Source organism: Triturus cristatus, chromosome 11 (genome assembly GCF_964204655.1).
Source record: "Triturus cristatus chromosome 11, aTriCri1.1, whole genome shotgun sequence".
Lineage (NCBI taxonomy): Eukaryota > Metazoa > Chordata > Amphibia > Caudata > Salamandridae > Triturus > Triturus cristatus.
In genome coordinates this window covers 963,068,881-963,357,238 of record NC_140594.1, presented here as the reverse complement: position 1 = coordinate 963,357,238, position 288,358 = coordinate 963,068,881, and the positions used below count along the sequence as shown (strand labels likewise).

The 288,358-nt window shown below is 45.1% G+C and overlaps 1 protein-coding gene across 3 annotated transcripts; it reads right to left on the bottom strand.

Annotated features, from left to right (window-relative positions):
- Positions 1-110,469: 110,469 nt before the first annotated feature.
- Positions 110,470-281,098, bottom strand: SLC16A14 (solute carrier family 16 member 14). 3 transcript variants are annotated; one of them, XM_085634974.1, is made up of 5 exons: positions 280,817-281,098; positions 188,761-189,038; positions 162,187-162,330; positions 131,053-132,063; positions 110,470-113,886 (listed from the first exon to the last, which is right to left on the bottom strand). In XM_085634974.1, the coding sequence occupies exons 2-5, from the start codon at positions 189,020-189,022 to the stop codon at positions 113,735-113,737; spliced, it is 1,569 nt and encodes a 522-aa protein (XP_085491100.1). In that variant the 5' UTR covers positions 189,023-189,038; positions 280,817-281,098; the 3' UTR covers positions 110,470-113,734. The 3 variants fall into 3 exon arrangements, with proteins under 3 accessions (XP_085491100.1, XP_085491101.1, XP_085491103.1); XM_085634975.1 differs by lacking the exon at positions 280,817-281,098 and adding an exon at positions 279,789-280,070; XM_085634977.1 differs by lacking the exon at positions 280,817-281,098 and adding an exon at positions 275,664-275,788.
- Positions 281,099-288,358: the final 7,260 nt, after the last annotated feature.

Sequence of the window (288,358 nt, the reverse complement as noted above, 5' to 3'; positions counted from 1 at the left end):
TACTCTGCATCTCATTAGCGATAGTTGCCGGGGTCATCTGTGGCGATGTTTTTAGCAGCTGCTATTGCAGGTAAACTGTTGGTATGGGCTGTTAACACCAGCTTGTGAATGGGGCGATAAATGTATCGCAACTTTGGCTGCGATAAAGTGCCGTTAACTCTGCGATAGCTCCTTGAGTATATGCCCCTTTGTATTTTACCTTGTATGTCTGTATGTAGGTGTAGGAAAGGACCTCTTTTTGCATGATCACTGTGAGAAAGTGCCATCTTTCTTGCATGGTATGCCCCCACTTTTTGCTGAATTGCTGAATGTACTTTGACTGAGTGTGCCCTGGACTCCTGCTAATCAGGTGCCCAGGGCCTATGTTCCTTCCCTAAAACACAAAACACAAATTGGCAAACCCTGGCCACATGTCAGCCCCTGATAAATGGTACCCTAGGTACCCAGGGCCTTGTGACCAGGGAAGGCCTCTAAGGGCTGCAGCACTCATTGTGCCATCCTTAGAGGCCCTGTACCCTTACACACACACACTGCCTTGCAGGCTGAGTGTCTGGGTAAAAGACAAAACAATGATTCGACATGGCACACATCCCTGTGTGCCATGCCCACCACCTACACTGCCATGGTAACATCACCCACCCCTCTAGCTGGGTGCCCTATGCCAATGGTGTGGGCACAGGAGCAGGAGCCCTGTGCCCCTACAGTACCCAGGTCCATTCCTGGGCACTGTAAGTGCAGTGCTGCCATTTAAAGAGTAGATGGTGCTGGGAGCTCGTCAAACACGAACTCCACAGCACCATAATGGCAACACTGAAGACTGAAAAGTTTGGTATCAGCACATTAAACCCACACTGATGCCAGTGCCAGTGTGGGATTTAATATACCAAGCACCCCAGAGGGCATCTTAGAGATGCCCCCTAAAACCTAACCTACAATCCACGTCTGTTCTGAGGCTGCCTAGCCTGCCACACAGCAGACATGTTGCTGGACACCTGGGTAGGAGAGCCCCTGCTCTCCTGGGTCTGCAACAATGCACATCCTGGGCGAGGTGCTAAATCTCCTCCCCCAGGATGGGCGGGGGAAGCTTCAAAGGCATGCCGCCTCTGTGAACTTCCCCAGGCCACTGCCACCCCCCACTCTGGTGGGAAGCTTGGCCGGAAACCCTAAATAAGGACAGGGGATGTGCCAGCCTGCCAACCCCACCCCTCAGGTGGGGGAGGCGAGGTGAAGTACATCTCCAGGCTCTCGCCATCTTGAAGATGGGAAGCCCTGCCCAATCAGGACTAGGCTACTGCCCCCCTCCCACAGGAGAGAGGCAGGATAGGGGGTGTACCCACCCCAGGACAGGGACCCATTGGTCCCTGCCCTTCACCTACCTGTAACGCCCCTAAATCTAGTATTTAGGGGCACCCTGAACTTTCCTTCCCCAGATTCCAGATTCCAAATTCAGAAGAAGAGCTAGAAGAAAGAAGACCTGCCCTGCAGCTGCTAAGAAGAGGAATACACCAACTGCTTTGGCCCCAGCCCTACCGGCCTGTCGACCCTTGAACCTGCTCCTGCTCCAACATCTCTTGTGGCCAGCAACCTCACAAGCCCCGGAGGACCTGGCTACCTTTTGACTCTAAACCCCTGGGACTCACATGAGTAGAGGCTCTACTCAAAATCTACTTCTAATCCCTGGCAGCAGCCCGGAACCGCGAACCCTTCACACTCTGCACCCGCCAAGCCTGGCCTGTGCCGGAGTGAACAAAGACCACGAGGACGACCCCACGGCGACTGTGACCCCGAGTCCGGCACCCAAGGACCTCCCTCGACACTCCTGAAGAAGCCTGCAGCCTCAGAACCAGGTGCCCCCCCAACCGCGATCAACAGAGGGTAAGATTTCCTGACACCAAAAGGCACCCCTGCACCCGGCGCCCCGCGGCCCCCTGTGCCCAATCCCGGGGTACCTACCTATCCTCCAACTACCCAACTTACCTCTTGAAGTGGTGGTGGCACCTGAAGAATCTTCGTCACCGAGCTTGCAGTCTTTTTCTATACCGGAGATTTCCCATTGAAATCAATTGAGCGCCCGAAGGCTCAAAAGCACCCTGCACCCAGCCGCCCGAGTGGCCCTGGCAGTGCAATCTCTACACCTATTTACTTCCCCACTTGCCCTGAGTAAGTGATCAGGAGCCCAGCTCCCACAGCCGCGTGGCCTGCTAGTCAGCAGCCACCAACCAAGGCCCCCCTACCTCCCATAGAATAACATTGGGCCTAACTCTCTCTGCACCCGGCCGCCCTTGTGCCGCTGAGGGTGAACCAACTTTACCTACCTGACCCTAGGAGAACCCTGAGTCTATGCCCAGAACCTTAACTCTGCCAGTCGAGTACTTACCTTTAAACCGATAACTCAATTTTCTTCATAGGGTAACATTAACTGGCTTTTTCTGAAATTTCTTCCAAGTGTGGACTTTTCAAATCTTAAAATATTCACCAAAAATCAGCAGAGTAACGAAAACGAAAATACTCAACTGCTATTAGGTGAGCTCCCAGTGCTGGATCTTGGTGCCCAGCACTGACTCTGAAAAATACTTACAACTGTACTTACCAGTAACCCAATTTTCTCCCTTAGGAAATCATTGACTGTTTTTCTGTGAAATTTCTAGTGTGTCAATTTCTACAAATTTTAAATATTCTTTAAAAATCATATAACTTCTGAAAACGTAATTGCGTACCTGTTTTGGATAAAGGTCCCAGTACTGAGTCTAGGTACCCAGTACTGGATTACGAAAGTAACGAGAACATACTATACCTGCAACTGACATTTTCTGCCATAGGGAATCATTGACTGTTTTCTATGAAATATTTTCTAAGTGTCAACTTTTAAAATAGCAAAATATTGTCTAAAAATCATCACAGTAATTAAATCGACTTTTATCACTTGATTCCAAGTACTGAACCAGGGCTGAATCTAGGATCCAGTCCTGGAATTCCAAAAGTAATCGTAAAAGTAATCTGTTGCAAATAACTTGAAACTTCCATTGAACTCAATGCATTATTGTGTTTAAAATTGTGTTGCCTTTAGCAACCACTTGTAACTTTCTACCAAAGTCAATTGCATATTGCAAAAGTATTTATATAAAGCATCTCATTCTGAGAAAGTATATTTTAATACCTATTGTTGGTTCTAAAATAAAACAAGCATATATTTTTTATGTATAAACCATTGGCCTAGAGTTCAGTTATTGAGTGTGTGAGACCATTTGCTGGCTGAGTGTGTGCAACAAATGCTTTACACTGTCCTCTGATACTGCCTTACTGCTCGACCAAGCTACCACTTTAGAGAGTAAGGTTATATCTAACTTTAGCCTCTGCCAAACCTCTAGGGACTGTGGACTCTGTACACCCTGTACCTATTGGGGAACAATATATACAGAGCCACTTTCTCACAATCACCCTCCCCCGAAGTCTTTGGATAGATACTGCCGTTTGTTCACCTGTGAGCTTCTGGGCCCGACTGTCTATTCTAGAACTCTATAAAGACACACAATTACAGTAAATGTGGAACTCTGGCCTTTCAATCTGATCAGGCTGCAATTCTGACCAAAATCTAGGAATTGGCATTTAATTTTGCAGTTCAGACTTTTCTATTGAAAAGGTACAACAGGTACTGAAAGTTAGATTACTATGTGTGGATGGTATATTGTTTGGACATGAAATTCACTTTATCAATGTGTATTGCCCTACCTCAATATCATACAGGTATAATGTTTTGGGTTTAATACCACAGCTCCTTTTATGCACAAGAAACGTTTTATGAAAGGGGATTTTAACTGCTTACTGGGTGTTAAAGACAGAACGTCTTGTTCTACAGTGTAACTTGACAGTAGCTCCAAATTATTGCTGTATATCAGTGCAGACTTTCATTTACAGGATACTTACAAAGTGTTATGCCTTAATGATCCAGATATACTTGGATTATTTCAAATTCTTCCACTAAGTCCCACATTGATTTTAGTTTTGCAATCCCATTTGAAAGGGTACTTTCAGTAACACTCTTTCCAGTTTTCTTTTCAGACCATAATCTAATAACTCTTAGATGAAAGTACTGTGGAAACTAAATTTTAATTTACTCCAAGGCAAGGTTCTTGGGAAAGGTTAAAATTATCATTATCAGAATTGGTAAACCCTGAAAAATCTTTTTCCCTCAATAAGTGATTGCTGGGGGTCCATTAAGATCCGTATAAGGTTCTTCTTTATTCATGAGGGAACTAGGTTTTCTGGAGAAAGAAGATGCAGAATCAACAGGTTACAAATCTAGCTACAGAATTTGTCCAAGCTTCTACAGCATGGGTTTGGTGTACAAGCTGACATTATGTTGTGCAAGCAAAAAATATCCTCATTGCACAATGATTTTACTAAAGGTTTGATTTTTTGCAGAAGAGCTCAAGTCTTTGAGGAAAATGAATCTTGCTCCAGATTCTTCTTTCTGAAAGCTTAAGCTTTTTGTAGAATTATAGAAGCCATATTGGACTCACAGGGAAACTAGAATACTACAACTGAAGATATCAAAGAACATATGCAGAACTTTATGGCCCTAAAGAATTAGACAATCCGACTGTGAATCTTTTCTTCGTCTAAAGTTGTTTTTGTCTGTTGAAGACAGAGTATAACTAGAAAGGGACTTTTTAGTTGATGATGTACAAAAAGCTACGCAAAGCCCCCTCAAGGGGCAAGCCACTGGTTCAGATGGTTTACCTGTAGAATTCTATTCTATCTTTTGGGATGCACTACATTCTGATTTACTTGAAGTATATAAGAATTCTGTGAGGTTAGGACTGCTCCCAAATTCCTTCAGAGGGGGATGTGTAAAGTTAATCTATAAAAAGAAAGTTGACAGCAATTATCTTAAAAGCTGGCATCCAATTAGTCTAATTAAGGTAGACTTTAACATACTGTCAAAAACTTTGTTTTATATATTAAGGCCTGAAGCTTTCACAGTCCTAGAATCAGAACAAACATTTGGCGTGCCGGAATCCAAAGTGTCTGACAATTTATGTTTGGTTAGAGTTGTGCTACCCTATGTAAAATGCTGTGGTTTATTTTTTGGCTTACTCAACTTAGACGAGGAAAAAGCCTTTGATAGGTTGAACCACTCCTTTAATTTTTGAGGTTTAACAGCATTTGAATTTTGGTCCAAAATTCAGGTCATGGATTACATTATTGTACTTAAATTGTTACAGCAGAGTAATTGTCAATGGCACATTTACAGACCCTTTTCACATTTTGTCAGGAGTAAGGCAAATGCTCTAAACGTTATGCATAAGTATTAATACCTATTTATCTGCAACATGATGAAGACAAACATTTGTCAAAAAAAGGAATAAAGTAAATGGTCTTTTTAGTGTTTTTGCCAGTTCTAGGTTGCTTTTCCTGATATGCAGAACATGAGGCATGGTAGTATCCAACAGCATGCCTCATTCAGAGTCCTGCCCTTTTGCTTACTTTTATGGGAGAAATGTATTAAGAAGCACAATTTAAAAGGGATTTCTTTCGGCCTGATTTCACACAGGCTTGTTCACCAAGCAGTCACTGGGGAACAGCTACACAAGCTACCCACAAGTGAGTGGGTTTTCAGATCAGACTTCAAAAGCAATTTGGGGAAATGTTTCTGTAAGGTACCTATTTAATATCCATTGCAACTTGGCATGGTTGCCTGCCTCTACGCCAGCCGCGGTCAGTAGTGGGAGTAACTGCAGGGCGGTGACGTGGGGAGGGGCAGGGTGGGGGTAGTAAACTATGGATTATGGAGGTTTACAGGTAAATTAACATATAAATTAATACAACGAATTTCGTTGCGTGCACTGCATCGCATTTGGGGATGCAGTGCACGCAACGAAATTCGTTTTATTAATTTATATGTTCACTTACCTGTAAACCTCCGTAATCCATAGTTTACTACCCCCCACCCTGCCCCTCCCCTCCCCACGTCACCGCCCTGCAGTTACTCCTACTACCGACCGCGGCTGCTCTACGCTAGTTTTTATTTCTGAGAAAATATTCCAGAGCCCCATTTTGTGTTGGGAAGTGATGTCTGTCAAATACATCTAGTCCCACCTGTTTTAGTACTGCCCTATGGCGCCGAATGTATGGTCTTGGCGGGGGTATGGCTATCGTCCCTAAATGCAGATGTCATCTTATCCAAAGAAACTGTGAGTTTTTAGTCTGATCAGATCCAGCTCCCCATGCCAAAATGTTTTGGATCATTGTGAATTGCTTGAAAGATGCTCATGGAGAGCCAGGAATCTCTTGGTATTCAAAGACGTTGACTTATCCCCCCCAAGTAATTTATGCACTAGCACGTTCTACGGTACATGGCTATATGTGCAAAGGCATATTAGATAAGGGTAAGGTGAAAGTTTATTTGGAAAGGTGATGGAGTGATCACAGGTGATAGATGTTATGTTTTGAAAGACATTAATTCATGTGTTTGTTTGATTTACTTGCTTTTTGATTTATACATGAGATTCTATTCTATGTATTTTAATATTCTTGCTCAAGTTTCTTTTATTTCCGAAACCTGATGAGGAACTTGGTACTGTGTTTGGTTTCCACCTGATCAAATGTCGTGCACCTGAAACATGGATTGGCTAACATCTATTCTGCCTTTTTAAATGAATAAAGGTTTTTGAAGCTTAAAAAACTGTTGGTATTCTGTCTGCATTTTGTAGCTTGAAAAATGTTTAAAAAGACTCAAACATGCTGATTTTTTAAAATAAAACTTTATTCAATTCTTTAATGACTAACACTATTAATAAACGTTAAGGTGTGTGAATAAATTACATACATTTTGTCATAGTTATTGGACATTTATTAACAAAGCCAATACATGGGCTTTATATATATTTATTAATTAATTTTTCTTTAATTTATTATGTTTTATAAAGCACGAACATGACCATCATGGTATCAGAGCGCTGTACAACAAGAGAGCTGAAGAGGGTTGCAGTACATTGAAAGGTCTATCACATAGGATACACTGTATTAAATTCGCGGTCAAGGTATAAAACAATAGGATACAAATATAAAATACGCAACACTGTCGGTAGAGTTCAGAGCACCAGGTATAGAAAAATAAGAAAAAGAAACAATTGATGGACAGAATGCTGGACAATGCAAACATTCACTCCCAGTCACAAGATTCTGGGTAAAATCCATCATTCTTTTGCTCACTACACCACCCCAGTTTGGACCCAGCCATATACAAATCAGTCTTGACCCTGTTCCTTGTGGGAACAGTCCAGCCCGAACTGCCAAGTCGGGTCCTCCCTGGACCAGACACAAGCATCCTGCGACCGGTTTCAGGGCATCACTCTTCATCAACCAGGCTAGCTTGAATCCAGTGGTGTAGTGAGCATGGGACCCACGTCTGGGCATACCCTTCCCAATTAGGGTGACATATGCAAAAGAAACATGGCTGGGTCCAAACTGGAATGGCATGGTGAGCAAAAAAACGATGGATTTGGGCCCAGACCTCTGTACTGGGGTGAATTTATGACATTGTTCTGCAATTTGGATTTATGGACTTATGGCTCTTACTCAGGAGCAGTTTTACCTTGTATTATAATGCACCCTATACCATTAAGTCCATTTTTATTCTCGTGATAGATTGGAATTTTAGAGTTGGAGCAACAGTACTCGTATCTGACTCTATCGTTTTGGTTCTACTCAGTTACCCTAGTTATTAAAGATATTGAGGTATTTCTTCTATTAATTCTGGGATTTGTTAGCATTTCTGCGCTCTGCGGTCAAGTTGTCCGCTTTTGACTGACGTTATAACGTCAGTTTTTGTCACTTCCGGTTCACTTACGAATTTGAATCCCACTTACTTTGTGACGTACTCGTCTTGAAGGTAAGAATGGCCTTACATTAGTTTTACTCGTCATCATCAGGGATAGGGACGTGGCACTCGTTTTAATAATTGTTAATTTGGGTTCTTCTTGGTTACGCCTTACCGAGGCGGGGATCGGGAGAGTGTGAGATTTATGCTACTTTTTTACCGACGCCATTGAATAGGTTTATCCTACTTCTGGGGCTCATATTAGTGGTCTTTTGATTAACGTGGTGCATAACATTTACTTAGCTTATTCTTATCATGACTTCGGAGTTTATCAACTATGTCCACATTAGCAGGACCTATATACTTTTTGTTTCTGTTAGATCCTTAAGAACCTTGGAACTTTAGACCCGTTTTTGCTGTTCTATATTTCGAACTTGTGGTCGGGCACCATGGAGCTTCTCTCGCAGTGCTGACATCGTCTTGTCACTTTTCTCGTAGGTCCTTACTCTGAAGGGGTACTCCCCCGGTTTCACACTCATCAAGTGTCCATCACTCACTTTTTCCTGCGCAGCCGGGACCGAATTATAACCGGCGGAGAGGTGAGCTGGTCACTTTCACATGACAAATAACTTTTACTCTGACACGTGTAGATGCCAATTGTGTGACTAATCTAGCTCACTATTCTGCTTATTATTGTAGATCAGTTACTTTTTTCCTGTTCGCCTATTAGGTAAGATTGTTTGGTTCTGTTTTGTTCACCCCAAAGGCACGATCGGATGGAAGTTCACTTCACCCTTTTTCTACTGACGGTTCTGGTCTTTCCCTCTTTCTCCTACCTGTTTTACGTTCTGCGGAGGTGATCCTATTGGATCCTTACCACAAGTAGTCTATGTGTCCTTGTTCTTATTAGTTAGATGTTTACTGGGTCCGACATTTTCTTCAACCAATATGCTTTGAATACTGATAGCCTTAAATGTACTAAGGTCCGTTATGACCTTACCTTCACTATTAGATTGATTCATCCATTCTTGATGTATAATTTGCACTGTGCAAGCCTGTATAGGATCTTCGCTGTATTGCCTTTGATTATGGGTCTTTTCTGCACTATTCGGTCATGCACCTATTTTATGGTATCACATGTTAGGTTCTACTATCCTTTACAGGTGCCGTTTCTTTCTTTGGATCCTTTTAACAGATTTTCCATTTCATGGGTGTTTTATCTATATACTCACAGTCGCGGTGTCTGGTGTTCCTTACGTTGTAAACAACCATTGTATGTTGAGATTACAACCATATCTACATTGTACCCTTATATGTTTTTGTAGCCCTGAAGAAGTCGTGGGTTCATACCCGGACGAAACACGTGTTGGCTGGGCAACACCTTATCGGACTTATTAAGTGTTTCTTGTACTTGTGCTCTCTCCACTACTATATGTACTTACATAATTGACTTGCTGATGTGTGCAAAGGCATCTTATGTTCAACTTGTTCTGCAGTCTGTCCATCAATTGTTCTTTTTGTATTTGTCACCCCGAGTGGGACGGGTATGCCTAGATGTGGGTCCCATGCTCTCCATGCCACTGGAGTCAAGCTATCCTGGCTGATGAGGGCTGAAAGCCCGAAACCGGTCCTAGGATGCTTGTTTACAGTCCAGGGAGGACCTGGCCTTGCAGTTTGGGCTGGACTGTTCCCATTGGGCGCAGGGTCAAGACTGATTTGCATATGGCTGGGTCCAAATTGGAATGGCATGGTGAGCAAAACAACAATGGATTTAGGCCCAGATCTCTGCACTGGGGACAATGTATGACATTGTTCTGCATTCTGTCCATCAATTGTTCTTTTTGCATTTGTCACCCCGAGTGGGACGGGTATGCCCAGACGTGGGTCCCGTGCTCTTGATGCCACGGGAGTCAAGCTATCCTGGCTGATGAGGGCTGAAAGCCCGAAACCAGTCCTAGGATGCTTGTTTCCAGTCCAGGGAGGACCTGGCCTTGCAGTTCGGGCTGGACTGTTCCCATTGGTCGCAGGGTCAAGACTGATTTTCATATGGCTGGGTGCAAACTGGAATGGCACGGTGAGCAGAAAACAATGGATGTAGGCCCAGATCTCTGTACTGGGGTGAATGTATGACATTGTTCTGCATTCTGTCCATCAATTGTTCTTTTTGCATTTGTCACCCTGAGTGGGACGGGCATGCCCAGACGTGGGTCCCGTGCTCTCGATGCCAAGACCAAACCGGTCCTAGGATGCTTGTTTCCAGTCCAGGGAGGACCTGGCCTTGCAGTTTGGGCTGGATTGTTCCCATTGGGCGCAGGGTCAAGACTGATTTGCATATGGCTAGGGCCGAACTGGAATGGCATGGTGAGTAAAAAAACGATGGATTTAGGCCCAGATCTCTGTACTGGGGAGAATGTATGACCTTGTTTTGCATTCTGTCCATCAATTGTTCTTTTTGCATTTGTCACCCCGAGTGGGGCGGGTATGCCCAGACGTGGGTCCCGTGCTCTCGATGCCACTGGAGCCAAGCTATCCTGGCTGATAAGGGCTGAAAGCCCGAAACCGGTCTAGGATTCTTGTTTCCAGTCCAGGGAGGACCTGGCCTTGCAGTTTGGGCTGGCCTGTTCCCATTGGGCGCAGGGTCAAGGCTGATTTGCACATGGCTGGGTCCAAACTGGAATGGCATGGTGAGCAAAAAAACGATGGATTTGGGCCCAGACCTCTGTACTGGGGTGAATTTATGACATTGTTCTGCAATTTGGATTTATGGACTTATGGCTCTTACTCAGGAGCAGTTTTACCTTGTATTATAATGCACCCTATACCATTAAGTCCATTTTTATTCTCGTGATAGATTGGAATTTTAGAGTTGGAGCAACAGTACTCGTATCTGACTCTATCGTTTTGGTTCTACTCAGTTACCCTAGTTATTAAAGATATTGAGGTATTTCTTCTATTAATTCTGGGATTTGTTAGCATTTCTGCGCTCTGCGGTCAAGTTGTCCGCTTTTGACTGACGTTATAACGTCAGTTTTTGTCACTTCCGGTTCACTTACGAATTTGAATCCCACTTACTTTGTGACGTACTCGTCTTGAAGGTAAGAATGGCCTTACATTGGTTTTACTCGTCATCATCAGGGATAGGGACGTGGCACTCGTTTTAATAATTGTTAATTTGGGTTCTTCTTGGTTACGCCTTACCGAGGCGGGGATCGGGAGAGTGTGAGATTTATGCTACTTTTTTACCGACGCCATTGAATAGGTTTATCCTACTTCTGGGGCTCATATTAGTGGTCTTTTGATTAACGTGGTGCATAACATTTACTTAGCTTATTCTTATCATGACTTCGGAGTTTATCAACTATGTCCACATTAGCAGGACCTATATACTTTTTGTTTCTGTTAGATCCTTAAGAACCTTGGAACTTTAGACCCGTTTTTGCTGTTCTATATTTCGAACTTGTGGTCGGCCACCATGGAGCTTCTCTCGCAGTGCTGACGTCGTCTTGTCACTTTTCTCGTAGGTCCTTACTCTGAAGGGGTACTCCCCCGGTTTCACACTCATCAAGTGTCCATCACTCACTTTTTCCTGCGCAGCCGGGACCGAATTATAACCGGCGGAGAGGTGAGCTGGTCACTTTCACATGACAAATAACTTTTACTCTGACACGTGTAGATGCCAATTGTGTGACTAATCTAGCTCACTATTCTGCTTATTATTGTAGATCAGTTACTTTTTTCCTGTTCGCCTATTAGGTAAGATTGTTTGGTTCTGTTTTGTTCACCCCAAAGGCACGATCGGATGGAAGTTCACTTCACCCTTTTTCTACTGACGGTTCTGGTCTTTCCCTCTTTCTCCTACCTGTTTTACGTTCTGCGGAGGTGATCCTATTGGATCCTTACCACAAGTAGTCTATGTGTCCTTGTTCTTATTAGTTAGATGTTTACTGGGTCCGACATTTTCTTCAACCAATATGCTTTGAATACTGATAGCCTTAAATGTACTAAGGTCCGTTATGACCTTACCTTCACTATTAGATTGATTCATCCATTCTTGATGTATAATTTGCACTGTGCAAGCCTGTATAGGATCTTCGCTGTATTGCCTTTGATTATGGGTCTTTTCTGCACTATTCGGTCATGCACCTATTTTATGGTATCACATGTTAGGTTCTACTATCCTTTACAGGTGCCGTTTCTTTCTTTGGATCCTTTTAACAGATTTTCCATTTCATGGGTGTTTTATCTATATACTCACAGTCGCGGTGTCTGGTGTTCCTTACGTTGTAAACAACCATTGTATGTTGAGATTACAACCATATCTACATTGTACCCTTATATGTTTTTGTAGCCCTGAAGAAGTCGTGGGTTCATACCCGGACGAAACACGTGTTGGCTGGGCAACACCTTATCGGACTTATTAAGTGTTTCTTGTACTTGTGCTCTCTCCACTACTATATGTACTTACATAATTGACTTGCTGATGTGTGCAAAGGCATCTTATGTTCAACTTGTTCTGCAGTCTGTCCATCAATTGTTCTTTTTGTATTTGTCACCCCGAGTGGGACGGGTATGCCTAGATGTGGGTCCCATGCTCTCCATGCCACTGGAGTCAAGCTATCCTGGCTGATGAGGGCTGAAAGCCCGAAACCGGTCCTAGGATGCTTGTTTACAGTCCAGGGAGGACCTGGCCTTGCAGTTTGGGCTGGACTGTTCCCATTGGGCGCAGGGTCAAGACTGATTTGCATATGGCTGGGTCCAAATTGGAATGGCATGGTGAGCAAAACAACAATGGATTTAGGCCCAGATCTCTGCACTGGGGACAATGTATGACATTGTTCTGCATTCTGTCCATCAATTGTTCTTTTTGCATTTGTCACCCCGAGTGGGACGGGTATGCCCAGACGTGGGTCCCGTGCTCTTGATGCCACGGGAGTCAAGCTATCCTGGCTGATGAGGGCTGAAAGCCCGAAACCAGTCCTAGGATGCTTGTTTCCAGTCCAGGGAGGACCTGGCCTTGCAGTTCGGGCTGGACTGTTCCCATTGGTCGCAGGGTCAAGACTGATTTTCATATGGCTGGGTGCAAACTGGAATGGCACGGTGAGCAGAAAACAATGGATGTAGGCCCAGATCTCTGTACTGGGGTGAATGTATGACATTGTTCTGCATTCTGTCCATCAATTGTTCTTTTTGCATTTGTCACCCTGAGTGGGACGGGCATGCCCAGACGTGGGTCCCGTGCTCTCGATGCCAAGACCAAACCGGTCCTAGGATGCTTGTTTCCAGTCCAGGGAGGACCTGGCCTTGCAGTTTGGGCTGGATTGTTCCCATTGGGCGCAGGGTCAAGACTGATTTGCATATGGCTAGGGCCGAACTGGAATGGCATGGTGAGTAAAAAAACGATGGATTTAGGCCCAGATCTCTGTACTGGGGAGAATGTATGACATTGTTTTGCATTCTGTCCATCAATTGTTCTTTTTGCATTTGTCACCCCGAGTGGGGCGGGTATGCCCAGACGTGGGTCCCGTGCTCTCGATGCCACTGGAGTCAAGCTATCCTGGCTGATAAGGGCTGAAAGCCCGAAACCGGTCTAGGATTCTTGTTTCCAGTCCAGGGAGGACCTGGCCTTGCAGTTTGGGCTGGCCTGTTCCCATTGGGCGCAGGGTCAAGGCTGATTTGCATATGGCTGGGTCCAAACTGGAATGGCATAGTGAGCAACAAAACAATGGATTTAGGCCCGGATCTCTGTACTGGGGTGAATGTACGACATTGTTCTGCATTCTGTCCATCAATTGTTCTTTTTTGCATTTGTACCCCGAGTGGGACTGGTATGCCCAGAAGTGCGTCCCGTGCTCTCCATGCCACTGGAGTCAAGCTATCCTGGCTGATGAGGGCTGAAAGCCCAATCCGGTCCTAGGATGCGTGTTTCCAGTCCAGGGAGGACCTGGCCTTGCAGTTTGTGCTGGAGTGTTCCCATTGGGCGCAGTGTCAAGACTGATTTGCATATGGCTGGGTCCAAACTGGAATGGCACGGTGAGCAGAAAACAATGGATTTAGGCCCAGATCTCTGTACTGGGGTGAATGTATGACATTGTTCTGCATTCTGTCCATCAATTGTTCTTTTTGCATTTGTCACCCCGAGTGGGACTGGTATGCCCAGAAGTGGGTCCCGTGCTCTCCATGCCACTGGAGTCAAGCTATCCTGGCTGATGAGGGCTGAAAGCCCAAACCGGTCCTAGGATGCTTGTTTCCAGTCCAGGGAGGACCTGGCCTTGCAGTTTGGGCTGGATTGTTCCCATTGGGCGCAGGGTCAAGACTGATTTGCATATGGCTAGGGCCAAACTGGAATGGCATGGTGAAATGGTGAATAAAAAAACTATGGATTTAGGCCCAGATCTCTGTACTGGGGAGAATGTATGACATTGTTCTGCATTCTGTCCATCAATTGTTCTTTTTGCATTTGTCACCCTGAGTGGGACGGGTATGCCCAGACGTGGGTCCCGTGCTCTCGATGCCACTGGAGTCAAGCTATCCTGGCTGATGAGGGCTGAAAGCCCGAATCCGGTCCTAGGATGCTTGTTTCCAGTCCAGGGAGGACCTAGCCTTGCAGTTTGGGCTGGACTGTTCTCATTGGGCGCAGGGTCAAGGCTGATTTGCATATGGCTAGGTCCAAACTGGAATGGCATAGTGAGAAACAAAACAATGGATTTAGGCCCAGATCTCTGTACTGGGGTGAATGTATGACATTGGTCTGCATTCTGTCCATCATTCTTTTTGCATAGAACAATAAGATACAGTATAAATCAGGGTGCATAACAGTTTCAAACTAGTTCTCTTAAGACACATGTTTTTCTAGTAGTATGGCTTTAACTTCCTTCTTGAAAATCCTAAGTGAGATAATTGCTCTTGTTGAGGGTGGTAGGGAGTTCCATATTTTTGGAGTAGATCCAGCATAGGGGATCTGTGTGTATTCCTTTTTTTGAATCAGACTGGTTCTAGTATTGGGGAATTAGAACTTCTCAGATCTCTTCTGCCTCCTGAAGCTTTCTTCTATTCGTCATGTATTAAGGACCAGAGTTGTGTGGAGCTTTGTCTGTTATGCAAGCCACGCATACTTGCATTCACACTCGAGCATAGGTGTATCCGCCGACGCTGACCTTCAGGGACCATTTTCATTGGGGGAACACGCCTGGTAGGTGTAGCAGTGTGCGACCAATCTGGTTTAACTTTATATTCAGGCTCCCTTGAGCCGGTGGAGTCGACGGACTCATGGTTACGCACCTGCGCGCTACGAGAGGTACTAGACCTGATACGATTTTAGCAGCTTACACAGCAACCCCACACATTTTCCTACTCCCTGCTGACGAGAGGCAACTACCTCAAAACACGTGTCCAGGGATGGCACACGCCACGCATACTTGCATTCACACTCGAGCATAGGTGTATCCGCCGACGCTGACCTTCAGGGACCATTTTCATTGGGGGAACACGCCTGGTAGGTGTAGCAGTGTGCGACCAATCTGGTTTAACTTTATATTCAGGCTCCCTTGAGCCGGTGGAGTCGACGGACTCATGGTTACGCACCTGCGCGCTATGAGAGGTACTAGACCTGATACGATTTTAGCAGCTTACACAGCAACCCCACACATTTTCCTACTCCCTGCTGACGAGAGGCAACTACCTCGAAACACGTGTCCAGGGATGGCACACGCCACGCATACTTGCATTCACACTCGAGCATAGGTGTATCCGCCGACGCTGACCTTCAGGGACCATTTTCATTGGGGGAACACACCTGGTAGGTGTAGCAGTGTGCGACCAATCTGGTTTAACTTTATATTCAGGCTCCCTTGAGCCGGTGGAGTCGACGGACTCATGGTTACGCACCTGCGCGCTATGAGAGGTACTAGACCTGATACGATTTTAGCAGCTTACACAGCAACCCCACACATTTTCCTACTCCCTGCTGACGAGAGGCAACTACCTCGAAACACGTGTCCAGGGATGGCACACGCCACGCATACTTGCATTCACACTCGAGCATAGGTGTATCCGCCGACGCTGACCTTCAGGGACCATTTTCATTGGGGGAACACGCCTGGTAGGTGTAGCAGTGTGCGACCAATCTGGTTTAACTTTATATTCAGGCTCCCTTGAGCCGGTGGAGTCGACGGACTCATGGTTACGCACCTGCGCGCTACGAGAGGTACTAGACCTGATACGATTTTAGCAGCTTACACAGCAACCCCACACATTTTCCTACTCCCTGCTGACGAGAGGCAACTACCTCGAAACACGTGTCCAGGGATGGCACACGCCACGCATACTTGCATTCACACTCGAGCATAGGTGTATCCGCCGACGCTGACCTTCAGGGACCATTTTCATTGGGGGAACACGCCTGGTAGGTGTAGCAGTGTGCGACCAATCTGGTTTAACTTTATATTCAGGCTCCCTTGAGCCGGTGGAGTCGACGGACTCATGGTTACGCACCTGCGCGCTACGAGAGGTACTAGACCTGATACGATTTTAGCAGCTTACACAGCAACCCCACACATTTTCCTACTCCCTGCTGACGAGAGGCAACTACCTCGAAACACGTGTCCAGGGATGGCACACGCCACGCATACTTGCATTCACACTCGAGCATAGGTGTATCCGCCGACGCTGACCTTCAGGGACCATTTTCATTGGGGGAACACGCCTGGTAGGTGTAGCAGTGTGCGACCAATCTGGTTTAACTTTATATTCAGGCTCCCTTGAGCCGGTGGAGTCGACGGACTCATTGTTACGCACCTGCGCGCTACGAGAGGTACTAGACCTGATACGATTTTAGCAGCTTACACAGCAACCCCACACATTTTCCTACTCCCTGCTGACGAGAGGCAACTACCTCGAAACACGTGTCCAGGGATGGCACACGCCACGCATACTTGCATTCACACTCGAGCATAGGTGTATCCGCCGACGCTGACCTTCAGGGACCATTTTCATTGGGGGAACACGCCTGGTAGGTGTAGCAGTGTGCGACCAATCTGGTTTAACTTTATATTCAGGCTCCCTTGAGCCGGTGGAGTCGACGGACTCATGGTTACGCACCTGCGCGCTACGAGAGGTACTAGACCTGATACGATTTTAGCAGCTTACACAGCAACCCCACACATTTTCCTACTCCCTGCTGACGAGAGGCAACTACCTCGAAAAACGTGTCCAGGGATGGCACACGCCACGCATACTTGCATTCACACTCGAGCATAGGTGTCTCCGCCGACGCTGACCTTCAGGGACCATTTTCATTGGGGGAACACGCCTGGTAGGTGTAGCAGTGTGCGACCAATCTGGTTTAACTTTATATTCAGGCTCCCTTGAGCCGGTGGCGTCGACGGACTCATGGTTACGCACCTGCGCGCTACGAGAGGTACTAGACCTGATACGATTTTAGCAGCTTACACAGCAACCCCACACATTTTCCTACTCCCTGCTGACGAGAGGCAACTACCTCGAAACACGTGTCCAGGGATGGCACACGCCACGCATACTTGCATTCACACTCGAGCATAGGTGTATCCGCCGACGCTGACCTTCAGGGACCATTTTCATTGGGGGAACACGCCTGGTAGGTGTAGCAGTGTGCGACCAATCTGGTTTAACTTTATATTCAGGCTCCCTTGAGCCGGTGGAGTCGACGGACTCATGGTTACGCACCTGCGCGCTACGAGAGGTACTAGACCTGATACGATTTTAGCAGCTTACACAGCAACCCCACACATTTTCCTACTCCCTGCTGACGAGAGGCAACTACCTCGAAACACGTGTCCAGGGATGGCACACGCCACGCATACTTGCATTCACACTCGAGCATAGGTGTATCCGCCGACGCTGACCTTCAGGGACCATTTTCATTGGGGGAACACGCCTGGTAGGTGTAGCAGTGTGCGACCAATCTGGTTTAACTTTATATTCAGGCTCCCTTGAGCCGGTGGAGTCGACGGACTCATGGTTACGCACCTGCGCGCTACGAGAGGTACTAGACCTGATACGATTTTAGCAGCTTACACAGCAACCCCACACATTTTCCTACTCCCTGCTGACGAGAGGCAACTACCTCGAAACACGTGTCCAGGGATGGCACACGCCATGCATACTTGCATTCACACTCGAGCATAGGTGTATCCGCCGACGCTGACCTTCAGGGACCATTTTTATTGGGGGAACACGCCTGGTAGGTGTAGCAGTGTGCGACCAATCTGGTTTAACTTTATATTCAGGCTCCCTTGAGCCGGTGGAGTCGACGGACTCATGGTTACGCACCTGCGCGCTACGAGAGGTACTAGACCTGATACGATTTTAGCAGCTTACACAGCAACCCCACACATTTTCCTACTCCCTGCTGACGAGAGGCAACTACCTCGAAACACGTGTCCAGGGATGGCACACGCCACGCATACTTGCATTCACACTCGAGCATAGGTGTATCCGCCGACGCTGACCTTCAGGGACCATTTTCATTGGGGGAACACGCCTGGTAGGTGTAGCAGTGTGCGACCAATCTGGTTTAACTTTATATTCAGGCTCCCTTGAGCCGGTGGAGTCGACGGACTCATGGTTACGCACCTGCGCGCTACGAGAGGTACTAGACCTGATACGATTTTAGCAGCTTACACAGCAACCCCACACATTTTCCTACTCCCTGCTGACGAGAGGCAACTACCTCGAAACACGTGTCCAGGGATGGCACACGCCACGCATACTTGCATTCACACTCGAGCATAGGTGTATCCGCCGACGCTGACCTTCAGGGACCATTTTCATTGGGGGAACACGCCTGGTAGGTGTAGCAGTGTGCGACCAATCTGGTTTAACTTTATATTCAGGCTCCCTTGAGCCGGTGGAGTCGACGGACTCATGGTTACGCACCTGCGCGCTACGAGAGGTACTAGACCTGATACGATTTTAGCAGCTTACACAGCAACCCCACACATTTTCCTACTCCCTGCTGACGAGAGGCAACTACCTCGAAACACGTGTCCAGGGATGGCACACGCCATGCATACTTGCATTCACACTCGAGCATAGGTGTATCCGCCGACGCTGACCTTCAGGGACCATTTTTATTGGGGGAACACGCCTGGTAGGTGTAGCAGTGTGCGACCAATCTGGTTTAACTTTATATTCAGGCTCCCTTGAGCCGGTGGAGTCGACGGACTCATGGTTACGCACCTGCGCGCTACGAGAGGTACTAGACCTGATACGATTTTAGCAGCTTACACAGCAACCCCACACATTTTCCTACTCCCTGCTGACGAGAGGCAACTACCTCGAAACACGTGTCCAGGGATGGCACACGCCACGCATACTTGCATTCACACTCGAGCATAGGTGTATCCGCCGACGCTGACCTTCAGGGACCATTTTCATTGGGGGAACACGCCTGGTAGGTGTAGCAGTGTGCGACCAATCTGGTTTAACTTTATATTCAGGCTCCCTTGAGCCGGTGGAGTCGATGGACTCATGGTTACGCACCTGCGCGCTACGAGAGGTACTAGACCTGATACGATTTTAGCAGCTTACACAGCAACCCCACACATTTTCCTACTCCCTGCTGACGAGAGGCAACTACCTCGAAACACGTGTCGAGGGATGGCACACGCCACGCATACTTGCATTCACACTCGAGCATAGGTGTATCCGCCGACGCTGACCTTCAGGGACCATTTTCATTGGGGGAACACGCCTGGTAGGTGTAGCAGTGTGCGACCAATCTGGTTTAACTTTATATTCAGGCTCCCTTGAGCCGGTGGAGTCGACGGACTCATGGTTACGCACCTGCGCACTACGAGAGGTACTAGACCTGATACGATTTTAGCAGCTTACACAGCAACCCCACACATTTTCCTACTCCCTGCTGACGAGAGGCAACTACCTCGAAACACGTGTCCAGGGATGGCACACGCCACGCATACTTGCATTCACACTCGAGCATAGGTGTATCCGCCGACGCTGACCTTCAGGGACCATTTTCATTGGGGGAACACGCCTGGTAGGTGTAGCAGTGTGCGACCAATCTGGTTTAACTTTATATTCAGGCTCCCTTGAGCCGGTGGAGTCGACGGACTCATGGTTACGCACCTGCGCGCTACGAGAGGTACTAGACCTGATACGATTTTAGCAGCTTACACAGCAACCCCACACATTTTCCTACTCCCTGCTGACGAGAGGCAACTACCTCGAAACACGTGTCCAGGGATGGCACACGCCACGCATACTTGCATTCACACTCGAGCATAGGTGTATCCGCCGACGCTGACCTTCAGGGACCATTTTCATTGGGGGATCACGCCTGGTAGGTGTAGCAGTGTGCGACCAATCTGGTTTAACTTTATATTCAGGCTCCCTTGAGCCGGTGGAGTCGACGGACTCATGGTTACGCACCTGCGCGCTAGGAGAGGTACTAGACCTGATACGATTTTAGCAGCTTACACAGCAACCCCACACATTTTCCTACTCCCTGCTGACGAGAGGCAACTACCTCGAAACACGTGTCCAGGGATGGCACACGCCACGCATACTTGCATTCACACTCGAGCATAGGTGTATCCGCCGACGCTGACCTTCAGGGACCATTTTCATTGGGGGAACACGCCTGGTAGGTGTAGCAGTGTGCGACCAATCTGGTTTAACTTTATATTCAGGCTCCCTTGAGTCGGTGGAGTCGACGGACTCATGGTTACGCACCTGCGCGCTACGAGAGGTACTAGACCTGATACGATTTTAGCAGCTTACACAGCAACCCCACACATTTTCCTACTCCCTGCTGACGAGAGGCAACTACCTCGAAACACGTGTCCAGGGATGGCACACGCCACGCATACTTGCATTCACACTCGAGCATAGGTGTATCCGCCGACGCTGACCTTCAGGGACCATTTTCATTGGGGGAACACGCCTGGTAGGTGTAGCAGTGTGCGACCAATCTGGTTTAACGTTATATTCAGGCTCCCTTGAGCCGGTGGAGTCGACGGACTCATGGTTACGCACCTGCGCGCTACGAGAGGTACTAGACCTGATACGATTTTAGCAGCTTACTCAGCAACCCCACACATTTTCCTACTCCCTGCTGACGAGAGGCAACTACCTCGAAACACGTGTCCAGGGATGGCACACGCCACGCATACTTGCATTCACACTCGAGCATAGGTGTATCCGCCGACGCTGACCTTCAGGGACCATTTTCATTGGGGGAACACGCCTGGTAGGTGTAGCAGTGTGTGACCAATCTGGTTTAACTTTATATTCAGGCTCCCTTGAGCCGGTGGAGTCGACGGACTCATGGTTACGCACCTGCGCGCTACGAGAGGTACTAGACCTGATACGATTTTAGCAGCTTACACAGCAACCTCACACATTTTCCTACTCCCTGCTGACGAGAGGCAACTACCTCGAAACACGTGTCCAGGGATGGCACACGCCACGCATACTTGCATTCACACTCGAGCATAGGTATATCCGCCGACGCTGACCTTCAGGGACCATTTTCATTGGGGGAACACGCCTGGTAGGTGTAGCAGTGTGCGACCAATCTGGTTTAACTTTATATTCAGGCTCCCTTGAGCCGGTGGAGTCGACGGACTCATGGTTACGCACCTGCGCGCTACGAGAGGTACTAGACCTGATACGATTTTAGCAGCTTACACAGCAACCCCACACATTTTCCTACTCCCTGCTGACGAGAGGCAACTACCTCGAAACACGTGTCCAGGGATGGCACACGCCACGCATACTTGCATTCACACTCGAGCATAGGTGTATCCGCCGACGCTGACCTTCAGGGACCATTTTCATTGGGGGAACACGCCTGGTAGGTGTAGCAGTGTGCGACCAATCTGGTTTAACTTTATATTCAGGCTCCCTTGAGCCGGTGGAGTCGACGGACTCATGGTTACGCACCTGCGCGCTACGAGAGGTACTAGACCTGATACGATTTTAGCAGCTTACACAGCAACCCCACACATTTTCCTACTCCCTGCTGACGAGAGGCAACTACCTCGAAACACGTGTCCAGGGATGGCACACGCCACGCATACTTGCATTCACACTCGAGCATAGGTGTATCCGCCGACGCTGACCTTCAGGGACCATTTTCATTGGGGGAACACGCCTGGTAGGTGTAGCAGTGTGCGACCAATCTGGTTTAACTTTATATTCAGGCTCCCTTGAGCCGGTGGAGTCGACGGACTCATGGTTACGCACCTGCGCGCTACGAGAGGTACTAGACCTGATACGATTTTAGCAGCTTACACAGCAACCCCACACATTTTCCTACTCCCTGCTGACGAGAGGCAACTACCTCGAAACACGTGTCCAGGGATGGCACACGCCACGCATACTTGCATTCACACTCGAGCATAGGTGTATCCGCCGACGCTGACCTTCAGGGACCATTTTCATTGGGGGAACACGCCTGGTAGGTGTAGCAGTGTGCGACCAATCTGGTTTAACTTTATATTCAGGCTCCCTTGAGCCGGTGGAGTCGACGGACTCATGGTTACGCACCTGCGCGCTACGAGAGGTACTAGACCTGATACGATTTTAGCAGCTTACACAGCAACCCCACACATTTTCCTACTCCCTGCTGACGAGAGGCAACTACCTCGAAACACGTGTCCAGGGATGGCACACGCCACGCATACTTGCATTCACACTCGAGCATAGGTGTATCCGCCGACGCTGACCTTCAGGGACCATTTTCATTGGGGGAACACGCCTGGTAGGTGTAGCAGTGTGCGACCAATCTGGTTTAACTTTATATTCAGGCTCCCTTGAGCCGGTGGAGTCGACGGACTCATTGTTACGCACCTGCGCGCTACGAGAGGTACTAGACCTGATACGATTTTAGCAGCTTACACAGCAACCCCACACATTTTCCTACTCCCTGCTGACGAGAGGCAACTACCTCGAAACACGTGTCCAGGGATGGCACACGCCACGCATACTTGCATTCACACTCGAGCATAGGTGTATCCGCCGACGCTGACCTTCAGGGACCATTTTCATTGGGGGAACACGCCTGGTAGGTGTAGCAGTGTGCGACCAATCTGGTTTAACTTTATATTCAGGCTCCCTTGAGCCGGTGGAGTCGACGGACTCATGGTTACGCACCTGCGCGCTACGAGAGGTACTAGACCTGATACGATTTTAGCAGCTTACACAGCAACCCCACACATTTTCCTACTCCCTGCTGACGAGAGGCAACTACCTCGAAACACGTGTCCAGGGATGGCACACGCCACGCATACTTGCATTCACACTCGAGCATAGGTGTATCCGCCGACGCTGACCTTCAGGGACCATTTTCATTGGGGGAACACGCCTGGTAGGTGTAGCAGTGTGCGACCAATCTGGTTTAACTTTATATTCAGGCTCCCTTGAGCCGGTGGCGTCGACGGACTCATGGTTACGCACCTGCGCGCTACGAGAGGTACTAGACCTGATACGATTTTAGCAGCTTACACAGCAACCCCACACATTTTCCTACTCCCTGCTGACGAGAGGCAACTACCTCGAAACACGTGTCCAGGGATGGCACACGCCACGCATACTTGCATTCACACTCGAGCATAGGTGTATCCGCCGACGCTGACCTTCAGGGACCATTTTCATTGGGGGAACACGCCTGGTAGGTGTAGCAGTGTGCGACCAATCTGGTTTAACTTTATATTCAGGCTCCCTTGAGCCGGTGGAGTCGACGGACTCATGGTTACGCACCTGCGCGCTACGAGAGGTACTAGACCTGATACGATTTTAGCAGCTTACACAGCAACCCCACACATTTTCCTACTCCCTGCTGACGAGAGGCAACTACCTCGAAACACGTGTCCAGGGATGGCACACGCCACGCATACTTGCATTCACACTCGAGCATAGGTGTATCCGCCGACGCTGACCTTCAGGGACCATTTTCATTGGGGGAACACGCCTGGTAGGTGTAGCAGTGTGCGACCAATCTGGTTTAACTTTATATTCAGGCTCCCTTGAGCCGGTGGAGTCGACGGACTCATGGTTACGCACCTGCGCGCTACGAGAGGTACTAGACCTGATACGATTTTAGCAGCTTACACAGCAACCCCACACATTTTCCTACTCCCTGCTGACGAGAGGCAACTACCTCGAAACACGTGTCCAGGGATGGCACACGCCATGCATACTTGCATTCACACTCGAGCATAGGTGTATCCGCCGACGCTGACCTTCAGGGACCATTTTTATTGGGGGAACACGCCTGGTAGGTGTAGCAGTGTGCGACCAATCTGGTTTAACTTTATATTCAGGCTCCCTTGAGCCGGTGGAGTCGACGGACTCATGGTTACGCACCTGCGCGCTACGAGAGGTACTAGACCTGATACGATTTTAGCAGCTTACACAGCAACCCCACACATTTTCCTACTCCCTGCTGACGAGAGGCAACTACCTCGAAACACGTGTCCAGGGATGGCACACGCCACGCATACTTGCATTCACACTCGAGCATAGGTGTATCCGCCGACGCTGACCTTCAGGGACCATTTTCATTGGGGGAACACGCCTGGTAGGTGTAGCAGTGTGCGACCAATCTGGTTTAACTTTATATTCAGGCTCCCTTGAGCCGGTGGAGTCGACGGACTCATGGTTACGCACCTGCGCGCTACGAGAGGTACTAGACCTGATACGATTTTAGCAGCTTACACAGCAACCCCACACATTTTCCTACTCCCTGCTGACGAGAGGCAACTACCTCGAAACACGTGTCGAGGGATGGCACACGCCACGCATACTTGCATTCACACTCGAGCATAGGTGTATCCGCCGACGCTGACCTTCAGGGACCATTTTCATTGGGGGAACACGCCTGGTAGGTGTAGCAGTGTGCGACCAATCTGGTTTAACTTTATATTCAGGCTCCCTTGAGCCGGTGGAGTCGACGGACTCATGGTTACGCACCTGCGCACTACGAGAGGTACTAGACCTGATACGATTTTAGCAGCTTACACAGCAACCCCACACATTTTCCTACTCCCTGCTGACGAGAGACAACTACCTCGAAACACGTGTCCAGGGATGGCACACGCCACGCATACTTGCATTCACACTCGAGCATAGGTGTATCCGCCGACGCTGACCTTCAGGGACCATTTTCATTGGGGGAACACGCCTGGTAGGTGTAGCAGTGTGCGACCAATCTGGTTTAACTTTATATTCAGGCTCCCTTGAGCCGGTGGAGTCGACGGACTCATGGTTACGCACCTGCGCGCTACGAGAGGTACTAGACCTGATACGATTTTAGCAGCTTACACAGCAACCCCACACATTTTCCTACTCCCTGCTGACGAGAGGCAACTACCTCGAAACACGTGTCCAGGGATGGCACACGCCACGCATACTTGCATTCACACTCGAGCATAGGTGTATCCGCCGACGCTGACCTTCAGGGACCATTTTCATTGGGGGAACACGCCTGGTAGGTGTAGCAGTGTGCGACCAATCTGGTTTAACTTTATATTCAGGCTCCCTTGAGCCGGTGGAGTCGACGGACTCATGGTTACGCACCTGCGCGCTAGGAGAGGTACTAGACCTGATACGATTTTAGCAGCTTACACAGCAACCCCACACATTTTCCTACTCCCTGCTGACGAGAGGCAACTACCTCGAAACACGTGTCCAGGGATGGCACACGCCACGCATACTTGCATTCACACTCGAGCATAGGTGTATCCGCCGACGCTGACCTTCAGGGACCATTTTCATTGGGGGAACACGCCTGGTAGGTGTAGCAGTGTGCGACCAATCTGGTTTAACTTTATATTCAGGCTCCCTTGAGCCGGTGGAGTCGACGGACTCATGGTTACGCACCTGCGGGCTACGAGAGGTACTAGACCTGATACGATTTTAGCAGCTTACACAGCAACCCCACACATTTTCCTACTCCCTGCTGACGAGAGGCAACTACCTCGAAACACGTGTCCAGGGATGGCACACGCCACGCATACTTGCATTCACACTCGAGCATAGGTGTATCCGCCGACGCTGACCTTCAGGGACCATTTTCATTGGGGGAACACGCCTGGTAGGTGTAGCAGTGTGCGACCAATCTGGTTTAACTTTATATTCAGGCTCCCTTGAGCCGGTGGAGTCGACGGACTCATGGTTACGCACCTGCGCGCTACGAGAGGTACTAGACCTGATACGATTTTAGCAGCTTACACAGCAACCCCACACATTTTCCTACTCCCTGCTGACGAGAGGCAACTACCTCGAAACACGTGTCCAGGGATGGCACACGCCACGCATACTTGCATTCACACTCGAGCATAGGTGTATCCGCCGACGCTGACCTTCAGGGACCATTTTCATTGGGGGAACACGCCTGGTAGTTGTAGCAGTGTGCGACCAATCTGGTTTAACTTTATATTCAGGCTCCCTTGAGCCGGTGGAGTCGACGGACTCATGGTTACGCACCTGCGCGCTACGAGAGGTACTAGACCTGATACGATTTTAGCAGCTTACACAGCAACCCCACACATTTTCCTACTCCCTGCTGACGAGAGGCAACTACCTCGAAACACGTGTCCAGGGATGGCACACGCCACGCATACTTGCATTCACACTCGAGCATAGGTGTATCCGCCGACGCTGACCTTCAGGGACCATTTTCATTGGGGGAACACGCCTGGTAGGTGTAGCAGTGTGCGACCAATCTGGTTTAACTTTATATTCAGGCTCCCTTGAGCCGGTGGAGTCGACGGACTCATGGTTACGCACCTGCGCGCTACGAGAGGTACTAGACCTGATACGATTTTAGCAGCTTACACAGCAACCCCACACATTTTCCTACTCCCTGCTGACGAGAGGCAACTACCTCGAAACACGTGTCCAGGGATGGCACACGCCACGCATACTTGCATTCACACTCGAGCATAGGTGTATCCGCCGACGCTGACCTTCAGGGACCATTTTCATTGGGGGAACACGCCTGGTAGGTGTAGCAGTGTGCGACCAATCTGGTTTAACTTTATATTCAGGCTCCCTTGAGCCGGTGGAGTCGACGGACTCATGGTTACGCACCTGCGCGCTACGAGAGGTACTAGACCTGATACGATTTTAGCAGCTTACACAGCAACCCCACACATTTTCCTACTCCCTGCTGACGAGAGGCAACTACCTCGAAACACGTGTCCAGGGATGGCACACGCCACGCATACTTGCATTCACACTCGAGCATAGGTGTATCCGCCGACGCTGACCTTCAGGGACCATTTTCATTGGGGGAACACGCCTGGTAGGTGTAGCAGTGTGCGACCAATCTGGTTTAACTTTATATTCAGGCTCCCTTGAGCCGGTGGAGTCGACGGACTCATGGTTACGCACCTGCGCGCTACGAGAGGTACTAGACCTGATACGATTTTAGCAGCTTACACAGCAACCCCACACATTTTCCTACTCCCTGCTGACGAGAGGCAACTACCTCGAAACACGTGTCCAGGGATGGCACACGCCACGCATACTTGCATTCACACTCGAGCATAGGTGTATCCGCCGACGCTGACCTTCAGGGACCATTTTCATTGGGGGAACACGCCTGGTAGGTGTAGCAGTGTGCGACCAATCTGGTTTAACTTTATATTCAGGCTCCCTTGAGCCGGTGGAGTCGACGGACTCATGGTTACGCACCTGCGCGCTACGAGAGGTACTAGACCTGATACGATTTTAGCAGCTTACACAGCAACCCCACACATTTTCCTACTCCCTGCTGACGAGAGGCAACTACCTCGAAACACGTGTCCAGGGATGGCACACGCCACGCATACTTGCATTCACACTCGAGCATAGGTGTATCCGCCGACGCTGACCTTCAGGGACCATTTTCATTGGGGGAACACGCCTGGTAGGTGTAGCAGTGTGCGACCAATCTGGTTTAACTTTATATTCAGGCTCCCTTGAGCCGGTGGAGTCGACGGACTCATGGTTACGCACCTGCGCGCTACGAGAGGTACTAGACCTGATACGATTTTAGCAGCTTACACAGCAACCCCACACATTTTCCTACTCCCTGCTGACGAGAGGCAACTACCTCGAAACACGTGTCCAGGGATGGCACACGCCACGCATACTTGCATTCACACTCGAGCATAGGTGTATCCGCCGACGCTGACCTTCAGGGACCATTTTCATTGGGGGAACACGCCTGGTAGGTGTAGCAGTGTGCGACCAATCTGGTTTAACTTTATATTCAGGCTCCCTTGAGCCGGTGGAGTCGACGGACTCATGGTTACGCACCTGCGCGCTACGAGAGGTACTAGACCTGATACGATTTTAGCAGCTTACACAGCAACCCCACACATTTTCCTACTCCCTGCTGACGAGAGGCAACTACCTCGAAACACGTGTCCAGGGATGGCACACGCCACGCATACTTGCATTCACACTCGAGCATAGGTGTATCCGCCGACGCTGACCTTCAGGGACCATTTTCATTGGGGGAACACGCCTGGTAGGTGTAGCAGTGTGCGACCAATCTGGTTTAACTTTATATTCAGGCTCCCTTGAGCCGGTGGAGTCGACGGACTCATGGTTACGCACCTGCGCGCTACGAGAGGTACTAGACCTGATACGATTTTAGCAGCTTACACAGCAACCCCACACATTTTCCTACTCCCTGCTGACGAGAGGCAACTACCTCGAAACACGTGTCCAGGGATGGCACACGCCACGCATACTTGCATTCACACTCGAGCATAGGTGTATCCGCCAACGCTGACCTTCAGGGACCATTTTCATTGGGGGAACACGCCTGGTAGGTGTAGCAGTGTGCGACCAATCTGGTTTAACTTTATATTCAGGCTCCCTTGAGCCGGTGGAGTCGACGGACTCATGGTTACGCACCTGCGCGCTACGAGAGGTACTAGACCTGATACGATTTTAGCAGCTTACACAGCAACCCCACACATTTTCCTACTCCCTGCTGACGAGAGGCAACTACCTCGAAACACGTGTCCAGGGATGGCACACGCCACGCATACTTGCATTCACACTCGAGCATAGGTGTATCCGCCGACGCTGACCTTCAGGGACCATTTTCATTGGGGGAACACGCCTGGTAGGTGTAGCAGTGTGCGACCAATCTGGTTTAACTTTATATTCAGGCTCCCTTGAGCCGGTGGAGTCGACGGACTCATGGTTACGCACCTGCGCGCTACGAGAGGTACTAGACCTGATACGATTTTAGCAGCTTACACAGCAACCCCACACATTTTCCTACTCCCTGCTGACGAGAGGCAACTACCTCGAAACACGTGTCCAGGGATGGCACACGCCACGCATACTTGCATTCACACTCGAGCATAGGTGTATCCGCCGACGCTGACCTTCAGGGACCATTTTCATTGGGGGAACACGCCTGGTAGGTGTAGCAGTGTGCGACCAATCTGGTTTAACTTTATATTCAGGCTCCCTTGAGCCGGTGGAGTCGACGGACTCATGGTTACGCACCTGCGCGCTACGAGAGGTACTAGACCTGATACGATTTTAGCAGCTTACACAGCAACCCCACACATTTTCCTACTCCCTGCTGACGAGAGGCAACTACCTCGAAACACGTGTCCAGGGATGGCACACGCCACGCATACTTGCATTCACACTCGAGCATAGGTGTATCCGCCGAAGCTGACCTTCAGGGACCATTTTCATTGGGGGAACACGCCTGGTAGGTGTAGCAGTGTGCGACCAATCTGGTTTAACTTTATATTCAGGCTCCCTTGAGCCGGTGGAGTCGACGGACTCATGGTTACGCACCTGCGCGCTACGAGAGGTACTAGACCTGATACGATTTTAGCAGCTTACACAGCAACCCCACACATTTTCCTACTCCCTGCTGACGAGAGGCAACTACCTCGAAACACGTGTCCAGGGATGGCACACGCCACGCATACTTGCATTCACACTCGAGCATAGGTGTATCCGCCGACGCTGACCTTCAGGGACCATTTTCATTGGGGGAACACGCCTGGTAGGTGTAGCAGTGTGCGACCAATCTGGTTTAACTTTATATTCAGGCTCCCTTGAGCCGGTGGAGTCGACGGGCTCATGGTTACGCACCTGCGCGCTACGAGAGGTACTAGACCTGATACGATTTTAGCAGCTTACACAGCAACCCCACACATTTTCCTACTCCCTGCTGACGAGAGGCAACTACCTCGAAACACGTGTCCAGGGATGGCACACGCCACGCATACTTGCATTCACACTCGAGCATAGGTGTATCCGCCGACGCTGACCTTCAGGGACCATTTTCATTGGGGGAACACGCCTGGTAGGTGTAGCAGTGTGCGACCAATCTGGTTTAACTTTATATTCAGGCTCCCTTGAGCCGGTGGAGTCGACGGACTCATGGTTACGCACCTGCGCGCTACGAGAGGTACTAGACCTGATACGATTTTAGCAGCTTACACAGCAACCCCACACATTTTCCTACTCCCTGCTGACGAGAGGCAACTACCTCGAAACACGTGTCCAGGGATGGCACACGCCACGCATACTTGCATTCACACTCGAGCATAGGTGTATCCGCCGACGCTGACCTTCAGGGACCATTTTCATTGGGGGAACACGCCTGGTAGGTGTAGCAGTGTGCGACCAATCTGGTTTAACTTTATATTCAGGCTCCCTTGAGCCGGTGGAGTCGACGGACTCATGGTTACGCACCTGCGCGCTACGAGAGGTACTAGACCTGATACGATTTTAGCAGCTTACACAGCAACCCCACACATTTTCCTACTCCCTGCTGACGAGAGGCAACTACCTCGAAACACGTGTCCAGGGATGGCACACGCCACGCATACTTGCATTCACACTCGAGCATAGGTGTATCCGCCGACGCTGACCTTCAGGGACCATTTTCATTGGGGGAACACGCCTGGTAGGTGTAGCAGTGTGCGACCAATCTGGTTTAACTTTATATTCAGGCTCCCTTGAGCCGGTGGAGTCGACGGACTCATGGTTACGCACCTGCGCGCTACGAGAGGTACTAGACCTGATACGATTTTAGCAGCTTACACAGCAACCCCACACATTTTCCTACTCCCTGCTGACGAGAGGCAACTACCTCGAAACACGTGTCCAGGGATGGCACACGCCACGCATACTTGCATTCACACTCGAGCATAGGTGTATCCGCCGACGCTGACCTTCAGGGACCATTTTCATTGGGGGAACACGCCTGGTAGGTGTAGCAGTGTGCGACCAATCTGGTTTAACTTTATATTCAGGCTCCCTTGAGCCGGTGGAGTCGACGGACTCATGGTTACGCACCTGCGCGCTACGAGAGGTACTAGACCTGATACGATTTTAGCAGCTTACACAGCAACCCCACACATTTTCCTACTCCCTGCTGACGAGAGGCAACTACCTCGAAACACGTGTCCAGGGATGGCACACGCCACGCATACTTGCATTCACACTCGAGCATAGGTGTATCCGCCGACGCTGACCTTCAGGGACCATTTTCATTGGGGGAACACGCCTGGTAGGTGTAGCAGTGTGCGACCAATCTGGTTTAACTTTATATTCAGGCTCCCTTGAGCCGGTGGAGTCGACGGACTCATGGTTACGCACCTGCGCGCTACGAGAGGTACTAGACCTGATACGATTTTAGCAGCTTACACAGCAACCCCACACATTTTCCTACTCCCTGCTGACGAGAGGCAACTACCTCGAAACACGTGTCCAGGGATGGCACACGCCACGCATACTTGCATTCACACTCGAGCATAGGTGTATCCGCCGACGCTGACCTTCAGGGACCATTTTCATTGGGGGAACACGCCTGGTAGGTGTAGCAGTGTGCGACCAATCTGGTTTAACTTTATATTCAGGCTCCCTTGAGCCGGTGGAGTCGACGGACTCATGGTTACGCACCTGCGCGCTACGAGAGGTACTAGACCTGATACGATTTTAGCAGCTTACACAGCAACCCCACACATTTTCCTACTCCCTGCTGACGAGAGGCAACTACCTCGAAACACGTGTCCAGGGATGGCACACGCCACGCATACTTGCATTCACACTCGAGCATAGGTGTATCCGCCGACGCTGACCTTCAGGGACCATTTTCATTGGGGGAACACGCCTGGTAGGTGTAGCAGTGTGCGACCAATCTGGTTTAACTTTATATTCAGGCTCCCTTGAGCCGGTGGAGTCGACGGACTCATGGTTACGCACCTGCGCGCTACGAGAGGTACTAGACCTGATACGATTTTAGCAGCTTACACAGCAACCCCACACATTTTCCTACTCCCTGCTGACGAGAGGCAACTACCTCGAAACACGTGTCCAGGGATGGCACACGCCACGCATACTTGCATTCACACTCGAGCATAGGTGTATCCGCCAACGCTGACCTTCAGGGACCATTTTCATTGGGGGAACACGCCTGGTAGGTGTAGCAGTGTGCGACCAATCTGGTTTAACATGCAAGCCACCTTCAGTTGGATCCTATCTTCAACTGGGGGCCAGTTGAGGGTTCTGAGTGATGGTTAGATGTGGTCATACCAACGAATCGAATACCTGTTAACAGTTTTTCTGTTGCATTTATTGGTGCTTTCACTGGGGTTAGGCTGCCTTTCGGTAGACCTATGAGTGTGGCATTGCCATAAGCCAGTCTTAAGAGCACTGGTGATTGTAAAGTTTTAAGGGCGCCTCGCAGTATGAAGGGTTTTAGTTATCATAGCAGGTGCAGATTTAGGTTAGCGCTTTTCATTGCAGTTTGTATGTCGGCTTGCATGTTTAAATTAGAGTCTAGTGTGATACCTAGTGATTTTACGGAGTTGCAGATGGTCGGGAGTAGTTTAGCAATTCGCGGTTAAGAAGCCAAAGTTGCGGTTGAGAGGTGAGGAGAAGAGAATTAATTTGCTTTTTGTCGGGTTGAGTTTTAGATGGTTGTGTGCTAGCCATTCCTGTGTTTACTTCAGGGTGTCATCTAGTCTCCTGATATCCTCATGAGAGGAGAGTTTGATGTATAGCTGAGTATCATCAGCATACACGTGGTATGAGATTTCTGATTGTTTAAGGATTTCGGTGAGTTGTTCCATGTATTGTCTGAATAGTGTTGGTATAATTATGGATCTTTGCGGAATGCCCCTGTCAATGTCTGCTACATCAGATAGGGTAGTGCCGATTTTGACTCTCTGTTGTCGGATCTGCTAGGAGGAAGTGAACCAGTTATGGGTGGCTCCTGAAAGGCATTTGTGGCTGACCGTGTCAAACACCGCTGATAAATCTAGAAGAATGAGGAGACTGGATTTGTTTTGGTCTAGAGATGTTTGTATATCAGGTAGGATGTTGAGAATGGTGACCTCAGTAATGTGTTCAGGCCTGAAACCTGCTAGAGGTTTGTCCAAGTGGTGGAATTTTTTTATGTGTTTGCATAGCTGATCGTGGGTGCATTTTCTTCCTATTTAGCAAGGAAAAAACTGGATACTGGTCAGAAGTCATTCTGGTCAGTGCCCAGTTTTTCTTTAGTACGTGGGATACTTGGTCCATCTTCAGGCATTCTGGAAGGGATCCTTGTTTGAGAGATGGGTTTACGAATTTGGTCCATAAGGGAGTGACAGATTGGTGAATCTCTTTTGGTAGGTGGGAGGGAATGGAATCACCGAAATGTGTGGTAGGGTTAATTGACAGAATTGTTCTCCGGATTTCTTCCTAAGTTATGTCAAAGAGTTTTTGGGCCTATTCAGCGCTCTGTCTAGTTGAGATCTGATCACTGATGTTTTGGCATTCAAGATAGCCTTTTTGTATGCAGTCCTGTGCCTTCACAACTGTTTGAGATGGGTGGTGTTTGGAACCTTCCTCCAAAGTCTTTCCAGATGGCTTAATTTTCTTCTGTCATTGTTTATGTTTTTTTTGAGGATCAATTTAACAAGATTATCAATACTAAAAATGGAAACAAAATTACAGTTATGTCCGGCAGAGGAGAACATTGGGGCAAACTGGTTAGTCTAAAAAAGAAGCTTATTCGCGCAGAAACCCATGCAGACTTTCTTATAAAATATTTTAAGTCAGGCACAATCCCTATTGGCCTACAGGCTCGTAATGAACCAGGCTTGTTTATAGAAAATAAGAGATTCTTAGAAGTGTGGACTCAGATCTCTAATAGGTGCAGTAGGGATTGGATGCTTCTCATTATTGAGACAGCGCAAGAACTAATTATGATTGAGAAAGAAGCCATTGTAAAGCTAGAGATGGAACTAAGAGATAGTACAGGGGTGGAAGAGGCTAAAAGAAAACTAGAGGAGATAAATAGGAATATTGAAGGCTATAGAGATTACCTCATCAATAAGAAGGCGAACAAACTTAAAAAAGATATAGAAAGATTTAGTGCCGAATCAACTTATCCATATCTTAATGAGAAATATTACCAACAAAAATATGAACAGGGCTGGGAAAGACCAAACAATAGACCTATTTATAGGAGAGGTGGGAGAAAACAAGTCACCTTCTCCGATACATGGGGCTCTAGCAGTGAGGAGGAGATCACCTCAAAAGAAATAACAGCAATAGGGGCAATTTTGGAGAGTCTGGCCCTTCCTCTTTTTTAAATCAAAGATCAAGGCGGGGACAAAGATTCAATACGATTCATGGGAGGGGACAACAAACCCGGGGACCCCTCCTCCTCCGCAACAAGAATATATGAGAACGAGGAATCAACGGTACTGGCGTCAGACGGAACACCAGTGATTAACTTGTCTAATAGAGATCTTACAGAAACAGAGATTAGGGTTCTGAGCAAAGGCTTTAGTTTTATTCCCTCCACAGGTATCAATAAATACCAATTAGAAAAAGACCTGCAAGCTTTCTTTAGGAAAATTAGACTAAAAAGGTTCTTTGAGGATCGCCCCATCAGGGATAATAATAACAAATCAGGCTTTAAACCTAAGTCTTATTTCACCCCTACTTTAGCAATGGTGAGTAAAAATCATGAGATCTTTGAGAGGGCAGTTGAAAGTGGTATACAACACATTTTATCAGATAATCCAAGACAATTTGAAAGAAATATGAGCAGAGAGGAAAAGCTGGCTTTGAAGTCTTCAAAATACGATTTAAAGCTAACAATTAAGCCAGCTGATAAAGGTGGAGGAGTAGTGGTGTTCAATACCCTTGATTACGAACACAAGATGCAGGAAATGCTAGATGTGAGAGAACACTATGAATTAATCTCCAGAAGCCAATTAGCTAATTTGACCAGGGACTGTCTTGTGCTTCTTACAGAAGCAAAGGACAAAGAATTGATATGTGAAGAGGAATTTAAATACCTAAATAACAAGGAATTAACCTACTGCTTTGCCCATCATTATTCAAAACTTTTGAATTATAAACCTAATGTGTGCAACTCTAATGAGGAAACAGAGCACCCCAAAAATGACACCACAACAGAAGATATATACTGTCTTTGAAGAAGACATCTCACTGGAACTACCATATGAGAACACAGGTGTAATTATGTATGAAAGGGTAGGCAGAGATGATGGTGAATCCAAAAGGTAGTTTATTCTTTAGATTAAAGTAGGCATCTTAGGTTACAGGAATAGTAGTAAATTAGGTAGTTTTTGCAGTAGCCAACCGGGAGCAGCATCCCAGCTACTCAGCCCACACACTCCAACTGACATTTCACTCAACCAGACACACAGTAACATTCTATGACATCACTCATACAATGGCTGAGCAAGAGGGCACAGAATACAAAGACTGGACTAAACATCAAGAAGAGCAGATATCACAGCAGGTTTAACATCTACTGTGTCCAGGGGCTCTGATGATGAGTGTCTTGCTCCTGGGTATGAAGCAGAATTGGAGAAAGCAGCACTTAACCCCCACAAACCTTGCTTGATATGGAGAGGATGGAATCGATCCTGCAGGTAACTCACTGTAAATTTATTCTAAAGTAAGGAAAAGGGGGTACCTAATCAATCAAGATGTTCGTAGTCCTCAATTACTTGAGTGAAATATCATGCAAAAATAATATAAAATAACATAAAAATCTATATTATTGTCTGTTTCCAGACACCAAATGTTATTTAGGGTTGCCTCTTTGAAGTATGTGCTAGGGGTCTGCTTCCTTTTGAAGTGCCCACTCCTCTGTTCTGCTCTTCCTCCAAAAAGCAGTCTGTCACAGCAGGAGTGACTTCATATCTGTTAGCCCTTCAACATGTGCCATGAGTGTACCTAGAGGTTCACACCTGGATATCATGCACAGTGATATGTTCATCAAGAGGCTGCCCAACAGACCCAACCCTACTCTCTATGATTCTCTGAGCCCCATCTCCTCCCTATGGTGTGCCCAGACTCCTTTTGAGTGTTCTATCTCAACATCAAAGAGCACCCTTTGAAGTGTACAGAAGAGCCTGGTTTATCCTTCCTCCAATGTGTGTGTCCCACCCAGCCGCGGCCCGTGCACGTAAGAGTGGTGGGCAGTGGGGCCGGGTGGGGAGGGATTTGGACAGACGATGACGTGGGAAAATTAAATAAATAATTAATATTCCCTGTATATCGTCTGTTGAAATCGCCCCCACCCGGCCCCACCGCTCTTACCTGCACAAGCAGTTGCTAGTTCGACCCAGCGCAAAAGAATGCAATAATCCATAAACCTGTTTGGGGGAAATCATCTACCTTCTCATGCTCCTCTAGTAAGTTCTGCGGTCTCCCGAATGAAACCCAGAGTCTACCAAATATTGTACCACACAAAGGCACACATTCACTCAGCACACCCATGCTACTACATGCTGCTACATGCTAATTGATGCAAAGGATGAGTTAAGCACACAGCAGCGGAACTTTACAAGTCAGGGTCTGTAGGCCTCACTCCGGTGACTCAGGTAAAAAGCCTGTTCACTTTTACTGATCACTACACAGTATGCTGCCACCACCGTGCTCGTGCTAGTTACTCCTGGTGAAGGCAGTAGCTTTTCAACATTGTAAGGGCATCTCTTTGGGCGCCACTCACTATGTACAACAAGAAAGCAATCCTTGAGGCAGGCCTATGTCATGGTGCACACACATGATCCATGTTCATCCATGACTTACAAAATCAGTACCAGGGACCCATATATCATTACAGCTGGGGAACTCAGGTCAGGGGGGCATGTCTGTCACCATGCAAGGGACTTTTCCATCCCAACAACATGATGTCCAAGTCAGAACATGTATAGTCCCATAAAAAACTCTTGAAACTGAGGGGCCGATTTAATTAGCCTTTATGCCACCCTTGAGTCACGCAAGGTGTCACACAGCAACACAAAGGCTTTTTTGGGATTTAAAAAGCTACGCAAGGCTTTATCTGCATGGCCTTGCAAGGCTTTGTAAAGAAATGTAATGCAATGCAGCAGCTTGAGCTGCTCTGTGATACATTCCTCAGTGGTAGGAGTTCCATGGGTGGGGCCCATGGAACGCCTCCTTTGCATACACCCATGGATTTCATGCAATTCTAGATTTACTAAGGTTTGTAAAGTTGGAATTGTGTGAAATAGAATGCCTACCACCGAGAGGCATAACGAGGAGAAATATCTTCTGCTTTACTTTGTATTTACTAACCCGCCAAATTTGACTAAACCGCACAAAGTCACAGAAAGGGGCTTTGTGTGGTTTAACATATCCCAGATAAGGATTTGCGTTGCCTTGCGTCACACAAGGACAATGGATGTCGTTAGTATATCTGGGGCCAGGAGTAAAACATTCCAGGCCCCTTCCCTGCCACATTTAAACTGTCTCATCTCAGTGGCGGCTTTGTGTTTCTCTTCTAATTCTGAAAAAAAGAAAACAATGTTAAAGCTAATTCCTACAGTGTAGATACCGAACGCAGCAATAGCAAACCTCCAAAATACAGCATGTCATTGATAAACGTCATGAAAATATGCATGAATAGCAAAATCCAAGGATTACAGTTTATGTGAAAAATTCAGACAATACTATGAAAGCATATTGTAAAGTGACCTATACATTAGAAGTATCATATAGGTGGGCTGAAAAAAGGTCCCATGTTGGATGGATTGATCTGAGTGCCCCTTCTCCAGGCAAAAAATGCAGAAGGGGAGACAGCGTTTACAAGGCTGGTAATACCATGCGGGTAGATAACAACGCGGACTTTACATCATCCGCGTTGTTATCATGCATGGCATTACATCGCAAGTCGTTTCAACGAATTGCGCTAGATGGCGCGCAACACCAGGCAATGTGTTGGATTTTAAATCCGACACCTTCACTGCTGTTGCGCTAGCTGGAGTAGTAATAGTAATTTATACTATTCCTAAATCCAGCGCATCATCTAGTGCAAGTTGTTGAAATGACTTGCGATGTAATGCCATGCGTGGTAACAACGCGGACGATGTAATGACCGCGCTGTTACCTACCGCGTGGTATTTGCTCGCGGTGTAACATCACAAATTCATCCAGAAGTCCTTTGCTATCTCTGTCAGGGTTCTCGAATGGGATCCTACCAGTTTGTTGACCATCAATTGAAGAACAGGGATGCAGTATCACAAGGCATAAGTGGTGTTTTGAAGCCTGGCCTCATTGATGAATTACATGAGTGTATAATAACAGGCCACCTCTAGGTGGTGTTCTGGATGGCAGTATTTTGGATTTAAGGGTACAGTACAATATGCTGTTACTAGGTCACATTTTGTAGCCTGGAATAATTGCTGCATTATATAGATTTGTTTATCACATTTACTAGATTGCCGAGATATGGTCCATTTTCAAGAGGATGCAATAGCTGACTATGCACTTCGCCGACTCTATTCTTTGCTAGGCTCCTAATGGCAAACCATCCCTCCAGGAGTTCCAAGCGATTGAATAGTTGGAACTGATATCTTTGTAAAGTTTAACTTTGCTGCTTTTAGAGCTCTATTATTGATTTTGGCATGCTCATCTCTTTTTTGGGGGAAGGGCCTTCTCTCTCTCCCTTGCCCATCTAAATGGCACAGTGGCGCGCACTCTCAGCTGAATGAAAATTGTGCTTTGCTGCTCTGATTTTATGTGTTTTTGTAACGCCCTGAACGTCTCAGGATCGTTTAACAGACACGATAATGAGAACGCAACCACTTGTGAAGGTTTAGTTATTTTAATGAAGGCCAAAATAATACAAGGAATAAACAAAGGTTATAGTCACTGGAATCCTCCAGGCTAAGTACGTTACCAGCCCACAGCACGGATGGTCCTAACCGTCCTCTGCATATACGCCGATCCCGGCGTATGCCAACAGAGGGTAGAAATGAAATGGCCGACAATGCCAATCGGTAGGCTGTGAGGGGCACGAAGAGTGTTGGGGAGAATCGAGGAGTCAGGGAAACACCCAGCCGGGGTCTCTACCTGAAGGGAGCAGCCGCTCAACCTCTTCCTCAGACTGCACCGGGACGCGGAGTCACCTCCTGGTGATGCGTCACCGATACCCCAATCACAAGCAAAGAAGACTGAACCGAGAGCAGCCGCTCGATCGATCCCATGGACTTCCGAGTCTGTAACGCGGCAAACACCTCCTGGTGTGCGTTACAGCTGGCAGTCCCTGTATCTCTGGTCGGGCTGGGAGTTACGACTCCAACCAGCAAAAGCGCCACTGCGCTTTGACTCAGCCGAGTCAAAAAGCGCAGCTCAATGGTTATCCGGTAGAGCTTCCGTGTCCTTCAAAGGTGACGATGGGGCAAGACACGGCCCAGGGAGTAACGACTCGACCTACCTCCGTTCTTGCCTTACTGGAGCACCACTCCGGAACACTGCTCTTCACTAAGCAGGTACGTCGGTGTAAACACAATATCCGACAGCGTTGTACCTCCCGGTTCCTCCCTTTATAGGGCGTGTTTTCCTTGAGTTATGTAACAGCTCTCCTGTTTACATAAGGGCGTGTTTTCCTTGAGTTATGTAACAGCTCTCCTGTTTACATAAGGGCGTGTTTTCCTTGAGTTATGTAACAGCTCTCCTGTTTACATAACCTCTCAACCGCTAAGCATCCTGGGAGATGTAGTCCGGTTTCGCTGGTTACCGTTTTCCTCCCCTCGCATGACAGGAATTCTTGACAGTACATCCTCCCTCTCAGCGGCTCCCCACGGGTCCAGCGCTGGCAGGAAAACGCCGATGGAACAAGGAGACCAAGCGCGGAGCATGAACCCCTTCAGCCGGTTCCCATGACTGCTCCTCCGGGCCATAGCCTTTCCACGCAACCAGGTACCACAGCTTCCCCCTGCGCCATTTGGACGCCCGTATGCCCGACACTTCATACTCCACCTCCGACTCCACGCATACCGGCCTAGGTGTCCCAGACGGCTTGGAGGGTGTTGGTTTGAGCAATGATACATGAAAGACAGGGTGTATCCGCAATGACTGGGGCAAGCACACCTTCACGTTCACGGGACCCATACACTTGGTAATTCGATAGGGGCCCATGTACTTGGGATGGAACACACTGTTCTTTCGAAACCTCATGTTTCTTGTGGATATCCAGACGTAGTCTCCAGTGCGGTACAGTGGCCCGGGCCTTCTCTTCCTGTCTGCCGCAGCCTTGTATCTTCTCTTGGCCTCTATTAGGACAGCCCTTGAGCGCATCAACGTGTCTTTTATGTGTGCCACCCTGTCCGCTGTGGCCGGAATCCTGTCCTCTCTGAACGGATGTAGAAATGGCAAGAACCTGGGATGTTGGCCATAGTTGCTATAGAACGGAGATGACTGTGTGGAGCTGTGAGTGGCGTTGTTATAGGCTATCTCTGCAACCCATAGCAAGTCGACCCATTCTTCCCTGCCCTGGTCCACAAAACATCGCAGATACTGTTTGAGCGTTTGGTTCAGGCGCTCGGTTTGGCCGTCCGTTTGAGGGTGGTAGCTGGTGGACAGGGCGGTCTTAACATGCAGCGCAGTGCACCAAGTCTTCCAGAATTGCGCAGTAAACTGCGATCCCCGGTCCGACACGATCACCCCAGGTAATCCATGTGTCGTGGCGCTCACTCGGTCCTCTCCTCGGGATGACGCTGACGTTTAAAGGGTTCCCCCTCCCATCCGTCCCCAGCCGGGATGCTAAAATGACCCTCGGGCTCGGGAGACAGGTGGGCGAGGGACGGGAGGAGTAAGCAGGGATGGATACCTGAAAGGAGACAAGGAGAGAAGATTTAGTTGCCACTCCTTTTCTCCCAAAGGCGCTAGTTCCCCCCACCGGTGTCCCTTGTGTACCTGCCTGGTTGTCACTCTCCCCGGGTTGGGTGTGGCTTGAATCAGAGGTCCGGATGAGTGCTTGTTCTCGAGGGACGGGGGGTGTTTCCGCCCTCGTGCCGGCGAACAGGCCGTGAGGATCAAGAAGGTGATGCTGAAGTCCCTTTGTAGGCGCTTCTACTCCAGACCCGGGAATCCGAGGGGTCGAGGAGCGCCTATAGGGTGCTAGACTGGCTGGGAAAGTAGTTTGAAACAACGGAGCGGGTAGGAGCCCCCTCTAACCACTGGCAGCGCTGCCACTCAAGACCCAGGAATCCGTGGGGTCGAGGAGCGCCGTGGTAGCGGTCCGGAGGGGTACTTCCTGTTGTGAGGCGAGACAGCAAACGCTCCAGACGGGGAACGGAGGGCACTCGTTACCCCTCCGTATGTGGCGGAGTACACCAGAGCGGTTGCCGGTTCAACGCGGGACAAGGTTTCTAGGCTTCAGGAGGCGAGGGTCGGTGCTTCTGGCGAGTCGGGTCGTTCGTAGAACAGAACGCGCGGCAGAGGTCTATGAAGCGGGTCAGGGGCCGTTGGTCTGCATCGGGTTTCTGAAGCGAATCATTGGCGCCGCCTCCCTGCTAATTCCGGCTTTAATCCTGCCGCGCTCATGGTCACGTGGGGCTACTCGGAACCGCTATGCTTGACGGGAGTTGTAGTTTCCGCGAGCTTCTCCTTCGGCTCGCGGACCACTCCGTCTTGTCCACGATCATGACACCATGCAGTCGTACCACATTCTTTAGGAGTAGTGACGCCAATTCCCCAGCCGTAGGGACTCTCTTGCAGGGGATGAAGTGCCCCATTTTCGTCAAGTAATCCACCACCACCAGTATTGCCGTCATCCCCTGGTCTACCGGTAGGCCCACCACGAAGTCCAGTGATATGGTATCCCATGGTCTATCCGGGGTCGGAAGTGGATGTAAGAGCCCTTGGGTTCGGCCATGGTCGGCCTTCATGGTAGCACACGTAGGACACTCCTGTCCCCACCTCCTGACATCCACTCTCATGGTTGGCCACCAGAAATGCCGTCCCATGCTAGCCACCGTTTTTTCAAAGCCCAAATGACCTGCGCATGGAGAGTCATGGCACCAGATGAATGCTTGTTTCCTTAGCCTAGGCGTGGGTATCAATAGGCACCTGCCCTTCAGGGGTATCCCGTCCTTCAGCTGCCATTCTCTGTGACTGAGGAGCCACCTCCGCCATGCGAATGACCTGATCCCTCTCTTTATTCCCCTCAGGAAAGTATCCGGTTGGATAACCCCCAATACCATCCTCGGGGAAATGATGGAATGCTCGGTCGCAGGCAATGGTTCCTTAACTGCAGATTGACGGGACAGGGCGTCCGCCTTCCGGTTTTCCGTCCCCGGCCGATATGTGATGCGGAAGTTGAACCCCGCAAAGAAGATCATCCACCGCAGCTGTCTGGGAGAAAGGTGTCTTGTGGCCGTCATGAACTGTAGGTTCCGATGGTCCGTGTACACCGATACCACATGTCTTGCCCCCATCAACCAATGCCTCCATTCGGTGAAGGCGTCCTTGATTGCGAGAAGCTCCTTCTCCGCAATATGGTAGTTGCGTTCGGCGTCGTTGAGTTTGTGGGACATGTACGCAACGGGATGAAGCACCCCTGTGTCGTGGTTGCATTGGGACAAGATAGCCCCCAGCGCCACATCCGATGCGTCCGCTTCCACCACGTAGGGGAGATCCAGATCGGGGTGAGCCAACACCGGCGCCTTACCAAAGGCGCTTTTCAGGGCCTCAAAGGCTGTGTTCGCTTCAGGGGACCAGACAAACTCCTTGGACTTCCTCAGTAGCTGTGTGATTGGTGCCACCAATCCTGAAAATCCATCTATAAACCGCCTGTAAAAGTTGGCGAAGCCAATGAAACTTTGGACGTCCTTCACGCTTTGGGGCACCGGCCATTCTTTCACCGCCTTGATCTTTCGTTCTACCATCTCCTGTCCCTCTGGACTCAGCATCACTCCGAGGAATTCCACGGATGTGACGTGGAAGTCACACTTGCTGAGTTTACAAAACAGCATGTTTTCCCTCAGCTTTTGGAGCACAGTTTTGACGTGGTGTACGTGCTCCTCCACACTGGACGAATAGATGAGGATGTCGTCGATATATACGACCACGTAGATATCCAACTCCTCTCTGAATACCTCATTCAAAAAGTACTGAAAGGCTGCCGGGGCGTTGCACAGACCGAACGGCATGACGAGGTACTCAAAAAGGCCGAACCTGGTCTTAAAGGCGGTCTTCCACTCGTCTCCGTCCCTCATGCGCACCAGATGGTATGCCCCTTTCAAATCCAACTTGGTGTAGATACGAGCTTTCTTGACCTGTTCCAGAAGTACACTGATGAGAGGCAAGGGGTACCGATTCTTTACGGTTATCGCATTCAATGCCCTAAAGTCCACACAGGCTCTCAGCTCCCCATTAGCCTTCGGGATGAAGAAGAGTGGCGAGGCGGCCGGAGACTTGGACGGGCGGATGAATCCTAGCTTGAGGAGTTTATCCAGGTACCCCCGGAGATGCACGTTTTCAGGCTCCGTCAGGGCATACAGCCTGCCGCTGGTAACGCTGGCCCCTGGCACCAGGTCGATCTGGCAGTCAAACTGTCTATGTGGTGGTAGCACTTCCGCCTTCACCTCATCAAATACATCCTCAAAACTGTGATAAGCCTGGGGGAGAGCCACATCTTTTTCTGCCGCTGTAGCCACCGTCTGACTCCCGCTCTCATCTGCGTCAAGGGATTCCGTTCTTATTCCACAATGCAGGATGCAATACGGTGACGTCAGGTCGATGCGATGTGTTGGCCAATCCACAGAGGGGTTGTGTTTCTGTAGCCACGGCAATCCCAATATGACGCCATATTGGGGCGCTCGGATGATGTTAAAATCGATTTGTTCCAAATGGTTCCTCCCACATCTCATCGGAAGGGCCCCCGTGTGCTGCCCGATGGGCCCCGTCACCAATCGCCTTCCGTCTACAGCATAGACGTCTTCGGGTACAGCTTTGGGAAGAAGCACTAGCCCTAGCCTGCATGCCTCGTTGTGGTCCATAAACATGCCAGTGGCCCCTGAATCCACCATGGCCACAACGGGTATCCACTGGTCATGCACTCCCACGTGCACCGTGAGAAACAGGTGTCGTTGTCCCTTAGTGACCGAGTTGGAAAGTGAAGGGATGGATGAGTGACTCCGAGATGCCCCTTCTTTGGTCTGGGAGTCCTCTAGTTTTCCGCCGGTACGTCCACCACGGCTGTTACCGACCGGTTGGCCCGATAACGTGACGTCTTCGGTTTGGCAGGGCATTCACGTACGTAGTGGCCTTTTTTGCCACAATATAGGCACAATCCTTGTTTACGGCGTGACTCTTTCTCCGTGGCTGTGAGGCTCGCTCGTATTGCGCCGATGTCCATGGGTTCTCCCTTGGATGCGGTGGCAGTTTCAGGACTTCCCACTGTCACATAGGATGGAAGGGATTTTCCTTTTCTCCCATGATCCCCCTTTCTTTCACTTAGCCTATGTTCCAGCCGTAATACCAGGTTGATAAGGCCCTCACATGTCTTGGGTTGTGGGTCAATATGAGCCACGGCGTCCTTGAGCTCATCGCACAGCCCGTGATGGAAGAGCGCTGTCTGTTTAGCAACAGGCCACTTGGTTTCCGCAACCAGCCTTCGGAACGCGTTGAGATACTGCACCAGGTCGTTGGATCCCTGTCTCAACTCAAGCATTTCACGGTGCGCCGTGTACGAGTCAGCCCTTCTGTCGAAGACCTTCAGGAATTCCTCGCGAAAAGCACCCCAATCACATAAGATGGGGTCGTCCCTGCTCACCAGAGGTACGGCCCATTGTGCCGCGTTTCCAGCCAAATAGGATATAAGGAAAGCCACACGAGCCTGACTCGTGGGGAACGCCCTTGGTTTGCACGATAAATGTAGCGCCACTTGTGTGAGGAATACCTGCACTGTGTTAGAATCCCCACTGTACCTCTCTGGTGTTGCCAAGGGGACGGCTACCGGCATTTCCACTACTACCGCAGGGGTCTGGTTCGTGAGGGAGGTGCTGGGCGTGAGCGGGTCCAATTGGATAGCATCCAGTCTGGCTTTTACATCGGCTGTTTCTTGCCTGGAGGCAGCCAATTCAATTTGCACGGTCGCTAAAGCAGCCAGCACATCATCAAGTGTTGCCATGTCTGTTATCGACCGGGAGACAGTTAGTGTTATTAAGGTCGGATATTTTGTAACGCCCTGAACGTCTCAGGATCGTTTAACAGACACGATAATGAGAACGCAACCACTTGTGAAGGTTTAGTTATTTTAATGAAGGCCAAAATAATACAAGGAATAAACAAAGGTTATAGTCACTGGAATCCTCCAGGCTAAGTACGTTACCAGCCCACAGCACGGATGGTCCTAACCGTCCTCTGCATATACGCCGATCCCGGCGTATGCCAACAGAGGGCAGAAATGAAATGGCCGACAATGCCAATCGGTAGGCTGTGAGGGGCACGAAGAGTGTTGGGGAGAATCGAGGAGTCAGGGAAACACCCAGCCGGGGTCTCTACCTGAAGGGAGCAGCCGCTCAACCTCTTCCTCAGACTGCACCGGGACGCGGAGTCACCTCCTGGTGATGCGTCACCGATACCCCAATCACAAGCAAAGAAGACTGAACCGAGAGCAGCCGCTCGATCGATCCCGTGGACTTCCGAGTCTGTAACGCGGCAAACACCTCCTGGTGTGCGTTACAGCTGGCAGTCCCTGTATCTCTGGTCGGGCTGGGAGTTACGACTCCAACCAGCAAAAGCGCCACTGCGCTTTGACTCAGCCGAGTCAAAAAGCGAAGCTCAATGGTTATCCGGTAGAGCTTCCGGGTCCTTCACAGGTGACGATGGGGCAAGACACGGCCCAGGGAGTAACGACTCGACCTACCTCCGTTCTTGCCTTACTGGAGCACCACTCCGGAACACTGCTCATCACTAAGCAGGTACGTCGGTGTAAACACAATATCCGACAGCGTTGTACCTCCCGGTTCCTCCCTTTATAGGGCGTGTTTTCCTTGAGTTATGTAACAGCTCTCCTGTTTACATAAGGGCGTGTTTTCCTTGAGTTATGTAACAGCTCTCCTGTTTACATAAGGGCGTGTTTTCCTTGAGTTATGTAACAGCTCTCCTGTTTACATAACCTCTCAACCGCTAAGCATCCTGGGAGATGTAGTCCGTTTTCGCTGGTTACCGTTTTCCTCCCCTCGCATGACAGGAATTCTTGACAGTTTTGAAATCCATTTGGTTGGTCACCAGTTGAAAGAGATATCTGTAATTTTTAACTTTACTGCTTTTAAAGCTCTAAGCTGGCATTTTTAGAGATGTCAACTTTGGTTTTGACATACCCTAGTCTTTTTTGAGGGTGGGGTCTTCTGTCTCCCCTTCGCATATTAAAATTTCACTGTAGCGCGAATGCGCCGCTAGCACACCGATGGCGTACCAAAGGCAAGCCCATCTGCTCCCGTCCTCATCCAGCCTGCGCCCAGCTCCAGCCATCCTGGTGGTTTGTCTTTTTCTTCTCAGGGTAAGTTATTATATTGCTCCTCTCAATTAAATGCTTTAAAAGTAGCTCTGCTCCCATAAATTAAATGTCAATCATTTGGTTGGTCCTGTCTCTTGTTCTCAGTGCCGGATTGGATTAACTTTTGTCCTGCGCTTATCCTTATTTTCAATCTAGTAAGCAATCTGGTTTAGTCCAGAAAACTACAGCTTTTTCTTATGTTTTGCCTGTGCATCATTTCAAGATCTGTTTAATTAATGTGGGTTCCTGTCCTAAACGGGTGTTGAACATCTGTGGTTTGGTCTCATCGGATTACTGGGATGCAGTTTTCCTCACAGAAACCTGGATTTCGGACACTTCTCTGCCAGATATTGCAACTGCAGGCCCTCAAAACTTCTTAATCCAACATATTGACCAGCAGAATTGGAAGGGGCGGAATAGCTATGATCTTTCGTTCTGAGTATGCGTGGACCACGTTTATGGTGTTGAAGTCTACCCTTTTAGAAGGCTTTATCTGTTCTATTAAACTCTCAGCAAACATTTCTTTCTCTGGGGCTCTATCTATCATCCTACTAGTTATGCTTCTAATTTTGTGAATGAGCTGCTAGTGGAATTAGCCTCGAATAGTCTTCCGTTTGCTAATTTTACTATTTTTGGAGGTTTCAATATTCATGTTGACTCCGAGTCAAGTGTTGGTGACTCTCAGATTATTGAAGCTCATGCCACTCTGAGTCTGTTTCAGAGGGTCTGTGGACCCACCCATGTGGCTGGTCACACTCTGGATCTGGTCCTTACCAATATTCCAGATCGCCAAACTGGTACTCCACTGCCTTTTACTTGGACTGATCATTAGCTCATCCCTCTATTGTTTTTTCCCTCCTCTAGAATATCTTCTGACGCCCTTCGTGTGTACAGTCCACGACCAAGGCATAAAGTGAATGTGTCTAACCTTGCTTAAACCTCTCCATGCATGCCCCTCAATTTAGCAAGAAAAACTGGATGGCTCCTTAAGTAACAACTGCCTGTCCATTGCGGCTGGTATTATCACTCCTGTCAAAGGTAAATCATCAGCAAGATCTCGCCCTTCTGCTCTTTGGTTCATGCCTGTTTTAGCAAATATAAAAAAAATGTATAAAAATTGAGCGTCACTGGAGTAAAAATTATAGTTCATCAGAGAAAGCAGTTTATAAACAGGCTTTGATGGACTATCATGAGGCTATTTGCAGGGTTCAAGCTAATTATTTTACTGATCAGATTGAGGTGGCCACTAATGCTCCGAAGCAGATATTTAAAATTGTTCAGTCAATTCTGGCTCCCAAAGCCTGTACTCAGCCTATTCCTACTTTGGCAGATTTATGTGAAAATATCTTCCCTTTCTTTCAGGGGAAAGTTGAAAATATCTATGCTGAATTTCAGGTAGACAATGTAGATGCACTCACTTCTGAGGTTAGCCCATTAACTAATACAGCAGTCGGCTCTGCGCTTTCTTCATTTGAGAGCATATCTTTAGATGAATCAGCCTAAGCTATTTCGAACTGCCATTTGGGATCACCGTTAGATCCTTGGTCTCCTGTAAATTTATCCAAAGCCTTGCACTCCATTAATCCAATAATTTATGTTCTTCTGAATAACTCACTGTGAGAAGTTGGCCTGGCATATGCTGTCCACTAGTTATAGGGGACACCTTGCACCAGTCCAATTCGACTCTTATGGTGATAGGTTAAAGACAACCTTTAAAGAAAGCTATCCTAGTGGTAGCTGTGGAGAGCAGCCTTCAGGCTAAGTCTTGAAGGAGTGTTAAGCTTATTGTTTTACCATAGATAACCCCTTGAATAACCAAATGAAAGAGTAGTCCACACAGGTATATATATAAAATATATGTATTTATTCTAAGAATAATCCCACTAGTCTCTTTATGAGGCTGGAGATAAAGATACAATTCAAACAAGCATTGATAGTTACAATAAATAGCACTGGAATCATAGGGCCTCGGGGGGGGGACCAAACCATATATCAAAAAAGTGGTATAAGAACTACGACAATTCTACAGACAATGCCTAGGGCATTTAGGGTCGCTGGCCCCTTGTGAAACCACCCAAGGTAGTGAGGAAGGGGACCCACGGAAGACACGTGCAGTGGCAGAAGCTACTGCGGGATCTCTATTAAAGCCTATGGAGAATGTCGCGGTTGAATTTTACAAGATTTAAAACACTTCTAGCAGGAGTTCAAGTTCAAGACTTTAGAGTTAAGCTTTTGAAGGGCCCACACCCACAAGAGTACCAAGGTACCACTATTACCTGCCCCAGGGAAGCCGGGTGCATAGGTCGTTTTCGATGTCGGGTTGCAGGCTGATTTTCAATGGCAAAACGTGAAGAACTGCTGCTAGCAAGAAGCGTTGTCGATGTCGTGAAGATTGAAGATGTAGATCTTGACGAGAAGGACCAGAAAGCAGAGGGGACCTAGTCTGGGTAACGGCACAGTAACCAGGGGGCTCAGGAGAAAGAGCCCTTCAATGTCGGTTGCTTCCAGGTGGAAGAGGTGTATCTTGGATCATCAGCCACGGGGTCCAGGAGGCATCAAGGAAGGCCAGCTTCTGAAGAGCAACTGTCCCACAAAGGATGAGGGTCGCTGCAGTGTTAGTGTCCGGATTGAATCCACTAAGCCTTGGAAACCGCAACCCATGCAAGAATAACAAAACAGGTACTGGTGCAGACCCACAAGGTCTGAGCGAGGTCTCCAGCAAGGAAACTGAAGAGCAGACCTGGAGCAACCAGGGGAACTCTTGGAAGTGAAGATTGACCTCCTCCAGGGCCCACCAGTCGAGAGACAAGGGACTGTGGGAGGCAGCAATTTGGTGTGCGTAAAGATGCGCCCACGGGTCACTGGAGTGGGCTAGGGCATCGATGTTTGGCACAGATGATGCTGAGAGGTTGGCTCAATAATGGGCCAAAGCACAACTTCCCCACTTGTTGGGGTCGGGTGCTGTGCAAGAGGAAGCTGGTGTCCTGGGGTATTGGGGATCTCGGCACCCACGTGGTCCACGGTGCTGAGCTTTGCTGTGCACACTCACTGGCCTCTGGGATGCTTGGAAACCCACCTCAAGGTAGAAAAGAGTCATCGATGTCCGTAGGAGCAGTGAGGTTCCAACCGGGTCACTTGCAGTATTCCAGGTGCCTGCCAAGCAGGGGGTTAACTCCTTTACCCCAAGGGAGATTTCTTCATTCAGCTGTGCGGCAGCAAGTCAAAGTTCAAGTCTGTAAAGTCCGAGAATAATCTGAAGCTCTGGGGACCCTGTATTCACCTTCATCCAAAGATTAGGGGAGTGTCCAGATCAGGGCCCACCAATGAGAGTTCAGGCGGGAAAGGGTGGCTACACCCTCTCCCCTTTGTGTGGTTTCCCGCCTTGGCAGGGGACAGGATGCCTCTGAACCGGTTTGAGGTGGTGTATGCAGAAGTAGGCACTGGAGAAGCCTACGTGCAAGTCTGAAATACATCCTATGGTGCACCCACCCAGTTCCAATCCACATAGTCTGTCTGGGGAGGTGGGAGCACCTCCCTGCAACAAGATCCCTATTGTCCAGCTGCCATGGCTGGAGTTCTGCCCAGCAACAGGCAGCCAGAGTCGTGTGGGTGGCAGGTAGCATCCATTTTGTACTACGTGTGCACTTTTAAATTGGTGTCTAAAATCTGCCGCTTTTACCGTATCGCCCCTCTAGCAGGGGGGAATCATGCCCTCACTCCCATGGTTGGATTGGGGGTATGATTCCTACATGTTTGACACCAAACACGACATGGTTCTGTGCAGCCACTCTCAAGTTATCACGCTATCGCGATTACTTATAATGCGGTTAAGAGTATATGGTATGGCTGCGCTACAAACAACCCAGCAATAGTTTTACGAAGGTTGCAGAGGGGCCCTACTCAGGTAGGGGTTCCCCCTCACACATATCGCAGCACCCTGCCTTGTAGGATTAGCAAGGCCTGCCTTAGGGGTGACCTATGAGGATATATGTGTTGTAATAAGTGGGATACAGGTTACTAGATCCCTGTAAGGGGTGCAAGCACCACCTTACCCAGACTACAGTAGTGGTCTGGTGGTGTCAGTTTGTATGGCTGTCCCAGGGGTGGCACAATAAGTGCTGCAGCCCTGGGTAGGCCTCTGAGGGACCCATGCCCTGGGTACCTAGGGTACCATCTACAAGGGGCTGATAGGGTGTCCTCAGTATCCAATTGGTAGGTACCTAGGGTACTCACATCAGTTTAGAGAGGAAGCAGATAGGCTGGGGTCCTGGATAGCAGGATCCCAGCCAGACTAGTCAAAACCCATTCAAATACCAGGCAAAAAGTTGGAGGCAACCATATAGTCAGATTCCACCTTCCTACACTCACTTCAACAGGTTGATATTCCTAAGCATTGGAATCACACTCGAATAGTGCCTCTACTAAAAAAGGCCACCTGCATATCCAGAGGTTCTATCCAATTACAGGCCCATTTCCCTTTTCGGCAATAAGATACTCAAGAAAATAGTGAATGGTCAGCTTAACTGTTATCTTGAATTGAATATTCTTTTGCATGATTTGCAGTCTGGGTTTGGGTCTTGTCTAGGATGGAATCTGCCTTGCTCAAAGTCACTGAGTTTATAAAATTGAGTTTTGATCAGGGGCGTGAAACAATAGTGACCTTTTTAGATCTCTCTGTGGCCTTTGACACTGTTTGTCATCACATACTGGCACAGCATTGAACATACAGTCGCATTGGCGGCCTTGCTTTACAGTGGCTAAGGTCTTTTTTATCAGATCAGTTTCAATTGGTCCACCTTCATACTTTTTTGTCTCTACCAAGCCACTGAATTATGGAATTCTGCAGGCGTCAGCCTTGAACCCCACACTTTTCTTGGTTTATATACCCCCCTTTGCTGAGATTATTCAGCCTCTGGGATTTAAGGTGGTGTCATATGCTGATGACACACAGCTATTTCCGTTCTTCTCGTAGGATAATAGTGACTTACAACATTTTTTCCAATCATGCCTTGCGAGAGTAGCTGATTGGATGAAGTGCAGCTGTTTAAAACTTAATGCTACAGAAAAAACAGATTTTTTGCTCTTTCGCTGCTTTCCTTCTATCTAGTTGAGCATATGGTGGCATTCAGATCTTAGTCCCCCTCCTTACCTTGTTGAGAAGGCTAGGAAGCTTGGAGTTAGATTTGATAAAGATCTTTCGTTTGCCCCAAATGTGAAGGCAGTTACTAGTACCTCCTTTGCTAATCTTTAAAAATTCTTGATCCTAGTTCTGCATTATAAATAATGGATTCCCGGCATCTTGGAGTGCCAGTAGACCAATCACTGATTGAATTGAATCAAGGTTTATGACCGGTCCTACTCTCTTGCCTTACTTCTAACCCTGGGCGTAGTTCGCGAAGTAGCGCTACGTGTAGCTACGCAAAGTGCACTTCGCACTACGCGAGCTACGCGTAGCACTTCACGAACTGCGTAGTACCCTGTTCGCACTGTGCAAGATGCCGTTTTCAATGATTGCACAGTGCGGACAAGCATCCGGCACTGTGCAATCATTGAAAATGGCATCTTGCACAGTGCGAGCTGTAGTTTTCTGCCGCTCGAGTAGATTTTTACTCGAGCAGTAGCTTTCTCAACGCGGACTGGTAGTTTCTCATCGCGAGCGGTCGCGAGCATACGCGACCACTCGCAATGAGAAACCTGACCTCCCCGCGTTGAGAATCTCGCCGGGAGGTTTATTTTCCACGCTCGCGATCGCCAACTTGATGTTGCTGATCGCGAACGAGGAAAAAATCTCGCCGGGATGTCATTTTGCTTGCTCGCGGTCGCCAACTTGATGTTGAGGACCGCGAGCAAGCAAAAAATGACCGCTGCGCTACGCTACACTATGCTACGCGTGTTTGCACTGTGCTACGTGAAATTCACATAGTGCGAAGTAGTGCAAACTTCTCAAACTACGCGAGCGTGGCGTAGTGCTTTGCCCAGGCTTACTTACTTCTTTACTACTAAGATGTTGCTTAAGAACCTGTTTAGGTGTAAAAATTAATCTACTATTGCCTCTTTGGCTTTCAGGGATTATATGTTATGGTCTGTTTGAGTGCTACATGTGAAGGCACTCAGCAGTCCTTCCCTTAGATTTATGAGGGAAGAACAAGTGACTCTTAACTGGGGGAGTTTTTGCTCCTCAGCCGAAGCCTCGTCTGGCATGTTATCTTTGGAGTGTATGGCGTGATGGGAAGGGAGTGTATCCCCTTTTGTTATATCAGTTGTCTCTTCTTTGTCCTTGGGCTTGATGGGAACTGTGAAAGAACTGGCGGCCAGAGGAGCATCTCCTTCCATATTCGGGCCATCCAAAACCTCTAAGGAAGAACATCCCTTAAGGGAGAATTGGGCTTTGTCCAACGCAGAAGACGCTGGAGCAAACTTTGAGAGGTCTTGGATGAAGGCCTCCCCAAATAGATTGCCTTTGACACCTGGTCTGGCCTCTAAAGGATAAATCTTCTTTGCTCAGTGGAAATCACAATTCACATTACCCAGCATGCATACAGCACATTGGGCCCATACTTTGAGGACCTCTGGGTCTATGGGGATCCTTATTTTTTCAGCCACCTCAGCTAGAGCCATGATTTTTATGATGGAGACCTGCCAGGTCCAAATTATTGTCCTGACAGGTTCACCAGGATCAATTAAGGCCGCTTTTGGGGTATTTGATTAGCTTGCCCAAAAAGGTTACCACTGTGGCATCTATTTCTGGAATAGTGGGTATTTTTCCAACAATGGTTGGCCTCTGACAGTCTGTCCTGAGTCTGTTTCTAACCTCCTTATTCATAAGTTGGTGGAGTCTCAGTTTTAGGTAGTAAGCTACCTTAAGCGTGAGCTTCCATTCTGAGGAGCAGGGATTCCTAATAACCTCATGATCAAAAAGCTAGTGAACCTGGGTAGGTGCCAAAATGCTACACCTTCCCCAGTGAGGTGTAATGAGGACAAATATCTCGATATCTCCTTGTTATTTCTTCTTTTCACGTATCTTTGTAATTAAGGAGCATTTCTGCTCTCTCCCTTTCTTGCAACCCAGCGCAGTCACTTTGCTTGCTGCCGTGCGTTGCATGAAAGATTAGTAAATATGCCCCCCAGAGACCTAGGGACAGATGCATGAAGCCTTTGTGTTGCTCTTACTTCGTGCAAGGTGATGCAGGGCAACGCAATGGCTTATTCGGGATTTACGATGTCACGCAAGGCCTGATTTGTGTGGCCTTGCATAGCTTTGTAAAGAAATGTAATAAAGCGCAGCGGCTTGTGCTGCATTGCATTACATTTCTTAGTGGTAGGCATTCCATGGGTGGAGCATAGGGGTTTCTGTGCATCTACCCTTGGATTTCACGCAAATCCACATTTACTAAGATTTGTAAAGCTGGAATTACGTGAAATCAGTACACCTACCAGAGAGAGGGGTAAAGAGGAGGAATACCTTTATTTCTCTTCATTACTCCCTCTTTCTATGAATGATGCATTCATAGAATAAGACAATGCCTCTTTAGATTGCTTTTGTGCAGGAAGGTATTTCTTCCTTCACAAAAAAAATCATGGCGCAAGGGTGCCTGTGTTGGCGCTAGGCAGCCATAAGTGCGCCAGGGGTCTTCAGCCCTCTCTCTCATGCACGTAACGCAGCACAGCACAGCAACTTGCCTTGCTCCACTGCATGGTGTGAATTCTTAATAAATCTGCCCACTAATGTTAGCAATATATTTTTGTTAAAATGATTATCTCTATTTGTTTTACTTCATTACATAACGCAATATATCTAGAGGTGACCATGACAGAAATGAAGATAGAACAACTGCCCTAATTTGGGCTGGGACGTTTTGCTGAGATCTATCTATTTCCTAGGATACAAAAGATGTAGGGGCTAATTTACTGATCTTTGACACAAAGCATGAAAGCAAGTAAAGTTAAAAGTTACAAAGATATTGAGCATTTCTGCTCTCTCCTTGCGCTGGTGCACTGTGTACAGCCTATCACCAAAGCAGCCACCCTTGCGCCACGGTGAAAGGGGGCCTGCTTTACGAGCAGGATTTTTTTGTGAAGAAAGGGATGCTTCCTTTCACAAACAAATCTTTACAGGTATATTCCTCCTTCTATGAGTGCTGCAGAATGCAGCATGCATACAAAGTGTAACTAATGAGTAGAAATAAAGATATTTCTCCTCGTTAGTCCTAGCTCAGGAAGGCGCACCATTTTGGTGCAAGCTCAGGTTGACAGACCTTTGTAAATCTGGGATTGTGTCAAAAAACATGGGTGGATGTCTGCGAATGCCGATACTCTACCCATGGAATGCCTCCCTGGTGCAAGGTAACGCATGTCAGTACCTTGCTTTACTTTGGACTTTATAAACCATGCAGAGCCACACAAAGTGGGTTTGCGTTGCTTAGTAAATCCCATTAAAGGACGTGTGTTGCTTTGCAATAACTTGCAACATGCAAGGGCAAAGCAAGCCCTTAGTACATCTGGGCCTAAGTGTTGGTTGGATCCTCCTTACCTTCCAATTAGGAAGTTTTATGTCTGCTTCGGGATCAGTGATAAATAATTTACAGTGAACCACTGGACTCTGCATTTCCAGCTTATTATATTTAACAGAGGCGACATTTTAATTAACCTTAATGCGGCCCATCAGACGTTTCTGTGGAGTCCAATGCAGTGCTTGACCAAAATATGGGAAATAAAATAATGTGTGGCCAAAATATTGTGTTAGGAATATCAAGGCAAGAATATAGTGGAGGTAAATTTGTATGGGTCGTCAAAGGTTTCCTATGCTAAACTCCATATATATGTACCTTGACAATGAATATATATCTTTCAGGTGTATAGATGTTGAGATAAGGATATAAATCTATACTTGACTGCTTTCACCTTCCTTATCGATATTGTTGTCCTCGATATTTTTGCCATGATATTTTGGCAACACGATATTGTTGTCCTCGATATTCTGTCAGACAACCTCTAATATGATAAAGCATGACATTTTAGTAGAAAAAAGTAAGAAACAATGAGAATCTCAGCTACAGTTCTTGGTTTGAACCAATTGTTCCTCCTCAATTGCAGTTAACTTTTTATGATCAGTTCAAACAATCTTCCATGTGAAGAGTTTCTTGCGGTGCTCAGTTGAGGACATCCGTTGCACACATATTAAGCATATGTGTGCTGTTGTGATCATGTCTGGCCAGAGTTCCACATGATTGGTTTTCTTGCAGATTACCTCTGGTGCCATCTTTTGCACAAATATCAGGCACCTGATATCTTAGTTAAATCTGGATCATGAGCACAAGATGCCTGTGACAGGGGGACGATTTATTTCAAACTAGTACTACCACCAGTTGTTGCGTGGCAGATAGTTTAATGCGTCCTAGTTCTTCCATTATAGACGTTTTTCAAACAGGTACTAACGGGGGTTCCTTGTGCCCGAGTGTGCAGAACATGGTCTTCAGGGGGTTGATTGTCTCTTGCCTGATCCTGTGGCAGTAAGCCTAATCTATCCTAGTGTTTCCTTTGTTGAAGGTTCACCTGCATCCTCTATCACGCTTTTATCTTGGAACATTGCAGGGTTAGCCTCCAAATTACAGTGTGATGAATGGCACAAGATTGTCAGTACATTTGACATATGTCTTTTTCAGGAGACCTGGGCATTATCCCCCTTGTTTTACCCTAGTTTGTCTAAGCCTGCTACATACAAGGGGGTGCGCCAACCATCTTGTGGGTTGACTACCTGGGCTAGAAAACACCCTTCCCTCTACCTTAGCTGTTATTGAGGTGAGATTGCCTGGCATATTATGTATCAGTTTGCAATTCCCTGCCAAAGGGGCGTATTACATTTACAATGTATATCGTAGGCCAGGGGGTAGTAGGACGGAGTCTGCCATCTTAGACATGTTGGGGCAGATTTACAACTTCTGGCCCATCTCTGCAAATCAGCAGGGATGCACCAGAACAGATGCGTCACGTAATCCCCCCCCTGCGCCACCACAGATGCGTCGCATTTACAATGCGGCGCACCATGGTGCAAGGAAGAGAAGATGCGTGACGCATCTTGTGGCGTAAGGGCGGCGCATTGCTGGACTCGTGTCGCAAGCGCGACGCAACTCCTGCAATGCACACGGGCCCCCCATACTTAACGTGGTGCGTCACTCCTCACGCCTGCTTCAAGCAGGCGTAAGGATTTGACGCAGCAGCGTCGTAAAACTGACTCAGTGAAATCTTGTAGATTTCACTGCATCAGTTTTACGGGGCTTTCCTGCGAGGGAACGCCCAACCTGCGACAGAACGCCCACATGAAACCTGACGCAGGTTTCATGTGGCGCAGGGCTTTACAACGTGACGCATCTGCCTAGATGCGTCACGTTGTAAATAAGTCGCACAGTGGCTCATGCTTTACGCCGCCGCTGCGTCACAAAAGTGACGCAACGGCGGTGTAAAAGTGTCGCAAGGGGCTTGTAAATCTTCCCCGTTGAATTTACACCTGGCAGCCCTTCCTCCTGATGCCGATAAAATTGCCAATTTGAGCCTCAGAGTGTCACCTCCGATGAAGATCTTGTTTATGAAGAAGATCAAGGTTGGTCTGTCCCAAGATTAACCATTCCTCCCATATGGAGGTGGACAGCTATTGTAGTTCAACTTAATGCGCTCACTCTAAATCAAGGTTTCCGAGCATGTAATGGAAGAGCCCTCTCCGATAAAGAAGGGATGCACACATTAAATCGCCCAAACCACACAAGCCTAATAGATTATATATTGTTAGAACTTAGACTATGGCCAAACTTGGTCGACATGTGTATTATCCCTCGACAGGACAGTGACCATAATACCTTAGACTTGCAAGTGAGCCCACTTGGGTTTGCCCTGGCCAGTAACTGCACTGAACCCTTTGACAGGTTGCCCAGTCTTTCTAATACTAGGCACATACATAAATGGAGCTCAGTTGTGGGCTCCCCGGTTGTAATCAAGGAGGTTTATGGTATCGTGGAGGCAGGGTTGGAGGCTGTGCAATCTGTGGTCCAATCCCAGGCTGATGTGTCAATGGCAGAGTCTATATCCACCGTTCATAATGCTATTTTTACTACTCTGAGGAATATTTTTTTTGTGGAGTCAAAAGCTCATAAAAAGCAAAAGCCTGCTAAATCATGGTACAATAAGTCCTGTAGGGAAGCCTGATGGACTCTATTTAATTTTATCCAGGGTCAGGACATTGATATCTGAAGCTAGGCAGGTTTACAAAGCTACCGTAGCCCGTGCTAAGAAAGATTGGGTCCTTGACAGCTGGGCCTCTAAGCGCCATGCCCTCAAGGAAAGAGACCATCATACTTTTTGGCATATCTTGGCCAACGGAAATCTGGAGAAATCTTCCTCCCTGGAAAATAATATCATAGCAGCTGATTGGGTTGCCCACTTTTCTGAGCTTTATTCTCCCAATCGTTACATTTTCGATTTTTTTTTTATATAGAGAAAATTCGTTATATGGTTCTGGCACAGTGAGCGCTGGGATAGTTTATTCTCCATGTGACTCCCCTGATCACAACAACTATACCATATTCTGTCTGAGGTCAGGACTTCTTTAGACTGGATCATCCCCAATAAAGTCCCAGACTTGGACAAAGTTCCAGGGGACTTATTGAGGGCTGAAAAGGGTATTTGGTGTCAGTATCTGGTCATATTTTTTCATGCTGTTCTGAAAGGCGCACCTCTCCTGCCTACTTGGGCAGTGGCTGAGATTATTCCGATTTTTAAAATGGGGTCCCGGTCTCTCCCCTCGAATTAAAGGCCTATAAGCCTTATTGACAGCATGCAGAATATCTTTAGTAGGGTCATTCTGGCTAGGTTGCATGAGTAGCTCACAGATGCTGCAATATTGACACCACTACAAGCTGGGTTTAAAGGGGCATTGGTACTATTGACCAGGTCTTCCGTCTCCAGTTATTGCATTGGAAGTATGTCTTATTCAGAGGTTGTTGCCTTTATGTTACATTTGTTGACCTTTGGTCAGCTTTTGACCTTGTTTCAAGAGATGTCCTCTTGAAGGTTTTGAATGAAATGAGCATCCCTAGGTAGCTTTTGTTGGTTTTGATTAGGTTACATACTGGCAACCTTGCACAGGTACGCTGCATGGCACAGGGTGAACTCACAGATACTATCCTTGTTAATCGGGGTGTTCGACAGAGATGTGTTCTGGCTCCAACTCTTTTTTTGCTCTTTATTAATGGTCTGGTGGCATATTTGGCCGATTGCGAGAATGATGCTACCTGTCTTGCTGGTGTTAGATTCCCGACCCTTATGTTTGCGGGCAAAACCCTTCTAATTTCTAGATCTCCGATGGAGCTTCAAAAGCTCTTGGCACAGTTTGGATCCTTCTGCAGGCAGAGGGGCTTGGAGGTCAACATCAGCAAGACCAAGTACATGGTCTCCAATCCTTATCCAACATCTAGGGGCACCTCTGTACATCATGGAGTACCACTGGAGCGAGCTCCAATCGTTGATACCTAGGGGGCACACTTACAGAACGTTTTGATTGGTCTCCTCATATTGGAAAATGTAGGTTGAAGCTCGAACAGTACTCTGGTGGAATTATCGGGTTCCTTAGGGGTTCCCAATTCCGCCCAATTTCCCCAGCCCTACAAATTTATAACATGCAAGCTGTGGAGGCTGCTTCGTACGGTACTGATCTTTGGGGCCAGTTGGACAAAGTAGAAAACTGTTTTATGCGCTCACTGACTAGCCTCCCTCTCAGCACCACACTCATTCCCTTGTGCTTAGACATGGGACTGAGAGCACTTAGGGCCAAAAGAGGGCTTAGACCAATACTGTGTTGGTGTACAATTTGAATGACACCTGTGTTACTAGCCTATTGGCAGGGTTTAGAGGATGTACTTAGGTCACCTGGTGCCTAAAAAATACCATGGGTCAGGTATATTAGGTAACGTTTTATCCAATTAGGCTGTGCAAATCTTTGGACCACTCCAGCATACCTTAGTGGGGTATCCGAGCAGGGCTGTAGCCAGGGCCGGCTTTAGGGCGGTGCGACCGGTGCCACCCGAACCAGGTGCTGGCTTCCTGGGGGCATCGTGTTTGCAAGTTTATTATGTTTTTGAAGCACCTGCTGCACCATTTCTTTCCCCTGGCAATTACCAGGCCTCACATAAATGTCAAGATAACTCGTGTGATTAATTATCTTCCTGGAGAGAGATGAGCATTTTGTATAGTTGAGGTTTTGACTTCGGTGAAGTTAGTGCAGAGGGTTAATATGCCTGCTGCAAAGAAGGTGTACCAAGTAGATTACATATGATGTAAACAGATCAGCAGGTTACTGCTTTCAAAAGAGACATCTTTTTTGTTACTTGCAATGTATAACTTAAAGTCCTAATATAGAATAGTGAGCTATTAACTTTCATCCTAGTACTGCATACACACTGCAAAGTATACATTATTAGTAAATTGATTAATGTTGCAAAAAGGGTTAATTTGGCTAGAAATCGATTCTTATTATTAAAGAAAACTCCCAACTATGCGGTTTCTTTTTCGACTCTGAGTTTGTGCTTCTCCATACCAAGCTCTCTTAAACTATACTGCCTACCAGTATGGATGATGACATGTGACTCCTACACTTTTAGTCCTTTGGCTTATGTAACATTTCCTATACACTGATTTACACACGTATGATTGTCTCTGTGTAATGTGTGTGTGATGCAAAGTGCTCGGACACCCTACACTGGTATGAGTGGCGCTATATAACTAATTCAATGCATCTTAGAGAGTATGGTTATGGAGACTTGGTTACTGTTAAAGGGTGCTAGTGAGAGAATCCGTGGTGGAGGTGGTCATTGGGGGGCGCCAACAAACATTGTCGCACAGGGCACCACCAGCACTAAAGCTGGCCCTGGCTGTAGCCACGGGGGGTGGGAGGGGGAGTGGGGGGGGGGGCGAGGCTGGCGGGGCCCGCCCAGGTCTTAATGTGCTTTGGCCCCCCCAACTGAAAGGGGGGACCTTTGAGTTTTTGTTATTTAGAATATAGTTAAGTTTCGTATCTGAAACAGTGCATGTGATCTGCTGCCTCGTTCCCCCTGCCTGCTTTACCAATTGTGAAACCGAAAGAACCTTCGATCGTCTGCAGGCAGGGTCAAAGAGAAGCTAAGGCAAGGGGGCTGGGTTGAGGTGCCGGGCGCACTGAATAATACTGACTCATGAGTTTCTGGGGCTGGAATGGATAGCTTCAAGCTGGAGCCCCACTACCGACAAAGGGGGAAACCGCAGCAAGATGACATGAAGCGTGAACACACTGCTTCTAGGCCTCTACTCAAGCTTATCTGCGTACAGTAGAATTACTGACTGCAGAGGCACGGATGGTAGGTGAGTCAGACATGGGCAAAATGGACACAGGCCCAGAGCCCACACCTTCCTGGGGCCACCTTATATTTGATCGGGACAGGCCCACAGCACCAGTTTTCTATTTAACAGCTTTTCTTTATAAAAGGAAAAAAGACAAAAAAAATAAAATACTATGACTGATACTCGCAGCCCGAGCCTTGCTTTGCTGCAAGAGCGTCGTAAGGTTTAACAATTTGGGCTGGGCATTATGTCTCTATTGGTATAATGCAGACTGTCCTATCATAAAACGGTGGGGCATCCTGGGCCAGCAGTGGGGTTCCATTCTGGCTGATGGGCAGGGCCGGACTGGGAACCAAAACCGGCCCTGGCAAAGTGCTCGGCCCGCCCCCCCCCCCCCCGGGCTTGAGGGTGCCGCCAAGCTCTTTGTCAGGGCCGGTTTTTGGCCGATTTTGTTACAGGGCTATGGTGCAAAAACGGCACTGTAACAAAAACGGCCCCCAGGGGCCCAAAACCGGACCCACCCGTGCGGCGCACCGGGGGATTGCCCGGTGCCCGCTATGGCCAGTCCGGCCCTGCTGGTGGGTAGGGGCCCAGACCGCAGCCCAACATGCTTTGCCAGCCACAGTAAACATTTAAAGCGGAGTCTGTCGAACCGTGTTCATTCAAAGAGTGATATGGAGGAAGGAGATATCAGTCTGTGAGCCGGCCTTCTTTCCTAATACTGTAATGCTTAATTCTGTAGTAACTGTAATCTCTCTGCGCTCCCAACCTATCCTGATTGTCTTTCCATGCAGAGACGTTTTAAGGCCTGGGCACAGTAGGTTCTGGCCCAGGGCCCCAAGCTCTCAAGGCCCCCCTGATAGAGCCAGCTCCATGCTGCAGAGAGTTTTGCCCTGATGACCTTGAATAATTGTTAAACACATCATTTTAAATACCATTTTCTTTTAATTTATTTTTAATGTGGGTGATGTGGGAGAGTCTATTGCAGACATTTTGCAGAGAAATGTTGTGTTTATGTTTCATACATTTTCCATAACAAATGTTTATTTTAGATCCAAGCAGGACAGATATGATACATGGGAGGGTGTCACAGAGATTATTTGCAGTAATATTAGTGAGCTGCTGCTGTGTTACAGTACTGAAACACACACACATCACCATCCCTGAATATTAGATGTAAACACATTTAGAGTTTGGATGTGTGTGCCTGTGCACTGTCAGTGACCTGTCCAACAAGCATTTGCAATGCAATAGGTCTCGCATTTATAAGAGTTTGAGCTATTGGCATTGTAAAATTACAATGCCTTTTATTTATGTTTTGGTTTTAAAACAAATAAAAGGCATTGTCATTTACAATGTCAGTAGCATAAACTCGCATAAAAGCAGTGTGTGGAGTGCAGCAGTGTGCGGCGTGCAGCAGTGTGCGGCGTGCAGCAGTGTGAGGCATTCAGCAGTGTGCGGCATGCAGCAGTGTGTGACGTGCAGCAGTGTGCGGCGTGCAGCAGTGTTTCGTGTAGCAGTGTGAGGCATGCAGCACTGTGGCGTACAGCGGCACGCAGCAGTGTGCGGCGTGCAGCAGTGTGCTGCGTGCAGCAGTGTCATGCAGCAGTGAGTAATGCAGCAGTGTGCAGCAGTGTGTGGCGTGCAGCAGTGTGCCGGTTGCATCAGTGTGTGCCGTGCAGCAGTGTGTGGCGTGCAGCAGTGTTTTGTGTAGCATTGTGCGGCGTGCAGCAGTGTGTGGCGTGCAGCAGTGTGTGGCGTGCAGCAGTGTGCGGCGTGCAGCAGTGTGCGGCGTACAGCAGTGTGCGGCGTGCAGCAGTGTGTGTGGCAGTGTGTGGCGTGCAGCAGTGTGAGGCGTGCAGCAGTGTGAGGCGTGCAGCGGCATGCAGCAGTGTGTGGCGTGCAGCAGTGTGAGGCGTGCAGCAGTGTGAGGCATGCAGCAGTGGGAGGCTTGCAGCAGTGTGAGGCGTGCAGCAGTGTGTGGTGTGCAGCAGTGCGAGGCGTGGAGCAGAGACACGTGGAGGGTGAGGAGAGACACGTGGAGGGTGAGGAGAGACACGTGGAGGGTGAGGAGAGACACGTGGAGGGTGAGGAGAGACCCGTGTGGAGGGTGAGGAGAGACACGTGTGGAGGGTGAGGAGAGACACATGTGGAGCGTGAGGAGGAGACACCTGTGGAGGGTGAGGAGGAGACACATGTGGAGGGTGAGGAGGAGACACATGTGGAGGGTGAGGAGGAGACACATGTGGAGGGTGAGGCGGAGGGTGAGGAGACACGTGTGGAGGGTGAGGAGAGACACGTGTGAAGGGTGAGGAGAGACACGTGTGGAGGGTGAGGAGAGACGTGGAGGGTGAGGAGAGACACGTGTGGAGGGTGAGGAGAGACACGTGTGGAGGGTGAGGAGAGACACGTGGAGGGTGAGGAGAGACGTGTGGAGGGTGAGGAGAGATGTGTGGAGGGTGAGGAGAGACATGTGTAGGGTGAGGAGAGACATGTGGAGCATGAGGAGAGACATGTGGAGGGTGAGGTGGAGGGTGAGGAGACACCTGTGGAGGGTGAGGAGAGACACGTGTGGAGGGTGAGGAGAGACACGTGTGGAGGGTGAGGAGAGACGTGGAGGGTGAGGAGAGACATGGAGGGTGAGGAGAGACACGGAGGGTGAGGAGAGACACGTGTGGAGGGTGAGGAGAGACACGTGGAGGGTGAGGAGAGACACGTGGAGGGTGAGGAGAGACGTGTGGAGGGTGAGGAGAGACATGTGGAGCATGAGGAGAGACATGTGGAGCATGAGGAGAGACATGTGGAAGGTGAAGTGGAGGGTGAGGAGACACGTGTGGAGGGTGAGGAGAGACACATGTGGAGGGTGAGGAGAGACACGTGTGGAGGGTGAGGAGAGACGTGGAGGGTGAGGAGAGACACGGAGGGTGAGGAGAGACACGTGGAGGGTGAGGAGAGACACGTGGAGGGTGAGGAGAGACACGTGGAGGGTGAGGAGAGACGTGTGGAGGGTGAGGAGACACGTGTGGAGGGTGAGGAGAGACATGTGGAGGGTGAGCAGAGACACGTGTGGAGGGTGAGCAGAGACACATGTGGAGGGTGAGGAGAGACACGTGTGGAGGGTGAGGAGAGACACGTGTGGAGGGTGAGGAGAGACACGTGTGGAGGGTGAGGAGAGACGTGGAGGGTGAGGAGAGATGTGGAGGGTGAGGAGAGACACATGTGGAGGGTGAGGAGAGACACGTGTGGAGGGTGAGGAGAGACATGGAGGGTGAGGAGAGACGTGGAGGGTGAGGAGAGACATGTGTGGAGGGTGAGGAGAGACACGTGTGGAGGGTGAGGAGAGACATGTGGAGGATGAGGAGAGACACGTGTGGAGGGTGAGGAGAGACACGTGGAGGGTGAGGAGAGACACGTGGAGGGTGAGGAGAGACACGTGGAGGGTGAGGAGGGTGAGGTGGAGGGTGAGGAGAGACACATGGAGGGTGAGGTGGAGGGTGAGGAGAAACAGAGTTGGAGGGTGAGGAGAGACGGAGGTGGAGGGTGAGGAGAGACGGAGGTGGAGGGTGAGGAGAGACGGAGGTGGAGGGTGAGGAGAGACAGAGGTGGAGGGTGAGGAGAGACGGAGGTGGAGGGTGAGGAGAGACGGAGGTGGAGGGTGAGGAGAGACGGAGGTGGAGGGTGAGGAGAGACTGAGGTGGAGGGTAAGGAGAGACCAAGGTGGAGGGTAAGGAGAGACCGAGGTGGAGGGTGAGGAGAGACCGAGGTGGAAGGGAATCAGAAGTGGGGGAGAGAGAGAGGTGGAGGGTGAGGAGAGACAGTGGTGGAGTGGGGGAGAGGGGAGGATATCACTTTTACTTCCTCTCCTAGTGTAAGGTAACGCCCCTACCCCACAGGCCCTGCCGGGGCCGAGAACAGATCACTGTTCGCATCAGCCGTCACCCGAGACCGCTCCGTACTTGTTGGTAAATAGAGGTTCACTATCTGTTGATAATGGGATTCAACTTGGGGGGCTGACTTACCTCCTCCACCCCCAGGGCCAACACTGAGAAGGCATCAGAGACCTGGTGCTGCCTATGCTGCAGTACTGCGAGAGAGAGGGATGGGGGGCGGGCAGAGGAAGAGGAGTGGGGTTAGAGAAGGGACAGGTGGGGAGAGAAAGAGGAGAGGTGGGACAGAGACAGAAAAGGAGCAAAAAAAGAATTAGAGAGAGTAAAGAGGAGAGTTGGTGAAAATGAAAACATTACGAGAGAACATGTAGCAAAGAGGTGGAGAGAGAAGATGGGAGAGAGTAAGGACGCAGCCAAGAGAGAGAGCAGAGACAAAAAGAATCGAAACAATACAAAAGTCTTTTCCAAACTCGTAAATAACCACGGGCCAAACAACTGATCTGCAATGAAGCATCCGAATCCGGTATATCATGACGTTAACCATGCAATAAAAAATAAATTTAAAAAAAATAAAAAATCACCAAAAAAAAACATATACACCATGTTGACCCTTTTCCATGCAACGTATTCTAAAACGCCATTCTCATTCATACATTCACAGCAAACCTGTTCACAAGAGTGACAGAAAATGTGGTATTAGTGTTACATTTTTGTTTACATCCATACCCGCTCACTTATGCAATTAAAGGATTCATGACCACACGGTTAAACAAAACTTACTGATTGGCCTTGCTGTGAAGGAGAAACACGTGTTGACACACACTCCTGATCTGTGAAACGTTCACCCCACTCATGGATGTGTACACATATGTTTGTGTGTATACCTATGTCTGTGTATGCATGTTTGTGTGTATGTATATGTTTTTGAGTATGTTGGTGTGCGTGCTTGTTTATATGTCGATGTAGGGTTGGTGTGTTGGTGTGCATGTATATGCATATGTTTATGCATGTCTGTGTGTGTTTGTATATGTTCATATGTGTGTGTAAATGCATGTGTGTGTGTTTGTATGTGTGCATAGTTGTGTATGTATGTGTGTGTTGGTGTTTATACATGTGTGTGTTATATGTGTATGTATGGCCGGTGTGTTGGTATGCAAGTATTAGTGTGTCAGTGTGCTTATTTGTCTGCATGGATGTGTACATATGTGTTTGTGTGCATACCTATACCTGTATATCCATAATGGCGTGTATGTATGTGTTTGTGTATGTTGGTGTGCATACATGTTTACATGTGTATGTATGGCTGGCGTATTGGTGTGCATGTACGTGCATATGCTTACGTAAGTTTATGTGTGTGCTGCCTGTGTGTATATGTGTTTGTGTGTATATATGTGCACGTGTGTGATCGCGTGTGTGTCCTTCAAACGCGCCTCTATTGGAAACCTACGCCAAGCGTGAGTTGAGATATGGGAACAGCCAGTAATTCTGTCCGACTTCCGACATTGTCATAAAATACATTAGTAAATGCATTAAACGAATTTTTAATTTCCATTTATGCGGTTTCTAGTAAAGGAGGGGTTCAGCCCTCGGTGGAGGGGGGTTAGACGGGGGTGCCCCGCTGGGTTCCAGAACTGTGTGCTCACTGTAACACAACTCAAACACCGTCTTTTGTCACACTCGTGGCCCGGCGCGTTGTGTATGGGGTCAGGCATCCTTCTGAGCCGTCCTCTTGTGTAGCGCTTCGAATCCGGAGGTCGCCTGATTCTAAGCGCTTCCACGTTTTGCCTGTAAGGGAACAGGGACTATGAGAGCGAGGATTTCTCAGCATTGCTTCCTCCTGGCCATGTTTGACACTGCACACGTCCAAGGAGGTACATTAAAAAGAGAGTAGGACATTCGGGTATTAGCGAGGGTTTGCGAAGTGTAGGGGGGCTGTCGAGCGTCGTTCGCTGTAGTTTCCAGGTTCACCGAGACTAGTTTCTCTCTTGCCTATTTTCCTTGGATACTTTCCTTCAACTCATTCATATACCGTTGACGAACCCATCGAGCTGGTTACGGTGAAGAAGGGTCATTCCCCAAAGTTGGGTGGTGAGACTACAGCTAGCCTGTTGATGCTGTCAACCCTCTGGTGCTCGGTAAACACTGAACTGGATTGCAGAGACGTCTTGCCAACTTGAACGCGTTCTGTAGAAACTAGAATGGAAATCTGGCGGGAAAAACAAAAAAATCTTATGGTCGGCAAGAAAGTGAAAAAAAATTTAAGTGTCTCTTGGTAGGCGAGTGGGGAGAGAGAGAGAGTCGGAAAACGAGTATGGGAGTCATGGTGGATAACCGTGGACCTCACAAGCAGGCAGAGGGATGGGGGTGATCCTCACGGACTGCTAGCGCCTGCTGACGGCCTTTCTCAATGAAATGGCGCCGGAGCCAAGGGTCAAATTAACAAGCCCGGCGATGCGTGGCGCGCGCGCTTGGCGGGGGCGGGGGAGCGCATTCCAGGCGGTGGAGCGGACCCTTCGAAGTGCGATGCCAAACGGATTGCATGGCGGCACGATGCGCGTGATTGTGCGCGTGCTCGCTATGCAATCCGCTTTTTCGGAGCACTTTTGGGAGCCCCTTACAATAGTCTCGCTTTGCGATCGCTTACACGATAGCAAGGCGAGACCTAAAAAGGGCATGAAAGAGCTGAAGTTGGATCATGAATTCAAAACTGTTCCAAACAGAAGCCCCCAAAATATGTTAGGCGCAGGGCCCCCAAAATCCTTAAGATGTCCCTGGACTTCAAGGGTGTGCACATGAGCCTATGCTCACTGCTACACATCACACTATGCCCACTAATGTACACAGGCAAGTATTCCACTGTGTGCCACCCTGTCCTCCCAGATGCATAACATTCAATGCTCCCGATGTACATCCACCTGTACTTCCCAAACTGAAGCACATTATCTTACACTTTCATCCTGCAAAACACCACACAGTCCGTCACTGCATATCGTTTTTTAACCTCAAGTTGCACGCCATCCTATTTTTTCCTATTCTTCCCTGATGCACATAACGTTTGCGCCTTGATGTTGATCAACTGTACTCTCGGATGCAAACGTTCCTTGTCATTGTGTGAGTAACTGAACAGTTTCGATCTGTATAGCATTTCTGGCACTTGTTGCAGAACCGTTTTAAAGCATGGGCATAATTGGAAATTGCCCAAGACACCCAACATTCAACTGCCCCGCTGGTAAAAGTGATCAAGATAGCCAGAAGTACTGCCATAAAAACATTGTATATAAAAATATGATTCCTCTTTTTTGTTAGGTTGGCATGCACACTTTGTAGAATCTTAAGAGCTCACACCTACCTGCCCAACCTTAACCCTTATGCTCTCAGGCATTTTATGTCAATTAAATTAAAGAATACATTTTCTGTCTCTTTCCATCATCACCTCCCCTCTTCTACCTCATCACACCCTTTACTTCTCTACCAAATTCTACAACTTTATGTACGTGTCACAGTTCTCACTCTATTTGAACTCTCCGCATCACTTAGATTTACCCAACCTCACTATCAGTAGTATCAATACACCTCTGTCACCCCTACGTCCGGCTACCTCTCTCTCATGACCTCACCTCTATTTCTCTACCAATCTCTATCCATACCTCTAGATCTCTACCTCCTTACCCCTCTATCTTACTCAACTAGCTATCTCGACCAGCTCTCTGTAGGTACTGTTCTGTTTCCATCTCACATCATGTGTCTCTCCTCCATTTACTTGAAGTCTCTTTCAACCGCAACATTCTCTTTACCTTGCCTCTGTCACTCTCTGTCTCTTTATATATGAAGTTTTTTTACCTCGCTTTTAACCCACTTACCTTCTCACCCATCTGACTCTACCTCATTTCTGTCTCACATCTCTCACCCTCTCATCTATCTCTATATAAATGCCCATTGTCTTTCACTACCAAACCTCACAATACCCACCTTCACCTCTTCTTTCTTCCTAGCCCTGTTCCCTCTATACTTAACTCTTTCTCGATACCTTTCCTTCTCTATCTTTTTTCTATCAGCACCTCCTCACTGCCTCATCTTTTTCTGCACCATCTCTCTTTTTCAGTCCACCCTTCCTACCTCACCTCACCTCACTCTCACTCTACCATGCTCTTTGGACAGTTCTCTAACACACATCTCTGTCTCTTTCTTCATCACACAACACTCTCTATTTCTCACCTTCTGTGTGTCTCTCTTGCTATCACTGTATAAACCTCACCTCACTTCTGTGCCTCACCTATGTCTCCCTACTTTACTGCTTTTATCTCAACACCTCATCTCACTTCCTACCCTTCATGCCTTTCCTTTCTTCCGTTCTCTCTCTCACTGCCCTCTTTACCTGATCTGCCTTTCCATATACCTCTTAACATTTTGCCCCTCTCTTTTTCTCATTGCTCTCTTTGCCTTGCATCTCTTTATTCATATCTCACTACCTCATCTATTATCTACCTTTATCTCTGTCTGCCTTTATGTGTAACCCATCTTTCCATTTTCATACAGTCACCCTTTGTCACCCCTTGATGTAAGCCACCCCTCTGCCTCCCTCCAATTTCCCCTTTCCCTAGCTCTTTCTCTAGCTACTTGCCTACCTCACTGTAAAACCATGCCTATGCTCCACCTCACATTCTGTTCATTCTGTACCCACCTCTTTTTACCTGTATGGGTATGTATCTTTCTGGCTTCCCAGCCTTTCTCTATTTTCCTTATATTTCTCTCTACATCACCTACATGTATATGTCGTGCTTCTCTTCTCCCTTTACTTTGCCACTATTGCTACACCATTCTTCTAACTGTGTCTTTTTCCTCTCTCCTAATTTCTCCTACTCACCAGAGTCGGAGGTTGCTGTCTAGCTAAAAAAGTAACACAGAAAAAGAGGACAGAACCAGCTGTTATCCTTTCCTTGGATGCCCGAATGGCATCCGATATGGTGGAACGGCCCTTCCTTTTCGCAGTGCTTATTCACCTAGGCTTTGGCCCTAAATTTTGCGTGTGGATACGCTTATTATATACTAAACCACTGGCACATGTTATGGCCAACGGTCACATATCCAAAGACTTTCTGCTGACATGTGGCACGCGCCAGGGTTGCCCGCTGTCACCGCTCCAGTTCGCCCTTGTGCTGGAACCACTGGCGGCATGAATTAGATGGGAACCGATGATCCGAGGGATTAGGTGGGCGGAAGGGTGGGAAGACCGCATTTCGCTATATGCGGATGACGTACTGTTATATATGGCCTCCCCTAAACGCTCCATTCTGGTGCTCCTAAATATTTGTGAACTCTTTGGTCGGGCATCTGGTTATACCATAAACTGGTACAAATCGATCCTATTTATACTTCATGGTCCACCGCCACAACTCCCTAGAGATTGTCAATTGCAGATCACTGAAGGCAGATTTAAGTACTTGGGTATCTATATAACGGCTAACCCGGACGAATTCTCAAAAAGGAATCTAATACCTCCCCTAGAGCGTTTAAAAAGGGATGCAATGCACTGGGGATTTTACCACTGACACTGCTGGGAAAAGAAGCGCTTTTTAAAATGATGGCGCTCCCCCGATTCCTGTACGCATTAGAAAACACGCCATTCCCAGTACCACCAAGTTACTTCAAGGCGATAGCGGCAGAGGTCTCAAGTCTGTTGTCGGGGAACAAACCGGCACGCATCGCGCAGAGCAAATTAGTTAGGGGGTGGTATGACGGCGGAATAGCTCCAAATATACAATTGAACTGTTGGGCAGCACAGTTGAAAATCATCAATCAATGGATACACGCCCGGCAATCAGACCCCACCTTCCAAGCAGAAAGACATGGGTTGGGAGACGAAGGAATTATGTTGGCACTATACAACAAAAAACGACCCCCTTCATTAATTGGGCCTACAATACACACAGTCAACATATAGCACACGGCACATACTAAATTGGGCTGGCGAGGAGTTATAACCCAACTTACTCCACTTTGGGATACACAGCGGCTTGGGCGACTCAAGAATAGTAAGGGGTTTAACCAATAGGACGCGATCGGCATCTCCACGGTGGGTGACCTATGGCACAAAGGGGCTATGGTCACATTTGAACGTCTAAAAGAACAGTATGAACTGACACCCTTGGAAATATTTCGGTACATGCAGATCAAACATGCACTACAAGCAGCCTTACCACCCGGCACCGAGGTCCCAGAGGCCACCCCCCTAGAAGATAGGCTATTAACTGACTATATGCAAAACAAGGCTACTTCCCTCACCTACCGAAAGCTAGTTAACAACTTACCTGATCCAACTGCGGAACTTAGGGATAAACTGGACCCGAGCTGTGGGGCAACGTGATGACACTGACTGGCAGGATGCACTAGCATCCCCACGTGTGGTGGGAATACCTTCGAAACTAAGATTAGTGCAATTCAAGATATTGCATCGCACCTACTACACTAGACTAACCCTCTGCAAAATAGGGATAACCCCGCACCCATTCTGCCTGAGGAGATGTGGGGAGGAGGGTACATTCTATCACACCATATGGCAATGTCCGAAGATTGAAGCATACTGGGTAAAGGTAATGAGAACGATATCACAAACAGAGGAGGTATCACTGGTACCAGAACCCAAATGGTGTTTGTTGAATGTTTGGGAACCTAATGACCTCAATCACCCAGCACAAGATTGGGCTACACTGGGGATAATGATTGCAAAGCGTAACATTGCCCAAAAATGGGGTTCGGAAGAATCACCGACACTCACCGCGTGGTGTAAAGACATGGACACAGCTATGGTGGCAGAAAAAGCAGTGTTCATCGATCGAGGATGTCCTCAAAAATGGAGTAGAATATGGGGGGCATGGAATAAATTCAGGGGTTACATCTGTGAACCACCCAGGCTGCAGACCGACGAGGTTTCTGATGAGGAGGGTGGAAGGGGAATACGAGATTAACACGTGGAATAACGTTATTTCCTAAGTGCTGTGGATAATAATGATGTGCATAATGTCAAAGGAATGTTTAATACTGGACTGCAATGTATGTCTGTGTTATATGATTGGAATTTGCCCTGATTTTAATTTAAAAAAAAAAAAAGAATTTTAGATAAACAGAACAGGAAGGGAAGAGATTTAAGGAGACAATTATCAGATTTCATTCACTGGAATAAGGGAAATACTCAGAGCTGTGCTCTGATCTGTTGCAGCAAGTATGCCAAGTGAGAATGCGGATTTAGTTGTGATTATGTATATCTAGCACATATGTTTGTGCATGTCTTATTTTAGCAATGTTCACTTGTCCCCTAAATATTGTCCACATCAACATTTAATGTGTGTTTCCTACAATGAGGGGAAGAGGTTGAAGGTTTGATAGTGAATTGTGAGTCAAAAAATCGAAATCCAAATGCAAAGTAGTGCATTATTAATGCTTTTTAAAGCTTTGCTTTGGTAATATTTAGATGATGGGCTCCTGGCACCTTCAGATTTTGGCTGTGTTTGCATACCTCCTTCCCTGGAAGTTAACATATCATTTAAGGGCCGATTACAATGTGATTTGGAAGGCTCTGACCGTCGGCCGGAACCTTCCGAATCGCATCGTAATGTGCAGCTCGGATTCCTTTCCGACCGCCTCATCACAATACCAGCAGTCGGAAAGGAATCTGATCGGTCATTTCGGCTGGATTCCGATTGGCTCGGAGAGCCGTCCGCCAGTCAGAATGTGTCAAGTAATCTCAAGGGCGGGCCTTCCCCCTTGAGATTACGATGACGGTTTGTGCCATGGTTTCTATGCCGGTATGTCTGACATGGAAACCATGTCGGAAAGCGTCTTTGGGGGGGCCCAGCAGGTCCCCCTTTGGTGCACAGCCTCTGGTTGGAGGCCTCTTGATCCCGGCACCTTGTGGCAGGCATCTTGAGTTGCCTGCCACAGGTGCAGGGATAACCGCACCTCCCATTTTACAATGGGAGCATGCATTCCTGCCGGTTTATGGGCTGAGTGCATGCTCCTATTGTAAAATATAGGAATGCGACCGAACAGTGTTCAGTCACATCCTAATGGCCCGGTCGGGACTACCGACCGGGTGTCGGTGGGTCCCATGACTGATGTGGTATCAGGTGGAAGTGATTCTGCTCGACATCGTGCAGCAGTGAACATTGAACACGCCCACTTGGGATGGATTTCCTTATTTAAATGAGTACACTGACTGTTGGGCATTCACCATCCACAAGATAGCCTTTGAAAAAGTGCGAGGCACGAAACGCGTCAGGCTATGCTGATCAGAAACATGCTGTGAGGTGTTTTCATTTTTATTGAAAGCATATAAATAATCAGTCTACATGTTGTGTGCCCATTTCAGTACATGCTTTGCATCTCTCAGTGTGTATGTGTGAGTTTGTAAATGTAGGGTTCTTATTTACGGATAAGGTACCTATCTTTCAGGCTTAATATTTTGGTCATTTGAACATGCTGGCAATGATTTGTGGAGCTGATCGAGGACTGGAAATAATTGGTTATGGTTGGATTTTTGGAGGATTATTGGTGGACACCCATTGAGTATAAGCATATCTACTAGGTTCCACAGTGATGACACCTATATCAGTTGAAACCATGTATGTTTATTAATTGCAATTGTTTTATTGTGTTAATATTACAATCCAATTATACTGTACTTATACTTTTGGCCAGACAAGCTTGTAAATTGTAGTACTCCTACTCCCCAGAGAGTTTAACTGGCATAACTCCTGCCAATCACATTGCTTAGTGAACCAACAGCAACCCTGCCTACAAAGTTATCTTTAATTAAATGCTTAAATTGTATATTATTGAACCATGTGCCATTTGCCATCATTTTGCTAAAAGAAAGCAATGGCAATGACCCCAAATCTACTGTGAAGCCATATTTGAATTATATTCCATTTTGATTAATACGATTGCTCCAATATGTTTTATGCAACATGCACACAGACTATCACAATGATCCCTTGTGAGGGACCCTCAATTCTCCTGTAAAATTGGCTTTAAGTCTTATTCCGTTTTGTGTAAGGCTGTTAGCTAATGTGTTTAAGTTGTAATACTGGACACAATTGAATCTTTCGGAATACCCCCAGATCACTGTTAAAGTCTCTTTACATTATCTTCTGTTTTGACTAGCGTGTTTTAAAATTTACAGTTTGTCACACATTTCCTCCAAACACCCCCGGGATCATACTCTGGCCAAATATACGAAATACAAATAAACAAAATGCAAATAAACTGCCTGATTTCAAATGTCATCAAAATTAAACACTTTTTTCAAACTGATTCTGTAGATAGAAACTATCAATTCCCACCCAGCCCACTCCTTGTCATTATGAAGGTCCAGGCCCCTCAATATCCATACTTCTGGTATGGGCCTGTGTCCAAGGCTGCCTTAAAGAGCAGTATAAGACATCCACATACATTGGGCAAGTGAGAGCAGGTTCCCTAGCTTCCGCATTCCTTGATTTGAAAGTAGATTTGAAATTGGAACCCTTTGTCGATGAGATCGAGCCCCTTTTAGCTAAGTCATTATTTTTTAAATTCCATTAAGGGACTCTTCCTCTTTGTCCCTTTACATCCAAATAACATTGAGCAAATATTTATCTGGAAGGCGTTTGCCCTCTTTGTGCCAGACCCAATGAGAACATCGAACATGTTTTGCTCTTTTGCCCAGCTTACCTAGGATATCGGAAAACATGGATACTTCTATTATGTCAGCTTTTGAGCATACAAGACCACAGAATAGCAATAAGGATATTGAGAAGCGATACAAGGCAATCTATAGTATTTGTGGTCTCATGATTTCTGCTCTGTATGTGGAGACTAAGGTCCAAATTTCTGCTTTTATCACCCCTTCATTTGCACATATTTTGTATGAAAATGTGTTGCTTAATTGTATTGCTGGAATGGTTTTATCAGTTTAATAATTATGTACTATAACAATTGATTTTATCCATTTATATGTTTAAAGTACTTTTATTGCCTTGGGCCGATTAAAGAAACTTATAGTCACATATGTTCTATAACCATGCCTGGATGGGAAATGCTCAGTCAGCAAATGTATTTTTCTGGAACATCGAATTAATCAGATTCTATCTTTTCAATCACAGATTAACACAGTTAGTGCTTCCTAGTACGATAATGAAAATGTTTACATTTATGCCAAAACAACTCATGCCAGAGTCATTGTACGCTATGTAGTATCCAAAATTGAGTACTGAAACAGCCTGCCCATCGAATTACCTGCTTATGCCCAATTTAAAAAAAAAACTTTATTTATTATTTGCGAAAAGATAAGATTTTGGGTTGTTGGCATTCGTTGCATGAACACATAGTACAATCGCATACATATGACATTGGGGGATACGTACGTTATCTGTAACATAGGCTTACATCTGTCCAATATTATATATAGGGGTACATTTCCGGCATCCCCACCTCCCACATAATTATACATGCAGTTTCCATCAAGCATTGTTAAGCGTGTCTTATAATCATTTGTGTATACAATATCCATCTCGTGGCATCTGGAGCGTTGCGGTTCTATACTGGTTCATGCTCAGTCCCTCCCTCCGCCATGCCACTTTCTTCTTGGTCACAGCGTTCCATGTGCTGGCTATCTATGTCGGTGTCAGTACCTGCAGTGCTTTAAATGGGCCGGTACTCACCGGTACTGAGTACCGGCACTTCTTAGATTTATCAATCGGAGTACCGGCACTTCTCTACTTCCGAGGAGAGTACCGGTACTCATGAAACGCTGGCAGCCTTTTTTTGATAGCTAAGGCACTTCTATAGACCTGCGCCAGCCCAGCTGAACAATTCAGCGTGGGCTCATTTGCATACCATCTGGGTGTTCACAGACATCGAGGCAGCCCAGTGATAGCATAATTAGGAAAGCCATGGGATGTAACCAGGTTCAAATGGCTTTAAAGCGTACCCGATTCTTTTGTTAAGTGTCTGCTTATGTTTGCTTGCCTGTGATTGTTGAGAAAAACGAGAGAAAGGGGGGGGGGGGGGTTGGGGGGGGAGACAATAGAGACACTCTTAGAAGTTATATTAGCGGAAATGTGTGGAATGTTTTGTGGGTGCATGTCTGCTTGTTTCTTTCTGTGTCACTCGAGAACAGCAAAAATGTATGTTGCACATTTTACAAAACAACGAAAAGTTGAAGTATCGCCGCGTTTGGGTTTCGTGTATATGCTTAAACTAGTCCCCATATATCTCGCGGTCTGCTACAGATCGGCATCAACGCATTATAAGCGTCTGTGTTCGTGTTGCAGTAAGTCATGTCTGCGTCCCATTCCGCGATTGTCAGGACTGGGCCCGTCATCCCGCGCATCGCTGCTCGTCTTTTGGCCAGCAGCAAGCCCATTGCCACGAGCTTCCTGCCCTGCTTTGGAACCACGGAGTCCAGTCCCAGTAGGGCCAATGTTGGAGATTCTGGCACTGGCTGTCCTATCATTCCCTGAAGTTCTGTCATCACCTCTAACCAATATGCATATATCTCCGGGCAAAACCAGGCCAGATGTGCAAACCCAGCGTTTCCTGTGCCACATCGCACACATCTGTTGGCCCCCCGCAGGCCGCATCTATATAAACGGGTTGGGATATAGTACACTCCATAGAGGTATTTAAATTTAATTTAATTTGTACGTGATTGTTACACACAGGTCTGTCTGACATTCTAGTTGTGCTTTTTTGATTACTGCATCGACTGTGTGTCCCATCAGTTTGTATAGCACAGAGGTGGGGAGGTTGCTTGCAATACATATGTCAAGGGAGTTATTTCCAGTGGTTCTGTTCTGTCTGCTTCTAGGTGCATGTGAAGCGATTGGTGTGCTCTGTGGCAAATATATGTGACACTTCGTATTCTCAGGTATTAATTCTAGAACCTCAGGGAACCATTTTGGAAAAAATCCCCCATATTATTAATTCCCGCTTGTTTTAATGTGCACACTACTGCTCCATCTGCATTCCCTGGGAGCCAGGTAAACCATTCTATAGGTAGTGTAAGTGAATATAGCAGGGGGGGGGGGTTGTTTCTCGTTAGCCGATTTTTGAAGAAGGTAACACGTAGAGCCTACAGGGTCAATTACTCGGAATTTGTGGCAAGGAGGGAGCGTGGGAGTGATATTGGAGATCTTGCGGCCCCTGAACCCAACAGTATGTATGCATATTTTGCACAGCTCTATAGTATTTTTCTAGATCAGGGGCATCCAGTCCGCCTAGCATGTAGGGGAGGGTTAACGTGCTCCATCCCACCCACGGTTGTTTCCCTGCCCAGGCAAGGCGAATCATAAGTGTACGTAGCGTACAAAAAAACGATTTTAGTAGTAATATTGGTATATTGGTGAATAAAAAGAGAAATCTAGGGAGGACTATCATTTTCATGAGTGCTATGCGACCTAGTAAGGAGAGAGGCAGCCGTATCCAGTGTTCTATTGTGTCTGTTAAGCGCTGTAGTGCTTTTCCATAGTTTTTCCTCACTACTATATCAGGGTCAGAGTGCACCTGTATTCCTACCTATCTCTCTGGTTCGCTAGTGCATACCAAGGGGAATTCATTCGGGGCGGGGGTAGTAACTGGTGTGAGCAGGAACATCAGCTATTTCTCCCAATTAACTTTTAGTCCAGAGTGGCTACCAAATCGTACTACTTCAGGGAGTATTGGTGTTAGATTTTGTTTTGGGTCCCTGGCGTATAGCAGGGTGTTGTCAGCATATGCTGAAAGAATTAATTTGTAACCTGGGAACCGTAACCCCCGATGCGAGTGATATTCGCGTAGAGCACACACCAGGGGTTCTGCTACCTGCGCGTATAAGAGGGGGTAAAGCAGGCAACCCGGTCCGGTGCCAGTTGTAATAGCTATGAGAGTGGAAAGACTCCCATTCATAAAGTTGTGCGCCGTGAGATTTGAATACAAGACTTGTATTAATTTAATATAAACCTCCCCCACTCCTATTCGCTGCAGCGTCACCAACATAAAGGGCCATTCTACTGAATCACACGCTTTTTCAGCGTCCAGGAACATTGGTGCCGCCTGGATCGCTGGGTCTATTAGGGTAACAGCACCGAATCGTGTTCTAAGGTTGCTGATCAAGGTTTGTCCAGGAACAAACCCAGATTGTTCTGGACCTATAATGCACAGGAGCAGAGGGGCTAGCCTGTTCGTCCGAATTTTGGTGAATAATATTGTGCCTATGTTTAGTAGTGATAGGGGTCGATAGGAAGAGCAGTGCTTCTCTGGTTTCCCTGGTTTTCTTATTGCTAGTAGCAGCGCCTCACGCATGGTGACTGGCATATTACCTCCCCGGGCCATCTCCTCTGAGAGATTTACTAGTTGGAGGATCAATTTATCTCGATATGTCTTGTAGAAGGCTGCCGTAAGCCCGTCGGTTACCGGAGCTTTCTCATTGCATCCCTTTGAGCGCCGCAGTTATTTCTGTATGGCGTAGAGGAGCTAATGGTCCCTCCCTATCCTCATTTGTGAGCCATTTCATTTTAATATGGGCTAGGTAATCAAGTGTGTCTTCCTCGGCCATTGTGGGGTGAGATGTGTAGTGGTCAAAGTAGTATTCATGGAATCTGTACTCTGCTGGTATTGCTCCGATAATAGATTCGCTTCTGTTGTACTTCATTTGCAGTTTTACTTGGTTAAGTTAGGGCTGCTAATGTGGTGCTAGGCCGCTCTCCTTCAGCGGGTTTCGAGATAGTGATACCATAAATATATGCCTTAAAGGCTTTCCAGAGTGTAGACATTTTATTGACACTACCTGTATTGATGCCAAAATATTCATTGATGTCTTGCGAGATTTTTTCATGAAACCCTGGATCAAGGAGCGAGTATTGCAGGAATTGCAACATGGTCATTCTAGGGTGCATGTCTAGGATTCATATGGTAAGGTGTACTGGAGAGTGGTCAGAGTAGGTCCTGGGAAGGTGTTCACAGGTCTCTAGTCGTGGTCGTAGGGAGCGGAATATTACCCAATAATCTATACGTGTGTAAGTGTCGTGGACAGTAGAATAATGTGTGTACTCTCTGCCTTTGGGGTTGGTGTGGTGCCAGGCATCTGCAAGTCCGCTTGCTTCTGCTATGACGATAATGGTGCGGGCAGCCGCAGCAGGCCTGTGCGGGGCAGACTTTGGCCCTGTCCATCTCTGGGGATAGCATGCAATTGAAGTCGCCTCCCCATAAATGTGGTACATAAGTGTAGTGATCGGTTTACTGTGCAATGACTTGTTATATTGTGGGTAATCATAGTTAGGGTGGTATAGTCCTTTCAGCACTGCCTCAAAGTGTCCCTGCTTGCAGTGAGCGATCACAAATCTACCGTCTGTGTCTGAGTGTATAATTTTGAGTGTAATCTCAGAGTTTCGTCTCGCCCATAGTAATACGCCACACGCATGCCAAGTTAACCAGGCTGCTAGACATTCTCCCTTCATTCTGCATTGCAATATGAGACTTGCCTGAGGGGCAAGGTGCGTTTCTTGCAGTATTGCCACGTCTATGTTATGTCTGTGGAGGTATGCCACTATTTTGCATTTTTTATGATGGTCATTAAGACCTCGTACATTCCACATGAGGAACCTTAGAGCAATCCCACGCTTCTGTGTTGGGCCGGTGGTGCCAGTCGTGTCACCCAATGGGCCTGCCCATGTCCTGCATTGTCAGGTAGGTTCCCCATCTTGTGCTTCATTGTTGCCAACAAATACCATACAACAATATAAGATCCCAGTGCCTACCCTCCCTTCATACCCACGCCGTGTCTCTCAACATGAGACTTAGCATACTAACATCCCCCCGAATCAGCCCAATTAGAGAATTTAGGGGGAGAAATAAAGAAAAAATAAAGAGAGAGAAAAGTGATATACAAAACATTCCAACCAAGCTAAAGGGGTGGTAAACACTTTAGGGCGACAAGTGCCATGCCATCACTGTTGCATTAATGCGGTTATATATAATGTTATTATCAGTGAGTTGCTGCTGCTGCCTCGTCTGATCTCGGATATCTCAATACTTCTACAGAAATAACAGTGCTATTGTTAGCGTCTTTTGTAACTATCAGAGTTACTGTTCCAGTATCTGCCATTGTATACTATTTCTGAGCCTTCGATTCAGTTAACCAATTAAGAGTTCTTTGGGAGCCCACCTTGTCATGTATGTTTTACCAGCCTATCAGGTCATCAGTATTCCAGAAGCAAGCAAAGTGGTCGAGCATCAGTACTTGCAGGTGATTGACTGTTAGATTATTTTGTAGGGTGTTATTGAGTCGCGGCACCGGTTCAACACTTAAGCCGTTGTTATTCATCTTGTTTGTCTAGGCTGTTGGTAGCTTTGTTTCTCCTCTTTGCAGTGTCCATCCTTTTGATCAGTTGCTGAAGGCTTTTTAGATCAGTGTAGATCCTGGGCTTACCTTCCACCATGACTCACATTCGTGCCGGGTAAAGCATAGTGTATTCTACATTGAGTTCACAGAGCTTCCTCTTTGCTGGGTCAAATTGACGCCGCTTCTTGCACATGGGGAGTAAAGTATGGGTATAGCGATATTTCTGATCCCTCTTAGTTAAGTGTCTTGAGCTCTCTGGCTCGGTGCAGGGTGGCATCGCTATCTCGATAGTTAAGTAGTCTCACTATGACAGGATGCGGAGAAGCCACTGGTATCGGACGTGGGGTGAGTGATCGTGAGCACGCTCCATGATAAACATGGTTGAGAAAGTGTATCGACCTAGGAGCTTAGTTAGCAGGTTCTCAGTGAAGTTCTCCATGTTGCTAGTAGTTGTAGATTCTGCTAGGCCAACTATGCGCGGATTGCTTTGCCTGTACTGCGCCTCTAGATCCTCGGTCTTTCTCTGCAATGCTGCCAGTGACTTTTCAGCTTTCTAAGGCCTGCACTTGTAAGTCCTCAGTGTCCGAGACGCACCTTTCAACCATATCGAGTCTTTCCAAATGCTTATTTATTGTTTCGGACATACTGTTGGAGATGGCCCTTTTTGCAGGGTTATCCCTAAACGTTTTGCTTCTTCCTCCCATTTTTTCCTGACCTGCTGTTGTTGGTTTTAGGTCTCTGGGCACTTTACCACTGCCAATCAGTGCTAAAGTGCATATGCTCTATGTGTAAAATGTGTTATGGATTGGTGTTTCCATGATTGGCCTATTTGATTTATGTGTCAGTCCCTAGTAAAGTGCACTGCATGTGCCAGGGCCCATAAATCAAATGCTGTTGGTGGGCCGCAGCACTGCATTGTGCCACCCACGCAAACAGCCCGTAAAGTGTATCTCTGGCCTGCCATTGCAGAGCCTGTGTGCAGTCTGGGACTGCCATGTCGACTTGGCATCCACTTGCCAGTCCCTAAACCTTCCCTTTTCTACATGTAAGTCACCCCTAAGGTAGGCCCAAGGTACCTCTGTGGGCAGGGTACATTGTGTGTGAAAGGTAGGACATGCCCTGGTGTGTGTGGCATGTCCCGATAGTGAATTACAGCCTACTTCGTTTTTCACTATTGCAAGGCTACCTGTTCCCCATAGGCCAGAATAGGCAGTTTGATTATAACATCCTATAATCCTAACTGACCCAGGGAACATGGTAGAAATTCGAGTTTAGTATGCCTGAACTCAGAATGATAAAATACACCTATTAGTGAAGTTGGTTTTAACATTCTGTGTTTGAAAATACCACTTTTAGAAAGTAGGTATTTTCTTGCCTAACCATCCAGCCTGCCTCTGCTAGCTTGTGTATTGCCTGTCTGGTTTGTGAGTAACAGGGGTTGGGTGAGACTCCAGGAGACAGGGTGAGTCAGCACAGAGCTGAATAGACCTATCTGCACGTAGATGGGTGGGAGAAGTAGCACCTGGGTCTGAATAGGGCTGTGCCTGCCTTCCACAATGCTGACTCCACCTCCTGTGGTGCATCTGAGGACCCTGGCCCACACTGACAAAGGAAGAAGGTGCACACTGGCAGAATGCACACAGAACTGGTTTGAACTAGGTACAGGACCCTCTGCCTGCAGAGGACAAAGGATTTCCTAGTATTAATTGGGGCCCAGACCCAAAGATTTCAGAACTCTTTTGAATCAAGAAGACTGGCAAGAAGAAGAGCTGGAGAAGCTGTGAGGAGGAACTACCACTTTTCTGTGTGCTTTGCTGTGTTGGCCTGCAGTGGCTGCTTCTGTCTTGGGCATTGAAAGGATTGGACTGAACTTTTTGCAATCTACTTTTGTGAGTTTCTCCAAGGGCTTGAGGTAGAGCTTGCCCCCTGTTCAAGAAGTCTCAGGAACAGCAAAGACTTCAAGCTCAATGCCGTCTATGACGCCCCTGCCGACTCCGTGTCCTGAAGGCACCGCAGACGGCAACGCCGCACCGTCGCACCGCGACCCTGGTCTCACCGACGACGCCTGCTGATGCCGCCACCGAGCCGCAGCTCGTACCATGACCTGTGCGCACCACCTCGCTTCACGATGACGCCTTGGTATCCCCGAAGACGCCGCTCCACGCTGGAATCGACGCCGCTGCTTGCACCGTGGTTTGAGGGCACAGCTCGTAAAGTTACACGACGCACCGCCCTCATCTCGCACCGCAGCCTTGGCCTACTGACGCCGGCGCCATCAACTCCAGTTCATCAGCAGACAACAGCACTCCAGTCACTACGATGCCGCTGCTTGCTACGTGACCTGCCAGCACAGCGACGAGCACTGCCTTCCTCTCACTCCGCGACCCTGGTCTCACCGACGACACCATCTGACGCCGCCACCGAGCCGCTGCTCACACCGCGACCTGAGGGCACCGCACACCACACCGCTGCATTGCGCACCGCAGCATCCAACACCTGCCGACGCCAGTGCTACTGACTTCAACAAAGAGGAGTTGGATCTGCAACGCGTTTGACTTTGAGTGCCCTGACGACTCCTGCGTTTGGAAGCTCCACAAGAGGTCATCAACGCCCTGCATTTCTGAAAGGTACTGTTTGCGGGTCTTCCCGATGCCGTAGCTGGCCTGCGATGCCGCGGTCAGCCAGAACTGTTTGAAATTGTTTGCTCACGACGCCGTGATAGCCCCGGAACAGAGCTATCGACATCAAGGAGCTGTTTTACAAGGTTATTTTGCTAACTGAAGATTTTTAAGTACTGTATTGTGGATTTTTATCGTTTTGGTCTTGTCTTAAGTATATAAAAATATTGGATATTTTTCTAAAACTGGTGTGGTGTCCTTTTGTAGTGCTTACACTGTATTACTGTTGGTTATGTGCAAATGCTTTACACACTGCCTCTGAAATAATGAAATAAGCCTGACTGCTCGTGCCAAGCTACCAAGGGGGTGAGCAGGGGTTATTTTAGGAGAGTAAATCCCTTATCCTGACTAGGAAGAAGGGTCCCTACTTAGACAAAGGCGCAAGCCCTTGCCAACTAGAGACCCCCATTTCTAACACATACGGTCCATACATTAGGAGAGAGAGTCAATTTTCCCATTGATAGTGGCTAGAATTTGTTGCATATTTATTAGCAATTGCTTTATGTCAGAGTGGCGCCCTCTTCCTGATCTTGAGTGAGGGAATCTTCGTCCCATGCCCTTGTTGACTTGCCTTGGTCAAAGCTCAGTGTAGGCTGATTTCTATCCAGTTTCTCCATAGTGCCAAGATCACAGGTGTGGCGGCAGCCCTGCAGCACTTCTCAGGGTGCCAAGCCAATCACTTGCGGTCAGGTTCAATACCCAACTGAGTAGGGTTTTATGGTGCCTATTGGGTGTAAAAGTGTCTCAGATTGCCGCCCTGCTCTACGCTGAATCCGGCGTTAATGTAAAGCCACCAGCAGACCTAATCGCTTCTCCAATTATTGCGGGCCCGATTGCCTAAGCCGCGCCTCACCGAGTCTCTGCGTGCATCGCGGGAGCGCAAATGCAGGTCGATGGTCGCTCGGCAATTAGATGGTGATTCAATTTAGGGGTCAGGCGTTTCGTCGAGCGCAAGCTGGCCCACCTCTGTTGCTGGCAATCCGTTCCCATTCTTAATGCGTCACGCAGTCGCGCGATGCCCGCTCCTTGGCAGTAGTTCGGAAGAAGGGCCTGCCGGGGCTCTGCTCAGAGACCGGAGCTGACGTCTCCATCAGTGTCTCTTGAGGGTCCTCACAGATGATCAGGGGTCCCACGGGAGCAGTGAGGGCGTGCGCTGCCCTCGGAAAGCTGAAGTTGGCCGCTACTGCCACTGGGACTTTCAGGCGACTAGGCCATACTGGGAGTTCGTCACCTCGGGTTGTTTTCGCCGCCGGTCAGTGCCCAAGAAAGACGGTTCGGGATGCCTTGGGGTATCTTTACTCGGTGGGTGGTTCGCTGTATGAGCAGCAGCGTCATTTGGAGGATTTGTTAGGATTTTGCTGCGGCCGGTACCCTGAGCTCGCTTAAGGTGCGGTAGTCTTGGAGTCAGGCAAACTCCGCCCCCCACTTGTGCACAATTAATACAGAAATCCACAGAAACAAAAGCCATGGGACTGACAAAACAAAATATGACCATGTCACTTAAGCAAGGCTGTCCCTTCTATGGCTACTGGTTAAACAACACATCATTTATAAAACGGCCTGCCTCATGCACAAAAAGTACTGGGTGCAACACAGATGTTGCTTCGTGCTTTAGGGATCATTCATGCAAATATAACAAAGGCAGATGCTTTCACTCTGTTCTCCTGCCCTGGATCCTCAGAATCAAGTGCTCCTCTGGTGGAGGGCGCTGCATCAGCCACCTCAGTTTCCCCATCTGGAATTAGCTGCCTATCTGTCGCCTTGTGTCTCATACAAAGCAGTGGCGTAACGAAACTTGAGGGGGCCCCCCTGCAAAGCACATGGAGGGGGGCCGCCCACCGGCGGCCCAGCCGACCACCTACCACGGGTCAAAATTCGGGAAACAAGGTCAAAATTCAGGACATAACTTCGGAACAAAAGGTAAGTTTTACAGACACATCAGAGGAGGTCGCGCAATAGTATACAAGTAAGCCCATCCATAGCCAAACATATTCAACCATTTGCAAACCTATCCATCATGTATCCTTCCATCTATCATTTCACTCATCCATCCCTCCCGCCATCCACCCTTTCACTCATCCATCCATTATCCATCCATCCATCCTTTCACCCTATCCATCTGTACACTCATCTATCCACTCTTCCACCCATCCATCCATTCACGCATCCATCCAGCCACCCTTTCACTTACTCATACATCCACCCAGTCTCATCCTTCCACCCATTCACCCTTTGTCATCCATCCATCCTCCCTTTCTCTCTCCATCGACCCTTTCACTTAGCCATCCTTCCTTCCACCCTCCCATCCACCCACCCACCCATCTACTCATCCACTCATTAATCCATCCATTGACCCTATCACTCATCCATCTATCCTTTCACTCCTTCACTCATCTATCTATCCTTTTGTCCATCTACCCTCCCTGTCACTCAGTCATCCATCCTTACATCCACCCTTTCACTCATCCATCCATCCACCCTTTCACTTATCAATTCATCAATCCGTAATTTCACTCACCATCCACCCACTCATCATCCACCCTTTCACTCATCCATACATCCTTTCACTCATCCATCCATCTACCCATACATCCATCTATTTACCTTTTCTCTCATCCATCCTTCCACTCACTCATCCATCCATCCATCCATCCTCTCATTATCCAGCTATTCAACCTTTCATTCATCTATTCAACCTTTCATTCATCCATTCACCCATTCACTAATCCATCCAGCCACCCACCCATCCCTTCACCTACTCACTTGCCCACCTTTTCATATTAATTATGAGCTGAGCCTTTGTCTGCAGAATTGCAGACAGAAGAGACCCATCAAGGACTTCGCCGTAGTTCCTAAAGCAAGGGGCGGGGTTCGGTGGGGAAGGGTTCACTATGCCTCTGCACATAGGCAATCTGGAAAGTTGTCATGAGTCATACATGATGCACAGTGCCAGGCCATGAGGTGACAGCGACATGGTTTTGTTTCTGGGGCTTTAAGTGGGATGTAAAATATAGGGGGTCTCTCCAAAGTGTGTGTTCGATGTAATTACGGCTAAAAACACCCAAGCTAAAAATCTGTGCTTAGTATTGTGTACTACCCACCTCCCCTGGGGCTCTGCAGGCAACACAGACACTGCCCACCTCCCCATGGGCTCTGCACCCAACACAGACACTGCCCATCTCCCCTGGGGGTCTGCACCCAGAACAGACACTGCCCACCTTACCTGGGGCTCTGCACCTAGCACAGACACTGCCCAACTCCCCTGGGGCTCTGCACCCAGCACAGACACTGCCCAACTCCCCTGGGGCTCTGCACCCAGCACAGACACTGCCCACCTCCCCTGGGGCTCTGCAGGCAACACAGACACTGCCCACCTTCCCTGAGGCACTGCACCCAGCACAAACACTGCGCACCTCCCCTGAGGCTCTGCACCCAGCACAGACACTGTGCACCTCACCTGAGGCTCTGCACCCAGCACAGACACTGCCCACCTCCTCTGGGGCTCTGCACCCAGCACAGGCACTGCCCACCTCCCCTGGGGCTCTGCACCCAGCACAGACACTGCCCACCTGCCTTGCTGCAATGGAGCCCACCAAGAGGATGTCCACCTCTACTTGGCTCTGCAGCGAACGCAGCCACTGCCCACCTGCCCTGCTGCAATGGAGCCCACCCAGAGTCTGCCCACCTCTCCTTGGCTCTGCAGCGTGTGCAGCAGTTGTTGTTGTGCACCATTTAATTCATGCAGACCGGGGCAAGCCTCTGCGCATGCACCATGTAATTAGAGATTAGCTTCTGAGGCCCGCCTCCCGGCGGGGGCCCAGGCATGCATGCCTTGCGCACCATTTCATTTATTAAAGGTGGCGTGCGCACTGCGCACCGTGCACCATTCAATTCATGATGAAGTAAGTGAGGGGGCCCCTGGAGCTTTGGGACCCCTGTGCCGCGGGGGCTGCAGGGGCCTGTGTTGTGCCCCCATCAGTGGCGGGGCCCAAGCCACCGTATGAGGGTTAGCGAAGCTTCTGCTTCAAAGAATGGGTTGTTTAGCTGGGATGAGGGTAAGTTCTAAGTCTTGTGAGTGATAACTAAACGAACCCCTTGCTGCAAAGGGACTAGCCTGAGTTAAGTGGCCCTGAAGGAAGCAGGAGGTGTTCCATAATACTAAGAATTGCTTTGCGGCTTTGTGTTTAAGGGTTTGTTTGAAAGGTGCTGGATGAGCGCTTTTCTGACAACATGGCACTAGGTGCCAGTGATATGTGCCGAATGTGCATAAATCTAGTTCATTGCCAGTCAGCACTTTTGCGTGAGACTACTGGTGGCATGACCCAAACTTAAAACAAGCATTTGCAATGCGAATGGTCTTCCATTTGCAAGAGTTTAAGCTATTGGCATTGTAAATGACATTGACTTATTTATCTGTTTTGATAATTAATACATAAATAAAAGGCATTGTCATTTGCAATGCCAATAGCTGAAACTCTTGTAAATGCAAGACCTATTTCATCTCAAAGAAGCGGCCGCCATTGTACGGGCTGCTTGGAAAGTGAAAGCACGCATGGCGCACTGAATGTTGCAGGAAATCATGTTGTGCCTGCAGAAGGAGAAACTCATTGAAGAAAATAGTGCTTGCAGACCAAATAAGACATACTGCGTAACAACAGAAGTAAAAGGGCCGGTCCTCGTGAGAGGTTACACATTAAGACAAGGCAGTACTAAGGAGGGACTAACAAGCCTATTAACGAATCAGAAACCAGAATTTACGAAGGACATTGACTAAAGCCAATGAAAAATATGGGCAGTGCTTCAACTCCATACTCTACAGCATGCCTCGCAGAGCAGTGCATGCGCTGCCCAGGCTCGACCCTAAAAAAAAAACATTTCGAACTGTGTGTGGGAGTGGTGGGGGTGATATTGGTTTCAGACTCCGCCTTTCCACTTCACTATCTTAGCTCAACTTCTTTCATTTCTTTTAAGTAAAGGCAATTGCGAGGGACTGGACAGGGCTAAAAGACATTACGAGTTAGTGGCCCAGGAACGGAAACTAATGTATAATATGCATGTGAATCCCCGATAGTTGGCACTCCTGCTCTGACAGTTTCAACCATCTATCAGCAGGTTAAACAGTGTACCCATATGTGGCTGCACTGGGGGTGGAACTGCACCTGGTAAAACTAGCACTTTTATTCATACACCCCTTAAATGCAAGTACAGGAACACTGGACCTCTTAGAATCTGCTGGGGTGGCACCTTCCAGGCAGATGAGAACGAGTACCTAACTCATCCACCAAAGACTGAATTTTTATATTGGCCTTTATAGGTGATGCTGCGCCAAATAGCACATTTCTAGGAGCTATGTTTGAGCTTTGTTGGGTCCCAACTCTGGTACCATATGGACTAGAGGTTAGCTGTGTGTTTTTTACTCTCACGTTTAATAAAGAATTAGAGTAACATCTGACTGGAAATCGATGTTTATTGTGATAATCTTGTGTTACACTCACGAGCACTACCCTTCCCAGCTAAATGTCTGAATCAGAGCTTCCAGGGGCGCTTCGTTGCGGATTATGGTGTTTTGAAAATGCCCCTTCATCTTATCAATAACCCTCCCTCTCCCAACCCTTAGAGTCAACCACACCTCCTGGTTTGCTTGAAGAATGACTACAGATATGATAAAAGTTCCAGAACTGGTGCCCAACCAAATCCTGCCCGGGCTGCTAGTGATATTCTAGCCCATCCTTGCATCCACTGTGGTGCACACAGACCTCGCCACAACCACCCACCAGAAGTGAGGCCCTGACTCCAGACACAGTAGTGTAGCAAGGATGCTACAAGCCATTGAGGAAGCGAGTAAAATTAGCAATGTGCAATCCTGCCAAGTATCACGCATCAGGCGTGATGCGAACGCTTAACTCATTTCAGTGTGGTGCTCCGCATCACCGCACTGAAATGGATTGTCACGCATTTCTGCAGATATGTCAGCTGTCACTGTGAAGCGCTATGGAAGGCACTGTGTGTGGTAGGTGGCAGCACCCTGCCTAGTGCCCTGTGAGCAATGCTCCCATAGGCTTGTGGGCTCCCAGCGGAGCTAAGGCGCCGCTTGCAGTCTCACTGTGCTACAATGTATCTTTATGTGATTATTCTGCGGCGCCATGCAGCTCTGATTCAGACAACCTGACTTTGGGCTGGGCCCAGTCAGGTTGTTTGATACAATTGGCCGGTGCGCTGCAGGGGACGTCACGTCCTACTACTAGAGCGACGCTGGAAGTTTTAGTGGTAGGTTGGCTCCTTGGGGCCTCACTGGTATGCGGGTGGCTGGCGCGGTCTTGTCTCAGAGCTGCTTCATAGCTGCCAAGGTTTCAGATTGCTATGTGTGACATTTTCATAAAGTCAGTGTAATTGAGTGACATTTCAACCACTATGAGTGACACTTTTTCGCGAGCAAAATCAAGCAGTAAAGACGAGGGAAACATATATAAATATCAGAAATGACACCCATTTGAGCAACAAGAAACTCTAAGAAAATCTTAAACTTGCTGCAAATCACCTGAAATCTAAGGGAACTAACCTAGCGCCCTGGCAAATGGATCGTAGCTTTGGGAATATGCAATGTATCATTGGTACAGTCAAATGCTTTCAACAGGTATATTTAACCCCTCATCGGTGTGACATTACTGTGGTAGCCTTAATTTAATAATACCTTCTGTCTGCTGCTGTACAGTAGCCAAGTCAGTCTGTCCCCAGTCACAACGCTGGTGGTGAGGAGATCTCTATGCAGAACGGTCATAGTGGCACTGCTCGGCTAATGTGAGCAGCGAGCCGGTCCTAAACACCACCTGCTCAGCCTCTCCGAGTCCCGGACTCAGAGCATGTGTTGAAGGAGAGTTCTAGTGATGTCAGGCGACAACAACAATTACTAGGGGCCCGCCCGGGCAGTGGCACAGGCTGAGGGTGACAGATATCCTGTGCTATACATAAGCTACAATGCACTTTCGTGAAGGCCCAGAGTGCCTTTCAAGTTCAACAGCATATTATCTCTAACAGTGTGTACAACTAAAGTTTATATTATATACATTCATTCTTTGAAACATACATATTTTAAAGTTGTTACCACATATTTATCGTGATTTGTACAACACTGTGTTTGGCTTGATGAGCAGAGGGGTTAGAAACAAAGCTTTTTTTACAAAGACATGCTCGAAAAACAGCAACATCGTGTGCAGGAAAGCGGCGAAAAAATGATATTGCGAAAACATGCTAACATGCGGAGAAGTGAACAGCTGCTTTATAGTAGCCGTAAAGCGCACCACAATTGACACCGACCTTTGCAAACAGGTCTCTACGTCACCAATTAATCTGTTATGATTTACAAACCAGGAGAAAGACAGCTTTCTGTTTTTCGACAAAGTGCACTCACTGACACAATTTCCATTGCTCCACAGAGTGTCGGCTCAATCTAATGGACTTCAAAATACAAAGTTTTCCAAAACGCACGCCTCAAGCTATGGAACCCAAATAACATGCATTTACATAATACCTTTCTGACGCGCTGCCCCAACACAAATTACACAAACAGGTGACTGTCCCTGTGAGTACTGTCTTCCTGGCGGCCGCTGAATGAACCTTACCGTGAGTGTGACGGACGACTCCAACGAGGTCCACTGCAGTCACCCTGGGAGCGGGTTCAGCATTATTAAATTCACATTGGGCGGCAGCCATCAAATGCCCCACAGCGCGGGCGGCCCTATGTGACTGCTGTTGGGGTATATATACAGCAATTATCAGTGCTCAGGGGGCTCTGTTCCCCTGCATATTGTCCAAGATCAGCGTGAAATACGTAGCAACGGCAACCCTGCCTGACGCTGCAGCCCTCTTATCCACAGCCATGAGAAATAACCGCAGTTTCACCTTTGAACTTTCTAGGTACTTTCTACAGCCAATGAGATCTGGAGAACATCTGGCATGGAGGGCCCTGAATGGCTAAGTGAGATCCAGGAAACAAACACTAGTATTAGTGGGGAAGTGGGGGGCAAAACGGGAGTCCTCGTGGCCGGATTTGTACGAGGAGCAGACGGTATAGGCTTGGTTGTCCGCTGCCTTCAAATGGTTTATCTAAAAATGTGTTCCCTTGTGGGGTTGCATTTCGTTCCCGCGCTTTGTGCGCACCCCTCTCCCACCTGTAGAGTTCCCACCCTCCCGCCTCGATCTCCTCTCAGTAGGCCAAGGCCTCGCCGCCTGCAATAACCACTGTAAGGTGAGGGATAACAAACGGCGAGTCTTTAAAATGTTAATGGGTTTTATCTTCATGTCCCATGGAGGGTTTTCTCACTTTTATAAACTCGTAGCCAGTGGCATAATGAAAGTACGCGTACACGGAGGGGCCCCTACCCCACTCCGGATGTAATACGAGCTCTTGGGCTTGAGGATGTGCTGAGGGGGCCCCCTGCAGCTCGGGGCCCCCCCGCACCGCGGGGGCTGCGGGGGCCTGTGTTACGCCCCTGATACAAAGTTGTGGGTCCATCAGAAAAGGCCTAAAAACCCTTCTGTTCTGGCAAGTTATAGCTTATCTCCTTTTTACGCTTACCCTCTGACCTTTTGGCACAACCCTAAAATGGTTCGCTGGATGGATAGTTTGTGCATTCATAAATAAACAACATAAAAATAATTGGAAAGTATCAAAGGCGAGCAGGACAGGCTGGCAAACTACCTGCACCATATCCATTACTGAATAAGGAAAAGCTTAATCTGTCTTTTTAGGCCCTAACTACAATTTCTAATGTTGGTGTGAAGTGAGAAAGAGACACCCCTGTTCAAAGGGCGCTCATATCTGTCTGACAAAAGCCCAAGCCCTCACAGAAAAGTAAGTAACCGCGGCATAATTTATGATTTTGTCCCCTTCCTCTCAAATAAAGCCAATAGCTGCAATAACAACATTCCAACATTTATTTAAACTCCTAGTACTAAAGTAATCAAGCAAAAGAGTGGAGTTGGTTAAATTAATTGTTCTGAACTCGGACATTATTTATACTCGCCTACTCCATAAAATATTCGCCAGACTACAAGTATCGAATATGGGGGCATATTATCAAGAAACGGCGTTAAAAGTATTGCCGCTTTAGCGGCAGAAAACTGCCGCCAAAGCGGCGATAATGGTCTTGATAATATGCCCTGGAGAATTCCCATAGAAGCCCATGTTTTGGTGCCAACATGGGCTTCTATTGGAATTCTCTGCGGCATATTATCAAGCCCATTATCGCCGCTTTAGCGTCAGTTTTCTGCCGCTAAAGCGGCGATAATTTTAACGCCGTGATTGATAATATGCCCCATGGTCTATTAGCCTTTCATGCTGGTTATCAAAGGCCCTGAACCTGTGTGACTCAGACCTATAACAAGGAATAGGGCCTTTAACAACTGACAATAGACCGAGGCAGAAGGGCTATACGGTCATTAGAACATTCAAACCAGTGAGCGTTGAATTTTCTAAATTAAAAAGTAAGAAACAGAAAGACAACATTAGAATGCTTTTATCCCAAATGTAGCGTCGACCTCAGCTATGATGCACCTCGTGGATTGGAAACCTTTTTATTGTTACTCTGCATGCTTCAATTTTTCTCCCTCATGTAGCTTGACTTTAAACTGTGTGCTCCTCCTGTATCCCTCTCTCTCCCAGTTTGATCCCTCCCATCCTTATGTTTTATTCCCCCCCTTCAATCCTGTAAAGCGCTCTGATACCCTCATGGGTCTGGTTCGCGCTCTATAAAACTGTAAAATAAAAAATAAAAAAATAATGCTGGAGCAGAAGGCTTATAGCAGCCGTTATTAGCACTGAACCACTTTATTGTCTTCAATGGAGTTCCCAATATTCCTATCATGTATCCACAGCATGAGCAAATCAATGCCCAAATCAATCAATGATAGCCTGCAGGACACCATACGGTTTACAAAGTGGTATGGATTTTAAAATACTAAACAAGCCTTGCTAAGTTTGAGGCAACAATAAAGATAAGCCAAACATCATTTTTGCTGATCTCAGACAATAAACAGTATAACTCTTAATCTACTTTGGCAATGGAACTGTAGCCAGAAGACCTACCTCACAGTTACATGCCGTAATTGTAGTTGATGCAAAGAAAAGATAGACAAAACCAAAATATTTGAGTAGCTTTCCAAAAGGCTGCAAGTGGCATTAACTGCAACACAACACATTGTATTTTTACTTTAGAAAGTGTACGTGAAAGAATATTTAGGTTCCGCAGTCTGCACATTGAAAGAGATTGTGGAAAAAGCATATCATAGCGCCGGGACGCTCCTTCGCTGGAGCAGCCGTGCGCAATACAAATAGCACTAACATAACATAACATAACATAACTCTGCAACACATATGTTCAATTTACTTAAAAAAGGGGTGGAAACAGAATTTTTTAACTCTGCAAAAGCGATGCAAGACAGACATCCTGTCTAACCTACGCTGGATTTTATATAACCACGAATAACCGTTTTTTAAATTATAAAATCAAACAATATTTGATTTCTTTTCAATAAAAGCAAATCTATCACTGACTTTGTATCGAAGACAAACCTCATTTTTTGCTCATTATATCACAGATCCAGTCCCCTGGCATATTAATTCTCACACCAATATGGCTGCATCTCACACAACCAGGGGCATGGATATCAATGGTGCAGCAGGTGCAGTGCAACGCTACACAGAGGCATTGGTTCCATGTCATCCAATTTATGGTTGTTTTTACTCCTAAACCATGAGCGAAAGATCCCTTTTTTCTTGCTTGTATTAGGGGTAATTTCTGCCCCACTTAGAAAAACAAGGGGGTGCCTGTCCTGTTGTCTAGGGTGACCATGCAATTAATTTCCTCCCCCTTGCAAATCAAACATGGTTTACTCCAAGATGGGGCAAAATGTTGGACTATCACGATGCTCCAGTGATTCACCTTTTATGAGGAAATGCATTCCAACTTCTACAAACACTTCTGCCAAAGAAATTTCACGAGTGCTTCCCGTTGAGTATAAATAAGTATGCCTTAATTTGGGAATATACAAGTTCACAACATTTAATAGTTACCACCCAGGTCAGTGTCTAATTTAAAATTGAAATCACTGCTTTACTTTTTTATTGCCATTGTCCTCAATGTGTTTTACTCATGATGACTGAAGAGGTGGAATGTGATCTGCATTTCAAATCTTCATGTTAGAAAATAGTTACTTTTATGTAAATACAGTTTAAAAGTTTTACGTAATTTACAGAGAATGTAGCTTTAGAAGAAAACGTATTGCAGGGATTCTGCTGAGAAACAGAACTATGCTTGGGACCATAAAACATCCGCATGTAGGGACTGAGTCACCATACCACCTTGATATCTATGTGCCTGAGATCGAAAAGCTTTAGTGTCTCACTTGCCCTTCTAACCTTTTCAGAGAAACAAGTTATTTGGCACCCCAGAACACAACAGTCTCAACTCTCTCAGGAATCACAGTAACAGGACACACCCTTTCACTCTCTCACTCATAGTTGTCCACAATAAGATAAACAAGAGACATGAAGGAAGTTTATAATGTTTATTTAAACTATTGTGCTCTAAGATTCAGCATTTGTGTCACAAACAAACAGCAAATGCATACCAAAAATATCATTAGCTAGGTTAACAAACCATATACCATAAAAAGCCCTGTCATGTTATAAGACAGATTAGCCTAACCCCCACCCGTTCCCTTTTCTACTGAAGCTAAATGATTATATATTGAAGATCTTTGGGATTAGTAGCGGATCCCGTACCTTACAATACATAGATGGATGTTCTCCATCTGAGCTGATGCGGCACTCTTACTTCAGGACCTCCGCTCAGTGTGTTTTTACAGAACCCCTGTCCTCAGTTAAATGACAAGACTGGGCGCTCACAAACAGCAGATGTATTCTCTTTTTATGTGTAAGTGCTAGTTAGGGTCTGACCAAAGAGAATAACAAGGCGCATTGTTATTTGACCTTGTCTAGTGTGTTCAGACTAAATCTCAGGAAAAGAATAAAACCCGAAAAGATGTGCAGGTTCTGTGTCGAAGTACAATGTGGCACAAAGGCAAGTGAGTTTTGTTGTGACGTGTGCAAAAGAAAAGCGGCCTACAACGTGCACAGTTAGGCTAACATTGAGAAAGGTACAATCGGCCATTCAAAAAACACACGACACACTTCCTTTGGTCAGGCTAATAGCACAATAAAAAGCACTAAATGGTTTGAACGTAATTAGAAGATAAACAAACTCAAACATAGCTTGTAAAAGCCATACTCTGAAAATGTAAATGGAATTGTCAATTTGGGAAAATAATTGAATCATGGTCCATAGAAGGATTCAATTCTGTCACTTGACAATTCAAAGACCAGGGACTTCATAAAGGAGTATGATTCAGCATAAGATGACTGATCAACAGCCCAAGTCACGAGTTTCAAAGAGCAGACATGATCCTCATTCTCAGCCGATAATGGAATAATTACCGGGCAACCTGCATTTGTGTTTGTAGGGCCTCTATTCCATGATCCATGTGCCAATGCACATATTTTCTCAAAAGTCAGTGGCTCAAACCTCGCATTGTGATGAAGTTGCAAACCCAAGGGACAGTCCTGAAAATGGGTCGCTAAAGGACTCATTAGCAGCTCAATGTCTAAGGCAGCGGGTGTCTGCGAAGCCAGGCAAATATCCAGTGCCCATTCAAAGGGGCACCAGAGGCAGTGGAAGACCGGGTTGTATGCAGGTAAACCAGGCAGGCCGGAATGTTAAGGACCAGTCAAGATCAAGCTCTTGCAGTAGAAATATTCCAAACCTCTGAAGCATATGCTCACGATAGTGTTGGAGCGGTTGTAGTTCCAGAGGGCCGGCAAAAGGAACATCCATTGCGCAAAGCAGAAATAGGATGAGAATGCAGCAAATGATGAATAACAGCAACAGAAAACCTCGGAATAAACTGGAAAAAATGGAGTGGATAAAAACCAGTATTATTCCAAAGATAGTTTGGATGAACTGACGAGGCCGTTGTCGAAAACTTCAAAAAAGTGTGCGAGACCGGCCTCATTAGAGGCATTAATGCAGGAGAAGGTTTGTATTTAACGATGATCGTATTTTACTAGAAGTTCTAGCTACCTGCTATGCGAAGTTTTCACGAGCAGATGTGAGCGATACCTCATGTTGCAACAATAATGCTTAGAGTCTGCTTATCTCGTCTGCCTTCAAAATTGAAATGGAAGGCTATTAAGAGCTATCTACGATCCCATGTGGAGGAGTAACATGAAGTTGTTGCAACAAGTGACGAGCTGGGAATCAGACAAAATATAGGTGCACCAAGCTTGCATTCCGCAGTAGTCTTGATCTCTAAGCATTTAATAACTTCTATTTGAAAGGACCGTAACAAGGGGAAGATTTGCAGGGACTGGAATTCCTTTTAAATAAAAGGTCAAATTTGGCACTGAAGTATTACATGCGTCGTGGATTTTAATGTGTTTGCAAATGAGTGAATGTCTGACAGACGAGTCGCATTCTTCTTCAGTAGGGAAAACCTTCCTATTGGCCTGTTTCCAACGATATGTAAAGGAAGTGACCATAATTTATGAATGAAGCTGCTCCCAAGGGGTTCATATCTATCAACAGGAATATGTTTCATGCAAGCTGTGAACTGAAATGTTGAGATAGGTAAAGAAATAATACTGTGTATAATCACACAGCTGAAAGTGTTTCCGCTATAGTGCATGAAAGTTGTTCTAATTTCTGTAAATGCAGCATAGTGTAAGTTGCATCTTTCATCGACATCAGTTGTTGTTGGCATGTTAAATTAAAGTGCAGGAATAAATTACTGCAATTCGAGTAATGCCATGGTAAGTGCCCATTTTTGAGTGTTTGAAGCATCCAGCTAAATTGCATAATAAATCTAATCTGATTTTGCTCATGATACAGTCTTGACATGTCACTTTGCATAATATAGAAAACAGACAACTCAATGTTATTTAAATTGTAAATATGAGAGTACAAAGTTTCAATATTATTATCAACAACAGCAAGCACTTTATCCAAATTATCTTGCTTAATTTGTCTTAAGCATACAGCAGCTACCATCTGGGATAATTTCCAAATTTTATTAGAAGTGGCATAAATAAATCTTTTGAAACATGGAGATTTAGGACCCAAAAGAAAATCAGATAAATTAATGTCTTCGGACAGGAGAGACAGATGTTGTTTCACTGCAGACAGTGTGGAATGTTCCAACCAATGTTGACACAACTTTCCTACGGAATAGGTGGCAAAAATGCTAGAATGTGGTGATTGAGTGTATCGGAGATCAGGTCTATTTGATTTGAACCCAGGTGTGGAATTAAGAAAATGAGCATGACAACCATTAGTGTCTACTGGGAACAATAACCACCCATTAGGATATATAAATGTGGAATTAAATGTACTATTCTGCACCATGCTATTTAGTTGTTCTTCAGTATAATTTATCAAGCTGTGTCAATTATCAAAGCGGGCTAAAGCGGTAAATTTTGGGGCATTAATTTCTTTAATTTTTACCAAGCCCGGACATGTAGTCTGCTGGATGGTGTAATTTCAAGAAGATCATTTGTTTGGGAATTAAGCAGGCGCGAAAGAAGGTTTCCGTTCCCTGAACCTGCAAAGATTAGGTTCCCTAAACTGATGTCAAATCAATTGTGCCCTTCCAGTAACCATAGCCTTTAAGGGATAACTCGTTGACAAATGAAGCTGTATATATGAGCTTAGTCTTTTTTCAAGCATATATTTTTTGGGTGAGGTAGGAACTAATTTGAAAAATATGACGTGCGGGTCTGATGTGTCATATTCTGTAAAATACATGAACTTGTCTTTAGGCGCTTTGGAAGTCCCTAGTGGGGGGGAGTCTGACAATGCTCCCATTGGGTATAATTAAATGATGCACATTCAGTACTGGCTCTGTGTAGAAAATGATGTCCATAATAGTGGTAACAGAACATGTCAGCATAGTTAGTAGAATTCTAATTCAAAAACAGTATAATACTTCAGCTCTGAAAGCATAGAATTTACGGTTTCAACATACCAATCATCTGAATGTAACCTCAGTACTATTACATCACCCAAAGAAACTTTGAACACATATACTGTCTACAGGGTCTCCATAGGGCCGAATATATAAAAAAATAACTTTATCTCAGACAATCCCATCAGTCACTGGAATGGCTGAAACGTTAACGAGGGACAAGTCTCTTTTCAGTTTCTGTGAAAAAGAATGGGGTGCCAACACCCTGTTGACCAGTTCCATAGAAGAACGTTCAGGGAGGTAATGGCCATTGATCAATTGGACAAAAGTAGTTAAAAATCCAATCCACATCAACAAAAAACCAAGGATGGTATGATCCAGCCAAATATCCAAGGAGGGACTAGTGCATTTCAACCATGAAATAAAAAATCAAATCCATGCTGGTGGCGGATGCAAAACAGAAGAACTGTCTGAAGTAAAATCATCTTGATCCATGTAGTACCTGGAGGTACTTAGCTGAAAAACTGGGGGCTGGGATTCAGTAGTAGGAATCAGAAAATCCAACACTTAGGGATTCACCAATGGTGGATCAGTATAAATAACATCCGCTGTAGAAGACGCAATAGTAGCAAAAGTTATCCCTTCGTTCATGTTGTCGGTGGAGGACTCAGTTTTTCCCCACAGCCAAGCCTGGGAGAATCAGCATTGGTGGTGATCACAGGCTGCAAAGGAAAGTCTTGTGTAGGAGCACGAACACCTCATGACATACTATGTAGAACCGTCCACATGGTGTAGTTTGACATGTTTAATGGAGATAATGTGTTTGTCCTTAGAACCAGAAAGCGGTGGCAAGATCACAGTTCTTGTACCTTGTAAACCAAGGACCAGGAAAGGAGCTTGGTAGGATGGACCAAACTGCTTTTTAATCGGCACCTTCTCTCGAACCAGATCTCCAACTTTTGGAATACATCCTCAAAGACCATGCTTTCAACGACATACATGACAGCCCTGTCATAGTGTCCATAGTCATAGAATTTTGTTCAATTCATACTATTGGGCTCTATGGACATTAGCTTTAAAGTCTTTGAAGCTGGGCGTGCGGTTGTCTGGTAACAATGCACGAGTTGTTTAGCCTTCAGAAGCTCACAATGATTTTCACTGATCAGAAGTAGCTCTCGCTAAAGAAAAGGTTGAAGACCCCTGTTCTAAACAAACCCTTTTTTTAAAAAAAAAATACTATAACAATAATATTAAAATCTTAAAAAATGTACATATTTTATTTTTGCCCACCTCTTTTTATTGTCAACCTTAAAAAAAAACCTCTTTGTTGCAAAACACGTGTAATCGCTCCAGTATCACGATTATCACAATCAATATGAATCAAGACGAGAATGCTCATCTCATTTACCATTCGGAAATTCCCTGGTACTGGCTCATCCAGAACAAAGCAGCATGAAGTGACAGCAGACAGCATGTTTGGTATTATAGAAACACATTAAATGAATAAAAATTAAAAAAGAAAAAAGAAGCAAAACAATATATGGGAAATAGAACATCATACAAATGTCCATAAACATTTTAAATGACTGACAATTCCTTGGTGATCATGTGCGATCCTTGGCCTAAATAAGTATTTCTAAAATGAATAGATAATTTACATCTATCTTTTTTCTTGCAGTATCTACTAATACAATATCTTGAATAAGCACAAGAAAAAAATTGGGCAAAACTATTTAAAAGAACAAACTTTTATTCAATAGATGCGTGTACAAAAATATTTGAAAAGGTGGAAAAGTGGACAGCTTTACTGATCTGCATCTAAAAACATGTTCCCATGATTTGCAGCAGAGTGACAAACAGTTATTAAATTAAACATTATAACATACTGATGAACATAAGCTCATGCGTTCGTGTAAAAAAGGATACTGTACTCGTGAGATGTGGTAAAATGCTTGACAAGAGCTACCCTCTTTTAGGTCAACCTACAGATCTTATCCATGGTCCCGATCTCTGTTATTCTCATAAAGACAGGTGTTAATGCAAGTAGTACTGAAGCAAACAAACGTTTTAAAGTGATGGAGTTCACTGAAAACCCTCTATTATTGTTAACTGTGCTTAGCATGTATATATTGAATTATCATTGTGCAAGATAAGTGATATTTTTTACCCATCCTTGAAAGAAAAGGCAAATAAAGTGAATAGATCAGTAAGTGTGATTATTAGGCTACATAGGGTTTTATACAAATAAAATTACATTGGAGATAGTTATATCTCATCCAAAGTTTAAATTGTGAGAGATGTACAGGAAAACACTCGCACAGAAATAATGTTTTACATTATCCTTTTAGGTTTTACGCATAAAAGTGCTTGCATCACTCAAGTGAATCACATTGTATTCTATACATAATTTAAGAGCCCTTGGTTTTGCTGATTAAAGCTGGTAGTAGGCCTGAATTTTAAAATAAAAAGTGAGAAAACACAACATCACATTTAAAAGCTAGAAAAATCAAAAGTAAAAAAAAATCTGGCAGAAAAAAATTAACATGTAAAAAACATTTAAAATGCGTAAGGGAGATGGTTAGCTTTGGAATAAGGGTAAGTGTTAGTGTATGCTTTACAGTTGGTGTAGGTGTTGAGTACAATAAGAGAAAGGGAAAAGTTAATGGTAAATGGTGGGTTATTCCTATTTATACCTTTAGGGTTAGAAGTAGAAAGACAGTGGGGATATGATTAGTGTTTGAATTAAAGTTATAGGTGAAATAAATATAACGGTAAGATACAGAGTTATGGAAATGAATACTGTTATAATTAGGGGCAAGGTAACAGATTGGTGTGGGTTTAGGCCTAATTTTACGATTAGGAAACAGAAATGGGTAAATGATGTGGTTAATGTTCTGTATAGGGGTTGTGAGTTGGGGTTAGTATGCATACCTTTTAGGGTGAGTGTTGATGTTAGTCTTTTTGTTAAAAGTGCGACATAGAGTCAGAGTAGCTTACAGCACGTGTTAAATCTTATTAAAAAATTATTTATGAGAAACAGTGACAACATTTTGAACTTTTGATTTTCAGATGAATTGCTAAGCACTAAGACTGCCTTTAAATATTACATTTTGGTTTCTCACTTTTATTTCTGAAATGTAGTTTTACTCACTTTTTAATTTTGAAACTTTAACCTAGGTTCTAAAGATTGGTTTATTGGCTCAGGAACCTTCAGCTATTTGTCTAATATATCGTCAGTCAGATCTGGATCAGTCCACCGGTATATTTTAGTCACACCTTCTTTCTGTAGGCTGTTTGAGTGCATTCTTCTACCTCTATTTGATGCATAAAGAACCATTTTAAATCTACAAAGTACACTGTCCTCTCACATTTAATTTGTTTATCTCATGCATGCATTGTACACACAATGCAATTTTATTTTATTTTTGCGATGCAGCAGGACTTTTTTTTATTGTTTTTGCTTGTGCTTGAGTGCAAGAGTTAAACTTATTGGCTTTGACAGAGCTTTTTTGTTTCTCAGATAACCTAGGTCAATCCTCTTAATTTAAGAGTCCACTTTCATGAGCATCTTGGAATCTGTAGAATTTGTATCCCTGCCTGTTATAGAACACCGACTAGGTGTAGTGATCTCTATGTGCAGTGCAGTGTAGAATCTCTTTGAGAAGGTTCCGGGGTATTCAATGTTCGTCAACCAGGGATCTGAAACATACCAGATAACCAATGCCTATGTAAATTATTCCATATTAGATAAATTACATGCAAAAATATCTTGTGTGACTATCCTGAAAACTCTACATGGATCAAGTAATGGAGTCGCCAGGTTTAACTACAGCATTATATATTCCTTAGGTGATAATTTGAGCTTGTGGATGCAGGTAGGACCCTCCAGCACTTATTTTGGGGGACCAACACTTTTTTTTCTTCCATGGACTTCTGAACCAGAGCAGGGCAGAGAAAAACACACACGGGGAAAGAGAAAGACACAAAAACAGTGAAAAGGGAAAAGGGAAAAAGCAGGGGAAAAAGAACCTGAAGACTAGGGTAAAAAGCCAGGGACTGTCTAGTAGTAAATTGAAGAAGCATCAGGTGCAATCAAGCCTGCACAGCCTTGTATGCAGCACCCCGATCTATGATAGTGCCGACCATAAGCTTCTGAGCAAAACTTTGGGACCCTGAACGTATTCTTTTGCAAATTAAGCACAGATATTCCTTTGAAAGAATAAAGAGACTGTGAAATCATGTGTTCAATAAATATGAAAATACAACCTTATAACCAAGATAAAGTGTCTGCTCAGAAGATTAATTGATGCCTCATACAATGACATATTGAGACTGTGCAATTAGATTCTCCGGCATTGTTGTTTTAGGTGGTGATAACTTATAGTGATAAAATCTCTGCTGGGGAACTGTTTTGCAGTAATCAGGATATTATATAATAGTGCTCTTGTGTGTACTCCACTAATTATTCATAAAGGAAGAGAAGAATCAGATTATGATATGCAATATAAGCCAGTTCAGCTATGTCTGCAGAACATTTCTGAGAGGTTGGGAGCAAGTACATTTGTCCTGAGTGGCTACAAAACAGAGGCACTCGAATATGGAGTATTAATAGCTCCCTAACGCATTTTGACTGGTAAGGCACCGCTTATGGCCAAAGCAGTTATGTGCCTGGATGATTACCTTTATAGTGATGTAATCACAAGGTCCTCAAAAGCTTGAGCATCCAGTTGAAGTTCAAAAATAACTAGCACATTATATGAATGTTTTCCAATGAAAAATGGCAATGAGAACAGGAATATTGTCAAATGCTATTTTATAGCATAATATACCACAGGAGAGGAACTATAACAAAGGAAAGATCCTTTGATGACAAGTATAGTTGAAGGCAGAGGGATATCATGGTAGGACATTACACCTACTGAAGGTAGAGTGCTCTAAATTAGAGAGAAACAGAATGACAAACAATGGAATGTTGGACACGGATTATACCAGTCATAATTCGCCCTGAGCCATTCTCTAGTCTTCAATGGAGCTCCCCTCAACTCAATCTTTTAATATAGCCTTACAGCCCACTGTGGCATGCTCTACCGGCCATTAAAGGCCAGCTCTAGCATTGAAGGACTGACACAAAGGTGAGGGCCTTTAAAAAGAGAGCGGGCCTTTAATGGCCGTTAGAGCCTTTTACGGAGGGCTGTTAGGCTATTAGAACATTCCACCCCTAGAGTGCAGAGTGTTCCAATTTGTAAAACAGAGGCCTCATGGAGCCGAAGGGGTTTGAAATCCCCTAGTGCTCCGTGAGGCCTTTGTTGACAGGTATTGCTGTTAACAAACATTGGAATGTTGATGCTCCAAGCTTCCTCCAGCCATTACAAGCCCGGAGCACTCTGCTGTCTTCAATGGAGGGCTCAACATTCCAATGTTCTAATAATGCAATTTATGCAGGGTTACCAGTTAAGGCCACTTGAAGACTTTGCTGTGTCTAGATTCGTATAGTCATGACTATTTTCATGAGGCGCAGAAGAGAGTCAACCTACCCTAAATTGGCTAGGAGGAGGGTTTTGGGTTTAAAGCTCTGCTTTGCACATGGCACTGCTACCTCCGTGGAGTGAAACGTGTTGGCTTATGAGGTTGACTGATGAATTTGATAGGACTGTTCGGAATGTTTGCAAAAATAAAATCTATTCAAGAAATCCTACAGGATTCGCAGTATATTCAAAAGTATATTACAATGATAATCGAGGACACTTTTTCCAATTTCAAAGACAGCACTTACTGGATCTGGGGCTAAATCCTTGAAAGTACCTGCAACATATGGTATATTTTAATTATGATTTCAAACATCTGACCCAACTCTTGCTCTAGTTTGGGCAATTTCCGGACAGTGACTATGTTAAGTCGCTTTGAGACAAATAAAAGAGCTTTACAATTCGGATGCATTGTCTCAGAAGGTCCTGATTTCAGAAGTAGTGACTGTGATTGCACTGACACGTGGCCTTTGTTTGAGTCGGCCTCTGCTCTTATGAGCCTTCTTCAGAGATTGAGCCTGTCTCATCTGGTTCATCACACCCAGTTCGAGGATAATTTGACAAGGCTGAATAAGGACCAAAAGATAGGATCTATGGGCAAATTTACAGGTGAAGGTGTTGCCATCCCTAACAAACAGGGGTACCACTGACCACACCTGTAGATATGTACAACACCGGGGGAACAGAGCCACTAACTGAGCTAACTGACACATGTACTGCAAGGAACGCTGCCAATGACATCCCCTCGTAGACAGGACCTACAGAAAAGGTTGCCATGGAAACACCTAGCGGTAGATATATGTCATAATGTCGAGTGACAAAATATCGTCCTGCCATAGGTATGGTACTAGAATATTGTAACAAAAATACTGTATGACAGAAATATTGTGTGAAAAATGTCACCAATATTTTTGTTAATATTAGACAAATCCCAAATGGATGATATTTTTGTAAACAATATTTAGAACACAATATATAGGTCAAACGATATGGGAGTTTATGATAATCTAACTTACAACTCCTGTCATACTACTGTTTGCAGAGCATCAACTTCCATATCATCACATTTGGGCCCGTATTTGGGAAGCCTTTGCGTTGTCCTTGTGTCAAGCAAGCCAGCATGAGGACAACCCAAAGGCTTGAGCAATATTTGCAAAGCCACCATGCAAGGCATGATTTGCGTGGCCTTGAGAGGATTTGTAAAGAAATCGTATGCGAGTCAGCTGCTTCCGCTGAGTTACTTACATTTCAACTTGGGAGGTGTTCCATGGGTGGAACATAGGCATTCCCCTTTATCCACCCATGGATTTTGGTGCATTCCTAGATTTACAAAGACTCGCAAACCTAGCAATGCTCTAAAATGCTATGCTGCCAAGGTGAGACATAACCTCGTTATATCCTCTTTTCATGTGTGCTGCAGCACACAGAGAAAAATGAGTCTACGGAATGTTTTTGTGCATGAAGGTGTCCCTTACTGCACAAAACAATCCTGCCCATAATGCAGGCATCCTTGCACTAAGGTGCAAGGGTACCTGCATTGGAGCTAGGCTGCACAGAGTGCACCAGAGCAAGGAGGGAGCAGAAATGCTCCATTTCTTTGTAAATATGAAGCATTTTTGCTTGGTGCCCTGCATTGCGTAAAGATTAGTAAATATTCCCCTGGATGTTTTCTAATACTTAAACCATTTTTCTTGTTTCAGTCAGCAATCAAAGGCGGGGCACCAAGGCCAATATATTTACAGAGAACCAATAACAACCACCGACAAACTCAATTATTCTGGCATTTGTGTTTAAAAAAATGCTTTTTTAGGCTTCTGTCAGACACACATAACAGTGAGCACTTGGGCATCAAGTGTGCACGCTCCCATCATGCAGCACTCTTAGCCCATTAGACCTTCTGGGCCCCATGCTGCCCATCGCAATACTTTTCTTTGATATCTAAAGCCATTGACCACTTCAAATACAAGAGCAACGTGTAATCGAACGACGAAATCAGTGGACTTTCAGTTGCTAAGAAAATCCTCAGGTGGGATCTACTTAACCTAGTGCGGCTGCCTTCAAGGGAAAAATCTGCAGGACAATCTGCTCACTTTCTGCCTCCTGACACTTAGTGGAAAATCTAGTTCATCAATGTTAACTACAAGCGCAGAGATTGATGGGAGATAAGGACCACTGGTCTATATAGTCTGCCTGGTGATACCCAAAGGCCCTGCTTTGCGTCCAGCTCTTTCTTTGATCTCACCTTACTTCCTTTATCCTTCGGCCACCTCCACCTGCCAACCTGCCGGACCACCAATCCCCCAGACTGCTCTCTTTCCGCCATCTTCCTCTTTCAGGATACAGCAACAGAGGTTTAGTTGTAGTAGGTATGAATGCCTCAAAGCATCCCTTCCACACTTTTCATTAAACAGCTGCAACATTGTAAATATATTCTAGTGTTATTAGTCGAACATTCCTCGCCACAGTCCTGTAAACTCAAACTGATTGTTTTACATCTGCTTCATATTTCCTGTAGACTTCTGTCCTCATGTGTGTCCTACTGTCCTAGGCAAATGCCTGTGCTCACCTAGTGAAAGGGTGATCCTGCCTGGTTTCTCTGGCTGGCATCCTTCTGCCTGTGGGTCATTCGCCGGCACTCCGCCATGCAGAAGGCTGCTAGTCGTGGCTTCTGCCTGCCCGCTTCCCATAACAGGCTAACCTACTGCGGAAACCTTGCACATTTTAAAAGTGCCATGAAAAAACAAATTTCATATAAAGTAGCAAGCAGCTCAAACAATACGGTAGATGAGCAGTGACTGGACCGCTGGCCTCCTTCCAACAGCCCCAGTGCAACGGCTCTGCCTGCTCCATTGATAGCTGCTTCTGTGCAATCGCTATAATATAACACATATAATGTTCATTAAAGCATCACATGAAGGGGTGCCCCCGCGTGGGGGACTGAGACCTAAAAACAGCCCTGGAAGATGTGTGGATTCTAGGAGAGTTTGGGGGCAAATTGTATACGTGTACAAAAAAATTGTGTTTTTTTCTTCAAGAATGTTGGTCAGGTAACGTAGCTTAGGACCGCTCCACCCACCCTCTCCCTGGTCCTCCTTACCGGTGTCGCCTTCTTTCCCTCCTAACAGTCAGCTCTGTCAGGGAGTTTCACCTCTAAAGTTGACAAGTTACAGTATCTGACTTTGGGTTCTTGTTGTAACAATAGAGCGACCTATCTTAAATCATTAGGACTGTACACCTGTCATGACAAAGGCAGTCAGGTGACCTGCACAAGGTCAAAAAACTAAAAAAAACACACACCATCATGCGAGAAGGCCCGGATATTAAAGCCAGGGAAAAAAGTATTAGAACATTTGCCGATGTGTGAAACAAGGCATCCAAAAACCTCGGTTAGGCCCCAGTCGTGAACTCGACCACTAAAGACTGTGTTAGATGTCCGCCAGTGAAATCATTACTGGCAGTAATTGACACTGTATTTAGTTCCTGGCCTTTTAATTTCGTAAGTAACCTGTAGAAACATTGTTTCTGCTGGTACATCTACATGCTTTTTCTGGCAGCAAAAGTCTTCTGGAGACTTCGGTGTCAAGTCAGTGCCTGAGAAATGCCAGAATTACTGAGTTATCTCCCTGTATTACAACTAGAACTCCTGACAAAATTCGAGGTATTTCATAATGTTATGCAGAGGCAAAGCATTCTAGTAATCCTATTACTGGATGTTTTCCACTCTGCACGGCTGCCACCACTTTCAAGGTGAGGCATAAATCTTTAGTGAGTTCTTTCCAGAGCCACTTATTTTTTTGCTTTTTTAATATATATATATTATGGCAATTTCTTGGCTGATGGTTACTTGGAGCTCCTACTCTGAACATCTAACTATAAGCTAACCAGTGCTGTAGGGCATTGGACAACTAGCACTTTACGGATCAACTGGGTTGTGAAATTCCTATCTATGCATATCTGAGAATTTATCGACAAACTTGCTTGAATCTTTTCAGGTGGGCTTTCGCCAGGCAGAAGCAGTGAGCAAATGGTTCTGTTAGTACTTGATGGCCAGAGTTGGCTGGTGGATTGTGGTGGTGGTGAAGCACATACACACCGACCATTCTGGCTACTAGGCTGGCCTATGCACTGCAGGCTGCTCTGTTTTGGCACTGAACTGTCTGAAGTCATACTTAAATTGAAAAGAAACTGTTGCCCTCCCGCCTTCTTGCTCTGAGCCCAAACAAATCAACTGTGAAGATCCAAAATAATCTATCTTGTGTCTACAAATTAATTGATTTATTTGAACCCCTGCACAAATCACTCCATTTTACATAGGGCTGCTCTTACATGTATGCAGAAGAGGCAAAGCTGATCTTCGGGCTCTCACAGTAAATCAGGATAGTGTTTAGAATTAAAAAATATTCCTCCCTATCTGTTTTCCTCTCCTAAATCCACTGGTGGATAGCAATTAATTTTTAAATCCTTAATTCCACCAAGGTGCTTCTAACGCCACTTGATACCAATTGTACTTCCAGTCTTTTGCTTCTCGTTATGGGCCAACCCCAGCTAAATCATATCCAGTGCAAAAGGATAAGTGCCGGGGCTCTCGTCGGGAGGCCACTGCAGCTTGCACCTCACATAACCCATGCCAGCACTGCCAATGACAGTACATACACAGCTACTAACCTGCATACTCCTACAAGTGTGACAAGTCAGACTATTACACCCCCCCCAAAGCCAGAAGAATGGCTTGGGAGGCAGATATTAGTCATTATTAATGCAAATTGAATAAATAACCCTCTGTTGTTGTGTTCATACCTAAATTTGCAGGACAGCGCCACCATGTGGCAGACTGTCATAGCCCCGGTGCTGACAATAAGGTGCCAGTGCTGAGCTCCGGAAAGCACCGGCTCTAATTAAGCACTGATCATATTGCAAAGTGGGCATCTATATCAACAGGAAATAATTCCTTGAGGCCCAAATGCCAAAAGTTTCCAGTGCATGTGTCTAGCAGTTACAATCCCTTAAAATAGCCCTACCTTTTGGTGATCTCCACCTTCATGCGCCTGCGGTTAATAGCTAGTTGAGTCACCACTTAGCTATGGAAATTCAGCCTGCCTGGAGGCTTTTTCAAAGATATGTAATTCTGCTCTCACTATAGTCAAAGTGATGACAATCATTCCTAGGGCCATATACCAGAACCTTCCAGATTTCTTAGCTGCTAGATTTAAGTGGATGGGGGGTAATGGTCAGAGCTGTCGACTTTGGATCTGGGGAACCAGGCTCAAGTCTCTGTGTTGGCACAACATCCTGCGATTATAGGCAAATCACTTAGAGCCTCATTTATGAGGCCCTACCGGCACTATTGTGCTGCCGGAACATAGCTTTTTTGACGTTCCGGTGGCGCAATGTGCCACTGGCATATTTATAAGGCCACGTAAAGCCACGCTAGGTGGCTACGCTGCCCTATGGCAAAAACCCCATAAAAGAGGTCCCTAATTTCCCATGCAAAAAAACCCAAAAATGAATGTGTCCTTATGTAATGTAACCGGTGCTCACGTAAAGCACTCCTATATCTTTGGGTCGAGTTCGCTCTGTGTTAAACTGAAAATGTGGTATGACCCTGGTTGAGGTAGTGGGCACGGTGATGCATTACTATGTCTAAGACGGTAAGATGTGGTGACAGTGTCTTGTCCCTCACAGCATACAAGTGCTGGAAATCCTTGTCAGAGTCTATTTGTACTGAACCATTTCTCTTGATATTTAGGACATTTCTTATGATTTGGCTGTTTGCTCAGCAGTTTACCATCTTTTTATTTGCCTATGTCCAACTATGCTTTATTATACTTGTTATTTAGTGCCGTGACGTTATGGCATATGTGCTCTGAACAAAAAAAAATAGAATTGATATCAGAAAGGCTATGCCTGCAGCCATTTTTACAATTTCCAGAAGTCAGCTTCAAGAAGCACATTCGGGAACAGAGAGTTCTATCGGTGTGAGATTTAAACGTGAAAGGGATCTTCTACTGAAACATCTGTGCTCCAAGTATGGGCAATTTTGGAAGGACTTACAGGATGTCTGCCAAGTTAATATTGATGGAATAACCTGCGACATGTTCTGCACTGACCTTCTCTGTGCCTTGTGCATCAGGGATACTGGATAAGAGGAATGGAGATAAAAGTGGCCATTAAGAGTGTCAGACAGGTGTAGAAAATCAGCGTGCTCAGAAGAATTTCTTATTTGATGAATGCTTGAATATCATTTTTTTTTAAAGTGTGAAAAAAGTGTATTTCATTCCTGCAGCATGGATTGATTTCTTTAACCCCCCAACACTTTAAAGTGGTCATGACAATTTACACTACTTGTGGTGTACACTTGAGAAATATCTATCATTTTTGTGGGATCACACTTGCACCACCCAAGGGGGCGCAAGGGCGATGCAACAACAAAGCTCAGATTTATCAAGCCACTCAAGACCACCTTGCCTGGCCCTGCATGGCTTGATAAATGGCTGCATCGTGTTACTCTGCCCCTAGGGGGCGTTCCATGGGTGGAATGTGGGTATTTCCATGCACCCACACATGGATTTTGGTGCATTCCCAGATTTACCATTATAGGTAGACTTGGGAATGTGTCAAAATGCTACACCTCCCCAGGTGAAGCGTAATTAGGAGAACTATCTTTATTTCTCCTAATTTTTTTCATCTTAGTGTGCTGCATTCTGAGCACACATAGAAAGAGGATAATGCCTCAGAGGATTGTTCTTGTGCATCAAGGTGTCCCTTTGTGCACAAAGAAAATCCAGCTTACAATGCAGGCAACCTTGCACCATGGTGCAAGGGTGCCTTTGTTGGCGCTAGGCAGCCAAGAGTGCGCCAGCACACGAAAAGGACAGGAATATGCCGTATGATGTTAACTACAGCACTTTGCTGCCCTTTCATGCCGTGCAGCAAGGTGGCTTGCTGCGTAGCGCTGTGTGAACATTTTATAAATGTGCCCCTTTGTCTTTTAGCAACAACCCCACACAAAGTTTCTTTCTTTGTGTATATACACAATAATCAAACTTCATTTATATTTATCCTCCAGACACACATGCAGGTGTGCACCCACATTGTTTATCCTGCTGTTTCACAGTCCAAAATATCTGAAATGTACAGCCTCCTACAAGCAGAACTGAAGTCCTTACAAAAAATAATGAATTTATTTTGAGCATTGCCAGAGAAGCTGTGGCACCATCAACATCATCTAGTGTACCACCTGTTCCCAGATAAAAACTGCCAGTCGAAGTAGAAAGCCATCATGTGGAGTTGGTCCCAGAATTTAGAAGAATGGCTATGTGTTGCGACGGCTTGGCCACTGTCCAATAATGAAACCATCTTAAAGTCAAATTTCTTCATCAAGATCCAGTTACACATATCCCAGCGTGCATAATGGATATACAGACACAGTTTAACATTCAGCATCAACTCTGTAGGAATTTTCAAACCTGTTAATTGTGTTTCTGACATGCTATCTCGCTGGTGTTATAATAATCCTACTTTATCGTAGGTTTCGAGAATGAGATGAAGTAAAAACGTTAATTACTCTAGCTGTAACATCTAGCAACAGATACCTTATTGCTTGAATAGGTGATGCGTTTCAGGGTAACATCAGGCATGTGCACTTCCAAGAATACAAATATTTCACATTTGGGCAGAAAGGCTTATATGAATGAAAAGATGGCAACATATGCAGAAAGCCAACATGCCAAACACTTTGGGGCATATGTACGAGGGGATATCGCCACCAGCGCATCACTTTTAGTGACGTTCTGGTGGCGATATCCCCTTCTCCTTATTTACAAAGCGATGTTAAGCCACTGAACGTGGCTTAATACCACCTTGTAAATAAGGCTCCTTTTCACGCTTTACTTAGCTGAAAGGGGTGTGCAATGGGTGTACAGTGGGCATTCCCCCGCAACACCCTTTGGTTTTTGACGGTGACCCATATTTACACATGGATGGGGCAGCGCCAAAAACTAAGGCCTGGGAATTCCAGTTCTTAGACTGGCGATACGAGGAGAAAGTATTGATTTTTCCTCGTATTTTGGTCAACAGACATAGAAAGAGCAAATTGCCTTTAAAGATTGTTTATGTGCAAGGAGGTGTTCCTTCTTGTACATAATCGCCCCTGCAGCGCAGACACCCCTGCAACATGGCACAAGGGTGTCTGCTCTGGCACTGGGCAGGTTTTTTAGTGCCAATGTTAGGGGAAACACAGGGGTGCACCGTATTTTTGTAAATATGGCGCATCCCTGCGTTAAAAAAATGTCGGAGTGCGGCATTTTCAATTTTGGAGTTACACCACGCTCCATCATTTTATTGTAAATATCCCCTTTGGTTTCCACGACATCTTTGTGGAGAAATATATTAAGGAGTCAAATGTAGCACAGACCTGCCCTGACCTGCACAATATATGGATAACATTTAATAAATCATATGGCAAGTGGCATTTGAGCAGGTGACCTTCAAAAGAATTCACATGAAGTAGATTGATTGGCACATCTATAACTGTATCAGTGAAAAATGGGGGCCCATTATTGGTTATCTGAGACAGAGAAAAGAAAGACCATGGGTGGAACTCCTCCATGTGTTCAGCTTTGGAGGCTAAAGCATGAATTTGTGTTAGTTGTAGCAATTGTGCATTTGATGTGTGTGATTCCTCGACAATAAAAATATTTAATACAAATACAGATCATCACAAATTTGCATACACAAAGGCCTCGAGTGTTCTCGATTGGTGACCTACTCATCACAATATATCCCACGTTCACAAATCTCACGTGCTGTGTTCTATGCTGCAAAGAGGGCCATTTCCTTAAACATTCCACCAGCACCATCTTTTCATATACATGTTCACAGAACATTATTCACTTTTTTAATATGATCTTTATATATGCGTCTGTGTTATATGTAGGAAACCACATAGGAAAAGGGCCATTATTCTTCCATGTACTACAAAATGAAAGGCTCTTAATTTTCTCCAAAAATACAAGACCCCAAAAGAAGCCAGTATTGCTCCACTTTTTCAGCCTGCTGGAGCTCCTTCCGCCCAATGTCTACCTTAGAGGGACCTGTTCTATGCCATTTTTTGCAAAACTGCATAATTGCAGCAAGCAGCAGATATGACAAAAAGTTTACTTAAGACATTGACAGCACTGTGGAACCTTTGAAAACCTATGGAAAAAGGACTTATGCTTATTGTGCGATCTAGTGTTTTGAGTCATTCTGATAAGAAGCTGCGTGTGTGCAAGACAATCGCAAAGGCCAGAGCAATTCAGGAGCACTGCAGATTTGTGGCATCTTCAATTTAGATCTTTAGCGTTTTTGCTTACAAGAGGAAATCTAGCCTGTTTGCTTGTTTTATACAGGCCTTTTCAAGATTGGTAACATCCTATGATATATGTAAACTAGAAATTAGTTGATTGCACATCATGTATATATCCATGATATGAAATCCACACTGGTGGTCTTGTGCCATCCACTAATAGTAAAATTGATTGGCAGACTTTTCCAATATGCAGCTATAACATTTTGGTTATAATACTAGTGTCATTGCTAAGAAATAGAGCCAGTGACAGCTCAGAAGTCTCATTCCAAAGTTTGTAAACAATATCATCTGTTGACTGCATTCTCACCCTGACCGCCATTGTGGGTAAATATGTGTCCCAAGCACAATAAGGTTGTGGGACATGGAACGGAAATGTGTGATGTGGAGGCCTTATTGCTTTATTGACCAATGTATGTTTTTATTGCTGGGATTATTTATTTCCATTAACCTGTGACTACTTAATCAACCAACAGCTTCAAAACATTTTAGGATGTATAGTCCAATAAAGACTGGTAAGGAGAGTTCAGTCATCCCAGCAAAGATGAGGTCATTAATGCCCTACCAGCCAGTGATGGGCTATATGGAACCCAATTGAGGAAATTATTACTATTATATACTAATCACCTTAAAAATGCTATTCTATTAACATAACAACAATACTAGTTGTTTTTAACTGTTGAACAGTTTCATGCTTGGTTGCTTGGATACTAGTCTTTCCAACCAAGTTAATGCCCTTGCGAAATGGATTTCTGACCATTCAAAGTTTGAGAATCTCTTTCCATTGCACTAGGCCCCTTAGATGCATAAAACAAATTCTGATTCGCTGCTGGTATTGCGACACTGCTTAGAGTATTGTGAACTTTGGTTTTGACGGTGAGATTAAAAATTGTCTGCACATTGTTGGTGCTGTTGTTCATTGTTTTACAATGGAGCCATTTCTGAGGTTTCTTTGCCTAGTTTCTTCTTGGGTTTGAGACAGGGTTTAAGCACCAGAAACATGATTCCAATCATGTACAAGAATCCACATATGTAGAAGGAAACGTCATATTTTTGTGTGACATCATAGATCCAACCTGGAAAACCAAAAAGAAAAAAAGACTCATTATTTAAACAGATTTTTTCAAGCTGAAAACACAGGTGAAGGATAAATATTACAATGCAATATATCAATACAATATTATCCCAGTGAATGTAAGAGTTAATGTGAATTAGTTAAGGAAGTCTTTCACAGCAACAGTTATTGGTATACCGATTTGCTGATTTATTATAAAGAAATTTGCCAGCTAATAGTATAGATATACTACTTCTCGTCAAGAGTGGCAGCTCGACCTAATGGGCACTCGGCTCTGCCCTCCTTGTTTTCTGCTATTTTACTATTCCAATTGTGAATAATAATATATTTTTCACTATTATTGGAATATAGATGCAAATCTTGCTGGACTATGCTGGGTTTGCAAAATAGGTTTTTAGAGTGACATTTTGTTAAAAAAGGAGTTTGTCTGAGCCTTGTTCAACACTTTGATATCGTGTTGCAGCTGTTGCCAGGGGCGTAGCTTCAGTGATGGTGTTTGGGCTGTGACACCCCCCTATTAAATGTATTCTGCAGTAAATAGATGGGTACAGGTGCTTTAAGTCGGGTATGGTGAGGTGTTTGTCGTATTTCACTTGGGATTTTTACATACACATGCAGACAAACACACACAACCTTGTCTCTGTTTTAAAAGTCTAAAAAATGTTTACTCTACAAAACATTGAGTTATAAGTACCCCTCATGATCCACACTCCTCTCCCTTCCTACTGCTCCTTAAGGGCCCCTCCTGCCCTTCTTCTGTTAATGCATCTTATTCAGTGTAATTGTTAGAAATCTGAAGCTCACCCCCCTCAATGTTACTGACCAAACTACGACCCTGGCTGTTGCCACTGTAGTTGCCACTCTGGAGTTGAGAATGCTGCAGCCATGAAGAGGTATTTTGATACCTAGTAAATATATTTTTATAAGGGATCTGGCGAGTGCTGAAAATGACTGCAGTGTGAGGAAGTCACCAAGGACTGTAAGGCTCACTCATGGCCAGTGTCCATGACAGCCAAGATTGGTGTGTCAACCATTTTGAATAAGTATTCTGGCTGTGCACCTTCTGTGTTTGGTGAGTGTTTTTGTGATCCCAAACACACTTGATGGAATGGGTTTCAGTAGTAGTACTGAATAGTTTATTGCTTTAAAAAGCGGAATCTAAAGCTTCTGTAGCATATGCACTTAAAGATGTTGGAAGAAGCCAATATGATGGCCCCATACATAAGTTCCCCATTTGCTCCTATTTTATCCATTACTTTTTGTTTCATTTTACTGAACTGGGCGTGACTCAGGGTGAATTTACCCCACCAGTCCTCTCATAACAAAGTGTTAGAGTATCGGGCTTGTCCAGGACTTTGAAAAGCCCATCATGGATTTAGGCCTGTAGATAATTTCCTTCATCTGCTTTCGTTATATGATGAGTGCTAATGTTATTTCTCATTGAGACCTTTTCTTTCTCTAATAGGATTATAATATGTTCTTTCAATATTGTTATACATGTCTCAAGTTATTTCTTGCTCAGATGTTCTTTCATTCATGGTGTCTTAAATGCCACCTCATTCATTCAGATCTGCATATTTTTCTAAAGCTACTCTTGCCTTAATGAAGCCTATGCAATCGTTAAGGAATTTTTACAATGAATAATTTGGTGACAATCTCATTTTGGTTTTGCAGTTGGAGGTTTTCCATTTTTGGGTGGGACCAGTAAGGGCCTCGAGAGACATCAGTTGTTTTGCTCATTTTGTTGTTTGGAGTTAACAAGTCTTTGATTGCTTGCTCCTCTATATTTTACACCCCATCATGGTTACAGACTCAGTAGTCCACTGAAGAGTCCCCAGTCTTTTATTGTGTAAGGAAGGTGACTACTTGTTGTGGACAATCAGCCACCTCGTGGAATAATAACACTAAATTGTTAGGGTCAACCCCACAAGTTACTAAATTAACCTTAGCTCAGACAACTTGTAGCTATGGCATAGAGCAGACAGGCTTAATTTAGGGCAATTTGTAAAGTATTTATGCAGTACAAAAACAATAAAGTCAAAACACCACAAAATAAAAATTCCAATTTCAAGCTGCCGGCAAGGGAGCACACGTCAGAAACACCAAAGAGGTTTCTCCAAGTCAAAAAGTTTACCTTAGTCTTTTTTTATGGAGCTCAAAATCCTCCATGGGGCAAGCCTGAAGGTGTATGCTAGGAAGTTGCATCAAAATCAGATACATTTGCAGTGAGGTCCCGCTGATGATCTGGAGGTCTTGGAAGTCCAAATATTTTCCAAGCTTCCACTTTTCAGGGTTTCCGGAGCAGCTCCTCTGGGTCACATCTAAGAGACCTCAGGGACAGCCCTTGTGGGCTGGAACTCACTGCAGCAGAGCCACCAGCAGGGGCCAGTCCAGGTTCAGTTGTTACTGTTCAACTGATTACGTCAGGAAAAAGGCCTATGTCATCTTGCTGTGTCCCTGTAGCCACACAGGTAGTCAGCCAACTAAGCCTTAGAGTCCACTTGAAGAAGGAGCATGAACAGTCCTTTGGGGCTCCTCTCAGGTTACAGCTTTCAGGGTTCCTCTTCTGCATGTCCGAAAAGTGTTCTTTAGAGAGTTCCTTTGGGTGCCACATTTATGGTTTGCACTAGCTAGTGAGTGGGGGTGACTTCTGGCCCATTCTTAGCCAATAGGTTAAAAGTTCCCATAAGTAACCACACCTACTTTTTTGGCAATTCCTGTTTGCTTGCTGCAAACAATCAAATAGAGCACTTTACTCCTAAAATTCGAAACGAGAGAACCCTTCCTCCCTTGCGCAGAGTCCTTGTGTTCATCTAAGGGTATGGCAACAGAAATAAGCAGTCCCCTCCCGGTTCCTGGGTAGCTTCTCTCACACTGGGTTTGGAGCAGCCTGGCTAGTTTGGGCATGGGAAACAAGAGATGTCCTCTTCCTTAGATCTATCTTTATACTAAACTATGAATGGGCAGACTTTTCATCTGTCTCTTTCAAATGAAGGAAAACCTAGGCCCACCCCTACTATCTTTCCTGAGCTGATAGAGAACACATGCCCTGCACCAAGCTCATTCTGTCACTAGACTAAGCCATTGTTCTGCTCTAGGAGCAGTTTTCACACCCCAATAAGGTCAAGCACTAGCCAGACAGATGTCGCCCGGCTAATGCATTTTTGCCTTCAAGAGCTTCAGGCAGGGAAAAGGCACCTTTCTAAACGTTACTTTTCCTACATTTTTATTTTAAATCTAAGTGAATCGAATTGCAAATGTGTCTTTGAATAACTAATCTAGCCATTTCCTCATAAAAGTTATAAATGAAAGTTTTGAATGTATAGTTTGATATTTATACACAAAGGAAGGTGCACTCAAATAACCATGTCCAAATTGATGTGTATTCCAAAGATCTTCTCTCGATCTTCGTATTTATTAAGCAAACTAGGCAGCCAACGCGTTTCGTTCCTAACACACAGGAACTTCTTCAGGGCACAGAGTAGGTAACACATGTAATCCTATTCCATATTCGTAGAGTCAGGGGAAACCCAAATCACAAAGTCGTAACGCACAGTAGGTGTGTAATAGCACAGCAAACCTGTCCCGCTGCCGGTTATTATGCCGCCGGATTAACTACGAACACTAGGATTAATTGGTCCAACAATGGATTTATAACCTACCTGACCGACTACCCTGTTCTACAAGTGACGTTTTTGTTAAGGATCTTGCCTTCGTTTTTATACTTGTGGATGTGCTATTACACACCTACTGTGCGTTACGACTTTGTGATTTGGGTTTCCCCTGACTCTAGAAGAAGTTCCTGTGTGTTAGGAACGAAATGCGTTGGCTGCCTAGTTTGCTTAATAAATACGAAGATCGAGAGAAGATCTTTGGAATACACATCAATTTGGACATGGTTATTTGAGTGCACCTTCCTTTGTGTATAAACTTTTGGTCTTGCCCTGCATCTAACAACGACGGATGCTGGAAGTTGTTGCACCACGTACACAAACACAGTGTACCTTTATAATAAGGAAAACAGTAGGAATATAAGTGCTTGACCTTGGTCCGTCGTTGGGTTTGCTTTGTATATGTATAGTTTGATATTTTCTAGGATCCAGCTTCAGCCCTGCCAGCAAAAATAGCTTTTGTGGGATAAACACTGGAGGAACATGCTAAAACACGCTGGTGGAACATGCCAACTTTAATTTCACATATGTTATAATATCAGGAACCCTACCTTATGGGCAACAAGGTGTAGTTAGGTGTGACATACCAATATTTAAAAGCAGGGTTTCCTGCTTGTCAAAAGGGATTATTTTGACAACTTTGACAGCAGGTAAGTAGGCATTTAGGCTGCTGCAGTCAGGCTACATATGGAAGACCTGATGCCATGTTTTATAGGCCAACCCTGTGGATAGCACAATAGGTGTGGTAGTCCACAGGTGGTACTTAACTTCCAGACCCTGGGTAAATTTTGTACACCATACACTAGGAACTTATAGGCAACTTTAATATGTCAATCAGGGAGAAGCTCATTTTTAAAAAGGAAGCATGGGCACTTTACTCTAAGTGTAGCACAAATAGGGTCCAGGGAAAAGGTGAAAAATCTGGGGTGATGATGCAGAAAAGGCAGATTAGCTACATATTGTATCCCAAGCATGATCAGTGTGTCTTGATTGTCTGGATGGGAAGTATTTTGAACAATCTCTGTCCAGTCCACATTTTATGTTTCTCTGAGTAAAATGTGACAGTTTGAAGTGTCCTTGACACCACCAGTCCTAGGTTGCTTGTGTTTTGGTTCGGTTAGGACCTGGCCTCGCAATTTGGGCTGGACTGTTCCCATGAGGAGCAGGGCCAAGGCTGATTTGCATGTGGCTGATTCCAAACTGAGGTGGCATGGGGAGCAAAAGAACGATGGGTTGGGATGCCACCAAGCAATTGCCAGTAGTTGGACAAGCATTCCTCCCATCACCTTTTGTGTGTTTCTTGATAGAGCACCCTACACTGTGTCACAAAGAGCACTCTTCCTTTGAACAGATCCATACAATACAAAAGATCAGTGGCCTTAACCTGTTTTAAGGACTTTCACGTTTCTCGTCCAGTGCTCAGCCACCCCCCTCTAAATGGAATGCTAAAATTTCACTTGAGGGACCTCCCTCAAGGGACTTGGGGATAAAATTACACAAGGTGGAGGCCAAATCATACAGTTCACACAGGGGTTGAACATTGTCGGTCACACAGAAAACACTCTCAAGCAGCTGTGAGGTGGCAAGTCGACTACATAAAATTAAATCAATAAATTATTAAGTACATGTAACACACACTCACTTTCCTTTGGAGGTTTACCTTCACGTTTTATCAAATACATTTTTACTACCACTTTTAGAGTATTACAGAAAGCTAATTAAAGCCATTTAAATTTTAAAAGGTTTAAAAAGTGCTGCCAGATATAGTAAAAGTTTTATAGTCGCAAACATTCAGAATCACCGTTTGCAACTGTAAAACATGTTTTGCTATGTACCAAAGCCATTTTAGGCGTTGGTAAAAATTTTCTGACTTCTAAAATGGGCTTGTGACGCCATGCTGAATAGCTGTTTTTAGGGTGCATGTTTTAAGCGACCATTCCGAATAGCGATTCAGTATGAGATATATCAATGGTTAAAAATTAAGGGCTCTCGAGTTGGGGTGGCAGTGAATCAGCAAAAAGGAAGGGTCTTTTTGGAACCCCTTTTTCTTTTGTTAATGTAAAAAAAGACTGCTGGGAGACGGCAGTTATTTGGGGAGACTACCAGCTCTAAAACAAAATTTTCACAAAAACAAAACTTTTTTGGGAATATGCAGTTCCATTTCCTTTAGGGAAAACGGATTACATAAAAAAAAAAGTTTACTTTATGGAAAGGCAATCACAAACATCCCTGTGATGGCCACTAATCGGATTGAGTTGCACAAAGACGCCGCAATGTGGAAAACTAAATGATAACAACCTCGGGTTATTATCATTTTACTTTTCCTTCTTTTACACTACAAAAAGCAGTGGGGCGACGCTCCTCTGCCTTAGCGGAGGAGCCACCACTGGAGGGTTTCGGGCAAACAGAGGAATTTATGGGAATAGGGCACATTATGGTCTCTTCAAAGGCAATATAAGGTTGAAAAGGAGTGAAGTGATAACGATGATAGGCGAATTGGGCATGGGCAGAAAGTTAGTATAGCTCGAGGTCCGGGAATGTGAATCAACCTTCTTCAAACTGCAGGGTTTCCCATTTTAGTCTGGGCTGTTTTACTTCCTATGATGCCTCACTGTACAAAATTAGACTATTAAAGGGGGGGGGGGGGGTGTGGAGAACCAATGTTTCATGTGAACCACAAAATTCAATAAATAAACCTGTGCTTAGCCCACTGGTGGCTTGCCACAAAGTAATCAGGCTTAAATTAAAGGCAGTGTGCAAAGTATTTATGCAGGACTCAAACAGTATTAAAGTGAAAACAAAACAAAAGAAATATCCCAAACCAATTTAGAAGAATAGAGAATATTTAATTAAATAAAATGACACTAAAACAACAGAAATCCAGTACCCAGAACCAGAGATATACATTTTTAAAGTTTGAATGAAAAATAGTGCCAAGAAGCATGAAGTGTCAAATGCGGTTTACTTGTCACACTAGATCGGATCAAAGTCAAAGTTAAGGTGGACCACAATGGAACACAGGTAGGATACAGAGACCAGGTTTGGTCCGGTGAAAAGTTTACCTTCGGATTTAGAAACTTTGAAGGAAAAAAGTGGTCATCTACAAGTTGTAGGCAGGGCAAGCTGGATGTGAAGTGGGGTTCGATGATGCCCGGTTGTTGAAGAGCAGCATCCCTGTGTGGTCACTGACGAAGGGGTCAGGAACAGGAGGTCAGCCAACTGATCCTTGAAGTCACTTTTGAGGTCATGGGTTTAGGCAAGCAGGTACCCTCTTCCTCCAGGTTCTTCAGACAGCAGGACTATCCTTCGTCTGAGTCTTCACAGGTCCAGGAGTGTTCTAAGGAGACGTTTGTGGAGTCCATTTTTATGCTGGCTGAATGCCCGTCTGGGAGTGATAGGAAACTCCTGGCTACTCTCAAATCAATGGGGTAAACGCTCCCAGGGGTAACTCTACCTACTTTTGCAGCACATCCTGTGTGCTTCACTGCAACCTATCCCACAGTGTCCCTCTATACCTAAATACAACATGACACACCCTTGTTTCTCCCTGGTCAGAGCTTCCTATACCAAACCCAGAGATGTGGCTATAATGATGGGCAAACCCTCCCATGTGGTCACTCCAAACCAGTTCTGGGGCAGCTCCTCCCTCCCACTGGGTTTGGAGCCAAGCTGACTGGGAAGACAAAGGGAGGTAAACCCAGGTGTGAGGTACATCTGCCAGGATAGGCATCCTTTGAAACTCAGGAAGGGGACGGGTACAATCCCCCAGGCCAGTCTGCTCAAGGAGGAAAAACACCTCTCCCCACCTAAGCCTTTTGTCCATTGTTTTGGAGCAATCCACATCCACACAGGGGAGGCATTCAACAGTCAGGGGGCATTGGATACTGGCAGAAAGGTCATTTTGGCTTAGGTAGAGAAATGGCAAACTTCTAAAAATGTAATTTCCAAAATAGTAACAAAGAATTTGACTTGACTATTAGGTTGGATTTTAAAATATTTAAGGACTATTAAAATGAGTCCTTGAAGTGCATTTTAGTTGCCCCCAAACTGAAATTAAGCACTATAACTTGTTATAGTGTAGTGTTTTCAAATGGGGCAGAGAGCCTTGTTACAGTAAAAAATTACTTTGAAGGATTTTAACTGCCACGAAATGTAAAACATTAAATAAGGATTGATGTCCTCCTGTTTAAATACCATGCGCCCCATGCAATGGGCATTTAAGGCCTACTTTAGGGGTTAATTATAAGTATTAAAAAGAGAGATTAAAGATGTTTTTGCTAGTTTGAAATGTCAGTTTAAACTGCACACCTAGACTGCAGAGGCAGGCCTGTAGACATGTTTTATAGTGGTACATTAGTGGGTTGCACAATGAATACTGCAGGTCACTAGCAGTATTTAATTTATAGCCCCTGGGTATAAGTAGTACTATATAATAAGGACTTACAAGTAAATTAAATATGCCAATCAGGTGTATACCAATTTTAATATATTGAGAGCGGAGAGCACAAGCACTTTACCACTGGTTAGCAGGGGTAAAGTGCACAGAGTCCTATGGCCAACAAAAAAACGGTTCAGCAACAGAAGGCAAAAATCTGTGAGAAAGGGCAAATTACCAACACTGACCATTTGTGACAGTAGGATATCAAAAAAGTGCTTGATGAGGAGGATTGGGATATTTACAAATATATACAATACGTTAGGGAGTACCACCCTTTTTGTGAGAGCTATAAGCTCAGCTAGTGTGAGTGGAAGCCTAACCCAGCAGCTCACCTGATCTTCTAGTTGACTACTTGGTAGTTAGTAATTGTCACTAAGTCTATATCTCTGATGACCCAGATGCCTAGATTCAGGCAAATTTCAATCATATTTTAGGGTGGATGGGGTCAGGGGTAATGTTAGACCTGGCATCCTTAGGGTGGTCTACCACCAATCTTTTAGCTTTTTACCTCCACGTGTTGCTGTATCTTTTTGTTGGCCTTAGAATTCTGAGTTACCACTGCTAATTAGTGATAAAGTACACGTGCTTCTTCCCTAAACATGTGTGTAATTGGTGTATTCCTGATTGACATATTTAATCTACTTGTAAATCCCTTGCAAGGTGGTATACCATATACACAGGGCCTGTAAGTTCAATGCGAATAGTAGGCTACTGCACTGATTGTGCCACCCACAGAAGAAGCCGTGCAAACCTGTCTCAGGCTTGCTACTGCAGTGCCTGGGTGTGCAGTTTACTGGTACTTTGACTTGTCATTTAGAACTTCTTGCTTCTAAGGTAGACCCCAGTTAGCACTAAGGGCAGGATACAATGTAAGTAAAAGGTAGGACATGTACTGTTGTGGTTTGCATGTCATGGTAGCGACAAACAGCCCATTTAATTTTTCACTACTGTGAGGCCTTCCCCTTTCATAGGTTAGCATTGGGAATTCCCCTGTACCTTTTTAAGTGGTCATTTATGTTCAGAGAGGAGTAGCTTTTTGATATTTCATATGTTTGGAATGGTATTGATAAATCCTGCTTACTGTTGCGGCTGGAGTTAACTTGACTTTTATAGAAATGCCACTTTTAGAAAGTGCATAAAGAACAATTGATAGACCCCAGTACAGAGACCTGGACCTAAATCCATCGTTTCTTTGCTCCCCATGCCTTTCCAGTTCAGACCCAGCCATATGCAAATCATTCTTGACCCTATTCCCCATGGGAACAGTCCAGGCCGAACTGCCAGGCCAGGTCCTCCCTGTACTGGAAACAAGCATCCTGGGGCCGGTTTTGGGGCATCACCCCTCATCAGCCAGGATAGCTTGACTCCAGTGGCAGGGAGAGTACAGGATCCACGTCTGTGCACACCCGCCCCACTTGGGGTGACAAGTGCAAAAAGAACAATTGATGGACAGAATGCTGCACAATATCAAATATTCACCCCAGGACAGAGATCTGGGCCTAAATCTATTGTTCAGCATTCTGTCCATCAATTGTTTCTTTTGCATTTGTCGCTCTAAGTGGGAAAGGTATGCCCAGACGTGGGTCCCAGGCTCACTGCACCACTGGAATTACGCTAGCCTGGCTAATAAGGGGTGATGCCCCGAAACTGATCCCAGGATGCCTGTTTCCAGTCTAGGGAAGACCTGGCTTGGCAGTTCGGGCTGGACTGTTCCCATAAGCCACATGGTCAAGACTGATTTGCATATGACTGTGTCCAAACTAGGGTGGCATGGCGAGTAAAAGAATGATGGATTAAACCCAGATCCTTGCGACTGGGGGTGAATGTTTTGATTGTTCAGCATTCCGTCCATCAATTGTTTCTTTTGCACTTTTAGAAAGTGGACATTTCTCTGCACTTACTGCTGTTTGTGCCTGATAGCCTGTTTCCAATACACATCTGGGTTGGGCTGGGTGACAGCTACATTTGTGCATTCCAACTAGACAGCCACAACACAGATCACTCAACTGCATCTGCATTTATCTGCCTTCTGATGAGTTTTTCTGGCCTGAAAGGGTGGGATAGTCTTCACACTCCACTTGAAAAGGTACTGATAACCTCCCCACCAATAGCCTGGCAGACAGGGTTGGGGTGAAAGGGACCCTTGTGCACTTCAGAGAACTCCTTTGAGTTCACCCCTACATCAAGGGCACTTTTGGGTATAGGTACTGGGGCTCTGATCCCCTAAAATCAGACACTTTTAGACCTGACACAAGATATTGCTGGCTCTACATCTGCACATTGCCAGAAGGACTGCTGTGCTGCCAGGAAGGACTGCCACTTTGCTAACTGCTCTACTGTGTTGGCCCACTGGTCCTTGAGCTGCAGAAGGGGCTGCCACTTTGCTACCTGCCTTTGTGTGCTGGCCTTCTGCCTGCTACCTCCGCATTTGTGAACTAACTGTGTTCTCCAAGGGCTTGTTGGCTTCCCCCTGTTCCAAAGTCTCAGGGCCATCAGAGACTTTGCCTGCTAGCCCCTGCCATTGGAATTCGCAATCAGTGCATCCGGCAGTGGGCTCTTGAAAAACACCTAACGGAGCACCTTCTGTTTCCCCACTCGTGTTCTACACCAAGCGATCTCTGCACCCGGCTGCCAATCGGAGGAGATTGAGCGCTTTGTGTTTTCCCCTTTTTAAAATTCCTATTCTGGGAAGGCGCTTGCCGTGTAAGATCCCACTTGCATCGGAGACCACGACTGAGCACTGCAGTCTGTGCCCACCTGTGTGCTCTGCTCCGACAACAGATGCTGCAACAATCCGAGCAGATGCTCCAGCAATCCTCACAACCCACGTTGCCCTAACGACCTCAGGATGCACCTGCTTCCTGGATCTAAGCGGGCCCGACAATGTCGAGCCCTGCCTCCAGCTGTGAAGGGAGCTGCAGTGTGACTCGCTGCACAGTGCTTTTCTTGACAACAAAGGTACTGTGATCCCTTGACCCTTGAGGTCTTTCCAGCCAGCATAAGCAACATTGCAGGTGACTGAGGCTGAATTATCCACATTCCGGTCTTGCGGGACCGTGTAGAGGCTTTCCCAATAAGGGTTCGAAGGAGTATGACTGTGGTGCTCCTAACAAATAGAATGCTCCTGTGCTGTCCTTGTTAGTGTTTCCATCATGTAGTTCACAGGAGTGGGACTGATTATCGCACTGCATTTTTCATTTTCAATCTGCATATTTTTAATGCACATATCATTGTGTTGATCGCAATTATATTGTTTATTTCCTTACCAATACAAGGAAATATTTTTTATAAACCTGTGTGGAGTCTTTTTGTGGTGTATTCATTGGATTACTGTGTGTGCGTGTGTTGCACAAATACTTTACACATTGCTTCTGTTGATAAGCCTGCCTGTTCTGTGCCAAGCTAGCAGAGGGTGAGCACAGGTTATCTTTGTTGTGTATCTAGCTTACCCTGACTAGAGTGGTGGGGTGGGTTCTTCCTAGCTTAGGTGTATATCTTAACCAACCACAAATGCCATTGCTAACAGGTAAAATCATTAATTTCCCACACTTCACAGTTTTACCAGCAAGTTATCCAAATCGGATTAGCTCAAGTGTAAGTGGGGAGATATTAATGTGTGGGTCTCTAATAAATGAAGTAATGTCATCAGTGTATAGTGACATAAGAAGACACATTGATGTCAAACTTGATCGCCCAATGAAAGTAGTACTGGCCCCACATGGACCTTGGCCAAGAATTCATGGCTCATCCCCATGCATTCCAGAGTTGTGCAAAGATAGTTAGATTGTTTCTGGGCTTGTTGAGATAGGAGAAATCTTGTATCGAGGGTTTGGTATCAATATCTATTCACTTGACCAGGCCACAGGACTCTGGTACCAGCCAGTTCATATTATGCAAGAGACGCAGACCGTGGGGTATTTGCAGCTGAGACAAGTAGATCAAAGCCACCTTCCTTGGGTAACCATCCTTTGGGCACCCACTTGTTCTTACCTTCCTCAGCCATGTAGTTCAGGCCAGCCTCATTTGATTTCACTTCCGATAAAATTAGAAGCTCCCTACCATAGAACTCAAATGCAGCTGAAGATTAGTATTTCCCTGACACAGGTCGAAAGGAGCACACCACTGGAGATTGCAGGCTGGTGCCTATTGTGGCAACTTGTAGCTCCATCAACTGATGTTTCCACTGCGCCCCCCCAGGTGGGACACAACCACACCTTTTGGGGCCCTTTCACGAAAGACAGTGGGCTCTTGACGGTGTTGAGGGGGGAATTCCACTAAGTAGAGCCACCTCTATAATGATCCTCCCTTGCTGATGTCTAGTACACTGACTTCTACACCTCACCTATGCAAGGGCCCCTTGTGGTGTTCAGGCATGGAGTGAAGCAGGCTCGATCTGTCTCATTTTCCTGCCTCCTTTACAGCCCATCTCCGCAACCTTGCAGCAGCTCACTTCCACTGCCTGGAACAAGACTGTGTTTTTGGTAGGCCCCAAGGAACTTCCTTGCTTCAGGTCTAATTGTAATTGTAATTGTAAAGGAATTTATAGAGCACCGGAATCCTCCCCCGAAGGGGTAACTCCGTGCTGCAGAGACGACAAAGTACAGGATTAGCGAAATAGTTCAGTCTTCAGGAGTTTCCTGAATCGAAGACTGGGACAGTTGCGCAGTTCCTCAGGCAGAGTATTCCAATATTTTGGAGCAAGAGAGCAAAGGTCGTACCTCCTGCTCGTAGTTTCCTGTAGCGGGGGACCACGAGCAGCCCTTTCCCAACGGATCTAAGAAGCCTGCTCGGATGGTAGGATTTAATTTTGTCTGCCAAATAGCTGATACATGTGCCATAGAGTGAGTTATGTACTAGGCAGCAGAGTTTAAATTTAATTATCTGTCGAATCAGTAGCCAGTGCAGCTGTCTCAGCAGAGGCCTAGAAGAGGTACGCGGGGGATTTTGAGAGCCAGACGTGCAGCTACATTCTGGACAATCTGCATTCTATTCAAAAGTGATTAGTTGGAGTGATTCTAAGGAGTTCTGATACCTCCATGTATTTTTAAGACCCGCTAATGTTCCAGTTATTCCCTCACAACTGCAGGAACAGGGCGAGCGCTGCCAATGCCACAATTTTTGCGACACCACCATTTTCCTGACACCAGGTCCGTATGTGGCCAGGCCTGTTCAGCTGCAAAACCTTATTACTCCTGCACCAAATTGTTGAGTAATCATCACATCCGAGCAGCTGGGAAATGAGCTTCAGGTTCTCTCTGCTGCTGTGTGCTGATCAGCTGTCTAACTGGTGGATGCTTGTCAGAATAATAGCTTGCCAATCAGAGTCTCACTCAGGTGCGGCTATCTTGTGGCCCTGTACTCTGACTCTCCTTGACTCCCTTTCCGTTTTCATCCCAGTGTTGGGAGACATTTTTGCATTTTACTTGATCACAAATGGGAAAAAAGTACTGTCAAGAGGCCCGCCCTAAAGAGGGTAAGACTCCGTGTCTCCTTTTCAGAACGGTAGTCATGGAAAATCCTCAAATTCCTGGGCAAATTGCTAACATTCTATGATAGAGGAAATGACACAAGTACAGTCTCTCCTAGAGTTGTCACTTTCCCTGGAAGAGGATCTTCTATCATCACTGAATTCAGAAGCAGGCCCATTGCTGTTTAGGCACTTTAGTGGTTATGGGTATGATGGTTCCCCATAAATAGCTATCATAAAGTTCATTTAGTCATTTTCAGTTTATTTTATGGCTTGACCAAAGATTAGCAAGTACAGCAGTGGTGACTATTTGTGAATTTGTGTTTTGGGAATCCATAGTTGTGACCAGACCTTTTTTATCTGTCTCACAAGAGTGTAGGCTACTGGCTCACTTATGTAAAGTTCCATTGCTATATACCAAACCATGTCCTAGAGCAACATCACAGTGTACGTTTGTGCGTATGTATGTGGTGTGTGAGGTGCATATATAGCATGTATGAATGAACCAGGTTAATGGAAACCTGTGAGTTGGGAAGCCTCTGGCTTTCTCAGGTGCACAAGATAGGGGTTAGGTTGTTTTTTTCAGACAATGGAAGTGTATTGCTGACATTCCTGAAGCTGGCGGGAGGGAACCTAGACACCACAGTGGGGTAAGAGGAGCTGGAGCTATCTTTTGTAATTCAATTAGGTCCTTTTGCTGCAAAGAACTGCCAAATAGCCTTTTTGAGCACTGCCATTTGGTATATGGTGGGATGAAAGGTGGGACTGCAGAGTCTATTGTTCAGATTGTGAAGAGTTTTTTTAGGTGAGACCTGTTTTTGTCTTTCTTCCTGAATATCAACTGATGCTGTTGATAGCCAGGTGCAGAATGCTCAACCTTTGTGTACCTCTGTTGTGGGTGCTTGAATCTGGAGACAACTCTGCTTTGAGGAGCATCGCTCAACATAAAGGATGACTGTGGAAAATTGACTGGAAAAGACACATGCAAGAAGAACTGACCCATGGCTGTTCTGAAACAGCAGGCAGGGAACACACATCCCTTTTTTTAAGTAAAATTGGGAGCTGCTGACCCACTTGTTGTTCCAGCAGCAAGTTCTTTTTGACCAAGGAATGGGGTGCACCATAAAGTAACCACAGAACTGCTACGCAACTAGAGTTGGTGGCTGCTGACAGTCAGATTCCCAGTATTGAGGGGACATCACTTGGAGGGCTTCTCAAAAATGCGGGGACATCACTCGGGGTTTGACTTAGAAGGAAAAACTGCCTTCCTGTCCTGAAGTGCCTGGAGGCTGACAAGCCTTTGAAGAAGAGTGAGGGAGTGAGACAACATTTCAGGAGTAGCTGATTACTGAAGTTGAACTGAAGAGGTTGACACCGACACTGAGCATATGAGAGAGCAACTGCCATGCCAGAGTACTGTCTCTTTTGATGAAACAGCGAACCTGTGGCACGCTCCTGAAGTGTGCCCTAGTGGATTGCGCAGCTGTAACCTGAATGTGTCTAGCCTGTGGCAATTATCTGAAGTGTGCCTGAGTGGACTGCACTTCTGTGTGCTGAACTGCCATGCCTCGAAGTGGACCAAGCCTTGGCAAATCAGAAGTGTGACCGAAGCAGACTGCATCGCTTGACCAGACCTGCATGGCCCAAGTCATTGACCCAACATTGTGTGTGGCAACAGAACTCCCCTGCTGGCACCTAGGAAGAGCCTGTGGTAGCCGCATGATCTCTGGCCCCAGCAACTCTTCATGAGCCTGGAAAAGGGCCTACCAAGCACCGGAGACTGCCAGCAACACAATGGGCTGCCACGAGCCAGCATCTGAGGAGCCTCCCCACATGTGGTGCCCATGGGCCAGAGACCAGAGTGCTCATGCACCTGCAGTTGGCGCGTCTTCCTCCTGTAGTAGTGAAGCAGAAATTGGCACAATGCTGTGGTCCTGTCCATTACTGGCAAGGAAAATGCGCATTGGTGAAAAGGTCGACAGTGGGACTAAGACTGCAAAACTGAGAGCGCAAGCTGTGCGTGAGAGGGGTAGCACTGCACCTAAGCCTGAAACATTCCAAACATACTTTACCTGAGATAGGGGAAGATGAGCGGGGAGGTAGAGCACTGGTGTGATGAAATTTGAGTGGGCCCCCATGCTAGGTACGTGGAGGGGCCCCTTCCAAACTCAAACAGGAGCTTTCCAGCTCCCTGGATCTTGTAGGCCCCCACACACCGCTGGGCTGCGGGGTCCTGTGTTATGCCACTGAGGTAGATGGACTTTGATGCCTGGGTACAGTGACCCTGCACCAGTGATTATTTATTTGGTAGTGCTTAGTATTTCATTTTCAAGTGTATTATGGAACACTTAAGAACCTAAGTATGTATTTCCTTATGAAGAGAAGGAACAGAGCAAATATTACTAGTAGCATTGACTATTTCACAGCTATAAATGGTATATAACATGTATGGGTTGTTTTATGTATGAGGAGCTGAACAATAAGTAATCCTCAACATGGTAAAAAAGACACTATTTTATCAAAAAATGGATATACACATTAACAATGGGAAAAAAAGGCGAATGAGGAAAATCACAGTGAATGTTGTATTGTATTGCAGGATTTATATGCCGATCATGTCCCTGGGTGCCCTTTTGAAATGCACGCTTGAAACAGGTGCTGTATTATTTTGACCTATATGGGAGGGGTTAGTGAGGTATATTGGAATTAAAGACATACTTTAATTATGCAGATTGTGGGGCACATTTACTATTATTTCACACACAGCAGCAGAACAAAGGAACTTGCAGCACAGAGAGCAGAAATGTTCCCTATTTACGAAGACATAGCGCATTTCTGCTCTCTCCTTGCGCTAGCACCAAAGCAAGCACCCTTGCACCATAGTGCGAGTATGTCTGTGTTACTGGCAGGATTATTCTTGTGCAGAAAGGAATACCTACCTGCACAAAAACAATCCTTAGAGGCATATTCCTCTTTGTATGTGTGCTGCAGATAGAGGAAATAACGAGGAGAAACAAAGATATTTCTCCTTGTTATGCCTCTCCCAGGTAGGCACACCGTTTTGGAGTAAACCAAAGTTTACAAGTCTTTGTAAATGTGTGATTGCATCAAAATACATGGGTGCATGCATGGGATCCTCCACGCTCCACCCATGTAACCCTACTGGGTGCAAATTAACACAAGGCAAAGGGGCTTTGCTTGGCTTAATAAATGCCAAAAATAATTTTGCGTCATGGCGGTGCCACAAAAGTGACACAACCCCAATGCAAAATCATAATAAATCTGGGCCTGTGAGTACATGAGTGGAGAGAAGGATGTATTAAATATTCTACAAGATGATGAGCACATTTATACATAATACAACCTGGAGTATGCTTTAAAACCATCAAGAATCCAACACAGTTGCATGTATTTGTACAAAACAGTTAAAGAAGAGTAGTTCATCCAACATTTGTCAGTGGGGTATTCTAATCCAATTTTAAATAAGTTTCTGATAGTAAAAGCGTTTATAATCCTGGAGTAAACTAAACGTAAAGGTGTGAAACAACTTACAGGATAAACATGTCTTTGCTTTTCACTGCAGTCCCTTACCTGCAAAAGGTGGTCCCAACAGAGCAGATATTCCATTTGCACAAATGATGATCCCAAACGCATTGGCCAGATATTGAATCCCGACCAAATCTTCTGTCACGACAGGCATCAAAGAAAAATAACCGCTAGAGAATCCAAGGAAGGCACAAATCACGGCCAGACCAGCATACATGTGGCAGAGCGGCAAAATGATAATGCAGATACCAAAGGTCAAATTGGCCAGAATAAAGACATTCCATGCACTGACACAAGGTAAGTCACCGATGATGCCAAGAATGATCTTTCCAAAAATATGGGCTATTGCTATAATGGACGTTAATGGAAAAATATCATTTTGCTCCGACAGTCCATACATCTGTACTATTTCTGGGAGATGGATAAAAGGTATAACAAAACTACAGTACGCTAAGAGAGCCCAAAGGACGAAGCCTACAAATACTTTATTGGTAAACAATGATGCAGCTCCAAAGTAACTTGAATACCATGCCCAAAAACCCTTTTTGATGGCAGTGGTCATGTGGCTTATTTCCTTCAGAAGCCGGAGCTTACACACAGTCCTCAAAGTCTTTTCATTTCCTCCTCCACCTTTACTGTTACTTAGTATTGTTGGTAATTTGTCAACTACGTCTCGATTTGTGCAGCCTCCATCTTTCTGGTCCTGGTCACATAAAATGCCATTGGGTTTCACAGCTTCCGGTTGGAGTGACGTCATTCTTTCCGGAGGATCCCCGGATGTCCTGAATTCAATGTCCTTTTCGCTTGCCACCTCCGCTGTAATTAGGGGCCTCATTAAGGCCCCGCAGACGCACAGGTTCAGAGAGACGGCTCCCTGGATAAGCATTGCATTCCGCCATCCATACTCACTGCAGAGGTACTTCAGGAGAATAGTCATCAGAAATGTCCCGAACCCTGTCCCAGTTGTGCTAAGGCCCTGGGCAAGAGCCCTCCGCTTCTGAAAATACTGTCCCACCATGACCACAGCAGGCAGGTATGCCATTCCACTTCCAATACCTGTTGGGGTGCAAGATGGAAGCCATTAGAGGTTATTGTCATAACATTAAAAACTCATTTTTTTTAAAGAGGCGCAGACAGTAGTTTTGGATAGGAACCTTTATTTAAGATAGGAGGAACAACCCCTGGACATGTCCTTCCAGCAGCAACTGTCTCCTCCTCTGGTCCAGCTTCCAGAACCTCTGGAAGCTGGTAACCATGACAAGAATGCAAGAGCAGTTTCTAAGACACAACACATCTCCCTTTCCAACCACAACAATAGAAAAACAATATGTAAAATTTTACAGATAACATAAGGAACAAAAGAAACATTACGTAAATATAAATGGATTGCAAAAGATTAATAACGCTCATAATCCTTATGTCACTTAGGACTCTGCCTGCCACGTCTGGTACTTCCTACAGCAACAGACTTGCCTTGACTGTTAGACACCTTCTACTCATGACATATGCCATTCCCCACCTTTTCCACGTGGTTGCCACCCAACTTTTTCAGCCACTCGTCTCGTTCTACAACATTGCACACAGTGAAACTTCAGTTATTCAATATTTTGCCATCAGATAACCATACATTATTGCCAGCAACCTTGGTGACACATTTGGGCACTGACCATTTAGACAATCCTCTTTTTTGAACACCCATACTGCTAGTTCTTACCTAATCTCCAACTGCAAACTCTGATCTTCCTCTTTTTGATTTATCATTATGTCTACACACATATTTGTCCTGGTGTGTTTTGATCTTACACTCTAAGCTCGTCTTACACATCTTCGGTGAACGACCCTTAAGCATCCATGTAGGACAAACCCTCATTCCTGGTTGTCTGCCCCTAAGGAATATAAACGGGGTCTACTTCGTGACAGAGTGGGGAGTGGTGCGGTAACTCCACAACATTTCTTTTACTGCTTCCTTACAATCCCCACCACTGGTCTCAGTCAATTGAACACATTCCTTCAAAACTCAGTCAAATCTCTTAACTAGACCGTTTTCCCTGGGGTTGTACACAACAGTAGTATGGTGGGAAATGCCCATCTTGGAAAGATAAGATTCAAATTCTTCTGCCATAAATTGGGGCCCCTTATCCGTAACTGATATGTCAGGACAACCCTCCCTGCGGAAAAGTTGATCACAAAACTCAATTATACCGGTGGGTACTCTCCAAGTAGACACCCTTGTTGTTTATTTATACAAACATGGGTAGCTATTGACGGTCACATTTAATATACACGCACACCAAGCCATTCAAAGGAGATTCAACAAAAATTCGACCAAACTATGCAAGAAACCCCCCTCACGGTTAATAAAACACACACCCACCGCCGGATGTGTAATACTTTTTATTTTACTCTCTGGAAAGGAGACGAACCTCACTTGAGAGTCACAGCGTGCTCCTGGCTGAGACCAATGCTGTGTTACACCCACCAGTTCCCGCCGAGTGCCTCACACCTCTGTGTTGTATTCCACCAGCTAGTGCGTATGCTATAACACTCTCTAGCCCATGTGCGCTGTAACACCACCCCGTGAATATGTCATGCCACACTTGCCTTCGCACGGGTTCTATTGCCCCATCTGACGTGCCTTCCTCGATGCCTATGTTATAACGCACAGCGCTATGCCATACATATTACAATCTGGGATCCATATCTTTGTCACAGTGCATATGCAACGTTACACTCCCCAGCACATATTTTATATTACAACTTTAGAGACTAGTTAGGTTACACAACACTGCCCTGTGCATATTACACTCCAAGGCGCATATCGCATAGCACGCGCTAGTGCCTGGGCTATCTCGCGCTCTTCAATGAATCTGTCATTGCGCACAATGTATTGCATATTATATTACACGCCCGGTTCATCTTATATCACACTTTTTGGTGCATAGTTTATACAATATACTATATCTAGTTTTCATTTTCAATCGTGCTCTCAGGACTATGTTCTATATAACACTGCGTCCACCTACCCTTTTCACGGGCATTACATTTTGCGATGGGGGTGGAGGGTCAGGGGGTGTTTCTGCCAAGTGAGCCCGGAGTCACAGTCACAAACGTCCTCTTCTTCCTGAATAAAAGTGAGATTATGCTGCATACTTGTTCATATTTTAAGTAGTTCGCACAGATACACATTTTAAAAACAATGAAGTTCCTAATACCCCCCTTCTATGAACAGTTAGCTTGCTGCCCCATCCACCTCCTCCCTATCCTCTGTTGTCTGAATCCATGGAATAGCCTCCTCCCTCCTGCCATGCATGGTCTGATGTGCTGCCACTGCCCTCCATTTAGCATGATGTACCAGTCCACTCCTCCTGCCCTCCATTGCCCAATTCTATGGCCCATAATTTACCTCCTGCTTAGCCTCTGTGCTTAACTTGCTGCCCCTATTCTCCTTTCCCCTGCCCTCCGATGTCTTTGTGCATGCCCCTGCTCCATCCTTTTTGCCCACCATGTTCCATGGACCTGCCACTCCTATCTACTCTGAGTGTTCTGTTGAGCTGCCACTCCCCTCCCACCTGCCTAGCATTGTCAGATGACTGTAACCTGTCCCTGCCACCTCCACCCTGCCTGTCCGCATGCCATGCCCCTATCCCCTTCCTCCTGTCCTCCATGGTCCATTTTACTGCCACACCCTTCTGCCCTCCCTGGTCTGTTGTGCTGCAACTGCTCCTCCTGCCTGCCCGCTCGGTCTGTTGTGAGGCCCCTTCCCCTGAACTCTCTTGTCTGTGCCCAGGTCCTGACCCTCCCTTCTATCCTCCATGGTCCTTTGTGCATGCCCCTGCACCCTCCTTCTTGCCCATCATAGCCATTGTGCTGCCACTAACCCTCCCGCTTGCCATGCATGGTCTTCTGTGCTGCCATGGCCCCTCCCACCTTCCCTGTGTGGTCAGCTAGCTGCCCCTGACCCCCTCCCACCTTCCCTCCATGGTCTGTGTGTATGCCATCATAGTCTCATTGTTGCTCTTCATGGTGTGTCTTGTTTCTAGTGCCCATCCTGCCTGACCTCCATGGTCATCTTGCTGCTCCTGGCCTGCCCCCTTGCCCCCAGCCCTCTGTTTCCATGTGCAGACCCCTATTCCCTCCCTCCTGGCTTGTCTGTTCCATTGTAATTGCCCCTGATCCGTCCCTCCTGCCCTTTATGGTCTGTTATGCTGCAGCTTTCTCTCCTGTCTGTCCATTATGGTCAGCTAGCTACCATTGCCTCTTTCCCCTCTGTTCTCTGCTGTCCATGTGCATGGTCCTGTCCCCTCCCTATTGCTTTCTATGGATTGTTGTGCTGCACTCCCGTCCCGCATGCGCTGTGTGGTGTATTGTGCTGCTGCAAACCCTGATGCCTACCCTGTAGGGTCAGTTTGGTGCACCTCTCCATGTCCCTCCTGTACTCTGTTATCCGAGTCCATGTCCCTACCCCAATTCCTCCTGCCTACCATGATCCAATGAACCATACTTGCGAACATTTTGAACTTGGTAAAAGGGAGATTTTGAAAAAAAACTGGGGTATTGATTTTCCCCTTTGAGTTACATTGAAAAAGAGGAGATTGTAGACAGGAGACAGATCAAATAAAGCCCATTTGAGCTTAAAAATATTCGACGTTTCCTGGCTGAAACGGGTCTGTTGGCATGTATGGTTGTACTTCCACTGCCTCTTCCTTCTGCCCACAATGGTCTATTATATTGCCACAGCCTCTCTTGCCAGACCTGTATTGTTGGTTTGTTGCCCCTGCCCCCCTTTCCACTGCCCTCCATAGTCTGCTGTGCTGCCACTGCCCTTCCTGCCTGCCCAGTGTGGTCAAATTGTTGCCTCTGCACTCTCCTACTTGCCTTCAATTTTCAGAGTCCGTGCCCCTGGCCTCTGCCTCTCAACAGTATCCCAATGAACAACTAGATTGCTAACATTCTATATTTATTACAAAAGTGGATGGATGAGTGATAGGGTCAATGGATGGATTCATGAGTGGATGAGTTGAAGTATGGGTGGATCGAAGAAAGAAAGGATGGCTAGGTGAAAGGGTCAATGAAGAGAGAAAGGGAGGATGAATGGATGACTAAAAAGGGGACTGGGTGGTAGGATGAGTAACTGGGTGAATGGATGAGTAAGTGAAAGGATGGCGGGATGGGTGAGTGGATAAATGGCTGGATGGATGAGTAGATGGTTGGGTGGAAGAGTGGATGGATGAGTGTACGGATGGAAAGGGTGGATGAATGGATGAGTGAAAGGAGGGATGGATGAGTGAAATGATGGATGGAAAGATACGTACGTTTTCAAATGGATGAATGTTTGGATATAGATGAATTACTTATACACTATTACGCGACCTCCTTTGATGTGTCTGTAAAACGTACCTTTTGTCCCGAAGTTTTGTCCTGAATTTTGACCTCCCGTCCTGAATTTTTGTCCTGAATTTTGACCCTTTGTTCTGAATTTTTACACTCACCGTCCTGAATTTGCACCCATGCCAGTTGGTCACCCTATTTGTAGGAAGTGATGAATATTGATAGATGCTAGGAAGTTGACGTAGGTAAAGAGTGTTTTAACACCCAAACCAAAACTGACCACATCGGTTGTTCGTAGGCCAGCCCAGCTTCGAAAACGGTCGTGCAGGGGCCACCCAACCTCGCACGCACCTACTGGCCGCACCGCGTGCGTCTGTTTACCACTGTCTTGGCATGGATCTGACACTCCGTGCTTCACCACGTTGCTGATGCCAAGGCGTGCACTGACGCACACTGTTTGCCGCTCGAACTGGAGCTGATTTCGGGGGGGGGGGCTGAATCTTTAAGCAATAGGCAGAGTAGAGCTGCAGGGGCTCTTAGAAGTCGCAGTGAGAACTGGCCTAAAAAATTAATAGCATTAAGGCAGGTGCCAAGTTAACACCCTCCCACCATCTGCATATTGAATAGAATGTATATTTGTCGTTAAAATTGTTTCTGATGACAATTTGTGCATAATTGGAGACTTGCTAATTTGGGCTGGTTTTTGGGCTGGAATTGGTCTGATTGGGCTTATTGTGGGCTTTTATTTGAACGGCTTTGGGCTTGGGACGGGTCTAAAAATCTGGCAACACTGTTCCTAATTTCCTCATTTACTACAGTCTCCTCAGTAGGAAATACTTTCAGTTTTTTACTTTGATTCCATCAAGGAGGCATTCAGATGTGTCACACATTTGCCATAAATTCAGAATGTTAGCACTCTAGTTGCTTATTAGATCACTGTAGTAAAGCTACTGCTCACCAGGGAAGTCTGCTGCTGGTATTGAAAGTGCATGTTTCAGTCTGCATGTCAGAATTTTTTAATGAAATAGAAGAGGATTTAAGAAGTCACTCAAAATGTGCCCTCATTTTTCTTTCTGCAGCACTAATCATACTTTCTATGGCAAAATGAACCCCCTCATTTTGTTCCTTTTTAAATTAAATGTTTTAAGAGTTACCACTTTATTCCAACCAAGATGGCTTCAGTTGTGCCATACGTTTGTCATAAGTAGGACTATTAGCGCTCTAGTTGTTCTTTAGAACACTCTGGGAAGCTGCAGTAGAACACAAAGGAATCAACTGACAGTCTCTGCCTTTGTTGGATGTACATGTTTTACTGAGAATGTCAGACTTCATTCTCACATGACTGAGAAAGATAATGTGAATTTACAGAAAATATGCTCTCAGTTTAGTTTATAGATCACCTTCCAAACCTCTGTGGGAAAAGCTTGAGAAAATAGATTTCTCTCAAACATGATTCATGATATCACAGCAGAAGGTTTTTTCACATGGTAAAATCACCTTAGAACACACCACAATTCCTAAAATGAGTATGGTACCATCAACAAATGATTTATAATGTAACTAAAGTCTTAAAACCTTCTATTAACTGCAATGCTTTTTAATGAGGTGCTATCATGTTTATTAGTCCCAAGATGGCTGCCAACACTTCTTGGATAAAGTGCTGACAGCCAATCAGATCTCGCAATGAGATGTGTGGTTAGGCTCCGCCCAGATATATATGTGATTTTACTTTTGGTTTTCTCAGGAACTACTGAACGGATTTACACCATTTAAGCAAAAGGCACGAGTCTGAACTGAGGACTACCTCTTTGCCAAATTTGGTGTAATTCCGTTCAGCACTTCGGGCTGTAGCTGCGTCAACAGGTCCTATGGAAAAATGCATGGGGAAAATGCGTTTTGGGACCCCCTTTTTTCTTGGCCCCCGCTTGACGAATCACCGTGAAATTATCAGGATAGGAGCGGACCAAAAGTTTGGAAAATTTTGCGAACATTCATCAATCGACGCCAACGTTATTCCAAATAGAATGTTGCGGATATCCATTGGAAAATAGGTCCTAACTATAACTACCTACTGGTGACTGCCAGTAGGTAATATATATATACATATACATATATTATATACTGGCGGTCGCCAGTAGATAGTTATAGTTAGGACCGAGTTTCCATAGGAAATCTCAAAATTCTATTTTGAATAACTTTGGCGCCGGTTGATGAATCCTCGCGAAATTGTCAAAACTAATGGGGCGCTCCGCTCAGCTCCTACCCTGAAAGTCTCGGGGTGATTCGTCAAGCGGGGGCCGAGAAAGAAGGGGGGTCCCAAAACGCGTTTTCTCCATGCATTTTCCCATAGGACCTTTAGTCGAAGGTTCAGCCCGAACGGCTGAACAGAATTACTTGAAATTTGGCAGAGAGGTAGTCCTCAGGTCAGGCATGTGCCTTTTGCATATATGGAGTCAATCTGTTCAGTAGTTCCTGAGAAAATTGCAGTTAAAAGTACATAAATATCTATAAGCGTGCACCGTGCGCGAGCGTAATTCTGATTGGTGGTTACATGTCAGTCAACGTTCGAATCGGTCGAAATCAGGAAGTGTCGGCCGCCATTTTGTTTGTTTTGGGTGCGACACTGAAAACGAGAGGTGGCGAACGTGAGAAGGGGGCAGGGTAGAGAGTTCCTGACCCCCTAGCCTTTGTCAGGGGGTCCCTGAAGGATCCCGAAGGGTGAAAAAAACATTTTAATTTTTTTTTTTAAATCGCGGGGTGCGCGCACGGTGCGCGCACGGTGAAAAACCTTAAAAAAAATATATAATAATACATACATAACTTAGCATTTAAAAAACCGTACAAATTCACTTCAAAAACCATAGGTTTCACACACGTTATAGTTAGGAATTAGCATTTAAAAAACCTTGCAAATTCACTTAAAAAACCATAGGTTTCACACATGTTATAGTTAGGTGGACATTTCACTTGTAAAAAACCAATGAATTTCACCTATTATAGTTAGTTCAGATAACTATAACTCGCTCGACCGCCACTCTATCACAAGGATGATGTCATCAGTGATGTCATGAGTGATGCCACTGACCATGTTATGAGTGATGTAATATGTGAAGTCATCAGCAGTGGATTGCGCGCGCGCGAGTTATAGTTATCTGAACTAACTATAGCGGGGGAATTTCATTGGTTTTTTAGGAGTGAAATGTCCACCTAACTATAACATGTGTGAAACCTATGGTTTTTTAAGTGAATATATATATATATATATATATATATATATATATATATATATATATATATATATATATATGTTCAACAAGCGCTCTGCAACGAAGAAGCACTCCACAGCAGGTAGGTTCCAACACCTTATTTAATTTTGCATTTGAAGGTGAAGCTTTCATCCTTAATTTTGTTCGTTTCCCCAACGCGTTTCAGAGCTGTGCGCTCTTTCTTCAGGAGTATAAAAAGTTACTGCAGCAACAAGTCTCACGTGAATTTAATGGCCTCTCGTCTGCCTGCTTAGTATCGTGCATTGTGGGACTTGTATTGTTTAGTATTTAACCCCCAGTGGGTTCTGCTGCACAACTTGCAAATTTCGAAAGTCATAGTGATTTATCTTTGCCTCACTACGATATTAGAGCCCCCAGTGGGCCCCGGCATATGAGCGTCACCTTTCAGTAGTTTAACAATCTGCTGCGCCATATCTCACTTGAAGGTTCATGTGTAAACAGCCCCAATCTCCAGCGACTCCTTTCTCTCGAACTGGGTGGTGCTCCTTCCACGACGAAGCTGTCGTGTGAATTCAATGTTCAACAAGTGCTCTGCAACGAAGAAGCACTCCACAGCAGGTAGGTTCCAACACCTTATTTAATTTTTCATTTGAAGGTGAAGCTTTCATCCGTAATTTTGTTCGTTTCCCCAACGCGTTTCAGAGCTGTGCGCTCTTTCTTCAGGAGTATAAAAAGTTACTGCAGCAACAAGTCTCACGTGAATTTAATGGCCTCTCGTCTGCCTGCTTAGTAGCGTGCATTGTCGGACTTGTATTGTTTAGTATTTAACCCCCAGTGGGTTCTGCTGCACAACTTGCAAATTTCGAAAGTCATAGTGATTTATCTTTGCCTCACTACGATATTAGAGCCCCCAGTGAAAGGTGACGCTCATATGCCGGGGCCCACGGGGGGCTCTAATATCGTAGTGAGGCAAAGATAAATCACTATGACTTTCGAAATTTGCAAGTTGTGCAGCAGAACCCACTGGGGGTTAAATACTAAACAATACAATTCCCACAATGCACGCTACTAAGCAGGCAGACGAGAGGCCATTAAATTCACGTGAGACTTGTTGCTGCAGTAACTTTTTATACTCCTGAAGAAAGAGCGCACAGCTTTGAAACGCGTTGGGGAAACGAACAAAATTACGGATGAAAGCTTCACCTTCAAATGCAAAATTAAATAAGGTGTTGGAACCTACCTGCTGTGGAGTGCTTCTTCGTTGCAGAGCGCTTGTTGAACATTGAATTCACACGACAGCTTCGTCGTGGAAGGAGCACCACCCAGTTCGAGAGAAAGGAGTCGCTGGAGATTGGGGCTGTTTACACATGAACCTTCAAGTGAGATACGGCGCAGCAGATTGTTAAAACTACTGAAAGGTGACGCTCATATGCCGGGGCCCACTGGGGGCTCTAATATCGTAGTGAGGCAAAGATAAATCACTATGACTTTCGAAATTTGCAAGTTGTGCAGCAGAACCCACTGGGGGTTAAATACTAAACAATACAAGTCCCACAATGCACGCTACTAAGCAGGCAGACGAGAGGCCATTAAATTCACGTGAGACTTGTTGCTGCAGTAACTTTTTATACTCCTGAAGAAAGAGCGCACAGCTCTGAAACGCGTTGGGGAAACAAACAAAATTACGGATGAAAGCTTCACCTTCAAATGCAAAATTAAATAAGGTGTTGGAACCTACCTACTGTGGAGTGCTTCTTCGTTGCAGAGCGCTTGTTGAACATATATACATATATATATATATGTTCCAATTGAATTGCTCCAGCAATTAGAGCCGCACTCCGTTGAAGGTAAGAAAAACATTTCTTTATTTAAATCAGGCAGCTTCCCTTCCCGTAATTATTTCCTTTGGCCAACACGTTTCGATAAACTCACTTCATCTTCTTCATGGGCCATAGTGAGCAAGTAGATTAATCACGTGCTTATCCAGCAGCCCCTGCATGCTTCTTTAATGTTCCTGTCCTCCAGTGTGCCTATTTATTCGATGTACAATCGCATTGCATGCTGGACCCTGTAGTTACTAATCTGCACATTTCGCCCTCCAGTGGGTCCCACAGCTCACTATCAGTAAACAAGGACAGTTCTAGCAGCCCCCATTGAGCCTCTGGAAAGGACTCTGCCTGATTAACTTGCAATACCCCCAGCGCCGCAATCAAGGAGATGCTTTCCCCTCGAGTGGCCCCATGTTCTGTGAGCCGGGTGGTGCGTCACTCTCGCAGCCAGAAGCGCGCCGTGCAAAAATGTTCCAATTAAATTGCTCCAGCAATTAGAGCCGCACTCCGTTGAAGGTAAGAAAAACATTTCTTTATTTAAATCAGGCAGCTTCCCTTCCCGTAATTATTTCCTTTGGCCAACGCGTTTCGATGAACTCACTTCATCTTCTTCATGGGCCATAGTGAGCAAGTAGATTAATCACGTGCTTAACCAGCAGCCCCTGCATGCTTCTTTAATGTTCCTGGCCTCCGGTGTGCCTATTGATTTGATGCACAATCGCATTGCATGCTGGACCCTGTAGTTACTAATCTGCACATTTCGTCCTCCAGTGGGTTCCACAGCTCACTATCAGTAAACAAGGACAGTTCTAGCAGCCCCCATTGAGCCTCTGGAAAGGACTCTGCCTGATTAACTCGCAATACCTCCAGCGCCGCAATCAAGGAGATGCTTTCCCCTCGAGTGGCCCCATGTCCGGTGAGCCGGGTGGTGCGTCGCTCTCACAGCCTGAAGCGCGCCGTGCAAAAATGTTCCAATTGAATTGCTCCAGCAATTAGAGCCGCACTCCGTTGAAGGTAAGAAAAACATTTCTTTATTTAAATCAGGCAGCTTCCCTTCCCGTAATTATTTCCTTTGGCCAACGCGTTTCGATGAACTCACTTCATCTTCTTCATGGGCCATAGTGATCAAGTAGATTAATCACGTGCTTAACCAGCAGCCCCTGCATGCTTCTTTAATGTTCCTGGCCTCCGGTGTGCCTATTGATTTGATGCACAATCGCATTGCATGCTGGACCCTGTAGTTACTAATCTGCACATTTCGTCCTCCAGTGGGTTCCACAGCTCACTATCAGTAAACAAGGACAGTTCTAGCAGCCCCCATTGAGCCTCTGGAAAGGACTCTGCCTGATTAACTCGCAATACCTCCAGCGCCGCAATCAAGGAGATGCTTTCCCCTCGAGTGGCCCCATGTCCGGTGAGCCGGGTGGTGCGTCGCTCTCACAGCCTGAAGCGCGCCGTGCAAAAATGTTCCAATTGAATTGCTCCAGCAATTAGAGCCGCACTCCGTTGAAGGTAAGAAAAACATTTCTTTATTTAAATCAGGCAGCTTCCCTTCCCGTAATTATTTCCTTTGGCCAACGCGTTTCGATGAACTCACTTCATCTTCTTCATGGGCCATAGTGAGCAAGTAGATTAATCACGTGCTTAACCAGCAGCCCCTGCATGCTTCTTTAATGTTCCTGGCCTCCGGTGTGCCTATTGATTTGATGTACAATCGCATTGCATGCTGGACCCTGTAGTTACTAATCTGCACATTTCGCCCTCCAGTGGGTTCCACAGCTCACTATCAGTAAACAAGGACAGTTCTAGCAGCCCCCATTGAGCCTCTGGAAAGGACTCTGCCCGATTAACTTGCAATACCTCCAGCGCCGCAATCAAGGAGATGCTTTGCCCTCGAGTGGCCCCATGTCTGGTGAGCCGGGTGGTGCGTCGCTCTCACAGCCTGAAGCGCGCCGTGCAAAAATGTTCCAATTGAATTGCTCCAGCAATTAGAGCCGCACTCCATTGAAGGTAAGAAAAACATTTCTTTATTTAAATCAGGCAGCTTTCCTTCCCGTAATTATTTCCTTTGGCCAACGCGTTTCGATGAACTCACTTCATCTTCTTCATGGGCCATAGTGAGCAAGTAGATTAATCACGTGCTTAACCAGCAGCCCCTGCATGCTTCTTTAATGTTCCTGGCCTCCGGTGTGCCTATTGATTGGATGTACAATCGCATTGCATGCTGGACCCTGTAGTTACTAATCTGCACATTTCGCCCTCCAGTGGGTTCCACAGCTCACTATCAGTAAACAAGGACAGTTCTTGCAGCCCCCGTTGAGCCTCTGGAAAGGACTCTGCCTGATTAACTTGCAATAAGGGTGTGCTCCTTATCCCCGTGCGCCAAAGCGAATTCCTCCCAGTTATATGTACTCCCAGCGTGTTCACAATTTCAGCGTGCTCACCGGTAAAAGGCGCGTGTTTCACTATTCGCCTTTTTTTGACATCATATACAACGTATAGAGAAAGTTTGAATGAGTGGAGAGATAGAGGCTTAATGGAATAGGAGGAGTACAATTATTTATATTGTGCACATCCCAAGATTCCAATTCTTTATTTACTCCCCAAACTACACAAGGATTTAATTAATCCTCCAGGAAGACCGATAGTGTCCTCAATAGGTTCACTATTGGAAAATACATCTAGATTCATTGATCACTACTTAAGACCCTACGTAGTGGCATTACCCTCTTACCTGAGAGACACGACACACTTTTTAACAATAATTGATGGTATACACTGGGAGAATGATTACACGCTAGTCTCCCTTGATGTAAGCAGTCTCTATACCAGTATCCAATATGAGCTAGGACTCCAAGCCATCCAACATTTCTTTAGAACTAGATCAATCTCATTACTACACCACTCACAGATGATTGTGAGTATGATTGAGATTTGTCTGAGGAATAATTTTTTCTTATTCAATGACATCGTATATGGGCAGTCACAGGGCACAGCCATGGGAACCTGCTTCGCCCCCAGCTATGCGAATTTATTCATGGGCTGGTGGGAGGAGCAGGTTGTGATGCACATGGTGGAATTTGAGAAGGTGGCCCTGTGGCTACGCTATATTGACGATATCTTTTTCATTTGGTGTGGTGATGAGATCTCGGCTAGAACATTTGTCGAGAAACTAAATATCAATGACCTTAATTTAAGGTTTACTGAACATATCAGTAAGGTACTAATGGAATTTTTGGATGTGTGTTTGGAAGTCAAAGAGAATATCTTGACGACCAAACTATTCATCAGGAAAGAGACTGCAGGAAACAAAGTATGAGGAGACTGTTATGTGTCGAAGGTTCAAGGACAGGGGATATAGCAAAAAGAATATTCAGGATGCAATTTGTAGAGTTGAAAAGAAATCTAGAAATGAATTGCTGTATTCAAAGAAAGAGGATGAGAGTAGTGATTGTATCAGATTCATTACAACATTCTCTGACCAGGCCAAGGATGATAGAAAAATCTTGAAAAAACATTGGCATGTTCTTTTGACTGATGAACATCTCAAGAAAAATGTGGGCGATAATCCTCAGATTACATTCAGAAAAGGTCGTTCACTGCGGGATGTTCTCAGTCAAAATTACGTCACAGATTCCGACAAACCCAGAGGAAGAGCAGGTTTCAGATGTTGTCACAAATGTAAAGCATGTAGAGGGAGTACAGACTGTGATACCTTGGTAATACCCAATTCCAAAAGGGAGTTTTGAATAAAAAAGAGCCTCACATGCCATACAACGGATTGTGTATATGTCTTGATATGCCCATGTAACAGATGGTATGTGGGTAGTACCATGCATCAAGCAAAAAAACGAGTATTGGAACATCTGCGGGCTATAAGGAACAACAACAGACAATATCCTATAGCTCGGCATTTTTTTGAAAGCCACATGCAAGATGACACAATAGTACGCATGGTGGTTATTGACAATGTGGACCTGGGTGTGAGAGGAGGCAATAGAGAATTGTCCTTGAGAAAATTGGAATCTAAATACATTATTGACTTGGAAAGTTTGGTGCCAAAAGGGCTGAACTTGAGTGAGGAATTGGCAATTCATTTATATGATTAGTAGGTTTGAAGAACACTGTCCGCAGTTTGTTTGGAACATTGGAACATTGATTAATTTTAAACACAATCTTTTTTTCCTAGGTCTACATCTCCTTGTGTTGTTCTATTATTGTGTGAGAAGTTACGCTGAGGAATAGAATTCTTGAACTGGATCTGATGCTGCTGCCTGTATTCATTGAGACAGTATAGTCTGTTTATTGAATAAGTTTACTATGTATAAATGTATCTTTTGCCCACTGGGGCAATATTTGTAAAAATACTGCAGAGATATCGTTTATGTGCCACAGCCCACTTGGGCATCAATGTGAAGATACTAAATTGAATGATGTATCTTTATTGTTCATAGACAGTATTATTAGTCGTCTTATGTAGCGCAAATCATACAACTGTATGGGGCATACTTAACCAGTGCGCTAAGACACAAAACGATATTGTTCTCAAATACATTCACGTAGTATGAGGAATATGCCTGCTTTTATTTTGGCAAACACATGAATTTTTGATTTACACAAACAGCAGCTTACTATTCAGCGGTTCGTACTGTGGACTCGTAATTGAGTTAACATCGAAATTTAATTTGAATTAGTATGTGATTCTTGGAGTGTCTGTGTCACACTATGAATGTATTATATCAATAATGATGACATTGGTATCTTTCCAAGATGGCCGCCACAGTAACGTTGATGTTGGGGGCATTGATTGGATGAGTCCCTTTTCAATTTTGGAAAAACACAACAAGGCATAAAGCTGAAACGTGTCGTTTTTTACCCTGCCATTAAAACTATTTGCAGCATTTCGAGTGTCCCAGTTTCTTCCTGGATTGGAGAAGAGTTTTGGAATATATATATATATATATATATATATATATATATATATATATATATATATATATTATGCATTTGTGTGAATCTCATTATGACTCTTATGGTTTGGTATCCATATCTGAAATATTATAAAATTGATAAAATTGCATAATTTGCACATTTTTTGTGTTTACATCTTTGCGTAATTTGCACATTGGAAAAAAGTTTTTTATATTATTTTTTATATATTAGTGATATAATGAATTTTAATCTGAAACATATGCACTTTATTGCGTTATTTGCACAGTCAATGAAGATTGGATACCTTTATGATAAAAATTATGGATCTATTGCATTTTATGCCAAGAAATTATGTTCATTTACATATGTTCCATATAATAATCTTGCCATTTTTGTTATATAATGAATAATTGGTTCACACTGGAGGGTTTTGGATTTTAACCTGTTATTTATTTACCAATTACATACGTTGTGGTTTGAAACGAAATTGTTTGGAAAACAGACTATGCAATTCGGAGTAGTATGTCTTCACTTTTCAAATGTCACATGGTGTAAAAAAATGGTGAAAAAAATGTAGCCAATTGAAAGTCTTAATGTATAAAATGGGCTCATTTTATTTAACTGACTGTCTGTGAGCAAGGGCGGATGCCCGAAACGCGTCAGATTGGTGAAAACTCGGCTTTGAAATAAAACAACAAGAATTGTGCCTTATCTGGATTTGCGTGGTCTCTACTTTTCGTTGATACGGATTTCTACGTGACTGCAAGTGTGGGATATATATATATATATATATATATATATATATATATATACCAATATAATATATTTGAGATTTAACTCGATATCATAACAATAACATGCTTAGCTGATTGTTTACGAGTATCATCTCAGGATATCAAACGGATAGTATTTTCTCTATGTCTATGGTCATATGATCTAACACGAGTAAACTGTGGTGATACACCTTTAAGCACTTAAATAGAATCAGTTTCACTGTGACTGCTGTGTGATCAAAGGCTCCCGAGCTCGAAACGCGTCACTGCCGTACCTGGCTTTATGGGTCTGTGAGTGTGTGTGTGAGTGGCTTTGTGGGTGAGTGAGTGGATATGTGAGTGGCTGTATGGGTGTGTGAGTGGATCTGTAGGGCAGTGAGTAGATGCAAGATTGAATAGGCATGTGAGTGGGTGTCTGAGTGGGTGCGTCAGCAGCTGGTTGAGTGAACAGAACCTCACCTGCCACTTTATCCAACAAGAGTCCACAGTTTTGTACAAAATGTCTACCCAACTGGAGTACTTTTTAGCGGTTAATTAGTAAGTGCTACCTTGTTGGATAAATGTCTAGTGTTTATCCTACACTAGAGCTGCGTAATGGACCACGAGGAAATGTCTCCAGTGACCTTGTGTGTGTTTCAGCAATGTGATTGTTCCTCTGTGTCTTCATCCAGAAATCTATGATAACATGAATCCTCCTATAGAGAAGACAACAAGACTACAAAGAGGTAAATCTCCACCAACCAAGGCTCCTTCCTCTTAACTATATGAAGTAAGAAGCTTCTTTGTTTGGTGGAAATGTCCTCATATTCTTCGGTATCAAGAACGTGTCACTAAAATCGGTGAGAAACGTGCTGGGGGCCTTTTGGTAATCTGTCCATCATACTTGCAAAAGGCGGGATCACCTTTGCATACTATTATGGTGGGCAGGATGGGGCCAAATCGTAAATGCCTCCAGGTGATTTTGTACTTGTGAATACTTGTAGTAATTTAACTGGAGAACCATGGACTCTGCTCTCACCAGGAGAGGCAAATAAATAACCAATTTGTCACAGTCACTACAGATTGCGCTCTGACAGATCAATGATGCATTCACCTCCCCCAAGGATTTAAGTTCATAGAAGAGGAGGGGGCCCCGCAGCCGGGCCACTTGATGCTGGGTGCCCTGGAACCTACCCAGGGTACACAGTGTGCAGTGTTGGGTAACATGGGGGAGCCCAAATGCACCAACACTTCTTACCTGCTCCCCACCTCCAGCGGGAGCTGTCATCGCTTCCACATGTAAGGAGCAGCAAAAGATGCCGCTCTCTGTTTGTGGGAGCAATTTTTTCATCTGTTTTTCTGCCCACTTGACAGAGGGCAGGAAAACATATGAAAAAGCCGCACTTAGTGGGCGACAGTAGTTTTCCTGTTGGGAGCAGCCTTACTGTTTGCTCTTGTTTCGTGGGACCTGCAACATTTCTGCCAAGCGAGAGCAACCAGCTATGTTCCGGGGGTGGGCACCCCAGGACATTGGGAGCAGGCTCTAGGGGGTGGCGGTCCCCAGGGCCATTAATGGCCTGCCTCCTTTGTTATTTTATGTCCTGCCTCAGGGAGCTGGTGGTCCCTGGGGCCGAAAATGGCCAGGGAGTAGGAGGTCTCATGCCCTCCTCCCCTTTAACATTAATTGGACTGGCCCCGGGGAGGTGGCGGTCCCTGGGGCCCTACAAGCCCTACTGAGGGGGGCCACATGGCTTTTATTTTTTGCAGGGATTTGCGAATACTTATAATTTTCACCATGAAAATTAAAAAATAAACAAATGCTTTTTTACCCTGGGGGGTCCCAGGGTACCCCAGCACCAGGCCCAAGGTGTCATGGTATTCCTACCCTGCACCCTTCTCTTTTATTTACTTTTTTGTTGGGGACTTGGTTGAGTCCGAGTCCCAAAATGGCTGCCAACACTTCCTGGTTGAAGTGTTGGGACCCAATCAGATCGCAGTTTGAGATATGTTGGATTTGCGGAGGGTTTGAGCCTCTAGATTGCTATATTTCTTTTTCCATAAATATCTCTAAAACTACTAAACGATTTACATCAAATTACAAAAAGCACACTTTCTCGACCATGATCTAGCTTTCCGCCAAATTTGGTGTGATTACGTTCAGTGGTTAAGGCTGTAGTCATGTCTAAAATCTCGATGGGAATTAAGATGGCTAAGGCACTTTTCTTTACCCTCCCATTTTTCTCAGCCTCGGCTTGATGGATCACGCTGAAACGTTCCATGCATACCTAAGACAAAGTGGGGCACTTTTTGGGGCAAATCCATAGAGATAGGTCAAACAGTGCCAAAGTTATAAGAAAGTTAAAAAAAAACTTTCCTATGGAAAGTATGTCCTAACTATATATTAATCGGCAATGTCAGAAATTTCACAAGCTTATGCTGACATAAAGGAAATTTCATCCCGGCCAAGGAGTGACCTCCCTCATTACCTATTTTAGCCCTTTGAAATTTACATTATGTGTTAAATAAATGCCCTCTCACATTTCTTTGAAAACAGCAGGTTTCACAAATGTCGTAACATCTTGAAGTTCTTTTTACTTTATCCTATCTGAAGGAAAGGCTTTAAGTTCAGCAGTTTCTATTCCAGTAAAAATGATGATCAGGAGTCCCTCACTTTTTTCATGAATATAGATTAGGTTAGTATTCCATTTGTACATTAGAACTCTGCGTTGAAGCTGCAGTAGAACACATTGGAATCATCTGACTTACTGCTGCTGCTGTTAGAAGTATATGTTTTACTCAGTATGTCATTCATTTTCACCCATGGATGAGGAAGATTTTTGTAAATTCACTGAAAAAGTTCCTTCGTTTTAGCTTCTGGAGCACTAACCATAATTCACATGATAAAATCAAGAGAGAAAAAAGTTTTCACTCAAAAATAGTTCATCAAATCTCAGCAGAGCATCAGCTTTTTTACATGGTTAAGTCATTGTAGAATTCACCACAATTCATGTGTTATCACCATTTCTTTATGCTCCTTCTTGTGACCCTCCAAACTAGACATTCACTACAATACATTTCAATGGCATAAAATGGTGAAGCCTCATCACCAGAAAAAATACAGGTATGCTTCTTGTGTACGTGGAATGCAAACTTGTTATGTGCAGTTAAGATTACAGAATTGGGTACCTCCACATACATTATACTACAACGATTGAACACATATTGTTAAAATTTGAGACCTTGGATATTCTTTTTGCAGGTCAGAGTCCTTTGAGATAACATCTACTGTATTGCTCATATGATGGTGTTTTACGGCCAGATGTATGACCATTTAGCAAGTGCAAAATCAGTCTCAGAAAATGCGACTGGTTTTAGTGTTCATAAAATAGCGACTCGCAATTTGCAAGTCACAAATCACGATGTACAGAGCAGTCGCAAATAGCGAAAACTCGCAATTTGGCCCATTTGCGCGTGCAAATTACCACGAATCAGAACCAGGTGGTAAACAGACCCAACCTATAAAAATAGGCCCAGAATGGATCTGAAATCTTTCCAAAATGGCTGCCCTGTAAGTGATAGCGAGGAGGATGTGGATACTGGTTGCTCAGCAGAGGAGGCGGAACCAGGAGAGGATTTTCTGAGTCAGGCTGACATTGTTCTCGAAGACAGAGGAAGAGATTTATGACCAGTACAGGCTGAGTAGCATTGTCATCTTAGACCTCATAGACACCTTGAAGCCACAATTGGAAAGCAGAACCATGCGCAGAAATGCAATCCCCACACATGTGCAGGTGTTGTGCTCCCTCCACCTATTGGCCACTGCTAGCTTCCAAGATGTCATTGCAGTGGCCGGAAGTGTGTCGCAGAGTGCACTTTCGCGTTTCTTCCCCTATTTCCTAGATGCCTTGCAACACCACATCCATCAATACATCTACCTGCCCAGGAATGATGGGGAACTTGAAAGTACAAAAATGCAATTTTATAGAATAGCAAGGTTTCCACGGGTCGTAGGGTGCAGAGATGGGACCCATGTGCCCATATGACCCTCTCACACATAGAATACATATTCCGTGATAGGAAAAGCACACATTCCCCCAACATCCAAGTTGTCTGTGACGCAAACAACATCATCACAGACATTGTTACCAAATATCCTGGAAGCACCCATGACTCATATATATTCAAAACGTTACAACAAACAAATGATGGACGGAATGCTGACAATGCACACATTCTCCCCCAGTCAAGAGATCTGGGTTAAATCCATCGTTCTTTTGCCCACTACACCACCCCTGTTTAGACATGGCCATATGCAAATCAGTCTTGACCCTGTGCCTCATGGGAACAGTCCTGCCCGAACTGCCAAGCCATGTCTTCCCTGGACCGGAATCAAGCATCCTAGGACTGGTTTCTGGCTATCAGCCGTCATCAGCCAGGATAGCTTGACTCCAGTGGCGTGGTGAGCACGGGTCCCACGTCTGGGAATACCCATCCCACTTAGGGCGAAAAGCGTTACAACAAACAAATGATGGACGGAATGCTGACAATGCAGACATTCTCCCCCAGTCAAGAGATCTGGGTTAAATCCATCGTTCTTTTGCCCACTACGCCACCCCAGTTTAGACATAGCCATATGCAAATCAGTCTTGACCCTGTGCCTCATGGCAACAGTCCAGCCCGAACTGCCAAGCCATGTTTTCCCTGGACCGGAATCAAGCATCCTAGGACCGGTTTCTGGCTATCAGCCGTCATCAGCCAGGATAGCTTGACTCCAGTGGCGTAGTGAGCACAGGTCCCACGTCTGGGAATACCCATCCCACTTAGGGCGAAAAGCGTTACAACAAACAAATGATGGACGGAATGCTGACAATGCAGACATTCTCCCCCAGTCAAGAGATCTGGGTTAAATCCATCGTTCTTTTGCCCACTACGCCACCCCAGTTTAGACATGGCCATATGCAAATCAGTCTTGACCCTGTGCCTCATGGGAACAGTCCAGCCCGAACTGCCAAGCCATGTCTTCCCTGGACCGGAATCAAGCATCCTAGGACCGGTTTCTGGCTATCAGCCGTCATCAGCCAGGATAGCTTGACTCCAGTGGCGTAGTGAGCACGGGTCCCAAGTCTGGGAATACCCATCCCACTTAGGGCGAAAAGCGTTACAACAAACAAATGATGGACGGAATGCTGACAATGCAGACATTCTCCCCCAGTTAAGAGATCTGGGTTAAATCCATCGTTCTTTTGCCCACTACGCCACCCCAGTTTAGACATGGCCATATGCAAATCAGTCTTGACCCTGTGCCTCATGGGAACAGTCCAGCCCGAACTGCCAAGCCATGTCTTCCCTGGACCGGAATCAAGCATCCTAGGACCGGTTTCTGGCTATCAGCCGTCATCAGCCAGGATAGCTTGACTCCAGTGGCGTAGTGAGCACGGGTCCCACGTCTGGGAATACCCATCCCACTTAGGGCGAAAAGCGTTACAACAAACAAATGATGGACGGAATGCTGACAATGCAGACATTCTCCCCCAGTCAAGAGATCTGGGTTAAATCCATCGTTCTTTTGCCCACTACGCCACCCCAGTTTAGACATGGCCATATGCAAACCAGTCTTGACCCTGTGCCTCATGGGAACAGTCCAGCCCGAACTGTCAAGCCATGTCTTCCCTGGACCAGAATCAAGCATCCTAGGACCGGTTTCTGGCTATCAGCCGTCATCAGCCAGGATAGCTTGACTCCAGTGGCGTAGTGAGCACGGGTCCCACGTCTGGGAATACCCATCCCACTTAGGGCGAAAAGCGTTACAACAAACAAATGATGGACGGAATGCTGACAATGCAGACATTCTCCCCCAGTCAAGAGATCTGGGTTAAATCCATCGTTCTTTTGCCCACTACGCCACCCCAGTTTAGACATGGCCATATGCAAATCAGTCTTGACCCTGTGCCTCATGGGAACAGTCCAGCCCGAACTGCCAAGCCATGTCTTCCCTGGACCGGAATCAAGCATCCTAGGACCGGTTTCTGGCTATCAGCCGTCATCAGCCAGGATAGCTTGACTCCAGTGGCGTAGTGAGCACGGGTCCCACGTCTGGGAATACCCATCCCACTTAGGGCGAAAAGCGTTACAATAAACAAATGATGGACGGAATGCTGACAATGCAGACATTCTCCCCCAGTCAAGAGATCTGGGTTAAATCCATCGTTCTTTTGCCCACTACGTCACCCCAGTTTAGACATGGCCATATGCAAATCAGTCTTGACCCTGTGCCTCATGGGAACAGTCCAGCCCGAACTGCCAAGCCATGTCTTCCCTGGACCGGAATCAAGCATCCTAGGACCGGTTTCTGGCTATCAGCCGTCATCAGCCAGGATAGCTTGACTCCAGTGGCGTAGTGAGCACGGGTCCCACGTCTGGGAAGGGTATGCAATCAAGTTGTTGTTCAACATGGATTGCTCCAGGCCACCAAATGCCGACTGAGTGCCTGATCTGGTGTGGGTGGGAGTGGGCATCTGAGCTTGAAGCTGCCTTCCTATCTGCTGTGTTGGACACTGAACACTGACCCCTGTGCCCAGAGTGCGAGGGGATGGTGCTTGCTGCTGTCTTGCCGGTGTGTCATGCGCTGGAGCACTTCCCAGGACATGTGAACAACTTGGCGCATCCTGCCCTTCTCCATATAACTGCTCCTGCTGTGCATCAGTCACATCTCCCATTGGCTCTACTCCCAGAGGTGTGTCTATGTTGCAAAAGGGGTAATAAAGAAAATGTTCTGAGTCACTATCTCAGTGGTGGTACTATGTTCACAACTCATGTCAGTCCCTGACTGAACTATTTATGTCACTTACCACATTTCCCATAATGCACCAACTGTGACTTTTGGATCATGTAGATGGAGCATGTAGGTGCAGTTCGGTCTGGGTGTGGGGCATTCATGTGGGGAGCTGGCTTTTGTTTGACATATTGTTGCACACATTTCACAATTACCTGGGGTTGGTGGAGGTTGAGATGTGTCGAGGGTCCCAAATCCCACTACTGTCGCTCTCTCAAGGGTGCTTTACACCATTGCCTCTGCTGCTGAAGCTTTCGGGACATTGGATGGGCCTCCTCCTGTTCCTTGGGCTTCACTTAGCCGTGCTGCCACCATCTCCTTGGCCCTGGAGCGCAGGTCGTACCACCTTTTCTTAATGTTGTCCAGGGACCGGTCGGCCACACCAAGGGCCTTTATATGCAGCTTTATATCTCGCCAGATTCGCCTTTTCTCTGCTTCTGGTACAGTATGTGATGACATCCCGAACAGCTGCTCGTGGTTGTTGCAGCATTCTTCAGTCAATATGTCCAGATCCTTCTCAGAGAATTTGAGTTTGAGTATCCTCTCTTTCCCTTTCTTCTCACTGGACTTGCTGGACGTCTTGCTTTACTGTGCTTGGTGTTGTAAATAATAGGTCATCCACAGCTATCTTCTTGTAAGGTAATTTATTCAAGTACAGAGAGAACACAAGAGCGGACTCTCCACAGCAGAAGCCAACCGCAACTGCCGTGGAAGAGAACCTAGAATCATAAGGCAACAGAGAACATAGGGAAAGGAACATTCTACTAGCATTGACAATACACAGCATGTACTACACATCTTCTTACTTTCTAATGAAAAAAAACAACACAAATTAACGTACAAAATCTTGCAAGTAAGCTGGAGCCCTTCAAAACCGTGGAACACGATTTGGGGCCAAAGGCAATGGTAATGGAATGGAGTCAGGAACAGATTGAACACCAGAAGTGCACGAATCCCCCCACCCCCCAACCACATGAGAGGCAGAAACTCCAGAGTTAGACTCAGGTGGCGATGACGCTAAGAGATAACCACTGTTCTCTTCGAAGGGAGTAGATTCACTACGGCTAGGCGTTGGTACACCTCTTTTATAAAGAGCCACTCGTCTGAAATTCCAACACTCCCCATTATTGAGGATAACACAATGATCCAGAACTTTTTTGACAGTAAAAGGCCCCTTAAACTTAGATAGCCCTTTTCTCCTGATATAACACCCTGTAATTGACGTGAAAGAGGAAAACCTAGTCATGAATAGGTATAAATTCTATACACACAAACAACGTGTTGATGAGTCTATTGATGATTTCGTAACAAGGTTGAGAGAACACAACGGAGCTCCTCCCGCAGCAACTGTCCCTCTAACGCCGGTCATCACAGGAAGCAGATCCTGAAACCACGGTGAGTAGGGCGAAAGAGTTTGAGCCAGAAATTGAGTCCTCCAGTTTGGCTTAGCCTCACACCTTTACATTACATCCAGAAACATTCAGTGCCTAAACGTGCATATCAGGAAAGCTCGATACCAAGGTGGAGCTAGATTCCTTTGCGCCGGTGTTAGTCAACGTCCCCAATGACGAGACCGAAAGCCAGAAAACAGCAGCGATGAAGACAGATGTGGAGGTGGAGGAGTGAAGATGTTCCGCTCTTGTGATAGAAGCGTCGTGTGACTTGAGTAGTTAGAGTGGGTTGAAGGAAGGATCGTCGCCAAAATTGTTGTAAATAATAGGCCATCCACAGCTATCTTCTTGTAAGGTAATTTATTCAAGTACAGAGAGAACACAAGAGCGGACTCTCCACAGCAGAAGCCAACCGCAACTGCCATGGAAGAGAACCTAGAATCATAAGGCAACAGAGAACATAGGGAAAGGAACATTCTACTAGCATTGACAATACACAGCATGTACTACACTTGGCTGGCTTGCAGTGTTGGACTGTGCTGCTGCACGTTGCCATGTGATGTCAATTTTGTTCAGGATTCTCCAGGGACACCACTTCCTGGTATGTGGTCCTTCTGCTCTCCGAGGAAGTTTTTTTTTTATTCGCCTCGCTATTTGCACATGTAAAATGCCCTTTTCAGCCGCGTATGCTATTTGCATACGCTATACTGTCTGTTCCACTGCGGACGCTATCTGCGTGCTCTTAGCGAGTCATAATTTGGGGGACATTTGGGTCGTACATTGATTTTTGCGACTTGCAATTTGAGACTCGCTATTTGTCATTGCTATTCTTATAACTGTGCAGTCTGTATTGCGTTATTTCTCCTGAGGCTTGAGCCGGGAGATGTGTGTGTAGACCTGCTATTCTTTCTAGCACGCTGCCACTGAAGTAATTTTCTGCCTACTTACTTTGCGCATTGAGCTTTTTTTAATTATTCATTAAATGTGATCAAATTTTAGCTGCTTGTCAGTACCTCCGTTTGTAGGGTTCCCTCTGTATGTCTGTACCAAGTGGAGCCAGGACCTCGTTTTTTCGGCGTTTCAGGAGCCCAAGCCGCCATTTTGGGTGAGGCTGGGTTGGCTGTCTAGTCTCCCAGGTGCCTTCACCTGATTCTGATCGACCTGCCTGCATAAATTAAAAAGCTGGCGCGAGCGCGCAGCATTATTTCTCCTGAGGCTTGAGCCGGGAGCTTTGTGTGTAGACCTGCTATTCTTTCTAGCGCGCTGCCACTGAAGTAATTTTCTGCCTACTTACTTTGCGCATTGAGCTTTTTAAAAATTAGTCATTAAATGTGATCTAATGTGATCAAATTTTGGCTGCTTGTCAGTACCTCAGTTTGTAGGGTTCCCTTTGTATGTCTGTACCAAGTGGAGCCAAAACCTGTTTTTTTCGGCGTTTCAGGTGCCCGAGCCGCCATTTTGGGTGAGGCTGGGTTGGCTGTCTAGTCTCCCAGGCGCCTTCACCTGATTCTGAATGACCTGCCTGCATAAATTAGAACGCTGACGCAAGCGTGCAGCGTTATTTCTCCTGAGGCTTGAGCCGGGTGCTTTGTGTGTAGACCTGCTATTCTTTCTAGCGCGCTGCCACTGAAGTAATTTTCTGCCTACTTACTTTGCGCATTGAGCTTTTTTAAATTATTCATTAAATGTGATCTAATGTGATCAAATTTTAGCTGCTTGTCAGTACCTCAGTTTGTAGGGTTCCCTCTGTATGTCTGTACCAAGTGGAGCCAGGACCTAGTTTTTTCGGCGTTTCAGGCGCCCGAGCCGCCATTTTGGGTGAGGCTGGGTTGGCTGTCTAGTCTCCCAGGCGCCTTCACCTGATTCTGATCGACCTGCCTGCATAAATTAGAACGCTGGCACGAGCACGCAGCGGTCGCGCCGAGCGACAGCCATGTTGGGAGTTTGAGGTCAGGAAATCAGAATAAATGTAGATCATATACTCATTCTGAACTATTAGCGCTGAAGTCGTCTATCTGCTGTGGAGATAGTAAATGGACTGGCGTTCATAGAACAGTGAGGAAGTGCACTCTCTGCCAGTTTTGTCCACAAGCTATAACTTTAGCCCCTGTCTCTCACTCTGCTAGGGATATGGTTCGGTGACGACCTTCGTATCTCGGTACAAGTCAAGAAACTCACCGGTGTCTGCTTTGGCACGCTTAAATCTCTTAGAAGGTCTTTTCCCCTTCTTCCCATGCATGCCAAGGAAACGGTCGCTCGGGCACTTATTCTCCCTCGCTTGGATTATGCCAACGCCCTATATTGCGGCATCCCTGGATATCTGTTGAGTAAATTGCAAACTATTCAAAATGCCACGGCTAGACTTCTATTCAACGTCTCTAGAAGAGCTAGCGTGAGACAGTATTTGCATGACCTGCATTGGCTCCCGGTGGCCCAAAGAGTGCAATTTAAAGTTCTTACGGTGGCTCACAGAGCTCTGGTTTGGGCCCTTTATACATCTGGAAGCGGTTTTGCTTCTATGTCCCCAGCAGAGCTCTGCGCTCAGCCACCCAACATCGGATGTCCATTCCCCAATTTCGCAGGTCCCGGTTGGGAGGTCAGTCCATCTCTGTCAAAGCTGCTCTGGCGTGGAATTCCCTCCCTCTAGAAATACGAAGTATTCAGAATTTTGGACCCTTTAAGAAACGGCTTAAAACTTTTCTCTTTAACTAGCTGATCTATGCACTCTACTCCCCAGGGTTTTTGATAACTACACGCGCCAGGACACTCTTGAGTAATTGAGCGCGCTATAAAACCCTTTATAACATAACATATATTCATACCATTTCTGCCAAGGGGTGTGTAAAACTTAGTTGGCAAACTTATGATGGAGTTGGTAATAGTTCACCAATAATCCACAAATAGCAAGCTCTTTATTTGACCTCTACAAATGGAAAGTTCACAGAGTGGAAACCTAATAGAGGCCTTCTTCTACCAAAAACTATTCTGTGGTTGATTATTGGAATTATGTAGAACAAAAGTCTAGAACAAAATGAACTCAGTGCTTTGATAGAATTAGATACTACACAAGATTTGACAGAAGGTTAAAATTGCAAATTTCCAATCATTTTTGCAGTTTATTATCACAAACAAGAGTTGATCAAAAGCATACCCTATGATACAGACTTTAAGAACGTGCGAATAGATATTCTCACTTCCTTTTGTATATGTCTACCCCTCCCGCCTTTGTCACATCATGTTTGGAGCATGGAGACAGCACATGCACTGAAAGTAGTGCCTTAAAAACTAATTAATATGTGATGGTTAGTGCACATTTCTATGAACAATTTGTTTATAGATTTTTTACCTGGCATAAATGAAGCACTACATTTTTCGAAGTATATAACTTTGTAAGCTTGTGTTAAAAGAAATAAAGATGTATTCAGACATCAGTTATACTTAGGAAATAAAGTAATGTCACAAGTATTTAACAGATGTCCACCTAAATGTTCACATTGTTTTTTTCTATTGTTCACATCCTTGCATTTGTTGATTCTCTGTACTTCATCAAAGATTCTTTATTCGGTTTCATAACCATCAAAGGTACAAAACATCCATGTAATAAAAATAACAGATTTGACTTCATTCACTATCCTTAATGCCTAAATATACTGTAATAAAACATCAAAATGAAATTATAAAACTTAATCTCATCAGACCACATGCAGTGCAGTTTCATTACAGTTGTTTCTGTTGGAATATCAAGATAGTTCCTCAAAGTAATAGTCCTATCTCTGTATTGTCTAGATTAGTAATTACAATTATTCCCAGGTTTCAGAGATGTATAAAGTTCATGATGTTTCATAAAGTGTAATGTTCTGAAAAGTGCTTTAAAAATGGGCTGGCCATTAAGTATTAACTATATAAAACACAATTATATACCTAATACATACATTCTTAAAATGGCTTCCACAGGACATTTTGTGCACTAAAATGGTAACTTTACAATGATTTCAAGAACGTCTCCTGCTTTATCCAGATATTGAGCAAGAACCGACTCACAGAAAAAAAACTGGGCCAGATGTGTCAGTCATCAAGATTTGTTTCACCTATCTAAAATGTGATACCTCCAAGGACAAGCAGATCAGGCGTAGCCATTTTCTGCACACACCACCGTATTTAGGACAGACATATTATGGTCAAGAGTCTCAGAATTCATGCCAGAAGCTGGACATGAATCAGACTAGAGATTTTTATTCCAGTTTTTGCTGAGCGATCGAAGGGGTAAACAGCCTGTTCTAAATCTAATAAACAAGCTCTTGGCCAATGGTGGTGTTATATTGTCCACGTAAACGTTCAAAAACAGGGGTAGGTTTAAATGTCAAGAACTGCTCGGTAAGATGGCCCATAGTGCCCCGGGTTGTTATTTATTGCCACACTAGTAACCAGTAGGTTGATTTTAAGGCCTGCTTGTCCGCCTTGCAAAGTAATTCAGGCAAGTCCCACATTGTTGAAACCCAATTTTTTACACCAGTCGTGAACAAACATTTTTTTTTTTACTTGTTTTTATTGTAACATTGCACAGAGGTCACATTACATGTTCGCCATATATATGGTACAGTGTATCATTGGGCGGCTATTGTTAACATGTTATATCTTGGCAATCCTTTAGCATGTCCAAATGTCCCACTCAGTAGTTTCATCGCTCGGCTATCTATCTGTTTAAAAACCTTTCCCACCCAGGATTAATGTGTGCAACAATGCTCATCAGAACTATTAACAAGAAAAATGAAAAATAATAATAAAAAGAAAGGAACCTTATTTAAAATATATAAATCTTCTAGGGCAGGGCCATTGGGAATCCAATATTGTGTTACCAGATGATCGAGGGGATACCTACCTCTGCCCTCGGATAACGCAATTTTCTTTTAAGAACAAACCTTAACTAGGATCTTTAAGGCACGGTCCATATTCCTTACATCACTCAAGGAATCTCTATTTTCAGCTAATTCAGGAGTAGTCCAGACACGGATCCAGGGTAGTAGTAGCTTTTTTAGCATCAGATCAGATACCCTTTTCTTCCCCGTGTCAAAATAAAGTGGGATCAAGGCGGTACTTAGGGGGACCGAGAGCAATGATCTAATGAATGTGTTCTCCATTACTGCGAGCCTCGTCGTATCGCTGGTATGTAAGCTTCTAAAAATGTAAAATGGCATTAGATCTATGTAATATCATAAGGGCTCCTTTATTTACTTGGTGAATCCACCTAAATTCGTCAGACAGGGTCACCCCCAAATAATCAAAACAAAAGACCCTTTCCAATGTGTCCTTCCCAGCCATTACTGAACTCTTATTAGCTCTCTTACCAAGGACCATAATTTGGGTTTTTGTGGCATTCAATTCCAAACTACTGTGATCGCTGGAGTCCAGAAATGTATTTAGCAGATTTTGTAACCCCATAGCGGACTGGAAGATTAATAATGAATCATCTGCAAACAGGAGTGTATGTGTTTTAGCCCCATTGAGAGTGGGAGAATCATTAACACTCTTTGTCAGTTCCTCAGCCACATCATTTATATATAAGGGGAATAAGGTGGGGGCCAGGGTGTACACCTGTCGAACAGCTCTTGCGACTGGGATGCGCTTTGTCAACTCACCTGTATCAACCCACCTGGCCTGTGCGTACTTTTTTCCATGTAACCTAGCTAATTTAATTAACCCACCTGGAACTCCCATGCCTGCTAGTACTTTCCAGAGACTCTCCCGGGGTATGAAATTGAATGCAGCATGCAGGTCAACAAATGCCACCTAGAGTTTCTAGTTACCCAGCAGGACACATTTTAAATAAAGGAGGGCACATTTAAAAACCTGATATAAAATGCCAACTTTAGCATTTAATCCTGCCTGAAAGGGAGTTAAAATCCTTTGTTCTCCCATCCACTCTTGCAATCTATTTAAAATCTGCCTGGTGAATCTTTTTTTAAGGTTATCTACTAAGCTAATAGGCCTATAATTTAATGGACAATTGGCATCTCCTTTTCTAAATATTGGGATTATTTAAGCCCCTCTCCAGGTATCCGAGTTCTCCCCACCCCTTGCTATTGCATTAGAGAGGATGTTCACATAACTAGCCCTTAGCCCAGGTTCTGATTTGTATAGGTCACCAGGAATGCGATCGGGACCAGGGGCATTTAGTGCCATAGTGCACGGGTGCCTGCGTTCGAGGCAGGATTGTTTTGTGCAGTAAGGAACACCTTCCTGCACAAAAAAATCCTTTAAGGCTTTTTCCTCTTTCTATGTGTGCTACAGAATCAGTAGACGTAGAAAGAGGAAACAACAAAAAAAGATAAAGATATTTCTCTTCCTTATGCCTCTCCTGGGAAGACATAGCATTTTGATGCATTCCCAGGTCTATCACCTGTGAATGCGCCCGATTTAATGGGTGGATGCGTGGGGGCATACATACTGCACACATGGAATGCCTTCCCAGGGCAGAGTAACATAAGACAGCGACTTGCACTGCCTTGCATTATTCTAGATTTACTAAGCAATCCAGTGCCATGCAAGGTTACCTTGTGTTTCTTGGTAAATCTGATTTATGGATTATGTTGCCCTTGTGACACCCTGCATGACGCAAGTGCAATGCAATCACTTGATAAAACTGGCCCATAATGAGTTTGTACTATCACGTATCTTCAATGATTCATTTGCCCTATCTGATAGGCTCCAATTCGAGCCCATGCAATAAGCACTGGAAGTAGGAATATTGTCCGTTAGTGGATGGCCAAACGGAGATGCTCAACTGACAAAGCCCTTCAGTTTCAATCCATGTTTGTTTAGCACTAAATTGAGACTTGTATTTAGACAGTTGTAATAAATATAAAATCAGCTGCAAGCATTGAGACTCACCAGCTAAGACCCCAAATGTGATAAAGAGGTAAAGCACATTTGTGGCGTAAGCGCTCAGGATCCAACCCAGGGCACTCAGTATTCCTCCAAAGATCGTTGTCATACGACATCCACATGTGTTAATAAGCAAACCAATGAAAGGTCCTGTTGTGAAACATCAAAGGAAAATTAGATTTCTTAAAGTTACATAACTATGCAATATTTATTTTTCGGAAAAAAACTAATGTTTTATGCATTTCACCATAATGAAATATCACATTTGAGCTTATAAAATGTTTCTAGTCACACATAGTTAGGTTCCATTGGGTCTCTCTTCTCTACTCTCCTACCATTTGAGGTACAATCGCCAAATGTTTGGTTCAACTTCTTTTTCCCATCTATTGCCACTTATCTAAGTATCATTTTTTAATACTACCTGTTCAACAAATTCATTCTGCTGGAGTACCATCTTGCTGCCATTTGTGAGAACCAGGGCTTTTTGCACCCACAGCTGGGATATAAGGCACTGTATACAAGTCTCAGTAAGTAGCTTAGTGAACTCTACCACACACCCGTCCACCTTTCCCAAAGGGTTTCGATGGCAGAGTGTGAGCAGCCTAGTTGAAGGGTAGTACCCAGAATCCTTAGCATCAGGGAAATTTCCGATTTCTGTATCGAAAAACTTCTGAAAGTGTACAAACGTAAGTTTTCCGCTTTTTGAGACCTTTTTGGTAGGTGAGTGTCACAAATCCAATTTCCTTTCCACCGAGTCAGTCTATAAGCATTTTCTCCTGCTGTCTAGGTCAAGAGCCCAGACTCCGTCATACATGTCAACACATTACCACTGAATTCTGCTGCTTGACACTACCTATCCCATAACTTACTATCTAGGCATATATCAGGGAATTAAAGAAACAGGGAACACAGTAAATGGCTGGCACACTTGAACGTATATATGTGTATTATTCATTGCAAGGCCAGTATGCGTTACAAAGTTCATAGTTCCCAAAATACGGCATCTTTAAATAAAGACTCCCTCCTGGTAGCCATCCATAGCCTGGCCATGCATGTGTGTGGCGAAGTAGCTGAAATCGACCAGCTGCATTCTCCAGAAGCTCAATTTACGTTCCCAACCATCTGCTTGATCTACCTTAAACTGGGTGACTTTCAGCCCTCACAATCCATCTAAGTCAAATGTTGTGGTACATTGGAAATTATGTATTACTATATAAGGATTACTAACATTTTAAGCATTGCGACACAGGACTTTGAGGTCTCTGGTCACTCAAATATGACCATCCCCACTTTGTTTAAAGGAAATGATTGCGCATTTGCCTTTGGTTCAAAATCGAAATATTGAACACCACCTGATGTCAGTTATCCTTATAAAGTTTCCTATCAACGAGTACACTTCACGTTTGTTCCAAATGATTTTGAAGCATGCAGCCAGACGACACTCCTTCACTGTTTCCAGCAGTAGAATGTACAAGACATGGGCTACTAGGCTAGTAACGCATTGATTTTCCTGATATTCCTAAATTTTCCCAGATTTGACAATTTTTCACGCAAAGCAGAGTAGCAACCAATTCTGTGTTGCACAAGTGAGAAAACACAGTCTAGTGCCATATCTACTAAGAATGACCGGCTGAATGTCATCCCTGTGCTGGTACTCCAACAAAGCTGTGTTTAGCAATGCATAGTCTCGAACCTTGGTGCAGGGATACGTGTGCGTTGTCTAGCTAACAATTTGTACTGGGAGCATACTCTTCCAGTACAAATTCCTATACCTAGACAAACTGAGAAGATTCGGAGGCATTGCATCTGTGTTATGCAGTTCAGCACACAAGCAATTTATAGTTTTTTTTTTTAATGAACGCATTACACCGTGTTTATTCCTGTTTCAAGTAAGCTTTACGTTTTTACACAAAGCCCGGTACAACTATCTAAGTAGTTTGGGATTTGCTTCAAATTCTTTGGGATTTTGCCTTGATCTGCCCCAGTAATATCCACTAAACTCAAAGCAATACATAGCAGTGTTTGATCTGAAGAAGGGGCACCTTGATAGTAAGTACCATGTGAAGCTTTGCCATCACTTTGCACCAGCGCAAAGCCTTAGCAAATCTGGGCCGATGTCTGCGCATAGTACTATAAGACTATTCTGTGAACCTACTGATATGGGATAGTATATGTCTCTTTCTTTACTCATAGCTAACAGCTCAATGTAAAGAGCGAAAGGCACCAAGGGTAGCAGCCACCCTTGTCTTGCGTTTCCATAGACAGGAAAGCTTGCAGTGGTGTCATCTATTGTTTTCATATTCGCTAATGAATTATTAGAACTTTGCAATTTAAGGAGCTCCATTAAAAACAATAGAGTGCTCCGGGCATCTAATGACCGGTAAAAACCCGGAGCTCCAACACTCCAATGTTTGTTCACAGCTGTTACTCTGAACAAAGGCCTCACTGAGTCCGAGCGGATTTCAATCCCATTTAGCTCAATGAGGCCTCTGTTTTATTTGTTAGAACATTCTGCCTTCTAGTTGTGAAATGTTCTAATAGCCTTATCGTCGACCGTAGCTGGACTATACCTGCATTAAAGTCCCGCTTCCTTGTTTAAGGCCCCCGTCGAATGCTGGAGCGGGTCTTTAATGGGGAGTATAGTCCAGCTACGCTCGACGATAAGGCTATGAGGGTGGTCCATAAGACTATATTCAATGCTTTTATCAAGTGAATCAAGCTAGGAAATAATCTTACTCTCTTCATAACCTTTCATAAACACTTCTGGCCAAAGGAGATGAATGCTTTAAGTGCGCAGTGTTAGCAGGGCTTTATCCCCTTTGTTAGGGAGGCCCTCAGTCCTGATCAGGTGAAATTTCCTCAGTGCCTTTGTAATACCTGCTTCCAGCACATGTCTTTTTTAAACAAAATAACACAGACTGGGCCTAGTAACTCTAACCGGTTGGGAATGCCATTGATGAGTATTTTTTAATCTCAGTTCAGTAGTGATAAGAGTAGGGTTTTCCCAGGCTTTGGTAGAACTTTATCTACGACTCCCAATGATTGAGCCACGAAATCCAGTTTTATAGTTCTTTAACCAATGTGACAATGCATGGCATCAGCATACTTGTGCATTCCTGATAAATGTGACCCCTAGCGCATCTCCAATCCAAACAAGCTTTATTCAACACATTAGCCATAAAAGCACAATACAAAAATATTTCATAAAACACCGAATATGATATGATACAAAGCCTGAATGGGGAAACAAATTAAGCCAGAATAAAAACTATTATAATAACAACATTTAAAAAAACATTAAAAACTCGGATAATAAAAATCATCAGCGTTTTTTAGGTTCCATTTTAAAAGGGGTACAAATGTCAGACCACCATTGGATAGTACAGACGTTTTTTGTATATTTATTATTTGTAATGTAAATAAAATATTTCATAATTTGTGTATTTATTTGATGTATATTGTTTCTCTATTTTTGTGTTTAGTGGTTCAAAACTTAGAAATTTCTTAGGACAGGGTCCCCATCTTTCCGAAGGGTCTCCACAGAAATCAAAAAGGTTGAGAACTGTTGCGAACTGTTGATCTAGTACCAGGTTTTTAACATTAAAAATGAGTATTTTATAACTCACAATTTACAAATTCAACAGTATAGTTCAAATCCAAACCCACTAAGCAAAGAGTGCACTGCTTACTCGTCCACAAAATGTATGAATCTAAGGAGTAGTCTGCAGGACTGTTGGTGGTATGCTTTGCGTGTCAGCAGATATAGCTTGGAAGGTGATGTGGGTGGGCAGATGACAGGGAAAAAGGATGGAGAGCCAATTGGAGAAATGGAGGAGCACAGCTGATTTGAGAGGCTCTCCTACTTTAGGTTGCCCCAACCATGAGGACCACTGGAACAACTAACAAAGTATGAGTACAGACTTCCTCTAGCTATAGAGCTTAAAGGGGGATGTGGGCATGCACAAGGCTGGGTATGTGGTGTAAAGCCAAGGGGGGAGCAGGAGGAATCCCTTCTACTTTGTGAGGATATCTGTATTCAGATGCCCCAAATCTGAAGATTCCAAACCCTTCTTTTAGTCAACAGAACAAATAAGGATGTGCACATTCATACATAGAATAGTCAGAGCCATTGAGTTTATTGAGAACATTTTGGGTTATTACAGCTAAATTGTCACAGTTAATTGCTAGATATTGAAATTTACAAATTGAGCCAATTTGGAATTTGAGTTCTTCTTTTCTTTACAATGTATTGCACCCATGAATATATGAAATATGTGGACACCTCCTAAGTCCGACAACCGTTCTTAGGAAATAGCAAACTGCAACTGAGTGGCTATAAACATTATTTGGCCATTATCAGGTGTTATAATTAATAACTGGAATTGATGCCTCAGAGGCTCCACACACTCTGCGTACAACATCTGATGCCACTTTGCCTGCCCTAGGGGCCATATCTCAAATGCTATCCCAGAGTAGGTTTCAAACTTGGGAGGTGAGGTTCAGTTATGGAGCTGCCATTAAATCAGGAAGCAGGAGGAAAGGTGATGTGTGTGAAGTGGTACCCTACCCATTTTCCAGAAATCACAGCCAGTATACAGGAGGGCTGGTGATAAGGGAGAATCTGGACATTCCTTCAGGAGGCTAACGGAACAGCAGGAGGAATATTCAGGTAGCTAGGGCAGAAAGACACTGCAGGATAACTATGGCCTCACACCCTCTGCAAAACAAAAAATGTGTCATGGAGCACCAGGTAGGGAGCATAACAAGACGGCCTCCTCACCTGGTAGTTTTTATTCCACCTCCATTCTTGAGCACTGGGCTTTGAACTACACTTTTGTTACTGAGCACACTTCTGATGACGAACTCACTTCCATCTGTAATAAAGGGGTAGGCCTTCACAAACTCCAGTGTAAAAGATGCCTCCACATAGTGAATAACATCATCCGTTACTTAGCTCCTGGAGCACCTACTCCAAGAGCTGTTCCTAATTCCTACTACAGGCTTCCTTGTGTTTACCAAGACAATTTGATTTTTTTACCCATATACTGTGAGTATATTTCTAGTACTTCAAGCTATTATTTAGGGGACACCATGGCCAGCCAGCCATCCATTGTCTTTAGGTTAAAAAATACTAAATGCTTTCCTAAAGAGATTAACACAAGTGACTGATGCATGTTTGTGAAAGGTGCTACAAATGCCCTCTCCTCTCTGTTTTCAGCTCTACTTCTGATGTGGTTGTGAATTGTGTCCCTTAAACTGGAGACAGCAGGTCTTTTCCTCATCTTCCAGGCACTAGAAGTAGAAATTCAGCCTGGGCGGCAGAGGTTCCCTGCAGCAATGGATGTAGTTCCAGTCTGCTCAGTGTCCTGCATCGCAACAATTCCACAACATTCTGCATGCATACCTTGACCCTTCCAAACACAGCTCCTGCTTTTAAACGAGACTGGAAGTGACATACTAATTGGGTGACCCAAATTTCTAGTAGCTATCTCCACGAGAGGGGCCTAAACCAAGAAGGCCTGGTTAGTTGGAGGCACATAGGTTAGGTGTGGGCTCACTCCATGGCCGGAACAAAAGGCTTACCAGCCATTGCTGAGTATGGTATTCGGGGTCTGAAATATCCGATGGAGGTACAGGGTATACCCTGCAAGTGGAAGCAGAGGTCTATGTCAGGTGTCCCAGAACCAATAACTGACCTACCACTCAGAATCAACACAGATCACTGCCCTTCATTGCCATGAAATGAGTTCAGTACCTCCAAGGACATCTACTCTCAATTACTCTGATGATCTATCAGCCTAGTTCAAATTAGTATTATTTGGTATAAGTAGCTGTAAGGTTACACAACATGTAAAGAATGCATATTTGTGCATAGTACACTTATTGATCAGCATAACTGTAACGAATGGGTGGTGTGTGGGTGATGCACTCAAGTCAATCTAGGTCAGCTAGATGAGTTGAAATTGTGAGAAATTGCAATACTATTCTACACACCTCTCTTATGTGCTCAACACATGGCCTCTTCCCCCAACTGCATAGACAAACACACCTAAACACTGTGACATCAGGACTGTCATGGGTACAATAAGGATGACAAAGCTCGGAGACACAGTTGTTTCTGAATACACCCGGAGGTTAAAAAGCCGTTATTTGTCTCCCACTCCAGTAATTTATTTTCCTTATTTACCATCCACTTGCCCAGGTAGTAAAGAAGAGCTAAGATGGGAGTCCAATGGGATGAACAGCTGTTAGCAAGTATCCAGGGGCAGCTAGCAACTTTAAAAAAGTGGTGGGGTGTGTCGTACCGTAAATCTCACTGGTATGTTGCCTTTCTTCTCTCCCAAAAACGATGAGCAGGAAAGGAAAGTGGTTTGCTTCCTGTATGCAAATCTAACCAACCCTGGAGCTGCTCTCATGCTGTTACCAGCTCCAGGATTAGTTGGAGCTGAGTGCTCATTTTGAGGCAGGGGGCCTGTGCCTGCAATCCCTCAGCTGAAAATCCCGCTCAAACTTGAGGAACAATTATTACCTTGGCTAAGTGGGAAACTAGGTTCAGGAGTGATTTTAGTAGAGGATTTTAAGACAACAAGCTCACCATGATGGCACAATTTAACGCAGTGAGCACCTCCTGCCTCCGCATCCTACGCATGCTAAGAAAAACCTTCAAGTGGCTGCCTCAGAACAGCAGATGGACCCTCACGCAAGCACTCATCACATGCAGGCTGGACTTTGGCAATGCACTCTACGCCGGAATCTCCTAGTAATTCATACAAAGACCTCAGACCATCCAGAATGCCTTTACAGGACTCCAACTTGACCTCCTGCGCCGCATCCACATCACACCATACCTCAATGAGCTCCACTGGCCCCCATTCACAAACTCAGCCAATTAAACACCTCACGCACACATACACAAAACCTTACACAACATTGGACAAGCATACCTGAGCAGCTGCATGCACTTTCACCAGCCTGCAAGATACCTGTGCTCGGAGTTCACTCTCAAATCCCTGCACTCACTAACGCAGAGCAGGAAGTCGCTCGTTCTTCTACATCACACCCAAAACACAGAAAGACATCCCTCAGCACATTAGGGCCTCCTCCTCACTTCAGAGGCTGAAGACCTGACTCTTCGAATCATTCCGAGGGGACCACACACCCACACACCTGCTCAAGCGTCTGAATACCCTCACAGGTGATTAGTGCACTCAACGAATCTAAATAACATAACAACATAGCAAAGCACATTGTGGTTCAGAAAAGAACATAAGAAGAAAAAATCAAATCGCACTTAAAGGTGATATTAAATCTGAGGATCCTTGTTGATATTCTTAATTTCACAGAGCTTTGAAAACACAGATTAGGACTAAACAATTTGCTAGTAACACACTTTATAGCTCTCTGTGCATTATGATTCCATTCAGTTGTTACGTATTAGCACCCACAGGCATCTAACATATATTTCCGTTCCATTACAAAGGTATTCTCTGCTTAACTTCCATCTTTAAATGACACATTGACGCAATCCATCGAAACTCTAACCCCTGCCAACGAGCACTTAATCTTCTCTTCGAAAGCATAATACCTTTCTTAGCAACACAGCCCCGCCCTAACAGTAATGCCACTACAATTATTTTATGCCTCACTGATCTTTTCACAGATAATGTATTTTGAATGTATACTAACCTGTTTTACAACATACTTTGTGGTTAACGCACACATTTTAAACTGCTTACTAGTGCGCCAAGAGCAGGTGCTGCTGAGCCACGTTGCCATAAAGATTGAACCTAAAACCTTAATTTCTTGCTAATGTAAGCACGTAGGTCTACATCTAGATTATTATTTAGAGAACATGTTTTTTTTAATATCTTACTTTAATGCCCTCTTTTATACCTCATTCATTGAGGAGTAACACCACTAACTGAATGACCTTATCTTTCGAATGCCACATTAAGTTTCTGTTTTAACAGTGCCAAAGTTTCATAATTTTAATGTTAGTAAGCAGCCGATTCAGAAGTTACATTTTCGTTTAACATTGACTATGACTACAATAATATTCTAAGAAACTTTGAACTTCAAAGGAACCAATGAGCTGCAGTTTTAAGTTTGACAGTTGGCCCTTGTGAATGAATGCACAGGTTTTTATCACACAAATAATGACCTAATAGCAAGAAATACATGTTGGGTCCTAATTGGTCATTTCATCAGTCTTCTGATTTTGGGTAAACTCAACTATTGATGTAGTGATAACGTAATGAAAGGGATTTTCCACTTATTTGTGATTACCCCACAGCAGGGCAGTCATCACTGGGAACTCCCAACAAGCCCATCGTAGTACCACTAGTCGAAGAACCCACAAAACCATTGTTGTCCTGGAATATCGCAGGCCTCAAGAGGAAAACTATGGATCCTGAGTGGGGGTCTTTGATCGATATCCATAATATAGTTATCATGCAGGAAACGTGAGCACAGGAAAAATGCTTTAGAGCAGGGTATTTTAACTATAGCATAGAAGTCATCCCCTCTAAAGCTGGTCGCCCTTCTGGTGGCCTCATTGTACAAGTTAAGAATTGCATAGACCTAACTGTAAAAACGTTAGCAACCCATAGTTGTGACATCCAGGGTCTCTCTTTGAGAAGCTGCAAAGGAACCAGGTTGACTTATACAACGCCTATTATTGTTCTTCTCCCGGCAATAAGGACTCTCCCACGTTACATCAATTGGCATGCCTTTTGATCTCGAGCGATGTTCGCTGTCCGTTGGTTATCGCAGGTGACTTCAATGTCACATTCAAGCCGTTGGATGGCTTATCATCCATCTTTAGCTTGGAAGACGAGGCCAGAGGCATTCACCCTCTTGAGATTGAACCCATTTCCTCTTGTTCAAAGGCAGCAATGCAACTCTTCACTCTATCATTGAACCAAGGTATTTGTGCATGCAGGAGGTTTCCGTCAGACCTAAAATGTGCTCACACATTTTCATGGGGTTCCAGTCACAGCAGAATTGAGAATATCTTCTGGGATTTAGAGCTATGGCATGTAGTAGTCAATTCTGAAATATTCCCTCGAAAGGATAGTGATCACAGCTCCCTGCAGCTTAAGTTGGGTGTTTCTTATCCATGGAATCTTAATCTTCTGGGTCAGAAGTCTGATATTAAGGTTAGTCTGAATAACAATAGGAAGTCAGTAAAAAGGGATAAATTATCGCTTGACACAAACACCCTAACTGACATCTTTAATGCATTTAATGAGATCCTTAAACCACTCATTGATCATTCATGGGAAGGTTAGTTATTAATTACCATCCCATTGTGTTTAGTGCCCTAAAGTCCCACTGTACTAAGGCCCTCAAGGGCAAACATTCACCCAGGCAGCCCCCGTCATGGTACAATAAAGAGTGCCGTCAGGTTATGTGCACACTAATTGCGGCCATAAAAAGAGGAGATCATGAGGAAACCTGGGTTGCCCAAACAAATTACAAACAACTGACCATCAGCTCTAAACAAATCTGGGTGGATGTAAATTGACAAGCCCAAGTTGAGGCATCCAGTAAAAATGATTCCCAGAAGTTCTGGCACATCTCTTCACATGATCACATAGCCCGAGCCCGGGAACAGGAAACTGAATTCAAGACCCCCCTGCTGCAATTGTATCTCAAGGAAACCCTCAGAGCAACTTCAGATATGCCCCCTGGGAAGCCTCTGGGCCCTGATAGCAATCCGGGGGACCTTTTTAGTTCTCAACCCCATATGTGGGTTTTTACATTAATGAACTATTGTTGCAGGGATTCTGCTCATGCACAGAACTATGTGCAGGAAACCAGGACCTCAGTGAATTGTGGTGTACCAAAAAACTCACCTTAGTACCCAGAACCCCTATCCGACTAGCATCAGTGTCTCATTTGTTCTCCGTACTACAGCGAAGCTACCAATGATTAGACAACCCAGAACAAGCGACTTAGGTTACTCTCAGGAATGGTGGGAATCGAGAACACTCTTTTGTTTTTATTCTCATATCAGTCCACAACATGACTAATCAGAGACACGGAAAATGTTTATTTTTCACTATGTGCTCTAAGATGCAGTATTTTGGCTAACATAAGCAGACAAATGATTAGAAATAAAACCATCAGCATTGTTACAATTCCATAAAACACAAAGGGAGAAATCATATTATAATGATAGTGGAAATGGGTCCTTTAGCACCTTGTGTACCACCCTCCCCTGGCTAAAAGCTAGTTTTATAATAATAGAAGGTCTCTAGGTTTGAATAGGGAACCCCATACCTCCAAGATCAGCTTAGGTGAATCACATCACAGGATCAGCACTGCTCTCTGTGTCTGGAAAGGTTTTCTCCAAGTGCCAGCATCATGCATGCAATGCAATATTAAAGGCACCTGAGTTTCAGATATTTGCAGTTGTGTGCTTGTTGTGTCTAGAACGTGGGCCGATCAACCTGAATTCAACAGCATACATTGTTATTTGACATTGAAGGCTTCTCTACACAGTGTTCAGACTAAGGTCGCGGTGTAAGTCTAGGGATGTGAAAAACAGACCGTTCTCATGTGAAGAAAAAGCAAGCAAGCAGTTTTACTTATAATAACAGTTGCGTGTAGTGTCGTGTGCAAAAGTGGCAAAGTGGCAAGATGGCGTTTAACTTCTAAAACGCTTATGCTAACATAGCAATGTGTGCAGGCAAAACCCTGTCTTCACTACACTATCAAACTATATACTGGCAAGTGGACAGGTCCCAGAGTCCTGGAAAAATGCTGAGACCATTCCAATCTTCAAAAAGGGAGACTGAGGTTCCTAAAATGACTACCGGCCCATTATTCTTTTAGATAATTTGCAATAGATCTTCTGCTGTCAGATCCTGGCCAGATTACAGGTCTGGATGGATGAGGCAGACATCCTGACACCTTCCCAGGCGGGATTCCCCTCTAGGGTAGGTACAGTCGATCAACTTTTTTCAGTTCAACCTCATTACATCCAAATACTTCTGCCTCTCTAGGGACCACCACTTTCTGTCATTTTTCGACCTCAGTGCAGCCTTGAACCTGGTCCAAAGGCAGCACTTTGGGTATTGATCAATCTCTGCTGTACAACCTCATAAGGCTTCATAGTAACAACACAGCAAAGGTTAGATAGGGTCCGGTGGTGATCTGACTTATCTCATCCTGGTGCAGCAAGGAGTAAGGCTGGGTTGTGTACTCACACCCACACTTTTTTCACTATATGTCAATGATGTGGGTTTTTTCTAGGTGAGTGTACAAACGTCTCCCACAAATTAGCTGGCTGCTCCACCTCAGTGCTCTTATTTGCAGACGATTCTCTTCTCCTCTCCCGTACCCCAACTGGGCTCCAAAATCTTCTGAACAAATTCCAGGAGTTTTGTCTTATCTGTGGGCTGGATGTGAACACCTCTAAAATAAAGATCATGTTGTTCAACCTGCACAAATCCTATAGAGGGAATTTTCAGCTGAGTGGGGAGTGTTAGATTTGGGGGTCTCTAGTTGGCAGAGGTAGGTACCTTTGTCCAAGTAGGGGCCCTTGCGTCTAGTCAGGGTAAGGGGGCACACTCCTAAAATAACCCCTGCTCACCCCCTTGGTAGCTTGGCACAAGCAGACCGGCTTATCTCAGAGGCAGTGTGTAAAGCATTTGTGAACATATACAGTAACCAAGTGACAACACTACAGATGGACACCAGACAGGTTTTATATTAAAAATAAGTATTCTTTAGATAGACTTATCACAAGACCACAAACGACAAAAATCCACAATACTGTACTTAAAATGGTAGAATTAGCTTAGTTCTCTTAAGATGGTAAATGCGACACTCAGAGTTTAATGTACCTTAAGATGCGTAACGTAAGACAATGAAAGCGCTGCAAGGACGGTGATGCGTTGAAGATCTGGTGCAAAGAAACAAAGATGGTTCTTTCTTCTTGATGCAACAAGCTTTCTGGTGATGCGGCGGTGTCTGCTGCGACATCGATCCTCTTCTCCGGCGATGCAAGATGTTTCCACACGATGCGAGCTGCGACAGGCCCTGCAACATGCTTCCCAGGGATGCGGCGGCGTCTGCTGCGACATCGATCTTCTCTCCTGGCGATGCGAGATGTTTCCACACGATGCGAGCCGCGACAGGCCCTGCGACACGCTTCCCAGGGATGCAATGGCATCTGCTGCGATGTCGATCCTCTTCCCCGGCGAAGAGCCGCGACATGCCCTGCGACACGCTTCCTGGAGATGCAGCAGCATCTGATGTGACGTCGATCCTCTCCCCTGGCGATGCGAGGCACTTCGGTGGACCTGCGATGACTCACGATTCTTCTGCGACACGCTTCCCGGTGATGCGGCGGCATCTGCTGCGACGTCGATCCTTTTCTCTGGCGATGCGAGGCGCTTCGTGTTGTGAAGCGGCATCAGCAGTTTGGTGACACACTTCTTGCTCGTGAGTCGCACGTCCAGCTCCTTGAGACACACAGTCCCTCAGAAAGCCTCACAAAACAGCAGGCACTTCCAAAGAACTCTTGGGGAGCTGGTGGGTGAAGTCTGTTGTCCCTGAGACTTCAGCAGGAGGCAAGCTCTTTTCTCAAGCCCTTGGAGATCCTTCACAAGTTGAATAAAGTACACAAAGTTCCTTTTCTCCTCTCTTTGGCAGTCAGGCAACCACTGCAGGCCAATACCTCAAGCTTAGGGATAGTCTCTCCTCAGTCTCTCTGGTACTGCTCCTCAGCAAAAATGTCTTCTTGTTTCCCAAAGTGATCTAAAGTTCTTGGGTTTGGGTCCGAATATTTATACCCAGTTTCTCTTTGTTCTCTGAAGGCAGAGAAGCCTTTGCCTAGTCCAAACCAGTTCTGGTCAGCCCTGGAGCACTTTGTTGACAAGACTCCTTCTTTCCTTTCAGAGTGCAGGGCAGAGATATCAGACGCACCACAGGAGGTGGAGCCAGCATTGTGGAGGGAAGACACAGCCCTATTCAGGTCCCAGGTGCAACCCCTCCCACCCATCTAGATGCAGATGTCTCTATTCAGTCCTGTGCTGACTCACCCTGTCTCCTGGAATTTCCCCAGCCCCTGTCACTCAAACTCCAGACAAGGAATACACAGCCTAGCAGAGGCAGGTCTGGATGGTTAGACAAGAAAATACCTACTTTCTAAAAGTGGTATTTTCAAACACAGAATGTTAAAACCAACTTCACTAAAAGATGTATTTTATCATTCTGAGTTCCGGCATGCTAAACTCGAATTTCTATCATGTTCCCTGAGTCAGTTAGGATTATAAAATGTAATAATCAAACTGCCCATTCTGGCCTATGGGGAACAGGTAGCCTTGCAATAGTGAAACACGAAAATGGCTGTAATTCACTATTAGGACATGCCACACACACCAGGGCTTGTCCTTCCTTATACTTACAATGCACCCTGCCCCTGGGCTTACCATAGGGGTGTCTGATATGAAGAAAAGGGAAGGTTTAGGGACTGGCAAGTGGGTGCACTTGCCCAGTCAGCATGGCAGTACCAGACTGCACACAAGCTCTGCAATGGCAGGCCTTAGACACACTTTTATAGGCTGCTTCTGTGGGTGGCACAACCAGTGCTGCAAGCCCACCAGCAGCATTTGGATTACTAGCCCTGGGCACTCCTGGTGTACTGTACTAGGGTCTGTCAGGTAAACCAAACCAGTCAATCATGGAATCACTAATCCATACATCAATTTACAATAGGGAGCACTTGCACTGTGGCACTGGATAGCAGTGGCACAGTGCCCAAAGCATCTAACACCAGCAAAAACACATGAGGCAACAGCAAAAAATGGAACGGAGACCCACGCCAAGGTGCCAGGTCTAACAGGGAGTCCCTCCAGGTTGTAGGTAAATCCGACTACCTGGAGACTACTATCGATGAGAGCAGGCCATGAAAGCGTAGACAGAAAAGAGTGAGGCAGTTATCTTACACTCTGCCTCTGCCATTACTAAGAAATACAGGGCAACCACCCCTAAGTCAGCATCCCCAGGTATCGAGGTAGATAGGGCAAAGGCTCAGGCTGCTGCTCTATATGGTGCTAACGTCTGGGGTTCTTCTGATAATAAAGGCCTGATCAATAAGGAAAGCAATTTTTTGAGATCCCTATTTAGCCTTCCGCAGAGCACACCCTCCCTCCCACTTTTCTACAACAATAGACTAAAAATGATGGCTGCCTTAGCAGTGTTAAAACCGCTTCTCCATTGAGTGAGGCTGTGGTTGATTCCTGAGATTTTCCATTATAGTTTAGCGTTGGAGGACATCATGCACCATAGAAATGCTGCCCTCATCCCCTGGCTAAAACTTGTCAAATTGCATCTATTTGACTTGGGCTTAAGCAATTTTTGGAGTAACCCATCATCAATGGGGGCAGACACAAACAGAAGAGTTAAAACTGCCTTCTGGGATGAGAGAATAAGCAATCAATGCCAAAAAGCGAGCTCTGCGGGGTTGGTAGATACTTTTTTGGCCTGTAAAGTCCTCCCTACCAAGGAAGCCTACATGGACCAGATTCAAACACCTATGGGGCGAACATTGTACATTAAGTTCAGACTGGGAACACTTCATGTAAATAATTTCACACATAGACGGAAGTGTTGCCAAGCTAGTTACCCAAACTGCGATATTTGTAAACACGCAATTGAGGATGTTAAACATGTTCTCTTCATTTGTCCAGCTTATGTCAGACCAAGGCAGAGATTAATCAATCTGCTGTGCACTCTAACATAACATAACATAACATGTTTATTTGTAAAGCGCACGTTCACCACTAAGGGTATCTTGGCGCTGAATAACAGATGTTTATTGTTACCCAACTCAATGGTACTCATTTTATCGACCTCAGATGGATGAAAAGCTGAGTGGACCCGCCGGGATTTGAACCTGTGACCATGAGGTCGAACACAGGCCCCTGCAGCAGACGCATTAGTCCACTGAGCCACCAGACCCAGCTCTATGGGGTGTGAGGGCATACCGGGTGGCTTACTGTATTTTGAGAATGGACACTAGCCAGACAGTAGTATCTGGTGTTAGTCGATACTTCTACACAGTGTGGGTATATAGAGGAAAGCAGAGTTTGTTGCTTTAACTCTATACCTGCTTTTACTTTAGACCAGTTATCTTACTTGTGTCCCACGATGGCCGTAGGGTCCACGTGTGTTGATAGATGCAACACCGTATTTTGAATGGAAATGTGTTAGCTGCTGGATTTATTTATTCGATAAAGCCCTAGATGGACTGTGTCTGGGAACATATTGATTTTACTTGTTTTAACTGATTTTTCTACTTGTAAAAATAGTTTTATTATCTTAACCATTTGATCCAACTACAATATTTTGGATAATGTTATTATTTGTTTGTCCATAATGTTGTCATATGCTTCTATGGTTTAAAGAACCGTAATAAAGTTGAAAACTGAACCTGAACTGAAAGGGATCTTGGAAATTGTTACATATTCCAAATGCCAAATTTAGAGATGACCACGCAGCCATCTCTATACATCTGGCCTGGGGTTTCCTCAGGGCTGTACATACACACACTACGAATGTATTTACAGCCCTGAGGAAGCCCCAGGCCGGATGGCCATGTAAAGGGGTTAAACACGTGTTGGCTGTCTCTCACGCACTCTCATGCACAGAGTGAATATACCTTAAAGAAACTTCAAACAAAATGATCTTTTGTCTGACTGGAATTTTTTTTCCTGTATGAACTATAAAAAGAATCTTGCCCTTACAACCACTTTGAACCATATAATGGTGGGTGTGACTGTGTTTTGATGGTAGGTGTGCTGGTATTTGTAAAAGTGTATAATGATGGCTATCTGGGAATTTGCTTGTGGATGTATGGACATAAATTGGCACAGTGGGCGTGGGTGAATGGATGTGGCTGTTTGATGATCTGGTAGAGGGTGAGCGGCTGTATACTGGTGGTTGTGCAGTCATAATGGTGTGAAGGCAGGGATGGTTGGAATGGGCATTTGATGTCAAGTTTATTGGGGGTAACAAAAATATGGCTGATGTATGTACAGGCAGACTGCAAAACTGAGGGGCCAAATTGAGCACCATCTTCTTGCGGCCTGCCTGTCTTTTGTGATGCCACCTATGTACAAATAAATAATATTACAAAATGTTGATTCGACGAAAGGTGAAAAACAGTGTGTCTAATAAACACAAAATATGCAGATGGTTATTTGCTACACCCACAGTGAACAGTTGCAAAGAGGATGGTAGTCTCCAAGGGAGAACATAAAAAGATCCCTGCATTTGTTTGTCCAAACCGAAAACATTCTTTTAAAGCAGCCCACGTCCTTTAAAAGAACGGATGCTGCTTAAAAAAAATCCACTTTAGGACAGGTTTGCAAAGGAGTAGGTTTCCCGTGCACAGTTTCCCTTTAGGAAGCATGTAAGGCAGTCTCGAGAAAAGCTGACAACATGGAACTACTTTTCTTTTTTATGTTTCAGTTTTTCGTTAGAACTCCTTTGGAGTGCATGTCCAGCTTGTGCCAGGGCCTGAGTCCACTGGGTGATGGACTCAGTGAGGCCTATGTCGCAGCATGGTTGATGCGACAAGACGCAAACATACATACACAGTGTCTTAGTTCGGCTGCCAAACATTGTGCAGTCCGCGCCCATTTATTAACTTCCCTCCGGCCACGCCTGGCCAGAGGATGTCGTGCACTACACTTCTGGCAGCACTGGATAGCAGGACCGTTAACCTGCTACATCCCTCCTCAACTTGGTTCTAAAGAATACAGTTCAGAAAGGGTGACACACAAAGTCTCTGAGCTCCTGACTTGGTGAGGGATTTGGCAGGAGGTTGTATTGGTGTTGTTGAGAACGGCTGGGTGAGTCTACCTCGACCGCGGTCCCCCTACTTCTGCAGGTGGTGCAGGACTTTCAGATCTTTGATCCCTGGGGCTGGTTGGGATCTCAGCTTCTTCCATGTGTTAATTCCATCCCACATGCTTTAGCCTGTGAGTGAGTCTAGTATCCTTGCTTCGAAGTGAGCAAATCTGTAATTTTCAGTAAAAGCACCCCGCTCCGCGTCGTAGTGCAACCGCAACTAGATCAGTTTGTCCGGTCCTCGAGTACGAGTAGGTAGGAATAGTATCCCTGTGAGGTCAATTGAACATCATAGTCCAGGGGGCTTGCTGTGTTGTGCAGTGGGGCGTTCCTCTGTATTCTCGGAGGAACCACTGGAGATGGCGCACCGGATCGGTTTGTTCAACCACTGCACCTCAAATTGCCATTCTCAGTGTGCACATGAACCTCTCAGCTTCGCCACTGGCTTGAGGCCATGGGGGGGAAGGGTGATGCGCCCTGGTGGTGTAGCCCTAGTTGCGTGAGAAAGTCCTTGAACACAGCACCTTGGAAAGGTGGTCCCTTGTCAGTCTTGATTTCGGTGGGTAGGCAGAAGGTGGCAAACATTTTGTTCAGGACAGGGGCCATATGTGCAAATGCTGCTGATTCAACCACTTTTACGATGTGGTAGTTGGAGAAACTGTCAATTAGGACCATCGTTGTCTTCCCATCAGGGAAGCTTCTGAAACCAAGACTCAGCTGGGACCATGGGATAGTACGTGGACTTTCTGTGATTACGGGCCCTTGCCTTGCTGGAGGACTTGTCAATCGACATGCCAGGGATTGTCGGACGGTTTCCTCTTCGAGGTCCTTCAGTTTCGGAAACCCTACCTTCTCCCGTATGTGAGCCTTAATTTTCATGGTGCCCTGGTGTCCTCCATGCGCTAATAGTGTCATCTTGCGCTGTAGGGGGATCGGAAGCGACTGCCGGCACAGGGAAGCACGATGGGGTGGGGCACAGCAGGGGGGAAAGCCGACAGATGACAGAATAGGTATTATTAAATTAAACCTATTCTGTTGTCTGTCGAGTTCCCCCCACTCCCACCCCCATGGTTACCTGTGCCGGCTGCCGCTGGTGATCGGAATTACAATGCGGGATCCCCGCAGGAGTGTTCCGTCTTGAGTGGTGCTGAATTCATCCCGCACTCTCCACATCTTTATTAATGTCTCTCTCTGTCCAGACTGGACCAGTCATTGGCATCGATTAGAAAGTTCTGCCATGTTCTGCTGTGAACTGCAGTCGTCACCCGTTGTAGAAATGGGACAGACTGTGCTGCTTTGTTGATGTCACTCAGACTTAGAGCTTTGGGGCAAGAGGCCTGTGACACCATGTTGAGGTTTTTTCTTGACAGCCTCCTGGGTGTCAAGGCTTGTATACTCCAGTGGCACCAGGTGCCGTGAGAGGAAGTCTGCTGGGTTCTCAGCCTCTGGGCTGTAAACTACTTCCATCTGGTACTGCTGTAGCTGGATAGCCCACGTTTTGATCCTCAGCGAGGATGAGGAATCATCCTACGAAAAAGGGGAACAAGGGGATGATGGTATGTGATAAGTTTGAAGGGGTGACCCCTCACATACAGATGAAAGTGTCCACATGCCCACTTAATTGCATCCCTTTTGATCTGGGCATAACGTGCGTTCGGTCTTTGTCAGGGCATTACTGGCAAAGGCAAGCATTGTTCATCAGCCTGCCTCGTGTTCCTGGATTAGGTTGGACCCGAGCCTGACGGGGCTAGCATCTTCTAGTAATTCTGTGGGTTTTGCTAGATTGAAGTACGCCACAGTATTGTTGTTGAGAAGGGAGTCCTTGATCTTCTGGATCGCGTCCTCTTCCTTAGAAGCCCATGCCCACCGAACGTCTGTCTGAGGGGCTCTATGAGGGTGGCAAGTCCTGGAATGAATCTGCTGCAATAAGTAGCCATACTGAGGAAGCTGCGTACTTCAGAGACAGATTTCACCATCTGTGCTTGTTTGATAGTCTGTGATTTTCAGGGGTCCACTTGTATTCCCTCTTGCTTAAACATGTACCCGAAGAATTCAATGGATGGTTGAAAGAATGAGCACTTATCTCAGTGTAAAGTGACTCCATGCTCCCACAGGTGCTTCAATGTCACCCGGAGATGATGATGGTGTTCTGACGCCATGGGCGAATAAACAAGAATGTCATCACTGATGTTCATGAGGCCAGGCAGCCCAGACAGTACCTCTCGTATGGTGTTCTGGAAGACTTCAGCGGCTGACGATATGGCATATGTATCAGCGTAAGCCTAGGTGGGTGTTGAACATTGTAATGTATTGTTTTTTTTCAGCTTGAGGTAGCTAGTGATCTCCTTCTTTTAGATCTAGTTTAGAAAGCCAGATGGAGCCGCTGAGGTCTACAATGTCATCCATTGTAGGCGTGATGTGGCATTCTCGTGTGATGGCCCGGTTTGGGGGCCTCATGTCAATGCACAGATGTATTTTTCCAGGCTGCTTCGGTTTCTCTGCTATTACCATCGGGGAGACCCATGGTGTAGGCTTCGATACCTTCACAATCATGCCTTGTTTTTCGAGACTATCGAGCTCTTGTTCTACCAGAGGTCGCAGATGGAATGGGACACAGTGATGACGTTACGCCACTGGTGGAAATGTGGGGCTGATGTGCAGTTTGACAATTGGGGACTTGAGCCACCCTAACCCGGGGGGTTTCTTGCAAATGACACAAGTCTGCAGTGTGGCTTCCCACTTAGGTGTTGGCTTCTTTGTCGATGAGGTGGAACGTGGTAGTGATTTCGCGATCGTTGGACCGCACTGGCATGCTCATGCACCCTTGGAGAGGTCGAGGTGTCAGACTCCCATATACGAAGATCTTGGTTTTTGAAGGGCTTAGCAACGGTTTTGGTTGGAGTCGATTGTATTGCTGGACACCCATTATGTTGACTGATGTCCGGGGTCAATGAGGGCTTTGATTGCAGAGCCCGTGATGTAGATGACGCATGTATGCTGTGGCTGTCAACGCTGTTTCATTTCCCTCGCTGGGCCTGAACAGGATTCGCTTCATTGGCCATGATGTGCAGCACTGTGTTTTATTTGGCCTTTGAAGTTGTTGATCTCACCTCTTAATACAGTTTTTGTGTTTTTCCTACTTTATCTTAGACCAACAGTTGGTGGGGACAGTGAGGTCGTCTTGTGTGCCCCTGACTTTAATGTTATATTTTCCGTTTTATATACTTTCGTCTCTTTTGTCTTATCAGATCCCCTTTCTTTTCTGTGTCTCTGGGCCTGTGGCAGCAGGGGGCTTATGCTATGCGGAATAGGCAGGTACTCACAATGATGGCTCCGATCGGGCACTTCCTGCTTTTTTTTCCCTCTGTCTCCTGCTGCTCACTCTCCGTGTGGTGTTGCAGCTTCTCTCTCGCTGCAGGGGGCTTGTCTGCATTGATGCAGCACCGTGGCCACTTTGGGGCGATGATCGGCTGCAGCTGGGCCTTTGTCGAGGCTATACATGCATAGGGGCAGCATCTTCTGGGATACTGGCGCTAGGTTTTTAGTTGCTATTTACGGCATCTCCCGAGGTGCATGAGCACGCATCCCGCACTTGTCGCCAATGTGCTGGGGCATTAGGCCACTGGGTGACGGACTCAGTGAGGCCTATGTCGCAGCCCGGTTGACGTGACAAGACGTCTCACACACACACACACGGGTCTAAGTTTGGCTGCCGGACCACGTGCAGTCCACACTCCTTTATCAACTCCCCTCTGGCCACGCCTGGCCAGTGGATGTCGTGCACTACACTTCTGGCGGCACAGGATAGCAGGACGGCTAACCTGCTACACTGCTTCTTTCCGGTGTTATGTACACTCAGAGCTAGCTTGAGGTCTTCCCTCACTTCTCAAACTATACCCTCCTTTTCTCTGCCCTTACAGGCTGGAGATGCATGGCTCCTCTGCAGCACACCAGACTTCTGTTGGCAGACTTGGACATACGTGCGATGTTGTCTCGCAGCAATTCCCTGCAGCTCTTGCTACTTTCTTATCTCCCTTCACTGATGTCCTGCCATGCTCCATGCTGCCTACCACTATTGGCTTTGCCAATGTCGGATGTCTTCAAAAGGTGGCAGCATTGTCAAAGTCAATAGTGGGGACCGGTCACCTTAAAAGTATGAAAATATTTTTTTGACACTTTCAAAAAGTCTGCAGTGTTGAGTTGTCATGTTGTGTCATGCAGCGTATCGGTGATCTTGAAAGTATGAAAACTTTTTTTTCTATAATTCCAAGATGGCTGGTTGCCGCTTTTGGCTTTGCCAATACTGGCGCATTTTTAAATCATCCGGCATTAGCAAAGTCAATAGCAACAAATCCAGAGCACTTGCAAAGGGAGTCAATACATGCTTCTCCATTGTTTACTCCATAGCAAAAACAAGCATTATCCAGGGAAAATGACATCTCATAGCCTGGATGTTTCCTTCAGAAACGTCATGCTTTTCTTCCACCAGAAGTAACACTGAGGCACTAATTATGAGGGCTTCTTAATACAGCATCTTCACACTGATATTGAGCTATCTATTCTTAATGTCATGTTGGGTATTCAACTATCGGTTCCTAAATATTTGGCCTGATTGTCACTGTTGCTATCATCACTGCTCGATTATGTGTTGTACGACAATGGATCAGAAGATGACTACCATCTAATAATGAGTGGTGGATATTGATATCTTAGATCTATGAAATGGAATCTGCTATTTTCAAACCCAAGCAGAGGAAGGGGGTTCAGCGACTAAATGAGATCTGGCCGTTATTATTTTGAAAGTGATATCTGTATATTTTGATTCAGATGATATTCCTGCTTGGTAATTATTTGATGACATTTAATATTTATGGCATTAATTTCTTAACCCCCAACAAATATGACAGAAATACTTTAAGATTTGTAAATGTAGGGTCTGAGACCAAGTGTGGGCACTCTTTGCATGCACTTCTGTTGGAATTCCCTGAGAAAACTAATCCTGTGAGTAAGTTGGCACAGTAACGACTTCGTCAGAAGCCAAATTCACATTAAATTGTATTGGTGTAAAATATGCCATGGTGCAAGGAAAAAAGTATAACTACAACAATACCTTAGTGGTTGAGAAATAAAGCCAAAGGGTTGGCCCTGCCCTTCATTTGCCTAGATTGAATGGTGTGAATGAGCCTGCCATTGGCCTGGTCTTCACCCAGGCTCGTCCCATGCTGCGGGTGTCATGGGCTCTTTTTGTGTCCCAGCATGTAGGTGGGCTGGAGATGTTAATGTGGGAGACTTGTTGTCTTCTCAGCCCAACAAAGTATCAATTTTCCACAGCAGATTGAATTTGCATCCAGCGCTCTGGGATTCAGAGGCTTTTTTCTGTCCCAATATAGGCTGGAGTTACAGAGGACACAGGATTCCAGGAAACATAGTCTCCAGGTGCAACAAAGTTCTTCCTCTCCCCCAACAGATTGAATTAGCGTCCTGTACTGTGGGTGTCAGGGTCTCTCTTTATGTCCCAATAGGTGAACCGGCTGAAGTTACTAAAGCAGGGGGACTCCTGAATACAAAGTTTCTTCCTTTCCCCCAGTAGACTGTTTTAGCGTGATGTAATATTGTCAAAATGAAAATTTTGCCTAAGTGTCTTTATTTGTTTCAGGCTATCCCACTGTAAGTGCAAAAACAACAAGGTGGTGGATGTAATGCTTGAATTAACCTCAGCCACTGGCAATCACTCAGAGTCACATCCTAATCTGTAATTTTTTGCCAACCGTGTCATCTCAGTTTGGACCCAGACATTTGCAATCAATCTTGACGCTGCTCCTCATGGGAACAGTCCAGGTCGAACTACCAGGCCAGGTGCTCCCTAAACTGGAACACAGGCAACCTAGGACCAGTTTCGCCGTAGTTAGTGCTCTTCAGCCAGGTATGGCTTGGTTCCAGTGGCACAGTGAGACAGGGACCCTTGTCTGGGCATACCCGGAGCATTTAGGGTGGCAAATGCAAAAACAACAAGGTGATGGATGGAATGCTAGAATTAATCTCAGCCACTGGCAATCGATTGGGCCGCATCCCAATCCATCATTTTCTGCCCACCAAAAAAACGCAGTTTGGACCCAGCCATATGCAAATCAGTCTTGACCCTGCTCCTCATGAGAACAGTCCAGCCTGAACTGCCAGGCCAGGTCATCCCTGAATTGGAATACTAGCAACTAGTTCGGGTTCATCAGCTTGGTACAGCTTGGTTCCAGTGACACAGTGAGCACAAGCTAGGCAAAGAAGTGCTGTTTTTTGCCTTGTTTGTGCATGGAAAGTTTCGGAGTGATCCCTCAAACAGAGGCTGAGAAAAAGGGAGGGTCCCAAAAACATCCCTATTCATTTTTCCATAGGAACCCTTATACATAGCTACAGCCCAAACGCCTGAACAAATTTACACCAAATTTGGCAGAAAGCTAGATCTTGGTCCACAAAGCTTACTTTTTGTAATTTGGTGTAAATCCATTCAGTTTTTTTTAGCAACTCATGCTCAAAACCTTTGTACATATGCTAGCTCTGCAGACTCGTCAGATCTCAGTCGGAGATCTGATTCACTGTCAGCGGATTAACAAGGATGTGGTGGCTCCTATCTTAGGACTCGGGACTCAGCTCCCAAGCCTAAAAAGATAAAAGTAGATCTAAGGGGGCAGGGTAAGGATATCCTGCCTCCTAGACCTCGTGGCTCCTGCGCTAGTTAACACCTTCCTGTGTGGGGCAGGGCCCAACGAGCAGCGTAATCCATTATTTATTATTTAAGGAGTCAAGTACAAAACTAAATTCTAACAAAACATACCACATTGTATCACAAAAAGCATAAATAATTACATAAGAAATAGGCGGGAACCCAATATATAGTACTTTATACATTGATTTAAGCAGTGTCTCCTACTAATTAAATCAAACATTATATGGGTAGCTTGTGATATCGATGCTCTCGCATAGAAAGAATCAGATTAACAATAATACTTATAATGATAATATGTGTTGAGCACAATGGCAATCGATAGGGAAAAAGATGCACAAACTCAGAAGAACACTCATAGAGCCCAACGAGTAAATTACTTTCTTCTTTATAAATTCATGTAAAAGAAGGTGTAAGGTGCCCCAAATGTAATTAGAGCCTATATATACAAGTGACAAATTGTGACATACTTTAAGGTTTCCAAAATACAAAACGACCATTTAGACAGTAGACAATAATCACTTACAGCATTCCCTGACAATAATTAAGGCTGAGTTCATTGGTTCGTTTTATAACCGTGATGACGGCATTTCGACCTCTCATAGGGTAGGAGGTCTTATCAGGACCTTACAGTGAGGGACACCTGAAATCAGATAATGTAGGAAAAAGGGATCAGCGGTCTACGTAGAGTAGGAACGACAATGGTTGGGAAATGGCAGAAGGAGGGGCATACTCCATTACCTGGGTTTGGAACAGAACTCTATCAGATAAGAAAGGTGCACACCCATGAAAAAGTGACAAAAATGAGTTGTAGGGAGAAAAATTAACCAGGCGCTGTTTGAGAGGAGACAAACAATGACACATGGGGTGTTTAGCTGTGATGGATAAAGCCAATCTGAGAAACTGTCATGTGTAATATAGATAAATAAACTCGCCCCTGTAAGTGTTCCTTTTGTTCCTTCTTTACTATCCGCTTTCTCATCATGTGTAAATTATATATCCCTACAAAGAAAATTCCCTGGTCTGCTAAATGTGCAGATGGCCATGTATTTTTATTAACCATTTAAGAGCATACTAACTGATCTTTCCATTCCTTCCTTACTTTCTATCCACCATCAGCACGGACTACATTTCCGTTCTTTACTCCACAAACTAACATTTGTAATAGTGGATCTTGTGCTCAATAACATGTATATAAGAACACTCTATTTTCAAGCAAATTTGAACCTCCAAGCACTTAGTCTGCTGTGTGCACACCTGGATATGATATGTATGACCCAAAAACTTTTATAATCTATTATTATTAATGTCACTAACACAGAAGCACAGGAACTACTCACTGAGCTTTCGTTTACCTTTTAATAAGCCAGGTAATATATTTTAACTCTGGCTGATAACTTTCAATAAAAGCAACTTTATTACAAAAAACACCCGACTCACCGAGCAATATGGAATGCTAGATCGGCAATCCCGATCATAGAATGGCCTAGAGAATCGGTATTCTGGATTGCACGCTTGGTCTGGTGAGCCGACACAATCGGCTACCTTAACCATGCGCCGCGCACTGCAATCAAGTCAGTATCCCTGTGGAGGCAGACGGTAGCAGTCCTCGTCAGAGCGGCAAAGCTATTTGGCAACCGCAGACCCAACATTAAATGTCCCTTGATGATTTCTATCTATTATACAATCTTCACTTGCGGTAAGAGATCTCTATTAGAGTGGATATTGATAGCATTGAGTCCCTAACTACCAGCACCATAGACCGGTCCATTTGTTTAATTTTACCTCTCGTTTGATTTCTCAGAATGACTATACATATTTGGATTATTCTACTATACATAAGATGTGTAAATGAATAAACGCTGAAAAAAAACCTCACTTACAGGGGTGAGTTTATTTCTCCATATTACACATGACAGTTTCTCAGATTGGCTTTATCCACGGCAGCTAAACACCCCATGTACCATTTTTTGTCTCCTCTCAAAAAGCGCTCGGCTGAGCCCAAGGAAGTAATTTGAAACTGAGTAACTTTTTCACTGGTGTGCACCTTACTTATCTGATAGAGTACCATTCTAAACTCAGGTAATGGAGTATGTCTCTCCTTCTGCCATTTCTCAACCATTGTCGTTTCTGCTCTACCTAGATCACTGATCCCTTTTTCCTACATTATCTGATTTCAGGTGTCCCTCATTGTAAGGTCCTGATGAGACCTCCTACCCTATGAGAGGTTGAAAAGCCATCGACATGCCTAGAAAACGAACCAATATACTCAGCCTTCATCATTGTCACGGAAGGCTGTAAATGATTATTTTATACTGTCTAAATGGTCATTTTTGTATTGTGGAAACCTTCAAGTATGTCACAATTTGCCACTTATATATATAGGTTCAAATTTCACTTGGTACACCTTACACCTTTTACTTGAATTTATAAAGAAGAAAGTAATTTACTCTTTGGGCTCTATGAGTGTTCTTCTGAGTTTGTGCATCTTTTCCCCTATTGATTGCTATTGTGCTCAACAAATATTATCATTATAAGTATTATTGTCACTGTCTGATTGCTTCCACAGGTACCATTGTTTTTTTACATATAACTTATACCATGGTTCCCTGTGAGTTGGGTGATCCTTGTCTCTCCTGAAATCGCATAGAAAGAGCCATGTATAATGGTATCTAGATATAGGCGGTAATTGTAGGGACGTAAACTCTAGTCACTTTGCAATTTTTGGACTTGTATCTGCGAAAACACATTAACATAGTAATGCCCTTTTAAACGTGATAAGATGCCCTATTAATAATTTCATATTTCTTAAAATACCTGGTTATCTTCTGTCATCCTCATGGGTTCCTCATAGCAGGAATTACTAGAAGAAAACGTTAGGTAGTACTATAGTCAGAAATAATTAGGGTCTGTTGGCACCCTGTATTCAATGCATTCACTAGAGAAGAACTAACAAGTGAAGCATTTGTGCATAAATAAAAAAATAAGGTTGTACTCACCAACAATCAGCGTGATGCCCATGCTGAGGGAGCTAACCCACGCTGTCAAACCTCGACTTTGATTGAACTCCTCAAGCCACTCCATGTTTAATATTCCTAATGCCATCTGTGAGCCCATCACAAATATATGAATAAGGAAGGAGGAGAGGACAATCATCCAGGCCCATCCTCGGTCAATGCTAGGATTAAGCCTTCCTCTTTTCAAATTAACTTTTAAGTCATCTTCTGAGTCACCATCAATATCTTCACCGTTGGCGCCCATTTTTTCTTATAGTATTCTGCAACAAAAGTAGCAGACGATTACATTTAACATAGACTATAAAATGAAAGTGATGTTTTCATATATTTTGCTTTTCTAAAAACAACTCTATGTTTGCAAAGACGGGTGGGTGCATGGCCAACTCAAACAAACCAACTTTGTTCTCTTCTCATTTCTCCCGTGCTTTGCCTCCACCACTAAGGCTAGGCAGTTAAGTAATGTTCCTATGGGAATCCGTGCACTTCAAAATTACAGATCCCCATATAGGACACCTCCTGAAATGCATTGCATGCTACACAATGAATATGATGCATAGAAGAATGAATGTCATATGCATCAAAATAATTATGATACCTGGGAGAATGAATCTGACTTTTACAAGAACAAATAGGAAACATAGTGGAGTGAATATGCTACTTAGCGATTAATATGAATAGCACATACTCTGAATTGAATAACAGATATATTGAAATATTTATCAGTTATACTGAAATGAATATAGTCCTCACTGTAAACAATATAGCAAGCAATTAAATAAATACAATATGCAAAAAAAAAAGAATGGAACATTTCTTGAAATGACTGACAAATGCCCGAAGGAATTTGACACGCTGCAATGAATAGGACAGAATGAAATGAATATCAGCTACAACAGTGAATGTATTATATTCTGAAAAGAATATATTGTACAGTGAAAATAATATCATATACCTTAAAATGAACATTACATGTGTTGCAATGGCTATGAATTGCGTTGAAATTAACATTACCGAGATTGGAATGAATATGAGATATACGGAAATGAATAGGAGATCATTTAAAATTAATATAACTTGTGTTGAAATTAATAGAAGCCCCATTAAAATTAATTTGACATGACATAAAATGAATATGACCAACTCTGAAATTCTCACGGCATTAGTCAAAATGAATATGGCATGCATTGAAATTAATATGATACATTTTGAAATGGATATGACATAGGTTAAAATAGATATGGTGCATGGTAAATTTTATATATTCTTATTGTTAATATGATTATGACATTTGTTGAAACAAATATATCATTGATTGAGATGAATATGACACAAGTTAAAATGAGTATGACATGTTCCAGTATAAATATGAGCTTCATTCAAATGAATTTGATTTGAATCTAAAATGAATATGTGTAACGTTGACATTAACATGATATTTATCAAAATGAATCGGCCTTGCATTGAAAGTTGTATGATACACATTGGCATGAATATTATATGTGGTAAAATGGAGGCAACTTTTGTTAAAAAGAATTTAAAAAAATTTAATATGAATGTAACACCCATTGAAAGGAATATGACACATGCTAAAATGAATATGAAATGCGTTGAAATGATTATGAGCTCCATTGAAATTAATTCAAAAAGGGTTAAAATGCATGTGACAATACTAAATTTATTATGTTACTCTTTAAAATTAATATGGCATTATCCAAAATTAATATGCTACACATCAAAGTGAATATAACATGTTTTGAAATAATTATAACATATGTTGAAATTTGTATGGCCCACATTAAAATTAACATGTCAAGTGTTAATGTGATAAACATTGAAACCAATATAACAGAGAGCTTTAAAGGTCACACACTTTCTGACCAGCAGCAGTGAAGGGAGCAAATGCCCTCTCTGACCGACCATTGTTTAGGAATGTCCAGGACTAGCTGGGCCATCTCATTCCGAATAGTCTGAAGTCCATTAAGGGTGGAAATATTAATGGTTATGTACAGAGCATTACAGTAGTCAAGGCGTGCTGTAATGAGTGCAGTGTCTACCGCAACTCGGAGCTCAACGGGAATACAAGCAAATACCTTTTTTAACTTTTAATAATGTAGAAATATGAGCACATAATCCTCTTGGCCTGCCTGTCAAAGGCGAGGGAGGTGTCAAGAATCACAGTGGATTTGCATGGAGTGGAACAGCATTTAGTGGAGTAGCGTACAGTGGAGTGGGGTCGAGTGGAATACTATACAATGTAGTGGCACAGACTGGAGTTGCGTACAGTAAGTTAGTGCAGAGTGCAGTGGCAGAGTGGAGCGGCATACAGTGAAGTGGCATAGAGTGGAGTGGCGTACAGTGAATAGCGTAAATTGGAGTGGAGTACAGTGGGATGGCGTGGTGTGGAGTGCCATACAGTGGAGTGGCATAGGGTGGAATAGTGTACACTGTAGTGGCGGACAGTGGAATACCGTAAAGTGGAGTGATGTATAGTGGAATGGCATACAGTGGAATAGAGTGGAGTGGAGTATGGATGTAGTTGAAACGTAGCAGAAATGTAGATGCAAAACAATGAATGTATGAATTCAACAAGCAATGCAGGGCCACAAATGGTGGCCTTGCATTTCTTTGTGCATCTTACTTAAGTATTGTGTTGCCCATGCGTTACACAAGGGTAATGCAATATAATTTACACCTAGTATATAACTGTAACTTTACTGTATAGCTTGGGACATGACGGGGAAAAGGCAGTATATGATTGGCTAATGGCTGTCTTTAAAACATTATAAGGCAGCCATATCGTTTTGAATGCACTTTGGCTGTGTTCTAGGTAAAGGCCCTAGATATAGGTAACCAGTAGATTTTTGTCTTGTTCGGTCCCTGTTATCATTTTATTAAAGTGGTAATAGGAAGGGAAATTTTTTAATATCTTTTCCACAGATTTTTAAAAGAAGTTTCGGAAGTACCATGCTTCTACCTAGCAAGTATGTTTTCTTTAAATGTTTGTTATATTTTAAAAAATTGTAAGTAGCACAGTAATTTCTAGGTATTACTGCAGCACTGTGTAGACTTTTTAAAGAATGAAATATGTTAAAAATTGTAAATTCACCCTACTACACTATTTACGTGAGGTATAGTGTTTTACAGTATTTTTTCCAATTTTTGAAGGGAGGTGGGGTGAGGGTTAAGGAGACGGGTGTGATGAATGAAGGTTGATAAGTAAGTCATTGGGATAATGGAAATTGGATATAGGGATGAGTGATTAGGAATGTGGAATAAGAACAAAGCCATGAGGCGTGAGGGATTAGATAGTCCTAAAAATAGACAAGGTGATGAACATTTTAGGGCATCATCTTTTGTTAGTTTCACTCATCACACAAAGCAAAAAGAATAGATAAACAACAGGAGATATAGAATCAGGGAGTAGGGATAACAGCTGAGGAAGAAAGAAGGGAGTGTGTGGGAAGAAGAATGAGTGATGAGCATGGACTTTATTTGCCTCCTCTGCATCCAGGGGTCTCAAAGGAAGTGGCAGGAGTAGAAGGGAGCAAGCCAGAGGTCACAGCTGCAACCCTTCACTACATCCAAATGACGTCCATGGTGATGAGCTGCAAGAGATAAGGAGTGACTACTGAGGAATGAGGGAGGTGAGACATGGAAGATGGGTTATGAGGAAAGGGAGTGGCAGATAAGGCCTGTGAAGTTGATGTATGCCAGATAAGGTTTAAGGGATGAGGGCTGGAGTATGATGGTTGATGACTGAGGAATGAGGAGTGAGCAATGAGGATGTCTTGAAAGGGATAAGGTACTGCACATTTGAAGGATGGTGAGTAAGTAATGGTGGATGAGGAGTGAGAGATTAGAAGAATGAGAGAGAAAGTGTGAGGACTGAGGACTGAAGAATGATTTGTGATCTTTCAGTGACAGATGAAGAATGAGGGAACAGTGAGTCATGATTAGTGAGAAATATGGGGTGAATATCGAGAACTGTGTCATGAGGAGGGAGGGATAAGGATATACTACATGGTCAGGGTGATGGACATTTTAGGAAAACATCATTTGTTCAGTTTCCGTGTCATTGTTGAAGAGAGGATGAGTGAGCAGTAATGGATCGCTCTAGAGTAAGAACTCAGGGGCAAGAGTGTGGAATGAGGGGTGAAGAGTGAGGGAAGTGTCAGAGGGGTGGGTATCCATGAAAAGTCCTCCTTTCCCTTTCAGGTTCAAAAAATCACACATTACCTTGATGGACACTTTGTTACAGTGTCCGGAGCTTGGGAGGGCCGCTCTCTTAATGTGACCTCCTTATACATCCCCCCAAACTTCACTCGTCCACACTGACCGCTCTGAGCGCGCACCTGCTGAACTTGCCTGAGGGAGCCCTTTTATTGGGTGGTTATTGTAACGCTGCTTTGGCCGGAGAGATGGACCGTCTGCCACCCGACGTCCTGAGTCACAGGGGAAATTACTTTCGGAATTCTTAGAGGCCCTTGGTCTGATAGACGTGTGGTGCACTCTTCATCCTTTAGACCGACAATATACTTTACTCTCTGGGGTCCATGGGAGTCTGTCCCGCATTGATTACCTCTTCTGCCGGGCCCCTCAGCTTTCCATGTATGGTGACATCTCCTTCTTACCGAGGGGCATATCTGACCACTCACCGATCCTAGCACACTATGGTGGGGGAGCTTCAACCCGCCCACATCGAGAGATGGCCCTTAATGCATGGTATCTACGAGTTCCAGACATACAGGACAAGTTGATAAAGGCCACGTACGACTATTTTGCAGAAAACGATGGCTCCCTAGACTCCGACGTAACATTGTGGGAGGCGTACAGGATGGTGATTCGTGGGTGCGGGGTGGCAGCTGTGGCGGGCCATCGAAAGGAACAGGCTTGCAGTAAAGCAGCAGGAATATCTTGCACTTGCAAGTGAGGCAGCTAGGGCACACTACCGCGCGACACAACATAGGATTTACGAGACAGGCGATAAAGCTAGTAAACTACTGGCGTGGTTGGAATAGATGAGAGGCGGCCAATCGCTGGGTTGCCGAGATAGTTGCGCCGGATGGTGAGAGACGGAGTGACCGGGGCGGAATTGCGGAAATTTGAACTCCTGTATGTTCCCACATCTACCTCAACTCAGGAAGAGGCCGCTGATTTACTCTCTACCTTGCCCCTGCCACGCCTGGACCCCCAGGATGTAGCGGATCTTGATGCTCCTCTTGGCGCTGAGGAGGTGTCCAAAGCAATAGGGGCGCTGTGTTCCGGAAAAGCCATGGGTCCTAGTGGTGTCCCAATTGAATTGTACAAAGCGACCTCGCAGGTCCTGGCCCCATATCTCCTGCGAATGTACAATGAAAGCGTAGAGCTTGGGGGGTTGCCTGAGATACAGCGACTGGCAAATATTGTAGTTATACACAAAGAAGGAAAACCACGGGACCAATACGGCTCCTACCGACCAATCTCCCTTCTAGATCCAGAATTCAAAATCCTAGCTAGGCTCTTGGCCCTCCGCCTGTCGCCCCATTTACTTAAGTTGATCCACCCGGACCAGACCGGCTTTATGCCAACGTAAAAAAGAGCCCTAAATCTCTGCCGCCTTTACGGGGTGCTGGGCAGGTCCTCCACCATACAAGAGGACGCGATAATTGTGTACCTGGATGCCAAAATGGCGTTTGATATGATGGAATGGCCCTTTTTATTTGCCGCCCTGGAGTGGTACGGCTTTGGCCCAAGTTTTTGGGCTTGGATATGTTTATTATATATCAGGCCGCTGGCTCGTTTAACAGTCAATGGTGGCAGATCGGCGTTTTTTGAGTTAGGGAAGGGGACAAGGCAGGGCTGCCCCCTGTCACCGCTGCTCTTCGCATTGGTGTGGATTTGGGGTGATCCGTCTATTCGTGGATTAGATTGGGCGCCGGATTGGTCAGACAGGATATCCCTATACGCCGATGACATTCTTTTATATCTAGGCAATCCCTGGTCCTCGTTGCATTCTGTCCTCCATATTCTAGCCCTCTTTCGGAAATGTTCGGGCTATCTTATCAACTGGGACAAATCCTTGATATATGTGCTTAGTGGGGCTTCTCCACGGCTCCCCCGAGATTGTACGGCCGGTGTGGTCACGGAGGGCTTCCGTTATCTGGGTGTTTATGTTACAAAGGATCAGGGCTCTTTTCACGCGAGGAACGTTCTCCCGCTATTACATCGCCTTTGCGCGGATGTGCAACACTGGAAGGGGCTGCCTCTCACCTTATTAGGACGGGCTGCCCTTTTTACAATGATGGCACTCCCTCGGTTTTTGTCTGCCTTGCAAAATACACCCTATCCAGTCTCGCCTCAATACTTCTCCACAATTGACTCTGAGGTCCGTTCTCTGTTATGGAATGGTGGCACTCCCCGAATCGCATTAGACAAACTCCAATGCAGCTGGTATGACGGAGGTATTGCGCTCCCCGCACTTAAAATGTATTATTGGGCATCTCAACTAATGGTCCTTATCCACTGGGCGCATTGCCCTATCACTGACCCAGCTTACAGAATGGACCAATTTAACATGACAGGGGGTAATTATCTGAGGGCACTTTACAGCGGGCCAAAACACGCACCTTTGTTCACACCCACCTCTACCAGTCTCAATCGGGCATTGGGATGGAAGGGTGGAATCACACGAGTAACCCCACTGCTAGAATACTTCGGGATGTTGTCGGCTCGGCCCGGTTTTGATAAATGGGATCTGATTGGACTCATCGTGGTCGGGGATGTATGGGGGAAGGGCGCGGTGGTCCCATTTGCTGAGCTACATGCCAAATACCAGCTTCACGAGGGGGAAACCTTTTGCTACTTACAAGTACGTAGGGCACTCACCAAGGCCATCCCTAAGGGCTCGGAACTCCCGGCCTCATCACCTTTAGAAGATAGGCTCCTAGACGATTACCTGCCCGATAAGGCGATTTCCTTAACATATCACAAGATAATTAATAATCTTCCAGAATCGATGGATAAAATCCGTATGAAGTGGGTGGCTGACCTGGGGGACATACCGGATGATGATTGGAGGGAGGCCCTGGCTTTGCCCAAGGAGGTGGCTATCAGGTCCCGGTTTAAACTTATCCAACTAAAATTGCTACCCAGAGCTTATTACACCTCCACGGCTTTGGTCAAGATGGGATTCCTGTCTTTCCCGGTTTGTCCCCGGAACTGTGGTGGGGTGGGTACTTTCCTGCCTCAATGGGGGAATGCCAGATCCTTCAGCACTATTGGATTGCGATTGTGTCCCTTATGTCCCAGATATGCCAAAAACCAATAGACCCCACCCCAAGGTTATGTCTCCTACATATCTGGGATGCTACAGATCTGAATCGGTCTGAGCAAACGTGGGTCTCTCCGGGCTGTATGGTAGCAAAGAGGAATGTTGCGAGGACCTGGAAGGGAGGTGCCGTTCCCCCTAGAATGGAATGGGCAGCGGATATGGACTGGTGCATGCAGGCTGAGAGAGTGGTGTTTGAAGGGAGGGGTTGCCCGGGCAAATGGACGAGCGTATGGGGCCCATGGAACAAGTACAGAGGACTCCTATGTACCCCATTTGCAGATGGTGCCCCCTACATTGCAGATGGAGAAACCCTTTAGATGACACGGACCGCGTAATGCCTTTACGTCGTTGCTAATGTTTTCTGTATTTATTTTTGGATCACATCTCTGCGGCTTTTTGTTCTTTATAATGTATCCTCCTGGACGATTGCTTTATTTTATGTTGTTTATGTTGTTATTTTTTATGATTTTGCCTTTTTGTTCTATAATAAAAAGATTTTTTTTTAAAAAGAGTGAGGGAAGTGGGTGATTTAGTGAGGAATTAGCATAGAGGAATGAGGGATGAGGCTTGAGTATTGCGGATGAGAACTGAGGGAGAAGGAGAAGGAGAGTGAGGGATGAGATACGAGATGAGAAATGAGAGTTGATGAGTGAGACTACAGAAAGGAGTAATTAAAAGTGAGGGATGAGAGTTAATAAATGAGAAAAGAAGGATGAGGAGTCAGACATTAGGGCTAAGCTCTGAGGAGTGATGGATAATATTAAGGAATGATGGTTGATTTAAAAAGTATGAAAACAAAGAAAGAGGAGTGAGGGCAAGAGGGTACAAAATGAGGAAAGATAACTGAGAAAACAGACAGTGTGGTAAACATTTTAAGGTATCACCATTTGTCCATTTCACTAATTTCTCAGAGGGGGAAGTATGAGCTTTGAGGGATGAGGAAAGAAAAATACGAGAGGTGAGGAATGAAGTGTGACAAATAAGTGATGGAGAGTTAGTGGAAGAGTGGGTAATAAAGAGATTGAATAAAAGATGAGGGGATGTGGTAAGACAACTGCAGGATGAGGGGTGAGGCATAAAACATTAAAACATGGGTTGAGTGTTGCAGAATGAGGGATATGAAGGGATTAGAGGTGAGAGATGACCTATGTATGGAGAATAAAGGATGACTGAATTATAGTGAGGGATGAGGAGTGAGGGTAGAGGAGGGAGGGGTGAGGAAAAAAGTGAGGACCAGAAGAAGTGCATTGAGGACCTCATTTATATTTTGGTGGTCTGCCCACAATCTACCAGGGCAATAGTGTAAATTACACTGTCGCCCTGACACAGGTGCTTACTGCCAAATTTTAAAATGTCTACTGATGGACATTTCAGGCATTGACAGGAACCACTGTTCCCTCTCTACCAACATGTAAGTTAGACCCTAAGCATGACAGAAGAGAAGTAAAGAATGAAGAGTGAAGAAGAAGGGAAGAGCTGAGGAATGAGAAGTCAAGAGAGAGGTAGGATGAGTAATAGATATGGAATGGTGAGTGAGTGTTAAGGAGTGAGAGGGGATACATGAGGAGTAAAGGATGTGGAAGGATAAGGGCTGATGGCTAAGAATTAAGGTGAGACATGAGTTAACCATGAAAGAAATGAATGAGGGGGAAGGCTGAGAACTTAGGGGTGAGTAATCAGGAGTGAGAGCTGAGGATTGATGAGTGAGGTATAAGGAATGAGGTAAGAAGGATAAGGAGTAATATGAGAAGTAATGGATGAGTAGCAAGACATAAAAAATGAGGAGTGGGTGATGTGGAGTGCAGGAGTGGGTGCTGTGGAGTACGGAATAAGAAGAGAGAGATTCAAAATGAGGGATCTGACAGGAGTGATTGGATGATGAATAAGTGATATGGGGTAATGGATGACATTGTTAGGAATGAGGAGTGAGGGACGAGGATTGTTTAGTAACTTATAAGGAATATGAGAGGAAGTTTGAGGAGTGAGAGATGGGAAATGAGGAGTAAACAATAAGGAGTAAAAGCTGATGAATGAGGGAATTACATTGAATGGTAAGGAATAATAAATAAGAGTTGCAGAATATGACAGCCAACTTGGCTAGGTCCAATATTGCGGACTCTGCCACACTCTGAATTTGGCGCACTGACCTGGATGATGACCTCTGGTAATGGTGGTGCGGTAACTGCTGTGTCAGTTGGTGCGGCCTACCTTGGCCTGGCTTCATGGATGGGATTCCAAGTAAAAAGGCTGGGAGGTCCCACTTTGTCACCTCTGTAGTGACGGCAGGTAGCAGCATGGAAAAGCAGGCATTGAGGAGGATATACAAGCAGGTCAATGGAGACAGGTGAGTGCCCTGGGGATTGGAGAGGTGCCTGCTCAAGCTTCGGGGTACTGGGGGATATGCAGAGAGGAAAAGGCTCCCCTTGAAAGTACCGACCACTAGTGACACGATCTTGTGTTGCTCCCGAGTGTCTTGGGTCAGGACGTGGCTGCCCTCATAAAGGCCTGTTGCTGATGCTCACCACTGAGGGACATACATCCTGGTGAAGTCTGAGTTAAGCCTGTGCTATGTAGAGACACTATACAGAAAATTGATTGCCTACTATGACATGCTACTGGGACTAACCTGGGGGGGGAGCCTGCTGGACCTTCAGTGTCAGGAGTAAAAGTGGATGTGGATCCCAATGTATTAATCGTTTAGCATTCTTCCAGGTGTCCAGTCCCTTGCCCTAGTAATGTGGGTGTGAGCTGCAGAGGAGTGGACCGCATTGAGAATGGTGAGATCTGTGGCATATATACTGTAAGGCAATAAGCCTCTCATCATAGCTGAGCACCCCCAGCAGCCACAGCATCCCCAACGATCATACTTCCTCACTGTGCTGGGAATGGGGGGCTCTAGGCAGGGCCCAACTGCCTACACCCTTGTATGCATGATGGGGAAGGGAGACACTATGCAAGCTAAACTTCACTTTGAACCCAAGAAGACAGGAATAGCTCACACATCACAACAAGCTTTATTCTCTCAGCGAGCCACCGCAGAATTGGATGATGATGACATGATGTCGTACCTAGTGCATATCCAGCAAAGCCTGACTTCTATAGGTAAAAAGAGTGACGTGTTTTACTCCAGAGGGGACAAGCTAATCACTGATCTCAGCATCCAAGAAAACAGATTAGTACAGCTAAAAGTAGAATGTCCACTCTTGAGTACAACACAGCTGCCTATGATGAAAGACCAAGTTTACATCAGTAAAGTGTGAAATGTCATAAAAGTGAAGAACGAGCACTTGGAGCAAGATCATTGTGCAACAACTTGTGGGTCTTAAGGTAAACCTGAGACAACAAACACAGGCAATATGGCTTCTTGAAGTGAAAACTTTGCCAAGCTAGAATACAATACGCAATGCTGTACCCGGGGCACCTTAAGATCATGCATCGCAACAGGCCCTACATTTACCCGACTCCTCAAAACGCTGCCCTTTTGAGCAGGAACTCATCAAAAACTCAAAGGCTGTCTGTGTCACTCCTTGGGACTTCTATCCTAGAGGGGGGTTCGAGCAACATTGACTGAGGTAACCAATAGTTGCCCAATGATCTTACAAGCTTAAAATAAGTTTTCTACATGAAATACTGTGAAACCTCTGATTGATGCAGCCACTTGACAATTGCACCTGATGGACTCCGGTCTTGTTTGCCCCAGTACTACTGACATTGAGACGCAAGCTCCCCAGCTAGAACCGGGGCTTGAGGAATGGGGGAGCGCCACTTTAGGCCATGCAGCATGCTTGTCATGACATCTTGCACCTGGGAATTTAGGAGACTGCAGCTCAATCTCTTCAACCCTTCCTACCCCTAAGGCTTGAAGTGAGAGCTCGTAGACAATCTTTTTTCTGGACAGATTCAGGGAGCTATTTAACTCTTGGCAGGAAGGTAGAGAAGCCCAGATTAAAGCTGATTAGTGTACATGGGCAGACCTTGAGTCTGAAACATGTCAGCAATATAGAATGTTGAAATTATATAATTTTCATGAACATTCTAACCTTTGATTTATAATCATGGTGTGTGTACCCTGTAAATAAAAGCAGATATTTCCCCACAAAATATGATAGTGTCTCTCTATGCTGATGATATCATGCTGTATCTATTCAACTTAAAACAAAACATCAGCCCGGTCACCTGAGAGTCCACCTTATTTAAAGCGCTATTGGGAATTGCAATCAATTGGAATAAATGCACAATTCTCCCATTAAAACAGGCAACACAGCCTAAACTCAGACAAGATGGAGGTCCTCATCCTCGGCTCCGCCCCATCCGCCTGGGACAACTCCTGGTGGCCGGCCGTGCTGGGAGCTGCCTCAACTCCCACGACCACTCACGCAACAAGGGGTTCATCCTGGACTCATCACTCTCAATGACCCAGCAAGTCAATGTCGTCTCCTCCTCCTGCTTCAACACCCTCCGCATGCTTCACAAGATCTACAGATGCATCCCCACCAGAACCAGAAGGAGGGTCACCCAGGCCCTCGTCAGTAGCAGGCTGGACTACGACAACGCCCGCTACGTGGGAGCCATGGCCAAACTCCAGAAAAGACTTCAACGCATGCAGAACGCCTCCGCACGCCTTATCCTCAACATCCCCCGCCACAGCCACATCACTGCCCACCTGAGAGACCTGCACTGGCTCCCCGTCAACAAGAGGATCACCTTCAGGCTCCTCACCCACGCTCACAAAGTACTCTACAACGCCGGACCAGCATACCCCAACAAACAACTCACCTTCTACACCCGAACCACCAGCTTTGCTCCGCTGACCTCACCTTCGCCACCATTCCATGCATCCACCGAACGACCACAGGTGGCAGATTATTCTCCCGCCTCGCCGCCAAGACATGGGACACCCTCCCCATCCACCTTCGACAGACCCAGGACCAGCTGACCTTCAGGAGACTTCTCAAGACCTGGCTGTTCGAGCAGTAGCAGCACCCCCCCTCCTTCGCGCCTTGAGACCCTCACGGGTGAGTAGTGTGCCCTACAAATGTTTGATTGATTTAGATTTAGATTTCCCCCTTTTATATTATTGCTCTAGACATCTCTTTGAGATCTTGTACCCCTGACATTCCCAAAATAGGTTTGCGTCTGGTCCCCATTCTCTTGTACGCGAAGTATGCAGTCCTTTAAGCTCGAACTGCAAAAGGACTCCAAGCTTTTTTATATGGGTTTCAAAGTTTTATGCAGGGGTTGAAATTCCAGATTAATCATAATAAATCCTATATTTTAACTTGTAACCCTATGAAGACCTGCTCAAGAAAGTTTATAATTGGATAAACTCCTACAATGACAACAAATAATTTTAGCTATCTGGGTATCGTATTCATCTCGAATATGAGATGAGAATGCTTAAAAACTCTGAGGCCCCATTAAATAGAGGCTGTTTGCGAAACACTATTTAGGTTTGCTAGGAAACTAGGACATAAGACCCCCAAAAAATGACCATGCTTTATAAAAGCAAATGCTTATCTTTTGCCGTCTATGGAACACACTTTTCGGGGCATACACCTGCAAAGCCTTTACCACTGGTAGAGAACAGGTTAGTAAATAGGCTCTTATGACTCCCTAGACTTACCACGAGCTTCATCTCCCATAACAAATTAGGCATAGGTTTTTCAAAGACCTGGTGGGTCTGGATTCAAATCTGTTGTGGGTCACAATTTGGTCCACACTCGAATTAAGTCTCACTCGCAGCATAGTGGAGGTTTTTTTCCAGAGTCAAGGTACTACGCTAGCTATCCCTTGGATTAACTATGCCAAAAACACTCTTCGAGACCTAAGACTGAGTAGCTTCTTTGAGACCACAGATAATATTCGTTCATCTTCAAAGAAGCTGATAATGGAAAAGTATTTTGCACACAGAGAAAAGCTGAGACTTATGGATCTACTTGATAAGGTAACAGCTAAATCTTAAATACCTCTCATAGCAACCAATAGCATAGAGCCTTATTTACTGTGGATAAAAGCCCCAGTATATTGGTTTTATTTAACACGGTTCAGAGTGAATATGATCCATTTTTTAGGGGGTTTCCCTGTCAAAGGGGTTGGTTTGCTTCATTGCCATGCTGTCCTTGTGATGGAGTTTCCCCCCAGTCAACCAAGAACTTTATGTTATTTTGTACTCTGAATTCCTCTTTTAGGTTGCTTTTCCTTCGCCCCATTCTAAGTGGAAAATCGTTTAATACACATCAAGAGGGTTTGTTTTTTGTACAGTGAATTGAAACCCTAATAATTTGTGTTACAATCCTGAATTTTAGTACTCAGGCACTACATTTAAGGAAAAAATATGCATTATGATTTGTGGTGATGATTGTTCAATCTATCAATCAGGCGTTTGTTAAGCGCGACTACTCACTCGTAACCGTCTCAAGGCGCTGGGGGCGCAGGATCCAGTCCATCAAGGAGGGGTCTGTCGAAGAGCCAGGTTTTGAGGTTTCTTGCAAATTTGAGGAACGATGTTATCCGTCTGAGGGGGAGCGGAAGGGTGTTCCAGGCTCTGGCCGCAAGGAAGAAGAAGGAGCGGCTTCCCGATCTGGTCTTTCTGGTGCGGGGGACCACTGCGTAGGAGAGCTGAGCTGATGGTAGGGTCCTTTGGGGTGCGTGGAAACTGAGTCGGCTGTTCAGGTATGCTGGTCTGGTGTCGTGGAGGGCATTGTTAGGCGACATATGTTTTGAACCAGTAATTGATTTGCCCTGATTTTGATATTCTGAGACTTCTGTATGTAATTTTAACAAATGTGTTTTTATGGTCATATTTCTGACCAAATAAAGATTTTATTTATTGATTGATTGACTGATAACACAGTACGCATTTGCACCATAGCTAGTTTTGTGCTTTATAACTAGCACTTCATACATATATAATTCATGGAACTGCATTATCTTCTAAATTGAATTCTTTTTAGCAGGATTTTTTACCTTTTGTCTTGTTATTTGAGCCACTTCATTTTAATTCCTCGTACCTTTTCATTATACAATTGATTTTCTTTTTATATTTGTATGTAACTATACAAACCTAATGTTAATTAAACATTTAGGGGCCTATTTAGAATCTCATTGTGCCACTGGTACGTAACGTTTTCCCATATTAAAAGTGATGCAGCGGTGGCGCAAGGGGCTTGTAAATAAGCCCCTTAGTGATTTGCCCTTTTACCCTTCTTCTGAATGAAGGTAGAGAAACAATGACTTCTTCTAAGACTAAGTAACCAGCATCTTGGCACTATTTGTTTCTGCCTTCATGCAGGCAGATGTTCTTGAAGAGTTTAACTAAGACCAACATTTTTGGTGTGGAAAAGGACAGGAGGCAGCTGGTTAATATGTAAAGATTAACACTCTTCTTGGTGTGAAGATGTAATGGGTATGTTCCAATTTGTAGCAAAGTTGCTGATCTTAGAAGGCAAGCACCTCGGTTCTTATCGTGGATTTGGAAGTAGGCCGAAAACTGTTGTGTCGCCCGGGGCAAATCACTATATCTTCTTGTGCCTTCTTTGAGAAAATGTGTAGGTTAATGTAACAATGTGCAAATGTTTGTAATGTATGTATGTGGAAAAACAACAACAGTACAGCCTACTATCTAGAGCATTTCAAATTATATGATTCTCCCGATCATATCGTGATTTTGGTGATACAAAGTTAACTGAACACTACACAAAGATGTTTCTTTGTAAAACTGCTCATGATCTAGATGCACCTGCTGCAATGAAAATTGCCTCTGCAGAGAGACTGTTTGCTCTTTGTTGCTGAGTCTGTACTAAATGAAATATATAAAAGGTTTTCCAAAGCCAGTAAGTCTGGCCCTGGCACTTGATCGCTGAAATTTCTACTGCAGCGCACAGCAGGAAATGTGATTTGGGTATACATTGAATGAATTCTCGAACTTTGCCTCCAGCACCCAGAGTTTATTTTAATAGGCGACATAAATTTTCATCTAGAGACATATAATGATAAAGATATAGCAGCCCTAATGTTGGCCTTACTCACAAGGTGGACTACCCCACCCATTTAGCAGGCCATACCCTTGATGGAAGTTGTTCCTAACAACCTCACCTTGATGGTCCGGAAATCTCTCTCTTTACCATGGTCTGATCACAGTGCCATTCTATTTGAGAGAAAAATCTTGGAAAACTCACCCAACATAAGACCTTTAAACAATTAAAAATACAATAGAGCTTAGCACCAGATTCAAGCTGAGCAATTCCTTTTCGACTAACAGATCACACACCACCTACCATTGGTGATCCTGATGAATTGTCCCTTAAACTACTCTAATTGGCTCACCACTACCATATCCTCTTTTGCCCCAATAAAACAGCAAAAACAAACCAATGGGAAGCTGTCCGCACCCTGGTTTACAAGAAAACTTAAATCACTAAGATTAAAATGTAGAAGGCAAGAACACCAATGGAGAGCCAACTGCAGCAATCTGGAGAAAGATAAATACAAGATATACCTCTCAGAATGTAAACAAGCTATAGAAGAAGAAAAACACAATATTTCTCAACTAAAATCGAATTGGCTAAAATTCAATAAAAGAGTTGTTCCAACTGGGACCAACTTGGCCACCCCCCTAACACTACAACTATTGAACCAACACAGGCCTTCTGTAATACACTAAAGCCTTTCTCAATAAAGTAGAAACAATCTTTTAGCATTTTTACTGCTCATGCCAGGACAACAACTATAGAAAACAAACAGTGCCCCTTCTTCAGCTTTTCTTAAATGCCTAACTCACATTGCCCCTCTTGATAAGGAGCAATCTGCACAACGTATTTACTGAGCCAAATCCCCATAAACCTTCAATTCTCAACATACCTTCAAGCTAATCAAATCTTAGATCCCACACAATATGGGTTCAGAAGGAAACATAGCACTGAGACGGCTCTGTATTCAGCTACAGAACAAATAAGAGCCACACTAGACATTGGAGGGAAAGCAGCCTTGATTCTGCTCAATCTCTCAGCGGCTTTTGATACCGTCAACCACAATTTGGTGGTGGACAGTCTAGCAGAAATTGTTATTAAAGTGAAAGCCTTTGCCTTACTTAGCTCCTTTCTTAAGGATAGAGAACAAACTGTAACCTTTGGCTCATTTCCCTCAAACCCTTTTTCTCTGCCTTGCAGAGTCCCACAGGGCTCTTCTCTTAACCCAACATTATTCAACATTTATGTCAGATCACTGCCCACTCTGCAATCAATGACTAGATGAGCTTAAACTGCCTTAAGCTAAACTCTTGAAAAACTGTGGTGGACGGTCCTTTTTGGTAAAGACACCTCTTTTTGGTCTCCTAGCTGTTGCCCACAGGAAATGGCCACTCTTCCACTCCCAGTTGATAAAGCTAAAAATGTAGGAACCCAGGTTAACAATAAACTTGTTTACGGCAACCAAGTAAGTAAGTGGTGAAGAACATTTTACCTTATCTTCCAGAGGAGTTACGGAAAGTTGTTGTCACTTATCTCATCCTGTCCAAACTTGATTAATGCAATGGTCTCTACCTGAATACTCAAAAACAACTTCTGAACAACAGTCATGCAGAATACTGCTGTTCACATGTTTTTAGGTATTCCCAAAAACAATTCCACTAGACAAGATCCACTGACTCCCGCTTTTCCAAAGAATTTCCTTTAAAGCCCTTTACATCACCTGTAAGGCTCTACACAGGAGAGGCCCTGAATACCTTCAGCAATGCTTCAAATGGTACTGCCCTTCCAGACAACTGCACTCAAGGAAAGCAAAAATTCGAATAATCTCTAGCTACAGACTTGCCTCCTAGGGAGGGCGAGGCTTTGTATGCAATGCCATGAAGCTGTGGAACTCACTTCCAAATCCACATCATATCTATTCCTGAACACTGGCCTTTCAGGAAAGCTTTAAAAACTTGGCTTTTCAACAACTAGTATCTTCAATTTCAATAACTAACCATCTTTCTTTAATGCTGAAACACTGCCAAGATTCCTTCGGGTAAACGTTGCACTTTATAAATATTTCATAACATAACATGAGATAAAGATTTAAATGTGTGATGACAGTGTATTTTTCATATGTAACATGGTTCCTCATACCCTTCAATGGAGGCAGAAAGATACGTCGAAATAGCCAACAAAAAGGAAGGTAATACTGAAATACTCCTTTGGGCTGATCCAAGATGTGATTGACAATGTGCCAAGCCTATACTGAAGGTTCATGAGTCAACGAAGCCAATGGCTGAAAAAGGCTGAACCATAGTTCCTTGAAATATCTATAGAATACTATGTTCTTGCCATGAATGGTGCAAGCGCCACTCCACGTCAAATCTAAAAATGAAAAAAGTATAAATGAAACACAAAATCGCAAAAGCCAGTGGTTCTGCTTCATGAAAGTGGAACCATATAGTATGATTTGGAAACAGAACAAGATTAACGTGTCGAGAGAATCTAAACTAAAATGCGCCGGTGGTCAGAAAATAATGGTGAAAAAACATGTTTCAGTTGAATTTGGTTGAAAAATGTACATGGAGGTGAAATTTGGGCATGACTAATTATGAAGTGTTTTTCCGCTAGGTGCAAAACATATGTTCAATAGTGTGACTAATTGAATCTGCGTCTGAGTGAGTGCAAACATCGGTGACAATGACGCATGATGATGACACAACAGAATACCCATGTTTGCACTTATGGTTGCCAGGTGCTGCCAAAAACATTTAATGCAACAGCCTCTTAATGGTTCACTGTTCTGATGAAAGATAACACCTTGCTTCAAAACTTGGGTTTAGTGATTCAACACCATCCACAGGGCAAAACATGAGTGTTGGAGAGAGCACAATACCTTTGTTTTCAAAAACGAAATTCCCAGTTGAAAAGGAACTGCCTGAAAACACCTTTCTTAATGATATACATCTTTTTTTGTTCATACTTAATTGTGAAAAACACACTTTAGTTACCTTGAGGTATGAGTCAATTTTGTGTCTTCATTTTACTTTCAGGCTCGACCACAGCACAGAGATGGGCGTTGTGAGATATTCAGATCTACAGTTCAATTTGATTTAGTAACTGCAGGGAAGACAATCAATGTTTTAAGGTTTAAGACCACATGAAGTTAGATAGCAGATGACGTCATTAGCTGAACTGGACTTAAATCTTGTCAGAAATGTCTTCTGAGCCATTTCTTAATAGAGATCCATTCAAGCCTCTTTGATAATTGTAAATCTACTCTCTGTTAACCCTGGGTTTATTACCTGGGGCTTTCTGATTTGAAATTTGCGTCTGAATTGCAAATTAAAATTTGCATCAATTATTTTACAGACTCATCGGTTTTCCATACGCAATTGTAACCAAGTGTTATTGGACCATGTTTTGCATCTTAGAACGGGGCAAACCATGCAGTATACTTCTTTTCATATTCACATAGTCCCATGGGTTGGTCCTGTCCTTCTTTTGGTGTGAACTTGTCAGAATATATGCCGTGACTTGTGGCAAAGTTGCTACTTCTTCTGGTTTAATCCCTGGCCTTTTTGGGTGGACTCCATAGCATATACTAATGCAGGCTCCATAATGGCTGCACCTGTTCTAATCCATACTCGACACCTCAGTTAATTTACTGTGTCAAGTTGAAAAACACCCATTCCTGTAGGTTGCTCCCTGTCTCTTCAGGGTAGGCTCATCAGAACACTTAACAGGGCTTGGGGCATAATGTCCATCGCAAAGGCTGTTCTACCTCCACGTCTGGATGGAATTCATTGTATAAAACATAACTGTAAGACTAAAACTTCCAAGGGTTAACAACCTTCCCTCTGTGCAATTTCCTACGTTGCGTAGTCAATGGAGTTCAAACTAAGATACAAACCATTCAAAAGATGGTTGCTATGCATATGTTCCATAATGTTCATTTGTACCATTAAATGCAACAGCAGTACGATTTGAGGGGTCTCTGCCATACCGGGTGGATTGCAAAATACTTAGCAAATTGGCCACACTGTACTCACATGCTTCTCTCCATCTATACACTAACATTTAATGTTTGTGGACCATCACTTCGGTAGTCAGCCAGGAGCAGCTGCAAAACTCGATTAAAGCACAACTCAGGCCCTCATGCAAGACATGGCAACACTACCCATAGAGGTCACACACAAGACAGCATGCTCGTATGCATGCACACACACACACACACACACACACACACACACACACACACACAAACACACACTCACACTCTTCCTCCCTCTTCCATCCAAAGCACTCCCATTGGGTAGAATGCTACCAACTCAAAAAGGCTCTTTGAAGCCTTGTCTGGGTTGCCACGCACTATTAGGATGCATGACAACTCTATGTATCGACCTGCAGAATCCCTGCTGTTTCGGTCATATCCAGTGTGGTATCAACCTGCATCGTGTTAACAGAGCACTCAGAATGAGGCCCTATGCTGGAAACAGGTTCCCAAGCCTTTTGGATTCACAAACATCCCATGGAACAATCTGCTTCAACTGCATGACATATGCCCAAGTGGTCTATCAAGCAGCTTTCCAACTTCATAACTGTAACACAAACGTCACTCTGCACATGTAGTTGTAGTTTCTTTTATTTGATTATTTTCACTTTAGAGAACTCTCTTCTACTACACCACAACTAAATATGAAATGTCCCATCCCCTTTTCCACAATGGAAAGACACTTACTACGCCTTTTGCGAATGTAGTTTTCTATATGCTTCCTGGGTGGAAAATGAAAAGGAAACCAATTGTAAATATCTATGACTGGAACTCTGTAGGGTTTCATTAGAGTATACCTAGACACATCCCATTGTAACACCCTTTTCCTTCCATTTTCCTCCCTTGGCACAGACGTACTTAAAAATAAAGTTAGTAAAGTAGACTGCATTTTCTGAATGGGTAAGTGGTAATTGCTTTAGCAAATGTCCGCCAGGTCCAGATTCTGTTTATCATTCACGTGGGAAAATCCAAGTTCTGAACAATTAAGTGACATGTTTGCAGCTAAGTACCTTTTCTGTTTCTTTTCCCACCTGATGATAGTTGTTTTTAATGAAAGCAAAACAAGACTACCATGCCCAGAATGCAAATTAGTCTATTTCACAAAAGTCCAGAACCGGAAGTAGTGTCTGAGGTGGGTACCCTGTCACAAAGGTTTTTCAGGTTATGCCCAGGAACATGCTATAGTAAGTTTTCGTAATGTATGGTTAGAAAACATTTGTGAAAAACATTTTGTTATGCTCAAATATATATACGTACTTATACCAGGGACATCTTAAGGATTTTGGGGGCCCTGGGCCAAACATATTTTGGGGGCCCCTGTTCAGAACAGCTTTGAATTTATGATCCAATTTGAGCCCCTGTTTCCCACGCAGTTTCTGCTTCCTCAGCTGCATTAGTGATCCAGTTTGCATCATAGGCATTAGTCTATATATTCCCGATGTAAACGGACGCAAGCAGCTGACAGCGGTAGGATTTAGTGTTTCCTGCCCTGCTATATTAATACTTTTTAAATTGTATATGTGTGGCTAAATTACTCTGTGCTTTTGAACAATTTCTCCTACCTACGCACACTTACACTTTTCTTGATTCTGCTTGCCTACAAATCCTTAGCTGCTTTGATATGCATCTTGCTTTTCCTCCAGTCCTGGTCCGCAGCGGCTGATACTCCGATTGTGCGGAGGGCTGGGGCTACTATCGGGCTCCTCACTTCTGGCAACGCAGTTTCCACTTCCTCAGCTGCGTTAGCGATCCAATTTGCATCATATGCATTAGCCAAAATATTCCCGATGCAAACGAACAAACGCAGCGAGCGCGCCAAAGGCAAGCCTGTCTGTGCTGTGAGGCGTCCCGGAGGCGTCCGGCGCCATCCATGCTGCCCATTTCCCCTCCGGTGAGTTTCTTCCACTATATTACAATAGAAAAAAACTGCTTAGCCTTAGGCGGCTACCATTATGTCAGTGTACAGCGGCTGATCCGAGCTTGGAGGTAGACTTTCGATGCAATAAGTGCAACTGGTCTCTCCTCCAGCCCAGGAATCTCACACCCAAGATCCTCCCACGCAACAATAAGTGTAAAAACAATAAGAAAATAGAGGACTTATAGGCCACCCTTTTAAATTGTCACTCTATGCGAAAGCATGAACCACACATTTCTGGCCTACTTTTAGACGAACAGCCTAATTTTTTACTTCTCACTGAGACCTGACTGTCTGAAGCCTCCAACCCTACTATCACCTTGGCCATCCCTACGGGTTATAAAATCCTTAGGAGAGATTGGGAAGGGGGGGTGGTGTCGCCATAATTTACTATCAAAAACTAGACTGCTCTCCCATCCCGATGGAAAACATTGAGAGCGCAGAGTCCTTAGGCTTCCGCCGTACGTAATCACCCCATCATAGCACTGCTGTTTTTCTGATTTACAGACCTCCTAGTGCAATTGGAAATGTTATTACTACGCTTAATACAGCCACCACCTCCCTGGCCTTAAAATACAACAACTGACTTATTCTGGGAGATTTCAATATACATATGGACAATGGAAAAGACCCTCAAACAATTTCCTTGTTGGACACGCTGCAGGCCTGCAACACGTTTCCATCTATTTCTTCGGCCACCCATGAAAAGGGCCATACTCTAGACCAAATCTTTCACAACTTTGACATATCAGTAAGATTACCTCTTCCCATTATCTGGTCTGACCACCTCCTATTAAAATTCATCATTCCCAACTCTGCCACAGCCCTCGGGCTAACGCAGGGCAGAGGGACTCTAATTACAGGACGTGCCATAAAATATCCATCCCGATTTTTAGCAGAAGACCTCGGTCATTCCTCACCGGAGCTGGCTGGCTGCCCCGACTCGGACACCCTCTCAATAGATTCATGGCTCCGAACCAACATTGATGCAGTGGTACCAGTTGTTTCCTGCTCCTCAAAGAGTTCGGCCCACCAGCTCCATGGTTTAATGATTCCCTCAGATCTAGCAAAAGAAATTGTACAAAAATGGAACGGAAATGGCGTAAATCCTATCCACCTGAGGACAGGAAGGTGTATAAAGACAACTTAAAAGCTCATTACATTCTCCTGAAGGCAGCCAAGAAAAACGTCTTTCAAACCAAGATAGAAATTGCCCAAAATAAGAGTAAGGAAATCTTTAGTATAGTTAAATCCTTAACCGTCCCGAAAGCTGGCACAAAGGAAGGGCCATGCACGGAAGAATGGTCTAAGCAAATAGCTCAATTCGTCCTCAAAAAGATCTCCGTTATCCAACATGCCTTCACTAACAGCTCAGAGGAAGAACTGGCCTTCTACCTTGGTTCTAATAGCAAATTTCACCTCTTGGATCCTCCATCTTTACTAACTTTGCCTGAGTTTCAGCTTGAAGAGTCACTGACCCTTCTCCAAAGCACTAAGTCTGTCTCTCCTACCGACCCATGTCCAGCGAATATCCTGAACCTATTATCTCCCACCATAAACCCCACGGTAAACCAGCTCTTGAATGCTTCCCTCGCGTCAGGCAACATTCCGAAATTATGGAAGAATGCTAAGCTTCTTCCACTGATAAAAAAGGCTAAGGCCAAACCGACGGACCCTGCCAACTACAGGGCAATCTCCCTTCTTCCGGCCCTCTCCAAAGTATTAGAGAAGCATGTAAACCAGGCTCTCCAAAAATACATTGAAGATGGGAAGCTCCTTCATGAGTCCCAATCCGGTTTTAGGGCCAACTACAGTACGGAGACCGCTCTGCTGGAAGTGACTGAATTTCTCAAGGGTAAGCTGGACCAGGAAGGCAAGGCTGTTCTGATACCGCTCGATCTGTCGGCGGCCTTCGATACGCTCCCAGATGAGAGGCTCCTGGAGAGACTTGCTAACATCGGCCTGGGGGGGACTGCCTTAATATGGATGTCATCCTTCTTGGCAAATAGGTCTCAGGACATGGTAATCCAGAAACACCTGACTGGAGCTCTTGGTGGCCATAAGATCTGCCGTCCCTGCCCGCGGAAAAGGAGAAAATAAAAAACTTAGGAAATGTCATAGACAAGACACTCTCATGTGCTTTCAAATCTAAAATCTAACTGGCGTTTGCTTTGGCATACTCTGGATGCTAAAAGAATTCCTGCCACTGTTACCGCTTGAGAGCAGAAAGATTGTGCTGCAGGCTCTGGTGACATCAAAGCTTGACTATGTCAACAGCTTGTATCTCAGTCTTCCCAAATTCCTTATCCAGCGCCTACAAGTGGTACAAAATGCGGCGGCCAGAGCCTTCCTGAGACCTAAACCCAGATCTAGTATGACCCCCTATTCTTAAGTCTCTACACTGGCTCCACATAAAAGAATGGATCGACTTCAAAGCGATGACCATCTTCTTTAAAACTTTCCCAGGCTCAGGAGCCGGCTACCTAAATAAGCGCCTTAATCGCTACACAACATGTAGACCCCTAAGATCTTCCAATGCCAACCTGGCCATCGTGTCTAAAATATGCCGTTCCCGCACTGGAGGCAGATCCCTCAGCATTCTAGGCGCAAAATTGTGGAATAGCCTACCTGAGTCTCTGAGACTAACCACAGACCTACTCTTTCAGGAAAAACCTGGCTTTTTAATAACCGATGGGTCTTTTACGCACATTTTCTTCCCGCTGTCAAGCGCCAGGACACTCTAGTCTGAGTAGCTGCACGATTTATTAAATACACTATTTCATTTCATTAGGGCCCTGACAGTGCAAAGGAACACTTGTTCAAATTCTAAGGGCCTTATTTATGAGGCCTTGGTTCACTTTTATGCTGCGGGTGCGTCACTTTTTGCGACGTACCGGCAGCGTAAAAAATGTGCCATGTTGCCCCCTATGTATAAAGTGGCGCATCTAGACAGATGCATCACTTTGTAAACCCCTGCACCACATTGTACCTGTGCCAGGTATAATGTATGCAGGGTGGGTGTTGCCCCGCAAAAAGCTTTGTAGAAGTGACGCATTGAAATCTATGAGAACTCAGTGCACCACTTCTAGGACGCCATTGCGTCAATGTCTTACACTTGCCTCACAGCAGGTGTAAGACTGATGCAGGCCCTTTCACATGGGGCTTGCCCCATGTGAAAGGACACATTGCTGGAGTTGCGTCTATTTTCAGACATACCCCAGCAATGCATCACTTTTGCGCCCACAGATATGTCAGAAATAATGACGTATCTGTAACTCCTTGCACATGATGCATCATACAGTAAATGACGCATCCATCATGCGATGCATCTCTTCTCATAAATAAGGCCCTAAATGTGTTTACATCTAATGTTCAGGGATAGTTATGTGTGTTTTCAATATTGTAACACAGCAGCAGCTCACCAATATTACTGCATATTATTTCTTTGATGCCCTCCCATTTCTTATATATTAGGCATTGTTTTGATCTAAAAGAAACTTTTTTTATGTATATTGCATGAAACCAGCACAACATTTCTCTGCAAAATGGCTGTACTAGACTCTCACACATCAGGTACATAAAAAAGAAATTAAAGGAAAACAGTATTTAAAACAATCTGTTTAAGCAATATTCAAGGTCATTGGGGCAAAACTCTCGAGAACGGAGCTGACTGTCAGGGGGCCCCCTGAAAGGCTGGGGCCCTGGGCCAGAGCCCACTTTGCCCCTGCATTAAAACGTCTCTGACTTATACACATCTTTTCCAGGATTGAAAGGTTCAGAGCATACACCGTGATTACAAACAAAATATGTAAATTTTTAACAAAAAGAAATGACGAGAGTAAATTGAGCAGCAGCATGGCGATGTAACCAGTGATGTCACCAGCAATGTCATCAATTATGTCATTTGAGATGTCATCAGTTATGTCATTGAACATGTAATTGAACATGTTATTGGTGATATAACATGTGTTATGTTATATTATATTGATTTGTAAAGCACACTAATCGCCCGAGAGGGTATTCAGGCGCCGGGCGGGTATGCAGGCTTATGGTCCCCAAGATGCTAATAAGAAGAGCCAGGTCTCCAGCTTATTGCAGAACACAAGAAATGAGGAGGAGGCACTGATGTGTTGAGAGTGGTCGTTCCATGTCTTGGGTGTGACTGGGGGACCTCCAGTTTTGGTTTTGCGGATGCGGGAATGTGTGCAAGGGAGAGTGAGGCAGAAAGTACCTGATGGGTTAGTTAAAGTGTATGTGGCTGTTTGGGGCTGTGTATGTGTGTGTGGGAAGTTTGAATTGGCTGCACTTGTAAATGGAGAGCTAGTGAAGCTTCCTGAGGTGCGGTGTGAGGTAGGTGAGGTGTGGGAGGTCGAATATGAGTCTTGCAGCGGTGTGCTGGATGGTCTGGAGTCTGTGTATGAGTTGTTTGGAGATTCTGGCGTAGAGAGTGTTGCCGTAGTCCAGCCTGCTGGTGATTAGTGCTTGCCTGACAGTCCTTCTGGTGTTCTAAGGCAACTATTTGAAGATGTTTTGCAGCGTGCATATGATGTGGATGCAGGAACGCGCTTTATGTGGGCAGGAAGAGTTTTTGTTTACACGGCTCCAGACTATTTAGAATGCGGCAGCAACATTGATTTGCAACAAGACTAGCAGGAGTTCAGTCTTGTCTTCTCAATCATCTTCACTGGCTTCCAGTCCGGAAAAGGAGCCATTTTTGAGCTAATGTGCCATGGATATAGAGCACTTTATGATATGGGTCCAGCAATTCTACAGAATACAATTACATTTTACAAGCTTATACGAAATCTTTAATCAGGCAATCTGGCTTTAATATCCTGCAGAAGAATCAAGAAATTCAGAATGGGTGGTTGTTCCTTTAATTTGTTGGCAACGACTCACTGAAATAATCTCCCCCAGAATCTACCTGTAATACCAGTCTTGTTAGCATCTGGAGAAAGTTGAAGACCTGTTTTGTTTTATATTTATTTTTATTGGTATTTACAAATACAAACGTTACATCTGGATGCATGAGCCATTAGTTACATATGACGCCTACATATTAACCGCATCCTGATCGACATAATCCTTTATGCCATAGTTCAAGAAAATGTCATAGTGAGTTAACTCCCCAACCACCCTAGTTGAATAGCAGGAGTCCAAGTTATAGTTAGCTCAGTGAACTAGAACTTGTGAATTTAAGTGTTTTTTTAAGTTTAAAATTGTATTTTCAACTGACATTTTCACCTAACTATAACATCACTTTAACCTTTGCTTTTTTGTGAATTTCTAGTTTTTTTCAATGTTAAGTGAGATATTATTACCAGATTTATAATTACACTTTAACCTTTGTTTTCTTTAGTTAATATAGATAGATAGATGGATGGATGGATGGATGGATGGATGGATGGATGGATGGATGGATGGATGGATGGATGGATGGATGGATGGATGGATGGATGGATGGATAGATATTTTCCTTATGTTGATGATCATTTTTTCATTAAATGACACACACACATAACATTGTTCATAAGATTGACTCAGCCAATCAGGAAACTTAGAATGGTGGCTTCATTTTGCAAGTACTGCAAGTCTGAAGCAAAGACTTGTAATATCAACCAGAGTCTTAGTGATTGTTATTTGCACTTTTTCATAATTATTCCTTTGCTCAAACCCATAATTCTGTGCTGGGCAGTTAATAGTGGTTATATTCTTAAAGGCGAGCTGTTAATGCCCAGCAACAGGGAGCACCTAAGAAGCACCAATGCTTAAATCAGTAGGCACACTAATTTACCATTCGAGTGACTAGTACACATTTGTATGCATATAAGTGGGATATTTATTTTATAACTTTTACATAGCAGAACATTACCAGGTGGTATTAGTGCGCCTGAGGGCTGACGTCTTTGTAGACAAAGAGATCCTTATTTACAATATTTTCCTATGACTGTGACTGACCTCTGCCAATGCACAAGTACAACACACTCAACATTGGTGCTAATGAAGGCCAGCCACAAGAGTGCACTAAACTAAAAAAAAAGGCCAAATGTTCTTGTGTTAAGACAAGGGGCACTTCCATCAGACAACATATCATGACCTATTCACAAAGGTAGATTCAGAAGTAAACATATGTTTTGACTACTTAGTACGCCTGTCAGAAATTCACAAAAGTATTCTAGGTGAATGCAAATCGATTCACAAGTGTATGTTTCTTTGCCACATGTGTGCGGAAATCTGTAAACCTCACTCAAGGGGCTGGAAGTGAACTTTTCAAAGCATGGTTTCCCGCAGAAGTTAGGAAACATCCAGAAACGTGAATATTTGCAGGAAATATCTGGCTCCTATCTGACTTCTTTTTACCCTGGCAATGGTCAGTGAATTACTCCTGCTGATGGCAGGAGTTATTCCCCTCTCAAGACATAAAGGGCGAAGATCACTGCATATCAGTGGCGGCTCCTCCATGTGGGCGAAGGAGCGACGCCGCACTGCTTTCTTCCAGTGTGAGAAGCAGAAACATAAAATGGTATTAGAAATACCATTTTATGCTTCTGCTTCTCGCACTGGAGAAAATTGCCTCCCCATGGACTCCTGGCTGGTCGGCATCCCAACCAATCACAACGCTGCCATTGTAGCATTGTGATTGGCTTAGGGGAGGGGAGGGGAGGGAGGGAGGCTTCCTGCTTCCAGGAGAGAAGCAGACAGGATGTGGGACTGGGCCGGAGAAGGTAAGTTAACTTTTTTCCCCTTTATTTTTATTTTAAATTAAACCTCCCCACGTGACCCACTGCCCCGAGCGCCCCCCGCCCCCCGCCCCCCACCCGTGAGTCATGCTGGCCGCGACTGATCAGGGATGCATATTCTCATAGTCTCCTAGGACTGACCTCTCACCATGTAATCTATTGAGTTGAGGAGGGGCCTCATACATCAAGAAGGAGTAACTAAATATGTCAGCATGGCCGGACTGGTCATCAGGTAAGTGGGAAGTCCCCCCAGGAGGCTGGAGCCCCAGGAGGCTGGAGGCTGTAACCCCAGGTAACTGGTTTTGACACTTGGAGGACAGTTATGGCCTCCAGGGGAGGTGGTGCACATTGCACGATCCCATCAGCAACTTGAAAGCGATACTCTGGTTCTAGCGCGCATTAGCACGTCTGCACATGGTGGCTGAATTTATCATTTTAACCAGAGCTGTTTTAAATTCCTAGTCTGGGCCTGTATGTCAAGAAGCAATAACTTCAAATATCACGGAGTAGCGACCAAGTAATTTGGTAGCTGTACTCTCAAAGGCCAGGGACGAGTGGCATCATACATCAAAGAGCTGCCACTTATTAGGTCATTGAGGAGTGGCCTCATAGAACAGAGAACAATAACCTCCTATATCAGAGACGAGTAACCCTGTGGTACCTCACACATCGAGATGAGCAATCACAGAGGTGAGAGAGGCATGGTCTCATGGGCTAGAGGGAGTGATAAGTGGACTGGTGATTGCATGTGTGTATTTGAAAATATAAGCATGGTGTTTTCAGCATTAATGTAAAAAACAATAGTGGAGTACAATTCCTGTTTGACAAAGGAACACTGCTCAGTTACCGAAAGCTACTTCAAACAGAGCATTATATGATGTTTGGGGCCTTTTGCTCATAGAGCTTTCAAAATCCGTCATAGAACATAATAACTACAAGTTACTGCTGCCTAGTTAAGAGTGAACCTTTTTGACAAAGAGGAGTTGTTACATCCAAAACATACTCAAAAACATTAAGATAACTGTTCCCACCACAAACCCCTCAAGTATTGGGGTTATTGAGGGACTACTCCTGTTAGATATTTCAAAGAAGCACATTATTACTACTGTTGGGTACTTTTTGGAGAGTTGCAACTTTTTATTGTGGAAACTCTCCATATTCTGCAGAATTCTATTAGCTAAAGAATGTGTTCCATTACTGCAATCTTTCTTTTTGTCCCAGAGATTCCTGATGCACTTTTCCATTTGTGGCTCCCCGACCTGTAGTCTAAAGAGGGTAGCCTCTCTTGACCTTCGCCTCTGGTGACAATACACTTATAGAAGTAATCGAGTTAAATGGGGTGTGCTGTACAAACAAAATCAACATAAACCATAATCTTGCTTGAGCAAAGTAAGAGTGACAGTGAAGGCTAGACTCTGCAAGCAAGGCAGGAAAGGTCATGGGGCCTTGGCGTTAAAAGAAGCTCATGGGGCACCCCTGCAAGGTAAGGTCAGGGGGGCCCTATTACCCATTCCCTAACTGCCTTGCTGCTGCGGAGTGTTTTCTTTGTGTGCAGCGGGCCTGCCGAAGGGGGCCCCCTCTGTGGTGAATGGTATAGGGCCACCCCTACCGTGGGGGCTGCAGGGGCCTCCGTTACGCCCCTGCATGGGGTGAGTCTCGCCAGAGGAGAGTTGATGACAGCTGGCCCCATACATTCGTGAATTTTACTACTAGAGACATTTGTTGATGGGTATAAGGACCTCAATGGTCCAATGTGCTCAAAAGGGTTCCAGTAAAGCACATGTGGTACCTAGGTACAACAGAAGTGTAACAGTCCCCAAAATGTGTTTATCATCCCTTACTGCAGGAGCATAAGGTTCGGGAGGACAAAGATATCTGCCTTCACTTTAAAAGCAGAATCATGTAAAACAAAATTTGCAGTGCTGCAAAAAGGTGGACAGTACCCAGGTAGCATAACCCCTTAAAAAAGAACTGATAGTGCCAGGGAGCCAATGACGTTTACAAAGCAGGGATGGTATTCACTTAACCTCTATCTAACTAAATCTGTAGCAATATTTTACACTGAATACCACAGATGGTCTGATCAAAGATGTAGGTCGATTAAGGACAAGAGTTTTAAAACCAATATGGATAATCCACATAAGTGTCGCGAATGTGACGCAAAAAACTATTGCTGACTTTATCAATAATAAAATGCATACTTGCAAAGCACATGCTTCCTCTGCCGAGTATCTTCGCACTGAATTAAATGCATTTATGGTTACCTCACTCACTCTTATTCCTTTTATAGACATCAGAAGATGAAAGGTGGATTGGACCTGCTGAGTGTCGAACCTGTGGCCTTCAGATCCTATAGAGATTTCTGCAAGGGATGGATTAGTCTGCTGGGTTATCTGAACTGCTACCGATGTACTACCTGAATAGACACCAGAATATCGATTATACACAATACTGGGGACAGAATATCAAAAATGAAATATCGAAAGGTGACTAAGTCTGGATTCTCTATACGTAACTCCACATAAATTTGTACCTGCGCGGTACAAATACGTTCAAGGTACATAAATGTGAAGTCATGACTAGTAAATCTATACTTCCCTGTATGCACTTACCCTTCAATATTTTGCTCCACGATCAGTGACGTAACACAAGCCCCCGCAGCCCCCTGTTGCGCAGGGGGGGCGAGCCCCAGGTGGGCCCCTCAGGAAAAGTGCTAGGTGGTGGGCGGAGGAGGGGAAGCACCTTCCATGTACTTTGCAGGGAGGAGGGGCTCAAGTTTTGTTCCACCACTGCCCACAATATTCTCTCATTGATACCCTGCTACCCAGCATCTGGCCAGGTAATAAAGCTACCCTTTCTTAGGACTGAAATAAAAACAGGCATTTTGAAGAAGTATTTCTTTCATATCGACTACTTCTATCATTTGAACCTCTGCTATTCATTTGCCTCACCTTAGATAAAGTACTGTGTCTAGCAAAGTCTTTTCCAAATCAGCTGTAACTGGGAATAACTAGAAGCAACCTTAGCTTTTGGGCACCACTATGGGAACCTAAGTGATTACTGGAATCCTGTGGGTGTTTTATTGTTTAAAGCTGGCTCTCTGCGCTCTGCGCCAACCCTCCCAAAAAGATAAATATACTCTGCTGGAGAAACTTTCCTGACATAGGTTAAAATATCTTCACGGTGAGGGAGCACACAGAGGCCTTGAAAACGTTTACAGGACATTTCTCCATAGCATCATGAACCTGACTGTGCAGATGAAAGTGCCAACAAAAGTAAAGTGAAAGATTTCCCAAAACCTAGAGGAATGTCTGCCAAAAAGGAAAGTGCTAAGAAAAATAAGCTGAGACGTTCCCCAATATCCAGAGCAATGTCTGCCAAATCCCTCAGACCCTCACTCCCCACCCACCCAAGGGATTGCAGATAAATGAAACCCCCCCAGCCTGTCATATCAACCCTAAGCTTTTGCCGGGCTGCAATTGGGATTGCTGCAACAATATGTGTCTCTTGCCAAAGGGGCCAGAATAAGCCTCTTGGGCAAACAAATGTTTTATTAAATTCTGGCACCAACAGCCAGACAAGGTTTCCTTTGGAGACTGCATGCAGAGAGCTGAGCTTTCAATCTGCAAAATATTTTTCCCAGCATTGCGTCACTTGTGATATTTTTTTCCTGATAGTATGATGTATATTTCAAATGGCAAATATTCAGAAATCTCAGATAATAAACTGATGAAACGGTGAATAAATGGGTATAACGTCTTTGAAACACTTCAATGTCAGTATAGCATAAATTAGATTTACAACAGTGTACAAGCAAACACAGCAGATAGATTAGCATAAACAAATCACACATGGGTAAACTGATTTCAATTGTAAATTGAACTGCAAAAACAAAAATGAGAAAAAGAACCACGGCTAGAAGATCCAGTCCAAGTGGTGCTGCGGTCAGTCTGTTGATGCTCGGGGTACATGTAAGTTTATGTAAATGTCGCTTTGGGGGACTCAGGTGACATCAGTACACTTCAGATGATTCTTTATTAATAATGAGAAAGTTCTGAAAGTTCCAACTAAGCATGTTGAAGATTTTTCTGTATCCTCAGTCATCAGTAGAAGGTGAAAGGGCTTAGGTGGGTGTCAATCTAGAGTGCCCATCAAAAGCAGACGTGGATAGGGAACACAAAGAGAGAACAAAGGCATACAATCCGATTAACAGGCTTTTTAAAAAAAAAGAAACTGGAAGACAAAAGTAAATCGCACAATTCAAACAGTTAAGAATGTGCTGTTCACATTGATAAACGTCACATTTATTAAACTAGCACGTTAGAAAGAAATAATATTTTCACTTGGTTTAGCAAGGACTTAAATAGCCTCGTATTAATCTGGGACGGGAAACAGACCTGTTTAAAAAATGCTAAAAATGTGTCTTAGTTGTACCAATATTCGAAAACTTATAAAAAGGTGACTGGAAATGAGGCCCGGGGTCAGTTTGGCCCAAACAGTTGTTTCACCTGCTGACATAAAATGGCTGATATGAGCTGGGGGGTTCTTGAAATGTTGTTGTTAAGCATTTAGTCAAACACCAAGGAGGAAAACAGAAGCTATTACAGGGTAGCCCGGTACTCGCCCTGTTAATTCTTCGAGTATACAACTAGTTAGTTACAGAGAAACCCATTGACGTTGGATACCAAGGTCCTCATCACAAGTGGTCTAGAATGGTATCCCAGGAGGAGATACAGCTCAGGGCCATTATATCTTTCCTGGTGTCTCCAGGCCTGGAATAAGTAGGGTAGCAAACTCCGGACCAAATATTTGCAGATGCAGAGGCACCAGACTAGGACCTCTGCGTAGATTGCCGAGGGCCAAAGGCAGCTACTGAGCCCATCCCCACCAGTGCTCTTAATGCAGCACGAGGGGAGCAACTAATGCTATACGCTCTGAACTCATTTTACCTCTCCCTGCCACCTCCCCCACTTACACCGTGGTCCTGAAAGCACTCTGCACCCCAAAACCTCCTACTTCAAGTAGGTGGTAAATGTTTGGAGATTTGGGCCTGATTTGTGAACATCATGCGGAATTGGACCAACATTCCTGTGCCTCCGTGTTATACCAATTTTCAGCAGAAATCATTTGTAATTTCTGGATTTAGGTACAATGAAACTGGCTGGAATCAGAGATCAGGAATTAAGAAAGGGTTTACAGAACAAATGTTACTGCCATTTGAGCAGGTTGTAAGCCCAATGAGAAACCAATGTGTAAAGATTTAGTGTCCCCGCCCTAGAGCAAGAGAGTGAAGGTCCCTCATTCTGATCCAAAATACTAAATGAATAATGAAGTGAGGCAGAGTTACAAGAGTTATTGGAATCTACCAAGGAGCATTGAAATGTCAAACTCCCTAGGTTTATCAGACCTACTCAAATATTCAACCACATGTTGAATGTTTTCTTTTCACCATTTGTGATTTTTGACAGCTATTCCATAGGTTCTAGCGTAATGTAACTATTAGATATCATTGGTAGCTAGATGGGGCTAGAAGGGCAATAAGGTTTCTAAACCTTCCAAAGAAGCTAGGAGGGTTCACACTGTCGGATTTCCAACTACAATTCTGGTGCACTTTGCTCAATAGATTGCTTTACCTTTTATCTAAGAGTTACCTGAAAGAGCCGTAGATAGATATATTAATTGCACAGAAAATCGATCATAAGAGATAATAAAGTACTCTCAAGCCAAATTATTTTAGCAAATAAGTTTCAAGACAATTTAGAATCAGATTCACATTTGGCATAATGTTTGAAAGTATTTTAAAATAACATTGGTTATTGGCTGTTCACCAACAAATCATAAGTCATTACTCTTAGAAATATTAAGAAACAGGTAGTTAGTCATAAAAAAAGGCATGAAGATGACTGGGCTTTATCAAGGGAACGTAGATTCTATCCTTTCATTCACTGCTCAATTTATAATAAACAAAAAATAAATGTTCAAATATCCTTCAGAATGATTACAAAATGGAGTGATACTCACAAACCAAACCAATAGTTTACAGGTTGGCAGAATATTATCAGATTCGTATAGGGCTAATCATATGATATAACAATATTATAAAAAGAGGGTAAAATAGGGGATCTAGACAAATAACTAGTAATGTGACAATAAGACATGGGGGTGGACCTAACCTCAGCAAATCTAACCCAACCTCTTGACCATACATAAACCCTGAGTTTAGGCGTTATTTATTGCATATGATAAATAATGATATGATGGGGTACAGTATTTATTGTATGCGGTAAATAACAGCTATCACGAGTTTGTGGGGAATAAAATGCAGATTTTGGTGTTTAACGCACCAAAATCCACATGGTGCGGTAAATACTGTGTAAGTTCCCCTGCTAAATGTGGGCAGGTTTAATCTGCCAAAGTTTAACAACAGATGAGGTATTTAATGCATCGGATATTTATCAGATGCGTTAAATACAGCCAAACTTGCAATTCCGACCCGTGTGTAAACAGGAGTTTATGCACGGGCCGGGATTTACCGGCTCACTTGTAAATAGGGCCATAGTCTTTTCAGCATAAGCCATTCTCAACTACATTTCAAAATGGCACATGGCCTGAATTACATATCTACTAAACAAAACAAATGGTAGGTGCACCAATAGTGTCAGCCTTAGTTGCTTTTTACTAAATGGAAATTGCTGTGAAAATTTCTCTAACAGCCACGTTCTTGCTGAATCCTGGCATAAAATATTCTCTTAGAGTATAACTTGAAATTATTAATGAAAGGTATTAATAAGAAAGCACTGGCCCAACACAAACTCTTGTGTGGGGTGGCAAGGCTAATGTCAGGACTAACATCAAATGGGGAATGAAAAGAAGCCAGTACACCTGTTGAGGGCCAGCGGAAGGAGGAATTAATGGACTAGTAAATTAAGGAACGTTTATTCTCCAACATCAACAATGAACCCAAGAAATTTCAAACAGTTTTGGCATATCTCTTAGATTATCTCACAAAAAGGTAAGCCGAACAATTAATTGTTGACATTTTGCCCTATACTCACATTTATTACCACACTTTTAAGTTTACATGCAGGCACGCAATTGTCCCATATGATATGAGGCTTATTTCGCGGTCCCCATGAATTTACATTTATGTTATCATTCTTTTGTACTGCTCACGTCTAACGGCAATGGTGCCAGAGAATCATCTGTATGATCGTCCATTTCTATGTTACCTTGTAAATAAGAAGAGGATCTTAGCCTTGAAATGGCAAAAAATGGTTCCTTTCTGAAGGAGAGGGAAATGAGGATTAACCTTGAAATAGTTGTTTATTGTTTCATAAATACAATTTAACAGATTAATATTTCGTTTTCTGTTTCTATTATTAATGCTATTGGATGGTGATGCTTCTTAAAAAAATGTTGTTTTTCAAAAAAACAAAAAAGTGCTTCCAATCTTTTCCATATTCATGTGCTTTCTTTTCATCACCGTTGCACATGGTATCTCACATCTCTCACAATCTCAAACACTATTCACCATCCTCACAATATCCACTGCATCTCTTGTGGTTCCCACAACCACCGTGAAGTTCTTCCACCACTCTGTTTCACCCAGTATCTTAATAGAGATTCTCATATTATCTCTCACCTTCTCGCACTTCACCCTCATACACCCTGTTGTGAACACAGCCCCTGCCCTCTTACAAACACCCTGACTCACATCAAACCTTTCCCACATGTTATGTCACATACCCTGCTGAATGTATACCATCCACTACCACACAGCTGAACTTTAGCATGCTTCGCTCTCTCGCAGTCACCATCCACCTCTGCCCTAGAATCTCTCGGCTTACAATGCCCACAGATAGGTCCAATCTGTACTGCAGGAACACCTCCTCGAGCGACCCAATCAGAAAGCCCAGTGCATCCCAGCACAATATGAACATGAGTGAGATAAAGTGCCTTTGGTTAACCAACATTTATTTACATAGGAAAGTGGGAGGAGAATCAGTGCAAAAGATCTTGGGGTAGATTTACTAACATTTCATGCAACGCAGCACAGCGAGGCAACTTGCTGCGCTGCGTTGTGTGGAAGGGAAACATCAGAAATGCATCATATTTACTTAGATATGGTGCCTTTCTGCTGCCTCCTTACACTGGAGCACTGTGTGCTGACTAGTGCCAAAGCAAGCACTCTTGCACCATGGTGCAAGGGTGCCTGCGTCTCAAGCAAGATTAATTTTGTGCTGGGAGGGACACCTTCCTGCTGAAAAACAATCCTTAAAGGCATTTTCCTTTTTCTCTGTGTTATGGAGAATGCAGCACGCATAGAAAAAGGAAGCAGCAAGAAGAAATAAAGATATTTCCGCATGTTATGCCTGGGTCTGGGAGTAGTACCATTGTGAGGCATTTCCAGGTTTACAACTCTTTGCAAATCTGGTAATGCACCAAATTCTATGGGTGCTTCTGGGGAAACACCCTTACTCCACCCATGGAACGCCTCTCCGCCGCAAGGTAACGCAAGACAGCGAAATGCGCTGCCTTGCATTACCTTGCATTTATCAAACCATGCAGAGCCACACAATGTGGCTTTGCATGGCTTAGTAAATCCCAATTAAAGGCTTGCGTTGCCTTACATGCCGCAAGTGCAACACAAGCCCTTAGTAAATCTGGCCCACATGACAGCTCTACTAATAGATTTACCTTTAATCGTGTGTCCACCTTCATTGAAGCATCTTCAAGTCAACAAGTTTCCCAAAAACAGAGCATTACCCTAGTAATCCTAATGAGCAGTCTGCCCCTATAGATGGCTTGCTATTAGCTTCCAAAGTGTATTTACCATGCCCAGGTTAATACACACAAAGCATTATTAACTCCAGACAGATTGTCCCATCTCATAAACACATTTAAAAGGTGTTATAAAAGCAGCACAGCTATTCGAAGCACCACAAGAAAGGTTCATATGTCGAGTACAAAGGGTGGGAAGTCAGAAACAGGAAGCGTGTTCCCAGAGCTGACCATACAACCTGACCTTTCCAACCAATTCACCACAGCTTCATCGCTCCACTGCCAGGGGCAGAAGAGCATGTACATGTGACTATCACAGCTGAAGGCTGGTACTGAGACGCATGCATGGGTGTGATCCGTATCCAATCCTCACTCTTAACAAACACTACTATTTAATTAAAAACACACGCAAGGAGCACATCCTATTTACCTAGAGGTGGGGAAAGAAGATGTTTTAAACGTGCCTGCTTGTTTCAAAATGCATTCACTTTGAGTCTATGGTCCTGTATTCCTTTAAATGTTAAAGAGGTACATGTGAGAATATATAAATTAAAACAAAAGAAGAAGTGAAAACGACATTGAAATGTTCCTTCGGCAATTATACGCGAGATAATATTGATACTAATAAAAAAGCACCATGACTACAAATATCGTGTATCAAACCACGAAACACATGCTTTTTATGTGTCCGTCTCCTTGACATCAAAGTTGATGAGTAGGAACTATATTAAATAATAATAACGTATGTCATATATAAATATACATATAAATAATATATATAATATTGTGTAAATATATAAATATTAATATCATAAAGAGTGGTTCGTGTACAGCAATCTCTTAATTCATTAATTAACGTGCTATCATTGACTGACTGGCATAATTACGGTCCAAAGGGCAGCAGCAGAAATATGTCCACTGTAGAGAGATATCAAGTCTGCGAGTATTACAAAACGTATTATCGCTACGGTCCTAGTTGATGGTGCAATATGAGTGTTACATAAATAACTTGCTGGCACGAGCGTGATGGAGCAGTTGGGTAAATTCATCTCGTGCTGCAAAACTCCAGAGCTGGCCCTGCACATTCCGCGTGCATGGGAGAAGGGGCGAGATTATGGTAATGCTTTTTATTACTTATCGAGACAACTGTGTGTTTAAATGAGAATGCTCATGTCAGAAATCATTAGACTATCAGCCAACATATTTTTGCCAATACCAACATATTCTACTTCACAGTGACAAGTGATTATCCAGGGTCGGGCTGGGACAGGAGATAGGCCCGGACACCAAAATAAAAGTGTCCCCCAATAGTGATTGACACATGGTAAAGGGGTGATGCAAGGTATGAAAGGCTGCATGGATTTGAGCTTGCCACAAGCAATGTTTGTTTTAATATCAGGGAAATTGTCAGTAAAAATCGTCCCACCAGATCATAACCAATATTCGGTCTAATTTCTTTCTTGTGTGTGTGGCAATAATGGTTCTCTGTGCAAAGCCAAGGCTGCGTGCACTAAAGGCATGCAAAAACGCACAATGCAGGCAATTGCAGCGCGTGAGCTACCAAAGTCAGTTGGCTCTACAACTTTAAATTAAATGTTAAAGGTTCATTTTGACTCACTCTTAGTTGCATGTAATAATCATCTTAACGTCAGACGTATTATAGAATGTCTTGATCATACCACTCCCCCATGACATTTACTCGGCCAGCACCTAGATTAAACAGGTACAGAAAAGACAGAACTCAAATGTTTGTACCATTAAGTAAACTTACTGTGAATAGTGTGGGAAAACATTCAACAGCATTCCCAAGTTTTCCCATGTCAGGCATGGTTAGCTGGTCGAGTCATGCTTATTTCTTGCCATTGCATAACATGTATTGTTTTCACCACATCATAACAACAAGACTACAAGCAGTAGAATGAAAATTGCAAAAACGTATTGGATGAGCTAGCTATGCCTGTCATTGGACAACAGGAGATGAACTAGCTAATCCCTGACACTGGACAGCAACAGATATATAGCTCTGGTGCCTGGAGCCCAAACATAACTCTGGGTCGTGTGAGAAATGCAACTTCATGCATAACGAGGCCATGAAGGAGTTGAAGGTGGAGCTCCTCATGGCACAAGCTTAGGATGACCGCCCGGTGTGTCACTGCTGCAGATCATTGCCTCAATGTCATCCAGCTATCTGATTTTCATAGAGCTGCAACTGGCTCTGGGCCCAGAGCCTCCTGCTTTCTACCTAGAGTTTCCATCTCCTGGAGAAGACACTGCACAGTTTGTTGTCTTCACCCAGGATATGCTGGCTCTTTTATCCTCCAGCTTTCTTTGGTGCACCTGAAAGCCCCAAGAGCCATTGGGGACTCTGACTAGGACTAGGTTTCTACCAGAGACTTCAACTCTGGCCGTGGTCAATCCTGCTCAGCCTCTTCCTGACGCGGCATTTGCTCCACTGCCACGGTTTCAACCATCACTGATCTGTTACAGAATGAGGCAAATTTCTAAAAGGTGATGGCCATTTTGACATGATCCCAGTCCCATGCCCAATAGTTAATGGAGAAAGAGTTCCTTGCAGGGCTTTACCTTGAGATAAGTACTGTAGCAGGTTTGAAGACATTTTTGGCTCTTACTCAGACCACATTCAGATGGCCAATATCATCAACCACGATGATAGCTATGAGACGGGTAATCTTTTTTCCCTCACTATCACAGATGGTGGGGACAGTTTAGCTCTGCAGAAAGCAAGTGGCCTGGGCACTTTCACTGAGGTAGATCTGTAGAGTCCATCGAGGTTGCCTCCTTTATGGCTGTGCTACACAAGATTGTTAGGATTATGGAATGCCTTTGCCTGTAGATGAAAACAAAGCTAACCACACAGAGATTCTAAGCAGCTGGCCGCCTCTGCTGTGAATCCCTTGCACCCTTTCAACAAGGCCTTCATAGATCTCAGTTTGGTCACATTGAGTATACAAGTTTCTACTCAGATAGTGAATCATCAGGTAACCCAGCGTCATAATCCTTCACTTCAGCCTTCCCTGGCTCATTCCCGGAGAGTCTTGTTGTATAGGCTTCCACTTTTTCCTAGCAGAAACCTGACTAGTTTCTCTCTACTTTCTGAGAGGGAATCTAAGAGGACTGAGGCAATGGGGAAGGAGTTGTTCTTTCCGGGGAGCCTTGCCCTTTTGCTCCAGCAATGCAACTTACCTTCTGGCCTGTTACTTTCATAATCTTTAGGGCATTGCATAAATATTTTTCCTGAACCTCCCTGATCATCTTTTGGTCCATTTTGCAGAAGTGTTGAATAATAGTCACAACACAGCTAAAGAGAACCAAACCTCTTCTGCTCTGGCCTACGTACAGTGGAATGGTTAATGAGGTTAATGGGCTTCCTTGTTGCCATGGCCCACTATGCCTGGATGCACTCAACTGGCTGTTTAGTGATGTCAAATTAATTCTTATGAACGTTCCCTTTAATGATGCTCATGTTTTTGGCAAAAAGGCTGACTTACTCTTGGAACATTTTAAACAGGGTTGTGCTATGGCCCACTTATTTGCCTTGCCTTTTCCTGCTCTTCGGTTCCACAGACTATACTGTACATTCGGGAGTTACTGCCAAGGTGTACACTTTTGGCGGTGCCAGTCCTCACAACCTGTGCAGTAGCAGTCCAACCAGTTCTTTCCACATTACAGAGGACATGGTAGTTCCAAGGATGTCAAAGGACAGCATTAACAGTCTTCTTCCTCTATAGAATCGCAAAACCCCTTTAGATTGCTCTCGATGGAACACTTCTGGCCTGTAGGAGGGAGTGTGCCATTTCCCTTATTTCATTAGCTGTCCATCTCTACAGACCATTGGTTCCTCAAGAGTGTCAAGCAAGGCATGCCATTACAGGACATGCTCTCTCCCATTATGCATTTCCTCCGTCCCCTCAAAGGATCAGTCTTTCACTCTCTCCATCACAAAGTATTTTCTTTTCCTTTGGCACTGTCAACACTTCGTAGAGGTGGGTGAGCCAGTGCAGGTTTGAGACAGATGCCTGTCTCTGGCTCACCATGAGATCCTCTTGGACATGAAGACCAAAACAAGCTGAACTTTCATGTGGCTTCTACCTGCCACCCACACACTAAGCTCATGTGCCAAAAATTGAAGACAAACATTAACACGATGTAAAGTAGGAGAGAGAACAAAATACCTATCTATTGTCAGAATTGCACAATGTGAAAACAAAAAACCTGGGATCAATCTTAACTTCCGTGTTTGACCAGATTGTGTGATATTGAACAAATGCTTAATTTATGTGTCTCTGTTTTCTTCATTATTGCAAAAGAGAGCATGTTGAAATATGTAAGCTGTAGGTGTGTGCTGTACAAAACATATCTTGTGTTTGATTTAATATACATAACTATATTGTTTTTCCAGCTATAATAAGAATATAGCCCATATGTAGGGTGACATGACAACTGACATACCTCTTAGTTCACTAATGGCATTATTGTCATGGCAGGCGGCATAAATGTTTGTAAATTCATAATTTAAAAAATCGCATTTTTATTAAATGCATTTTATTACCGTGAAATATTCTGATGTACTAAAGTGAAACACTTCCGTATGTTAAAGAAAAATGCTTTTTAGAATTTTGAAGGAATTATCTTATATTTTTGCATGATGTTTGTTGCATAATTTACACACCACACATTATTGGGACTTGGCTCATACACAGGCTCGTAGAGCCAACCCAGACCCTTCCCTCGGACCACCCTGTTAATTTGTTGACCATCCCTCCTCTAATACTTCACTCTAAATACCTCAACAGCTTTATGTCTCCTTTGTTCCAAATGGCACAAATTAGACCTCCACTCTATACTCTTCAGAGAGGCCAAAGATTGCATGAACATGTATTCTGAACACCCTTATGGCCCAGTGTGAGGCACTAGGAGAAACTCACACTGCTTTCAGATGCAATTTCGGAGCGCTCTATCTTGCCCCATCATAAACCCTATCCACACCCTGAATTCAACCAAACACTTGGAGGCAACTCAGCTTGCATGATGCCGCTGTACAAGATTCATAAGCTGCATGAACAAATAAATTACTGTAACAAGTCTGGGGAAATAAAAGACTTCTAGGAAGCAGCATTGTATATACACCATACAACATGAAGTCAAAAAGTGAAATGGAACAAGGACTGCATTGCTGACCTCTACTACTTTTAGAAACAAGCATTTGCAAAGCCATAGGTCTCGGATTTATGAGAGTTAGATCTATTGCCATTGTAAATGACAATGCCTTTTATTTATGTGTTGGTTTTAAAACAGGTAAATAAAAGGCATTGCCATTTACAATGCCGATAGCGTAAACTCTCGCAAATGTGAGACTTATTGCCTTGCAAATGCGTGCTATAACTATTTTTTTTAAAGTGTTAGGAGAGAACGTGTCTTGCCTGCAGCAGCAGGCAGGACAACGCTTTTTGAGAAAATAGTGCTCGGAGGCTGTAATTAAAGCCTACCAAGCAACAACTCACGTAACAGGGGCTGTCGCCATGGGAGGTTACAAAATGAGACAAGGCGGTACTAAGGAGGGACTACTAAGACTTTTTACAAACAGCCACAGTTTGCAGTGGACAATGACAAAAGGCAATGAAAAATGTGGGCGGAAAGTCCACAGAGCTTCAAGTCCCTACCTCAATACAGCAGGCATCGCAGAGCACCGCATGCGCTGTCAAGGCTCGACCTAAAAATATTTTTATTTGCAACATTAAGGGCGTGAATGTAGTATTTCAGATGAACCCAATACTGTTTTCACTTGACCCTCCCCACCTATACCCCTGGCCTCAGCCATTACACTATTGTGGGCTGCTGGAAACCTGAGAGGCCAGTGTCATGCAAAATGCGCTTTGATGGCCAAAGGAACTGCTAAATCATGTCCTGTTAACTTTAGCTGACCTCCCTTCAGCACCAGTCACACAAAACCGCGTAATCTCCCACGATCCACACAGCTGGGTCCCACACAAAGCCCATTAGCACAGTGCCCAATTACCAGCCTCCCATATCTTAATTAGTTATATAAAACACCCCTGCAGCAGTCCAACGCTGGCAGTGTGTGTAAAATCAACACGTTTCTGCACAGAATGCCTCTGAGTGCCTTCACATTCTCTTAAGAATTTTCGCAGAGCGTGAGTGCCATAGTGCACCAAGAGACACTTTCAAGTCACTCATTTTAAAAGAGCCCTTGAAGTCTCTCTTTCTGCATGTTCGGCAGCGCGTTCCAAAAGAGAGCCTGGGCCAGTTTAAAAGGAAAGGTGTGCAGGTGTGCTCCCTAGAGCGAACATAGATCATAACACATGCCCACAAACAGCCACAAATCTTTCCCACACACTGACTTGTCAGAGCAGCCCGTCGTGCACTGCCTCACTGGCCTATAGGCCAGACCGACCCTGGGGTTATCTCTGTGTCCAGTGACATATTTTCCCTCAATTTATGTTACCAAACTTTTGCTTCTCTTCCTGTCAGCCAGAGAGGCTGAGCATCTTGGTGTCCATTGTTTTATAGGTGCCATGAAGCATGGCATTTTATACTTTGCTGTCTGCCAAGGATGGATGGCATGCTCTGCGCTTGAGCACGCTCACTGCTGCACACCCATCACTCATCTGGTCAGTGTGTGTGAGCCTGCCTATGAGAGCACACTCGGTAGAGTCGTAAACTCTTGCCAAGATGTGTGTTATCTTCTATAATGCCCCTGAGGGTGCTCTCCCGCACCCTGTCTGCTAGCTAGAACCTGTCCTAGAGACGCTTGTTGCTACATATGAGGACCTCAATGGTCCAATGTGGTCAGAACCTGTTCTGCTCCGGCAGGTCAAGGTTGTGAGCGCTCATGAGTCAGTACCTGCTGTACCCCCATGAGCTGCACCCCGAGGTCTGTACCAGCAGGTGCAGTTAAGCCGCTCCCACCTCTAGACCCCAGGTCCAATGCACCTTCTGTTCCAGCTGTGCCCCTGAACAGAGCATTGAATTCATCTGATGGTAGCTGCTTTGCACAAGGATTACTACAACAGATATTTTGGAGCACATTAACATGTACTCTAGAGCGAAGAGGACCCCATGGTGTACTGTTTAATTCAAGGCAGCCAAAATAAAATATGAGGCAGACAGGATGCCTCAGGGGTGGGGTGAGGTGGGATGGGGTGGGGTTTGGGAGAAGCTTTTACACCAGTAACAGGCTAGGTTATTGAAAGCACCTTTGATCTAGTCAAATACAAGGTCAAAACTTTGTTGAGCCACCTCTAATTATCATTTTAAAACCATAGAGATCCTCAAAAACATAGAAATAGGGTCCCTACAGCTGAATGATTCTAAAAAGGATATTACACATTGTAAACTCTCTAAAACTGTGAGAGAACCTGTCTCCTTATGTTTTCTCAAAGGTTCAGAAAGTAAAAGATGTGCTTCCTCCACCTGGGCTTTGAGTAGTGCTTTTACTACATCTGTCTCATCTTCTTTAATAAAGATTGTGATACTCTAATTACTCAGTTTCACTCAGCTTCATATGAGTTTGACAACTTTTTATGATCATGACATGTCTTAAGACTTCCCCGTGACCCTTGTCCTTCCACAACTGGTTAACGGAAGCACTTATACTTCTGAAAAACCAGCTCTGTGCAATGGATACAGCTTTAATTCTGAAATAATGTAAGGAGAAAGTTCCTCCGCTTCTTGAAAAGTTTATGAACCTCACTAAGCCACAAAATTCGTCCTCATATTGCAACATTATTTTTGCTGTGAAATTTCTAGTTTAAACAGCAGTCTTTCTGTTTTACAATTCTATTCAGTGTTAAGAAAATTAGACCAAGTTTGCGGAGCATTTCCAATTAGGTAAAGGAAATGAATCACTCATTGTCATGCTGAATGACTGTACTAATCACTCCAGATGAAGGGAGGTTTCATATTTTATTTATTTTAATTTTAATTTGAGGTTTTATATAGCGCGAACATGACCCGTTAGGGTATCAGAGCGCTTTACAGGGATAAACACGTTGCGTACAGTATAGGTATAGGCAAAATACAAGGAGGAGGTTAGGGAATTGACTACAGTAGGATAAAAGTCCGAGCTGTATACAATAAACAGTACAGTACCAAAATCAGCGAGCGACATGTCAGCAATAAAACAAGGGGAACAATTTATACATGGAGTGGGCCAAGCAATACAGGAGATTATGCACATAAACATAGGCCATGAAAAGGGGAATGCGCAATAAAGGAGAGTTAATGGAGGAATTTGCTCATTAGGAAGCTTTTCGCTTCCTTTTTGTAGCGCAATAACATAGGAATACTTCTGATGGAGGGAGGAAGCGAGTTCCAGATTCTTGGTACGGCCCTAGAGAATGCTTGGTTATATGTTTTTGCATTACGGAAGCGGGGTGGTTGGAGCAGATGGTCTCTGGCGGACCGAGAGTTTCTGGTTCTCCCAGATAACACAATTTTCAGGGCGAGATACTTTGGGATGTTTGTGAATAAGGCTTTGTGAGTGATGCAGGCCAGCTTGAGCTGGATTCTGCCTTCAAGAGGAAGCCAGTTCAAGGCCTTCAGATGTGGTGAAATGTGGTCAATTGTTTTTGAGCCAGATAAGAGTGTAGCTGCTGCGTTTGAGGCAAGCTTTTAAGTTTAAGTTGATTTATTGTAAAGGCTACACCGTAGACAGGACTTGACAGCCAGCTTCCCATCCAGCTCCAACCGCCCACAGTCTTTAAACAATACATTCCTAACAGTAATGCTACCTGGCAACACTAAAACTTCAGGGAGAGAATGGACAGAGAGAGCTAAGAACTCTTTGCTTCCAGCGCTTAGCATGAACACAACATATGAACACTACAATGACTTGCAGGTATGGATTGATCTCTACTGGGTTTATTAAACCTCTCCTTTGTTTTCAAAACATACAATCGTAAGATCCTGATGTTCTGCTTGAAGTCTACGGCCATAGTGAGCAAGACTTGGGACTCTCGTGTCTGTTTTTTGGTTGACTATGGCCCGATAAAGTCACTACTGCTGCCTCTCTAACTAATGCCTAAAGATCTGACATATGGACCCCCCCAGTGGGTCATCTCCATTTTAATGCATTCATGTACACTGCTACAGATCAGATTACAGACTCAGTTTTCAATTTTTCGCATCTGCCTGTGACACTCAGATCATGTTTCTCCATTTGGGTAGGTATCTGAAGGCGGTGACAGCAATAACTAAGTGCATTTTTGATAAACAATTGGTCAGATGAGGGGAAACATGTGAATCCTGACTTGAGCAAATGTAATATATTGTTGGTCAATGTTCTTTTTGACAATGTGTGTTACTCACATAGCCCATTGGGATAGTTTTTTTTTTAATCACTGAGTGGCTTGCTCATGCTCCCAGGAGGATACTGGGGCAAATTCTCAATATTTACAGTGGGTTCCACCAGAGGTCAGAGCCCAGATAGGCATGTGATCACTCTCCTAATGAGCAGCAGTGCTCTAAAATTCTTGCCCAGATACTTTGAGGCTTATGCGAGGACCATCTAATTTTTAGACAAATGCAGAAAAACTGGCTTTTTCAGCTGATAAAACCCCAATGGTTACAATTCTCACTCAAGAAAAGTTAACATAACCTAATCAAATCCCTCTCACAGTATTACCCTACAAATGTAGATAATACTCCCTACTGTGCCTTATTCTCACTGTGTTGAATCCTCACTCTTGGGTAGATTAAATTGGGCGTTTACCGTGGCTGCTTGTAATCAGTGCATTACTGAGAAGTGCTCCTCTGTTGCTTCAGACTCAACTCCATAGAGCATTTAACCTGGTGACCTGTAGCCAATGCATTGCTTTGGTATTGGCCCTGGCACTCCTGGGTGAGCCCCAAACAGCATATACCCTGAGTGATGCTACCAGTGCACCTCTGTAGGTTGCCCCTTGGTAGCTAACACCCACCTAAGAAGTGGAGCGTAATAACCCTCAAGGATGGCAGGCAACACCACAAGCCCATCTATTTATTACTGTAATTCATTCTATTTCACCTACACAACAGCGAATAGGTGAAGTGCAGCGACCAGTGCTTAATTTGAGCCAGTGGATGCCGTGGGGCCCAGTGGCACTCATTTTTGGGGACTGGCACTTATTTTTCCTCATCGGAAATTACCAAGAGCAAGAGAGGGAAAAACACACAAAGGTGAAAGAAGAAGGCAGGTAAAACCCTCACAAACGAGAGAGGAGGAACCTGCAAGAGTGAGATAAAGACGGAGGGAGTGTTGGGTGGTGGCTGAAAGAGGCATGAGGTGGATTCAGGACTACGCAGCCTTGGTATTCCCGGCACCAACATTTAATAGCACTGGCTGCATGCAGGCTTCTGAGCAGAGCTTTGGGCTCCGGCACTCATTCTTTTACAAATTAAGCACTGGCAGTGAAGGATATCAGGATAAGAGACCCATTCCAGTCATCACACAAGGGACCTAAAACCTTCCCACAAAGGCCACCCTGCAATTTATGTTATGTTACCCATTAGAGCGCGTGGCTACACAAACACGGGCTTCCCAGCGCTATCAGACATGGCAATGACAGAGTGGTGCAAGGACTAGATGACCAGAGTGTCTTCAACTGCTTTCTAAACCTGTATACGTATCCAAGTGAAGCTTGGCAACGGACTTCAAACCAAGCACTACCACATGACGTTCTCCAGTCGGTTAATGTAGTTCAGGCTCATCTCATGGGTACGAAGGGCAGTTTAAACAAAACTCCAATACAATTCACTCACAAGAGGATGCGGATGAACGAGTCAAATATTTGCATTTGTGGTACATCGTGTACCTAAAATCTCCGAACCTATCAGATACGGCAGTTACTCGCGTTTCCATGTTTCCATGTTACTGTCAATCTAGGATTGGCACTCCATAGAGTCTTCTGTTGTGCTCGTTGATGGAAAGAAAGTGTTGATGAAGATTGGCACAGTGTACCATACGTTCTGAATATACTGTTAATAACTTACAGAATTACCATAGAAACAACATTTTACCAGAGTTCAGTGAACTCCACGCAGCATTACCAGTGTAAGATTAAACTGTCTCGGGTGATTTTACGTAACTATGCACATTATACAAAGGGTCAAAGTTTAACAAACGATCACTGCCTACAGCTATGCATAATACGTATTCTAATTATAGTTTTACAAAAGAGGAAAGAATAAAAAAAAGTGTTAAGATAAGTAGCATAGTACACACACGTTTACATTGCCTCATTTTTTGAGTAAATGTTTTTCTTTTCTCCACACTTAAAAATAATGTGTGAGTTATTTTCTATACTAGACGAAACTTCTTTTCAATGGTTAATGTCTTAGCAAAGCAGTAACAGGGTAATTTCCTGACTGCAAACAGCTCTCCACATTTCACCAGCAGAGTATATGTTGTTTTTCTCTTTTCCAGTGAAGTTTTCAATAGTTAAAGTATTTAAGAAAAAGTAAAGCATCAAGGCTAAGGACACGGCACACACCATCAAATGCTTATACTGCAGGGATCACACTGTAAAAATAACCCTTTCTTCAAAATCAATAATCTATGTATTGGCTACAGGTTTGCAAATACTGACAGAGGTAATGTGACAGCTCCGTAAAAAGGTCTTAATATTCAAATATGCAAGCAATCAATATTTATGTAGGAGAAGCATTTATGTACATGATGCGTAAAGCTTCATTACCATGTTATACATTGTGTAGGTGTGTTCGGTCGCGTCGATCAGAGCTATAATATGCCTGTTTGCACCCCATAATCTTGGTGAACCTGAAAGGTCTTCTGAAACGAGACACTACAGAACACAGCACCTTTTTAAGGGCACCATGGTGGATGGTCTTATAAAGTGCAGATGTTGTTGCATTGGCATTTATCAAGCACTTTCCTACCCTTTACAAGGACCAAAACACTTCTGAGGTGGACCAGTAAGTGTCCACTTCATTTCATATGTGTGCTTGAACGAATGGCCAGACGTGGGTCCCTTGCTCACTTTGCCACTGGATTTAAGCTAGCCTGGCTGATGAGGGGCCCTCGGTGGAAGTGTAGCCTATAGTAGGCACATGCTTGTGCCATGCATGGGGTTTGGAAGTGTGCTCTTATTGTGTTACCTCAGGTATGTCGCAATACAATAATGCATGAGGTGTGGAGCAAAAGAGTGCGAGAGGGAGGATCACAGTTTTTGTATACAGTTCAGTAGTTTCTTGAAATTGTGCCCAGTTCAAATTACGGTCTGGGAAACTGCCTGGCTTCTACAGCCCTTCTAAATTCTCTGTGAATGCAAATTGTTGAAATTTCCTTCTGAACTGCATTCCAGAGCTTATATGTCTCCACGGAGAATGATCTACCACTCAGTTGTATTCTTTTAAATGTGAAAATAGGGTCTGCCGCAAGTGGAGCCTGAGTTTGAATTCTAGAAAGATCGTGTCACATGTGTCACATGCATCAACTGATGGGCAATTGAGAGAGTTTTGAAAGAGATCCTTTAGCAACAGGGAGCCAGTGAGAGGACCATAAAGGCAGGGGCGAAGTGGTTGCAACAGCTCAGGTTCAGCACTTGTCTGGCTACACCATCTTGGATTCAGTTTAGTTTCCTGGCCAGGTCTCTCTGGAGCCCAAAAATGAGCCTCCTGGCATTGGATTGAAAAAGACCTCTTAAGGCATGGACCCTATGAGCGAGTCTCACGTGAGGGAAAACCAGGGTAGGATTCTCACGGGGAGAGAAGCACTTTTGGTCACTTGGCTGACCTGAGGTTGGCGTGAGAGTTTGAAGTCCATGATCACATTCAGGTTCGTTAATTTTGTGAAAGTATTTAGTTGATGTCCACTTTCCTTAAACTAAACACTGGTGGAGGAGTGTTAGTTTTGCCATGGTCCAGAAGTGTAGATTTCGGGTGGTGCTTTTAAAAAACAGCATTTTTATTAGAGTTTTGCTGATGTAAGTACATCAGGCTACACTGATTAATCATGACATCAGCAATACAGAGATAGCAGCTGGGTGCATAGTAGGAAGCAGCAAGTGCAATGCCATACTATATACATTGCAAATAGAGTTAAATGCATCAGACAAGAGAAAATCATTTTTGCTACAGAGGAAAACGTTCCCTTATATCATCAAAAATGTGAGGTGTTTTCCCTTCTCATTACATGAGGATTTACTGTTGCCCTTGATGGGAGTAAATATCTTACTGTATGAAAGGTAGGAACTGGCTGTGTAAAGGTTTGTGAATACCCACAAACGGGGAACAACCTTTACAACGCAACTTTTACAACGCACTGCCATTACAACAAAACTGTTACAACGCAAATGCATTGACAACGCATGCCATTACAACGCAAGTCTTTACATCGACTTGCACTAGATGGCGTGCTAACATTAAAAATAGTGTAGTTTACTATCCAAACACCTTCCCTACTGTTACGTGGACTGGAGTTAGAATAGTAAATTACACTTTTTTAATGTTAGCACGCCATCTAGTGCAAGTCGATGTAAAGACTTGCGTTGTAAAGACTTGCTTTGTTACTGCATTTGCGTTGTAAAAATTTCGTTGTAACAGCATGCGTTGTAAAAGCATGCGTTGTAACATCATACATCCCCCACAAGCATGTTAGTGGACGTACAAAAAACTCAGGACCATCGGCTGTTGCGGGAGGCCCTCTCCCCACCCATAGAAAAGAATCCAATTACTCCTAAACGTTTGTTTTATTAAATGTTTTTTGTGAAAATACTCATTTTGAGAATACCAGCTGTATATTTCTTTTTGTAAATCAAGCCATTTGTGATTTAAATTTAAGCTAGGTTGCACAAATGGCTTTGTATAGTGATATATAGAGGATTACATTACATTTCGCTAGATCATCTATCTTTAATTCGAACAATGAATGTAAGGGAATGGTAATTGCTAACTCCCACAGGACTACTGACATTGGAAATTCAGGTGGACCTGGTTTCTTGACAAGTTTGTATATTCCTGCAGTTTGACTTCACAGAAAGTGCTGGCAGTGTTCACAATGATTTTGTGGGAGGTTGGTTTCTTGCAGCATATCACTGTGGCACTCAACTGAAAGCTATTTGCAGAAGTGGTCAGCCTGCTGCAACCCCTAGTGTTCAACACTGAAGGCTATGCAGAAGTTTGCTATCCTGCAACATGATGCAGAGACATCATGCTTTACCTCCCACATACTCACCGCATATATCCACACAACCACTAATCAAACACATGTATTGATCCATCTAAATAAATCACAGCTACTATGAAGTTAAGGTTTGCTTTGGTCATAACACCTTAAAATATATTCAAAATAACCTGTGAAATTCAGTTAAAAAACACAGATAAAGGGCAGTTATGGTTACAAAATAAAGTTGAAATCCCTGTGAAATTCACCAGTTATGATTAGCTCCTCAAACCATAGCTTGCACACCCACCATAACTGGCGAATCTGAGAGGATTTTAGAATTAGTTTGTAACTGTAAGCATACTTTAACTGTCTTTTACTACATACATGTATATATTTAATATTTACAAAGATACATCATATATATTAGTATCTGGGCTTCTAGTTAACAAGGACTGGTCTCTCAAGACCCAGATAGAAGTATTTTGGTGCTTCCTATAATTGCTCCAGATGTGCAAAATGCTCCCTTCTCAGTTTCAAACCATGATCATTGGTGCCTGTGCTCTGACACTCCTCCACTATGATAATGCCCTCTATCATGGCACTCCAGAATGAGCAGAAGGAATCTGCAGCAGGTGCAATCTTTGGACTGTAAGTTTTACACATCTGACCACAACTTGGCATCTTGGTGCTGCCCACGCTGCTAACTATCGGTCTCCAAGCTCAAATTTAAAAATGTTTTTTTTAAATATTGTCTGCTGGATAGAACTTAATTCCCTGAAATGTAATACTGACAAGACAGAGTTTTTATTTTCTCCTCAGTTGTAGGGGCCCTTTGAATTTCCTGTCTTCTCTCTCTCCAGTCAAAGTGGCTTACAATATGGGAATCAAATTCGATTGCTCGCTCTCTTTTCACTCCCAAGTGGCATCTGTTTCTGGTACAGGATTTTCCCTGATCAAATAATGAAAAACATTATTTGAAAACCTTCCTGTGACAGCAAGGAAAACTGTAGTACTAGCTCTTATCACTTCACGATTAGACTACTTCAAAAGCTTGTATCTTGGAATTAGTAAACATGTATGACATAAACTTCAGGTGGTCCAAGATGCTCCTGTCAGACTGTTTCTGAAACTCCCTTGCGAAAGTTCAGTTTCTCAAGGACTTAGGGAACAGCATTGGCTCACGGTCCATTGTTTAAGACTCTAACTTTGATCTTCAGAGCCTTCCACCGCTCAGGCCCTTGATATTTCTGTGACCATTTTAAACATTAGAAGCCTTCAAAAACCTTGAAATATTCACACCTTCATTTGCTAGCTATCCCTGTTTTCAGACGCAAAACAAAGGGAGGTAAATCTATCTCTGTAATGGGTTCAAAATCGGGAATCAATCAATCAGGGAATTATAAGCGTGCTACCCACCTGTGAGGCTCTCAAGGTGCTGGAAGGGGGGGGGGGTGTCGGGGGGACCGCTGTTCCGTTCAGTTTCAGAGCCAGGTCTTGAGTGCCTTCCTAAAGGTGTTCAGGGAGGGGGCGCGTCTGATGCCGATAGGGTGCTCGTTCCAGGTCTTGGCCATGATGTAGGAGAAGGCTCTTACACCTGTTCTGGCTCTGCGGATGCACGGGGTTACGGTGAGGGCGTGGTTGGCGGATCGGAGGTTTCTCTTGGGTACGTGGAAGGAGATTCTCTCGTTGAGGTATTGGGGTCCAGTGTTGTGGAGAATCAGATCTCTGTTCCACTCAGATTTACTAACAGTGAAACGGAATTCAGGAAACTTCTCAATACTTGGCTTTTTTCCATCTAATGTTTCTTTTAGGCTTTTACCTGATTTCAAGGTTCTCCTTTCTCTCCTTGGTTCTTTATACTTCAGCCTTCTGTGTTAGGTGATGGTTTGTTGCTGAGCTAGTGCCAGGATGCACTAGTCATAAGTGAAAGTGCGCTTTATAAATACCTCCTATCCTACCATATTATGTCATATCACATCATATCATAGCACATCCATCACATCACTATTGTGTAAAGGTCTGTGCATGGCGCAAGTGAGCCTAATAGTGCACTAGTACTTGGGGAGAGAGCAGCAGTGCCATATATTTTTGATTAGGGCGCTGTCCTGCGCTCTCGCTCTTAGGCAAAGCAACAACTTTCGTTGCCGGGGTGCGCTGTTCTATTTTTTAGTAAATGTACATTTAAGTACTTAATTGCCTAAAGATAGTAGCCCTGCCAAGTGGGTTTGATGCCTTCTACAGATGAATGCTGTGGGTTCCGTGGCAGCAATTTCTAGCCTTTGGACAGAGAACAGGGTCAATTTATGTAACGAAAATCGGCATACCAAAACATGAGGAGTATAACATAAAAGAAATGGCTTCAACTTGCTTGTCTATGTGCCTTTGGTATAGTATCTTGAGCAGGCAAAGATTGATGCCATTCTTCAGTATTGTAATGTGTGATTTTTGAAGGTAGCTATTGATATCTGTAAGAAGACAGAGTGGCGGTCACAATATTGATTCTTTAATAGTTACTTACTTGCAACAATATTGCCTCCACAATGCCGACTTGCACATATTGTTAAGGTAAGTAGATGTAAGTAAAAAATCTAAACAGCCATGTATATTTTTACCTCGATGACACCCCCAGCTTTGGAAGACATTGATTGACTTACCCCTGCAGCGGGATCCGCAGCACATAGCAGGCCATTAGAGACCAATAAGTCTAGTTTTGAATTGGCTCCCACATTTCTGATGGAGCCTCTTCAGAACAATAAGAGACCTAGTGTAGGTGCAGAGGGGAATGTTATTTTACAAAGAACGAGGTTATCTAGTGACACCCAGCAAGGTGGAGCTATAGTAGAGGATCATCTTGTACCTGGTTTAAATAAGCAGGATTTTTTATCGCCTATCGTAAATATTTATCCAGCACATCTTACAAATAATACAATTTTCCATACGGACGACCCCAGTGTGGACAGTGGTCATCTTGAGTCTGTAACTAAGGGTGATCTTAGGTCTAACCTCCTGAACGTTCTTTCATGGAATGTGGCAGGTCTAGCCTCCACACTATCAAACGCTGATTGGCTTAAATTTATTTATGATTTTGTTATTTTATGTTTGCAGGAAACCTGGGCAGTTGAAACGCTACACATTAATGGGTTTAAAACATTTTGCACTCCGGCTGTGCCCTCCAGTCATGGGAGGATAAAGGGCGGCCTTTGTATCTTTCTATCCCACAAATTGAACGCAAGTAGAGTGGACTTGGCGGCATCTAACATTTACTATCAGATACTAAAAATTGATATTGATAAATCTCATTGCACCTTTCTTGCAAATTTTTAAAATAATATCCCACCCCTTCAGGTGGGGGGAGTTATTAGACAGCTGCAGGAGGACTTGGATATTATCTACAGGAACACAGAGAAGGATCTCTGCCTATTGTGGGGAGGGGACTTCAATGTGGGCCCATGCACCTTGGCGGATGGGGGACAGTGTGGTCTATCTTCAGATGATGACAGAGACACTTCTCATTTTGTGCACACCCCTGTTTGGGAGTTGTTAAACTCAGTTAAATATTCTATGGACTTGGGTTTTGTAAATGACCTCTGCTCCCCACCAACATAATTCAGTAGCACTTTTAATGGCCGTGGGTTTTCTTCTATCATTGATTTCTTTTTAATATCAAACAAATACGCCGATAGATTATTTAAATTAAAAACTCATTTGGTAGCTTTTAGTAATCATTTCCCTATCAGCTTCACTCTAGACTTGCCGTCTGGAGTGTTATCTACCAGATTTATGTCCGCCGAGCCCCTACAAGATATTGCCATTAATAGACAAAATGGTTATATGATTAGATGGGCTGGGGTGGACACTTTGCAATTAACCTAGCTACTTTTAACACAGTATAACTCAGACTTCTTAACCTGTCTAAATGGGCAGGCATCGGATACAAATATCTGCAATTCATATTGTAATATTTCACTAGCTATCCAAAACAATTTGACAACAAAATCGAAAAGTACCCCTAATGGTAAGCTAGGTTGGTTTGACTCGCAGTGCAGCAAGTCACATGCTGCACTTAAATCCTTGTTGCACGAGTCGAGGAGGGACCAAGAAGCAATCAAAAGGGCCAGGGTGGCGTACAAGCTGTCCATTAAAAAACGCAAAGAGGCCATTAAATTAGAACTGTGGCAGTCCCTCAAGCAAGCATCTACCTTAAAGGATATGAAAGGATTTTGGAAGGCAGTGAATGCCCCTTTTCTGGGCCCTAAAAATGCACCTAGTTTTGAAATGCAATTGGGAAAGACAAATGGGTGTCCCATTTTTCATGTTTATACTGTAATAATGCTACCCCCATTATTTGTGAGGAACTCAGCTAAAGTCCCGAAGGCTATCTTCCAATTCGCATTGATTTTAATGTGGACGAGGTGATCCTGGCTATTAACTCAAGTGTAGGTGGAAAAGCTCCAGGCCCAGACAGTATACCCGTGGACCTTTACAAATCTTGCCCTTTGCTTTGGAGCCCACTTTTAACCTTGGTCCTAAGGGCCTGTTGCACTCATGGCTTCACCCCAACCTGTATAGAGTCCACACTTGTCCATATCCTTAAGTACGGTGACAGAAACGACCCGGCCTGTTATAGACCAATTTCTTTGCTGAACTCCCTAGTGAAAGTGGCCGGGCGTGTTGTTTGAAATAGACTTCAGTCATGGGTGGAGGACTCAGGCATTATATCAGAGGTCCAGTACGAATTCCGCAAAGGCCTATGCACCGTGGAACAGGGCATGAACCTGAGTCTCATATTGAGAAAATACACCCGGGCAAAAAAAGGGAGTCTCTTTATGTGCTTTGCCGACTTGAGTTTGGCGTTTGACTGTGTCAATCACCAGAACCTTTGGCATATTTTAAAGGACATGGGGCGGAAACTCAATTAATTAATCTTTTAAAACAGTCTTATTTAGAGGCACGGGCTAGGGTTCGTTATGGAAGAAGTGGTGAGCTTAGTGACAGCTTTCCTGTTGGCAAGGGGGTAAGACAGGGGTGTTTCCTGGCCCCCCTTCTCTTTACCCTCTATATTAACAGTCTTGGCGACACCCTATCTAGGGAATGCCAGGATTTACCCAGGATTGGCAAAAGGTCAATTGGCACATTGCTATATGCTGACGATGCGGTCTTGTTAGCCCGCACTCCAACTAGCCAACAAAGAATAGTTACAAATTTTGCTTCCTACATGTCAAATCTTGATCTAAAAGTCAAAATTTCTAAAACATTCATTATGAAATGTAGTAAGCCCAGCGTTAAGTGTCGTGAAATTTTTATAAATAGTGAAAGACTTAATTTCACTGATCACTTTTCATACCTGGGAATTGTTTTCGATAAAAGGGGTTCTTGGTCTAAAGCTGTTAATTGCAGAAAATTGCTTTTTGCTAAAGTCATTGGCGCCTTAATAAACTTTGATGGGAAACTGGGAAAGTGCTCTATTGAGGACTTGTTGGTAATTTATAAAGCTAAATGTGTCTCAGTCGCTCTGTATGGAGCTGGTATCTGGGGACATGTTAATGTGGAGTCTCTTCAGAAAATCGAGAATGGGTTCCTGAGGTATCTCTTCGCTGTGCCAAACAGCACGGCTACGTATACCTGTCAAGCTGAGTTGGGGCTGCCGTACCTGTCCGACCTCTAGTTACCTTTCCCCAGCCAAATGATTGGTCACGCTTTCTCTGTCCGTGCCCCTGCGATGACACTGCAATACAGTCAACAATCCACATTATATTTTTTTAAAATTTTACATCTTACTCAGGAAAAGGTGGATTTTGCCTCATCTGAAACTGCTAGGCCTGAGACTCTGTCGACCTGCTTTTATTAAGTTGCTGTTTCTGGATAATTACCGACCACATTGCAAAATATCTGAAAGGGGTGGTCAGAACAAGGAAAACAATGCAAGGCCCGATCTAATTTTAACTGATTACTAGTTTACTTACACTAGGGTTGTATATTGATGTGAGACCATGGTATGGATTGTAACTTGATTGTAACTTGATTGTAACTTTTTAACCTATGCTACCCTGTGGTGTTGTGGGCCCTAGGCTCACATACTAATAAATAACTGACGCAGACACTGTGTTCCTGGTTACTCAACAGGCCACGAGCACGTGCACTCGGGCCCCTTTATTAGCCGGTCACGTCACTTGTGACGCCGGTGATGGATGGGTGTGGGGTGTGTGTGTGCCCACTCCCATAGGAGAGTGGCTACTAACTCTGTGCCTATCGAGACACTAGAACATGTCTCGTAGGACACAACACTACCCCAAAGATTTGCTTGTAATTTATAATTGGCTGTTATTGCATTTTAAAGCTTTATATTGTATGTATGTCGTTTTTGATATGTTTGTGCTTTTATAATTATATATATTTTAATCGAATAAAGCGTATCTTGACTTGACCTCGATAAGCTATTTTAGTTGGTACTATGATTTACAACCGAAGACACATCTATTAGATGTCTAGTTTGGGACCGCTAACTTTCTTTTCAGACCACGGTCTTATGCAAAGAGGCAGTTTGGCCTCACCCAAGATGTATCACGTTTGGATTAAATGTGCTTCCTTCATGAATTTGTTGACTTATTGGTACATTCTTAAATGCTTATTTATTAAATGTAACAGAACATTTTCCCTGCTCTCTTGAAATATAGCTTTTTATGCATAGTTATGTGTTTAATAAGTATTATTGAATTTGTTTCATGAAAATTGCAGGTTTCTGAAAAAGATGATGAAATACATGTGAAAATACCTTTAAAAAAATCTCTAGAGGGGCCCAGATAGGCCTGTGCCCCTGCTCTATTTCTCCTGCACCCCCTTTTGCCACACCACCACCGCTGCCGAATATACCAGGAGGCGACGCAGAAGAAACAGACATTGTGATTTGCCAGTCCTATTAATTTATCCACAACATAATTTCGTTGCAAAACTGTGTTGTTTGTTTAAAATGTTTACGTTTGTCTTTGTATTTATCTATATATGTACACACACATATGTATATATATATATGTGTGTGTATATATATATATATATATAAATATATATATATATATATAGAGAGAGAGAGAGAGAGCACACACATATACGAAGTCAGATTTAAACATTTAGGCACATGTGTGTAAATGTGCGGGTGTTTGTGAGTGTGTGCATGTATATATTTAAAATGTACTTCTAGCGACGAAACTTTTTAAACCAAGACACCATCTGTTTCAATGTCCTTTGGCAACTCGCTGTCTTTTCCCACAAAATCCTGTGATTGTAAGGGGGCATTAATTGGGTCAAGCGGCAGCGATCCTGGTGTGAATTCAGTATCATCGAACAGTGTTGAAATGGGCCCTGATGATGCTGGCCGTGTCCCTTCCCTGACTCATAAGCGTTTTGTCTCCAGGGTTATCAGCGTCGAGCTTGTGATCTGCTTGCACAGCGAGGCACACATTAAAAAGAAGGACAGATATGTTGCAAGATACTCACCAGGCAGGAACGCCAAGGCCGAGATGAACTATATGTAACAGCCAGGAAGAAAAAATTCCTTCCAAATGGTATTAATTTGATGTGATGTTCTTTTGTTTTTAAAGCATGTTCTTGCATAGCCCTGATTTTTTTGGCAGTGCGATTAAGTAAAACATTATAATCTTTCCTGTTATCTTTTTAAACATTTTCTGAATATGAAAAACACGCACGAGGTAGGAAAGGAGTAATGGTAAGGGCAATGGAAACAAAAGACAGAACAAACAGAGCTTGAAACATCCTGATTCTAGAGAGAAAGCAACACGTTTTCTCTGACCCAAAAATTACGAGTTCTCAAATGACGAGTGACGTATTCGACGCAATCTGCAACGACGGTGTACTCAGAAGGACAAATGCTGAACGTACGCTTGCTATGTGCTTATGTTATGTTGTGAGCATCTGTATAGCGCCTTAGACCAAAATGTAGACCCAATTCCCGCTTCAGGCAACTAGGCCTGTGCGAAATTCCCTGTTACACCATGGGCATTGCGCGTAATTTTGAGCATTCCGGATTATGGGGCATATCATCAAGCCCCAGAGATAAAATTATCGCTGCTTTAGAGTCCGTTTTCGGACGGAAAGCGGCGATAATTTTAGTGCTTAATCAGCAAGGTCACGCTATCGCGTGAATCATTGCATTATCGCCCTTTCACCCAACGCCCATCTTTGCATCTCTAATGAGATGCAAAGTGGGCGTTCCTGCCCTAACATAACTGGAGAAATGTCGCTAGGCGACATTTCTCCAATTATCAATGGGCACGCTAACCTGCAGAGCGACAAGCAAAGTTGCGATAACCTCTGTTATCGCTACTTTCCTTACGCCTGCTTCAAAACTGACTTAGCCATGATATCCTATGTAAGGTGGATATCATGGCTAAGTATGCCTTGCCCTATCAGCAAGATTTCGCCAAACCTTGTGCGCTTATCGCTGTATTTCCAGCGATAATCGCACAATTGGCAGCTTGCGCTCTGAATTTTATCGCTTTGGAGATAAGCGTTGCTGATAGCACGCTATCTCCACGATAACATTCAGAGTTGGCCGGCGATAATTATCATAGCGCTAAGAGCGCTGAGCGATAATTATCGCATGGCCTTGATAATATGCCTGTACGTCTGTTACATGAAACGTCTGAAATTACGCGACTATGCCACGTGGCGTAACTGTAATGCGGAAACAACGTGAGTGACCGGAATGCAAGTGGCTACTGTTCACGGCACTTGTGTTTCCTTTGATCCACTTAACATTGTCTCAATGGCACAATAAACAGCATGTCAAGTGTGCTTATTGTTTTGTGACAGCATAGAAGTTTAAATGTTGTGGCAGACCAAGAAACAGGCACAAAGACTATTTTCTGCCATGGGCTAAATGATTCTTCTGGGGATTTGCCTCTCTCGTGTCTGAGACCCAGAAAGAGTGGTTTAACTGCAGAACAATGGGAGGCGCAGAACCAGGTTCCACCATAAAATGCGCCATCCCAAAGTATAACACTTTATTTGGTCACTCACTCAAGATGGGCGGTCCAATGATCATGCCCTCATAGGTGGAATAACATTTGTCCTCTGCCCTCTCCTGAGAATGGAGTCACATTTGCTGTCTGTAGTGCTACAGGCGATTGATATTGCTTTCTTAGGTAAGGCTTGAAAGCGAAGCTGTCTGCCGACCTGATGCCAGTTCTTTAAAATATACAAAGAGTGGGCTTCTGCTCCACCCAGAGGACTATTTCACTTTTAGCTCAAGCTATTAGCTGTCTGTTGTATCACTTCGCCCCATATGAGTTCCTACATTGAAATGCATTAGGGACTTTTTTTTCAATGATCAATGACTCATATTCGGGATTCTAAATGCAATCCAGACCAATAAGTACACAATGATGACAATAGCCTATAACACCGCTTGTCGACACTAAAAATTACATATTAACTATGCGAATGCCTCGTTGTAAGAGGTGAGAGGGTCTTGCAACAGGCAAAATCCCAATGGAGATTGGGAAATTACAGTGTACATACACTACAAAGTTGGTTCAGCAGGCGGGATACTACCCCATAAAGTAAGGAAATCAATAAATGTGAACAATAAGACATAACAAAAAACTAAACAAACTTATCAACCTGCTGGGGTCGAGGCAGGGTAGAGGATCAAGGATTCTGAAGATCAGGGGTGGTATAATTCACTTTACGATCTTCAGGGTAAGTGTCTGGGGGAGGTGAGCTCCCAGTGTGGTGCTAGGGGATTGCGTAGTGATGTTGGATGTGGGTGAGTGGGGGAAGGACACACAATCAGTTCGATCCACCTTCCTGCCATCGTCGCCATGCCCCCCTTTGCCCCTCACTTCCAGCTCCGCCAAAGCCCAGGAATGTAATTAGGAAATATTAGTACAATGTCTGAATATATCCAAGTTGCAGGCAATCCTTTTGTATTCCAGCAGTCAGTTCAGTGAGCGGTTCCTAACACACTTGCACTTTTGTGAATTCTACACATACTGGTTCAGCCATGGTTTTTGTGACAAGTGAGAGGAGGGAGCCAGGGAGGAACTGGGGTTCTCCTCTCTGGAGAAACCAAAAACCAGAGCACCAATGCAAGAGAGGCTGCCCCACTGCAATATCTGTGGTCCTCTGGTGGCAGCCTCTCCCAGGAAACAATGGGCCAGGAGGAGGCAGAGGGAGCTCCATAACTTCAAAGCGACCCACTGTATCCTTTGTTAATTTCGGCAAAACTCCACTTTCCAAATACTGGAACAGTTCCCTGGAATGATCTTGGGGACTCCCTGAAATATACATTTCCTGTCAGGGCTCACCCAGCAAGCCTCCATATTCAGTACCATAAAAAGTATGTCTGACACAAAATGGAATCCACTGTGACTGTGCCACATGCATGTTTCGCTCTCCACATGCATTCCTCGCACATAGACGTGCACATATGGAACATCTACACATCTGTAGTACACTCACATGCAACATCAATCCTCTTATTGATGGATGAAGGACCTGATTAGAGGAGACTGGCAGAACAATTTCCTATGCTGGAGAGGCCGGTAGGCTGCTCTTCCGAAGCAGGTAACAGTGAAAAAGGACTGCCCTGCGCTATAATAATTTTTATGTCACCGCGATCAGTATTCTACAGCCCAGGGCGATAACAGGAGCGAATCTCCTAAGATTGGGAGGTTCACCTGTTGTGCCCTTGTGACCAGAGAGCCCCACTTGATGCCGTATTCCACATCATGGAAAGGCCTCATTGCCCCCACATGATTGGTGTGTTGCTGAGAAGGGAGGGGGGTTGGTGGCAACAACTATAGCTTGCTTTGAAGATTTCAAGGCAGGGGGGGATGCTCTCCAGAGACTTGCAATGGAGCTTTCTGTGTCCCAACAAAGGCAAAGCCCCAGAGATTCTGGCAGCCTGTGTCTCAGTGATACTGATAGGGGGACATGAAACATTGCTTCCTGTATGGCAAATGACAGACAGGGCATTTTGTAGTGAAATTCGGTTTTGATAATCCTGCCCCTCCCACCACACTTGTTCCAGTACCCTAACCTGCCAGACTGAGAGATACACACTTTGCCTCTCGCAGAATAATACATCAGGATTTTAAACGTCAACCTGCCACTTAACCTTTACGTCCCTTTCCTGTCCTAGACTTATAAATTGAAGGCCCTGCCAGGGCACTTACTGTCCAGTATGTCAAGGCCTCCACACTACTGTTCTGTTCTGCCTAATGTCAAAGGTCAGGAGGGCCGGACTTAGGTATAGTGATGCATAAGAGAATATCTAGTGTTGGGAACTGGAGTATGTAAGCAAAGCATTACCCAATAGTCAATCTTCATCATTACTGTATTGACATAAGAGGATTTAACTTAGAGCAGCACCCATCAGCAGCAGGAGTTACATGTAGCACCAGTGTATATTGCACACAAACAAACATAATTTCACTATTGCAGAGACTCAGATTGCAAGACTGAGGACACAACCAGCTCACCACTAGGAATCTCCACCTGTAACTGCTAATGACAGCAAAATTAAATGCAGAGGCTTGCATAGCCGCTCCACAAATTTCCAGTGACGACACCCCAAAATATTTATTCACAAATAAGAAAGACCCAGTGAGGAACACCTTTGTACCACTGGAGGAAGACTGACAACTATTGCCCCATCTGCTCTAGCAAGGAGCTCCATTGTTCTATGCGTGAAAACAGAGCTCCTTATGACAGAAAAAATGACCACACCAAGAAGGTTTAGCAACATCCTGATCTGGGTAAAATGATGAAATGTCTTTGTTAAAGTCCAGGCAAAGATCTAAGGAATCTTGGGCTTCCCTAAAGTGTAGAGACATACACATCCATGAACACAAATCGAGTAAAGGTCACCGCCACAAGATCTAAAATCCTGCAAAGACCCAATGGACATTTTTCTAAGGGTGTAAATATAGGGACTGCAGTGTTTCTGCTTTAAGGACAAACATGAGGAAAAAGAATGATCTTCTCAGGCAGATTCAACAACAGAAACCCTTAGATTAACCCTGCCTCTGGAAGTTACACCATCTAAAATCCTCACTAGGACCCTGATTATCATTCCTGCACTATAAGGGTGGCTCTGGCAAGGTATTTTGTTTCTTTAAAGGATATGATTTCCAAATGTTGAAGAACCACAGGAAAGGATTGGATGCCTTTCCCTAAAAATCATGCCTATGGGGTATCAGGCGCATGTGATGGTTGGTTCGATTTGCTTGGACTTGTGCACGATCCTTTGCTGTTTATGCCTGGAAAAAGGAGAGCTTCCTGTACCATCAGGTGTTCAATGGGGTTAGCGGTTTCCAAGGTAAGTTTAGTACAGTCTGATTTTGAGAGGTGAGGCTGTGTTTGTTTACGTAGAGTCAGTGAATTATTTTTACTTCCTATTTTTTAAAGTTTTCTATGAAAGTATGGGTTATCTATGCCCTAAGATCTATCTATTATCTGATCTCTATTTTCTATTTCTATTTTAATTTATAAAGTATGCAGTTACCCAAAGGCGTCCTTGGACTGTAAGTAGAAGTTTCTATATGCAGAAAGAGGCAGTCATAGAAAATGGCACACATGACTATGAGAGTTGTTAAAACATAAAGGTTTTTAAAGACTTACGGAATCTTAACAGGTTACCCTCTGCCAGAATACCAAGTGGAAGATTATTCCAAGCTTCCACTGTAATAACAGAGAAAGTTTGTCCGCCACATCTAACCATATGAAACTTGGGAACAACCACCTAATTTGAGAAAGGGAAACACAGCAGTCTGATCGGTCAGAGTATAGAGCCAGCAGCAGGGATATGGTTGCCTCTCAGGAGCTGTATTATGCATAGTGCCTTGGGTGCACCACGGACCTTTGGTCCTGTTATGTGCGCCCGAGGGTCCTATGATATTACAGAAGGTGCAGCAAGTGCTTCTACAGCCCACTTTGTAATACTGATAGTGATGGCGTACATCTATTGCCAGCTCTATCGTGAGAGGGTGGCCCCTCATCTGCACGGGAGCATGGCCAAATGCATATGAGGAAATCACTTTGCCCTTGCGTCCGTACCCTATTACAAATGTGTACGCAGAGTCAAACAGCCCTTGGGAGGTGCACTGACAGTCCACAACAAAAAGGTGGCGCACTGTCAGTGTGTCCCCTGAAAGCAGTCATCCCCCTGCACCTGGGTGCAGTCACTCACTGCACTCGCCTGCAGGAAGATTCCTGTCCTTTTTAAAGGTGCAGGCAGCTTGCTTCACTATCAAGGATTCAATGCAGTCACAGAAATACTGGTGCCCCCTGTTGTTTCCATGGTTATAATATAAGCACTTTGAGTAGCAGTAAAAATAATCGACTGGATAAAGTACCCACTTCCATACATTATACGGATATTGCAAGTAATTGAGGCGTTTCATGATCATATAGAGGAACGAGGCCGCAGGCTGAGATTCTTTAAAAGGTTATGGAACTCAGGGTGAATTGAAATATCCTTATCATTTACAGCAGGAGGCACTTTATTCCTTATAATACATGGTCACACCATCCCCTTTCCCATAAACTCCTTAAACCCTTGGTTTGTAGCTCTTTCATATGAAAGACAGGACATGCTTGCAAACATGAGAAATACAAAATAGAATCTCTAGTGCAAAATTAAACACATCAAAAGAACTGTTAGATAATTGTTGCAAAAAGAGATTAGAAACAATTGAATATGTCAGGTTTAAAATAAAAAGGTGTAGTAGCTCAGAATCTGTCGAAACATGCAGAAAGATTCGAAGTTTTCTCTAATTGCCTAAGGAGTACAAAAAATATACATTTTGCGATAAATATCTCCTTTTTGTTTCTCACTGTTCAGCTAAAACAACAGAGCAGAAGAAAGAAAAGCTATGTTTTGCTTTTGTTCATTAAACAGATGCTTTAATTATGCTCTATGACCTGACCTGCCTTTCCTCTGGCTGCTGGCTCTGGCAGATGTCATTGTGGGGTCACAGTTGGGCGACTACGTTATTTCTTTATAATGGGCGACTGTTTGCCTCACAAGATTACGATTATAAAGAAATTAGAGAAAGATTTTTAATACAAGGATTAAAGAATCCCAAGTATAATAGTAATAATAATAATTATAATAATGAAAATAATAATAATTAATAATAATAATAATAATAATAATAACATTCCTACAATAGTACTACAGCTATTACGAGTATGACTACTACAACGACTACTACTAGTATTACTTTTACTACTATTAATTACAAATAACAACAATATTAATACCACTACCAATAATTCTACAACCATTACAAATACTGCTACTACAATACTACTTTTAGTACTACTACTAAGGATAATAATAGTACTAACAACTGTACCAGCGTCAGATTCTACCGTAATTCAGCATGGTAATTTACAGACAGCACCATTGCTCAACTCAGTTGCACTCAAGTTATGCCCTCTCTATTCCCCAAAGGAAGAATGGGCAGGTTTGGATCACTACAAGTTAACCCGTCAGTTGAAAGTAACACAGAGATTTCAGTACAGGGTGTCTAGAGCCACTGAGTCAGATGAAGGTGGCATATATGCCCTTCAGTGCCTCTCACACTCCCAGCACAGGACCTATTTTGCATGATATGATGGGACCCCAAAAAAAAAAAAAACTATATATATATTACCTACTGGCGGTCGCCAGTAGGTAGTGATAGTTAGGACCTATTTTCAATAGGAAATCAGCAACATTCTATTCCCAATAACTTTGGCGCTGATTGACGAATCTTCGCTAAATTTTCAAAACTTTTGACCAGCTCTGGTCCGCTCCTATCCTGAAAGTCTTGGGATGATTCGTGTAGTGGGGGCCGAGAAAAAAGGGGGGTCCCAAAACGTGTTTTCCCCATGCAATTTCCCATAGGAGCTTTAGCCGCAGCTACAGCCCGAACTGCTGAATGGAATTACACCAAATTTGGTAAAGAGGTAGTCCTCAGTTCAGACTCGTGCCTTTTGCTTAAATGGTGTCAATCTGTTCAGTAGTTCCTGAGAAAATTACAGTTAAAAGTACATATATATCTATGGCCGCGCTGGATCTGCGCACCCTGAGCGCACCAACCCGATCACTCGCTGAATGCTAATTGGCTGTCAAGTGGTTGTCAACATCCGAAACCAGGAACTGTTGGCAGCCATTTTGTGCCTCGGTAGAAGTGAGGCTGAAGAAGTCTGTGGAATAAGTGTGCAAAACGATAAAGGGGGCAGGGTAGAAATACCCTGACCCTCTAGACCTGCTTAGGGGGTCCCAGAAGGACTCCCAGGGCCCCCCCTATTTTTTTATTTTAAACCCCACAAAGTGTGTGCAGGGTGCATGGATCCTGCCGTAAAAAAACATAATAGAACTGAGCTTTTTTTATAATTAGCCCCCGGGGGGGCCAAATCCTGGGGGCAAAATTATTATATTTAAAGGGGGCCCTGAGGGGCCCCCCCCAGGCCTGGGGATGGCCCCCCTGGGGCTACAAAATAAATTGGGAGGGGCTCGAAAGTCCCTCCCAGTATAATTTGTGGGGGGGCTCAACGGCCCCCCAAGCCTCGGGGACCACCACCCCCGGGGCTTTATGTATTGAGGGAGGGGGGCTGCATAGCCACCTCCTGGAGCCCTCGAGGGCCCTGGGGACCACCACCCCCCAGGGCCGGCTCCTGCAGTGTCCTGGGGTGCCCACCCTCAGGACACTGTTGTTTGCTATGAGAGGGCGGGAGTCTCCCGCCCTCCCATAGCAAACTTGGTTTGGATATTGAAAGAGAGAGCAGGGAAACCTGCTCTCTCTTTCAAAATCCAAACCATGTTGCTTTTCCACACGAGGAGCTGCATGTCAGCAGCTCCCCATGTGGAAAAGCAATGCCGGCTCCCGAAGGACGCGGGGAGCTGGCTGGGACCGTGGGGGCGTTGGGGCTCCCCCAACGGTCCCCAATGTTTTTTATACGCCCCGGGGGATGGGGTACCCGGGGATAATAAAAATTAGTGATAGGGGCTATTTTTTTTTTACTGTAAAATTAGGAGTTGCGCATCCAGCGCCCCCTGATGTGCATGCGTTGGATGCACGACTACTAACCTGTAGGGTGCGCGACTCCAGCCCGTTTGGTGCACGACTTCTACGCGTCGGATGCACGATTCTAACGCGTTGGGTGCGCGACAAAAAAAAAAAAAACAATTAAAAAAATTATATAAGTATATTTAAAAGAATATAAAATAATTAAAAAAATAGAATTTTTTAAATAAAAAAATATGTGTAGTGTAATTTAAAAAAAATATATAAAAATATCATTTAAAAAACCTTTGAAATTCACTGACAAAACCATAAGTTTCAGACATGTTATACTTAAGAATTAGCATTTAAAAAACCTTTGAAATTCACTGAAAAAACCATAGGTTTCAGACATGTTATAGTTAGGAATTAGCTTTTAAAAAACCTTGGAAATTCACTGAAAAAACCATAGGTTTTAGGGGTGTTATAGTTAGCGGTACATTTCACTCATACAAAACCATTGAAATTCCTCCGTTATAGTTAGTTCAGATAACTATAACTCGCGCCCCCTTAATCCACTGCTGATGATGTCACATATTAAATCATTCATGACATGATCAGTGACATCACTGATGACATCACTGATGACATCTCAAATGACATCCCAGCCCGTAGTTTCCAGTAACGTTGCTGTTAATTATCATGAGATGTTTTGCAATTATTGTCAATGTATGAAAACTGCGAAGTAGTACAAATGTCGGGTGACTTGATTACTCAATATTTTGAGCAATACACAGCATTTCTGTCACCTCCTAAGTAGAAAAGCATGTCCCAAAATGTTAAAAATACGAATAGCAAACAGTTTGCCACCCATTATCATGTTTTGAAAATTAGCTCTGCAATTTATTTCATAAACAATATTTTCTCTTCATTTGTCATTTAGATCTGAAGTGAAAAATATGTAAAAATCATGATGCCTTCACACTTTGTTAGCGCTTTACCACTCAACATTTTTCTCATACTCAGTGATTTGTCAAGTCCCACGGAAAGTACCCAGCATAGCTAAGGACAAAAACTGCATGAAGAGAGTTTTTGAGTGAAAGAAATCGCAGTGTGTGACACTTCATTTGCATGATTTCCATAGTGCCTTTGATTCTATTTAGGTACAGGGTCTAGTAGATTTTATTGGTATAGTGTCTTGGAGGTTGTTACTTCAGGTCATTGCTACTGCTTCAAACCCCTGGGTCCAAGATTAGCTAAGGGCCTGTGGATCACCAACGTCTTGTCAGCACAGAGGCTGAGGTTCAACTACTGCTAAATCTAATGAGGGTTATCCTTCTAACAGTTTTATATAGTTTTATTATCGGTTGTTGTTGAGAACTTGTTGTGTTGCGTGCCAGGGAGAGTGATAAGGGAAAACAATGGTCCCTTAAGGGAGAAGTGTAAACCTCTACTTCCTCGGTCAGTATTGGTTTAACCATCAACCGATTGGTTCTGTTTCAAAACACAACAGTTTTATTCATTTTGTTCAACATCAACAGAAAAATCCTTGGAATTTCATAATCAAGACAATTTGAAGATAAAGAGGTGATCCTAAACAGTGCAACGGTTCAGTGCAAGTGAGATAAGTGAGTGTAAATGCAAGGGTGGTAGGTACACACACTGACACAGAGTGAAATGCAAGAAACAAAGGGGGATTGAAGAGGTAGTGCTCAAACGAGCATAAGAGGTGAATACATCCTCCTCTAATCAGTACACATATAAACAATGGGATCCACCCTTTTTTAACAAAGCTGTGTGCTTTCCACCATCGTAGGAGACACACAAAATCTGGAGGAACACTACTTTTCTTAACTATAAGGGTGGATCCCATTGTTTATATATCTACAGAGTGAAATGCTCCAGAATCACAATAAAAACAGTACACTTATTGTGTCAACGTTTCGACCCTACGCGTTCAATTGGACAGGGTTATCATTAGGACACAGATTGGGACGCACCCAATATGTGAAATGGAAGGAGAGTAAGTTGATATGTACTTTCTAAGGGTACTGTTGCATCCGATGATTCAAATGTGGTAGAGAAATAAATAGAATCACTAGTATGAAGCAGCATGTCAAAAATGGTATGGAATAGCATGGGATTTCAAGTTGGGTCTGTTCAGTATGAAGTGGATGGCCGGCCATGAAAGAGTTCCTCAAAAATTGTTGTTAAAAGCACCCTGGAAATGGTGAACTGAGTGCTGCCTAGCGCCAATGCAGATATCCTTGCGCCATGGTGCCAGGGTACCTGCGTTACAGGCAGGATTATTTTTGTGAAGGAAGGTGCACCATCCTGCACAAAAACACTTCTCTGATGAATTTTTCTCTTTCTACATGTGCTGCAAAATGCATCACACGTAGAAAGAGGAAATAATGATATTTCTCCTTAAGCTTTTGTTGGGAAGGCATACCATTTTAACACATTCCCAGGTTTACACATCTTTATGAGTCTGGCAATGTGCCAAAATTATTGGGAAGATGCATGGGAAATCATATGCTTCACCCATGGAACACTTTCCCAACGCAGAGTAAAACAAGGCAGCGATTTGTGCTACCTTGTGTTACTCTGCATTTTCTAAGCTACGCAGAGCTGTGCAAGGTGGCTTCGTAAATCTCACTTAGGCTCCTGTGTTGCCTTGCATCACCTTACATGAGGAAGGGCAACACACTGGCTTTGTAAATCTGTCTGACAATGTTTTAAAAAAGCAATGAACCCACTACCCAAAAGTTAACTTGGACCACTATCCACAGAACAATTATTGTTTTAAGATGCCAAAAAGGGTTCCAAAATCAAACTTCCTGTGTTCAGTAAAAAGGGAACTGGGAATGTGATGTTGACAACACAGAGAGGAAAACAAATGATAAAGTATACACATAGACAACAAATTAAATAATTTGGGTGCCCAGATTAGTGGTATACCATTGTACATTCTGAGACCTATAATTACGTAAACAAAGACATAAAGTACAGACATTTAGGGGGTAATGCATAACTCTACATAATAAAAATTCAGATTGGATTAGAATTACTACAAATTATATTCCATTTAACACTTCTTTATAGTTTCAAAGAGCTTGAAACAGATGTTGTTTATACAACTCTCTATTGGACACAGGGCTTTAAATGGAGCTGGGACCTCTGGGTCTCAGACCCGGCAGTAATTAAACATTAACACTGAAAATGGCCCCTATTAGGAACTATATACATGTCACTGACAGACAGGGCAACTGGAATTATTTGATTCTGCGGATTTGCTGCACGTGCCGCATAATCCATCATCTGCTGCACAATCTGCAGATTAAAAAAAATATATAATCTCGCTCAAACGGATCAAAAGTTACTAAAAACATAGCGACACTAGTTACTGCACAGTGAATGGCCCTAGCAAAGGCTTACTGCTCATCTTTCAGTTGCTTATTGCTTGATTGGGGTATTGAACAGGTACTAATAAGGTTACATTTTTCCCAGTGTTAGCATGTGAAAAAATTTCAAAATAATAAAGCAATACTATTGCAAACGGTGCCAGATTATGCTGCACAATTTGCCCCTTTTTACAGCATAAATTGATAAACCCACATGCAATTTTGGTCCTTCCCTGCTGCAAAATTCCAGCGTCCTTGCTAACAGGCAAAAATGCTGATCGTTTTCTGAGCAATGACTGTAAAAACCATTGGGGTAATCTATGTCAATGATGTAGTTCCTGTTTACATTTCACCTTTTACTTTATTGACTTTCCTATCAGTGTTTGCTTTTTTCAGGATGATGTGTTTCTGTAGGTTTTTGTTCATGCAGCAAAATTCTCTTGTGTAGTGTGTGCTTTGAACTTAGACGCTTCAAGGTGACTGAGTTCAGATTTTGAGTGAGTGTTTAAAATGGTCAACAATTCAGAGCACCGGAGTTGAGGCTGGAGAGAATGTGAGTTTCTGACAGTGTTTGTCTGTGGGTCATTAAGTAAAAGGAAATGCACTGCTTACGGGGGTATGGGTGTGTTTTGTGTGTTTGTGGGATGGCCTAGTCAAGGAGATACAAGGAAGTAAATGCAGGAGAGAGCGAAAAAATGGTGCTGAACAGGAAAGAGATGAGGTGTCAGATATGCATATTGAAGGTTTCAAAAAGATGTGAAGAGAAAAGCGGTGCAATTCTCGAACACATTTTTCAGAGGAACGCAGAGTGAAGGATAAAACAGGAGTGACACTGGGACACTCTGAAAACTATGACACCTTCCACAGACCTTAGTGATGTTTAATCGATCTCAAATGTTCGTAACTGAAACACTTTCAATTCTCATTATTCACAACAAAATGTATCTGATACTGCGAACAAGCATTGACAAAGCTAATAGGTTTAGCTTGTGTAAGGTGCATGCCTGTTGTTGTGTAACCTATCCACGGTCGGACTGGCATGTAGAGCAACAAGGCGGTTCTCGATGGGCTGGTCTGATAGAACTGTGTATGGGCTGCTTTTTTGGGCTGTTTGAGGGCTTTTTATGGTCTGCTGAGCCTGTTTTTTTATAGACGTGTTTTATTGATTTTCAATTATACAGACTTAAACATAATGAGTTGCATAGCCATCCATGCACCCCCCGTCCCCCTTAACCACATCCTATGCATCCTATGATGTGCCTTCAGATATGATGGGTGTATCTCTAGGTATGAATAACAGTCCAAAACAGCCCCACCCCTTGGCCCAGATCTGCCGTTGTTTGTGGGGACAGTCTCTGGCAGTATATATATATTCCTCCTGCTTTGAGCAGCAGTCTTCTCCTGCCTTCCATTCAGATATCGTAGGAGGGCTTTGGGATATCCCCTTAAGCGCAGTATCTCTTTTAGCAACCATTGTTGCCAGACCCACCACTGCGCAATCTCCCTGGAGACCCCCAATGTCTTCCAGCATACCTAACAGGGCCTTCTTGGGTGTCAAGTCAATGGACCGCTCAAGGATTCGGCAAAGAGTTCTGGCAATTAGCCTCCAGTATTGAGTCACCTATGGGAGTTGCCATACCATATGAAAGAATTTGGCTTTCGAACTTGAACATCAGGTACAGTTAGTCTCCGAGAGGATCAGTGGCAGCTGGTGAACTTTGATGGTGGTGGGGCATAGGACCAAGCCCTGAGTTGCACAGTGTGAGCAAGTGCAGCGAGTGCTCACAGCTGTGGTAGGGGAGGTTCATGGGGAACCTTCTTCTGAGAAAACAATGGAATGAAGTAGTGCATATTTTAGCAGAATGTCTAAAATAAATGATCACACAGCCCCCATTATACCATTTCTCAGAATAGTGCCATGCATGGGTCATGCGTACAGTGCCCATATATGCTGTCCCTGTTTTGTGCAGTGAACCTCCCTCTACCATATCACTTGGTGACTTGCATGGACAGAACAACACAAATGGGAATGGAGTGTACAATGAGGAAGGAGATTTATACTGGTGTGGCTGTAAAGGGTTTAAGAGATAGTGCCGCTATTTCTCTTCTGTGCGCTCAGAGCTCTTCTCTTACATTCCTTCTCTTTCTCTATACCTCTCTTTCTGTATATGCCTATAACTCCGCCTACTAGTTATTTCCATTCTTTTTCCTCTCTCTCCACATCCCTCTCCTTCTCCCTCTCTTCTTTGTTTTCCCCCCTAATTTTCCTTACTCAATCAATTGCTCGCCCACCTACTCCATCATGTCTTCCCTTTAATGGTCCTTCTTCCCATCCTCTTAGCTCAAAAAATTCAAGGTATCCCATGTTATTTAAGTTTAAACGTTTAAACTACAAAATATAAGTTATTAGCACCAGGATAGGCACAACTTCAGATCTATGCCACTCCCTCCCTTCTTTCTGACCTTCTGACCTTCAATACATATCTTCTGGCTCCTGCAGATTCTTTATTGTGTAAGACATCTCCTATCCCTCTATGCATTTATTTTCTTTAACTCACTTTAATCTTCCATTACCCATCTTCCTCTTCGCCCCTTTCTCACTTCTTCATGCTCCCTCTTGCGCTCATTTCCTCACCCCCATTTGCTTACTCTTCCCTCTAGCCTTCTCCCTCTGTTCCAGTGGCCTTCTTCTCTTAGAGTTTTCAAATGGCCCCATGTGAGGTGGAAGCATCTCTCTGGAGAAGAACCTGAGACAGGCACTAGGAGAAAACACCAAACTCAAGTTATCAGATATGGTCTACCCATCACCTCTCAATTGCTGAGTTACAATTTTAACTATGCGAAGAAAGCACTCTGCAGCAAATGCAAGTAAGGTGGAATGTATCTGTGCATTTGTCTGGAGTTGATTTAGGCACATTCGACCTGTCCCCACTGGGCTGTAACTACAAGCAGTGACCTTTGGAAATTATAATGACACTGCTGCAAAAATGCTTTGGGAAGAAGCTGCGTAACTTTTATCAGATTACAGTGTGTTGTGAAAAGTGCTCTCATTTCCCTTTGAAATGTCACAACAGGTCACTGGATTGGGCATCTAGTGCAGTGATGTGCCTACAACTAGGAGTGGCAAATTTGAATCACTCCCATGCAGACTCAGCTATTCAGCCTTGTAGGTCAGATAAAATGAGTTTCATATTTCCCTATACTAATTTCCCACTAATCCTGTTTGGGTTCCAGAGTAGGGTACTACCTGCCAAAAAGCGCTTCAACACTTCATCAGGGGTAGCAAGCGCTATATAAGTGCAAACCTTTTCCCTCTTCTATCCCTTGTCACGATTCACCCCCTGTGCTCTCGTTCCCACCACCATGGGGCCGAATTGCGGGGTTTTCCAGTATTCTAAAATGCTTCCAGACACTCCCCTGTATGTGTATCCTGACTTCCAGGTATTTGGACATCATTTAGGAATTGACAATCATTCCCAATCCATGCCTTTTTTTTTAAAAGCCAGTCTGCTCATGCTGGAAACTCCATTACCTATAATCCCCTGCTCAATGCTTTGTCTCCACCCCTGCAAGCCAAGGATGGGTGGAGGAATTCAGCTCACCTGTAGATGGCTACTGCTAGCCTGCTCACACCTGATGCGCATGAATACTGTGAGCTCTTATACGCCCCAGCTCCCTTCAGCCCAGTGTTGGTCATTGTAGCTGTTTTCCGGTGAGACCGATCCTTGTTTCCTGAGCTTTTGATACTCCTTGATTCCTGAGCTATAGTTAATCCTTGTTCCTTGATTCCTGAGCTATAGCTATTCCTTGTGCCTGAATTAGCACTGCCTGCTGTGCTACCTTGTTTCCTGAGCTATAGTTAGTATTTGTTCCTGCTGCTTGCAGTGCTCTCTTGACCCCTTTTTTCCTCAGCTGTAGCTATTTCCTGTTTCCTTGAACCAGTACTGCCTGAAGTGGTACCTTGACTACTAAAACTTTAGTAATTCTCTGTTCCTGAACCAGCACTGCCTGCAGTGCTACCTAGACTCCCGGAGCTTTGGTAATTTTCCTGTTCCTGAACCAGCACTGCCTGCAGTGCCACCTAGACTCCCGAAGCTTTGGTAATTTTCCTGTTCCTGAACTAGCACTGCCTGCAGTGCTACCTTGACTCCTGAAGCTTTAAAAATTCCCTGTTCCTGAACCAGCACTGCCTGCAGTGCTACCTTGACTCCTGACCCTTAGCTCCATTCTTGTTCCTGCCCCAGCACTGCCTTCCATGCTCCTTTGTTTTCTTGATTCCTGAACCTGCACTATTCTAGTATACCCTTGCAGCCTCCCCTTCTGTATATCCTTTATCAGTCCCTGCCTTTCTTCCCATTTCCTTGGTTCCAGTTCTAGTTTGCTGTCTTTCTATTCTGCTGCCTTGCTTGTGTTGCCTTGTATGTTTGTTACTTGTTTTCTGCCAAGTGTGCCCTGTGATTTCCTTCCTTTCCTGTTAAGCACTCCTCCTTGCTAGCTCCTTGTCTATTGTGCTTGTGTTTAGTTCTACCCCCTTGCTGTTACTGCCTTGCATGTTCCTGTTTCATCGCCAGGATCCGTGGGGAAGCTGACTACCTAGTTGGTGTTTCTTGTTCACTGTGAGTATTGTCTTTGAGTTACAGTTATAACATCACCATAGGCATAAGCTCCACAGACCCTGCCTTTGCGTGCATATCTAATATGTGGTAATATTCAGTCAGTATCTGAAGCAGCAATTGTGGTTGAGGAACCAACTGAGCTCCAGTCTTACCGTGTGGAGTGCTTTACCCCACATTCCCTTTATTGTTAATGTTGTATTATATATATGTCTTGCAGGTCCGTCCTGGGTATAGTTAGTCTGAATGCTAAATTGCCTTGAGAGTGTCCTTCCTTTCTGAGTCTTAGCCATCTTGTACAGGTTTCCCCTTTGAATCCCTTTTACTCCTCTGACTCCTTGTGTGATCCTGGGCAGCGCAGTACCACTCTTTCTGTGCACTGTACGTTTTCTACCCAGTCCTTGCTCAAGTCCCTGACTGTGTTCCCGACATAGTCCCGGACAGTCCCTGACATCCCTCAACTATCCTTCTCAATCCATATAACAGACTAACATGTCCACCGCTCAAATTAATTTCATATTTCCCTAGACAAATTCTCCACTAATCCTTTTTTGGTCGGGAATAGCGTGCTACTCGCCGAAAAGCACTTCAATAACTCATCAGGGGTAGCAAGCGCATTATAAATGCAAACATTTTCCCTCTTCTATCCCTCCACTATCCTTCTCAATCTAATTAACAAACTCACATAGCCACTGCTCAAATTAACTTAATATTTCACTATACTAATTCACCACTAATCCTTTATTGGTTCCGGATTAGCGTGCTACTCGCCGAAAAAGTGCTTTGACACCTCGTCAGGGGTAGTAAGCTCTATATAAATTCAATTACAATTAAATCAGGTGTCAACAACGCCTAATATCAGGTAATTGAGTGCGTTACGTGGTTTGAAAGTCCTAAAATCAGAGTTTTTCAGTTCTAAGATTAAAGATAAGGGAGAAAAGAGGCTGCTATAACTATGTTCTGACACTTTTGAATTACAGGCATTTATTTAGTTGGAGATGTAAATAGCATTTGTTTGGGTGTTAGCCATTTCCCTCATCTGACTTCAAGGTCTGAAATAAAGAGGAAAAAGAGAGGGTGAGGTATAGCAATACCATACTGGCTTGTCACAGAAATAGAATTGTTAGATGCAGCACTGCTGATACGAACCGCATTTCAGATAGACCAACAGTTTTTAAGCCCCAAATATGTGCTCAAGAGCAGTAAACTAGAAAAAACACCAGCCGGCCGCATACACCAAAGCTCATTTAACAGTATAGTTTAAAACGAAAACGAAAGCTAAACATAAAATTGGTTAGAAGGTTTTTAAAGTCGAATGTGGGATTTGGCAACACAAAGGAGGAAACTATAGAAATGTGAATTAAAAAAACATTGTGAGGAAAGGAAAATTTAGCAAGTGATGACAATGCTGCTAACGTGCCAGCAGCACAGCCCTATAAATGAGCCGATCATTTCTCCCTTCCATTCATATTTCCTTCTTATAACCCTTTCTTACTACCTTCCTTATCCCTTTCCCCCACCCCCACCTCCCCACACTTCTTTTTTTCTACTTACTTTTTCTTTCCTAACTTTCTTTTCCCTTAGCTCTCCTATCCCTATTCTTTCTCTCTCTAAAATGACAATCACGGGATCAGCAAAATAACGAAACACCGACCACATGCTAGTAAGGCGCAGGGATTGTAAAACACATATAATTCAGTACCGCTAGCATAGAAATTGCTTATATGGAAAGAGGCAGTGCTTTAAATGGGCCGGTACTCACCGTTACTGAGTACCGGCACTTCTTATTTTTATCACCCTGAGTACCGGCACTTCTCTACGGCCGTGGAGAGTACCGGTACTCATGGAGGGTAGGTGCATTGGCCTCTAGTGTTGGTAGCGTGTCTCTTTGTTCAGCCGAATCCCTTTTAAAGCCCCGAGCTGAGCCCCCGCTGAACTATTCAGCGGGGGCTTATTTGCATGATATCCCAGTGTTTGCCGTCATGCTGTGTTGCAAGGAATCGAGGCAACCCAGTGACAGCAGAAAGAGAAAAGCCATGGGAGGTTAAAAGGGCTTTAGTCCCCACCTGATTCTTTTGTGTGAGTGTCTGCTTATGTGGGTCTGTTTGCCTGCTTGTGTGTGTGTGTTTTTGTGAGAAATATTTACAAAATGAGGAAAGGTTAAAATATCACTGTTTGAATTTCATTTTGTATAAGGAATTAACCTGATTTGTTTATAAAAAGACATTTCTGGGTGTGTGTATGTAATGCAGCTAGTATATAAGCCGATAAACTTCGCATGTCTGGCATTAAGCCCCGTCCCTAGCCCCGCCCACTCGCCACATTTAAATGAGTACCTACACTATATTTTCCTCATTTAAAGCACTGGAAAGAGGCATTTAAAATTACCCATCAAGATTCTTTTTCAAAATTACATTTTGGGATGGACAAAACCTCAGTTATTTTCACAAAAGAAAATACATAGTTCCCCAAAAATGGGTGTGCATTGTACTTCATGTCCAGTAAATTTAAAGGGGCTGTGACAGGAGCATCATAGCTAATGTCTGAGCACCGCCTCCCTCTTTGTAGACTATAATTCGAGCATGCAAGCGTGCCTTCGAGCTTCGGTGGCTGTGTGGCACAGGGGGCAACCACTCTCGTCAGATACGGCACGCATGGAGTTCGTAGAGACATCAGATGGAATCATGAGAGATTCATAGAGACAACTTCCAAAATTGTCTTCAGCCCCCTTGTCCATGCGGACTGCTCCTGCTCTGCTCCTAAACATTCTATGAGCACTCCTCACCTGATGAGCAAAGTCTCTCACCTCCCCCAAAATACCTCAAAGTTTTTGATGATCAGAGGCAACAATGTGGGGTCAATGTGTTTACAAAGGGCCAAGGCAAACGGCCTATGTTGCTACGGAAAAACATAGATCCGGGGAAACACATAATGAAAGTAGCACCAGGAAGGCACTTAAAACAAGCATTGGCATAGCCAATAGGTCTCGCCTTTGGGACCTTATAAGTGTTTAGCTATGCAACAGTTGCATAACTAAATACTTATAAGGTCTCAAAAGCGAGACCTATTGGCTATGCAAAGCGGCCGTGAAAGTGATCACGAAAACGATCAAACATCAAAGCGGCCGTGTGGACACCAAAGTGAAAGTAATCGTGGTAAAGCGCGGCGCGCGTGCGCCCGCGCACATGCACTGTAGCTCTAGGCTGGCCTGGTAGCACTTTTTGGAGCCCTCTCAATAAGTCTCGCCAGACCAGCGCATACGCTGGGTCAGGCGAGACCTAAAAATGAGCAGACAGCAGGCACACTCACTGCATGGTCCATCACGGTCACAGAGAAGCGAACACTCGTGACTTTACCTCGAGGCGTGCATGAGAGTTCACCACCTCGGACCTCCAGTCCCACCCCTGTGACTCCTGAGCCAATCTAGATGCTACTCTCTTGCTGTAAACAGCATGAGTGTAGCATGAGGATTGGTTGGGTCCGGGGCTGCTAACACTCCTTTGGAGACTTGGGGGCTGTAGCCCCCCTCCCCGGGTTTCCAGCATTGCGGGTAGGCGAGGTTTCAAGTGTTCATTTTGGGCTGGTCACAGCAAGGCACCTGTCCAATCAGACAAGCGCACTTCACCCCAAAAAGGCCCGGGTCCAGCTGAACCTCTGTCATTTAACCATTCAAGCTTCACCCCCCTACCCATGTTCGACTCTGCCTGTACTCACCTGATTCTACTTTGCAAAACGGCAAACTTTGCAAGGGCCATGCCACACACTGCTGTGGCAAATAAACAATGGAATCAGCTAGGATTCGGAATCATGTAAATTAATCATTTAATATGGGGGCAGGGGAGCAACGCCCCCAGCACCAATAAAGAAACCGCCGCTGGAAAGGATACCTGTGCACCAGAGCCGTTGTGGTGTGAGGTAGGTGAGATGTAAATAGTGTCATTGGATCATCCACAGGTGGGCAGGGATGGCAATTTTGTGAGGAGTGAAACACCCCTCGCCCTTCAGTGCCTTCTGGGTTGCCCACCCAATGCAACCACCTTTGCCCAAGTATCTTGGGGGCATTAAAGAACAGGGAACAGGTAGATCTGGAAGATTCCATGGCTACTAGGCCTGGGCGAAGCACTACGCTACGCTCGCGTAGTTTGCGAAGTTCGCGCTACTTCGCACTACGCGAACTGCACGTAGCACAGTGCGAACACGCGTAGCGTAGTTTTGCGTAGTGCTGCGGTCATTTTTTGCTTGCTCGCGGTCCTCAACGTCAAGTTGGCGACCGCGAGCAAGCAAAATGACATCCCGGCGAGACTTTTTCCTTGTTCGCGATCAGCAACATCAAGTTGGCGATCGCGAGCATGGAAAATAAACCTCCCGGCGAGATTCCCAACGCGAGGTTTCTCATTGCGAGGGGTCGCGTATGTTCGCGACCGCTCGCGATGAGAAACTACCAGTTCGCGTTGAGAAAGCTGCCGCTCGAGTAAAAATCTACACGAGCAGCAGAAAACTACAGCTCGCACTGTGCAAGATGCCATTTTCAATGATTGCACAGTGCCGGTTGCTTGTCCGCACTGTGCAATCATTGAAAACAACATCTTGCACAGTGCGAACATGTTACTACGCAGTTCGCGAAGTGCTACGCGTAGCTCGCGTAGTGCGAACTTCACTTTGCGTAGCTTCGCGAAGTGCTGCTTCGCGAACTACGCCCACCCTTATTTGGCTACTCCGACGGCCCATTAAAAGTTTGGCTTCCAGCTGGCTGAACCCGGGGATGTCGGTAAGGTTAACCTGGTCATGCGCAAGTGCATGATAAAAGCTGTAGATATTTGTGAAATTGAGTGTGTGAGAGCTGAAAGTTGGTTTGTAGCTCGTAAAATTATTTTATGTGTGGTTCGCTCCGGATGACTCCTAGTCTCCTAGTATGTCCCACTTCCGAAAGCCCTCCAGCTGTGCAGTGTGACTCAGTCAGCGGCACCGCCAGAGTGGAGTCTGGTGAGCCAGTTTCTTGTCCCAGCCCAAAAATCAGTTCGGCACATGCCAGATAAGGAAGGTTATCTTAGTGACCTCTATACAGTGAGATGGGATGGGGCTGCCGTGGAAGATATTCATTACATTGACATGGCCGAGGTGGGACAGTTCCAATTGGCATGCTGGGTTGCTCCAGCCTCCATTCATCCAGTCATTGATAACAAGCCGTTGGAACGCTCAGTAATACAATCAACTGTCTGCCTCCCCCTGCCCCCTGTCATAGACTGATCTACAGCATTTGTGGAAGGCTATACATGGGGGACGGTCACCCCACAGGAAAGAGCGGAGCAATGCTGCAACTTCCGTAAACCATGAGTAGGGAATGGGAAATTACAATTTCTGTAATGTATATAGGAAGTGTGGAAGTATAATCATTTGGATGACCGCTATACGTCCCATGATATTCAGGGGGAGTTTGTCCCATATACTTAGGCTGGTTTTAGTTGTGTTGAGAAGGGGGGTGAGTTTGAAGGGTGTCTGGTACAGTTGTTATACGGATGCCTAAGTACTTGAAGCTAAGGTGGCATATAGTGATGTCTGCCTGCCAAGCAGCTGTAGGGGGCGAGAAGTGATTTGCCCCAGTTTACCTGAAGACCAGAGGCCTCCTCAAAAACCTATAGGTTGTCCAAGACCCGGGGGCATAATGTGGGGGGGTCTACGAGAACTAAAAGAATGTTATCAGTGTATATTACAATCCTGTCTTCTATCGCCCCCTCCCAGGTCCACCCCTGCATGTTCCAACAAACAAAAGATTGACGGAATGCTGACAATGCAGACATTCTCCCCCAGTCAAGAGATCTGGGTTAAATCCATCGTTCTTTTGCCCACTACGCCACCCCAGTTTAGACATGGCCATATGCAAATCAGTCTTGACCCTGTGCCTCATGGGAACAGTCCAGCCCGAACTGCCAAGCCATGTCTTTCCTGGACCGGAATCAAGCATCCTAGGACCGGTTTCTGGCTATCAGCCGTCATCAGCCAGGATAGCTTGACTCCAGTGGCGTAGTGAGCATGGGTCCCACGTCTGGGAATACCCATCCCACTTAGGGCGAAAAGCGTTACAACAAACAAATGATGGACGGAATGCTGACAATGCAGACATTCTCCCCCAGTCAAGAGATCTGGGTTAAATCCATCGTTCTTTTGCCCACTACGCCACCCCAGTTTAGACATGGCCATATGCAAATCAGTCTTGACCCTGTGCCTCATGGGAACAGTCCAGCCCGAACTGCCAAGCCATGTCTTTCCTGGACCGGAATCAAGCATCCTAGGACCGGTTTCTGGCTATCAGCCGTCATCAGCCAGGATAGCTTGACTCCAGTGGCGTAGTGAGCATGGGTCCCACGTCTGGGAATACCCATCCCACTTAGGGCGAAAAGCGTTACAACAAACAAATGATGGACGGAATGCTGACAATGCAGACATTCTCCCCCAGTCAAGAGATCTGGGTTAAATCCATCGTTCTTTTGCCCACTACGCCACCCCAGTTTAGACATGGCCATATGCAAATCAGTCTTGACCCTGTGCCTCATGGGAACAGTCCAGCCCGAACTGCCAAGCCATGTCTTTCCTGGACCGGAATCAAGCATCCTAGGACCGGTTTCTGGCTATCAGCCGTCATCAGCCAGGATAGCTTGACTCCAGTGGCGTAGTGAGCATGGGTCCCACGTCTGGGAATACCCATCCCACATGTGGGCACCACAACAAATTATTCTGGTTGGAGGGTTCGATAGAGAGGGCAATAAAGAGTAGGGATAGTTGGCACCCCTGCGTAGTCCCTTGTCTAATTGGAAATGTGCATGATATCACCCCATTTATAAGGTCTTGCGTCACTGATTCTTGGTAGAGGTGGCCGATGTACCTTCAGAAGATCGGGCCAATGAGCATGCCCCGGAGGACTTGGTCCAGGTATGTCCTGTCAACAGTGTCAAAGGCTTTTTCAAAGTCTATGAGCAGGAGTGCAGTGGAGATGGCTGCCACCTGGACGTGGGCAAATCCAGTGTGGAGGCGTCTAATGTAATGGTGAGTATGCAGTTGGGCATGAAGCCACACTGGTCAGGGTGTGTTAATGTTCCAAGGACTTGCTGGAGCCTGCTCGCCAGTGCCTTGGTGAAGATTTTGTCTGTGTTTATAAGAGAGATGGGGCAGTATGAGGCACACCTGTCTGTTGGGTGGCTCAGTTTGATTAGCACCACTATGGTAGCTAAGTCTAGATTGGGTGGGAAGGAGCCCTTCAGCGTCACTTCAGTACAGAATTGGGGGAATGGTATCTCTAAATTTACGATAGTAGTCTTGGGGCAATCTGTTGGGCCTAGAGCCTACCCCATTTTTAGCCCGTTCATCGCAGACGTTATTTTGTCCTTCATAGGCAGGGAGTCTAGATCGACTTGTTCGATTGTGGTGAGGTGTGGTACGGGTATTTTGCCTAGAATGGGGCTAGCTTGCGCCCAGAGGGGGCCTCGATTGGTGAGCATATAATTTTTCATAGTAGTCAGTGAAGGTTCCTGCTATTTCAGTTGGTGTGAGCAGAGGGTAATCGTCTGCTGGGTCCACAATAGAGGGGATCAATCTAGAGATGTCATCCCTGGTGGCTCACCAGTAAAGGAGTTTGTCTCTCTTCTCCCCATACTCATAAATGTGTTGTGTGGATTCCCTTCAGCATTGACGCGCTTCATTAAACTCTAAGTGTTGCAGTGACACTCGAGGTCAAGCTGCAAACGGAGGGAGTCAGAAGTGTTAGAGGCTGGTTCTCTCTCTGATTGCCAGATGTGGGTTTAAAGCTACGGTTTTGAGCATGCCTCTACCCCACCATACCTCCACCCCAGAAGGATCTGCCATCTTGAAACTCCCATAAAAACAAAGAACAACAATGCATTTCGGGGAATTCGAGTTGAACCTCCTCCTGTGTAGGATCAAGTCTATAAGGCTGCTCGGTGTGCCCATCTTGGCTGAGGGTGACTAGGGCCTTATACCGTGCATCACCTCCCTGGTGACTACTCAGCCAGTGGTATGTGGAACTCCGGCTGTTTGTACTACCGCCTTGGGGTAAGCAGGCCAGGGAGAGCAGTGTAACTCCCCTTTGGCCAGAGGTGTGCCTGTATGCTGAGGGATGGGAGCAGGACCAAGGAGCTGAAACCCGCCCAATTCTTCTGTACCAAACTTGATGGTACGTACCCCTCTGATATAAATACAAGAGCCTTGGTGGCTCATCAATCTGTGGTCCATTTTGCCCGTACTGACCATGGGAGAAAGACAAGGCCTTAACTACACACGCTTAAGCCAGAATTACAAATATACCACCAACTTCATGGAAGTCACCAAACAGCATGATGAACCCCACTAAAACCACAAACCCCTAGTTGCCACAGAGGTTACAGAAATCCTGAAGGCCTTGGCAAGCAGTGGAGACCAAAATTAGGGAGGTGGAGGTGGATGCAAAAGCTCCTCAAGGTGGCAGGTAGAGTCATGCAAGTGGAGGACAAGGTCTCTAACCTGAAGGACGATAGGACCTAACTTAGGGCGATGGTGGCAGTACTGACTTATTCCACTTGCACCTTGGAGGCTAGCACAGAGAATGCCGAAAACCACTCCAGGAGCAACAACCTTCGCTTCATGGGATTTCCAGAGGGCATTGAAATGCCCCACTCAGAAACCTTCCTAGAGACTTGGCTCAAATCCTGGGTCCCAGAGGGGGCCTTCAACCCATGGTTAGTGGTGTAGTGAGCACACCGGCACTGAAGCAGCACCACTCCCCGGGCACGTACCCATGCCCTATGATTGCCAAAATCCTAAATTACGGAAATCAAAACGCTGTTCTACAAGCAGCATGCACCCGGAGGAAAATATTCTTCCAATCTGCCCAGGTTATGACTTTCTCTGACTACACGAGGACAGTCCAGAAACAACACAAATCATTTGACACAGTTAAAATTCTTCAACATCCCCGAGAAGGCCTGGGATTGGGTGGTTCAAAAGTGAGTAATGCGCTGCTACGAACCTCTTGATCCAGTCAACAGGGAGGACCCAGGGTTCAGGGATATCAACCTGCCCAAGCCACGCCAGCAGTCCAAGTCCTGTAGGGGGCTGTGGTCCAGGCAGATGCTCCCCTCATTCCTCTGACACCGACCGCGATCATTCCGGACCAGGAGAACAACTTCACCACTATCCCTCTGAAACCCCACAAGACTCACGAAACCCAAACCGTAGTTCCCTCAGATGTGGAGGAGTACCCACGGTGATGGAGTTGCGGTGGTGATGATTTTGAAGATGGGCTTCGAGCCCAACCGCCAATTCTGTGGATGGGGAAGGTCCAGGAAGATGCGTTGACCCGTCCCACTCACCACTGAAGGGATGGGTCAGCTCATGCAGCTAGGAGGAAGTACTTCGGTAGTGGTTCGCACCAATGTCCACTGTGGGCTCTCAGTGGGTCACCTCGGGTGCCAGCCAGACCCACCACCGAAAAATAGTTCCTCAGCATGAGTCCATCTCCCCAAGGCCAGAGCAAAGAAGGCGTGAAACTGCAACCCCACCGTACACCACTCTTTGACCTAGCCGCACTACACACTCAGCGCAGGCCCTGCCAACAAGGACCACACCGGAGGCCCAGTCGCTCCATGGGTGGGCCCCCATGCCAGTCAGTGTCCACGAGGAGCAGTCGAGAGACAGCCGCTCTGAAACGGCAGTCTCTGAGCCGTGGAGCGCCACAGTTAGGCCACCGCACAAGCACCCAGAACAGCATTGTGTTGCCCAGCAGGCTGAGGGCTGTGCTCCCGCTGGCAACTGGCAATCTCATAGCACCCCCATGGCACCGGGGTTCTGCAGCGGTCGAGCTGAGACACCAGGTCAGGTCCAGTCGAGCATGGGCGACGGGATAGCAGCAGATGGTGTAAGAGGTCCAGGAGCGTTTTAGAATGCGTCCGTCATCTTGACCACTGTAGCCACGCCCCCTGCTAGCTCTGTTTTTGCCATTGATTTCCCTGAGATTAAAACAAACATTGAGTGCAGCAAGCTCTAATCAATGCAGTCTTCCATTCTTAGCAAAACACTTATAGAGTGTGTCTTTACAAGTTCAAAATAGCCCCAATTTGCAACCGTGGGCCACTTTTTAGGTCAAGCCTGCGTGAGTATGCTGTGACTGCTCCTGCTTGCAAGAGTTTTATTTTCAATAAAGGACTTTGATCCAGCCTGCTGCTTACCACAGATTGACTCCAGTGCTGCTCTTCTTTGCTGCCTCCTAATTGGTTAGCCCAGCCAATATGTCACTTCTTTTCCTATATGAGGAGCACAGAGCAAGCACAGATTAATTCCACTTGATTAGTGCCTGTACGCTGTGATGCAGGGACAATTTCTCCTACCCCCCACCCATTCCCGTTCTGGTGCTGTGCTTCAGAAAAATCTATTTGGACTATATTTTTTTAGGGGGGGATTCAGATCGTCATGTTTTGTGCAACATTTGTTTTTTTCGTTTTGTATCTGCATGTTCTCCCCCATGCCACATTCTTGCTTATCCCACCCCCCAATTACTCTCCTTACACTGTTGCTTGCTCCCTTCTGTGCCCTGTCGCTGCTTGCTCTGTACGTCTACCACCATCATAGGGTGTTACATGCTCCTTCCCTCCCCTGTTGCTCACCCTTTCCTCCATTCCTCATGTTTCTTGTTATTCTTGTTTTTCTCGTTTCTTCTTCGTCAGTAATCGAGTCCTCTTTGTTTTTTTCATGTAAGTGACAAGAAAGAGAGGGAGACTTCCACCGCCTCCTCCACTGGAGTGAGCAGTGCCAGAGGCAGGGGAAAGGGTCCCTTGTAAAACTTCATAAGTGCAACTCAAACCGTGTGCACCTTTTGAAATACTGGAATCCAAGCGTTCAGTGCACGTCTGAACTCACAACACACAATCCCTCATCATAATAATAATTCCTATTTGTAAAGCGAAAACAGATCACCCATTAAGGATTGAAGGCACTGGGGCCCTCGGGCAGATTAAGTAAGCTATTGCTCAGAGTCACATGGTGCTGAGCTGAGCTGCCGCCGGCGATCGAACCGTGAGCCCCGCACTCTGGAGTCAGCCACTCTGGCCGCTGCGCCACACCTCTCCCTTCACACAAGCTTCTTTACGTGTCTGCAAACACCAAACCCTGTATATACTTTACACACAGTCCTGTACCCTATCACATAGAAGTACGCAAGCCCTTTCTTCCTGGCACGCTTTACAGTTCTGCGCCCAAATAGCCACACATTTTATTGAGACAGATTTGATGCCAAAAAAAATCTAAAAAGGGAGCTCATCATATATGAAGTTTAGAGAACACACAGCCACAAGCAACATGATGGGATCATGTGACATTGATCGTATGCAAAGATACACTTATGAGTTACATTAACCCGCTGAGCTACCTTACTGATATTGGAAGCTGGAAGCTGCCTCATAAATTGACTCTGTCTCAGCTTCGCAAGCCTTTCCGAGCCTCTGGCATGTTGTGTCATCTTTCTGTGTTTGAAGATAAATAATTTTACGGAGGCAGTGTTAACGAATAATTGCACTTGTCAATCATAACATTTTTTTAAAAAGTTAACCACTATTAAAAGGGTGAGCCTGATCTTATCAAAAACATTCACTCCCTCCTATTTCTGGGAATTTTCATGAATGGATCGGTTTGACTGGCTACTTCTGCTCAGAACGCTTTCACGATGCCTTTGTGTTCACATTGGCTTTGTGGATATTGTTTCACTAGACACACCTGTGGGCATTGACTCCAAATGCAGCGGCGCAACTCAGTCTTTAATCTTTCGGAGGTCAGCAAAATTAGCATCATTGATGAACACACAGAAAAAGGTATCACCCTAAATTTACTTCATGTGCTGTGCAGTAATACAGTTTCAAAGTCGCTCTCATCGCCACATCCTCTCGCATTCAGTCAGTCTGACTTTTTAAGCAACCAGCACCTTACTTTCTTGGATGCATAGTTTTTTCTTCCCTCGTGTCAGACTACAAGCCACTATGCAGCAAGGGTTACGGGTGGATAGGCCATGATTGGCTCGGAAGCCGAGTTTGTGGCCATCTGCTCAGAATTTCTAGGTCCCATTCACGTTTGTCCAGACAGATATTTTTTCTGTGTCCTTTCGAGGAGTCAGAGGACAGGCCCTCCCCCTTCACGGTTCACAACACTCCACCCTTTAAGTAAAGCTTCCTGTTTTTGTCACCTTTGTTGTCCCATAAACAAAAATTGAGACACAGCTCACCGTCCACGTGAAAGGCTCGGACAGGCGGCCACTGGTGGAGGGAGGAGTTACCATTTCTAAACCAGGCTGGAAAATGCAGATTGCAACAAAAGAGGTTAACTAAAGAAAGTGGGAGGTGTACCCATCTATATGAAATACCATACACACAATGACAGCCCATACCATACTATACAATGATAGGCCATACCATACAATACCCAGGGCCACTGGAATTATGCGGTAGGAGAGGGCCAAAATATGCAGCATGGGTGAGTAAATTATGAGGCAAGAAAAGGCAAATTATGAAGCATAATGCAACACACTTTGTAATGGTATTACTTTATTATTTCATCATTTTAAAACTTAGCAACACTGTCTGCGCATTGGTTGCACCTTATCAGTATCAGTTTAATACCCAAATATAGCAATAAGCAAGAAAAAGGTGATTAGTCCAGCTCTGCAATGAGTCTTCCACTTCACAGCAACATGTGTAGCTGCGTTTTTAATAACTTTTGAATGGTTTGAGCTAAAAACATCTGCAAATAATGCTGCAGATGATGGCTTATCTGGCAAATGTGGCAAATCTGTAAGCATGAGAAAATCGCCGCCTCCACACAATAACATAATTCCAGTGGCCCTAACAATACCATTAGATCATTATGGACACTGTTCCGAGTTGAGGGTGTATACTCTCACCTGCTCAACGGGTGGAGATAGAAAGACTAAGAGTAGAATAGAAGGCAAGAGAAGAATGAAAATGAGAGAGGCAGAGGTTTATCGCCGGTATCAAGGATCCAATCCCGAAGGGGAGGGCCAAGTCTTGCCTCTTAGTTGCCCTCACACACCCCGAAGGATGTCATGCTTCATCATCGGGCTTTTGCTCCTCGTTGGGCTGGCGCTGCAATGCCCGATGGATCCCCCGAAGGGTCACTTTCGCGGAGATCTTTTAAGAGAAAAGCTGTTAGGTGAGTGCGGGTGTGTGGGGTGGATCCAAAAGGATGGTAGTGAAGTGCGTGCAGGAGTGGGTAAATAAAAATACCTAGGCGTATCCAAAGGAGAGTCTTTTTAATAGTGTGGTGCCCCTGGTAGATTAAAAAAACAAAATGTTGGTGAGTTACTGTAGGGCTCAATGTGCCCGTGTAACTAATAAAAGGTCGACATGTTTCATGCCTGGTTTGTCTGCGAGATCAATGGCGTTTCTTCAGGACCTAGCTGATGTGAGTTTTTGCAGGCAGTCGCTGTCAGAGGGTAGGTGCTTAATGAGCCGGCCCCCGACGCAACCCCAATAGGATGTGGGCAGCCAGCGGACTAAAGCCTTGAGAGAACTCTCCCATACATGTGAGGGTATCTTTGAGTCTTGGGTATATCTACTAGTCGAGATTTACACCACACATTAGGGAATCCAGCCCTGTGGTCACACCCAAGCCACCCTACACCTACGTGGGTTACCAATTTCACTCCGGAACCCCACTTTTATCGTGCACAACTATCACATCAGCTTGGTCCTGAAGAAACGCCATTAATCCCTACAGTAACTCACCAACCTTTTGTTTTTTTAATCTACCAGGGGCACCACACTATTAAAAAGACTCTCCTTTGGATACCCCTAGGTATTTTTATTTACCCAGTCCTGCACGCACTTCACTACCATCCTTTTGGATCCACTCCACACACCCGCACTCACCTAACAGCTTTTCTCTTAAAAGATCACCTCGAAAGTGACCCTTCAGGGGACCCGTCGGGCATTGCAGCGCCGGCCCGACGAGGAGCAAAAGCCCGATGATGAAGCATGACATCCTTCGTGGTGTGTGAGGGCAACTAAGAGGCAAGACTTGGCCCTCCCCTTCGGGACTGGATCCTTGATACCGGGGATAAACCTCTGCCTCTCACTTTTTCATTCTTTTCTTGCCTTCTATTCTACTCTTAGTCTTTCTAACTCCATCCGTTGAGCAGGTGAGATTATACACCCTCAACACGTAACAGTGTCCAAAATGATCTAACGGTACTTTGTGGAGCACGGACATTGGACCTGAACTGGCTCCTGGTCCCCCCCCCCCCCCCTTTTTTTGTTGACTTACCTGACAATACCATGGCATACTATACAATGATGTGCCATACTATATACAATGATAGGCCACCCCATTCCATACTATATACAATGTCAGACCATACCATACCATACCATACTATACAATAACAGAACACACCATACCATACAATGACAGGCCACCCCATACCATAAAATGGCAAACCATACCATACCATACAATGACAGACCATACCTTACTATAAAATGACAGGCCATACCATACCATACCTTACAATGACTGGCCATGCCATATTGTACTATACCATACCATACACTACAATACAATGTCAAGCCATACCATACTATACAATAACAGGCTAAATGATACCACAACTCACCATGCCATGCTATAAAATGACAATATCATACCATAGCATACTTTACAATGACAGGCCATATCATACAACCCATATTCTACAATGACATGTCATAACATACCTTGTAATATCATACCATACCATACAATGACAGAACATACCATACCATACAATGACAGATCATCCCATACCATACAATGAGAGGTCATATCATACCATAGCATAGAATGACAGCCCAAACCATAACATACCATGCTATACAGTAACAGGCCATACCTTTCATAATGTGCAACATAACTAAAAATAAACATTGCCAAAGTCGATAGATCTCACCTAGGCGAGGCCTATTGGCTTTGCCAGTGCTTGTTTACCTTTCTAATTCCCTAAAAATGGGTCACTTTTATTGAGGTGCCTGGGCCTATTTTCTGCCCCAGTCTGATCCTGGATATATCTGGATACAATGACAGAGAGCACACAGAGAGGCATTCAAATGTTAGTCAGGTTGTGTAGCCCACGCCTCTTGGAAAGGATGCCACGCTTTGCTCCTTAATCCACGCTCCTAACAGAAACCACCACACTTTTCTCGCCCCAACTAATGTCCTGATGGGACGCATTGGCCTAAAAATATTAAGGTCGTGAAGAACGTTTATCATACACAGAGTACTAACAAACGCACTAACCTACTGAGTTGTCTTGCCAGTATCCAATGGCTTGCTGTTGTTTCTCACTTTCTGTAGCCCTGAGTGTACCCAGTTTTTGAACGTATTCATTCACCATCCATTCATTAATTATCATCAATGGTCTAAGGGGACACCCACTCATGCATAAAGCGCCTGGAATTCGCCGGAAGTCTTTGGCGCGGAGCTACAGTAAAGTTGAGACGTGGAACATTGCTTTTGAAAAGCTAAAGTTCACTTTCAAGTACAACAGAATACCTGGTCGTGGCAGGGACTTGCATAACATGTTCCTGAGACGCAAGACATCCATGACCCGACAGCCCTGGGAGGCAGACAGACCAGAACAGTGACATTTTGAAAGGTTTAGAAGGATTCTCGCGCAGCCCTTTTTACACCGGGGCTGGATTGGGGTTGACCAGAGCCTGCAGAGAGCTCAGTCCATAGTGCGCATAGACACAGATAGGAAACGCTTCACAGCCACTATCACCACACAATAAGAGTGACAGCTCAGGCCTGTCCCCTCGTCACAGATCAGATGGCATTCGCTTGCATGCATAACGGAGAGCGCGTCTGACACAAAGCATGACCGGCAGTTACCCGGAGCCGCAGCACTCCGAGCCCCTTCCCAGAAAGGATGCTTTCTGCGCGCCCGGGCCCTTGAAGGGGCGTCGCCGGGGCGTTCCCCGTGCAGACCAGCGCGCGCACCTGAGGTATTCCCCGCTCACTCTGAGGCGTGAGGTGACAGCGGCGACTCCGAGCCGGGCTGCTTACCTGCACACTGCCGGCGTGCGGCGAGCCTGGCTTATCCTGTTGTCATGCCACTGCCTTTGTGGACAGACAGACACCTCGACGAGGCGCCGTCAGTCGCTCGCGGTGCTGTGTCTGTGTGCGTTTTTACAGCGCGGCACCATAACGCTGCGCCCTTTCATTCCCATACCGGCTTGGTCTGGTTTGAGGGAGGCATTGACGGAGCAGGCTCGCTCGCGCCCGCGTCAGGGTGAAGTTAAGCGTCAGTGCTTCCGCGAAGCCCAGCCACTATCCGAGGAACCTGACAACGCAAACATCCAGATATCGTGGTTTTCTTGTCTGCGTAAAGGTCATGGTCGCCGGTTGGCACGACCACGGTCACTGCCTCTGGGGCAGGAGGCGGCAGCATGTGCCCGCATGTGATAGCGCGGCGAATCATTATTAATCATATGACACAAAATAAAACAGACCGTCTATGTCTCATTTAATTACAAAAACCGTCTCAGTCCAATTCTCCCACACCGCTACAGGACAGCAAAATGTAACAATCCGCCTGAAGCTGGATACAAACAGGCACATATAGCCAGGCGTACACAGAAAGCAGTTCCAAACCTATCGCTACAAAATATCACCTTAAGAAACATCTGACCCTTGAGCAAGTTATGTGGGAAGCGGTACTTTGTTCCAGTTTGTTGAGCTGCATTTATTATGCTAAGAGAGACCTACATAGCGCAGTATTGCCATCAGTATGGAATCGTAGCGCTGTGTATGCATGTGAATGTCGCACCTGCCGCTTATTGTGGCTAGTAAAATGCTCCCCTCACTGCGTTTATACCGCATCCGTTCCCCTGAGCCGGGTGAAGGTCCATCCTCGTGGTCGTGCAAATATGCCCCTTCCTGTTATCAGCTGCACACCGTATTACATGGTCACTGTCGAATGACCTGCACAGTGCTGCATATGTATAGATCAACGGAAGCAGCGCGCATGCAGTGCACGGCACCGCGCATTACAGCAGTAATTGCTTGCCAGTATTAGAGCGGTAATAACTCACGGCCAGCGGTAGCATGAGGGTGGCAGGTCCGGGATGGAGATCGGCGGCGGGTACCTCTCACGAAGCATGCCGGCTCGGAAGGATGCTCCCCCAGCCGATTGGTCGGGGCACTGAGCCGGAGAGGAAAAACAAGGAAGAGCCAGCAGGCAGCGGGGCTGTGCTGAGCTGCAACATGAGGACCAAACCGGCTTGTTTACATCAGGGCCGGCGTACAGGTGCTGTTATGTCCTGGGCCCTAGGCCCACATAGCGGACGAAGGACGACACAGACACAGTGTTTGTGGTACTGTGCACTAGCCACGAGCACGTGCACTCGGGCCCTTTTATTAGCGGGGTCACCTGACCGGTGACACCCGTGTTGGATGGGTGAGGGGGTGTGTGTGGGCCAGCCCTCGGGGGAGTGGCTGGCAGGAACACTAGACTGTGTCCAGCAGGACACAACATTCCTCCCAAATTTTAATAAAACGAAAAAAAAACGACAAACAAAAGCGTCCAACCTATGGAAAGAAAAAGGAGAAAAACAAACTAACAGAAAATGGAAGCCTCACAGTTCAGAGATGTAGTTCGCAGGACAGCGGTGGACAGGTGCAGCTGTGAGCATCAAGACATCTTGGCACATGTCCATACTTTAACCAGGTATATCTGGGGACGAACACAGTGCTGATGATATCCGGACCTTTCAGCATCGCTTCAGTTGAGGAATGGTCCACCTACGAGATGTTCATCAGTCCAGCATACTCTTGCTGCGAGGCGATTAGTGTTTATTGTTCAACATGGGTGCATCAGGAGCGTATAGATGAGTCCACTGCCACACCGGACGATTGCGTCGCTTGATCCTTTGACGACAGACTTGGCATTCCGTGACCTGTTGAAATTCTCGGTTAGATGGCCTGGCTACTTCCTGGAATCCATTGGTGGGGCACAGTAAAATCCATCTCTCACGCTCTGGGAGGCCCCTTGGATGAGTTGCCCTGGGACTGCATATGGGCTCTGACTCTGGAGCCACTGCCTCGTCACTCGTGCAAACTTCAGGGGTGGATGTGTCTTGGTCAGAGAACAGGCTCTCGCTACCAGGGTCAGAACATGCGCATTTTCGGATCGTCGATTGTTCTGGCAAGTGGTGTGGGACTCCAGTTGTTGTGCTTGAAGCTCCAAGGATGGTCGTGATGCACATGACAGATATGGAGTGGATGCCATGAGACGACTCGCAGCACATCTGGTGATAACTAGCAGTGGGTAGGGATGACTGGCGAAAATTGGCAGTCATGATACTCGTCGGACACTTGGTGCAGTTCTTCTGACTTGGCATTTGTGTAAGTAGAACAGGGATGCCCTTTCCTTTAAAGCAGCCGGCGACAGGTGGATGACGGTCACTATGAAGAATGATGTCACCCCGCCCCAGTGGCTGTCGTATCTTAGAAGGTGCACTCAGGTGATCGTGCGAGTACTTGTTCTAGTCCCCTTTCGTTGATTCCCACTGCTCACTTGTTGTCGTCCGTTTTCCTGGAATAGGACTTTCACTGTCCTGTGTCTCGCCACTCCTTATCTTCTCTAAAATGTGTCGACAGACCACGTAATGCAGGTCGCTTCTTGCTGCAGTGGCGTCTTGCTGCAATGACATCGTGTTGCAGTGGCATCGTGCTGCAATGGCATCGTGTTGCAGTGGCATCTTGCTGCAATGACATCGTGTTGCAGTGGCATCGTGCTGCAATGGCATGGTGTTGCAGTGGCATCTTGCTGCAATGGCATCATGTTGCAGTGGCATCGTGCTGCAATGGCATAGTGTTGCAGTGGCATCATGCTGCAATGGCATAGTGTTGCAGTGGCATCGCAATGCAGGTCGCTTCTACACCTGCTCTGAAAGGTGGCGATAGGGCCACGAAAACTCACAGGGGCTTCCTGCTCACTCCGTTGTGTTCTCTGGGCTATACATTTGCTCCCGCCACCGATCTCTCACCGGTCCGGTCAGGTAGGATAGGGCGTCTTCTCAAGTGCGCCCGCCAATCTCAGGGATGGTAGTGGAAGTAGGCGTGCTTTGAGGGATCCGTATAGTCCGGCTGTGAGTTAGGGTCGCTGTGGGAGGTAATTATCTCCCTTTTCTTGCGTCAGTAGTGGTGACGCGCCACTCGGAGTGCTGGATTATCCTCATGCCGGCAACGGCCTGTTGCACACCAACGTCTTAACCCAGTATTAGGGGCACTCCCTGACTAATCTCTGGCCCACTGCTGGGCGACGTTGGTGCAGGTGGGGTGATTACGATCTCTCTGCCTCCTGCTTTCGGGCCACACGGGGCCCCTCTCCCTTCTGGGAATTTCCTTGGTGCTTTGCAGCTGGCCGGTAATCGCCCTTCCGTCTCCTCTTTACCTTGCCTCTGCTCTGGCAGCAGTGGCGCTGCATACTTGCTTTTCTTGCTGTGGTGGTCACTTGCCACAACTAGTGTATATACTTGTCTATCACTTTTCTGAGGAATATCAGCCAGGTTCTCTTTACCGCGATGGGACCATTCACCGCAAGTTTGGCGTGCAAATGCTCGCATTTTTCATCAGAGCTTGTCACTGTTGCGTGGCTTCTTCTCTCGGTTCACTACACTTTCAGCTTTCCAGGGTAGGTAGTTCTCTGACCGAAAACATTGGTAGTGGCATCTGGGTGGCTCCGGGTGCATAGCAGCAGGGTGTCTCTCTCTCCTGGTCGGGCTCTCTCTCCACCAGCTTGGGGTCTCTTCTTCTCTCTCCACCAGCCGGGGGGGTCTCTTCTGCGCGCTGTGTCTTCATGAGCTTTATTGTTTCCCAGTCCGGTCACCTTCACTGGACCTTGTTTGGCCCTTTGATGCATCTCTTGTCTATGTACACTTTTCCTCAGTTTGTTCTTTGTTGCCGTGATGACATCCTGCTATCAGGACCATGAAGTTCTCTATGGAGAACCCGCATGAGCTCATCTGCACTGCCTCTTTTAGAAAAACAGTCTGGGTTTTCTCACTCTGGTGCAGTTGTGCATTGGCTCTCCTTGGGATTTACGATATGGTTGCTCTTGAGAATGGGACCCTCGGCAACGTCCTTGAGTAGTTGACAGACCATGGATGGGGGGCGTGCGCGGTGCTCTCCTCGCCCTCTCTGTTTGCATTGTGCTCTCTGTGCTACTGTGAAATTATGTTTTGTTGTTTCAGGGTATGCGGAGCTGGTGAGGGCGAATGGTGCAGCATGCTCTCCGGGTCAGCCCTGTTTTCTTTTCGGAGCTGCCATTCCTTATGCTTAGTTGTTTTGGCTCCCTTTGGCTGCACTGCCTTGAATGCACTTATTCTATTTGTCTCATCAATTCTGGAGTGAGGGTGTAGTACTTTGTGTGACATCTCGGTGTGCTTTTACTGTTCGCTTGGTGTGACCAGCTTTCCTTTTGTTTTTCTTTTTTATGTGCTGGGCAGCGCGTCTCCCTTAAAGATGAGAACCCTTCTGGGGTCGCTTCTTGCTAGATAATTGTGAGGCTGTAGGAAAGACTATGCCAGTGTCCGGTTCCTTGGGCCTATTGGTTTTGAAAAACGAGTTCGTCCTTTAGGTGCGGTATTACTCCTGACCACTAGGTGGCGCTGCAGTGCTTCACATCGCACTTCACGTCCGTTTTCTTTGCTTTCTGGAACCTGGATGGTTCCGTAGTGCTTCCGATGATTCTGTCCACCTGGGCGTCAATGGGGCAGGCAACTCGTACTGGGTGCTGCCTTCTTTGCAAAACCAATACCCTTGAGCTGCGGACTTTCTGTTCAGTGAAGCTGCGTGGGATTTGCCAGGATCGGTTACAGCAATTTGGCATTAGCTGGCAGGGCTCCCTTCTCTGGCACTGGACAAAACCAAGACTTGGCTACACGGGGATCGCACACTCCTCAGGAAATCCTTCTGGCCGAACGGCCACGTTGCCTCCCCGCACCCGGTAAGTGACTTTATTTTTAGTTGGTGCTGGGGCCGTGTAGCTGCCTACCGGCAGTGTCTCGCCGCTGTTGGAAACCGCCCTCTTGGCTACTCTTCAACCTTCAGCCCACTAACTTCTGGGGCCTGCCTCCCCCTCGAGGCACTACCTGCAGCGGTGGCCGGCAAACTTGACAGTCCGGCCGCGCTCATCTACCTTCCCTGGATACGCGGGTGGAGGGGGGGGGCACTTCACGCCGGATGGCTCACCGGCAGCCTCTTGCGTTTCAATCGCTGCGCTTGGGCTTGAGCGAGCGCCGCCGACGGCTGGCCTGATTGCGGGCACAGTTTCTCTTCCTCATAAGGGAGGGGGGTGGGCAGTTACTCTCCTCTCCCTCCTATCGCACGAAGCTCACTTGGCGTCCGCCGGATAGTTGCGTGCAGTTTACCTGCGGGGTGGGCTCCTGCCGCTTCACCAACTTCCTGTACCACGCGGTTCGTACGGCTTGCGGTATCGCCATGCACATACCGGCACATCAGATGCGGGGGGGGCTCCCGTTTATCTTCTTCACCCCGATGCCCTTCGCATGCCTCGCGGGTCTTCCGACGATATCTTTAACATCAGCAGGGGGTGCCCTTAACACAGGCCGCCCACATGCCCCTTCGCACCACCTTCAGAAACCGCGGCTGCACAGGCGGGCAAGTCCCGCTCGTCGACCACGCACACACGGGAAAACCACAGTCGCGGGTCTCAGCAAACGGGCACGGGTCATCACATTGGTGGAAAATCTGGGCGGCAGGCTTTGTCAATGCGGGGTAGGCTACAGCCGCCTCACCTTCACCCCGGGGCTCTTCACCCGCACCGCGGGCACTCCAGTGACTTCACCTGCTGCAGGGGGTGCCCTGGACACGGGCAGCATACATTCCCCCTTTCACCATCAGACAAAACGGCTGCACACGCGGGCAAATCCCGCTCGTCGCCAGTGTTATGTCCTGGGCCCTAGGCCCACATAGCGGACGAAGGACGACACAGACACAGTGTTTGTGGTACTGTGCACTAGCCACGAGCACGTGCACTCGGGCCCTTTTATTAGCGGGGTCACCTGACCGGTGACACCCGTGTTGGATGGGTGAGGGGGTGTGTGTGGGCCAGCCCTCGGGGGAGTGGCTGGCAGGAACACTAGACTGTGTCCAGCAGGACACAACAGGTGCAGTGCTGCCACGACGAATCCAGCCTTTTGTTGGGCTTTTTGTGGAGGCTTGCCTGGTCCTAGTGCGCATCCTTTTCTGCACACTTGTACAAATCACTATTTTGACATTTGCAAAGCGGAGTTCTGGGAATGGAGTCGTATGGCACTTTATAGAGGCCAATATTGCCGACCTACAGTTATATTGGACCATTACTTCGCCTCACAGTACGTTGGGATGGCAAGAATAGTATTCCTGTTTTTAATATTCTATCGCCTACCTATCGTCTACTTAGAGTTAATAAATGTATCTGTTATACATACTTTGTGAAGTAGGGGGTGTGGCGATGTAATTGTCTCGCAATGTAATGCATGGATTATAGGGGCGGTATATCACCGAGGCGTGCGAAACAAGCATTTGCAATGCAATAGGTCTCACATTATAAAAGTTTGAGCTATTGGCATTGCTAGTAATAATACAACACCAGTAGCGCAAACCTTCAGTAATGCGAGACCTATTGCATTGCAAACTTTTTTCGTTGCTTTTTTATATAGCGCGAACGTGACCCAAAGGCGTGCATTTATGTTGTATTGAGTTCAGTGCAATTATGTGGTATGTTATTATGTGGCATGGAGTGGTACTGTGCGGAGTGTATTTATGTTACATTAAGTAGAGATTAATTATGTGACGTTGAATTATGTAGTATTGAGTGGTATGTGGAGTGTATGTATGCTGCATAGAATACAGTAATTATGTGACGTGTAATTATGTGGTACTGAGTGGTATTATGTTGAGTGCAGTTATGTTGCATTGAGTAGAGTGTAAATATGTAGTGCGTAATTCTGTGGTACTGAGTGGTATTTTGTGGAGTGTATTTATGTTTTATTGAGTAGAGTGTAATTATGTGGCTTGTAATTGTGTGGCACTGAGTGGTATCAGGGGTGTATTTATGTTGCATTGAGTAGAGTGCAAATATGTGGTATGTAATTATGTGGCACTGAGTGGTATTATGTGGAGTGTATGTTGCATTTAGTAGAGTGTAATTATGTGGCGTGTTATTACGTGCCACAGAGTGGAGTGCGAGAGTGAGAGGGAAGAGGGATAAAGAGAGAGGGAGGGAGAGAAAGAGAGCTAGAGAGAGAAGAGAGAGAGGGGGAGAGAGAGAGGGGGGTTAGAAAGAGTGAAAGAGAGAGAGGGAGAGAGAGAGTGAGAAAGAGACAGGGAGAGGGACAGAAACAGGGGGAGCGAGAGAGAGGAGAGATAAAGAGAGAGAGCGGGAGGGAAAGAGAGAAAGAGGGAGGGAGAGAGAGAGACAGAGAAAGAGAAATAGAGAGGAGAGAGTGAAAGACAGAGAGAGAGAGAGAGAGAGAGAGAGAGCAAGAGAGAGTGGGAGAGACTGAGAAAGAGAGAGAAAGAGGAGAGAGATAGAGAGGGGGAGGAGAGAAAGAGATAGAGGGAGAGAGAGAAAGAAAGAGGGAGGGAGAGAGAGGAAGAGAGAGGAGAGGAGAGAGAAAGGGAAAGAGTGAGAAAGAGAGAGAGGGGGAGAGAGAGAGAGATAGAGAGAGCGGGAGGGATATCAGGGTGATTCCCACTTCCGAAATGAATAAAGTAAGGCCGTGAGGAATGTGGGGCACAGAGGTTATTATTTCACAATCCTCACACTGTGCTTCAGGTCTCTTGTGCTGTGATATTTAGTGGTAGAGGATGTGGGGCTGCGGTCAGAGCTGCAGTTAAAAATGTTATGCTACAACTCCTGCTTGGCACCTCGCTGCTGTCCAAAGTATCATCGTTTTGAATTTAACAAGGATCAGAAAGTACTTGAGACAAGAGAAGCTGTTTAAATGCAGACAAACACAGATGAGCTGCAGCTCCAAAACAACTTTCCAGCAGCCTTTGAATGTTATGTACCTGGTATCAGACTGGTCTTTCTCGTCTGGCCCAAAATAACCGACTGCATACTGAGCGAAATGTTGACATTAATATGAATACAAAAAAAGCTGACATCATTCTGATAGATACTTATCCACCTTTAGAGGCGTAAACAGCTTTTTACCTGCTGAGTGGTACTCAAACTACACGCTGCACCTTAAACAAAGACTGCTGAAGCAGGGACACCCACTTATAAGGGCTGTGCTTCAGGTTTTATTCTGCGAATGATTGCACAGTACATGTTTGTATCACAATATTTTGTAGCCCTTTTGTCGTTAGGGTATATATTCATTTTATTGTTTGTCTATCCGTTAATCTAGCGGATGGCACATGGTTATGTGGTCCAAATAAATGTTTTCTATGCTTGTGCTATCTCATAGTGCATCTTTTCAAAGGAACCTGCTGCTGTGACATTCTGGCCTGAAATAAATAACTTTACTGCATGTATCAATACCAGAGCTTGAAAAATGGCCACTAAGAATCTCTTTGGAAAATACTTCAGCCAGTGAAAAACATTCTCTAGAAGTCCATAT

Excerpts from the sequence above, each read along its gene's own strand:
- SLC16A14 (XM_085634974.1), bottom strand. The coding sequence starts at position 189,022 with ATGGGCGCCAACGGTGAAGATATTGATGGTGACTCAGAAGATGACTTA. Across the intron at positions 162,331-188,760 it reads GGGCATCACGCTGATTGTTG|GACCTTTCATTGGTTTGCTT; the intron begins GTGAGTACAACC and ends GTTTCACAACAG. Across the intron at positions 113,887-131,052 it reads GTTGGGACCACCTTTTGCAG|GTTGGATCTATGATGTCACA; the intron begins GTAAGGGACTGC and ends TTGGTTTTCCAG.